The following is a 206,604-nucleotide window of genomic DNA, read 5'->3' as shown; positions in this document are numbered from 1 at the left end:
AACAACAAATATTTGTAGTCATATAGTTCCTCAAGATGAAATAGGCATTCATTTGCCAATGTTATCAGACGAAACTGGTTTGAAATAAAAAAAATTTTGTCACAGTGTTTGTTATTAGTTTGTTGTTATTAGTTGCAAGTTTTTACCTGTACAGTTACCAGTTACATAAAGACACTATCCACAACTAAAGGTCAGACCAGGTTAAATTTCCGAGTAGTTCAAAGATTCACCAGATGGTAACAAGACCGTAGAGTCTCATGTTTTTATGAGTCGCCAACTTACACGTGCATTAGAATGTTGTAACCTATAGGATACATCCTACCCGAGCATCAGTACCCTGCAACCCGCGGTGACCCACGAGGCCGTCAGTCGGCGAGCGAGCGAGTGTCGCTGCGGCGGCGTGTGTTCACCTCCCTTCCCCCTCTCACCTACACACACACCTCACTCTCTCACTTTCTCTCACTCTCTCGCTGCATTTCGACTGTTGCCTCGCGGGAGGGGTGAGAGGTACCCCCAGACTTAGCACCTGAGCAAGTTGTACATGGGCGGACTGTCTATTCCGTCGAGCCCGTGCTTCCAACCTGCGGACGACCCCCGTCCCATAAAAATGTGAGCAAACAGAGCTAACGGTGCTGTCGGCACGTCTGCATTGGCTGTTACGAGACATCAAACTGACACTGAGCATCAGCACAGGGAGGATGGCTTGTCCAGACCTGCAACTTTTCATCCACATCTGCTGCCTTTGGTCGCAAGGTAAGTCTTGACTCAACCACCAGACTGTCCTCACCTTTCCACCGTCAAGCATTCACCTCCAGCTTCTTCGCTGGTCATTTCATTCGGTTTATTATTTATTCCTTATTCATCGCTTTATTCATTACTGTATTTGCTTATTCGCTTGTCATTATTCACTTGCTATTCAAGTGTCACTTGATTGGCTTGTCATTCCATTTAGTTTCTTTATAATTTTATTCCATTTGTCATTTATTCAGTTTATTTTTGTCATTCTATTCAGTTCGTTGTCTTTTTTGTTTACTGTTTTTGTTTATCTGTTCATTCGCTTGTTTTGATCTTTACTTGTCATGTTATTCGTGTTCCTTTTTCTTTATTCAGTTTTCACTTAATTCTCTTGTAACTTTCTTTAGTTACTTCACTCACTTTTCACTGACTCCACAATCGTGTGTCGCTTTCGCCATTTTTGGCTTATTTACTTATTATTTAAACTACTTTTCTGTCTGTCAGCCTGCATGTTCAATGTGGTTTGTAGATAAAAAAAAAATCCTACTTTTCATTTTCGCTCAGGTAGCCTTAGTCATAGCTGGAAATTCCTGGTTTGTAAACCAACCTTAACAGCCGCGGCTTTACGAGCAGTGGGCCTTTCTTCAATCATGTTTATTGTCAGCCTGGTAATGTTTATATCGTTTCGGTATGACAAATTTATTATTTGTTTGATCTTCCACGTTCTGAGAATTCGATTGAGGGAAGCAGCCTTAGCCATTGACGTGAAGTACGTGTGTATGCATTCATTCTCTTGATCTCTGCTGCCTGCGTGCTGTCAGTGCGAGTGTGTGTGTGTGTCCGTGTGTGTGTAAATGGGGAAATAATGAAGCCCGTGACTTCGACTTTTCTTGTATTCTTTCTACTTTCATTTGGTTTCCATATTGAGGTTTCCCATCAAGCCCTTACCATGACCTCGAACAGATGGCAATTAAAGAGCGTGAAAAAGAAAAAAAGGATTGGATTTAGTTCATTGCAAAACACGAACTACCCCAAATCTTAGCGAACAACGCTGTTGTTTTTGTGTGATACGATCTTGTACACATATATGTTCATATTTACCTTTTGTTTGCAAGGCAAACTCGCATTTATCGTAGCGACACAGATGTGCCCTCGCCGTTAAAGACCAACCTGAATGGCTTGCGGGGGTTGTTTTCCTGAGATCAATAGGTATAGGCGATAAAAATAAAATTAACCTGTAAATTTTACCCTCCAAAACCCATCTGTTAATTAGCAGCTACGATTCGTACCTGGGATTAACGAGTACTACGTCACGCTAACAGTGCTACGTCACGCTAGTGCACCATTCACAAGGTTGCCAGCAGTCAATACCAATCGCAGGTTCGAATCGCGTACTTTTACTAGCGGATAATTAATTAATGGATAGGTTTGGGGGCTGAAATTTACAGGTTAGATTTATATCACCTTTATCTACCGATTGCACACAAAATTTTTTTTAAAAACCGCAAACCATTCAGGTTAGTCTTTAAAGGCCGTTCTTAACCAGGCAAAGTGCCAAAGAGTCAAACCTTCGAAGTACCCATAATTCTCATTGTACCGATAAATTTACTAGCAAAGTTTGGACTTAGCATGTTGTGAATAATAATGATAATAATATAATCTGTGAGTGCGAGCTGAATCAGCTGATGTCTCGACTGTTTTCCAACGTTGGTCCATTGGCCAAACCCTCGACGACATTTTCGTTATGAAAGCGACTCTTCCAAGCTTTCCCATTGGCTGTTAGGCAACAGAATGGGTTCTTCGTCAGACCAAGCGAGCTCTTCAAAATAAAGTTAATTTTGTTATGTCGCAACGTGTTTATGTGACAATCTGTGTTCTAATAACCTGTCAGCCTCTTTCACATTTTTTTTCAAACCTTCTCTGGAAGTTAACCACTAAAATGGAAGTCGGCAGAAGGTGACACGCTGTTTCGTCGAGGGAAAAATTAAATAAGAAGATTTAAATTATAGAAGCCACGAATAGAGAAGCTGCTAGACAGCAGATAAAAATTCGTTTTAGTTCTTTAAGGATTGTGGGCGAAAGCGAGTCTAATGAAAGGGAGATTAGAAAAGGCACTAGCACCCTCCCTGCCCACCCCGTTCCTGTCTTACCTGATACACCTTCATCCTGGTTTACTGCCGTCCTTGTGCACAGCAGGGGAAAACTTGGCTTACCAAGCACGTGACATTTCAATTAGCGGGTTTTCTTCTTTCTCTCTTTTTGTCTTTTTTTTTTTTTTTTTTTCATCCTTTGTCAAGACGGCGAACGAATGAGTAAATGCAAGGAACGTTTGGGCGGGTGGTGTGAATACTCGTTCTCTTCAGACCGGGAAGATGGAGAGTGTGATCAGTGTCAAAAGACAGGACAAAAACAACAACAAAATAGGTTTGAAAACCACAAAAACCACTAAGCCATGTTAGTTTACCGAGAGGTTGGGGATTGGTCGGTGAGAAAGCCGCCTAAAAGTTTGGGGATATTTTGTTGTTGTTGTTATTGTTGATGATGATCCTCTTCTTGTTCTCCATCCTGATCTTGATCTTGTTTTTCTTGGTTACCTTGGTTATATTTATTGTTTGTTTTGATTTTTGGTATTGTTCTTGGTCTTGATATTGTTGATCTTATTGACCTCGTTCTCTCTCTTTTTGGTCTTGACATTGTTCTTGTACTGTTCTTGTTCTTTATGTTGCTCGTGTTTATTTTGCCTTCTTAATCTTCATCATAATCTTGATTATTATTGTCCTGGGACATGACCAACGAACCAGGTTCAGCTAACTATAATCCCAAGACCTAGGATGTGGTAAACACGGGCTGTGTGTTTGCGAGTCAGAACACATTTTTCTCCCATCTCCCACCCTCACTCCTTCCTTCTCATAATATCCGACAGGAGAGGCTAAAGCACTGAGGCAAAAATTGTTTGTTGCATTATTTGACAAGTATTGATAGTTTTCCGCATCCGTTGTCAAGGGCTACACCATGAGGTGGGACCTTTGTGTTGTATTTCTTGACAAGTATTGATAGTTTGATGTATCTGTTGACACCTACTGATCGCTGTATTATTTATTTTTTAGCAACTGGGAATTTGAACAGGACTGTGTGTGTGTGTTGAATAAGATGGGAAAAGAGATGAGAAAGTACAGAAAGATGAACTATTTTAGATAACTATGACCTAAGTGCACCAAGGCGGACACTTTTCTTGCTTTGTCATCTAGATGCTAGCTATTTTTCACACAGGCAATATGATTGTTATACCGGAAGTTTTGTCAGACGCCTGGTCATGACTTTTCACGAAAGCAATGCAGAGGGTAACAATACTATATTGTTATGGTGCAAGTCAAACAATCTATCTTGTCTTCACGGTACAATTTGTTAATTAAAGTCAGCTCTGCTCATTGCACGAAAGTCGGTTAAACCAATGGAATGTATAGGTGGACTGCTGTCTGTCTGCCAAGACCAACGCTGTTAGTCTCGGCGAGCCTAAACAAAGAATGTGACTAAACCGGAAGCTTTGTAGTATTATGACTCATTTTAGTAGTTAATCTGAAATGTAAATCAACCGGAAGCTTTGTAGTCTCATGCCTCGTTTTAGTAGTTAACTGGGAAAAAATCGTCTGTCAGCAGTCCAGTAATACAAATTCCTGGTTAAAGAGATGATGTCCTAAAGTCGATACCCGTGAAATTTGTGCATGGAAATTAAAAAAGATTGCGAATGTAAAATTAACGGGTGTCAGTTAAAGTAATGACACCTGTGAAATGCACAAAGAATTTATTAAACTTACTTCTGTCAATGAAAGGGAAGAACGCCAGTTCAAGAGACCGTGTCGATGCAACGTGCGTAGGTCAGTTCAGACTCTGCCTGAGACAAGCAGCCATCTCCACATCTCCATCACCAGCAGATCGATCAGCAGCTTCTGGCCTCCAAGTTTTGCCGCAAAAGCAATTCCGCAAAGCCTCCCCATTCACCAGAAAATGAAGAGGATGCCTGCCTAAGGAGCTGTATTGGGGAACTTGTCAATATTTCCTGCCTGCCGAGGCATTATAATTAATACCTATTGCAACAGTAATAGACACCGAAGGAATATATTTCTCACTTGCCTTGCCTTCTCCTAGATACCTGTCATTAAAACGACAAGCCATAAAGCGGAATATTTTCTGCTTCCTCGGATTTACTGAAGATGGCAGTCCATACACTAATAATAACGGGACTTGTTCATTCCTATTTTATACGGGTACCTACCTTTAAATTATTGACAATTATATTTCCTTCTAGTTGGAATTTATAGCAGTGACATTATTATGATGTTGTGCAATAAGGAAATCTACACACAGGTTGTTATATAATGTGAAAATTTATGTTTATCGTGGAATATTAACGTTTCTCATGGTTTATAGGCGTGTGCCGGGTATGAGAGGCGAAAATTAATGTCAGAGAAAGAGAACCACAGCGGATGTAGAGCAATTAGTTAACAACCAAAGCGGCTGTGAATACAGGACAGTTTAATAACTTGAAATACAAGGAATCCATAAGACACTAGAAAAAAAATTACCCCGACTGACTTGATTGTGGATGTTATTTCCATGCAATAACAATAGCCCCATAATAGTCATGAATATTCATAGATATGACCGGGCACTTTCATGCGAGGAAAGGGAAAATAAGCGTCTAAGCAATCAGGCAGATGCCGGAGTTCAGTCTCAAGCTTTCGGTATTGCATTTTACGCACGACTATCAATGCGAGGATTGGCCTCCCTTACTCACACAGACGCACGCACACACAAACACACGCACGCACGCGCGCGTCACGCACGTGTGACCCTCTTGAAGTTTATTTGTGACTCGTGAACTAAAGGTCTGAGATCAGCAAATATTTATCTACTGGCGTGCGAAAGAGACAGAATCCATTTCCGGTTGTTGACAGAGCCTGTGAGTATGATGCCTGTGAGCATGCGCAAGAGAGTGCACACCCTCCAGCTCCCAACGGTTTTTCTCCCCCCACCCCGTGCACAGTATCCGATCATCGATTGGGAGAAGGAGCGGGTGTAGCTTGTGGTTAGACTCGCTCATGGGAACCCGGAGGCGTGGCGCTGGTCGGTTCGATACCCGTGTGACGCAGCGTACTTTCCCACCTGCCACTCCCCGACTCCCAGCCGACCCAGATGTGAAAAAATAGGTCATTATTTTATCCATCCTTTTACTGGTATTAGTTTACGGAAGTTTGTGCTGGTCCGAAGTACTGGTTGTCGAGGGGAAACCATCTGGATGAAGTGGCTGGTTGACAAGGGCTCGCCCCCTAGCGGTTTGCAGGTGGATGGAACGACGACCTGAACACTCCTTTATGTTACTTAGTCAGTTCGTCCTCTGTCCAACTCATCGTGGATTTCTCCACTGACATCAGCAGTGACTTACTCCCTTACTGTCATGGTATCCTTAACGAGGGTCTAATGTAGAGTGACGTAACGTGTCACGTGGCTGAAGCAAACCATCTTGAGAGAAAGCAGGTTCCTGGATAACGATTTCACGAAGCGGAATGGGTACCTGACTGTAAAGTGATGGTGAAGCAACTGTTCTCCTCTTTGACTGCAAAGTCACAGCACGAGCTTTTTATTTTATCCAGTCAGTAGCCTACCTGGGTATGACGTCACAGTGGGCACGTGACAAGAGCAAAGCCCACAGCCTAGCAGCTACGCGGGGTTTTGACTTTTTGGCGGATCCTTAGAAACTTTTTCTTCGCACGGTCAGGCGCTCAAGTTTTGTGCGACCCTGCCAGCAAGGAATGCTGATAAGCTGTTTGTATAAACTGTTGCTGGAAATGTTTGGGCAGCTGACTCCGCGCCATGAAAATCCCACGATGCCAGTGACACGCAGAGCCGAGACAATAATCTGTCATTTCCCTCGCCTCCATTTTATAACTTGACCTGACCTCACGCTGACCTCCTCCCTCCTCCTCCTCCCCAGTTTTGCCCCACCTCTCTCTTCCCTCCCCTAACCCCTTCCTCTTACTCCTCCCAGAACGGCCGATGGAAGTGATGCTTCAATCTGGAAAGTTCGATCAACGTCTTTGCACACGGTCTATCATCCTGCTGTTCAGGTTACGATCCTCCTTGGTTGCAGGTGCTCAGGGTTAGCAACAGGCTGTTGTTGACTGTTGGTTGTTGACTACTGTTTCTCCAATGGTTATTTTTTTTTTTCTTGTTCTTTTTTATTCCGGTTTGGCTCCAACCGTCTGCCATTCAGGCGTTTCGAAGTCCCCATCCCTGCAATACATGATACTTCTTGCTTAGAAAAAAAAAATAGTGGAAGCTGAGCGTAACATGTCTTGTTTTTAAAGGATGCTTCCTGCTGTGTGACTGAACTGATGTAAGAAAAAAAAAAAGCTTTGAATCAAGCCGTGCAATAAAGTTTTAATTCAGAAAAATTTTCTTGAGATAAATTACAACGGACTTTTTTTTACATCGCATCTGGAATCTTAGTCTACTCTCTCAGGGAGGCCAGACAAAAATGTTGCACCCTGGCGCTCCAGGTTGGGGGTTATGTTTAAGGCTAACAACCCACTCATGTAAAAGACAACTCTTACAGAAACCTCAACAACAACAAAAAATGTGGTCCTATGCTCCTCGAGGATTAAAAGACAGTAGAAAAAAGAGTAAAACATATTTTCGCGCCTAATTACAAAATGGGAATTGTGGTGGCAGAGGACATCCGGTCCAGGCAGGCTGGGATTGTATACTTTGCAATATATATTTGTGAATCTACAGCTTGACTAAACAGAGCAGGATAATTTTGAAGTCAATAATATTTATGTCCTGCAAATGATGTTATAAATATCAAAATAGCCTTTGGGGGAAAAAAATTCCCCACCCTATATCTTAAAGAAGTAATTACACATATTCACAGAACCGCTGTCTTACTTGCTGATATGAACATTTAAAGAATATTTTGATATAAGTAGCAGCTTCTGAGACTTACAATGCTCAATCTACTACTGCTTTCTATGTGTTTGTGTGCGTGTGCACACGCTATAATTTTTGCTTTTGGTTTCCCACATAACGAGGGACACAAGTCTCAGAATTCCCAACAATTTCCTGGAGGAGTTCGCCACTCCCCTCCCCCCAAACATATTGCCATTTATCCCCAAAACCGGAAATTTCTGCATCAGCGTTTCCCCCATCCACTCCACCACAGCATCTGAAATGTTGGATCTTTTCCTAACAACTTTGTGTCGGTCTTCCTCCTGATTCCCAGAACTCTCTCCATTGCCCGCCCCCCGTCCTGTGCGAGAGGCCTCGCTTTCCAATTCTCTGTGCCCAAAATGTCGATCGTGTTCATGGGCTTCAAAGCGGTCTTGACAGCAACTATTTTGGAAATCTAACGAACCTCTTTATCTACCGCCATCTTGGCCAGACAATGATGGGTAAGACCGTCTGTAACGATGAATATTTTTTTTATTATTATGTGGTTTCCCTGAAATGCATTAATTTGTGTCAATCAGCAGTCTGCGAGGAAAATCCGGCATCCACTCACCTATTCACTCACTGATTTTGTATTTTGAGTGTAATAATAACTATAAAATGCAGGTTGAGGTATTATTGCACATATATAGTGAAAAACTTGTCATACGCTCATCTTACCTCTGACAGGCACACAGACACGCGTACAAACACAAAACGCACATACAAAGATATAGACACAATCTCTCTCCCTCTCCCACACACACACTCACACATACTCACACACACTCACACACTTTGAATTGTTGTAATCGATTGACAGATTGATGGATTACTCTTCCTGACATATTAATTAATTGCGCGATCGACTGATGGGCGAAAAGCTGCTCCTGGAATGATTGAGGGCAAAGAATACTCAGAAACGAAACAAAAGAAAGCAGTCAAAACATCAGCAACCATGAAAAATCTCAATTTTTATTTTAATAATTTCTCAATCTCTTGCTTTCCTTGGAGTGCTGCAAGCCGTCAAAGCCGCGGACGTAAATCTTGTCAAGAAAAGTCTGTTCACGCGATGGCTGATTGGCTGTAAATGGCGTTTGTTTCCCAATCCGAGGCTGAGTCGCCCGGATCTGTTTAAATTGAGTCACAGAATTTGCAGATTGTTGGCGGTTTTTTTCTATTCCGAGCTCTGCCAAGAGTTCCCAATTGCGGAGGGTAAGAAATAAAACAAAAGGCGGAGATAACTGATGTCAAGGTGCTTAATTTTCCAGGAATCGAGCTTCGGGAGGACATTTTATTGACACGCGGCTTGATGTTGGAGGTTTGGTGAAGTCTGTTGTGCGATATTGTACAGTAGGATTCGATATAACATTCTGTGCTATGGTACAGTACAGTTTGGTATTCTGTGCTGTGGTAGTATGTTTCACTCTAAAATAATATTTCAACGGAGATTATGAAAGAATTTAGTGATTGGTGAACGGCATAATGGTTGTGCACACTGTATTGAGAGCAGAATAAAAGAAGCTTGTAATGTTCCCCGAGAAGACAAATGAAATTTACAATGAAATGGAAAACAATCAATCCTGTAAAACGATGAAGTGTAGACAGGACGCACAAGGATGCAAAGACCGTTAATGAATGAAGCTGTGAAACAGTCTCTGCAGCCAATTCTTTGCATGTTCCGCAGGCCTAGAAAGAATAATCCAGAAGAGTGGCAAAACGAGGCAAGAAAAGAACACACATGTATTCGAGTACAATGAAAATGGGACGCATAGGCAGATACAAAACAAAGAAGATTCAGATCACATCGTCGAACATTTGACAAATTTTTTTGGCAAAAGCTGTGTGTGAAGGACACAGGAAACCATTGGCTGCCAATTCATTTCTCAATAATGTGGGACTTGAGGCGCTTGAGAGGTTTGGCGCCTCGCCACTTTGCCCAAGAACAGCATCATGGATGAAGAAGGTGAACCACCAACAACCCACTCAGGATGTGACACCAGAAAACATCTCGCAGATGGCGCACAACGAGAAGGTCCCACCCACAATGAAGAAGACATTGTGCTGGACATGGACACCACAGCGCGGCTCTAACCTTCCTCCTCCGCTGCTTTCCCGTAAAACATTTAAACACTTTATTTTTTTGTTGCGCAAACTCGATTTTCCGAGAAGACTCATTGATGAGATACAAAACAAAAACACGGCATTTTCGCTCTCGGTGAACTTTTGAACTGTAACACGCTTTTCGAGAATTGCAGCATGGACGCTGCCAATTTCGCCGTCCTTCTGGAAAAATAAGCGCCGTTTGAGTTAATGCCATGTTTAAGGACTGGCAAGAGAACGAACAGTCCAGTTATGCATCTTCTGCTCATTCTTCACAACATGCTGCAGAAATCAACGGGACGGAGTGTACTGGATGACCGAGCGGATGGCAATTACATCCTGGGGTGGCGTGCACGAGCCCTTCATCCCCATTCATTCACATAAAAGTGTTCAGAATTTGTACAGCATGATCAGACCTTACATACACAGTGAATGGAAAGGAAATGCAGAAGCTCTTGCAACCAGGGTCCGACGAAAACTTTGACGGAGAATATCAAAGAAAAAGAGAAAAATGTTCTTTGCCGAATATTAGTCGTATCTGGATCAGTTTTCTTTTATTATTTTTCTTGTTAACCAAAGTTATATTTATTATTTTTTGTGATGTACTGGGTACGTGCGAAGAGAGGCGTGAATAAAGAATCTTTGAAGACAGGAAGTTTATTTTCCTTGCGTGTCATTACGTCCCTTGTAGAGAGCGCAAAGTCGCTTTCATTTTCTCCTCAAAGACAGGAGAGTTCCGTTGGCTTCGCTGCGCTGAGTGGGCAAACACGTGAAGAAAGAAACCCTCGGAGAGACCCGACGAACGTGCTTGCAATGCAAAGAGAACCCGTGCTACTTGCACAAAGATCATAAAGATAGTTCTGGAAATAATTTTTACCCGCCCATATTTTTAGACCCTCTGGGAACAATTTAATTTAGGATGGTTTTTTTTCCCCAGAAATATCACTCTTCTTTTTTCCCTTAAATACTGCTTTTATCACATTTGTACCTGTTGCCGTAGCTGTGTTGTTGTTTTATAACAGAGATGTAGCAGGGTATCTGACTTGTTAGTTTGGGTATGTCTGACGAGTCATCTATGATGTCATGAAGAGATAATGGATGAGAAGGACAGGGAGGAGAATCAATGGTGATGACGACGATCGACGATGATGATGCTAGGCCTGACATGCATCGAAACAACCACACACAAACACACATACAATTTTTTTCTCTCTCTAGGATTGAAGTGACATCTTTGAGCTTTGCTATTCCCTGTGTGACGTAGAGCGCAGAACTTTCAAGTTCTTTTGAGCAGGAGAGCGAGTGTGTGTGTCGGCCTCCGTGACGTACACGTGATCCTCCGACTTCTTTGAGCAGGAAGCCAAAAGCTTCTTCACAGACTTCGTCTTCTTTTAGGTTTGATGATGTGTGGGTGATTATGGCTATGTTGAAAAGGTGAATAGAAAAACAAACCACACACACACCACTCTATGCAACGATCCCACCCCAGCAAACTAGACCAAAAGTCACGAGGAGCAGGTATAAAATATTTGTAGATATTTTACATTAAAAGACTTGAGCTTTCTGAGACAGCACAGAAAACTATCCTCTTTCTTAATAATGTTCCAGAAATGAGTTTTCCTAGTAAGTTGATCCCCAGTAATAACTCTCCATTTTTTTACTACTTCTCTCCTATTTCATCGAAAACCTGTCCTTCCTAAAACCGACAATCATTTCTGTTGTCTTAACATCCACATTAACTCCAAATAATAATCATCACATCGTGCAACAAGTGACCAATCTCCTGCCACTAGTAGGAGTCCTCGTCCTTCAGAATCAAGTTTCACGAGTCCATTATCATCAGCAAACTTAACTACAGGACAGTTTTTGCATTTTTGTATCACATTCAGCCGGACACAAGAGAAATAAAATTGGAGAGAGTACAGTTTCTTGTAGAGGGCAGGTGTTTGTGTACAGAATTTCAGCAATAACATCACTCGAGATAGGAATTAATTGAGGCCTATTAGTCAGGTAGTCTACCAAGAAGTCCTGGCATCAACATTCATCCGAATTAGCTTCTGGACAAGTAAATTACACTGTATTGTGTTAATACTGGAGGAGTAAAACAAATTAAGAAAATACAGTTGTCCTGGTTCTACAGAGATGCAGAAATTCTGCTTTAAAGATAAACATCAGCATCTTTTATTCTGCAGTTTCTTTTGCAGACAAACTAAAATGAATTATTAAAGATATTTTGTATTGTATTTATATTATAGTCGCAATACGTTGATGATGTATGTTATTAATCACTAATATGACGCAAAGGTATGCAACCAAAACCCTCGACAAAAAAGTTACCAATGTTTTTTCCCTGAGATAATTGGTTGTCAATCGTTGTAGTGGATGCGAACTCACTATATTACCCTGCATGAGGTAGATACTTGTAAGCTCCTCGAGGCAATACCTCCGGGTTAATGTACAGCCCCCTGAAGTTAGGATCAGTCTGAAACTGTCATCAAAATACTTTTTATCGCTTGTCAACATGTTCTTCAGACGGAAGGGTGCGCTGTTGGCCAGGTTGAGGGGAAAAGTTTGTGAAGTGTGTGTAAAGTGAGATATCTCTTCTCAAGCTCTTCTGTGGGTAACGACGCGTGACTTCACTTTGACGGTTACAACACTTCCGTGAAATGACGCGTGTTTGCTTCTCGCCCTCGGCACCCTCCAGTCGTACAGAACTGTTAAAGACTTTCGTATCTGTCGTTAAGTAGCCTGGCAACTCACACCCGTCAGGCCTCGAGCGATAGCACCCTTCCTCACAACTGTATGCTACGTTAAGTCTTTATCAGAACCCTTCTCAAGATCTCAGAAATGTCTCAAAGCCTGTTCAGCCATGCTGCATCGTAAGGTCCATGCGCCCGACTGCTCGAGAAACTTAAGTCAATCCATGTACTTTAGAGGCGGAGGTTTCTAAGCAGGTGAGCTTTGGCGATTTCAATAAATTTCAAATAAAAAAATGTTCTTTTTTCTGCAGGTTGGAGCTCTAGGCGTTAATTAGTGAATTTTCATTCACGATGGTCTTCAAAAAGACAAAGGATAGGCCGTGCGGGGCTTATCAATCTTCGTGCGCGCGCATCAGCTTTACTTGTAACAAAGATGATATTTCTTCCTTATGACAAAGTCGTTAAGCTATAATCAATAATAATAATTATTTTTTTTATTTATTTTTTATTTATTTTATTTTATTTTATATACAATAAATTTATATAGCGTATTTTCCTGCTTTACCAAAGGTTCAACGCGCTTTACAAAAACAGTGCAAAAACACACAGAAAGACACAAATTCACACAACAGACAAACTGATATAGACTAAAACACGTCCGCAAACAATTATACAGAGATATATCAACAGATATAATAAACACAAGATAGAAAAACCATGTTTATGTAGTGAGAGGGTGAGCAGCTCCTGTCATAAATAACAGTAAAAATTTAACTCTTTCACGTGTGTGAGCGCGCGCGTCGTTTGTGCTTATATGTACCCACGTGAGCACGAAAACTTATTAACATCAATATTATGCCTATTTTCGTGTAGATGTTCATCTCATCATCAAATAGTCGTAAATTTTCTAGTTCGTGTCCATCTTACTCGACAATCTCCTGATCCATCTCAAGCAATTTAAATCCCAGTTGGTTTAAATATGTATCAGTGCCTTGTGTAATTACGAGGTTATGTGTTGCTGTTGATAACTGTTGCACAAACACTCTAGAGGGAACATAGTATTTTCAAATAATAATGTGACTGCAAGAGCATCCATTAATTTGACTAAAGGCGAGAATAATCCCTGACACAAGAGTGAATAAATAAGAGAGATTCTCTAGAGGTTATGGGTTTCAACTAGACCTCACATAAAATGGTCATGAAAGAAAAAAGAATAAAAGAAAAAAATGATAAGAGGGAGAAATTAAAGTAACAATAATGAAAGATAAAGCAGAAAAAAGTCAAAGAAAGAAAAAAGAAGAAGGATAATTGTGACAGAATTTTCAAAAACAGCAGGAAACAGTCCTCTGAAAAAAGAAAACTATTGCCTTGATCTGAAATATTATTTGAAATGCTTGATAACAATATTGCTATGAAACAGTACTTCTTAGTAATATATTTAGTAATATATTTATAACAACCGCTCCGAAGTCGAGCACTAATTATTCTCGTCAGGACTTCTACAAGTTCCCTCCGCCATGAACTTAAAGAAGGCGGGCTAAACCAATTGTTATTTAAATATTCAGTAGTGAAACCATCAAGTATATGAACGTTGGCATAACGATTTCCGAACGTGACAGGCAATGTCGATGACGACGACGACTCACGCTTCGCTGGAACTACAAGCGCCTGTCGTCTGCCATGAATTTTGTCGTCCACATTAGTTTCAGCATCTCCTTGGCTCAGAACATTCCAGAGAAGCAAGGTTGGGCATCTGAAGCTTGGGTTGAATGTAGTTTGCTGACAATGTCTGGACAACACTTTATTTCGTAGTAAACACAGACGTTGTTCAGATGCTGCACGCGATAAACCTACATCCAAACCACCAGAGGTCAAGTCCATGCTGGTAAAGGTCACCTGCATGCATAATTCTCCGAAATTGTTTATAAACTTCCAAACCTCCCAACAGGCGAATCCTAGGACAGTTAAGCATGGGAAGCAGATACGATATTTAAACTTTAAGAGCAAATCCCAGATAGCATTTAAACATTTTATAAACGTTTATAAAAGGTCAGGAACCCTTTGTAAGCGTTTATAAAATATTTATATGCTATCGGGGATATTTGTTTCAGTTACTGATACTACAGGTAAGGCAAAGAAGGAGAGAAAGATAGGCACCTCTCACAAACAACTGGTAAAAAGTTTTGTCTTTAAAACCCACTAATGTTAAAAGACTACCGTCGCTTACTTTCATCGAATAGCAAATTATTTTAATCACCCTGCGAACGCAAATAAAATTCAAAGAGATTACAATGCATTAAATAAAATTTTAAATGAGAGCACTTAGCATCCTTCATACAAAAAGAAGCATCAGGACAAGTTAACAATTCACAAATATGACATTCAACCGGAATATTTTCCGCATGGATCCGTGTGTAGCGAGGTATGTAACCTGACAGGAAGCTTTGTCTGATGCTGCTTCATTGCGGAAACGTCAGATCGGAAAATAAAAGACAGACAAAAAAAAAAAAAAAAAATAAAGAAATAATGATCGAGAAAGAAAAGAGAAAAGGAGAAGAAATGAATGAAAAAGAAATAAAGAAAGATGTTGATAAAATACAAGAGTGAAAATGATACTGCGAGAGAAAAATTAACCCTTTAGCTTCACAATACCTTTAATGCAATCCTCCATTTTACGAACAGTTACACTAGATAATGAAAAGCGCCGTTACTGCACACCCTGCAATTATTATTTTATTTTTGGGGGGCGAAACGAGTGTAAGTGAAATAAGGTAAAATCTGCCGGCTTCTCTTTGCCGGGAAGGGAAGAGGAGGGGCGATGGAAAGAGGAGGTAAGGGAGGAACGTCGATACAGCCTCATGCGCGCACGTGACGGCGCGTGCAGTTTGAAAAATGAAAATGATCGCCGCCAACCGGCCGATGATTTCGCGTGAACAGTCCTCACCATCCAAAGTGCATCGTCCCCGTGCAGACGCAAGGAAGGCATCGGAGCTGGAGAAATAAAAGTGTTTACCTACCTTGAACCTACTGGGCAGAACTACCACACCTGCCGGACATAAGGTCTGTATGAGTTATCTCTTCGTTCCAAGATCCATTGCCCTCGTCTGTATTTTCAGTTCTTGGTTCCAAGATCCGTTGCGCTTATCTATTTTCAGTTCTGCAGAAATGTTAAAAACGTTGAGAAGAAAACTTGTATGTGCGCTCTGTTTTTTAACAAAATAATAGTTTAGTATGACTGGAAGCGGACAAAACTGGGGATCAGTCGAACTGGACGCCTGCTTGTCTTGTTCCATTAGCCAAAGCTTCTTCAGATCGTCTTAAAGCTCAGTGCGAAAGGTCAGTCCGAGGTTTTTCTGGGTTTACGAACATCATGACTAAGAAGAGCAGACAATGTGAAGTCTCGCTTAAAACTTTCTGGTCTGTTGCGTTTTCAGTTTACTAGCTTTAAGCCAACGGAAGTGGAAGTCAACGACGTTTGTCCCCCACAAAAAAAGTAACCAATCAGCTACATAAATAATGATTGAGACCAGAGTTTCAGCGAGATTTCAGATAGAGTCTTCAAAGGAATTGCCGAAATTTGACAGCCTGTCACTTTGCAAAAGTTTAAACCTTGGTCTCGGCAGACCGCCAGCAGTTCAAAGACACCTCTGTGGTTATAGGTCTCTAAGGTGTGACCTTACACGTCAATTAGACAAGAGTTGGGAGGATTCCTAACTAGGCCCTGGTGCACAGAAGAGATGGCTGGATGCTAATATTTAGTTATCAGCTAAATGAATTAGAAGCAGTAAATTTAGCGGTTGCTATGCATTGCATCCAGAACCCCGGTCCTTGGTGGTCAGTGCATTCAAGATGTGGAACAAATGGTTGCTAGTTGGAGATACGGCAAAAGCAGAGGTTGGATTCCGCCTTCCACACATTATTCTTCAACAACGACCTTTCGAAACTTCCATGACCACACGGTCGCAAGATTACAAAAGTTTCGACCTCGACCTTTTAGACAAGGTCTAGCCTGACCCGTGCGTTCCATTCTGGAGGCAGGCAACCACCGGCAAAGCAAAAAGTTCTTTCGCACTGCATGTGCGATCAAAAAGAAATAAAAAGTGAGGCTGATGCCTACTGTCAGTTATAAATATTGAACTGAATCTTCGTCTAATCGGATTCTCCTGGCGGCGCCGGTCCTACAGTGGTGCGCTAAGTGGACCAATCGAACGGGTCGCCTGCTTGTCTCCTGCAGGTAATCTTCTGACATTCTCCTTCATCCTAAAGAGATTGATCCTTCCACGCCTTATCTGCATACTGAACGAATGCTTATTCTCAGCATGTGTTCTCAAGTTTTGTTTAAAACTTGTCTGCGGCTAAGACCAACAAGAAACTAGAAAAAAAAGATGCCTTCCGGATGTGGATCCTCGGTGAGGCAAATGTTTCTTATTACTTGAAGAAAAACTGCATTTGGGTACAACGGTCTTAAAAGTAATTATTAAAATTTTATTTTAGATATATGGAAAGCCCATGTACATATGCATTGTACGATTTCTAAGGTCTGTGTAACCCATGACAGCTCTTCATAATTCGGTCACCAATACAGCGAAGTTCGGGTGTCCTGGGTTCAGATCTCGTCTCGGGCAAAGTTTTCTCTCTCTGCATGTTACATCTGTTTACAGTGCTGACTGCCTTGCCGTGGTATAGTCTTAGTTGCTGACTCGGTGTAAAACATCCCACTTCCTCCTTTCAACCGAGTTGTGTCGGATCACGTGACCAAACCTCTACAAGCTTTTGACGCTTTCCATTTACTTCTTCGAGAACAAACACGTGAAACGAGCGTATGTTTTTCGCGTCTGGGGGTGCATGATGGGATTTCCACTGCAGGCGTTTTGTACTGACAACATCTCGTTTTCCGCACGCAACAGATGCTCTGGGAGACACTCCTGCAATACGTTCTTGATCTTTGTCGAGATGGAGACGAGACGCGCTTTGTCTGCTCGCGAGAATGCGATACTCTCGCAAGATTCTGGGAAAAGACTAGTCCTGTCTGATGTCTGGTCGGGGGTACGGTAGGGAGCTTTCGTCAAAATATACCCAGAGGAAGCGTCCTCGCACATGATGCTGGAAAAAACGAAGGCTTGGGGATTTCTTGCTGTTAAAGTACTGTCGAGAGCAATGCCAGAAAAGCTTACTGCAAAAAGTTTACTAAGTAAACAAGAAAGTTGTTTAACAAATTCTTGTAAACCGATATTTATTACGTCCATGATTACAGTTTAATAGTTGCTTTTCCCATTAGTATGTTTCTTGAAACGATATACACGAAAGTATCACTAAATCCTATCTCTCTCGACATAGATATACACATGGGGATTTACTTAGCATCTGTGTTTAATATGATGTCAAGAATGTTAACTCTTATTGCAGAAGTCAGTGTTTCTTTCTCGCGGATGGAAGGGTATTATATGGTTAGAGTGTAGAAATTAGTACCTCGTGAAAAGGCTCTGTAGCCTAATGGTTCGTACTCTTACTAACCCAGAAGTTTGATGGTTCGAGGCTTGCTCTGGGCTGGGGCTAAAAACACCTTCCACCCGTCTTGTTCACCCAGCAATTGTTTGTAAAAATGAGCACCTGATTACATTAGTGAAAGGTAAAGGTAGTGGAATGTGGGGCTCCACATGCTATCCTAGACACGGTGAGCCACTTACCTTCACTGCCTCTACGCTCTTGATGGGCTAAGTTGTCTCTTACGTTATTAAACGCATCAATCGTAGTTATGGAAAAAATTTTAAAAAAATACTTTATAATTATATATAAAAATATATAATAATATAATTATATAAAAATAATTTTATATAATAAAAATAATTTAGAAAAGTAATTTTTTCATGCAGCAAATGCCCCCTGCTCACCTCTCTACACCTCTCCTTGTCCAGAAAAGCAAACAACCTTGCAGGCAGGCCGACTAGACTAACAACTACCTGCTCATTCGGTTTCGACGTATCGCGAAAATATGAAGTCGTGGTCTGTCAGCTTTACTTTGGATCGGGAGTACTAAAATAAAAGGTTTCAGCTCCCTAAACACCATTTTCTCCCAGGATTCTGTGCTTGGAACTAAGCCTACCGTTGGCTAGGGGTCGCTTGTCTCGCATTGTCTCCCCATGTCAGTGACGTCACGCTCCTGTGGGACACAGTCATGAAGAGATAAGGTTACTTCATGATTATCTCTGGGACAGCAAGTGGTTGGGCGGACCGAGGAGTGGGCTGACAGTTTAGAGGTTCTCCGTTCTGCTTACGACCCATAGCCTAGGACTTCAAAGGGCTTGTTAGAGCTGAAGGAAGTAAGTGGCGGTAAAAGCAAGCCCCAGGGGTAGGGATATCCATCTGCTTATTAACTATGGCCCTAGGAAGTTGAGACGAGGTGAAAGGAGAAGATGGGTATTTCTCTTTCCAGATGCCGTGCTTTATCATGAACCACTTGCAGTTCACTTACATTGCCTTTACTTTGCATTTTATAATTTTGAAGAATATTTCACGATCTACATCAGGTTCTTTAACACCTTTCCTGAATATTGTCTCCACATCTGATTTCACACTTATCCATGCCAGTGTCAGATTTTCTCGACACCAGTTGATGTTCACAAAAGGTCACGTTCAGGTTCACATTTGCCTAAGGTTCGAATTCAAACCCAGTTTGTTGTCGATGTCTCTTGATCGGATAATATTCACTGAGGCAGCAAGACCATCGTTGGCAAAAAAGTTTTTATTGCCAATGTGATGTCTACCAGCCTTTTCTTTGTGTATCGTCCTGTCTTTCTGCTCAGTGCAATTATGTCAAACGTCCTTTTGGTAAACAACATTTGTGATGTTCAAACCAAACCGGTCAACAGCTCCATGTACAAAAGCAAAGCTGTTTGATGCCATTCGTGAAAAAAAATCTACACCACTGTTTATCTACAACTTTGAACATTAACCCAACCTTCCCCCACTCCTTCTTTCCACGAGGAGTGTATGTGTGTTTGCTGTGGTTGTTTGGCAATGGGGGGTGGGGCTAATTCTCCTTTTTTGACACCCACTTTAATCGTATCTCTTCTGACTTGCATAGCTACACCCGTAGAAACAAAGTTCCTCTAAACAGGCACAAACATTTGTCAAGAAACAAAATGGATTTCAATTTTTTTTTCCTCCCTGGTGGGGTTAGATTTAGGGGTGTAACCCCCTCTACCCACCGGCACACACCATGTACATCCCACCCTCCTGTCTCTTCTCCTGGCATTTCAAGCCCAGTACCCCTAAGCTGCAGGGGTCGTGACGTCATTCATCCTGCACTTGGCTGTTTATTGTGCGTGTCTGATTGGGGTGTACATCACAGGAGTGTTGGCACTTCCACCCTGCCAAACTACAAGGCCGGGGACAAGAGACAACCATCAAGCTGGGTATACTTAGTGGGCCTTGCACCAATCGTTAGCAATTGTTCCGCCTTTGTCTGACAGGCCAGCAACTCCTGACGATTTTTTTGCTGGAAAGTGTATCCTCCAACATAATTAGGGTTCGATTTCCAGTTAGGTTAGACAGTTAATAGGCTTCATCTTGTAGCATTGTTATGAATTTCGATTTCCAGTCGCAATGAATGACTGCACATTTCTCGTCTTGTTTTTTGTTTCATGTTTTTATTGTGCCTGAAAGTCGTTTTAGTACAACCTGCTGTAGCTTTGTCTCCTTTCTGACAGTCTAGACACACATATTCTTGTGAATGAAAAATCAAAACTCGATTCTACAAATCTCATAGCAAGTATGAAGGTGCAATGAAAACTGATTTAGACCTGAGTATTGTCTAGAAAAACACCAGTCATTAGTCCGGAGAGCCCGTACCGAGTGCCCTTAGATGTTGTACTCGCACACATTTAACTTTTGTCTCCACAGTCAATCTTGGGGTAGGGAAAGTAGGCAGTTACTGAACCCCATACTACCACTACAATGTAAACTTTAAATAGTTATTTTATAAATTTTAAATATTTGTTTTATAAACTTTTATCTTTTATATTTTATAAACATTTAAAATTAAACTTTCCAGTACTTATTCAACTTTAAATACTTATTTAAAAGCATTACTATTTATTATTTTTCCCAAATGTTATCTCTTGATTTTGTCGCATCTTCTGAGGTTAGCTTAACTTCATTGCGTGACAGTCACGTGACCAGGATAAAGCCTCGCTCTCGCGTACACGACAGCGTGATGCTGAGCCTTGCCCCTCCGGCTTTTCTTTCTATCTGGGCTGGGTTGCATGTCAGGTTTCGAGTCGGACTTAATCCCACGATTATTTTCAGCTTAACTTTAGAAAATAACACTAAGGAAGTCTTGAAAACGAGGCTTAGATTTCAGGTCTCGAGTGGCTTTTCAAGACAAACCTTGGCGAAGTCGAGCTGCAATTGAAACCGGAGGGTGGAGACTTAGTCGCAAGAACCTCACTCCTCCTGAATATTGGTTTTCCTAACCCAAACTTTGGAAGTCCAAAGCTCTAAGGAGGAATACAAACTTAAATTAAGGATCTTCAGAAGCAATGACTTTTTGGTCTTACTCTATGGAAGTGATTACTGGAAGCTATCAATACAAATCGTGGAGATTAGAGACCTTTCAAACCAAATCTTCAAGACATTCTGGACTAAAACAATTATTGATGATGAAATCCGGACAAGAGTCGGGCTGTACAGATATGACAACCATAATCCTACAAAAAGATGAAAATGGCTAGGGCAGAATGAAACCAAACACACACCCACCTCTCATCGTAGCGGTGATAAGTAGATGTTTGAATAATATTCACTGGGTTGTGCACTGTGTTGAGGGGACCGCGACCTAAATGATCTGACATCGGCGGTGAGGAAACTCGATCGTCCTTTGTGGATCCGCCGAGAGAGGCAGAACTCTGACAGACCCCTCTGTCATCTCCTCGGGTAAACCAAACCGAATTTAGTGTCTGCGATGAATCGTCGATACGGGTAAGTGGGGGAGCGTGTATGGTACTGAGCGGTAGCGGGATTTTACATCCGGGGTATTTTTGGGGCAAGCGGATATCCAAATGGTTAGAGCACTACCATCCAAATCCAGAGGGCATCTGTTCGATACCCGTGTTGGGCTGCAAACTCTTCCCTTCCCAAGCTACTCAACTGTCCGAAATGGGTATCTGACTCCATAAAGAATGTAAAACAGAGAGGGGGAAATAAGCACCTCTTTCCTTATCTTAAGTTGTCTGTCTTGGTTAAAATATCTCATTCCTGAACAATGGATAGGTTAAAACCTTTACCTGTTTTTTTATTTTATTTTTTTTTTTCATAATTTATTCTCTTCGTCACTCTTGAATGATTTTCAAAAGTCCTTGGTCATCAAAAACAAATTTTCCATGATGTGAAAGCTGCGCCAAACTCAGCAAGGGTTCAAATGCCACCCCCCCGTAAGTAGCTTTATCTGTCAATGGTCTATTTTTAGACAGCATCTGGAAGTTCTGGGAATCAGACATGTCACAGGAAGCAATCAAGCGGATCGAAAGCCATTTCTATCACGTGTGAGCTAAAAGCTACTATCCCCTCTTGTCTGCTTGGAGGCTGGGATTGCTGGGAGAGCAGAGAATTGTTGTCTACTAATGGCTCTCACACTTCTACACAAGGTTTGACCCAGCTGTGTGTACTCTTGTAGAAGGGGACGAAAGAATGGAGCACTAACTCTTGAAGGTTACCTCCGAATAATTAAATAAGAAGGTGCTTTGTGAAGAATTAAAACTGTCATGTTTTCATTTCTTCACAAAACACACAGCAGCTTAATTAATGAAACAGAACTGAAACTATATTTTCAAATGTAACTTTTCTACCCGAGGACTTCCAACTTCCACCTTCTGGAGTCAGCTTTTTTCTTAAAAGCAGGATTGTGGTAGGACATGAAACTGTTTTTACAATATAGTTTTTCCTCGCTGAACATCATGATAATTCAAGCTTATTACTGAAATTATGGTCCAATTTTTGAATACTGTATTGCAGTTAGGAACACAAGCATTTGAGCCAAATTGAGTTTCATATTGAAAACACCATTAATGAAACTTTCCAGACCTCCAGAGCAATCATCTCAAGGACACCAGATCATTCAGAAGATAAAGGACTAATTTTACCAGAAAAATATCATTTTCAACTTTGCAAAAAGCTTTAGCAAAACACAGAAGAAGCCAGATCTTAAACCAATTGCTTCCAGCACAAAAACACACAGATAACCCATCTTTTCCATTTTTGCTGTAGAGGCTCCATAATTTTCGAGCTTAAATTTCAGAACAGAATAAATACAACTTTTTCTTTCCAGTAATTCACTCTGTGAGTGTGCTTGTGCTCGCGTCCGCGCGCGTACGTATGGAAGGAAGTAAGTGTGGTTGTCATAAATTGTATGTTAAAAAAATCTTGTTACCATTCCAGTTTCAATTTTCATTTGTTGTATTTTTTATTAATACTGATCTGATGCTTCATTTTTTTTTTTTTTTTTTTTTGGCTGTACTTGTATGTGATCTGAATGCTCTGAGAGCCGACTTCTAACTAAATTTTCTAATGAAATATTAAATTTGTTTTTGCATTTTATCGCATTGTACTTCAATTATTATTTGAATTATGCACACGTATATTTTTGTTCTCTGTCGTAGCTTACATGAGTTTCTCGTCTTCTCCATTTTCCGTAGCAAACTGTCTTGAGGTGTTGCGGATAAACAGGTTTTACCACGTAGGTAGGCACCTCCATGCACCTCGGTCCAGAAACGTTGAGTGGCAGTTTCATTTAGGAATTAATGTTATGCAAGGCACCGCAGCAGACAACTTTGGCAGACGACTGGGGCGAGGTGACGATTATTACGAAACTGAAATCGTGGATGGCTCCGTCAAGATGACATTTATTACGAAACTAAGCCCGCCATTGTCTGCATCAAGATGACAATTACTATGCGGCCAAGCACACCACGGTCTAAGTCACGATGACAATTATGTCGAAACTAAACCCACCACAGTCTGCATCAAGATGACAGTTACTATGCGGCCAAGCACACCATAGTCTACATCACGACGACAATTATGTCGAAACTAAACCCACCACATTCTGATAAGATAATTAAATGCTCCCCCATCTGTAGAGTTGCTTACCTCTGTCAGAATTCTTCACCTGTGTTCTGATCGGTTCTCCATGAAAGAGTTTATTTTGTCGGGTCTTCTATAGACAAGTATATATATATAACTACATAGACTTATCCGAAACTAATACATAGACCCTGGCTGGCTCTGGTTAGAGACGACCAGCTTCCATACTGGAACTCGTTAAGGTGATACTGTCTCGGTATTCTGATTGCTCTGCCCCTGTGTTTGTGTATTTTTCATGAAGTTTCAACGTTTGTTTGTGTTTTTTTTTTCTTGAGCTGGCTATCCTTCTTCGATTTCAAAACTAAAGAAACTAGTGTCAATCTGTTCCTTGCTTGTTTATATGGTATTACGAGTGGTAAGATGGCTGCGTGGTGGCACTAGCAAGTTCTGGTGAAGTGTGTAATTATACTTCATTTTATATCGTAATAATCAGTCAGTGAATCAGGCTGCATACCTAACGTGTGTTCAGTTTGTTCACTCGTTCATATATTCATACAATTTATCTCTTTCTTTTTATATTTTTCTTTGTTGTTGTTGTTGTTGTTGTTGTTGTTGTTGTTGTTGTTGTTTCTTCTTCATGCATGCTTACTGCACTTGCTTAGTTTCTTATGATACCCAGACGAAAATTAAAAAAGTCTTTCGGTATTTCATTGTCTCCCTCTTTCACTCTTATTTCACTGTCCCTATCTCCCTCTGTTCCTCTTCTCTCTCTGTCCCCCGTTTCTCTGTTCCTCTCGATCGCTGTCCTCTCCATCCCTGTCCCTTTCAGTCCACTACACTACTATCTATCCCCTCTCTTTGCCCCTATTCCCCTATCTTTCTTCTCTCTAGTTCCCTGTCTTCTCTCTCTCTCTCATCCTCCTCTCTGCATATGCATTGCTGTGTGCCTGTATTTTTGTTGTCAGGTTCTTGCTGTGTAATACCAGAACATGAAAGTCAATACAGAAACATTCACGAGCTTGACCTGTAACAAATTCCCTTCGCCTGTATGAAATTCTAACCAGTAGGAAATCACGACCAGGATCATGTGATCAATTTCATGTAGGGGAAATAATTTAGCTGTAGGGGAGATAACTGTATACTTCCCCTCCAGCAGTAATTATTTTTACTCTGAGGTGTAATTGGGGGGCTGGTAGAAGGATATTTACTCTCTCGTCCAATCCCTTCTCCTCCCACATCTATACATTCTTGGAAAGAAGCAGAAGTCGTAACTAAGTGAGATCGTAACCTACATATTTAATATACATAGCCATCTCTCTGCATTTGCATGTACTCACCCAGGCGATGCAATGGTTCTCAAATATCTCACAGACTCGGTCCTCCACCCGGGAGGCCGTTACCGTATAAATGTCAGGGATTTTGCAGGGGATTTCTCGCAGGGAATATTTCTTGTATTTCGACTCGCTGAAATTGATCACATGGTGGTATTCATGGCCTGTGATTGGTTACAGTGTCAGGGGGGCCATTTGACCACTGTGCTCGCCTTTGCCCAGATGAAAGAGAATGGATAGAAATTGAAGATATGGTGGAGGGAAGAAGGATGGCGGGGGAAATGAGCCAGGTTATCATCCCCAAATAAACAAACATGCATACACGCACGCGAACAAGAGACGAAGACCGACAAGCAGACGCAGACTATATATGTGTGTGTACGTATTGCAGGTCAAAGGACGACATTCTAAGGCAAGAACCAATACATCCTTATTCCACAAAAGTGGATCCTGTAGACCAGAGTCGGAATCCAAGACAGCAAGACATCAGTCGTTGTTCCCTCGGCGCCTCCCGCGCCAGCAATCAGACTCCACGAGCGCCAGCAGGCACCAAATCACTCCCAACCAATAAGGTCATTCTTTTACGGACCCGCGCCTCTAAGGGACCGGCAAATGACAGGTGATTTTGCACCTACATACGCCGGCGTCCGTCTCATCCGTTGTCGCGGCAGATGCTGTTGTAGTTGTTGTTTACCCTCGAGGCTACGACAACATTATTATCTCCGCTACGCAGCTGCAGTGGTTTGAGATGATCAACGTGGCGGTCCTGGAGGAATGCCACGAGTTCAAGTAAGAAAAGCAGTGAGTTGCTTGGTTCTGCGTGTCTGTTGGATCCAAAGATATAGGTAAGGGGTTGGATGATTCATTAATACTTGACTATCAGAAAGTGCAGCTGGGGACAGCTGGTACGATCAAAGTGAAGAGAGAAACAAGCGATCGTGGGCAGTGCTGGATGTTTTTTTTTCCTTCACTTCCCTCGGCGACAGAAAGACAATCACTGGTGTAACGTCAAAGGTCAAGCCTGGTGTGACATCCCATGGGAATGAATGACATCATGAGCAGGCCAGTGTAGCTGAACAGGTTCTACACTTGTGGAGCGGTGTGCAAAATTTCTGAGTGGTCAACGTGACGAGTTTTAGCGGTTGGCGTGTAGAAAACGTGATTGCGGAGTTCTAGCATTCGTGACCTTTCGTGACAGAAGCACGGTCCCTCTCAGCACCACCACCACCCACACTGCCCGCTTCTCTTGGCCAGTTAGGACCCGAATGAAATCCTCTTTGGCCTCATGCAAACACCCTAAACACGACTGGCGCTGTAAATCAATCATCTACAAGCAGACGCCAGGACGCCGTTTCGCGCGCAGGGTCGTGACTCCAAGGCGCGAGTGACGCACTCACCCCTTTATTACACGGCCCTCGACGACGGTTCGAGCAAGATGGTCAACGGTTACAACGCCTCCAGTCCTGTGGGCACCATGGTCCTCGACCTGGTGACGTCCAACCTGCGGGCCAACGACTCCCTGATCTTGACGAGCACCCCGGATATCCTGGCGGACACCATGCCACCCGCCAACGCCGAGAGCTTGAAAGTCGTGCGTTACGCTGTGCAGAAGGTGAGTACCCCTTTCAGTTGGTCTTTGCTACTGATCTTTTCTGTTACCTGACTTACTACTGGTAGTGACTAATGAGCCCGTCTTTCTTTTTGTTGTTTTTATTGGAAATGTTTGTTGTGCATGGCCGTTCTGTGGAATATGAACAGATGCAAATTTTCTTCCAATTATGTGCCTTTAATTTTTTAAATACCATACGACTACAATATTATTAGGATTACCCTAGAGGGCAATACAAATATTGTGTTATTTATTAATAATTTTGTCATCATCTTCATCATCATCATCATCAGCATCAGCATCAACAGCATCTCCTCCTCCTCCTTCAGTAGAAACTTCGGACGTGCTGCATCCCCGATCAGACCATATTAACAGGGATAATTAAATATATTAAATAAAGTATATTTTACAAATGAGACCAATTTTATTGCCATCGATTCGTCCATCGACTGAATGACTATCCATTATTGCAAACACAAGCGAGCTGACTAATGAACAAAATAAAACCTGTCCGATGTTGTACGTGAAAGAGAGAGTCCTTAGACCAGATGTTGATCGAGGAACCTTCTGCAGACTTTGCGCTTCAGGACCCGATCGTCCTGGGGGATAAAACAAGAAGTTCTACAGAGTTTCTGGCACCTGTGCATGCAAGTACCATACTGTGCAAAGAGGAAAGCTAAAGGTCAGAGTCTAATTGGATGAGAGAGCTATAGCATCAATTAATGTCGCTCCTCATTAAATTTTTCGTCTGGTTTTTATCCCCCGAAAGGCCTTCCAGCCAGCTTGGCATCAGATATATATATATTCATGAAGGATAACTGTCTCGCATGAGGTGCATTCTTCTCGCAGACGTTCTTGACATCTCGCGATACTTCACGATTAGCGAGGTTTCACGAGACAAAGACTAGAAGTTCTTCAGACTGGCAGTAATGCTGGCACAACCAGCAGGCGGCACAAGAGTTTGCATCGATGGTCTTGTGCAAAGACGATACATCAATGGCTGGTCAGTGAGTATGACCTCCTCACTAGTCCGATATAGGTACCGGCTAATCCCATTTGTAAACGGTCTAGTCTCAAGATCAGCTTTCCGGGGACAATCAAAGGGAGGTTCGTCAGTGCCCGCTGTTTGTGAGGACTTAACAAAGAGAAAGAAGCCAACGATGGACGGATTGACAAAGGAAGAAAGTAATGAAGAAATGAATAAGAAAACACATAAGTACAGTAAGGAATGAAGAAACAATACAGAAATGAATGAATAAACTAATAAGGAACGAGTGTGCAAATAAACTAAAAAATGAAAGAATTAAGTATTGTGATTGTCTCCTGTTACTATGTAAAAGACTGTAAAGCTGAAGCAAAGATTTTGCCGTGTAAAATAACAATGGACAATTACTTGGAAGCGATGAATATAAGTATTTACAATCTTTGTAAATCAGTAAATTTTTTGTTGCGATGCTGCTGGGAACATTTATGTTATATTTAGTGCTTTCTCCTTAGTATATTCTGAATGGTCTGTTGTGCCTCTGAGGTATATCCAGCGTCTTGCAGTGATATATTCTCCACGTTACATTCAATTTTGCTAAAGTGTTGGGAACTGTGGGAATGCTGTTTATGGGACGATGGGCGGACAATTCCAAGAAAAAGGTTTGTTTTCTTTTGTGCGTTAAATGAAAGAATACGCATGTCTGCCTGATTGTGGTCGGGCAGAGACATTAATTGAAAATGGGAGCAAATATCCTCCCTGTTTACCAAGACCACCCAGAAAGTTTTCAGTTACAGAAGAAGAAGAAAGAGTGGATTGCCGATTAGAATTGGAAAGCTAATGAATATAGAAGAGAAATATTTTGGCAGCGTTGTTAGAAGTGATGGAGGGGCTGATACACAAAGGGACTCGAGACAAGGAATATTTCTAGAATTTGAACAAAATATGGAAACCTTCACAGTACAGCAAAACAATACTCAAATTATTTCAGAGTTACATTCTGACAACATGTTATAGGGTTCAGAATGCTGGAGATTGACAGAAAGTGATACGACAAAATTATTATCTTTCCGCGCCACTGGCCTGAGATGAATCCTGCAAACCTACGGGCTCCGAAAGATAACTAACGAAGACAGCTTTACTCGCTCCAATCAAAGAAACATGAAGACGATTGTAACGGTTAAAAGAAGATGGATCGGTCGTGTCCTCAGACAGGAGGAAATCTCCACAGTAAAAGGTGCGCTGTCTTAGACACCTACAGGGAAAGAGAGAAAGAACAAAGACAACGGAGCCAAAGAGATGAGACACAGATGAAAGCTTTTAATTAATACATCGTATGGCTGCTTAAAGACCTACCTGAGTGGTGACACCTGTCAAAAGACTGCTTTCATAACACTTATTAATACGTCGAGCACGAATCTCGAGGAAATAAATAATAATGATTTTGTTGGTTTGTTCAAATCTCCATTTAGGCGCGGACACGTGTGATGTCACGGTTGGGTCATGGGTGAACGCATCGTCTCTGTGGATACAAATTGCAGAGAAAATAAATTATCTTATCACAGAAGCGGACGCGCGCGCATACACACACACACGGGCCTGAATAAGCAAGCGCGAACGCCTGTGTTTATGTACGATGGTTGCTTGTATTTATGCGTGAGTTGAAATCATTTGAGCTTGTTTTTGTTGTGCCTGGAACATTTCGTTTTCACTTCAGTTTACTCGGAACACTAAAATTTGTTTTTAAATGTTTTTCTGGTGTTTTTTGTTTTTTTTTGCCTAAGCCGTAAACGAGCTTTTTACGATGAGCTTTAGGGTTTTTTTTCATTTCAGATTACAGTCTCTTTAATTCCGCATTTTACATGATGTAACTTTGGTCATTTTTTGGAAGTACTAGAGTTATTCGTATCTATGCTATTGTATGTTAATTGACAGCTGACAGTTGTAGCTCCATTTTAAAGCGAAAAAAAAAACAAACAAACAAAAACGATTTGATTAAGTTTTGGAGATTTTAGAAGTTGAAAATATTCCGTAAAGCGAAGAACTCCGTCAAGTCTGTGAGAAGTTGCACGAACTTTACGATCACAATGAGCTACAAGAACATCAGTGCCAACCATGGTTCACGAAGGGTCCTTCTGGTGACTTCGATCTCAATGACGCCCCTCGGTCATGGAGGCTCAGCGAGGTTGATGACGTCATGCAAACCTCAGCGATATCCTCATTAAACGGGAGGAAAAGATTTTTTTTTTTTTTGTGGAAGCGATCGATAACTGGTGATGAGAAGTAAATTGTTTACAACAACGTAATGAGTATACGGTCTTGGTCCCGACACGATTCGCCTTCAACCATATGGAAAGCAGACATTCCTTGAGGGAAGATTATGCTTTCGGTGTGGAGGGCTTATAAAGGTGCCATGTTTTTTTCGAGCTCATACCAAGGAACTATACAATCTATTCGGATATATACTGACGGCAACTGGATAGTTTGAACGAATCCATCATCCAGAAACGTCCAGCGCTCGTTAATCGTAAAGGAGTCTTGTTATTTGGAGCTTGGATGGGATGTGTTGCCATATCTACCATACTTGCCTGACCTTTCATCCTTCATACTTCGACTTGTTTCGCTCTCTTCAAACCTCCTTGTTTGGTAAAACTTTCAGTTCAGATGAGCCTGTAAATCAGAACCTTTTTAAGTTTTTCACTGATAAAGACAGGTCTTACTATGAACGAGACATTATAAAGCTCAGTGCAAGATGGCAAAAGGTTATCGAACAAAACGGGTAGTATATCAATGATTGATATTTCTTCTTTATATAAATAAGTACCTTTAGAAAAACAAAATGAATAAAAAAACACTTCGTGACTTTTCCGACAACCCATGAATGAGGAATCGTAATGATGAATGGCTATGACGACCGTCGATGTAGACCGGGGCGAAGGTCGATTTCGCGGCCTTTAGAAAATGTGAACCTCGCTGCATGAGTGACGATGATTTTATTAACCACGCGGCCCATCCGAAGAGGTGTCATCAGCGATAACACTGACAGCCCCGACGACATGGGGAGGTCCTCCTGGCTGTCTCGTCCTCCTCTCCACCTTGTCTCGATCCCGCCCTCTGACGTCAGAGCGCCGGTCCATGCCGACTCGCCCGAGGTTCCGAGATGGATCGCATGCCTGGAGTCTGCATGAGATGGATTGGTTAATATTCACTGTGTACGTCTGGAAACCCCTTTCCCTGATCCGTCTCCGACGAAGAGTATCGTGTTTAGGAAAAGGCAGACTCTTTGATCATCTCGGAATATTTGTGTGTGGTCGTTAAATTTCTTTTGACATACCCGTCCTGCACGCAACACTGCCCCACCCTTTCTTGCTTTACTAAACCCACAGTGTGTGTCAAAAAGAATGCACTTTCCCCCCATCTCACCCACGATAAAAACAACATTCAAACTTTCGAAATGAAGACTGACAGCTTGCGGAATTGTTCGCGTTTGTCACGAGTCATGTGAAATAATTCCTCTGTCGATGCCTGATGTTATTTCTGGATGAGAAACAGAAAGACATCAATGAGTATTATCTTGAGGAACAACATGGCAGTGCAATTTTAGTCCGCAACATGACATGTAGTGTCATCGTGACCACCAACAACGGTGAAATATGGAAATACTGATTGGCCTATCTCAGAAATGTCGGATTTAATTAGTTCTCGCACTGTACAGCTGGGTCTCAGTATTTATGTTTGTTTTTCCTCAATCGGATGAGAAAGAGAGAATGTAGACTTCTTCCCCATCTCCACCTCCACCATGTTTCACTTTTTTATGTGTTCATGTGTTCGTGATTTATTTCTTCTCTCTTCTCTCTCTCCCTCTCTGTTACCGTGCCCGACCTTAACAGTGGCATCTACCTCATCGACAGGTGTGCTCCTCTCTCATGCCTGATGCTATGTCTTACAGGTGTGCGTGCCGCTGGTGGTGGCCCTCGGCGTCGTAGGCAACATCCTCAACGTCGTCGTCCTGACTCGTCGCTCGATGATCAGCTCCACCAGCTCCTACCTGACAGCCTTGGCTGCCTTCGACACGCTCTACTTGGTCTGCAGCCTCACTCTCTCCTTCCAGCACTACGACGGTGTGAAGAGGCGAGTCTGGCACCTGGTCCCATCCCGTCTGTCCCATTCTGACCTAACCCCCTAATAATATATAAATCAGCATCTACAATATCTCTATATTTACTTCTGCAATATCTGTAAATTAAGCTCAACGTCTGCTTGTAAATTAAGATTTATTTTTTCTACTTCTATCTCTACCCCGAAACCTCGTCCCGGTCCGTTGCATTTGTCGTCCCTTGTTATCTGCTGTGACACTGACGTAGGTCTGGCCACCCGTGTGTTCACACTCACCTGACTTCACCTGTCGTTGTGTGCAGGTCGGTGGCGTACGTTCATTGGTTTCCCTACGGCCGGGTGCTGACCGACATGGCGGCCAACGCCTCCGTGCTGCTGACCGTCACCTTCACCGTGGAGCGCTACATCGGCGTCTGTCATCCCATGAAGGGCAAAGTACTCTGTACACCACAACGGGCCAAACTGTTTATTGCCCTTGTCACTCTGCTGGCAGTCGTGTGCACAGTACCAGAGCTCTTTGAAATGGAGGTAATTTTTCTCTCTGTCTCTCTTTTTCTATTTTTTTTCTTCTTCTTCTCAACTTCTCCTTTTATTTTTATTTGTCTTTTTCTCTCCAATTTCTTTTGATTTTCGCTTTCATTCCTTCCTTCTCTCTTTCCCTGCTTTTTCTTGGATTACAAAAAATTATGAACCAGAAATGTGAGAAATAGCAAAATAATATTTACAACTGTTGTATCACATTAAATAAGCTTTATTCCTATTGTGCTTCGTTAGCCCTTGAAATGTCATCTCTTCTTGTTAGGTCTTCAAGTCTGCTTTTCTTCCTCTTCTAGGGTATCAACAGCCCTCAAAGCTTTACTCTTTGTACCAGCAGCCGACATTCTTTCAATAACTTTTTTTTTTTGCCTGGCATTCTCTGGAGCAAAATACATTAGCCAAGTATTGCAACACCTCGATGTGTATCGCGAGCTCTTGTAAGGGAGGTCACACAGCAGATAGTTATGTCGCCTTAGTGTCCCTCCACCACTTTTAGGAGCCAAGGGTAATATAGAAATTACAAGAAAAATACATCAGAGCAAAATATTTGAAGCGATGTAGTTAACACCAGTAGTTCACAAAGAAAAAAGTTGTCTTTTCCACCTTCGTTACGCACACAAACAGATAAAAACAGAACAGCAAGAATGAAGAGAAAAGAATGAAAGAACAACATACAAAAAGGTACGAGTTTGGGATACCTACAGAGCAAAGTACATAGTCTTGCAGTTGAAGTTGTCTTCAAATAAAAATAAAGTACAGCTGTCCTAAACGTACATAAAAACATATGCTAATCATTTCAAAGTACAGAGTAAAGCCTTTTTTCAAAAAAAAGCTGAGCTCTCCAAAATTAAAAATAGTTATTTGTCCTGATCTTTACATCCTGTTGTCTGCACCTGTCTCAATTACTGTTTATAAAGGTAAGATCTTTGAAGTACAGTGCCCCAATATTATAATAAACACAAGCAATTCAGCTAAGGAACAGTTGTCTCAAGCTTATTAAAAACTCGAAACTCTTCAGATTAAGTGCACCTGGCCCTGGAATATTTAAAAGACTGGAGGGATGAATACTGCTGTTCTCGAGATACACGAGATCACCATGAACAGGAAAAATATTAGCTACACAGACTTCAGGACTGTACTTGCGTATGTTTATTTTGTTGAGAGCTGATTGGCTAGGACGTATTTTAATTACGTGTATATATGTACAGAGGTTGTGTCACGATCTGATCCACCATTTGTCGCCGCAGATTGTGTGGGAACACGACGAGAGCATGAACAAAAGCATCGCCAGCTGGCAATACACCGGATTCTCCGTCACCTATGGTTACCGCATCGTCTACTATTGGTTCCTGGTCACGGCCTTCACCTTCCTGCCGCTCCTGCTTCTCTGCATCTTCAACGGCATCCTGGTGGCCTCGCTCTTCCACGCGGCCGAGCTGCGCACGCGCATGACTCTGACCTCCCCTCGCGGCCTGTCCGAGCGCTACGCTCGTGAGCAGCAACGCATCACCAAGATGCTCATCACGGTCGTCCTCGTCTTCATCCTCTGCCAGCTGCCCGGCGCCGTGCTGTTACTGTACGACACCTACAACAACCTAGCGCGCGTGGCGCTGTCCCGCTACTCCTACAACGAGCTGCTGATGGCTGGCAACGTCACCAACCTCCTCATCCAGCTCAACGCCTCCATCAACTTCCTGCTGTACTCCATGATCAGCACCAAGTTCCGCCGCGTCTTCTGCCGAACGTTCTGCGAGCGCGGCAAGGCCATGCGCCCAGTCTACCGCACCTCCACCTCCAAGAGTGACGTCATCCCCCTCTCGGCCATCTTGCTGTCGTCGTTCAAGCGTTCCACTGCTCGCAGCTGTGCACCTGAGCGGCCGGGTGGTGAAGGTGGTGGCGGTTGTTCCGACGCAAATTCAGTGCTGCTGCCGCCGGCGGAACAGAAAAACCAGAACGGAACCTTAGGGAACTGTGGGCAGCTGAGGAGGTGGAACGAAGTTTAAATCGTCGTGAGAGGGTGAAACTCTTTTCTCTCTTTTTTTGTTGCGGATCCTGGAGGACAATGTTGCTATACTTGAAGGACGTGAGGAAGAAATTTTGTGTTTTACGCCGAAGATAAATTAAAGACTATTCGTTAAAAAAAGATGACTAATGCCTTCAACACTCACCCCGCCCATGTGTGAATCGGGTGGTGGATCGGGTGGGATGTTCTAACTGGTATCGGTACCACTCCTTACTCTTACATAGGGTTGTCCACCAGAGTTTGCCGTTCAGCATACAGATGATTGAAGAAGAGGTCAAACTTTTTAATAAAGTGTTACAAAATCCTAAAGTGAAGTGTTGGTGGATTAAACCCAGGCTTTTAATGAAGAGGAAAAATGATAATAACAGTAACATATACCTGATAATGCCCTCTTGCCCTTTTGACGGTATCCTAACCGTTGGACATTATCATCGCGTTCATGTATCGTTATCCACGTTAGTCTGTGGCTCAGCGAGCACACGAAGCAACTGAACACTCGGTGTCAGAATTCTACCAACATCACACGTGGAATAACAAACAGTACACTGTGGTCTATCAATCACCTACCTGTCAGGTAAATGTATACAGTCAGGATCAAACATCCGAGATTCGGAGATGGCCTTATTGCAGGAGACAGGTGAGCAGTTCACAGTTCCTCTTCACCTGCCGCTGAAAATGTTTGACACGCATAAAAGCACAGAAGAGAAAAGCAGGTATTAGACAGTTAGAACGGCGATACACCGGCATGATGTATAAAGTACACATCATGGAGCTGTGTGTGGTCAACCTCTATACATGGCGATGATAAAAATTATTTTAGTACTACACGATTTATTCGGGATATGTTACAGTACTGCAGTAAGACAGTAAGACAGATAAGAATTATTATTATTATTATTATTATTATTATTATTATTATTATTATTATTATTATTATGCGCCAAATACTGTAAAGATGCAGGATTATTGCTCAAACATGGCAGTGATACAAGGCAAATCCTTGGCTGATAACAGGATTATTGTGCTAAACAGTGAGTTTTACAGGTAAAGAGTGACTCGGTGACACAGGTACAGGCGGCAAAGAATTCAGTGATAAATGGTCGAATAGTACGGCAGTGTGAACATGTGTGAAACATTGTGAAGTTGGAATATGTGGCCTGTGACTACAGAAGTGTGTGGGACATAGGCACAGTGAATGTTAGAGGGATACACACAAGACTATATCACAAATAATAGCGGTACTGAACAAGGTGAGAACAGTTTCCTACTGAAAAAAGTTATTACTGAAAAAAAATTATTATGGAAAAATGTTGTTATTTAAAAAAAACAAGATTAAAATGTTCGCTGTAAATTAAACATATGTTAAAGAATGCAAAGGCCTTCTCTGCCCAGAAAGTCAACTTGTAGCTTCAGTGATTGTGTAACCAACAGAGTGTTGCCTTGCATTACACATGTATTACTTTTGTGTTACATGGGAAAAAAGCTTTTAATAACTGAAGTCTAGTATAAAAAAGGGATTGGACAAAAGATGAAGTTTGTGACTTCCCAATTCCGCAGACGTCGGGGCTTCATTGTTTCATTTACTCTCGTCATTCTGTTATCTAAGCTGTCATCTCAGACATTCCGTGTTCAAAGACAGGACAGATGTAGGAATCGTTCTTTTTGCTGTTGCTGAGCAATGGAAGTGATGTTAGAGAGATGCGGCCATGATGTGATGTGAGGGAGTGTATAATTCAAAGTCGGCGAAGAGATTGATATATCAGTTAATTCTATGGTCATTGCCATACAAAAGGGATAGAACAAAACAATAATAAAACAATATTAGTAAAAAATAACCACTCTCTACAATAACTGACGAGGGAGGTCAAAGTGCAGTTATCATACATATTTAGCCAAACATTGAAATCAATCTGATTTGAAACGTATACAATAGATATAATTACAAGTTCTTTACAACACAGATATATGAAAAAGACTAAACTTACATTAAAAGAAAAATCTGTCACTAGTGTTAATATGAGTATTCCAATCCTGCCACCTGCACATAATCAATCTTTCAGTTTCTCAGTTTCAGGTTCATCTAAACAAAACCCAATCCAAAAGAAAATACTTTTCATTTTAATAGTCAAATCTCCCTACTATGCCACCTACCGGGACCGAGCAAAAGTGGCATAGTAGCGAGAGTGGCATAGTAGAGAGTGTTCGTAAAAACGGCTTTATTTGCTCAAGTTACCCGTCAGTCCAAAGCAGGGGTGGGCAATTAATTTTCCCAAGGGACCGCATGAGACATTGGGATGGTTTTAGAGGGCCGGACTAATATAGTTAACTCAGTTTTACCTAATACTGTATGTATAGTATATATACTGGCGGGCGGGCCGGTCAGAGACAGGAGGCCTTTGCCCAGGTCTGGTCCAAAGCTCTCAAGAATCGTCGGCTTCGCTAGCTGTCTCCTCTCATTCTCCCCCTCACCTCTTCATCCTCCACCCCTCCCAACCACATCCGCGCACCTGCATCCTGTCGCTAGTCGACCCCCTCACACCTTCCCTCTGTCACGTGACTGTCACCCGGCTAGCGACCACCACCCCCCACATTGCCAGCCTCCACCCTCCCTGTGTGCGTGCTATGTTCCATCCCCACTAACTGCGATGTCCCACACTACCATACAGTATAATAATCGAGCACTGCGCGGAATTTCACAACTTGTGTCTTTTAACAGTCACAAAAAAGTGGCATAGTAGCGAGAGTCTGGGTGGCATAGTAATTTTTTTTTTACATTGAATTTATAGTCGGGACCGAGCAAAAGTGGCATAATACCGAGAGTGGCATAGTAGAGGGGTGGCATAGTAGGGAGATTTGACTGTATTTGATGTTTGCTTTACCTGTACCATCTAAATCATACACTGTGTACACTTTATGAGGCCATCTATCATTGTTCATTCTAGTATGTTTTAACCAACACTATTGCATCTAATGACTGAATTCACAATTATTGGATATAGGTGCAGTTCACCATAGACTAAATCATTAGGGATGCGCACATATACACATAAGAACTTTTTAAGGACAGAAAGATGAACTACATAATCTAGAAAGAGAAGTACCTATTTAGTACAATAAGAAAAAAACAAAACAAAATCACCCATTCAGCGTGGAAGAAACAACAAAATATTCCTGTTTAGCACAGTTTATTTTAAAAAGTACCGAGTTAGCTTCATTAGCTCAGCGGTGGTAAATTAGGGGTGAAGGAAGAGACTTGAATGAAAACAGCTCTGAAATATATTATTGTCATTTTTTTTCTTGCTTTTTATTGATAGTCACTAAAGCAAGTGATTGTTATGTAATGTATGCCTTGCTGGAGTCATGATGATCCTGTCTGAGCTACTAGTGATGTGTGGCTATTGTACAACAACCAGCAAATTAAAGATAAAATATGACTAAGTGTTCGCGTGTGTGCTTGTGTGCGTGCCTATCCCCGAGCTTCGGTAGAATGTGTGTATGTGTGTGTGTGTTTTCCAGATGCCAGTGATGATCTGCGATCTTTATCATGTCTTTCATGTTGGGTGAATTAATATACAATCCTGCCTTGGTGATGTTATTTCCAGCTTCGGAAAAGGTTTTCTGTTTTGCTTCAGATGATATTTTTTTCTGATTCAAAGGTGATAGAGAATGGAAACATTTATTTACAGTGTTATGTAACCATTCTCTCACTTTACAGAATCGTCTAAGACGAGTTTTGTGTCATATTATGTTTTTTGTTAGGTGGGGATGATTTTTATTTTAGATTATTTATTTTAGGAAATCATATATTGTGTATTACATAGATTACATACATTTTGTTATGTTTGTTGTAAATAAGAGTGCCGTGTTTGTTGCTGTCAATTTTTTTCTGTCTCTCACACACACACATACACAGTGAGTTATGTGTCGGAACACATAAAGAATCAATCCACTCCATTAATTAGTTTACTTATTTATTGTTCGTTTTACTTATTGATACAATGATACATGCATGTATACAAAGGTACCTGAATACAAACTATTTGCTTTTCTACCTACATGCTCTCCATCACACATTGCTCTACCTCTCTCTCTCTCAACCCATGTAACTGAATAAAAATATTTCACGTTGATTTTTAAACCATAAATATCAGAGAATAAACATATTAAAATATTTCAAAGTGTTTTCTCTCCCCTTCAACGAAACTGTGCTTGTATTGCTTCCAAATGATAAAAGGCGGGTCCATCTGATACTCAATGTGTGCGCGACGGATGGAGGACTACTGCTTCTCTCGATTTCTCTACACAGATTCCACACAGCAACATCACCAACCACTTCAATAGTTATTGAACATATTCCGCACCAATACTCGCATCCTTTAGAAGCCAGGACTTTACCAATCTCCACCCCCTTCCTTGCCACAGCTGGGGGGACACCAATCACATTCGTGTTTTATACTGTCTGAAATATTTGCAGTACATTTTGGGCTTCTGGGCTTTGTAGCCGCGCGCTTTGGTCTTGTGTGGTCTCCACAAATGACGCCCCATGGCACATCTGGAATCAGAGAGATGATGTGAGCTTTGGTGTGTGCATTGTTTCCAACAACAACCGTCTTGTGTGAACAGCCAACTGGCAAGATTAGAGAATGCTGCTTTTCATAAGAGATTTGAAATACAGATGGTCAATGGACCACAGGAAAGGGCTGAGTAACGGCAGCTGGGTTAGCTTAACAACAACAACAACAACAACAACAACAACAACAACAACACATTATTATTGAATAATATTTATATTTTGCTTTACAGTGAGACAATATCTAAATGCTGCTTAATATTTGTATTAGTTGCGTTACTTCACACTAATCGATGAACACGTCGGCAAACTCGTAAAATATGTCCGCTACCCAATATTTGCTGTGAGAATATTGTTGAATGCATAAAGGAAACAATTTCTCTATCGGGAAAGCTATTCATACTGTACCAACCTGCAATAACATGCTCAACATGGTGTGTACATCCCCTGCATCTACCTACTTCCCACAGTCGGTCCACGTCACCATCTGCATCTATACACGTCATTACCACACAATCTGTACACGTCACAACACAACAAGACGCTACAACTCACCCGTCCTTGCTGTGGTCGTCATGCGTCGGTTGTGATGACGCTGCTACTTCGCCACAACACGTCCATGTCCCCTTGTCTGCAGGTAAAAATGGTCAAAGATGTCAGTCTTTTGCTTTATTAATATTTCCTAGACATCATTGTCAACATTTGTATCGTAAACTCATCAAATATTCACCATTTCACTTCTACTACTCGTCCTCCACCAGCACCGACCAACGACCACCGCTGCCACCATGATGATGTCTTTTATACTACTTATCTTTATATTAACACACCAGTGTAATAGCGTTTTTAAGAAGTACGGGGAAAATGTGTATGTTGATAAATATTATATAAAGAATATTAAATAATTGAATGTTTGAATAAACTGCAGTGAATATGGGCATACTTACACCTTAATTAAAGTGAATATATTTCACTTTGGTGAATATTTATATACTTTTGACCTTACATTACATTTATGGGAAATATATGTGGTTCACTTTATAGTCTGTGAAAATCTCGGACTATAAAACAGGTGAAGCACAAAGAAACTTTACATGTTTAACTGTACATTAATCCAAAACCATAAATTGCAGCAAAAAAGGAAAAGATAAATGACACTGGACTCGAACTTTAGATCATGCGCTTGTGTTATTTTCATCCTTCTCTTTACTGTCATCACTAATAACCTTTAACGTAGAATAATACTGCACTCTTATTTTTTCCATTACTTCTCCATCAACAAGAGTGTGGCAGATTTTAAAAGAAGATTAATTACCGTTCAAAAAGTAACGACTATTCAAGCGACTGCTCACATCATGCGAGGAGCAGTGAGTGGAGTTGTTTGGACAAGCTCATAAAACATGAGAAAAGTGTCAGGTTTATTGGATGTTACCAAGAACATTGAAGGAAGCTGCGACATTTTTACGACTCCAGTGTAATACAAAAATTGTGAAACTCAAGATATTTACGCAGATTAAAACATAAAGTATAGTGAGAATGTTTTATTCGCGAGAGTTCGCTGGGTGAAGAATGTGACGTTTGTAAGGAATAAAACTTACTGATGTACCCGGGGTGGTGACGGCAGCTCGAAGACTCCTGGCAAACGCTTTCTCTGAGTGTGAAGGGGATCAGACAGTACAGACAATGGCCGTCTGTATATGTAGAACCGTCCTTGCGTGTAATTGGTTTTCGGGGCGTTGGTTGCAAGCCTGGCCGGTAAACATACACAGATCTTGATGAAGTTAAATCAGACTACGTCTACAAACAAAAACAATCCATAAACACACCTCTACATACATCATAGAAATCCCACTGTTTAGGAAGCGGATAGACGAACGGTTAGGACATAGGCGCTTGGTTCGATATCCGTGTGGCGCAACGATCTGCCCCAGTCAACCGAACTGTGAGAAATGGGGTACCTGACTCCATAGAGGGTTGGGGAAGGCAAGGCAAGAAGAGGAGGTGGGCACTACCCTTACATAATAAAAGCTGGCCCTAAGATGGGTCTTTGACACCTCCCTCCCCAATCTACCAACAAAAAATAACTAGGGGACGACCTTTAGCTTTACTGTTTCTTTACTAATTACTCTTGGTGCACTAAATATTTATTTGCACTCGCTAGAACATTCGTTGTGTCTTTTTATGTATCTATGTAAATGCATTTATACAGCTATAAGCATATATACATGTTGCAACATATTAGTCTATCGACATGCTGGGGTATCTGTGAACAGATCAACACTTGTGTTAAATATACAAAAGTAACACATTATTTATCAAAAAATTATGTTGATTTCTGCGGGTATCTTTAACGAGAAGAGGATGAAGAAAATGTTTGTAGTTACCTGCGGTTTTCTCGCTCTCTGCCGGTGTCTTTCTGTTGGAAGTTTCCTCTGAGTATGCTCTTTAAGTCTGAGAGAGAAAAAGTCCGCGTTAGCGACACACACACACATACACACACGCACAGACACACACACACAACACAGTTTTTTTTGTCAGTAACCTTAACTACCCTTGGTGCGATCTGAAAAAACAACTGTCTTGTTTGTTTGAGCTAAAAGCAATACGTCTTCTCCAAGTCTAGTATCATGTTACTGAGCACGAACGAACAAAATGTCAAAAATAAATAATCATACAAAACAAGAACACGCAATTTTTTTTATGGCAACACGAGCCTCAAAAACAAACAAGCAAATCAAAAAACAAAAACAAAACAAAACAAAAACCTGACTTCCTTATTGCTTCGGCGTAGCACGCATGAGGAATAAAACCTTGCGATGCAGATTGCTGTAAGTTGTAACACGCTCGCAGCTTTCAATCAATCCTGCATCCTTGGCCAGTCCTAGCCTGGTAGGCCATGAGAACTTCACCAGGATTCCTGCCAAAATCGCATCAAGTCGTCTCCGAACGGTCCAGCCCCCAAAAATTAAATTCACACTCCTTTTGAATTGATTCGCTGGCGACGTGACCTGGCAACGTGAGGTGAGGTCCCTCTACGTGCATGGGGTCAGGGGTCAAGCTGCTGCAAGATCCATTGCGACTAGTCACGTAGCGCATACGTTTGACAAATGTTTTGCCTTCCAGCATGCATCCCAAGGACTCATCTATGATCACGCGATGAAAAACAACACTTTTACAAACGTGTTTGTCACAACGGCACTTTCCAAGAAGCTAGGAAAATATTTTTTGAGACAGCTTTTCCCTGTGAACGGGGGATGGGAAGGAGGAAAGGAAATTGGTGTACGCCGAATCAGCAACTAAGGTTATATCACGGCAAAGCAATCATCCTTGTAAACAGATGCCCTATGCAGAGAAAAATCAGCATCTCCGAGACGAGATCCTAATCCAGAACAGCCAATTCTCACTGTATTGATGACAGGAGTTACCCGCTGGACCAAGATGACTGCTCATTTCCGTTATGGACACGAGTACAACTCAAACCAAAACGCTTCCCTTACATAACTCGTTGATTTTGGTGAGGATGACGAAGAAGGGAGAACACGAGAAAGATAGTGCAGGAGGTTAAGTTACTGGGGCCGTCAGACAGCGACACCCGTATAATGGATGCCGTCCTCGGTGGCATCATCCAGTTGTCAGCCTCACTTAACTGGGCTATACAGCAATCTGACAGTGCCCTCCGTCTTCTCTCGTTTGCTATCAAGCAACGCGAGAGTTAAGCGCTTCTTCGAATTCTTTATTTATAAGAGAAAATACTAGTTAAAACATTTATACATTTGCTTTGTGACTAATGCATTATTGGTAGACCAAATAGGGGATTCACGTACCCAGGGATGCAAAGTCATCTGACAGCTGATTCCTGAAAAGAGAAATATTATATTCAATATAAAACACTGTGGGAAAAACGATGTACAGATACTTGAATATTAGATAAAGAAACACTAAAAAGGTTTTTAGAGATATCTGTAATGTGCTGTTACACTTTCCCATACTTAAAAAAATCTCAGCTGTTACAAATATTCCAATATATCAATGTAGTAGAACGATCTGAGTTCATGGGGACGCAGTACCCGGACCTCGACTGTGAAGGAAGAAGAACGTTCGTGCATTGAGATCGCTGGATTTATGCGCCACTAGAGGGGCCTGCGAGCAAGTCGGAACTAACAGTGAAGAGGTAGATATGTTACTAATGAAATGTAGATATTGACAATCGAATTGTAAGCATTATTATATACTGGGAAAATAATTTGATTACAATTACAATTGCCCCGGAGAGGTCGTCTGCTGCTGGGCCCGTCCTGGCTCTAGGCGGCCCTGCTGATAATACTGAACTGTCTGTAGCCTATATGGACATTCATCGTTGTCCTGGCAATTTGAAGCAAGGGAAAATACCCGGGTCGCTTAAGATTTTTTTCAATAGCCTCTATTAAAAGTTAAAAAAAACAAAAAACAAACAAACAAACAAACAGTAAAAAAAATATCTATCGTTCGAAGTTCAAGGCTTCTTAACCAGTAAGGTTAGAGATGTTGCCAATTAGAGGTTGCTCAGAAAATAATTATGAAGAATGAGTTATTGGAAACTACTTATTCCTTAATACAAATTTTTTTAGCTACAGGTCATACAGCTGTGTGTCTGTGTGTCTGAAAGCTCGAGATCCCTCATGAGGTAGTCATAATGGGTGCAAACCCATCACCAACAACATATTTGTGCCGTCTACATCTACCTAATCTGGATGTTGGACCAAGATAAGCCTTTCTTTAAAAAAAATAAAACAAAAAATCTCGAAATACTTTAGCGTGGACTGCACATACATATAAAAGGAAGGTTCAGAAATTGCACAACAACATGTTGGACGGTGAATGCACGTAACCTACCGGTAACACTTGACAGCTCTCGGCCTCTGGATGTAGACTTTCTTCACGGCCAGCGAGCACGCCGTAAGTTTTCGCCTCACTACGTCCATGACTTTAGTGTCGGAAAACCAGGCGCTCACGACTGTCGTCTGCTTATTCAGCCTCATGTACTCAGCAGTCGCCGCCGAGTCCATCTCTAGTACACAGGCATGGCTCACACAAAGTCGGGAAAAATTGAAACCGATCTGTGGTTGTCTGAAAAGGACGCTTGTCATGCCCCCAAACAAGGGTAAACAGAACTTGGTCTGTATTGGACACCGCTGCTTCTTTTTGTCTATGATTCTTTTGACTATATTCAGCGCAAGTCGATGCGTTGGTCTGCTTGTTCTTGTTTTCGGAGACCGGCGTCGCTCTTCTGATACAAGAGTGACGTCCCCCAAAAGAGCTTGACTGATGACGACAACGAAACGAGCGTATGACGTCACACTGTGTGTGCGACGGGCGATGTTGGCGGACGACGTGATGAGGTCGTTGGTCGTTGTCGTTAGCTTGGACAATTTCTGGTCCAGCTCTGCGATCACGTGATCAGCTGCATTCCAGATTTGGTCCGTTGTCAGGTTTTGGCAAAATGTAGCTGCAAAATATAGAAATTAAATTCACAGTATATGTATATATAGGGATAGTCAACGGAAACGTAGCGGACGCCCGGCAACTACTCGTGTGACGTGTAGTTACTCTGTTAACGCTGAAATGATAGAAACTATTTATTTGCAAAAAATAAACCATTTCGCTGGGAACAGATGTCACAGTCCACAGATCAATGGTTGGAGTTAGAAAACAATGGAAAAACTAAATAATAATAATTTACGGTAAAGCGTTTGATCTGCGCTTGCGTGATCACTTACCTTTCTTCCGACAGGAGCACACCGCCATCGGCACCGAAGGGGCCTGAGCTCGTCGGATAATTCCGCTGCGCTGCAAGTCGCGAACTGCTGTCTTGAAAAGCACAGGGTCGGAATGGAACACACAAGTTTCTACTTGCATTCTGCCAACGTTCATTTCTTCTTTTGTGGAACCTGTTCCAATTTTCCAGTCTTATTAATTAACGATGGTTCCACCCCTTGTTGCTCAATGGATTGTGAACTCACGAACTTGTATTACTGGACTACTAGCAGACAAATTGTTTCCAGTTAACTACTAAAACGAGGCATGAGACTACAAAGCTTCCGGTTTATTACATTCTTTGTTTAGGCTCGCCGAGACTAACAGCGGAGAACTTGACAAGCGTTGGTCTTGGCAGACAGACAGCAGTCCACCTATACACGTCCATGGTGAACTGTTACATTAACATTTCGATCCGTTATTATATAGTTACACCATCATTTCCTTTAGAACGTATCCAACCCAAGAAAATGGTATCCAGTGGAAGACCCGTTTCAGTGACGTTATCGCGGGCTGTAGTTCACTCCGGAGATCTGACCATTTTTTTTTTCAAAAACACGAGCTGAACAAAAGCAGTCTACACTGCTCTATAAAACTTGGGTGTTCAGGGGTCTGTCTACAACTCGTCTCTGATCGCATGAGCGAAGACTACTGTCTGTAATGCGCTTCTGAGAGTTTTATTTATTTGAAAGCCAGTATAGTTCTGATGTAACTGTAAGGTTAACCACCGTAGGGTTATATAAAGGCATGCTAATTAAGAATGGTCAACCCCGTCTAAAATTATCAGCGGTACCGTGTCGAAGGGAAGCAACACAGTTCAGAATCTGCGAGAACATTTGTCTCCCTTTGAAGCGAAAGCGAGGCTAGGAAATTGGCCAATGAGGTGCAAAGTATCATCCTGCGTCCAACTTTCAACATGGCTACGCTGAATGCGAGAGTTGATGAGGAGGATGCATATGTTTATGTGTATGATAGACGATCTTCTGGTGCTCCAGAAGTTAAAATATCAACAGGAGGATTGTTCACCTTTTCTGATTTCAAAGACAGAGTTTGCGCTGTAAGTGAATTGTAGTTTGTTTTGGACTTATATCAACAACAACTAGCAGGCAACTTTCACATCGATCATCAATGGTTCTAATACTGCTGCGGTACCTGTGAGCAATTTGTGATTTGAAAGAATTTAGCAGTGACAATACCTGCTTTTAATAAAAATTATGCACTGCAATTGCACCTTTTTCTTTCCACAGGCTTTGAAACTTCAAGAAAAAGATAAGTTTGTCATCGCGACAACAAATCGAGAGGAAATTAGCGACGATAAATCATGGGGTAAGGTTATCAGTTGAACAGGTATCGTTGGGTACAAGTTTCTTTTTTTTCCTATATTGTACGGCACATGCTATGTATTGCGCTGGCGAATAAAGTTTCTGATAGTGATAAATTTTTTGCCTTTTAATTTTATGTAAAATGCTGGTAAAATGCTGGTCCTTTTAGTTTCTTTCTGTAGTTCACGGTACATAATTTTAAAATACTGAATGGCAGAAAACTTAGTACATTATTAAAAAAAAAAATGCTCAAGAATAGCTTAACATAAAAACTTTTCAGTCACATGAATAATGATACAAAATTGTATACAACAGTCATTTTTTTCACCTTATAAGATTTTGTGCTCTTAGCAAAATTAAATCAACTCTTCTTCCTACTCCCTCCCTTAACAAAATTCATATGAACACAGAGGACAAATAGCATCACACAAGCCAGAACATTACAAATGCTTAAACAGGAGAAGCAGAACATGGGCTAGACTTGTGCATGTCTAGCAAACTGTTTACCGCATTCAAAATTAAGTGTTGTTAAATATGAGGAGTCCCAAAACCTTGTGACCACAGGAGCAGAAAAGATAAGTGATTACAATGTGTAGAGAAGGGGATATGGAATGCTGGGGCCAACGCTTAGTGCTCACTCCTGTATGAACATGATTTAGTGCTGTGCATTTGCTGTTTTTGGGCCACGCACCTCTACACAAACATTCTTTGAAATCCATGCCAGGTGAATTAGGCACAGCCTCCTTTTTAGAAGTTAGTGAAATAGTATTAAATTATTCTTATGGTTCAAAAGTTCAAACAGCTTATTTTTTTTATTCAAAGATTAACACATTAGCTGTTGTGTTAGAGGGCAGTTATGCTAGCATTACCTATGGCAGATTCCACATAGAAGGTGCCGAATGTTCTGTATAAAGGAGATAAAGTTAAAAAGAAAAATGAAGCTTACCAAGAAGACATGATGAAATCCATTCCACATCGTATTAACAGACATTCATGTTCTGCCATCAGACCATATTGACAAGGGAGACACACTTTACATTCTGACTGACCTGTCTCAAGAGCTATGTGCTCCAGCAGAGGAACGTGTCAACTACCTGCCACACTATGATACCATCGTCAAAGGAGGGATGTACGAGTATTATGCATCTGAAGGACAGAACCCACTGCGTAAGTAGCTGGTTAAATGAGTATTTGGGTGACACCACAGCTTTGCTCTTTACATCACTCATTTTAGTGGGGAAGATATGCGTGTTCATGTGAGCATTTTTGTTGGCTGCTGGCAAGGGTGGTAAATGCTTCTGAAACACTTTTACTGTTGACCTGGCACATTCTGGCATGCAACATCATCACAAACTCATTTGTCTGCAATGTATGGAGGAATGGTCTATTCGTTGATGCCAAGATTTTTTTCTTCAGCATTTGTCAGGTCTGCGATATTTTTGTGTGTTTTCTTGTATACCTTAATTTGTACATTTCTTACACAACCATTGAACTACATCAGCATGCATTGTGCTTTATGTGGGTTCCCCCTACCCCCTTCAGTTTTGTTTAAGAATTTGATTTTAAAAGTAACTGCCTTTTTCTATCATAGTCTACATTGTATTAAAGTATTATAATACAACCTATATTGCTATCTGGTAATTTTCTGTCGGGATTTTTTTTTTAAGAGAGCTTTTTTGCTAGTTTAGACATCACCAGATTCAGCACTAATCATTTGAAGTGCAAGTTTTTTTTCTAGTTTTTCTTGCTGTATTAATCTTTATTTCCTTGGCCCCATTATTTTATTATTTCATGTAACATACACATAACAATAGTTTGGTAAAACAGTGGTAATAAACATTGAATCATCTGTTTTGTAGCATATGCTTTTGCTGAACTGATTGATAATGCCTTGGCAGCGACAGTCTTCAATACAACAATGCGCAGCATTGAGATTCGTCTGGTGAGAGACATTTTTTGCAAACCACTCTTTGGATTTAGACACTTTCATCTTATGACTATGAGTTAAATAAAAATGCCAAATTATTTTACACTGAAGTTTCAGATCTGATGACATTTCTGCATGGGTTATAATTCTATCAATCATTTATTCAAAATAGTAAAAATGCCATGGATAGTTGTATTAATTTTATAAATCTCCAAAGATCATTGTAAGTCATAACCCTAACCCTGGCTACTGGTTATGGGCCTAGCTGTTAAAATTAATCAGACCTAAGTTAAAAGATTGTCAAGTCACAATGTTTAATTGCTACTTCATTGCAGCATTTTGATGAGAACCCACAGCGAAGCTGTATAATAGTGTTGGACAATGGCAAAGGCATGACTCCAAGGCAGTTGAACAACTGGGCAATTTATCGCTTATCTAAATTCACAAGGCGAGATAAAACAATCAGAGGGTTAGTATTAGTAGTATGTTAAATGAGTTTTATTTCCTTGGTATAATAATTTATTGTTGGATAGGTGTTCACACTGGTTTTTTTATTTTCTTTGATGGTTTAGCTGTAAACAAGAATTTGATGTGGACTGCAGCATAACAATAAGGTGGTGTAATTTTTGGCATTCAAGTGAATGTTGGGAGGAAGTGTGGCTATCTGTATTGTGACTAATTTGTCACAAACAGCTATTTGTTTGGCAGAGAAGCTTCACCAAGTTTGACAGACTCAAGCACAGAAGAGAGCATTAGCACAAACTCTCATGTTGCACGCTACATGAACAGCGACATCTCATACTTTGGTGTTGGTGGAAAGCAAGCCATTTTCTTTATTGGAAATGCCACAAGGGTAGGTCTTAAGGAATATATTAGCTCTCTTAATTTTTACTTCTGTTGTTTGTATTTATCATATAAAAATGATAAAGGAAATTAAAAGTATGGATTATGCATTTGTCATTTAAACTACGCAGTTTCCTTAACTAAATCATAATGATAATAAATGCTCAGTTTATGTAGTGCAAAATTATGCTTGTAAAAGAGCATGCTGTCAAAACAGGACAAGGACAGTATTTGAAGGAACTTTACTGACAAAGTAGTAATGGCTAGACGCATAAAGAAATGCCAGACACATAAAGAATGGGGTAATATACAGGTGCAACTGAAAGTTACATTAAAGGGCAGAGGGATAAGAGCATGGCAGTCTAGTTTTATAGTTCGTATGCTACCCCATCTCCTAGGCCCATTTAGTGGGTAGTTAAAGGTGGCACATGATACCCTAATGAAAAATTCTCATTCTGGGTAATCTTACCCATGTAGCTTTTTGTTTCTTTATTTCTTCGCCATGAATTTTAAATTAAAAAAATATATATAAAAGCCACATACAATTCTGTAATGAGTATTTTAAAACCAACTTGGGCTTTCTTTACAGATGATCAGCAAATCTCGGGGTGCTTGTGATGTCCATGAACTGACAATTTCAAAGGAGGAGTTTGAGAAGAGGGAGAAAAACAATGAGGCTATTTATAGTGGCTACATTCGAAACCGAAAGGTCAGGAGGGGTGCTTACAGTGCCATTTTTGAGTGAAAACTTGAAAGACATAATTTTACATTATATTAACTGGTAAATATTTATGTAATAAGAACATGTTTTATAATCCTTAAGTTGATGTGAATTCTAGTACATAATAGTTTATACCTCTTGTAGAAAAGTGAATACTGTTGTCGTAAAGAGATCCTTCTGTATCCTTTTGAATAGCTAATACCTGAGCAAAAGAAATCTTCTTTTTAACATCTTTAGCCAGGGGATACCAGCCACCTTCCTGCAGATGATGACATAGTGGCACGTCTGATCGCAGAGGAGACTGAACGGGATTCCTTCACAGCTGTGGTGATACAGAACATTGTTCCAGAACATATCGTTTACCTGAAACAACATGTGTCTGTGTGGACAAGACAGCTTGCGTGAGTTGTTCCTTTTGTTCATTTGTTTAGTTTATTAGTTCATTTTATTTCTGTTCTTAAACATGCGTTGGAAAGTTATTGAAGCATGTAAAATTATATTAGCTTTTCTTGCTTTTTCTTACTGGATGGTCTGGTGACACTGGTAACAGAAAATGGGCTTTTAATTTTAGACATATCTATCACTTCTACCTCCATGGGCCAGATGGCAATGTTGACAGACAAGATGATGCAGAAACACAGCCTGCAGTTATTCACCAAAATATTGACATTAAGGTAAGTCATTTTATATAAATAAGACAGTACAATTTTGTGAATGTAATTATTTACAGTGACACAGGTAAACAATATATTTTGAATAATTTGTGTAGGGGGTTTGGGGTTTTCTTGTTTTCAGCTCTATTTTTCTGCTGCTACTGCTGTCATTTGTCTTTGGACAGGAAAAAATATTGAAACAGTCATTGATTGTCACTTCTATGTTTTAAATAAACACAAAATTACTTAATGTACTAACGAGGATAGAAGTTCATATTTTGCTATAGTTTGTGTGTTTGTCCTGAGGTCCTAAAGGTTATTTTTATTTTCTTTTTTTTTTTTCTGGTTTATTACTAAATGAAAGTAAAGCATCGGGTTTTTTTTTTTTGCAGGTGAAGCTGCATATTAGAGGTCATGGTCGTGATCCTCAGACCTCCCGGGTTATAAACCTGCATGATATCACAGATGACATGCAAACACTTTTTGTAAGATCAAGTGCAGCAACTTTTGAGTTCAAGGCTATTGTGGATGGGTCAAGCGCAGTAGAGGGGGTGCTGCGATATCATCCATTTCTTTATGACCGTGAGACATATCCATCTGAAACCTTTGACCCAAGAGGTCAGTATTAGTGCCACAATGCAAGATCCCTGTTTATCATGAACATGAATGTTCAATGTGTGTGCGTGTGTGAATGCATTTCTCCATGTAGCCATAAAATTAGATATGGACTGTACTGATGCAAATGAGCGTGTGTTAATGGATCTTTAAACAAGATGACATAAGTTAGAATATGTAATTGTTATTTTAGCCAGAGCCAGATAACTTCAGTTCCCATGTTTCATTTCTTGTTAGTGGAGCCAGAGCCCGAAGATGATCATGGTTATGCCATCAATGAACAGCGTGCACGTGGCAAACGACCAATCTTTGAGTGTTTTTGGAATGGTCGCTTAATTCCATATACCTTGATTGAAGAGTAAGTCTGAATTTGTTTCATACACACCCTGTCTTATCTAGGGTTGCTGATAAAGTCTAGGTGGATAGCAGTTTGCATTAAAAGAAAAAGCAAGTGAAATAAAAAGTTGGGCTTAAATGATAGATACTGATATCTGAGTCATTTTCATTCAAAATTTTTGGTTTCAGATAAACTGTTTACTTATGGAGTTGTCTAAAACACATTTGCAGGTTAGCTTTTGGAAGCCATGATTCCACACTCTTTCATGAAGGAAAACAAACTGACCCTTATCATTGTACTCACAATCCCAGATCTGTGATGCCGGGGCTTTGTTGACTGCAGTAGTGGACTGAAAGTGAACTTTTGTGGCTGAAAGTTTCTATAATGCCATTTGAAAATAAAAGGTACAACTCCTTGGGTTTAATAAAATTCAGTGCTCAAAAGAGCTGAGTATTCTGTTGCTTAACCAACCAAGCAGCTATTTCTGTTGACAGCTTTGACTGGTGTTCTCTTCCAAAGAAAAACAGAAGTTTACCTGTGGAGTGTTACAACAGGTAAGCATAGGCAGTTAAGATATAAAGATGCAATACTTTGAACATTTACGCTTGCATTAAAAATGGTTCTTTCGTGGTGAATGTTTTCAGTATTCCGTTGGTTTTTTTTTTTGTGTGTGTTTTTTTTTTATTCTTTTGAAATAATGGGGAAAGACTCAACAAGTCAAAAGCATCATTTCTTTTTTTCATCTAACATTTGACATTTACTTAGGCATGTGAATATTAAATGAACATTTTAAGTACAGGGCAAATGATGCTTTAATTAAGTTGTAGACTCATTTGCCATATTTTGAGCATATTATTAGATCCTGTTTGGCAGTTGTTTTCCAGTGTGTTTATATGAAAATGTGTGTGTGTGTGTGCATACTTGTGTGTGAAGAATTTCGGGAGTATTGTGGACAAATGATTCCTTTCAAGTCAGCACAAACAAGCTAACATACCTTGATTTGGAGATGAGACTTCGAGACAAGAATACTGCTTTCACACGGGTTTTCAACGGGCATGTAAGTACTCCGGCACTGTTCATAATGGCAGTCACTAATGATTGTCATGACATGAAGGAATAATAACAGGAAAGATTTGTACTTACATACAACAGAATAATGAACCAATAATATTCGGTGACTAATATTGTAAAATATGGCCGCACATAAGCAGTGTTCAGGACTGGTGTCATGCATTGATTTTATTCTGCAGGATAAGCGTACTCAGATCGACAAAGAATTCTTGGCATGGCTTAAAGAATGTCATGAAAAACACGACAAACAGATTCTGTTCGCTGGCTTCAAGTGTGTTAAGACTCGTGTTGACCTTCCGCGCCACCGTCAGTATCCTTGGTCTGTTTTTCAGCGTGTGGAATGGGATGGTCGCACCTACAAAGAGGGCCAGATGGTAAGCTTTCATTTTTGTTTAATCTTTGGCAAGCAATTAAAAATTAACTTTTAACTAGTGAGTATTATACAGGATGTATCAAAAAGATGGTTACAATATCAGTATATTTCACAATGGCAACGTGGTACAAGGAAAAAAAAAACCACGCACTGCAATTATGGATTTATTAAGAACTGCCTTGTGTTGTGGGGGTTACCATCTTGTGAATGAATGGCTAAGGCTAGGAGCTGTTTGTGTTCTGGGAGGCATTTAGTTGCGCAGTTGCACAGGTATCACAATTTCAAATCAGGACTATCTATTTAAAACACCCTGTATGTAGATGAAATGTCAGTAATTGTAGTCTCAGTGATGGCAACTACAGGTTTTGCAGGATTCATAAAATTCAAGAGAGCTAGATGTCAGCGATGAAAACTACTATTTTGTGGGGGGGGGTGGGGTGGTTTAGTGTAAGTTTGGTGATGAAGATTTTGATGGGATTAATTACCCATTTATTTATCTAGTTTCTCTCTCTTACTCTATTGGGGTTTTTTGGTTGTTGTTTTTTTTTTTTTTTTTGTGTGCACCTTTTTTTAAATTTAAAAAATGCATCTAAGAATTTTCATGTGAAATAGAAACACACATCCTTTTGTATCTGTTGTTAGGTCCGCATTCTTCGTACCACACCAACTTTACTGGGAACTATTCGGTGTTTTCTGTTGTATGGTGATTACAGCGGTGACGTTTACTCTACAGGTGGTGAAATTGAAATATCACAGGTGAGTGTTCTGCTAATGCATATGTGAGTATATTGACATTCATTTTGCTTGCCTGGGGAAGTGTCATGAGAAATAAATCAGGGGAAAAAAAATCATGATAAATAGGGGCAGATAAAACACAGTTATTTTAAGTTTAAAATATGCAAAAATTAAAACAGGCTGATGCCATCCTCAAAGTCGAGATCCTCAAGATGCCTAGCGAAGGTCCACAGAACCCCCCTGTTGCTGTTAGAGGTTGTTCTTCTTACGATCAATGACAATCAAGAAGATTGTCGCCAAGAGCATGCAACCTTGTTTCACTCCAGTCCTCACTGTGGATCGCCTGGCATGTTGTGTCCTCATACAGCTGCTGGATGATGACAATGAACTTTGATGGAAATCTGTAGTGCTGTATCAACTTCCAGATGGTTTCCCTGTCTATGGAGTCAAAAGCCTTCTCATATAGGGTTCTGATGTTCCAGGTCCCTATCCTGGTTTTTGCCGTGGTCGTGAGAAGATGGGTCAGCAAGCTGACTTCCTGAGGGCTTTCGCCAACACGCGTTGTAGGCCCTTCCGAAGAGGGGTCTTCCTGTCCAGGCTCTCGTTCTTGTGTTGTATTTGCAGTTTCTGTAGCAGGGTTTGTTTTACAGGGTGGAGTTGTTAACCCCACATCCAACCCTCCTCCTTTATTCAGGCTTGGGACCAGTAGGTTACCCTGGGGGTTTCCAGGTGGAGTTCTGTATGCCTCATACCCAGGACTGACTTTTGTGCGATGCATTTTCTCAGACTTTCTTTGATCTTAGATTTTATCACCTCATAAAGTGTTAGTTTTGTGCCTGCTACAGTGCTGAAGCACATTTAGAAATGATGCACTGCCATATAAGGACCATTGTGGCAGTGTTAAACATAACTGGCATGTGTATACAGCTGTCTTGAATAAGACACACATACACAGCATCAACTATTATGAAGTACAGATGGGTTGGGGTGTCTGCTGACTTACCAAAAGTCAGGATTTATACAGTAAAATGATGGCTGACAAAGGATCAGTTCCTAGGCTTCTTGATAAAGAAATAAAGTATGTGAGTGAGAGAGTGTGTGTGTGTGTAAATGCATATGCGCATATAAAAACTTGAGCATGCATGTGTGTGTGTGTGCTTATACATATTCATGTACAGGAGCCAGTGTCTCTCTACAATGATGTCAGAGTGGTCCCCCTGTCCAAACTGGACCGCCTTGCATCACAGGCCACCATCAAACACTGTGTGGAGGAAGAGGAGGCCAAGTGAGTGAGAAGCGAACAAAGATGCACAAGTCATATTATAGAGATGTCACTTTCTCACCCTGTTACTCTTAGCCTTTCTTAGTTTTTTTTTTTCCATGTTTTGAATATTGACAGCATGATCATGCAGATACCTTTCATTTATGCTTTGGAGCTTTTGAGTAGGTTAGGTCTCAGGGAAGAAGAACTATAAATTATATACTGGTAACTGGTGCTACTGCATGCCACTCCTTAAAAATAAAAATGTGTTCATGCTGACATTTTCTCAAACATGCAATTTCACAAATATAACTTTCTGTACTGGTCTTAGTAATGCTGTTAATTTGCTCAGAGATTGTTTAGTGGGTGATTTTTTTTTTAACATATCTCCCTTTCATTCAGACTTCCTGATCAGCTGTTAGTATCATGGCCCAATGGACAGGAAGTAACACAGAATGAAAAACGGCCTGCAGGAAAAACTATTGGTAAGTGACAGAGCACAAATAAGTGCATGCATAATATTTTCCAGGAAATATGGAATTTCAGTGTTTCACAGGCATCTTAAATGTGTTAAAATATCTGCACCACTGAAGAGATTGTGGCATTATAAATGATATAGAAACATTACAATTAGATACTGCCAGTTCTTGTTTTTGTAGGCATTGCTTGTATGCAAAATGACAGATCAGACGTAAGTTAGTGGTTATTTGAAAAGTTATTAAAACCACTGCACGGTCCATTCCACTGTTCAGTTGACAGTTTCTTAACCACACCATATCTGTCACGAGTTAGTATTTGTTCTGTAGTCTGCTTTTAAGTGCTTACCAACCAGCAAGATCAATTTTCACTGTTTGGTTTGTAGGTGACATCAAAGTGGAGATAATAAACAAAAAGAAAGAGAAGATCTCAAAGATTCCTAGCTCTGCTCCAGGGACCAAGAAGCTTCTTGTAGAACTCAAGGTCATCTGGCATGGTAAGTTTGCAGATGGCTTTGCTCACTTTATTCATTTTTTCATTCACTGTCATTTTATTTTAAATCACTTTTCCAAGGAAGAAGTCAAGTCAGTTGTAATACCACAACACATTCTAATTGTAAACCACTATGTTGGATAGTCATGCTGGTTTAAATTGTTCATGCTGATATAAAGCAGGGACCTCACTCCCAACTTCATCATATCATTCCCTAGCGGTGGGGAACCACTTACAGTTCATCGTCTCTGAAGCTACTGGATTATAACTTTAATACAATAAAATGATTTCATGATCTGAGCTGTGTGTGTGTGTGTTTAGCTCCTCAGGGTGATGAAGTGATTGTGTCCCACATCTCACAGCATGGCAAGAACTGGCCATATTGGTTCCGAAAAATGGGTATGCTAATTGTTTATGCTTATTGCTGCTTACTTCCTTCAGTCAAGTTTATGTGTAATGTAGCAAATAATGTGCTTTAGATATGACTCTCAGTAAAGCCTCCATTTAAAGTCTCAAAGAAACTGAGTAGTTTCACTGATCTGTTGGTATGCAATTGCTTAGAGGTCATACTAATAAGCATAACTATAATGAGTTGACGAGGCTGCTTTTTAACTGTGTGGAAAATGAGATCTTGACCTCTTTACAGACTGGATTAAAATTGCAGTCTTCAAATGAATGTCTTACTATTATTCAACTCATATGTGGGGAAAAGATATATTTAGATAAACTAAAGAAAAAAAGTTTTGCGTTCTTTTGGGCCTTTAAGAATTAGAAAATATTTGTTAGTTGTATTTCTTGTCTCCACTAATAGTAAGAAGAGATATGTTTGGCATGCTTAAATTTGTCCCCAGACCGTTTCATTTCGTTTCATGATTGTATTCACAGAGAACATGAAGAATCTGGGTGCTCACACTATTGAGCTGCATGCTGTCCTTAATGAAAGTGGTGCTACCACATATGCTGGACGTGAGCTTCCGTCTCATAAAATAAAATTCACCATTGTTGGTGAGTTTGTTTTCAATGTAGTTCTTTAGTATCTTATCAAAAGGTAAAGGTAAAGATTGTCCTATGACCTTTGTCAAGGCAAACTTTTTATGTGAGAACAGTGGCCATCTCTTCTCTGTTGCTGCCTTACTTTCCCCAACCCTCTTTGGAGTCACTCACCCATTTCCGCCAGATGGATCGATTGTGGTAAGTGATCCACGGTATATAGGTACGAACTGGCATCCCTCTCACTTCTGACACCACGACTATAACCACTTGGCTGTCTGGTCCTCCATCTGTTATCAAGCATCATCCCAAATAACTGTCTTGAGATCATGTAAGAGATAAAATGGTCTATGTTTTATTCCTGACGTGGCCATATTGAGAAAGATTTGTGTGCATTAATGGTCAAAAACTTGCTACAGATTTTGAATGTTTTGTTAAGTGGTTTCATTTTTTTTTTCCCCTTTGTGTTTTGATCAGTATGAACCTTTCTTAATCACTTTCAATTTTATATTCTTTAGCTCATAATTGTGGCTCCTTCCTACTTTCACTTGAATTTGTGTTTCCACTTAAATATTTTTCCAGAGGCTGAACCTGAACAGTTTACAGTTGGTCTTTTGGATGGGCCTTTCAAGGTTGGCGTGCCTTTCAGCATCCCTCTAGAGTTTCAAGACAAGTTCCGTAATCCTACCAAGCCACCTGCGAGAGTGAAGCCCTCCATTAAAGCTGAGTAAGTGAGAATTCTGTGCTCTTAATAGTGATGACTCAGTGAGCAAGGATTTCAAGAGAGGAATGGTAATGGTTGAAATGCTTGTTTGCTGCAGAGGGCTGGAACTGACGTATGATGGTGTTTTACTGCGCAACAGCACCTTATTTCTGAAAAATGTGGTTGCCAAGGGATCTGTGCCCAACAGTGCTGGGAAGGTGAGTGGTGTGAGTACTTTGTGTGGCACATTCATGATCTATGAATCTATGGATTTTACCCATATATGTATGTGTGTGTGGACGGCTATGCATGCACCTCCATGTGTACTTGTATGATATTTCTACATGCATCTGTTTATGTGGTTGTGCAGAATTTTAATCTTGATGTCAGCATTGAGGGAATGCATGAAATGCAAAGCATGAAAATCCGCTTGATGCCAGGTAAGGTTGTTTTTTGTTGTTTTTTTTTTAAGGGGAATGGGTGCACATCTGTTTCCTCAAAGATATATCACTGTTTTTTTATTCAACAATAGGACTAGATATTTGTTTAATTCTGTTTGCCAGTATCTTTGATTTTTTTTTCAGGAAGGAACTTTAAGCATTCTGCTTAGGCAAAATTTAGAATAGAAAATGCTAACTTCAGCTGATAGTCCTGAGCAGACAAAAAAATAAAGCTCCACATTTGATTCAAGAATCTTGAACAGGGTTGAAGAAAAGGTGCTTATTTTGTTTAATGTGTGCTTTTTGGTATGTCTGCACTTCAGTTGTTTGAAGTTTAGAAACAAGAATTATCTGTCTGCTATAAATCTTTGTAATGTTAATACACTAATTTAATTGTTGTCAAGTGAACATGAAATATGTACAGTGTACAGTCAGTATGTAATGTTCTAGAAGTTATTATGATGTAAAGAACAGTGTAAATTGTATATTATAAATAATACAAACTTGTTCATTGTTGCTTTATCTGTGCCAGGTCCACCCGCCTCCATGACAGTAAGCCCAGAAGAGGAATTGGGTGTTGAGAATGGCAGTGCACCAACCTTCACTGTCAGCGTGTTTGATATAGCTGACAATTTGACTTGTGATGGAAAGCTGGTTGTTACAGCAAAGGTAGAGTATTTTTCAGCTGCTTCATCCTGTGTGGTTCCTCTCATTAAACATCCTTTGATGCAGGAGAGCTGTTCTCTTGTTGGGTTTGCTCTCTGTGTTCTACTTCTGAATTTACTTAACAAGTTTATGTCTGTCTTTTGAAGTTTTTGGACCTGGTTTCTTTTGCGTATACAGCATATTTTTCCACTTAATATAAAGTAATTGGGAGAAGCTGGCATTATTGGTTTATGAGCGTAAACATTTCCTTGCATTGTTTATCACAATTTAAATATTTATTCTGCTTTTTTCTCCCTCAGTTCTCTGGTGCTCCCAGTCTCCCCACCTACTCAGTTAACTGTAACAGCACTGGTGTCACCATGGTGACAGGAGAACCCATATGTCTTGAGAAACTAGATGAAAAAACTGTCATAACGGCAACATTTCAACTTCAGGTGAGGACAATGTGGTGTTTGGTATGTGTTGACGGAAAAAAGTGCCCTAATTAGAATTATTGCTTGATTTTTATGCTCGCGTGCACACATCCATTACTTCATCGACAGACAGAGAAATACATGAGAAATACACTAACATTGCTTGATGATTCAGGGTCTACAGAGAAATACACTGTAATGTTATTTGATATTTCAGGGTTACAGCAACATTCCTGCCATAGAAAGGAAGTTGCACATCACCCCAAGTGGTCATGTAAGCTCGCTTGAAGTCTTCCGAGAGCTAGAAGATGGTAAACTGTCCCAGATACAAAAAGATGATCAAGTGGAGGGGGTTGTAGGAGAGACAATCCAGGGGTTGAGTAAGTTACTATTTACTCATTTGTAAAGTGCTTAACCCTTAACACAGGGCTTCTGCTAAGGCTAAATTCTTTGGGGTCCCAGGGACCCCTTCAGATTTCTAAGGGGTCCCCGGCTAACTTTACAAAGTTGAAAAAAAAAACCAAATCAACTACTTCGTTTAACTGCCTTTCGGGCACACAAAGCACTGTAATGTCTAGTCAGAAACGGCGAGATTTCTGTGCCATGAAGAGTGTGCAAGCATCTGTGATAAGCTTATGCTCACTGTACTTGGGGTACTCATTTTCTTTACGTTTCTGAGACGATGATTTTAACCACGCTGTCAACGACATGAAATAGGTTAATGAAACTCTTCCCGGTAAGGAAAAAAACTCAGTGCAAGGGAAGTAGCTCTCACCTTGTAGCAGACGACAACAATAGATTGGGCTACGATGGATTGGACTACACTTACCCAATTTTGTATCTGTTCTTCGCCCAAATTTGAAGGGGTCTCCTGGGACCCCATTGACGAAAATTGAAGGGGTCCTCCGAACTTTTAATGCATACTGTACGCAATTTTTTGCATAAGCAGAAGCCCTGCTTAACATATTAAGCCTATGTCGTCAGCATCATTTACCAAGCTGGGGTCCTCAGAGGACTCCATTTTATTTTGTAATTTCACAACTGACTGTTGTAATAGATTCTCAAATTAGGTGTTTAGGGTTTCTGAAACTATATTTCAGTAATACAAGCATGTTTAACATAACATATTTTATTTATTTATTTCAACAGAAGTCATCAAATAAAATAACTCTTCCTCATAAGTGCCTACATTTTTACTTGTAAAACTGATTATATAATTTTATCTAAACAGTGTGTACATTTTTACATCCAACTACAGTATAATATTTCTGTACAACCATCTATATCATTTCACTAAAATAAATGGTACAGACTCATGTGTTGCCATCACTACAGCACATGCCACTGTTTTGCTGGTCTTCCTATGCATCTCACATAACAAAAATCAAGAGTAAATTAGTTGTAGTTATGGCAGGATCACTATAAAAACACTACTTGGTATGTTATGGGTTAATTACAGGTACATTTCACATTAAAGGGACACAACGCCACCTGTTAACATCACAGATTTAGTGGTAAAGCCTTAAAGGTACATGATTCACCAGTCAGTGGTAATAACAAGCTGACCATTATGCCCCTTCTGTGTGAAGTGTTAACATGAAGGAAAATGTAATTCCTCTTCCGTTGCATCCTTTAACAGCCAAAAAGAAAGCAGGAAAGAATAGTTTGACCCAGAGGAGGGAGGGGAAGGTACTTGCTGGGCCAAATGGAATTAATGAAGCATGACCACCAGGGCAGCCAATAGCGCATGAGTTCCTTGTCTCTCACTCCTCTAGGTCAAACCATTCTTTCCCACCATTTGGTTTATTTCCTTCTAGCTGACACCGCATTTTTGTGCAAGGCACCATCCTTGGCTGTTTTTAATGTGCTCTGCTCATACAGTGCTCTCACCGTGGTGTTGCATCAGACAGCATTCACTTAGATTGGGATATGTGATTAACATTAAGAGTAGTGTTTAAAGAAATATTCTTTTATGGAACTAATCTTATTGAGTTTAATTTAGCCATGCATGCTGTTCATTAACTGGCAGTTGCTTTACGCTATTATGTGATAAGCTGCCTTCCATGATTCAGGGTTCAGAATACTGGATGAAGGTGGCCAGGAAATCAAAATGGACGATAAAATGGTGAACAAGGTTAAGGTAAGTAGATAAGGTTGAAGAGGTTAATGAGCTTTGAAAAGCCTTTATAGTTTGTAATTTAACTGACAATAATTTATGGTAGCTTGGAATAGCCAAACTTTTTATTTTTTAGCTGATGTAGTTAAGTGCTTTCTATTTTTATAATGTATACCATTGTATGAGGGAAAGTGTATAAGTATTAAAGGCTAGATGTGCATGTGGCAGTAATAAGTTGTTTATATTCATTTTAAGGAATTTGGGTGGTCTTTCAGCAAAATGCAAAGAAGCTATATAAAAGAAGCCATTAACTGAAGTATTTTAAAGTACCAGTTATATCTTAGTAAAAAGGATCCTCTCTTTACAGGTGAACTGGGTGCCAAAACCAAGTAGAGATGCCATCCTAGCTGGAAGACTGCCAGATATCAAAGTGCCAACATCTGTCAGTGACTGGAAGTACTGTCATGTCAGTGTCATGGATGGCAATGGTGTTGACTTCCATTTCTCTGTCAGGTGCAGTGATGATAGTATGGAAAACCTTGTATGCAAATGAACTTACTTGAAAACAACCTTCTGGATAATACAGAGGTTAGCTGTCGAGTGAATGAATTATTTTAAAATTACATTTTGTTTATTTGTAATATTGTTGTTATGGTTACAAACATTTCCAGAGGGCTGCCAGGCAAGGCTACTCGCATGCAGTGTAAGGTTGGGGGTCAGGCAAGGGTGGAGCTTGGTCATGTCTTGGAGGCAGACATTGTTGTCACTCTGACTGACACCTATGGCAATGTAATCCAAGTAAGTGGTTGATTTGTTTTCTTTAGATTGTTTCTTAGTGGTTAGAATAAGAGGGGTAGGGGAGAAGCATTTGTCAGAATAGTGTGGGCTTGGAAGAAGACTAGGACATATGCAATATGTGTTGAAAATGACAGTATATAAGACCAGTGCAAGATATATAATAAAAAGACTATGTGGAAGGATATGTATGTGAGGACTGCATGGTTATGTAGAAAGTCATAGCGTGTAAGTACGGTGTGGGGGAACGAGGAGTGGATTGGTATTTTACACTAAGCCAACAACTAAGGCTATATCACAGCAAGGCAGCCAGCCCTGCAAACAGATGCTACATGCAGAGAAAGAACAGTGTGCCCAAGACAAGATTTAAACTCACAGCAGCCAATCCTCACTGTATTGGTGACAGATGCTAACCATTGTGTTAGGCTGCACTCGTAACAGTGCAGAATAAACGTAGAGGGTCATGTAAGAACAGTGCAGAACTCATGTAGAAAGTCATAGACAGCATGGAAAGACTGTGCAGAAAATGATATTGACAGTGTGTAAGGACAGTGAATGTGAGTGTAGAAAAAGTACACATTTCAGCAATGAGTCTTTTATTCATTGCCTTTTAAGTCACTGGACACTGGTGATTTTCTTTGTAATTTGGACTGCTACTGCCTTAACGTGAAGTGACCTTAGGTGCCATGATGACAGTACTTGCACGCAGGGCCCAGGGTGTTAAGTGATTGTAGAAAGAAAGGACATGCATGCTACACAGTAAAAGGAACTAAATACAGTGATGATTGTAGTACAGATTCAGTGTGTTATTTTTAAACAACAAAGAAAAGACACTGAACTGGAATGAAGACAGTTTGAATGTTGCTTGTATAGATGTGTATATGAGCCTGACTTTAGGGATGTGCATTTGGTTTTGGATTCCCTGCATGACATTTTCATTTGGTGTTTTTTCTTCTTTTTTTCTTTTAAATCTTTTTATTTTAAAATGGGATGTCATTGTTTTCTTAGGTTCCACCAACAGCTGTGAAGGAGCTGGTAGTTGCATCTGAAGATCTGATGAAGGACCAGTTGAAAATAGCACTTGAGGGGGTAAGAGGCTGCAACCCTAGGTTATGTGTAGGACTGTTGGCCGCTTTTTTAGGAGTGCATGCCTGACAGAGGCACAAAGGATAGATGCTAATATACTTCCAGACAGATCAATAAAGTTTAGTGGAAAATTGTCACGATGACAAAATTTCTTCCCATGTGAATTAGGCATGTGGACAACCTTCAGAGTGTAATGTTCATCAAGTCTTAAATGTGGTCAAATTGTTTCTATGTAGAAGAGCATCAAAATTCATAAAATTCCAGTGGCTCTTGTTGCTAAATGTCGCAGATGCTATTCCACCAGCTTTCAGTATTGTGTGCTGTGTCTTATAAAGATAAAATGATTGTTAGAAGTAAAGAGACATTTTTTCTCCATTTGTTTTTGGGTTGGTCTTTTTTCTTTTCTTTTTTCTTTTTGGTGCAATTAAAATATAAATGTTTAATGTGCAAGATGACTAGAAAAGTGCGTAAGTCAATTTGAGGAATTCATGCATTTTGTATAGCGAATTATAAATTAGGGCATCATGTTGTCTATGAATTGTAAATTATCAATTTACAGTATCTGCTTTTGTGTGTGTTTCAGCCTTCTCTTGTAGTACAGAATGTGCAGTTTGACACTCAGCGAGTGGGTCTTCATCGCTTGTCTCTGTCATACTCTGGGCTTCAAGATATTGTGCCATGCGATGTTGTCTCGGGGCCTCCTGTATCCTTGGACATGCCAGACTGGAATCCAGAAATGGTTAGTCTACTTATCCAGAATTTAGTCTGTTTTAATAATTATTTTCTTTTTAGGTTTGTTTACTGATGTTTGCCATGTATCTTTTGAAATACATCTTAACATTACCACTATATTTAGTTTTTAAGAAGAGAACCCATTGTACATATAAGCTGGAGAAAAGGTTAAACCAGTAATATTTTATTTGAAAGCTGTTTGTTCTTTAACTTTACCAGACAACCCAAACATAAGAGTCTTAAGGCTACAGCTATGGTTGGGTTGTCTGGTAAGTATCAAAGAAAGACAATTTACAATCAACATTGTATATTTCTCACCCCTTCTAATAGTCTTTTAGTTTACATTTCTTTTAAGTGACTGCAATCTTCACTAACACAAGTAATATTTTCTGTACAATTTTTATAACAGGCAAAATTGTACCTTTTATTTGCAGCCTGTCACTGTTTACACAGACAATGAACTTCCCTTCCCAGTCAAAGCTCACCTGCTTGATGCTCAGGGCAACCCTTCACACACTGCAGACATAAGAGTGCACATAACAAAAGATGCAAAATTTAAGGTAGGATAGAGTCTTATGCATTGTCACTGTTGTGCATTTGTATGCTTTGTCAATTTAATTGAGTATGAACTATGCATATAACCTTCATCCCAATTTGTTGTAGACCTCTTCTGGTTTCAATATGGGCTACTCGCTGTAAATGTACACCATATTATGAAATTGTTGTTGAAAAATTTTTAGTAAACTCATTTAGTTTCAAATGCTCTACATTGTTTTTCATTAATTTTCCAAATACATCAAAAATGTTCTGACCAGTATGGACTTGAAAATTCACATGATGGGCTAGTTTCAGTGATGCATGATGCCCATTGGTATCAACATTAGCTTTAACTTTTAGAGCTCTGTCAATACACATATACTTAGTTATTCTACTATTTAATCATAAATTTGGTTTAGTTTGCACTAAAGTTCGGCCCATGGAAACCTTCGTAGTCTTAATGAGAATGAATACCATACAACTTTGGTATGACTGTGTATGTTTTGGGAATGGATAACCAAGTGGATAGGATACTGGCATCTGAACCAAGAGGCACACTGGTTTTTGATATCCATGTGGCACAGCAAATTTCCCTCATTCAACCCAGTTGTTAAGAATGAGTATCCGACTCTGCAGATGTTTGAGGAAGGTAAGGCAGCAAGAAAGAGGAGATAAGCACTGCCTTCCCCAAGAGTTGGCCCCGAGAAAAGAGAGGTCTCTAATCGACCTAAAACACAGCTAGTTGGCGAACTTTACCTTTTATTTTGGGGTTGTTCATTGTGTTGTGGGTCTTGTTTAATGTGCGTCATGTCTCCTGTTTTACTTTTATTGTGTTTTATTATTAATTTCATGTTTTATGTGCTGTTGTCTTCCTAGTTGTTACCTTCACCTCAGCCGCTGAAGACAAATGCTGAAGGCATTGCAGATTTTGGTAAACTGACCGTGTCTGGGCCAACGTAAGTGTGGTTTTCTTTTTTTCCTTCATTATTTTCTTCTTTTTGTCTTTGTCCAAAACTAGTAACCCAGTGTAACGCACTCTTACACTGCCTTGGCTTGCTTGTTTTTGCAGAGGTGTGTTTGAATTTCAGCTCAAGGCTACAGTTGAGCGTAACATAATCTCAGGCCCCAAAATTAGGGTCTCCATCCAGCCAGATCCTATGAAACCACGGGAACTGCAAGTGGATTACAGCAAAAATGCCAGCTTTGTAGTTGGCCAAACTCTTCCAGGTGGGTCAAGACGTTCCTTCATGTCACCTTGAATGTTACTCAGGCTAGGAATTCTATGTAAAAATTATCAACCTCAAGTATTACTTGCATTTGGAATATAAGCAGATAATGCCTGGCATACCTGGAGTAGAGAACCCTAATTTGACCATAGGTCAATTAAGCTGGAGAACCAGCTTTTAACTCTGTTTACATAAAATTTATAGTCTGAGTAATGTACATTAAACACCAAGGAGAATCAGCAGAATAGCATTACAAAAGGAGGAAGTAGTTTTTACAGTTGTGTGGATATATCTTGTAACTGTCAATAAAACAGCTTTGTACTTAGATTTTGTTTAAAATCTGTTAATTTTACAGACAAGCAAACAAGTTTCAGACATTCATGCAAATTACCAGATTTGTTTTCACTATTTACTCTCGTATGTTTATTAAGAGATTTTATTTACATTGACATCAACCATAACAAGTATCGATTTTCTAGCTACTTTATTATTGATGAACCAGACTCTTTCACAAACCATCTGGATTGGTAAGATACCTTATTTGTTGGGCTCATTCTTTTGTGTCCATTTTGTATGCTGATAGTCATGATCCATTTATGGTGACAGAGCATATGTAAAAATGTGGATTCTTGCACTTTCTGATCAGTGTGTCTGTTATAATATTCTTCAGTGCACAAGCAGTCACCTTTAATGAGACATTCAGTTGTGTTTTCACAATTTTAGAGTTCACAGTGAAAGTGATTGCAGAAGATGACTCACTGCTAAACACCACCACAGCCAGTCACATTTCCATGAAAGTGTGGAAGTCAGACAGTGCAAAACAGAATACTCCTCCAGCAATGGTAAGCTTTACAAGTGATTCACACATCACAATAAACTGCACTTTGTGAGCTTTGCACAAGACTTTCAACAATAGGACACAAGAGTTAAATTTCTATTCCACCAATGGGCTTGCCTGTCATGACCTAGATTGCATGGACTGTAGCCCATCAGAATGCTGGAATAGGGTAGGCTCCCTTTATCACTAAAATGACATGGTAGTTGAAAGAAGGATGTTTTCAATTGTTATTGATGAGGGACTATCAACTATGTATTTTTGATCAAGCTCATCCTTACTCCATGAGATATGCACAGAAGTGCCTTCACTCTCAGGAGTCTTCAGATGATATTTTTTGTGGAAAGCATGCATAAACGGCTGACTGACTTCTTTGTGTTATTCACTGCCTGACCCATACCTTCTTCTCTCTGCTTCTTTAAGTAAAATAACTACAATCACCACAGTGCTACCCAAAGTATCTTCTCTGCCACATTACTTATGCCCATAATCCTCTGTACAAATGATCTTACATTGCAAGCCTGCATTCACATGAAAACATTTTAATGTGTGAGTCATACTTTAATAATTTGGTTTTGTCCCTTGAATCTGATCTGCATTATTTTCAAGCCTGCTAGCATTTTGAGCTACATTACTAGTCCATTCAATTTTTTTGCTTATTTTTTCAAATGTTTTGTATTCTCCACTACAAAGTTACATTTATACTCTGTTACAAAAACAAAATTGATATTGAGAATTACAGAGTTCACTTTAATTCTCTAGATATCACTATTCTCTTCTGCATAGAGATGAAAGACAAAACCATTGTCATTTATGAAGGAAAAAGTTGGGACATTTGATGGGTCCCAAGACTGGGATCTTTGGGAGGCCTCGAGTAATTTTATTTACCTCAAGGCTAATCTGGGAACCTGTCAGTATCATATTGAAACATGTTCTGACCATACTGCTCTGTTTATGTCATAGGCATTGTCCTTGAGTCCAGACACACCCAGCAAGTCTTCAGCCGGTGTGTTTGTTTTTAGGTAAGTTGCCTTTTTTTGTTTTTGTTTTTTTTAAATTCTAGTCAGGAGAAGAAATTCTCTGCATAGTATGCATTTTTTCTGTAGAATAAATAGTGGACTTACTATAGACAGAATAAGCCAGCATCATGACTGGACTTCCCAAAACCTGTGTGAGAGAGATCAGGACTCAGGCATATTAAGAATGTAGAATCTGTTTTTAAGGTCAGAGGATACACCATTATCATGGTCAACACTGAGTATTCTCTGCGGATTTTATTGTATGATATGTTTCACTGAATTTGTTTACACATATGTTGGTGTGTTATCTTCTGCAGGAATCACACCGCACCAGAGGGAGCAGGTGCCTATTTTATAATGTTTGTCTATTTTGATGGAAAGTATGAGCTCTACAGCAGTGCTGTAAGTATCTTATTAAGTACAGAATTACCCTCACAAAATGCTGGCCACAGAAAAAGTGTAGTCTCTAACACCTCATTTCTCAATAAATTGTTAGCAGACCGTATTTTTAAACTGGAATGGAAGTTTTTAGCAGTTTTAGTGATTTTTGTTTAGTGTAACACATAAATCTTATAATGTGTTCCTTTATTGTGACCTCTAGGGATTGTAATGTGTTCCATGTACTATAAATCAGAACTTGCAATGTGTTTCAGATACTGTAACCTTCTAACCTATTTTTTGTGTTGTGACCTTGCAGAATCATTCTAAGATTTTGAGGCATTGCAATATGTTCTATGCACTGTAACCTCAAGGGCTTATCATGTGTTTTCAGTACTGTGACCTCTAGGAATTGTAAAGTGTTCATGAACTGCAGCCTTAAGGGCTTGTAATGTATCCTATGCACTGTGATCTTGAGGCATGTACACTGTGACCTCAAGAGTGACCTCACAATGTTTCATGTACAAATCTCTGACCTAATGTGCCCCAGGTGCCTGTCAACTTAAAGGCCGGTCAGCCAGTCAAGCTTTGCCCTCAGGAGACGCTAGGGATGCCAACAGTGTCCAACACTCGCAGTCCTGGGAGTCGATGTCTTTTGCGAAATCTGAAATTACAGCTTCAGGTCAGTGGAAGTTTGAAAGTGTGGAAAAGGAATGCATATGCTTGCAGTTATTGTAGACTCTAAACAGCATTTTCTGGGTTTCAGTTTTAGAGCCGTGTTTTACAGAATTAAAAGTTTTCATTTTTGTGTAAACCACTAGATGTCGCCACTAAGAGATTTCATTATCTTATTATTATTTTTGTTTTTGCAGGATAAATATGATAACTTGGTCACAGAAGGTTATGATGGGGAAGTAATTCTCACAATCTTAGGACCGGGCACTGAGATCCCCACACTTGTTGGTGGTACACGAACTTCAAGCTTTCCAATGAAAAATGGCCAGGCAACACTCCAAGTAAGAATTAACATTTGTCTTCTTGATGTCAGCAACAAATTACCCTGTCTTGATACCTCTGGTAGAATGTTTATGCTTTGCACGATCTCACACTAATTTGTTAACATTTCTTGTCATCTTTACCACAGTGTTGTCTTTAGTGACACTTTCATCAAGCTTTTGGAACTTCTGGAACCAGTAATTAAAACCAATACTTGAGCATTCTACCTTCTGCTTGTATCCATAATTGGAGCTGCCCAAGCTTCCTATATAAATTGTGGGAGTGGCTTCATATAATTTGAAAATTATTTTGAGGAATCACAAGTGCAACTTAGGGTACCACAATTCACAAGCATATAGCAACAGATGGCCTAAGAATGCATACAGTTTGTAAGGACATGAACATAAATGTCAGAGTATAAAGACCAAAACCAGGGCAAGGATGTTCGTGATTGTCATTTATGTGAGACTCAGATGGGGTCATGTTTATGTGCAGAATGTGACAATCCAGGAGAACTCCCCAGGCAAGGATGGCATGGAGTACAGCATACACTGCACAGTGTCCTGTTCAGCAATACCTCGTAACCGTAGTATTCCCGTGTACAACATTCCTTTCCTCTTCTACAATGGTGAGTCTAGTTTTCAGGTGTGACATTTGCTGCACCAAATCATTGTTAGATTTGCTGTTTTATTTTTGAAGTATTAACCTGCATGGGCTTAAAGAATGTACCTGTGTGTACATTGTAGCATTTGTATTTAATTTTTATAGTAACAGCATGTGTTTCAAGCGGCCACTTGCTTTAAACTTTCTATGAACACTCGTCCATTCAAACAGAAGTAAGAGGCATGTTAACTGGACACTGTTTACTTTCCTGTTTCAGTGAAGTTTGTTTACAGATCCCTCGACCAAATTCACAGTGAATAAGTTTGTATGTAAACTGGCATAAACTAATTTTATTTTCATCAAAGCGCTGTCTACTACTGTTAACGAGTCTTTGTTATATATAGTGGTATCGGTGCCTGTTGCTACAATTGGTTGGATTGGTGCATAGAGCTATGGAGCAATGTTAGTGGGATTGGTGCCTAGGGCAAAGGTTGGTGGGATCAGTGCATAGAGCATTGTTGGTGGGATTGATGTGTGAGGTATCACTGGTTAGATTGGTGCATAGAACATTGTTTGGAGATGGTAGAAGGTAAAGAGCAAAGCAAAGTTTGGGAATCAGTTGGCAAAATATTGGGACAAAAGTACAAATAGGCCAGTAACATTCATAATGACTACCCAACGGTACCCAACATCATTTGTGATTTCTGGTTAAAAGTGATTGGTGACATTGTACAGTAAACAGGTTAAGAGTTGTGAATGATTTTCTTATAAGAACACCAGCAGTGTGTATGGTGATCGGATTAAAGGTAGCTAGAGTCATTCATGGTGACCACACAGTTCTGGGTATCCTCTAAACTGGGCATAGCACAGGCTTACTATTTGATATGGCTATGACAACCTAAATTATGCGATAAAATTAAATCAACTAAGTTAAGCATGTCCAGCAGTCAAATTAAGCATTTCCAGTGGTGTTCATGGTGACCAGGTTGAGGGTGGCTAGAAGTTGCTCCATTGACTTACAAGCTTTGTACTTGCACTTGGCTTTCGTTTGCATGGCCACTTTCCTGTATTCAGATTCACAGAGAAAAAACAAAAACACAATATTACTGAAGGAACAAAGTCTACACTCAGTCTCTTCTATAGATACTATCAGGCATAAAGTGCAGTTCTGTTGTTTGTGTCATATACATGATCCAAGAGTTATGTCTCATGCCATTCATGTTAAATATGAACTGGGAAAAATGCTAGGCATGGAAAATCTCATGTGATCTTCAAATTACTATGTGACTTACCCTGTCATGTGCCAGGAGGTGAGTGTCACCTCATGCCGAGATGACTGATACCCTGTGGCACATGGTATACAGGTGTTGTCATTGCAGACGGACACCACCACAAGATGACCCTGCTGACCCCTTGCCTTGGGCGGGGAGGGGATGGTCATGGTCACGGGGGAGGTGAAGGCTGTTTTTTCCAGTGCACTGAGGAAGATGATGGGGCCAAGGGATACTATGTTAGAGATGTGGCTGTTGATGTGGCCTAGCGCTTCCAAAAGAGCTGGCGAGATTGTCAGTTGCTGAAAAAAAAAAAATGGTCAGGCAACATCTGCCTGGTAAGAGTTACCCAAGACAGCTGCAACCATGCATACTTCAGCGATTTATGGTTTTATCTTTTCCATATTAATTGTTACTACTGGACTATTGATATTTATCTGGCCCTTTTTCTATCTATGAAGGTTTTCTAGTCCTTTTTAACATTCAGGATTCTGGTATCATGTACTTTAAAGACCTGAGTAACCTTTAAGCATGAGGCCCAGCCTTACATGCAGTATATCATGATCATGCAACGCTCGGTCACTCTGCGTTAATGAAATAGTGGTCAAAATTATGCAGTAAATCACCAGTGTCTTGTGAGTTAACTTGGGTTGTGTGACCTCTCACCCTCTGAAGTTGCTATCATTTGCACTGTGAGCAATACAGCCTCTCACCTGCAGTGTGACATGCAATATGGAGCTTATGGCACCTGGAGGGACAGACACTTGTACGTGTGGACAAAAAATGGACATATAGTGGCCACCATCTCCTGTGGTGGTGAAAGTCTCGCCTGGACTGTACTCTAGGCCCCCCTCCACCACCCCATCAGCCAACAGCTCGCCTCCTGCATGATGGGCTGGCCACATACCATCAGCTTCCTTAGAGGTGGTTTTGTCAGAGAACCTGGGAAAGGTTGAATGAAACTTTGAATGTTGGAGACCATTTTGCAGAACTTCAGACTTACACAGTTATAAATTTTGACTATTTTTGATCTTGTTTTATTATGGTTTTAGGCCCTTACAACCACATCTTTTTAGATATACAGTCCCAAATTGTTATCTTGCTACCATCCATGCAACTGAAAAGTTGGGCAAGAGGCAAGGAAGGCAACTTAAAGCAGATATGTTTGTAGGTTCATAACTCAAAGTAACTTTAAGGGAAGTCTGTTCTGCAATGAAGTGTCACTAGAGGCGGGGTTGGTGATATAACAGGTATCAAGATAATTCTGTGTGACTGTATATGAGAAATCTTTGCAGAACTTATAGCTTTAATTCAGGTCTTATGGCTCTTCTTACTATGTACCTTTTTTTTAAAAAAAAGGTTATGAAGCGATTGGCATGCATAAAATTGATTTCAAGAGTATTTGAACCACATACCTTCCGCTGTGGCCTCCACTAAAGCCAATAACAGGCTGCAGCAGGTCTTTGTGGAGTTTTGTTTGGATCTGACTGCACATACCAAGCAGTGTATAGTCTATTCCCTTCCCTTGTTTGGCTCCCTCATGAGAGTGGCTCCCAGTTTTAGGCCCTGACAACCACAACAGCGTTGTGAGACAATTTTGTGGAAGGGAAACACTTACCTACGGTATTATAATTTATGAAAGCAATCATGAGGCTAAATGTGCTTAGAGTGTTTCAAGTGTTAGAACACAATCATAATTGTTTGCAGTGGGACTGCACATAAATGATTTATGAGTCATCAAAATGTAGCAAATATTAAACTGGTGACGAGTCATTAACTATTAAACTAAACATTAAGATCATAGATATAACACTATGTTAAATGTGAACACACATTGAGAATTATTAACATCTTATAAAGTACTAATTCTTTATAAAGTATTATAATAATATGTTTAAACCTATAAAATATTGTGATGCCAGAACAGTATACTAATAACAGCTTAAGATACAACAATCTAAATTATGATCTCATGGTTTAGCCTTACCTGAACTAGAATAGATATCAGAGCATGACTGAAATTTCAGATGAGAGGGTCTTAGAATATGACTGAAATTTCACAAAGTTCGATAAACTGTAATGTGACAGAAATGTATAAAAACATATGCTGCTCTAAATTCAGGATAAAGTAGCTCCTCATACCTTGCCTGAACTTACCTGAACTAGGATAAGGTGTTGTCTCAGAGCTGGACTGGATGCCAGAAGTAGCTGACCAGTTGGGTTGTGAACTAGGACTGAGTGGAGACAAGGGTGGAGGGTGACGTTTTCTCATGATGAAGTTACCTTGATGACCCGCTGCAGGAAGGGAAGGTGACATTGCAGAGTGATTTTGGATGGTGTTCTCTTTAACTGGGGACTGGATGGTGTCGAGTACCAGTTGTGTTTGTGTACTCGTGCTTTGTACACTTCCTGTGAATGGTTGTGTTTGAGTCCACATTTGCATAGTCAGGGGCTGCTCAGTGCTGCCATCTTCAGGATGTTGCCTTGTCTGACCATAAAGCTGGCTAGCATTGTTGATCATTTTGTTATGTTTCACTGGTGCTTGGAACTGTTGAGATTGAAGAGATGTGTTGAAGGTCTGACCAGTTTCTTGTGTTGCTTTTAAGCTGTTACCTGCAGACATGTATGTGCTGATGTAGTTCATTTCACTCTTAGATGGCTGATAAAATATGTCATGGCAACCTTCACCCTCTGAGATTGGGTGCTTTGATGTCAGGGGGAGTGCATTTTCCGCCATGTTGTTAGCATGACTTTGTGCAGCAGAAGGTGCATCAGTATCTGCATTCTGATTTGTTGTCATACAGAACAGATCCCTCAGACTCTTCTTCTTTTGTGTTCTTGGTATTGTAGCATGTTGAGGTCCGCTTAGTGGGTCTTTGCTTTGCCTTGGATTATCATTCTCATCATCAGAACACAGACATGCCTCACGAGCAAGATCAGTGAGTTTTGATGTGAAAGATTGCTTTGAAAAAGGAATATGAAAAGTACTGCTGGTGCTGTCACTATCCAGACTCTCGGCGGATAAGTTTGTTTGCATTTCTGCTGTATCAAAATCAGTGGTGTCCAGAGGGTAGAAGATTGATGGTGCTGTATTCAGGGTCATGTCCTTGACCCATGGTGCTCTTTGTTGAAGCCACGCTGCCTGAGGTGTAACACCTGATCTGTTGTAACCATTTGTTGAAGGGAGACCTGCACTCTTATCAGTTAGTGTGGCATAAGCTATATTTTGGTCAAAAAGCATAGGCTTATGCAGAGATGGCATTGAAAAGGATTTTCGCATTAACCTATTCTTATCTTTGCTTTTCTGCTTTTTGTTCAGTGAAGTGGTTTTACCATGCGGTGATTTAATTCCATTTGTGATGAAGCCGGATGCTGCCAGCAGTTGTGGCCGGCTGATGTTTTCATTCCCGTGCACATTGAAGGATGTTAGCTTCCTCATCATGTGTAGTGAAGCAGGCAGGCTACAAAGATTGTTGTCCGATATGTCAAGTGTTTGGAGTTTCTTCAGCTGACATATGTCTTCAGCCAGCTCTGAAATGTTGTTGTGTGCCAGGCGAAGTATCCGAAGCTGGTAGAGACGATAGAGACCATGAGGTACTGTAAGCAGCTTGTTGCTACAAGCATCCAAAGCAGCAAGGTGAGCCATATGCAGAACAGAAAACTGGACCAGGCTATTTCTGGCTACGTTCAGGTATCTCAGGTGGGGAAAATCATCAGGCAGAGATTCAAGGGCGTTTCCCTGAAGGTGAAGTACGCGCAAGTTCTGCAGGCTAGTCATTTGTTTTGGAAGAAATTTTAACCGGTTGTGAGCCAGAGAGAGGTACTTAAGGTTACGAAGTTTGGCCACCATCATGCCCATGGCAACAAATTGATTCTCACTCAGGTTGAGTTCTTGCAGTGCTCGTAGTTGGTCAAAGTCTGGTGGGAGTGCTGCCAACCGGTTTTTAGCCATGTTCAAGGCATGCAGCCACGGCATTTTGGTAACAACAAGAGGTATCTGGTCAAAGAGATTGTTGGATAAATCGAGACGAACCAAATGGTGCAAATTCTGAGCAGAGAATGGCAGGTACCACAAGTGGTTGCCATGGAGATCTAATACTCTAAGACTTGTTATGTCACCAATTTCATGGGGAATCTGCTCTAGTAGGTTGTCACCAAGTTTTAAGACACGCAGTTCTTTCAGCGTGCCCAGCCCTCGAGGCAGCATGGTCATCTGATTATGAGTCAAGTCAATCTCCGACAGGTGGCGACAGTTGACAAGAGTCTCAGGCAGCTGGGTCAAGAGGTTGTGCTGCAGGTGCAGCGTGCGCAGTCCACGCAAATAGGAAATCATGACAGGCACAGTGTCTATGGTATTGTTGGACAGCTTCAGAACTTCAAGGTGAGCAAACTAGACATAAAGAATGGCCATGTAATTGGGTATCTTAAACAAATGTTTATTCTTAAATGTGTTTATCCTTCTTGAGCAGTAAACACTGCATCTAGGATCAGATCAGGTTATCCCAAATGGGGCTGTGGGGAGTAATTATTTGTACATAAAATTCTGAGCCATGATAATGCTTGGGGTTAATGCCAAGGAAGTTAAGGTCACCAGGACTTGAAAAAAGATGAAATAGGTAGAAGAAGAGGTAGACAAAAAGCTAAAGAAGAGGGAAGGATTGGGCAGAAAATATCCAGTAGTGGGCTGACATGTGATTTGTATGGATGGCACAGATGCCAGAGAATTGCAAGAGTTGTGGAGAAATAACATAAGGTACTAACAAGATCAATTAAGGCTAAAGGGAGGAGGATGTTAAGTTGGATTTCTTGAGTGTTACAGTTGTTGAAATAAGCATTCATTTTATGTGCTGTTGTGGCCATCGATAATATTTGTGTAAGTGAGAATGTTACTCTTATGACGTACTGTGGTGTTCAGATAAAAAATAAATAAATATGCCTATGCATGTTCTGCATGAGTGGCTACTCATTTAATTAAAACTCTTATGGTTTAATTGCATAGAGGACTTTGCCTGAATGCTGGTCTTAGAACAAGTGAATAGATAGACTGAAATAGTTACGATCATCATGTCAGTCAAATAAACTGACCTGCTTACTCATGAAATTTATGTAAAGTCACACAACATTGTTTCATGAACTTATCCACCACATTATACTTTCACAATAACTTTAATTTCAAGAGTGGCAAAGATCGCGAGACAAGTAAAGGTTTGTAACAATTTCTAGGGATTAAAAGCAAAGTAGAACATTGCTAACATTTTTTAGAACGAAGATGAGAAGCTTATAAAACTGTTTTTGTCTTAGAGAATTTGCTTCCAGAATCAGGTTGCAGGATCCTCAGTATCAGAAGAGGGAGAGTCGCTCACCTGAAACACTTGAAGGGGAATGTAGGTCAGACTATGATGACTGAGGTCGATTTCAGTCTGACCTTTGGCATTGCTGGTAGCATGGATGCGAATGGTGCCTGCAGCAGATGCAGGCTGCTTGGGCTTCCCCATGAACTCAGGAGTAGATGTTCTAGCAAAGCAGTCATAAGGTCTCAGTGGTGACATAACATACATGTGGCAAACACAAAATTCTTTACATTAGCTTGGCTAATGTCTTCATAAGAAGTCTGATAGTAATTCAACATTTGTGACAGTTCTGTATTGTTTGCTCTAAACTTCTGATGAAAAGGTCATGGGGAAGGACATTTGTTACAATCAGTTTACATTATGGGTTTCAAGCTCTGTTCTGGTGATGAGAAAGTTGTGGATTCTTACTGGCAATTTGTTTAGAAGTTGTCACAACCTTTTTGCCACATGGGCTCCAAACTATGTCTTTCAGGTTGACAGTAAACATTGTCTTACAGTAGTATTACTGGATGTTTATGACACAATGTCTCTAAATAAGAGTCTTATTTCTCTGTCACCAATAATAAGAGTATTGTATTGTATGCCAACAATGCTACACCCTCAGTATTTTGTCATAAAGCTACAAAGTTATTGCTTGTTTATCTAAATCATAAAAATATTCGTGTGCTATACAAAATGTTGTGGCTGACAGTTTAATGGTAAAGCCCACATAAGCTAAATGTTTACAGTAAACATCCATATTCTGACATTCCCAAGATGTACTGTGAAGCCAAACATGCAATAATTCAGTCCACAAGCTATTCAAAGGTTCTTAAGCCACACTTTACCATAAGTCATTCAAAGGTTAGTAATTACAAGTTTTATTGCAGAAGCTGGGTATGCAGTATTCATCTTATGAGTCAGCTGACATTAGTAACCAGCAGGGTTTGTTTATTCAGTGATGGCATCAGTTAAGAAGGGTATTTGCAAGTAAACTTACCAGTAAACTTGTTCAGTCACCTGAGACTTATTCTTGCTGGGAACTTACGGCTTTGTCTTCTGTCTTAAACTGCCACGGTGCCTACGAAGCATTTCCTTCCTCCTTTGTTAGACCTTGATGTCATTGTAGTGGGGCTTTGTCTTTACCTTATAACCTCTCATAAACCTCTTAAATTCCCCTCCCACCTTTTTTTTTCAAAAAATTGATTGGTAACATAATTGTTATGCAAGTAGCATAATTGCTGTTTGACAAAGTGGAACCTAAATTCAAGTAAACATGGTTGTTCAAGTAAACCCTAGGGAGATAAAGTTGTCACAAGTAGATTAGACTCTTATTTGTAACTTTTCTTACTCACTCTGCCATGTGGAGGAGCCAGAAAACATTTATTGCAACATGTTGGAGCAAATGTAGACATTTTTTAAATTTTAACTTCTTTTGAAATTTCTGACTCCATTAGGACTAGAGCAAGAGTAGCTATTCTATCAAAAGCATCAAAAAGATCTGAGCTTCTTCCTTGTATTAAAATGAACTTTTGATTGATTATAATAATACTTTTTTAATTCAAGGCAAGCTCAGTGTGCTTTCCAGAAAGACTTTTAAAACACACAATTTGAAATCATTGTTCTATGACAAAGTAGTTGATGCAGGAAAAAGGAGATCTTTAGTAGATATTTCTGCTTTGATGTGCTCTTACTAGAGTAGGTATGGTATCAGGAAAGTCTGGGCCATGCTGCTGAGACATCATTCAGCTCCATGTCTTGCATTATTTACAGAGGCATTCAGCTCCATGCCATGTATTTTTTACTCTGTAGAAGAAACTGTATTGATTGGTTCATTTTCCTTAGTGTCAAGCAGGCTGTGAGAGAAATCAGGGTTCATGCCTGGACTGCAGAGGAGATGAATATTTGTGCACAAATATGTGGCAGTGCTGAATGTTCTTGATATCAAATGTGAATCCTGCCTGTAATTTTGGAGCCCACTCTCTCTCTCTTAACTGTTTGCAGTCATTGGGTGGGCATCATGAGTTTCAGCAAATTTGGTGTAGGTATGCACACAAGGGCATTGCTAACTTTATGTTGATTGTTGTCACAATATCAGCATGACAGTTGGTACAGCAGGAGGATGGTAGGCTCACCAATCGTCAGTCATGAGCAGCAAGCCCTCACTAGATATACTATTACACTTAGACTGCAAGTGCAATTAAATTATCATTGTTGCGAAAACACTGATTATTATGGCCATGACCAAAGGCAGAACATCTCTTAAGAATTGTAACTATCATAATTTTGATATGAGCAACTACTGTCCCATTGAATTGGCCCAGAGTTATTGATGTTTGTCAATCACTAATACCTCGAGAGGCGTCCTGCTTAACCTTTTGCCAGCTCTACTTTAAAATTGAATCTCTTACTGTTAAAAGAAAATCCAGCTGCATGCAGTTAGCCACACCCTGATTAGGAGCAACCATCTGTTTGAGCAAAAGCGTCTTTAAAGTTCTGTTTTAATAGACTTTACAGACACATGAAAAAAAATCATTTCCACAAATGATATTCTCATTCATTTTGCTGTTTTTATGGACCACACTTTCTCTCTCACTTGCATCAGACACCATAGTCTGTTCCAATCCATCAGGCATACATCATTCTCACTGTTGTCATGTGTAAGCATATTTACTGCCCAAACCCTCACCTTCCCACACATTTATGCTGGGGACAGGGTTAAGGCAAAATAACAGCAGATGAGGTGATAAGATTGTATTTTCATTCTTCATTGGTTCCTTTCAGATGCAAAGAAACAGTCTCAGATGGCAGCCCTGTCCAAAGAGCGTGAGAGTCTTCAGGCCACTATTCAGGCATACAAGACCATGTTCCAGACACAGAGGTCACTGGTGGATGAACTTCGAGGTTGGTTTATGTTTTTAGTGAAGCTTGCCTAACACTGTCTGACACACAAGGTAGATGGTGTGAGGTTGTCTTTAATAATGCAAGAAGTTAGACCCAGCAATAAAAAATACTAGACTGGAGTGGGCTGTCTAAAGCAATAGTAGCAGAACATAGGACAATAGGTACTGAACCGCAAATTTGCAATGACCCAGTTGGTTAGTTTTCAGGTTGATCAGCTGTTCTTCACCAACCAGTTATAATAAACATTGGGAAACACTAGGATTTGCTTCAGGGTCTTGTCGTCATCCTTTAAAGCTGCCATCATAGGGCTGGGATAGGTGCTATAAATGCTTTAAGGTTGTAGATTGAGCAGAAGCAGGGAGTATTTCCTTACAATCCTACAGTGTTGGTAAAATAATAAACACAGCAAAGTAATGTATCGCCTGAAATCAGAGCTTGCTGAATGTGAAATAAAAAGGTAAAAGCATAGAGTGAATGGGCTATGTGACGATCAAAAAAGCATGGAATGAGAAGGAATGAAAGGTTAGCAAATTTACATTTGGTAGTGACTAATATTGAAGGATGATTGCATATCAGTAAAAAAAAAAAAAGTGATCTCTGCATCTAATTTCATTTAGATCTTCCAGATGTTTCCATTGTAGCTTGCTGAATATGAAACAAAAACACTTATATGTGTGAATGTTTTACAGTTGCCTTGCATGATGCAGCACAGGAGGAGCAAAATCTCAGAGCAGAGCTGAGGAAACAAAACATACCTGATGCTCAGCTTGAAGATGTATGTATCCATCATTATTTCATTGACTTGGACAACAAGACCTACAGTTGCTCATCATCCATCTCAGTTGTATTTTATGGACACAGATTGCATGAAGTTCTAGCATCTTAACAATAGAATGATGGCATGTGTTTGTTGGTCATTTGGAAATGTTCAACCTAGGATCACCAGTTCCAGTAAATTCTTTGGTCAGTGATAAACTGATTTTAATGTTGCCTTTATCTTGAGACATATTTCAAGTCTTTTATAAAATGAAAGAACTAAAGCAGTCCTTAAATATGCTCTTTGTTTTAGATTGAATCAGTTGAGAAACTAATAGGTGTTCGCATTAAGGAGCGTGATCAAATTCTCAGCACACCTAGGCGTACATGTGGCCTAGCACCAGCTCCTGACGAACCAGATGTTCTGGGCAAAATAGGCCACCTGGCACTTATCGAGAACTCTGACATCGCTCGTGTTATTTCTTGGCATATGTCGGCGGACATGGATTGTGTTGTGACATATACAACCAAAAAGGCCCAGGAAATATACAGCAGGACTCAAGGCCGCCAACAAGTGTTGCCACTGGACTCCATCTTTCGAAAAAATCTGCCTGATTGGAGCAAGTGAGTTGCAGCCATTTTAAAATGTTCTCACTTTTTTTCCTTATAAAGTTGATAAGAAAGAAAATCAGTTCCCAGCTAAGACCACTGTTTACATGGCATTTCCTCGTTTGCTTCATGTTTTTTGTGTTTTTTTATGTACTTTGGTTTCTTTCAACATGTTTTGGGTCTTAGTAGGTTAGTGATGTTTTCCTGACCAGAAGTATACCATAGGATCTCAACTCCTGTTTATACGTATACCAGTTAACTTATAGTAAAATTTATTTCATTGTGCAGCATTTTCCTCAAAGTTTTAGTTTCCAAAAATTTGTCAGTAATATTGTGAGGACTTTACTGTATGTAGCTATGTTACTAAATTAAATTCAGAAGATATGTATGTGGAATCAGTTTGAAACTTTAGATAGCAGAACTCATAAATAAGGAAACATTAGCATGATTGATGTCAGGTAAAATTTTACTGACATTCAATTGTATTAAAAATAATAACATTATATAGAGTCTTAAAAGTGATTTTAGTTAGGTTGATATTGTCAGTTGCTATTGCTTTAGTCTGATGAGATTTCTATGACAGTGGTTAACACTGTTTTGGGATCAGATCTTCCAAGTCGTATGGCACTTCATTATGTTTCTCAAAATTATCATCGTATTAACATATCGTACTACTGTTTGGTAACTGCTTACATTTGCTTGGATGAAAATTCCAGGACAGAAAAGTCTGCATTTGAAGTCTTACTATGATTGCATACTTCTGAAAAATGGTTTCTAAAACTGAAGCTATCTGATTTTACTCATCAGGCGTATGAATTGTTTTGGTAGTCAGTTACTGAAATTGTCTTTCCTTTGTTTGGACATGAATTCTTTCTTGTCACAGGCCACTGCCTCATGTGCGGTACCGGCCCACCTGGAAACCTGCAGGACAACCTATGTATGCACGCAACTTGCTGCAATTCCCTTCTGAGCAGGAAAGTTGTCGTCTGGTGTTTGGGATGCTGTTGGGCGACACTCTCATCCTAGACAATCTAGAGCATGCCAATGCTTATCGGCAAGAAATTATCAAACACAGCCACTGCCCTACCATACTTACCTGGCAGGGGGATCGAATTCGCAGCAATGGAAAGTTTGGTGGAACAATGAACAAGGCAGTGTCTGTTGAAAAGCTGCGTGGGGCAGTGTTTGGACAGCCTCTGCCCATGGCCTACCATGCTCTCTGCACACAGATTGGTAGGCAGAAGCAATATTAACTGCTGAAAGTTTGTTGAGAATTAGTTGTGCATTTTTTATTTATTTATTTTTTTTTTTGGATGTTATCTTGGTCTTGATGTCTTCTTGTACTTGGCATATAATAATAAAGATCATGCCTCTGGAAATCAACAGCCATCATGAAGAAGAAACTTTGTATGAGTGATAATGCTGAAAAAAAAACAAGTGTGAAAAGGGCATGACTTCTATGAATTCTCCAAAAACAATGATTGTCTCAATGCAGCATACAGTGTATCCCCATAAATTGTGTTTGTGATGCTGCAGAGTCACTAGAGCACTACAAGGAGGCACTGGTGCACCATGTTCAGGCCCAAGATGAACTGCAGGAGGTTATCGTGGCTCAGAAGCAGCCCGAGATGGCGGCCAAGTACAAGGAGTGTCAGGAGGCTGAGACTCAGCTTCTGGAAGTGGAGAGGCAACTAGGTGAGTGTCATCATCTCAGGTGTAAAACTACTTTTCTGGCAGGTGTTCATTGCATCTTCTGACCACCTTCCTGTAAATATATTTTTGATCATCTGTCCCATGCTTAAGTATCAATGATGGTGTCCCTATAGCTGGTGGATAAAAAGAAGTTGATAGCTGTGGGAAAGCAACAAAAAACCTGGTACAGCCTGATGTCCCAGGATGTTGTGCAGACTGACCTGTGTGACTTGGCATATTTCCTTCAGTTAGCACTGAGTTGAGAAGGGAGAGGTAGTGAAGGAGATTCTCTCTCCCATCTTGGGAGCTTTGGCAAGTCCATGTCCATTTTATGTACCTGATGTACATTTATAACTGCTCCATCCTAGGTGTACATCTGTTACTGAAGGTGTGCTGGGATATATCTTGACACGTTTGTATGTCTGGTGTCATTATTATGTTCTTAACAAGCACTTGGTGCATTTCAACAGGAGTGGGCCCGCCATCTCGTCTAAGACAAGCTGTGTCTCAAGCGTCAGGCCATGAAAGTAATGGACCGACTCCAGCCAAACGCTCACGAGGATCAGTGGGCTCAGCCAGCAACTTGTTCCAGTCACCGCTCAATGGCAGCATGGGAAAGTTATCTGAAAGTGATCCAAGCCTCACTCCAACACGCACCAGTCTTCGCATCGCTTCCATGACAACAGTTGTCTCCGACGACGGCCGTAAGAGGTTAAGAAAAACTTGATTTAAGATCACTTTCTGAAGACATCAGTATTTTCCTAGATGCACAGCTTATGAGTGAGACATCCACACAGAAGCAAGACTGAATCTGCAGTTTCAGGCATCAGCGGAGTTCAGTGGCTGAAAGAACAGGATGTTTCTCTTGAATGTGAGGCTGGTGATGTGTTTGTTGTTTTAAAGGAAACTTTTATTAGTTGATAAGAAGCAAATGGTGCTTAGTTGTTGCTGCTTTCACATCTTTTTTACTTTGTATATTTAAGGCAATTTAGTAGAAAATCCTATCATATCATCTGGTGTTTTTACTGTATTTTATTTTGTATATTTGGGAAAAGTTTCAGAATACTCTGTTGTTTGTAATTCAGCTGGTTTTTCATTACTGTGGTTGCATTTACTTAATCAGGAAAAATTGAAAACTCATTTTTCTGTGTACTTGTGCATCATCAATAAATTCATTAAATATTACATTAAATATTACATGTGTGAATGACAAGCAATATTTCATCTCTGTGAACATGTCATCTTTTGGACCACTAGGATCTAAAGATTCAGATGTTTGAATGCAAGATTCAATTCTGTTTTTTCCTTTCATAAAATGTTATGAGGAAAAAAGTGAGTATACACAGACAGAATATACAGACAGTAAAGGGTTTTCTCACCACCTCTGGCCCCAAGCTTACTGAAGAGGCACTCTTCTTTTAACACTATTTAGGATTAGTAGCCTTGATATTTGGGCTTGGCATCTAGATGACATTGATAGACTAGACTTCAGATTTAGCAGGTTATGTCAACGAGTTTTCTGATATTTAGGTGGATTGTTTTCTAAAAGCCAGTGTCTTGTGACTGGGAAAAATGTGTGTGCTGGACCAAAAGGGTACAAACAGCAGAGGTCAGTGGATGCCTTTGAGTGTCTGATTCATGGTAAAAACTACAGTGAAACAAACCAGTGAATGAAACAACCTAAGGTCAGAATACCACTATTCATCTTGTGATTCCACCATAGTTCCTGCTGAGACAAAATTCTGTCATTGGATTCTTGCTGGGATAAAGTGTCATTGGATTCCTGCTGCAGTGACAGTGGATTGCTATCGTCGCATTGTCATTATATTCCTGGCCTCAGAATCCTGCTGTCACACAGTCCACCGTAGTATGTGTGCTGTAGCCACAATCTGTGCTTCCTGGAATGCTGCAGATGACAGAAAATTCTAGAGAATGACCGCTTTTGAAAACGTTTTTGCTTGTATATTTCTCTATTTAAAGCTCTTTTTACAGTGTGCTTATTTTGTTATTACTAAAGCATTTCTTGCAATTAGAGTACCAGAAAACTCATACTTGACAAAAAAAAAAAAAAGCCAAGCGTGTAACGGCTGTATTTAGCAAACAGGTGAGGGGACTACAGATGTAAATATCCTAACAAATTCAGTAGCAGGTGAGAACTGTATGATAGCTACATTTCTAAATAATTCCGATCATCTGCAACAAAGCAGATAACATCTGCAGTGAGTGTATGTGTGCAAGTCTCACCTGTACTTCCATAATAAGGCAGCATATTTCATCACTATTTGTATTTGGAATTTTTTTAATTTCTTTATGAAGTTACCACTTTTAATATACGTGTACTGATGATTTCTTTTTGATGCTGTTTGTTAAATTGTATGTGTGTAAACTAACAGCCCCAGTGTGAACTGTTAGAATGCTTGTAGTTTGCTACTGGAGGTAATGTTGTTGATTAAGAATGAGTGATGAAATTCCACACGTCGAGACTTTGTCATGTCTTCAAGTAAATAAAGAGACATGTGAAAACGCTATTGATAAAACTAATTTATTTGCATTCACTAACATGACCATCGTGTTTTTTTTGTCTGCTACACCTTGAGTCGATTCCACAGTAAACTGAACATAAGTGATTGCCTTCGTCCTTGTTAGAAACGCAGAGGCATACAACACATAACCTTGTCTCTTACATCTGCACGAGGGCTTCCCGTTTTGTTATATTGTGGTCACCCAAAAGCAAGTAATTCGGAGATAACCTGTAATATTGCAAAAGCAAGGACAAATATAAACTCTTTTACAAATAATCTGACAAAATAAACTGACACCTTTCCTCTAAATTAATAAATTCTTATTAAACACTAATACAAATAACATTCTCTCACTAATACCAATAACATGCTGGATGGGTATCGGAACTTTAGTGAACTCTCGTCTACACTACTGAGTGCACTCAGCTTCCCCTCGCAAGCAGATGGAGTACACACTCGGCGTCTTGGCTACGTAGTTTTATATTGTCTCCAAGTGATTCCTTAAAACTCATTGCTTGCTATTAAATCTATACAGAATTACTTTGCAACTCACTCCTCAGTTACATCGACTCTTTCTCACACTTGTTGCAAAGTTAACTAACATGCATTGATATTTTCTGCTCAAATTCGAAATGCAATTCTGTCTTTTAAAACCCCACGAATTTTAACATCGGCAAATCATGTAAAAGATTACCTTGATTGGACAAGGAATCACTAAACCTCGCACAGATTGATTCCTGTTTTCTCTGTTAACAATTCGTCCAACCTGGACTGTTGTCAAGTCAGAAATGTCAAACCCCCCGATCTCTCACAGGCTCGGGGTGAGATCCCCCTGTTTAATACTTGCATGCGCTCAAATGCTTTTCTTCATTTTTCTAGGACACACAGACATGCAACTAAAAACTCAGCCACCGGTCATTCCTGATCCCCCACGACCACCGCCAGTATGCTGTTGATGGAGAGGCTCCCGAGTCTAGTGGTTAGAGCAGGTATAACGTTGAACTGAAGTCAACCCAGCAAAAATTGGGTACCTGATATATTAGGGACTTAAAGGCAGCAGAGGGAGGGACCTGTGTTCCACCTTGCTTTAGACATTATGAACCACTTACATTGACTGCACGTACTTCCACTAGGCTTTGAAGGAAACTCTTTTTATTTAGTCTACCTCTAGAATTAAGAACTTCTCAATTGCATCAACTATCTTTGTTCTATGCTCACACCTACGTCATCTTATAGGAAAATGCTCAAGCCTTAGGGCAGTCATAAAGTTAATAATAAAAATCCCTTCTATAGGGTGTCTTATGCCTTTCTCATATTTTTGATAGTTACTTTCATTGTGGTGCATTTCAAACTATAGAGGTAAGAGTATGTGCAGTTGAGTAATAATTTTCAAAATAATGGTGCAATTTTTCTGGATCCTAAAACAAATGTAAATTCTTTTAAATATTTTAAAAAATACTTTCAGTGAAACGAAAAGTGCACTGTAAAATACTTTATGTGCATTGTCATCTGTCAATTAGTTTTGCTTGATAAATTATAACTTTATCTTCTATGCCGATATCGGTAGGCAAATTCAGATTCAAGCTTTTCTACAATACTTTGCCTCATCCTTCACAAAACGGAAAAAAAGACTTTCCCGGACATTTACAGCGAAAATTCGTGCAGTTAAGTGCGTAACAAACAGTTTCACTCCCCAGATTCATCTTTCTTTTGACTTTGACCGAAATAAGAAAAGTTGTCTCCCTTGAAAGTAACATTGTGTAATATTTATTAATAATTTAATTTTTAAAAATCTTCTAAAGTTACAAAATCAACGATATAATTGTGCATCGTGCTTTTAATAAAATTACTTCAAAACCACAGACAAATTTTTAAGATTAAGGAAGATTTTAGATATTTATTTCCAAAATTAACTATAAACGGTTCCAGGTTGGATTTCAGCTTATGGTATTAACTACAACATTTGAAAAAAGATGAAAAAAAGGCTAACTTTTTGTCTTCATAAGAATGGGTTGAACTTTTGACTTCATCTGTCATAATGACTGAAGAAATGTTGACTGCATATGCTTATGCTCTACTTGTATACTCCAGGAAGCATGGTGAATGAAGTATGCAATTTGTTCAGCTGACATGATTGTATTGATTGCAATTTGCTTCTCAGACATACAATGTTATGATGCCAAGGAAATAAAATGTTATTTTTAAAAAGTCGTTGCTTTTGTGTCTCTCAAACATCACGGGTGTGCATGTGTGAGAAAGAGAGGGAACAATTAATATTTTTATATTTATTAATTTTATTAATTAGATCAGCATTTCTCAAGAGTTTGATATTACGATCATTTGGTACATTGCCATATGTCTGATAAATATATACAGAGGTGATATACACAAGTAAAACCACAATGTGGATAAAAACAGCGTGTTATAATTCGTGTTAACGTGAAACCACATATATATATATACAGAATAATCAATATTATTGATTTGGTCATCAGCCTTTTGACAATATACATTATGGATACAAACATCATGTAGCAGTCATAAAGAAACCCACAAAAGATATTCAACGTTAAAAATATTATGCAACAAAAAAAAAAAATAAATAAAGTAAAGAACTCTGGTGCTCTAAACCCTTATTCCTGGGTCCTACCTCGTTGTAAAAATAGCTAACAAAACTGGGGGATGGTGGTATTAATTGGTGCTTTACACTGAGCCAGCAACTAAAGCTACATCACGGTATAGCAGCCAGCCCTGGAAATAATCCCCATTCAAAATAAAAACAGCAGAATGAGATGGGTATTCATTGAACTATATGTTTTTTTCGCAGATCGCGAAAGGTATCAAAAGAAAAGCATCAAAGGTGAAACAATAATAGTCATCCCAAAAAAATGCAAGTCAAGCTTCTCGAAACTTGCAGCAGTGAAAGTTTGATGAAGCTAACAAAAAAACTTCAAATTGTAAATTTAGATAACACTTTTCGAAATGTTTTCAAGCGCATATCAGCATATCTTCTCGAAGCAATTCTAGCTATCGAGTGTCTTATCCAAACATCTCAGATATATCCTCCACATATCGTGATGATGAAGAAGTTAGTGTAAGCGTAGATATAGACAGACAACAGCAAACATATTTTAATATAGCCGATTCACTGAAAACTTGTTCATCAGTCATGATGCTGATCCAAACTGATGGCTCGTATGAAGATGATATTAGGTATTGTTTCAGAAAAAAACGTTTTGATTTGCGGGTTTATTATTTCAAATATCTGAGATTTTATCCATCCGATCGCGAGTTCTTCAATCGTCGGTTTTATATCTTTAAAGTCTTCAAGTTTTCCTTCAGTTATTTGAAGATATATTTACAGTATAGAGCGAAAGTGTAATGAATCACAATGCGAATGACCTCATGGCTTTATTTATCGGAGGCTTTGTAAGAAGTCCGGCAGACAATTTGCCCTTTAACCTTATTAGTCTGACGTTATCTCTACACCGTCTGTGTCGTTTTAAAAGTAAACAAATATTCTCGTTGACTTCCGTTTAGAAAATAGATGTTTAGTGTTCATTATTTATAAACGCTGTCAAAAAGTTTTGTTTTTAATCTGATATATTTAGATGTTGCACCTTTTTATTCAGTAAAATGACGTGGATAAAAGAGATTACTTTCTCTCGCGTAATAATATGAGCGAAGCGAAGCCAGACACTGAAAGCGGAAATCCGTTCAGGTGCTTCTATGGTATGTGCGATATGAACAACAAGCTTCCAAGCAACCCACAATGTAAAGCTTGTTACCAGAAAACTTTATTAAAATGACGGGAAAATACTTAACCCGTACTATCAAGACTACTATGATAGCAGTCTTTACATTTCAGCTGGTAAGTAGTAGTAAAGGTCTCGTGTAAGTGTGTGTGTGGAGTTATTTTTTTGTTTGCGTGGTAACGCTTCCGTGCATTTCACATTGGAAATATGCCGGAGATGTACTTTTAGGACCAGTAGCTAAATTGTTTGTAAACATTGACGTTTTAGTTAATGTGAATGTTTAGATGTAAACCACAATCATAAAAAGTATCTGAACTGTTAAGAATGATAATTCTTATCGCACCCGAACATCAGTCATAAAATCCATCCCTCAGGTTCACAGTATATCAGATGCCCTATCAACTCTGTTATTTGTGATATTATTGATTCTGACTTTTTTTGTGATGTTCATTGCGGATGTCATTTGGCAGTACATATTAAAAAAATACTGATTAGCTATAACGTCTGCTGAAAATTATGATGAATTTTTCCTAGATGGCGTCAGGAAATAATTCCGTATAATTGACCATTTTGTGACAGCGGGACATTTAATATATGTGTAGCGACTTAAGTGACATTTGTTGGTGACCTTTGATATAATTTATGCAGGTTTTTTTGGTTTGGGCAGGAAATATTTACAGTTAAATTGACCTTATTTTGACTGTGTCGTATTTTGTTTGCAAGTTATGAGTTAATAAGTGTGTAGAAATATATCATTGTAATGATTTGGTGATACATTGGTAGCAATCGTCATGTCTTTGTCAAACACTAGTTTCATTTGGAAATTTTTCTTTTCTATATTATAATTGGCATTATTATTATTGGTATTGTCATGCTTGATAAATTTATGTTAATGTGGAAGAAGTGCCTCATTAAATTACTGAAGGCTACCAAAGTGTGTTTGTAGTTTTATGAAAAAAATAGGCTTAAGGGACTTCCTCTCAATCAGTATTTGCTTAACAATAACATATCAGCCTTTTGTAAAGAAGTTGCCATCTGATAATATTACTTACAGATTATTTTAAATCTTAGCTGAAGATATTTGGATCTTGTTGGTGCACAAAATGTTATTTTATATGAAAAATATTTCATTGTATACTTGATGCACTTATATGCATAAATTAGAATGGGGCTTTTATGTAAGCAGCTGTTTGTTTTGTGATTAAAAATTCTGTTGTTTTTTTTTATGGAATAATGGATAGGTTACTGGATAATGAATTACCCCAGAACAGGCACTAGGAGACTGCGCTGATAAGGTTTTCTTGTTTTAGATCGAAAGATTGAGTGCCATAATAAAGCCTTCTGTAACTGATTAGAGTAACCTGTCTTTAAATTTAACAAAAAACAGACATATCAATATACATAGCATTGCTTATTGGTTTGCATTGCTTCTTTTTCAGCCCCTTTTGAAATCCATTTGGTTTTTGTTGTATATTTATAAATGTTCTATCAATTTCAATTGCAGCTATCAACAGTGGAACGGCAAGTGTTTGACTTTCTGGGGTATATGTGGGCACCTATCATTGGAAACTTCTTTCAGATCATTGCTGTGATCCTTGGCCTTTTTGGAGCCTGTCAGCAGTATCGGTCCTTTGTTGTAGTGGTGGGTATTTTCTCACTTAATACGCTATCACTTATAGTAAAGTAAGACTTTGTTTTTAGATTCTTATTATGTATAATTATATGGATCAATTTGCACTGAATCATTTGAAGTTTGGATGACTCAGTTTTTTAGTTTGTAGCCTCAAACTATTTTCTTGGTCTTTACCCATGTTTTATCATTGCCATCAGTGATGATTTTATAATAGAGTTAGTTTTTTGCTGATCATTTCATGTTGCTTCTGAATAATTTAATCTTGGCATTAACTAATCAGAAAATTTGGCATGCATAATTTTGCTTATTTGTGCATTTAGTGGTTTATAATGTGCTTTTTATTATTTAGTATGCAGTGTGGAGTCTGTTATGGTTGGGCTGGAATGTCTTCGTTATCTGTCTGTACCTTGAAGTTGGCATTTTAAACAGGGTGAGTAATTTAACGCCTCAAGAACATTATTTCACCACAAAAATGGTCTTAGATGTGCATGAATTCACCTATTTAAAAAATTAAAAAGTAAATTATAAGAAAAACTGCTAAAACCTGTGTTGGCATGAAGCGATTTGACTGAAACCAGTCTCCCTACCAGCTTTACCCCAAATCATAAACTGTGTGAGTCCTTGAAGATTATGCAGAATACTACATTTATATCAACCACAAGCTTCCAATTGTAATGAAAAAGATGGGCATAATAATAATGAAATAGATAAAAACAAAAACCCACAAAGTTATGAATAAAGAAGACAAATCAAAATTTTTATTAAAAGTTAAAACTTTGCCAAAAAAAATTGTGCTGTACTTCACAGTTCAGGATATACTCAATTGTTATTATTTAGTATCTGAAAAAGGCATTGAAAAATTAAAATATGATAGATGTCACTAGCATGTTGGCTTTCTATTTCTAAGCACGTCTAAAAGTATATTGTTTTTATCTGCTATGCTATGATCACACACCTAGCTCCTAGCTACCTTTCTACTCCACTCTCTCACTACTGTCTGTTTCATTCACTCTGTTCTTTTATGAACAGTAGCTTTCTCTGCCTATGAAGATAGTTTGTTACGTATAATGAAGATATTTAGAGATGATGCTCAGTAATCACAAAGCTAACCTCTAAATCTGTGGTCTTTTTCAGAACCGAGAGCGCTACATTCTGACAATTGGTACTGAAAGCAAGTCCTGGTGGCTGGAACATGGGATAGGCTGTTCTGTTACCAACAGCTCCTGGCTGGGATCTTCAGACAAGAGTGATACAGGCAGGCCAATTCCTCCTGAAGAGTTTGTGCATGGATGCATACTACAGTACTACTATGTTGAGGTCATTCATGCAGCAGTCCAGTGCCTTTTGTCTGTGAGTAGCTTCGCTTTGATTGTCTTAGATTTACATAAATAAAAAGCAATGAATTTCCTGGGGCTAGATTTTGAACCATTTGTTAAGGGGATCAGAAAATATAAACAGTTCGGTGTTGGGAATCTTCTCACAGAAATTTTGCAATAAAGCTGACACTTGTCACTGATATGGTATCAGTTTTAGATTCACATAAACATGACACTAATAAAACAATTTATTGACATCAGGGTTAGATGATGATGACAATATTGACGTACGATGACATGCTTTCAATTTTGTATTTCTTGTGACTGGTCAACAAAACGTTCAGTAATTTTATATGGGAGTGGGAAAACGCCAAATCATTTTAAATGGGCATCTAAAAACGCTTGGCATTTTATGGATGGGAAATACTGCTAGTATGATTGTGGATATGTCCCAGTCACAGGCATAAATTTTGCAGAGTATGAGACTTAGCTTTCCTGAAAAGGTTAATAAGAGCACAGATTTAATACATCTGGGGCATATCTAACTATCCTCAAAACAGAGCTGGCCTGCTTACTTGATGTATTTTCTGGACAGACTTTTCAGTGTCCAAGAAATGTAGATGATGAAAATGTGCCTCAACTAACTTGTTTAATCAAAGGGTACTACACCTTATTTGGATTTTAAAGGTTATCACAAGTCATTTTGGTTTATAAAAACATGATAAGAATTTTGATATGCAGTAGTAGCTTAAGCCATCATAAGGAGTCATGTTTTCACCATGGCTAGAAAGTAAAAAATGTTTAAAAAGCTAGCAGGATTCTGCTGGAAAGCTAATGTTAGATATGTTGTAAGGTGAATCAGTGAAAGGTTGAGTTTTTGTCATAACTACTGACGTATTTTTTTTTTTCTTTTATGATTCATGCACACCAAACAACTATGGCCATCTATCATCACTGAACCTGTGCTGTTCATCACCTTTGCTGATTATAAATTGGCATCTCCAATCACCGGGACATTCTTACAACATTTGGACCTGGCAATCTTTTCTATGGCATCTGCTTGGTGATTTATATCTGCTGTGATGTCACTATTCATGGCATACATGCTGATAACAAAACTTGATGCCAACGCATTCTACGTCTGCTGCCACAGCTGTTGGGATTTGTAGTGTCCTGCATAACAGTCTACACTTATCTGGAGGAAGAAGATGCTTGTAAGTACCTGGTTCATGCTAGCACATACTCCCGGCCATTTGGCCAGCATTCCACCCTCCCTATGTCCTGCAAAGGGGTGGATGGTAGTGGAACATACCGACCGGTTGCTACTCGGGACAGTTGGTGTATTCCAACGTACGTTTCTTACCATGACAGCTTGGAATGGTCTGTATCATATGGCAGTGATCAACATCACCACCAACATAACCACCACAGTCACAACATGCCGTCTCTGTCAGCCAGCACTTCATCAGTGGGTGCTGGTTCAGGATCGAATCATGGCAGACATAGTCCCAGTCCAGGGGCGGATTCAAACACAGGTTCTGGTCATTCCTCCACCCAGCCTTATCTGCGTCTGAGCACAAACTACTCAGACCAGACACAGCTGGTCGGGCTGTGAAAATGTCAGCATGTTGCTCGTCTCCGATGTTTCACTAACAGGTGTGTTGGAGAGATTGTTCTGCTTCTTTTCGTTGTGTCCTTGTTTGCCAACAGAATAAGAGCTGAACTTATGCTAGTGTTTGAATTCACCTTTATTTACAGGTCAAATCTTAAGACAATGTCTTCTGCAGTCTCATCTGCATTTTCATCTATATATATTTTTTTGTTCTTGAAGTTTTTCTGTACTTTATATTTTCCTTTACTTACCAAACGTTTTTACTTTTTTGTTTTGTAAAATTCTTCATAAAGCATATTTCAGGGAAAAATTAATTTTAGTTTTTTTTTGACATAACAACCTCATGAAGTGCTTTTCTCTTCTCCCTGCTGTCATTGAGATTTTGTTTTAAAAAAGATAATATAAGTATATTGTGGTTACACAGTATAATGCAGCTCTTTTTTCTGATCATGGCACTTTCCATGTGTGAGAGCATTCTTTTGTGTTGTTTTTTCTTGTGTAAGTGCTTTGTTTCAGATAATTGCTAAAGCTGTTTGCTGATACATTTTGCTTCTATTTATTTTTTAATATGTTGCCTTTTATAGGTTGTTTTGCTTCATTTCTCTTTTGACAAACATTTGCTGAATGGGCTATGATAACAAAAGTATTTATTAACAAGGTTCACTTAACATGTCAGCTTGCATTATAAAATCCAGAATAAAATTTGAATTAAGCATTTAAAAAAAATTAATCTTATTTTTATCTCACTTCTTTTTGTCATAAACAGAATCATTGTGCCATTGATTGGGAAGCTGTTGGTTCCTTGTCACTTTCACTGCTTGATTCATTTTTCTCATACACTCTGTGACATCAACAGAGACTTTTGGAAAAATGCATAGTTTTGGTATCAATGCTATGCATGTGCAAGAAGGCCATGTTTCACTTGTATACTAAATCATTCTCTTTCTTGCTGTCTTTTACCATTCATTTATGTGTAAAAGTGATGGATAACAGTTTTTTCTTGAAAAAAGACTGTCCCTTTGCAGGTTTCATTGTACTTCTTGGTAGCACACTGGCTATCAGTTATAGACTTCACACAGCCCTTGGGCTCTGCTAGTAAACACAGTAGCAGTCAGAATCATGCAGTAAATAACCAAATTTAGTACTCATTAAAAGAATCGCTTCAAATTCCTAATCCTAAAATTTGTTAGGTGAGAGAGTGTCAGTATCCTAATCTGTGACACTTGGGGAGTAGGTGCATCATGAACAATCATTTATGGTTTGTCCAAAGAATGATTCCATGATTCATTTTTATTCCTGAATTTTGTGACTTCATTGTCATACATTATAAAATATGACAGAAATGTTGCCTTGGGCATGGTGAAATGTATAAAGATTCAAAGAGATATTTCCGTGGCTTTTGTATTGATGCCATTGGCAGTCACAGCTTTTGTTTGAGTATCTTTTGTTGATCCTGAGGCAAGCCTGTATTCATTCATTAAGCCATTACCATTCAATTGGGTCTTAGGCAAAACACATGACAGTATTTGACTAACAATGGATGAGTGAAGTTTGCTTTAAGTTTCACTTGAAGTGTGTGAACCATTGTTATACATGCTTTTGCATGTGGTTAACAAGAGTACTGACTGTTGCAGTTTTTAGTATTGCTTTAAATATCTTTCCCACTCACTGACTCAATCCTCTCTTTTTTCTGTGGATGGGGGCATGGGAAGAGGGCTGAACTGGACTGGTAGGCTGTCTCAGCTTTGTGCTCAAAATGTTGTTTTCTAAACTTGTGCATATGGCAGTTTAAATGTTCCTTATCTTGTGGTGACTGTGGTGGAAGGTGCACACTGTTCGTAGCTGGATGTTCTGCATTTTTATGGCAGGGGTCTGATTTCATTAGTCAATTAGTTCACTAGTTTTGTTTTTGAACATTGTAGTAGTAATACCAGTTTACCTTGTGGGTAAGTATTCGTTTTCTAAAGCTAATCTTACAAATTTTACTAGAAGTTATTCTTTTTAATATAATCAGAATTATAAAATCTTTTTCTTGTGTGTTTTTGGACATCCATATTTAGACTCTATTTCTAAAGAGATTTTATATATTAAATGTTACTGTGAGATGTTACAAATGTCTTAGATATCGTAGAGTAGAAAAGTCATCCCAGACAGACAGGTTTATTTTTCCCATCTTAAGGAACAAGAGTGTATTGAAAAAAAAAAATTGAAAATGAGCATGTGGAATGGTTTATTTGCAGACATTGATTTAGATATTTTATAAAATCCCAAATAAGTGTAGACAAATAGTTGTTCAGCTTATATACTTTTGTTCCATTGTGTTCAGTCTCAATTAGATATTTTTCATGTCTCATTGAGACATTTTGGATTCCAGTGAATTCAATCTTTGTTGGTGAGTCAAACCCTGAGGATATGGGGGTGCTGCGAGTTTCCTATGTGCAGCTTCAGCCATTCCGTGACTTCAGATCAACAGAGAGTCATAAAAGAAGTGTCAGGTCCCACCCCCATTTATTGCATAACCTCAATATAACATCTTTTCAACGAACTCTTAAATTGTACATACCTGAAACTTCAGGAGCATGCAACGGCTGCAGAATTTTGCCTTGTTTCTTTTACTTTCCCACCCACCCACCCCCTTTTACAGTACACCATTTTTTTCTAAAAACATATTTTTTAGTTGTTTCTTATCACCTACATTTACCTGTATTGTCTCTAAGGTAGTAAGGCAGCTTTAATACCTTCAGATGTCACAGTTTCATGGAGTTATATGAGTAGGAGAGAAATAATTTTTTGGATGTTATTTTGTTAGCTTTTTTAAAAGTAGCAAATTGTTTGGTGATTTAGAGGTGATTGTGTGTGTCTGTGTTGTAGTGTTTGATGAGTTCACACATGCTTGTAAGTTTGGGCATGTATGGCTGCAAGAAAGATAATACAAGTTCAAATATAAGCATTATTTAATAATAATAAATAGCTGTCATAAATTACTAAATAACAAACAAATGTCATTTAATGGTAATGGTCTTGAAATTATGGTTTATTAATAGAGATTGCTCTTTAAAGGTTACAAGAGATGTGTGTTTATATATATAGGTTCTTTCTACTAAAAGTTGTTCTGGGGGCAAGTGTATTTTTTTAATTTTATTTTTTAGTTACTGAAGGGAAAAGTGTTGTATTTCAATCCTTTTAATTTAACTTTCCTTTTTCAAAATACTCCTGAGTTATCTTGCCTTGAGCAACATACTGACAGCATGTTGAAAGCTTTGGGATTATAAGGGGATGAACTAAAAGATGCGCATCTTTCTTGGCTTGCCCTGTGTTGTGTCATGTGGCATTCTGTTAAATAGATTACTTGAAAATATATAAATGTACAAAAAATTATTCATTTTGAGTTGTTTTGTGGCATGAGATATCCTTGAGTTCTTGCATCTTTTCTTGTATTTTGAAAGTATTTAATTTTTTTAATTTTACAACGTTGAATTATAACTTTTATTTCTGCATTCTATCCATTAACTTTAAACTCAAATGGTGGTCTGAATATTTTTCTCTCTAAGATTATGAAGGGAAGAAGCTTTTTAAAATTGTGAATTGAATTAAGAGGTCCTTTTTTAAAAAGGGGGAAAAGGAATTCATGCATAATTATCTGTTCCTGTCATAATCATACAGAAACAGATTTTAATTGTGTTTTATATATATATAAGATTTTATTTGAAGAGTTGGTGAGTAGAGTTAAATTATATTGGTTGAATTGCTTTTAAGTTAGCACAGTCACATAAGTTTTTATGTCAATGTATAAAAATGAGTATGATTTACAGGTTAATGGTCTGTTGGAAGGGATAATTTAAAACTAAAAAGACGTATGTTAAAAGTGTGTAGGAGTCCATGATTAATTGTTTTGATAAGTTGCCGTCGTGATCAAAATACTTAATGTTTCTTTGTGCTTTTGCAGCCAGTCCTGCCAATGATGAGCTGGAGTTTGTCAAGATCCGAAGCCGTGCCACTGCTTCTCAGAAGACCAACGCATCAAACCCTACAGCTACTATCAACAACTTTGACAATCTTGCTTTTGACAATGAAGACAGTAGTAACTTACATCGGGTAAATCGTTCATCACATCGTCCCATGGAACGTCCACCCAGCTATGACACAACAATGCGAGGTTCTAGTGCAGAAGAAACCCAGGCTGCCAACTTGTATTATGCATCTGATCGCCAAAGTGTTCGCAGCAAAGCTAGCACCCGATCAAAGCGATCGACTTCTCATCAAAGGGCAGGACACCAAGGTTCTTTAGGCCGAAGACACAGGGATAGAGATGTTGAAGCTGCAAGACAGGACTTGCCGTGGGTGCAGATCACACCCTCGTCATCAACTGGTGGGGTTGACCTACATTTAAGACATTACCCATGAATTGTGAGAAATGTTCCTTGTGGGTCTTGCGTGGTGTAAGCTGCCACATTGATTTGACTGTTAAACATGGATTAAAAAGTGTTTGCCACTACTTTTATCAAAAGGTATCCTACCCTCCAACCAGTCTTTGAAAAGAATATTTTTTTTGAAAGATTTGGTCTGCCCTGCTAACTAGATTTTGAATCTAGAATGTGTTTTTGCAGATTTGATATGACAAACAAAATTCCTTGTGATGCAATTTCAAGAGAGAAAAGACAATTATTTCTCTGCTTGAGAATTAATTAGATGGACCAAGATTTTAAAAGCAATGGTTCTGTTTTTATTTGCACCATTATTGTGATGGATGTTGACATTCACAGGCTTACTGCAAAGTTGCCTTCAGATGTAAATGTTTCACTACAGTTACTGTTTTAAGCATTGTTGTCAGGTCTTCTTTTAGAGCATTAGTAGTCATTCCTTTAAGACTTGTGTTGTCGTATTGGCAGGTTGGGATCGTTTTTGTTAATATCTAAAAACAGCTGTCTTTTTGCATATCTCAATAGAGGCCTTCCTGCCATTCAGCTCTCAATTGAGCTCTGAATAGCATTGACAGGGGAGTGTTTCTATGGTTTGTCTTCTCTGCTTCTGTGTAAACAGAATCTGATGTTTTTAATTTTTATATCAAGATCTTTCGTTTCAATGATTATTAAATGTGTCATCACCATCACATTGGTTCCCTCATTATTTATCTGACATGAAGAAATCTGACCCCACTGATCTCGAGAGCAATATATATTAAAATTAAAATAAACTTAGCTTCCAGACAATGTTGGACTATATTACTATGCCTCCGTTTATCATTTATCTGACCTGTTCACTGTTAACCTCTAATAAAATATTTCATTTTGTAGAAATTTTTATTATTGTTCTTTGGAATATCACCTGTTCCATTCAATATCATGTTTTATTGCATATATGCATGCATCAAACTTTTTGTGTACGGATATTTGTAGGTGCCTATCTCCAGAGATTGTAGGTTTCATTTGTTTTCTTTTTTCTCTCCTTGCTTTTTTGAAATCACGTGTTTCAAAGAATAGCGTGGAGAACTTCATTAGATGGTGCAATGCATTGAATATTTTAGTGTGCTCTTCATTTGGTGCTTGTGTCTAGTTCTAATGTTAGGTTTTCTGATTTTCATAGACATTACTATAAGAAGCATGCTTTGTGTTACAACATTGTTTCCGAAATAGCTTTTAAAAAGCCTGTTGTGATGTGTTTCCAACCAAGGTTTCTTATGTTTCTGCATTCCACAAGACTTAACAAAGAAACAAGAAAGAATAGGCTGTTAAGGCTGACAGCAGCCTGCGTCCTTTGTGTTTATATGTTTAGAGCACTTGACATTACTTGCCACCGGTTGGGCATGGCAAGCAGATATTTGCATTGTACAGTGCTATGGGTTTAAAATTTGTGTGTCTTTCTGTAGCATACAGTTTCCTACTTTTGAGAGGCTTTGGAATTCAGTGTCCAGTTCTCTGGGTGGACTCTGTTTCTAACTGGTAAAAATGCTTCAGATAAACTTCTCTTCACAAGAAAAGGATTGATTCTGCATCCACATATCATCTGTGCATATCTTTTCATTGTGACTAGGGCATGATCTCTCTGTCTTAAACCTAGCAGGTGACTGCCAAAGGATGTCTTCAGATTGGGTGCTGGTTTCATGAAGAGTGCTTTTTGGGGGGTTTCTTTTTTCTTTTTTTTTTTTTGGTCATTTTGTGGCAACATTATTTGCTTGATATTATTCATTTTGGCAGTTCAAGTTGTTCACCATCTGTGAGGTAGTGTAACTGTTTGCGCTACTTTATGCCTGTTGAGCAAGCAATTTTGCTTTTGTTTTATCCTTTAAGTGTGTGCCATGATGGTAATTGTGTGTGTGTTGGATAGACTTTGCCAGCTAATGTTGCATGTTGTGGCTTTTATCCCTTGATACACAGAGAAATGGCAAGGCCATGAGTGACAAGGACGAATGATGCAAAGACTTCAAAAAAGTTGAGCATGTAAATGGTCTAAAAAATAGGAGGGGGGGTATTTTGTGCATACTAATTCACATGTTTACTTGGTGCCTGCCAAATCAACATTTTAATTACCATTAGAATTTAGAGTAGTCACAAACATATTTTCAAAGCTAGTAGTTGTATATGAGGGAACCCTGCATCCACACATATGAACTGTGTTTCGAAGAAAAAGTATTTCATACTTGCTTCTTATCAATATATTTTTTTAATAAAATTTCACAAATACAATTTTGCAATAGGTAAATTTATGTAAGAAGAAAAGACTTTAAACTGAATAGGGCAGACATTGCAAGTTGTATACACATATTTTGTAAGAAATTCAACAATATATCAAAAAATAAATCATTGATGATGTAACTTGGTTCTTTAATGAAATTGATGTTCAGTAATATGTTCAGCTAAGTAAAAAGAAATGTACCATCTTGTTCATGTCAGGAATATGTTGAGATGGCTTGCATCTGTGTTTAATGTGTGTGCGAGTACGTACATGCAAGTGAGAGAGAGAACTATAATTGTCCTGGCTACATAGCAGTTTTCTACTAGTTATTTCAATGTCTCAACAAGTTTAGTAGAGGTAAAGTGTCTCCTTGTGGCATTATTTATTAACAGAATTGAAAAGGAAAATAAACACTTCCTCCTACCCTTGTAAAATTATGGAACATTTTAAGTATAATTGCATCTAATTTTAACAATCATAAGCACTACTGGAATTTTTTACCTTTTAATAATGACATGTTTAAGTCTGCTGTATTTTTTATATTGGATTCCCTCATAAACTATAATATTTGGGACAAAAAAAGTTTTTTGTTTTTTTTTTATGATAAAGCATGTGCTTTATGACCCATGTACATTGTGTGTGTGTGTGTGAGCGTCTCCTGCTGAGGTGATGATCGTATTATGTACCATCTGTGCATAGATTTTTATTTTAGGATGTTAAAAAGTATAACTTCAGTTCTCCAAAATTACAGCACATATTTATGGCAAATTGATAGAAATATGCAATCATGCTGATACAATAAGCTTTAAAATGTGTGGAAATAGTGTAATACTTGTGCTTATATATACTTTTCTTTATATGCTAGTTTTTTTCTTTAAAGAAATAATTTTGTTTGGGACTTTGGCATTATCAGTGCAATTTTATGAATAGTAATTCTGGTTCTATCTTGTTTGTTCAGTGTCTTCAGAGTGCAAGCCATTTTCATCTTGTTCACTTTGTTATCTTTTTACAGCTGACAGAAAGTGTCAGTTACGGTCTCTGTATGCCACAGGCAGAATGGTTGCTGTATGGTAAAGTGCTTTTTAGACATAAGAACTGTCGCTCAGGGTGTGTCAGGCGTTCGTAGAGTTGCTTTGGGACACTGTAGTAAGACTCGTGCTGACGCCAATCAATCCCCATACTCCACTCCTTTATCATTAGTTTTAGTAAACTTGGAGGCTGGGCCATGATATATAGTTTTTTTTTTTATTTTGCTTGATTGGTTAGGAAAAATGTCTTTCTTATCCTTTATCATTTCCAATTTACCAACATTATAGTCATTCTTTTAAATATTATATTTTTCTAACTTTTGTTTCATGCTAATTTTGGATTCCAGATGTTTCCTGCAATCAGCATGCTAGTTGGCATTCCATTTGCAAAGGTTGTGAAGTACTTGTGACTGGTGAAAATTTTGCATGAATTGTATGCGTTCACTAGTATGTATATTTATGCATGCATGTTTACTTGGTGCCTGCCAAATGAACGTTTCAATTGCCGTCGGAGCTGTCTGTCACAAAATAAGGTTCTTTCATCAGTTTCTGAACATTTTTTTAATTCGTGTGTACAATATTTGCGAACAGTTTTGTGTTGGAGGCAGAAGAAACAAATTTTTATAAGTTTGAGAATGAATTAGTTCCTGAAGAATAAGCTGCTGACCTGACAGCAGTCTGGACAAAGGGAACTTTTGTAGTATGTTGTACTGTGCTTCAGAAAAAATAACTATTTGTTAATATTTTACATTGTTTGTTAGGTATACTACTGTCAAGGACGTTTTGTATAAACTTCTATCACATCTTCAGTGAAAAATGAAGTTGCTGTGCACAACCTGTCTTGTGTTTTTATTTGTAACTGGCTAGTGTTTTATCAACATTCGGAAAACTCACCCAGTATATCAGTCATCGTTCCAGAAACATTGGGTACCTGGTTGTCAGCTGATGCGCTGGGGCATTATCAGCCCTGACGAGGGTTAGTGGCTAGGTTTGGGGAAGATAATCTCAGGAGGGATACATATGTGATAGAATAGTGACCATTGTGGAAAAAACAAAACTGCAGATTGTCATGGAGTTCCCGTTTCATTTTTTTCTTTCTTCTGTCTTTATCGGTTTTTCTCCTGTCCTATTTTTTTTTTAAATAAAATTTCCCACCTTGCTTTTCTTGTCTATGGAGTCTACTATTGGCCCCCTGCATTAGCCCTGCAAGACAACCAGTAACACTTTGGCTCTTCAAAGAACCGTCCGAAGTGGAAGGCAGAAGCCGTCCAACACGGAATCTTGCGTCTCTTTCGCCGATGCATAACAGGAGGCCTCTTCTGAAATGGCTTTTGTGCAAAGCTTTTATTTGGCAGTCGTCGCAAAACGATGAACGTGGACAAACATTTCCTTGCTTCTTCGCCGTCCCATGGTCCTCAACTCTTTCTTCTTTCTTCCACTTTTTGCTGGTATCTCCCAACAAGACCTAGAGGTCTTCTGATCCAACTTTCTTCTCCCATCCTCCTTTTGGAGGACGTCAGTGGGCAACACAGGAGTTGCAAGTTTCCAGAAGGGAGCTTTTTTTTAGGGTTCTTCGTTTAATACGCGATTTGTTTTATACGACTGTCATATAAACAGTTGGTAAATATGCTTATTTACGTACGTCTGTTTTGTTAAGAAGGCGTTTAAGGTTTCTAGCTTTCTTAAAATATCTTTATCTATTTATCTGCCTGTCTCTATCGTCAGATTGCCAGTCTTTAAAACAACAAAAACGTCGACCACGAACTTTTATTACTGGACTTTCAGACGATCTTTTTCCAGTAAACTACTAAAACGAAGCATGCTACTACAAAGCTTCCGGTTTCTTCACATTTCATATTAACTACTAAAACGAGGCATGAGACTACAAAGCTTCCGGTTTAGTCACATTCTTTGTTTAGGCTCGCCGAGACTAACAGTGGAGAACTTCTGAGGCTAAGCGTTGGTCGTGGCAGACCACCTATACACATCCATGATTGGACAGACAAGAAATGTAGGCAGTAGTGAACGTTTTATACCAGCATGAACATATTCGAGTGAACAAGTATGACACTGTCGAGATGCAAACACTACTCCAAAACAGGACGGAGTTGTCTTCACACGAAGCATGCGTGCACGTGCGCTCTAGTGGGATGAGTGAATGTGCAGTGCGCTGTCGTCACACAAAGGCATGAGTTGCAATATTCACAGTAAAATTTCCTTCTCCTGTTCAGTGTCCCCCGGAGAAACCGCTATTTGTTTACTGGTTTGTCGTCCAACGGGCTCCCATACTTGACGAGATCGGCGGCGATGATTTCTCCGGACTCCGCTGCCACCTTTTCTGCCGGTTTGGGCGGCTTGGAGGCGTTGAGGCACCGCAGTGGGTTGGCGTAGAGGGTGAGGTCCGCAGCTATTGTAAACTCGCTGGCATCGTCTGCACGATGTCTTTACCTGCAGTGCCCTCTGTTTTCTCTGCAACACAGTCAAGAACGATAAATTTATATAATATGCGACTCTCCACCACAGAAAGGAAATGAGAGATTTTGCAAATTGTATATTTTAAAATTTACAGGTTTTGACCTTTCTTTTGATACTAAAGTTGTTCTAGTTCTAAAATTGAGTGAATTATAAAGGTTTGAAGTGTGCCACAAAGTGGACCCTAATCACCTTTCTGAGCCTCTAAGACTCATCACACACTTCGAAGGGAAAGGCTCACATACCCCTGAACATAACCTGCAATTCTGGCTACTACACAAATAGACATAAACACAGCCGCGGGCTCATGGAGCCACATTAATGCATAATCTTTGGGGCACCAAAGTAAATCTGGAAAGGACAGTCCAGGTCATTATAACCACAGAGCTAAACTTCTAACACGCGTTGTCTTTGAAAGTCTGCTTGTCTCTGTGATGTAAAGTTATATGCTTATCCCTTGTTTATCCACAGGGACGGTAATCAGGAACTTCATCTGGCGACTGAAAGCAATTTCTCAAGGAAGGGGAGACAGAAATGCACAACTAAACGACGGAACAAAGTGAATTATTGCAGGCTTTAATCAGGGAGATGTTTAAGACCGGGAGGTCGGTCCATTAACTCGTTACTCCAGAGTGCTGTGCCCTTTGGCGATGAAGTGCGTCAGGAACTTGAGAGACGGATTGTCGCCGCCAAGGAAATCTGATTGCAGTGCTCCTACATGAACAAGATGGGAATGGGATTGGTGGTGTGGGAGATCCTAGACAGCATCACCTGAAAATCTGGAGTGGCAGAGCGGTAGACTACAGTCAATAGATTTTTTTTTTTTTGTATTGTAATTTTTTTTTTTTGCTGTAGTGGATGGATTTTTGCATTACGAGTAATATATAGATAACAATATAGAGATACAAGAAGAGTGAGTGTGTGTGAGAGAGAGAGACAGACAGAAATAACGCGTTCCAATAGAAGACGAGGACAAAAATGCCTATGAGCAATGAACAATGTCTTTGTGCAGCTGTGTGTGTGCCTATGAAAGATATAGAAGTAGTTTTTTTTTTTTAGATTGTGTCACTTGCTCATTTTTTTTACCTTGTCACTAGAACTTTTATATATAGCAACCGAGAATATTTTCCACCTTTAAATTGCCCATTGGGATTAATGGTTAGCCATTGGTCATACCAATCCAAAGAAAAGCTAATGATACAGTATTATAGAGCAGCAGTAAATACTAATAATGATGATGAATAATAATAATAATGCAAAATGTGTAGAGCGCATACTCACACTCCTAAGGAGCATGCTCTTAGCGCTTACGAACAAGAACGAAACATGGACAGCATACGAGGACAGGAAAACAAGCAAATAACATGTGAACTATAAAAGAATAAACAACAATACTAACGAAGAATAAAATCAGATGCAGAAAAACAAAGAGGAACCAAATAACAAGTACAGTCTACACCCCGCTGCATACATCGTTGAGGTTTATTAGTAATCTTAAGCCGATGCACTTAATTCCATTCATCGATGAGGACATTCATCTCATGCACGCGCTGTGGAGCCAGGGTGGGGTTGGCTGCGATGGAGAGCTGTGGTGGGAATGTGTGTGTGTGGTAGGCGGGGTTAGTGGTGGTGGTGGTGGGGGGTCATGTCAGTCGGTGTAAAGAAATCATAGAAACACAATGGAGGTTGATGAGGCAAGCAGTCTTGATTTTTTTGCCCAAGGCTTTTCATAGAAAACAATGTTTGACAAACAGAAATAAAACTGCAGAAAATTGCGGAACTGCCACCATTAAGGAAACTGCGAGCTGGATGTACAGCGAGGAGTATTGCGTTTGTTTCCACGCTGACCTCAGAGAAGGTTAAAAAAAAAAGTACCAGCCGTTACCTGTTTAAAAAAATATCGTAGAATGAGAGAATTTAAGGAATCAATAAAATCCTGCAAGAAGCTGCGTCTGCGAAAACAAGGCACTTAACGGCAAGGAAACTCCAGGCGCAGTCGATGAAATTCTGGGGAAGGAAGTGGCTACACCAGTGTGACGAAGAACTGAGTGCCGTTCACACTCAGGCCACTCGAAGAACCTTGAGCAGTTATGGCCGACAGCCGTTTGCTGGTTCATCTGTGGTATCCATGTCACCATTGTTTGCCTCGAGGAGAGGAGGAACCTTCGATGAATAGAGATTCATGACATCATCAATGGTTTACTTGAATAAAGACACTTCGCCTTTGATGATGATGATGGTGGATGATGGATGGATGGTGGATGGATGATGGATGGATGATGATGATGATGCTTCTTTGACCTCATGCACACTACAAAGATACTCTAGCGGACAGTGACTGAGGTGGCTCGATGGTGGTGGACGTTTGCTGGTGGTATGGCAGTGGAGGAGGTGATAGTGTGTAAGGAGGTTAGAAAGCGGTGTTCAGTTCATGTAGCGCATGGCCTTGTTCTTTTTTTAAATATTCCTTTCTTCATTCATTATGCGTATTTCTCTTTGTTTTCCTTCTCTCTTTTTTTTCCTTGACCTCTTTTTTATCTTCCTTCTTTCTTCCATACATTTTTTTTTCTCTCTTAGTTAACTATGATGCCGTTTATGCTGTATTCTGATATTCTTTACTATAGTCATTAGGTTTCATGTTATTGGACGAGCTGTGCTCATCGCGTAAATACAAAGACCACGTGGCCTCAGTCATTTAAAAACTTCTTTTGTGTGTGTTGTGTGTGTGTGCGCGCGCGCGCGTGTAAAAGAGAGAAATCTAATAATGTTTCTTTCGCACAGGCTTGGACCATATATTTCGGTACTCAATAAACATCAGACATTGATCAAACGCCGTGTACCACCAACAGTCTGGCACGGTCCAATGCCAATATTTGCAGTCGGAAAATCGATGAGACAACATACGTCATCTGTGGTGCCAGAGGCTGGGGACGGTTGGTGGTGCAGTGGCCAATGAGCCTGACACCACGACAATGGGAATCAAGTGTCGTGGGTTTCGAATCACGGCTCTGTCATACCTTTCTCTCTGGTTGTGACATCTGTTTACAGATACTCCTGTCTGAACCCGGCTTTGGTGCTGGGGGAAAGGCGTTGTCTTTAAAGGGGAAATTGTTGAAAACTGAATATTATATTTATTAAACAATGTTAATGCATATGAAGACAATGCGTTTCTAAATATTCTTCCATCTACGACTCACTGATCTTTCTACTTCCGCCCAACCGTTCTGTCTCTCCATTCGTCTTTCTCTCTGCCCTGTCCTAACAGTTTGGCATTTTCCTTTAAATTTTTTTTTTTTTTTTTTTTTGTTTTGTTGACTAAAAGGTTGATTTTCTGCCATGCCATGTATCATCGTTCGCGGATTCAGTTCTGTCGGACTTGCCTTTTGTTGCTGCTGCTGCTGCTGCTGCTGCTGCTGCTGCTGCTGCTGCTGCTGCTGCTGCTTTCAGGCTTGCAACACCACAATGATGATATTAAGGTTGACTCATTGCGCAACACCAAGGCTTACAGCATGTCAGGCAAAAACACCCCTTGTCCATTTTTGTGCATTACGCCAGTTTCTCAATATCTTAAAGCAAAAACAAAAACTTATTGAGCTTGAAGAGCCGACCTCAGTAAGCTGGTATAATGATGCCATCGGCTCGAACAGGGCTCTAGACTCAACGGTAATATCAGCTCAGGTGTTTTGAGCTCAAGTTGGCTTTAGTCACTACCTCCACACATCGACGTCTTCCTGCAATTATCCAGCTGCCAGGTAAGTCTCTCTTATCTCATCGATTTATTTTTTTTTTTACGAATAAACACAGACTATTATACTTGGACAAATGACCTTAAGTTCTTTGACGAAGAGGACGAATTAATTTACAGCAGAATTAAAAACTGACCAAACGTTAAGCGTCGACCATATAACAGGCAGGAAAGGAACACGCACACACATTTTGAAGCAGAAAAAACTGTCAAAGCTCCAGGAGACCAGAGTTACCGTGGCAACACCTTTATATCATCGACCAGTTCGTGTAGGTTTTCGGATCCCATTCCATAATAACTGTGTGCAAGCCGTGGCTGGGCTGGTAGCTAATGAGTTAATGATTCTTGCAGCCCCAGACCACTGGCCACCCAGCACCTCACCTGCAGCGCACCTGGGCATGCACCTCGCAAAATGACAATGCCGGTGCCCATCTTTTAAAAAACATTATGGGAACTCTTGCTTGCAGGTCGTATATTTCCGCACTGAAAGCAGGGTAACCATTAACGATAATAATTATCTAGAATTTTCCATGTGCAAATGTTTCGTTAACGACTATTGCAAGAAATTTCTTTCTTTTCAGCGTTCGATAAATTGTCGGGCCTGAGGCACTGTCAGTCCCTTGGTCTTCAAATAAATCCTCCGTTTACTCTAGTCGTAGACGGTATAACAGTTTACTATTTTTTATATATGATTCTTTTATAAGAGCTTGGCGCACAGCCAAAGATTGTCATAAAGAGGGCCGACAGAACCAACAGATCACGTGATCAGATGTGAGGGACAAGGAGGGCCGACAGACGACAGAGATAAACCGGAAGGTGATTGTCACGGTGCTGATAGACCACGATGGTATGGCCGTTCCGCGCGAGTGAATGCCGCTGCCAGTCTTTTGTCCCGCTGGCAGCTATGGTGTGTGCAAGCAGTTACTCCGTGATGGAAGTGACGACCAAAAAAATAAGCTTCCTCTTTGGCTTCCTGTGTTTAAAATGTTTACAATTCTTGGCTAACGGTAGCTTTCATTACCGCCAGCGTGCTTACTTGACTGCCAGAATAATGAAATTTGGTGAGGACCTCCGCTACATAAAAGAAAGAACAAAAGAATAAGAAAATAGTATAAATGTGCACCTTGCTACCCGGCATAAACAGTTGCTCCTTTTACCTGATATACCGGGTGCCATGTGTCTTTGTTACATGAGAGAGGATAGACAAGGACAAGATAGCAGAGGATAAACAACACAAGACCATAATTCATAACTTACACCAATCACTTTCTCTACCAAGAGCCGTCCTGCAGGCTTTGCCACGTGTCTTCGATTTTGGACTCAATGTCTTTCGACATTCGTCGCATGGTTGTCAAGAAGATTAGAATTTTTTTTACTCGCAAATACTGATAACCACATCCCATGGACCTGGATATAATCGCCTTACTGAATCATGGCACCTCACTGAATATTTTAAAGCCGATTTACACGCCTCAGCCACTCGCATAGTCTATCTCTATTGGATGTCAGCTCGTCTATTCAGAGCTAACCGTGATTGCGTCCTTTGAGTAGTCATTAGTCTAAAGGCTCTGTCACACCAAGAACAGGAAACAACTTCGTGTCGACGCTTTCTCAAACGCACGAATAACGACAATTCTGGAAGCAGCGTTTTTCCGTTTGCAGCGGTACATGGATTAACTTGTTTTCGGAAACTGTGCGATCCTTGCATACAAAACCTATTGAATATCAATGAACAACCTCATGATATGACACTGATGAACCCATCGTCGTGAAATATTATTTAGCATCGAATTCCGGAAAATTGACTGAAACGGTAGTAGTACCTGCGCCATCAATTCCTGTTGTTGACAATAACACTTTGCATAGCTAGTCACAAACTTGATTTAAATTGTCTTGGTCAATACCTGGGCTTTACTAGAGCCCCATAATTCATGGGATCCATGGAAACATTCGATTGAATATGGGTAAAATTTTTGGTTAGATTTCCAAAAGTGCCTGTGGCCATTTTGTTGAGCATCAATAACTGTTCTCGAAAACAGGGCAAGGTGCAAAACCCGAACTACAAGGGAAACAGGTTTGCGAAACACACGGCAGTTTAACCAGACAAATTATGCACGAAGGTTTGACCAAGTTTCACAAAGTGGAAAAAAAAAAAACTTGCCAGATTTGGTCAAAACGTTCGTCCATTTTTGTCTGGTTAAGAACGACTTTTATGTCAAACAACAAACGAGGCTGTTTCAGAAACAGTTCCAAGGAAAACATGTTTGCCAAACACTGTTTGACACAGCCTTAAGACCGACACATGCACTTACCTGCCATTCTGATCGTCGTTTGAGCTGATGAAGCACTGATGACGGACGAGCGTGAGACTGCAGTCTGACGATTGTGGGCCAGAGATGTTGTCCCCCACCCTCTCTGTCTCTCCACGCCGCCCTGCCTCTTCCGGCTTGTGACGCGGGTTGCAGCAGGATCCCGTAGCAGACCCGAGGAAGCGAAGGAATGGCGACTCGCAGCGTGAGCGCGCCCTCAGTAGAACCGTGAAAACCAGTCATCGGCTGTCTTTGAGGCCAGGTTCGCGGCTGTAAGGCGTGGCATGCGTGGTGGCTACAGAGACATCAGCGTTGTTGTCACACAAGATAGCAAGAGAAGAGAATATCATTGGGAGAATTGGATAGATTGACTGCTTAGTTCCCACCCACCCCAACTTCAAACTTCAAAAGCGATGAGAAAACCTCGATAATGATTATTACTTTGCACTTCCGGATGCAAGTACTCATTTGGATAACTGGTTTTCATCAAACTGTAATTTTACACTTTAGGGAAGAGGGGGGGGGGATGTCACATAACAATTTATCATTATCTTAGCCAAAAAGTCGAGAACATGGTACGGTGGTGGTCGATGAAGCACAAGGCATCCCCCGACGGTTGGTTATGACCAGGATTAAAAGGACATTTATTTCTGTTTGCATATGTGACTGTATCTGTAAACGTCACTCAAAAAAAAAAAAAAGTTTTGAAGAGAAGTGGAATTTGAGATGGTGTTCTTAAAGCGACAGGTTCATAGTTTTTTTTTTTTTTTTTTTAAATTAAAGTTAGGATTTTAAGCAACATTATGCTATTTTACACGATAAGTTCAAACTTATAGAGACTTAAACATCTTAGTGAAAAATCTTTTTACAGCCATCTAAACCTCATCACAACCATCGCATTGTCTACTTGGAATCCGACATCAGGAATAGTGTAGATTTTCTGGTGGGAAGAAAATCGACTTCTTAAGAGAATAAATGAAGTCATGCAGTTTGTTTTTTGTTTTCTATTTGCAATGAAGCAAATTCAGAAATAGATAATCCGGGGAGACAGCCACTTCGGCCCCAAGCCACATCGATCCAGCTATAATTTTTATATATCATCCTCAACCCAGCGTCAGATCGACCCATGCCAAGACCAAATGTTGCCACGTAAAATGAAATACACGTAGTCCCAACGCCGAAAATCGAATCAACCCATGCCTAGATGACAAATCTATCACCGATGACACAGACAAGTCAAATATTGCCAACAATACACATCTCTGTTAATGATGGTAGAACAGTTTAGAAACAATATGATTCATGATGAGCGTCATCTGGAACAAACAAGAAACTATAAGACCTGATAAAGGTTTTCCCATGACCTTTTCAGATCGTTTTATATATAAAGACCTCTCAATTTGGGGGGACCCAGATTTTATGTGAGGGCGGTGACCATATCCTCTTCCCCAACCCTCTGTTAGGTACCATTTACCAGATGGATCGAGTTGGGAAAGATCTCAATTGGGACGCCAGCGGTCTAACCACTCAGCTATTCCTCCTACTCAGTCCTGCAAAACTGTCTAAAAACAAACTTGGCCGAGTTTTTAAATTTTAAAATAAATCCCTATTTTGTTCAAGACATTTTACGAATTCGATTATCATTTTTTAACAATCAATAATCAATAACTGTATGCAAGATGTTGCCACACATTATGAGCAAACTGGAATAGTCGTAGAAAATCTTTTTTTCGCGCGCGGGCAGCAACTCTATGCAAGGACGACAAACAAGGTTTGCTTGACGCATAGGGAGTGCACAAGAAATGGTTTCTAATAATATCGTGATACCTATTAAAACAGGCTGATATGTATTTCAGATAAGATAAAATAAGAATTATATATTCGTAAATTTCAAAAGATTAGTATAGTTTACAATAAAATATAATAATGATAATAACGATAAAAGGAAATATTTTGGAGTATTGAAGAGTCCCCAATCCCCATAATTCATTGTGTTTCCTGTGCATGAGTAAGGATTTTGCATGTTTAGTGGATTGACTGTAACAGTGTTTGTTATTCAGGTAAACCGACGTGTGCTTTCCAAAAATTACGTTGACAGTTTTTCAAGATGATAGCATGACAACAGAAAATACTTTTAAAATGGGGATCGTAAAGAGGATTAGGTCGAACGCGATAATCACGTCATTAGAGTCATTAATCAGACGATTTGTTTTTCGAAATCTTGACTCTGTCATGATGTGTATCTTGCATCGTTATCAATGCGCTGTGTTCGTCGTGTTAACTGCAACATTATAAAGTGGTTATTGCTAGCATCTGGCTAATTTATAGAAGAATCTTTTGATCGTTTCAGCATTTAACATTTATTTCGACAGAAAATTGAGAGGTGTTGTCATTCAGAAGTATTTATAATCCCGGTCATTCTACGTTTTCTTCACAACAGATTGTGAGGTCATGCGTGAGAAAGTATTGCTGATGGTGGTTTTAAGTAGAATAAATGGTGATGGATTGTGACCCTTAAATCAATGGTTGGGAGTGACTGATTTTAAAAAAAAGCTGAGGGATGAAGATTTATTAGTTGTCTTAGTCGTGCAGGTGGAATGTAGTCCATCACATCACAACAATAAATTTCTATATAAAATCAAATATTGATCATGGTATATGTATTTTTATGCTTTGGGTTTATGTTTCACCTTCTGTTTCCTTGTCAAAAAGGATGGATCGATTGTTACGACTTGGTGGGGGAATGCCCAGTCTTGGTCAGGTGAGGTTGCTAGACAGATTTTTAAGAATGGGATCATGGTTGTAGCAGCTTAAAGCATTTGTTGTTTGTTTGGGAAAGTAAAGGGTAAATGGTATTGCAGTGTAAGTTGTTTTTGATGTGTGTACAGAAAAAACAAAGTTGACTTGTTTCAATAGGCACAAAAGCAATTTCTTTAACTTAACTTCAAAGATTGCTGCTTTGGAGTAGGATAACATTTTAAAAATAATTTAAACATAATACTTTTCTTGTGATCTGTTTGCCATAGACAGTTCAGAGGACTGCACTTAGGTGTTATGTGTGCTTGATACAAACTATGCACATTGTGTATTCAAATTCCTTTCAGCTGAGCTTATAGTACACAGTAGGAGCATATGACAAACATTCATAACCTACATAAAAGATACTGATATATGTATACCTTCATGAAATTTTTTATTAACAGAAGAAACAATAAAAAGATGTAATAATACTCTTGTCTTGGTGCTTCAGAGTGCACCTCCATCAGATGCACCGGTAGTAGACACTGCTGAGCAGGTGTACATCTCATCTCTGGCACTACTGAAGGTTTGTATGCTCTGCATTTTTCTCCAGTATTCCACAATTATTTTAAACATTTTTGTCCAATTTAAAGCAAATACCTATTGTAAATAATTTTTTTTTTAATGTTAAGTGGTTAAAATAGAACCAGTATCCTTTGGAGCAAAGTGAGGGGAAGAGGCCTGATTGCTAATCATGTAGTGAATTGTGATCTTGAACATGCCATATTTAGAGATAGAGAGTTCAGATGTTAAAATCCTATTTTTGCTGAAGAAAAAGAAAAAAATTTGTTTTAGTTAGTTGAACCAGTATAAGAAAAATGTGAATGTCACAGGTGCTATAAGAAGTGCTGTTTTACAGATGCTGAAACATGGAAGGGCAGGAGTGCCAATGGAAGTGATGGGACTTATGTTAGGAGAGTTTGTGGATGATTACACTGTAAGAGTCATAGATGTCTTTGCAATGCCACAGTCAGGCACAGTAAGTACTGCAGCAATTCACGGATCTTTTTTAAAATGTTCTTGTATTTGTCTTGGTTTGATTTATGCATGAAGGAAAGCAAAAGTGTTTGACTTTTAAGTGACATAAAGTGTCTAACCATAGGTTACCTTTATAGCTATAAAGCAAATTTGTAGATAGTAGAAACATTTCTTTAAGCTTTCTGCTTTATTCATGTATGAAAAGTGTATGGGATTAATTCTTAAAATGTGATCTATATTGCTTATTAATCTAAAATTCAAAAATAGGAACATTTTCATGTCCAGCTTTTCTGAACAATTATTTTGTTGGTAGGGTGTGAGCGTAGAAGCAGTGGACCCAGTTTTTCAAGCAAAAATGTTGGATATGCTAAAGCAGACTGGGAGGTAAGATGAAAAAGCATGCAGATGTGTATGAGCAGACATGAATGTATGTTCGTTTTTAGGAATCTGTGCACCTTTTGCCACAGTTGAGCACTTTTTAAGAAATGGCAACATATCAGTACTTCTGCCTTCGTTGTCAGTTGCTTTCATTTTGAACAATAATTCATTATCAGTATTAATTAGCACTTATACTACATTTAGGAGTAAGTGCATCTGATGCATAAAAAATATTTGTCAGCAAATATTCTTTGCGTGTATTCTCACATTTTCATTACCAGGCCAGAAATGGTTGTTGGGTGGTATCACTCTCACCCAGGCTTTGGCTGCTGGTTGTCGGGTGTGGATATCAACACTCAGCAGAGCTTTGAGGCCCTGTCAGAACGTGCTGTAGCAGTTGTTGTTGATCCCATTCAGAGCGTCAAAGGAAAGGTGAGCATTCATTGTGTGCCGTTTGTGGTGCACAGTCTTGTAGATCTTAGACAGATATGTCTTTATCATGAATATTTCATGAATACATCGTGAGTAAATTTGATAAGTTGAAACTAGAAACACTAAAACACACACTTTGAAGAAATGTATAGCAGTTTCTCATTACTATTTCTCAAGTCTACATTTCTGAACTGTAGTAAACTGCTATTAGAAAAGACCTTTATAATCCAAAAAGAGCTTCTTTGGTTCTTGATCTGTCTTGATTCTCCTTATCGAGTGCAGCATTTCACATTGTTGATGACAGTTCTTTTGATTTCCTCAGACACCATTGCAGTGTCTCTCAGGCTTTTCTACTTGAGTTTGGAAACTATCTGATTGATTTAACTCAGTTGTTATCAGTAATGTTTCTTTTGATGCATCTGTTCTTTCTTTTGGGCCATCCGGTAGTGCAATGGTTAGTGCCTGTCACCAGTACAGTAAGGGTTTGCTGTCCAGGGTTCAGATCTTATCTCAGGCATGTTGTTCGATTTTTGCATGTGGCATCTGTTTACAGGGCTGGCTACCCTGCTGTGATAGCACCTTCATTGCTGACTCTGCATAAAACACCAATACCCCCCTCTTAATTTTTGGAGTTCCACAGAAATTTGTTCTTGGGTTCATTCTTAGCTTACACAGCTATTCATCAGAACAGTGCCTTCAGACTGTACCTTGTTCACTTAACAAAGTAACTATTTTAATCACTAGTTCTTTCCAGATTTGGTTTTGTGAACTTTCTATTTTCTGGTTGTCCACATCACATAATTGACAAACTACAGACGTGCCAGAACTCTGCCAAAAAACCTTGTTCTCAAGAAAGTGTATTCATCAACCTCTTCTCCTCTTCTCTGTATGCTCTGCTTGTTGCATATTCTAGTACAAGTTGATTCCAAGCTCGCTTTGATAGGTTATTGTTTCCCCTACATCCTTAGCTAATATGCTCAATGTGTACTCTCCACTGAGACATTGCCATTCCTGTCAGACCACACTATTTTGCACCTGCCTAAAATTTGCACCAAAAAGTGTGTGTGTGTGCTGCCAATGAGAGAGAGTAGTATTTTTTTTTTACATCTTTTCCCTAAAAGTTGCATTCCATATTCATGGACTGATAATGTGAAATCCCGGAGAGCCTGACCCCATGTTGGGATTTCCTGCACAATACAAGCATCCTTATTATTTTCTGTGAGAAAAACGGATTTAGCTAATGGTTTATAAATCTTGGTTGATCATTTCTGGCTAAACATAGCTCTACCTTACTGATTATTGCTAAAGATGTCAACATTAAATTGAATCTTGTTTGCATAGGTGGTGATTGATGCTTTCCGACTTATCAACCCAAATATGATGGTACTGGGTCAAGAACCCCGACAAACAACATCCAATCTTGGTCACCTCAATAAACCCTCTATACAGGTTTGTTTTGCTGCCCAAATTATGGTTTAGCTTTTGCTTTAGTCTACTGACTGTCCTTCTTGTGTCCTTTTACTTTTCTTATTTCTTACTTTATTTCCTTCCATGAAAAATAACAAAGATAATTTTATTATTAGTATCTCAACTGCATCTTATATTTTGAAGAGAACATCACACTGTTTCTTTAGTGTATTGTGTGAGATTATCAGCATTCTTTTCCAAAGCAGTTTTTGTATGTTAGGTGCCTATCTCTTGCATATGACTGCACAGAGACATACATATTTATGTTTTCTGACATTGATATATTTCCTGCAGGCATTGATACATGGCCTCAATCGGCACTACTATTCGCTGGCAATCAACTACAGAAAAAATGAATTAGAGCAGAAGGTTTGTATGTTGCTTCTTTTTTTTTGGGGGGTGGGGGGCATATTTTTAGTTGCTTATTGTGCATGTCATTAAAGATTTGCTTAACTATGAGAATAATTTGTTTTTTGATAGTATACATCATCGTACAAACTAGTGTGACCAAAGTTACAGTTAAATGGGAATTTTTTTCATGTGTGATTGGATCAGCCATTCCAGGTTCCTTATTTTTTCTTATGGAAGTGTGTAACAAATTGCAGAAAGCATTTGTGCATGTTTGCACTCGGCTGTTCTCTTGCGTGCACGGGCATTCTGTCAGATATACATGTCTTTTACTGGCAGATGCTGCTGAACCTGAACAAAAAAAGCTGGGTGGATGGCTTGGCACTGCAGGATTATCGCCAACATTGCAGCCTGAATGAGAAGACTGTAGGTGACATGCTTGATCTTGCCAAAAACTATCACAAGGTGAGCAGTTGCCATCCATTAAAAAGTGTTTTGAGCATCTTTTACAAGTTTTATTTTGTTAGCATAGGTGAGGAAGGTGAGTAGTTCAATTTCTTGATAATGCCACATTTAATATAAGGATATACTCCCAGACTCAGACATTTGAGTGAAAAGTTTTAATTATTTAATGGCTGTATAGGAGGAATGTAATTCTTGGCTTTGACATTATTCTTTTGTCATAGTGATGTATAGACACTCTTCTACTATTTGCATTTCATTAATGATCATTCATGTCAGGTACAAGGAAAAAACTCGGTTAATAATTAGTGTGACCATTTAAGTCTCTTTGTGTTGAACTTGTTTTAGAGATCAGAAAAAAGAGCAATTAAGATTTTCTAACGTTTGTTTAGCAGGATTGTTCAAAAAGTGCTCTGAAAATGTAAACACTATTTGATGCTGGAAAGCATTTATCTCAGCTTTACTGTGATCACCCATCATGTGGAAATAAGACATCATCTTTTATTTTGCATTCATAGACACATTTCATCAGCATTTTGCCTTATGTAAATAGTATCTTCTCACTGCAAACTCAATCCATTTCGTGCATAAATAGAGAAGATCCCAGTCTGTCGTGCCACCTGCAGAAAATTGGTAGGGCTCACGATTTGAATATAAAGCAGGGCTTCTGCTAAGGCTAAATTCTTTGGGGTCCCAGGGACCCCTTCTTCAGATTTCTAAGGGGTCCCAGGCTACCTCTAAGGGGTCCCTTTACAAAGTCGAAAAAAAACCCCAACAAATCAACCACTTTGTTTAACTGCCTTTCAGGCACACAAAGCACTGTAATGTCTAGTCAGAAACGGCGAGATTTCTGTGCCATGAAGAGTGTGCAAGCATCTGTGATAAGCTTATGAGCTCACTGTACCTGGGGTGCTCACTTTCTTTTCGTTTCTGAGATGATGATTTTAACCATGCTGTCAACGACATCTTGGAACTTCCCAGTAATGGAAAAAACAAACTCAGTGCAAGGGAAGTAACTCTCACCTTGTAGCAGACGACAACAATAGATATGGCTACGATGCCAGACACTATACTTACTCAATTTTATATCTGTTCTTCGCCCAAATTTGAAGGGGTCCCCTGGGACCCCATTGATGAAAATTGAAGGGGTCCTCCGAACTTTTAATGCGTACTGTACGCAGTTTTTTGCGTAAGCAGAAGCCCTGATAAAGGTCTAGAAAATAAAAGAGATGCTGATAGACTTTAGAAGGTGCCCCACTTCAGTCCCTAATCTGGAGTTTGATTACATGAAGGTGGAAAGGTAATATATTGCCTGCAGACACTAAGGAAGCTGCAAGCTATATAAAAAGATTATTCAGTAAAAGATAATTCAAAATCATTTTATGTATGCTGTCCAGGAATATTGTTTTATTTGTCTTCTTTTGCAGGCTTTAGAAGAAGAGGAAACCATGACACCAGAACAACTCGCCATAAAAAATGTTGGCAAACAGGTATTAAGACATGCCCTCTTCACACTATGCTTTATAGTATCTTGTATAATTTCTTTCTACAGTAATTTTTTTATTTTCCCCCTTTTGAAAATCTCATCGCTTTTTTGAAAGCACGCGATTTTCCTTCTGTTTGCTTTATGTTATTCTGTTAGGAAAACTGTACATTGAGTTTTTTTTAAATGCTATGCCCGAGACATGTTGAACCATATAAAATTCACTGTGCCTTAAGCCTCAAGGTTATGGGACCTTTATTTTATATATAATTTTTTAAATCTTGGATGAATAGGTTCTGAATTAAAGCTCTTAATGCATTATGCATGATTCTGCGAAATAACTTACAAAAGTTTTGATTATACAGATTTTTTAGTTTTAATATGATTCATTTGATCTTACACTTATCTCTTATCATGCAGGACCCCAAGCGTCACTTGGAAGAACACGTAGATGTGATGATGACAAAGAACATTGTCCAGTGTTTAGGCGCTATGCTACACACTGTTGTTTTTAAGTAAAGTTTAGTTCTGCAGCAGCAACATCATCATAAGACATCCAGCTTCATGCTCTCATCAGCTGCAGAAGTAGGATATTCAAAGGACAGAGCAGAGTTTTGAGGAAGTGCAGCTGAAAGCCATCACAAGAAAATAAATATTTTGAGTCATGTCGAGGTCTGGATTTGTGAGAATCTGTATTTAGGTATTTTAAAAGTTAAATAGTGTTTAGGAAGTGGTAATTTGTGTGTTACATATTATTTAAAAAGAGCTAAAATGTTGTCATAAATTGTCAACTTCATCTCCCATGCAGAAATATCATTCATTTATCCATTTATTTAAGAATGGAAATGTTGGTTTTGTAAATAAATCTTTTTACATGTCATTGGCATTGTTCTTTCTTTTGACTTGATTTTATTTTTTGGCCATTTTTCCATGTAATTTGTTGTAGATCTTCATCATCTGTGTGTCTTGCCATATATGTAAATCTGAGTGTTTATGTGTGGCATACCATGCCCATTTTAACAGATTGCTTATTATAGCCTTGTAAGCATGTGGGTTGTATTTACTCCTCATTAACATTGAGGAAGCTACCTAGTCTAGTGTGCTGGCAAGTAGAAACTACTTTTTGTCTACTTAGTAATGTGCACCTGACTGACTATAGGTGAAAGAGATTTAAGGATAATCTGATCCACAGTTTTCAATCATGGCCTATTACGAGGCTACAACACTTTTTTTTTTTTTAAAATACCCCCTTTTAAATAGTTACTAATTCATTTTTGCTGTATCATATTATACATTTATTTTTACTTGTGTTGACTGCTGTTATAAACAGTTATACATTGCCTGTGGTTTTCTTAAATTTCTTGAATTTAACATTATCATCACCTTCTCTTGCCGTGATATAGCTTTAGTCCTCAACTAACCAACAGAAATGTGCTCAGGAATCTTCTCCCTGTGACTATTTTCAGGTGAAAACGTAATCTCTCTTACTGAGCTGCGGCAGGTCCTTCAAAAATCCAAGGAGTCTGCAATGTTAGACTATATGCAACACTTTTTATTAGCTACTAACGGATCTCTCCTAAACTTCAATTTTATGTGGGCGTCTGGTGGTTTTCATCTATCGTGGAGAGGCACTCGTGGTGCCCATCCCCAAAACTCATAAACGATCCCTGATTCAGATTCTCGCCAAATCGCTCTATCTAGTTGTCTAGGCAAAACTTTGGAATGCATGGCGAGTGCCCCTCTTACTGATAGCTTGTCTTAGTGTCTCCTCTCCAACCTGCAGTGTGGCTTCAAGGATAACAGCATCTTAATAAACCATCTCTTTTTTTAATTGGCAACAACACGTAGTGTATATGGGAGCGACGCATTTATCTGTTAGAACAACTTTGTTAAATATATTTATTTGGTAATGGTAAAGCTAATTATACATCACCTGAAGTCACTCGCTACACATACAATTTTAAATCATAATTTTAGTTCACAGCGTCTCTGATATTTTACAACTTCATTGAAAAAAATATTCTTGCCTTAAATGGACAGGTCTTTAAAGAGTAACTGTCCAACGATGGGATTACACCTTATATTTTCTCTTTTATTCAAAATATTAACATGATAAAAATCACCACACGAACTAACGAACATAAGAAAACAGCTTGGCTGATGTTATGTCCCTTGGATAATTAACTTGAAGATTTATTATCTTATTTATCAGTCTTTAAAAAATATTCTGATGCAATGATAGAGTTTTTATAGAGTACTATCAAATTCCTGTTAAAAAGTAAACTGCCAGCTGCGTATTCTCGTGCATCAGGAGCAGACTACTCCAACCGGAAATGAGTTTTGTGATCGGAAACAGTTCGTCCATGGTTGGTGTTTGTATTTAGTTGTTCAGCAGATCCCAGGTCTTCTAATAACTGCATTCACTGTGTTAAGCCTTATTCGGTGAGTGAATTACGGGTAATCAGTTGCAGTTATTTTGTTCTCTGTCTTTCCTATGTCTATGACTAGAGGTTTATTGGGTCGGGAGATAAGAGGTGAATTTTTGTTTTGATTATTTTTAAGTTTACTGTTTAGTGTGTTTTGTGTTTAGAGTATTTACGTTAAAGTGTAAACCTTACGCACGGTTGATTTGTAGCTTTATGTACATAATTAAGACATTTTTAAAATCGGTACATTCTACCATCATATAACCCATCACGTATAGTATCCCTAGAGTCCCACAGTACTAATTAAGAACCACCTTTTATTACAGATGTTAGATTGTTTTTGGAAGCTGCTTAAAAACTGAAACATTTTCCCATAATAATTTTGTTTACTAAGTAACTAGAAAACTGATGATCTTTTTCTGTTTGTCTTGCCCTCATGCTTGTGTCTGAGATTTTGAAATGGTTAGGAATAGATGGTAAATTGTGACGGCAGGATGGGCCGGACAGTCTAACTGAACCTGGATGTCTAGGCCACAGCAAAGACCAACTCGTTCCCTACTAAGATAGGACTTGGCCAAAGTCTTGACCAGTTCGGTCCTAGCCATGACATGTCTTGACATCAGTTAGCTGGAAGTTGGGATGTTTGGGTTTTTAAAACAAATGACAGGAAAGACATTTATGTCATTGTGTAAAAAAGAGAAGTGAGGCTGTGAGAGGACAGAAGAAACTGCCACAAATGTTGATAGATGCTGTTCTATATCTGCAGCTGTGCTTGTAAACGGGGTGCATAGACATCACCCATCATGCCAGCGTGCAGTGTGTGCAACTTGTATCTTAACTCGCCTGAACAAATGCAACAGCACTTGGCAGGTAAAGCACATGCCAAGAAAGTGAAGGCTGTTGCAAAGTTAGAAGCTGATGCAGCTGCCAAGACTGAAACAGCTGTGAATGCTGAGGCATTACGCATAAATGGTAAGATCAAGCTCCTGCTTTTTGTAACATTCATGCATTCTTACAATGCTTGGATTTGTTCAGAATGTGTAAAACTTTTTTTAAAAATGCATTTAGGTTAGTCTTTAGAGTAGTTTAAGCCTTATTGACTTTACTGATTATTTGCTGCCTCTTCCAGCAATATGCCTGTTGTCTTGGATGATTTTTCTACAGCGGGCTATGTTGTGTTTACTGATGGTGTCATATAGACTGCACAACTGTGGATCAGTTTGTCATTAGCTTATTAGACTAGTGGGGCTAGTCAATGTTACAGTGTTTGAATATGCTTTGTATGACTGGGTGGAGGTGTGTGTGAGGCATGTGATCAAATACAGTTATATTTGATGGATTTGTTCAAATACATTTATGTGCAGAGGTCACTTCACAGTCTGTGACAGGATCAGATACAGCAGCATCACATGCTAACACCAGTAACACAGAGGTTTGTTGGGGGAAGGGGAGGAGGGAGTGGGGGAAATTACCACTGATGGTGGGATGGGTTATACCCAGCAAACACGAAAGATTTGGCCAAGCAGTAGATGGTTACTGCAGTTTATTTTCTGAGTTGCTGTTAAAAGGATTTTTTTTTGTTAGCTTTTTGTGATAAAGCAGAAGCTAAGTTGCAAATTATAAAGCATATTGTAAGTCATGTAATCAGATCATTATTTTGCCTTTTAATGTTTGTATGTGTAGGTAGAATAACGATCCAGTCTGAAAGACATGCATAATTATGATAGCCTTCTTTTATGTCTCTCATTCTCATATGTTGTACAGAAGCAGTGTGGTATTGTGGGAAATCATGGCTACAGAGCCACTTCACGGGCAGAATGACAATATTAGTTTTCACTTTTGTATTCACTTTTTTGACTCTTGGAATCCTAGCCCTGTTCGAAAATTGCCTCCCTTTAGATGGAGTAATTTGAGCTTGATTTTCCTTTTTTATGGGAGTTGTCACACCTTGATTGGTGCAGCTTTGAATATCTGGTTTTCACAAGGACGTGGTCTTATGCAGCCTCCATCCCAGCAGTTCTGTGATACCTGTAAAGTGATGCTGAACTCCCCTGAGCAGGCCCATCAACATTACCAGGGTGCTCGTCATGCAAAGAGGTTAAAGCTTGTTGTGAAGGGACCTAGAAATGGTGAGCACTTCTAGCCATTTGTAGTTTTATAATTTTCCCGTCCCCTTTGTTGTCCCAGTTTACAATATGGTGAAGAAATTTTCAGTCATTTTACTTCAAGATACCTGTTACCTTAACCCTTGCCATGCCTTAAATGTCTTCACTGTTCTGATTTGTAGAGCACAGCTTATATTAAGGGTCGACCATGCTGACACTATACCTTTTTTAAGGAAAACTTCTCAGATCAAGAAGAACCATTTCACTTTGCAATCAAATGAGATGCTACCTGCCAAAATCTTATGAGGGTTTTTTTTTTCACTTCCCTATTTCAGATGGTGCAACACCAGGAGAGTCTGAATCAGACCCACATCATGGTTTCTTCTTCTGCAGTTTCTGCAATGTCTATGTCAACTCTGTGCAGCAGATGACTATACACAGAGAAGGTAAGTTGCATGACAAAGACCATTTCTGCTCAAGTATTAAACTTTATCATTTGCTATCAAGCAAGACTTTTGTTTGTGGATTTCATCATGGGAGGCACAGTGCAGTGATATTACAAAGCAGATACTCAGTATTTTTTTTTTTTTTAGGAGTGTTTAAAAATATATGAAAATCAATAGGCAAGGATTTGTTTACTTTGTTTTTATGTGCATAAACCATCATTATGGATTAAGACATTAAATTTGAGTCATTAGTTAAGAAATCCTAGTAGATCATGTAAATAAATTTAAGGCTGAGAGATATTTTGGCCAGTTTTGGCCTTTTAGATCTGTGTTTACTTAACCAGATATTTAGGCAACTTGATACCATTATTTGATAGTTTGAGAGCTTGCATGAAGTGTCTTTGTTACAGGTTCAAAACACAAGAAGATGGTAGAAGCCAAGAAACGAGCTGCAGAAGAGCAATCCTTAGACATGCAACCACCAACAAAAACTCCAAAAATCGACAGAGGGCAAACAGTTTCTGGCAGGGGACAAACTGTTTCTGGCAGGGACAAACTGTTTCTGGCAGGGGACAAACTGTTTCTGGCAGGGGACAAACTGTTCCTGCCAGAGGACAAACTGTTCCTGCCAGAGGGCAAAATTTTGCTGGCAACAGAGGAAACCTCTTTGCTGGTGGCAGAGGGAAAGGCTCTGCTGTTGGGAGAGGCCAAAACTTTGCTGAGACTCCATCAGAGCCCCTGACTGTGGCAGGGATTTTGAATGATATCAGAAGAGGAGGCCAGTTTCAAGAGAGGCCTGATCCCATGAGACAGACACATGACAATCATGGAGGTTATGATGACTACAACGGTTATGAAAGGTGCAACAGTTACGATGGCTACAACAATTACAATGGTTATGGCGGTTATAACAGTTATAATAGTTACCCAGATCTGACAGACAGCTTTGTGCCAGGTGAGCAGGTGGGCTGAAGAACCATCAAGTATTTTTTTTTTTTGTTTGCTTCACATCATGATGTTGATCCTTCATGGACTTCAATAATTATGTTTAAGGTTTCCATATGAAAAAAATGATTGTTCACACACGTGTCCAGGGATGCAGAATAGTCGTTTTTTGTGGAATGAATTTAATAAATGTAATCATTAATCAAACACACATTTGTCAATTTTTTCACTTTCACAGCTGAGGCTTTTTATAAATATCAATGCTATGAATACAAAAGCACTAAAAAAGCTTTCCATGCAAATGTACGACACAAAACAAGCATTCCATATTACTGACGCGGCCACTCTGTAGTGTGTGCGATGCCACCTTGTCCCCAGGACTTACTGGAGAACACTGGTACCTGTCTGTCCATGTCGCAAAGGCACGGAAATCCCAAGGCAGCCCCCAGCTACAGACAGCACAGTTAATTGAAAGGGGCATTTTTTTTTATCACAGACTGCGCACACTAAAAACAGACCGGCTAGCACATGCCAGTGCAACAGCGAGATAAAGGCGAAAGGGGTTGAGAAGTTGACAGTGAATCCTATTCTGCAGGGGCAGAGAGTGGAAGAAATACGACTGCTGCAGTCTGTGAGGTACGAAGGGCATACAGATTGTGAATTCATTACTGATTTCACAGCCTCACTTTCAATATTGATACAAATAGCACCAAGATCTTGCTGTCTGGTTTGCTATATTAAGCAAACTGGACTTAGGTGATTTATTAAATAAATCTGGCTGCTGTTGTGTTATTGCAGACCAAAGGTTGCAAGACTACAGTCACGAGCTGGGCCCCGTGTTATGACATGTAATCAAGTTTTCATCAACAGTCTATTTCAGACACTTGTGACCGCAAATTACAGAGTCATTAACAACTCCAGACAGAGTTAATTTAACGTTTGTATATCATGCTCCATATCCTAATACTGAATCATTTCAACGCAGCTATTAAGTAATGTAATATGGTGGAATATTAAAGCAAAAGTGAATGGTAATCTCACGATGGGCATTTGAGCAATCATTTGTGTGGCTACATTTAGCACAAACTGCTTTAAAATATGAATCTCACAATGCTTAACATATTTGCCCTTCACTTTTTACACAACCAAAGCCCACAACACTATAACTGTTCTTTAGTTACCCATTACTCACAGAGCCTCACTGGCTCAGATGAGAACACACAGATCACTGTTTAATAAAAATAAATGCATCCTTAAGTTTCTATACCTGCACATCAAATCACCTGTGGTGAAATAATCACTCATGTAGCTTATCTAAACGACACATCTAGCATTCTGAAAAGCCCACCAGCACCTTCCTCTCCAGCACCCTCTCTGTTCTTTTTTTGGTGGGTCAATATAACAAAAATTCAGAATCTCACAGCTGAACAGATTAAATAGCCCTCACTGGTTTTTAAGTGTAAAAATTACAATATCAACATTTAAAACACACTGAATTAATTTCTCAGTCTTAACTGGGTGGTTTTCAGTTTATGCATGCTACAAACAAGGATCATACAAAGCCATATAAGCTATGACATTTCAGTTGGCCATCATCTTTGTAAAAGAACTAGTCTAGAATGCCTTGGATATAAGCTGCTGGACAGCCAATGACCCTCACTTGTCTATTTAATGCCTTCCATTCTGCAAAGCCTTTTGCGAACGTCTAAATAATGACATGCTTTCAACGACTAAAAAAATGCAAAGTCCACAGTTTGTCACGATTAAACAACCAGACTTCATCTGTCACAACCTAAAGAACAAAAATACACATAAAAATCCACCTTTTGTGCATCAGCACAGTTACCAAAAATGGACCACATAGTAATCTTTAAGACCTCTTTGTATCAAAAGCATAAGGGTAAACAAAGTTCAAGGCAAATACAACCACAAAAAATTGCCACAAGAGCTCAAGCTCCAACCTGCATTTCACTTTTTGTTTTCCAATCAGCTATTTTGATTAATTCTCCATCTGTGTTGCTGGGATGTGAATCCTCTCCCGTCTGTGGACCCTGAGCACCTTATGCCAGTAATACAATATCATTTGCTTTGGATATGTGCAGCAGCAACTGGTAACAGCAGCAATGTGTTTGGCCTACCTGGCATCACATGGCAGCAACATTTAATGTCAAAGCAAACATTAAAATGACCCCTCCCTGTTGGCAAGAAAAGCATTCTGGGTCCACGATGACGCTACCGGCGTGTGGGTGCTGTGGCCTTTGTTTTCCAATAGACATTGAGAAGAACAACTGCATCGATGGAAACAGACAAATGTTTTGTAGATGTAACTTCTGTAAAACTTTTGGCACCAGAGTTGTACCTGCAGGAAAAAAAAACCTCTAAGCAAGAATTCATATTTCTTGAAAGTAATAGAGGGCAGGGGGGTTCCATCAAAGACTTTCCAGATTAGCAAAAATATCTTAGGTGTGGTATTTGAACTTGTTATGGTTATTCTGATGGCACACTGCTAGAAACTTACTTGTAGAATCGCTCCACCATGTTATTTGACAACTGTCGTGGACCCACTCCCATGATTTTAAATGCTTCTTCACCATCAGGGTCATAGCTGTACAGGCCTCTGTACTGGCACCCATGATCTCGGAAAAGGATGAGAAAATGTTTGACATTCGACCGAGCAATTTCCTGCAAAAGAATTTTTAAAGATAATCGCAATTAAATTTTTCAAGCATATACAAATGCTGCAAGTAAACATCAAAACAAATTTAGTTTGTGAATTCATTAAGACAGCATATCTCAATTTCCCCACATCATACCCTGCTTGTCAGATAAGGAAAGATACTTTAGATCAAAAAAAAACCAGTCCTTTAGGATGCCTGAAAGCATCGGAGAACTCTTTAGTTAACTCTTAGAAAAATTAGTTTTGTGCACCTGCTCTTCTCTGTATGCACACACTGAAAAGCTCACCTCCAACACTTTGTTCTTCATGTCTGTGTTGACGCTGCCTGCCAAGCAACAATGACTTATAGCGTTGATAATTATGTGACGGTTGGACTTAGAGCTGGGTTTCACATACAGCTTGGGACCTGCAGCATATTAGCATATCATACTGTCAGTCTGGGGACAAAATATACTGGACAGAAGCACATTTTAGGAACCAGCTGTATGTTCAACCTAATGAAAGAAACCTGACACAATATGTGAGAGTAAAATGTAAAGAACAGTATCTTTCAATTTGTCCTGCAATCCAGTTTTTGCAATGCAAAAATTCTCAGGCCAATGCATCAATCACGACAGTTTATATTTTCTGGTCACACTTTCAGACACAACAGGTATCGTCCAATGTGCTGTATGTATTACTGCATGAAGCAGATCCATCTATGGTTGAAAATTAGGTGGTTGGGATGAAAATAACTAGAACTCATTTGATCAAAGGGGTGATGTTCACTTTGCCAGCATCCTTCTGGTATTTACAGGTTTGATGGCAACGTCACAGCTTCTGCACTTTATTGGAAAACTGGGGAAGTGGTAGTTAAGTAAGGAAAGGTTAAAAAAAAGGCAAAGAAAAGTGGATTATTGGGGCAAAGAGCCTTCAAAAGGGTCCAACCATACATCATAACAACCACTTAAGAAGTCAAATGCATTACTCTTTTGTGTTCCACTAGGATTAATCATAAATGTGCAATTTATATAGCGCAGAATCATGCCATATAGGAGTATGTAAGCAATGCTTGATTCAAAAGACTGTAATAATCTGTAGGACACAAAGTAAGAGAAAGATGTATAATGCTGAAGATGAAGTATCAAAGAAAGTGAACACAGGTTAATGACAAAAAATAATCAAGGGCTATCAACAGGACAGAGATATCAAGCAATAGAGAGAGACAAAACAAGTAAGTAGTGGACTGTGTTTAGGAGTAGTGCTCACAGAAAAGGTACTTTTTTTATGCACGTTTAAAAGCACTCAACATTGGGTAAGTGGTGGATATATAAGGGGAGTGAGTTTTACTGTTTTGCTGCACGAAAGTTAAATAATAATATGTTCTTAATAACATAGCTTAAAGTAAAATTCATCTGCACCCATGCTTACGCACCATATAAAGCAGTTGAAAATTTAATGAAATTGAAAATGCACAATAGTTGTCATTTTACTGAAGATGGAACACTTTTAGTTACGATCAAAACAGGAATTATTACTTAATTTAACTGTGTCAAGTCCTTTTACTGTATTCTGGGCATAGACTACCAAAGCTTCAAGATCCACAAAGCAGAGCACTACACATAAAGGGCAGAAAACTAGTGTATAACAAGCTGAAATAAAAGCACTCTCACATTTCATGTGGTGCCCTTCAACGCACTTCTAAAAGGAGCAACACATCACATAATGCATAAAAATACATCGAAGCACTCCATCATATTAGTACACTTTAAGTCCGCAAGAGCAACAAACCAATCAGAAAAGATGTGTTATTTAAACCGGTGACCTCATGAGAAAAACAAAAATTAAAGCAACTGTGATGTTCTGTGCTTATGTTGTTAAGAGAGTTTTTAAAATGCAAAATCCAACCATAAGCAGAAAGGACTGGAATGAATCTAATTGTAGAAACCAGGGTGTCTACTACAGATGTTCTTCACCTTAATTAATATTTAACAGAAGAGAAGTTTAAGACTGCATGACAGTTTGCACAATTTACAATTAGACATTATACATTGAAATGCAAGTTGATTAATAATTTAAAACCACCTTTGTCATCTGTTTTTTCGAAATGCACATTACAAATTGTGAAAGCCTTCCAATTCTGTACATAACCTGGCACAGTCAGTATGTTTGTAACAACAGCTTGACCATTGGTGCTACAAGAATACTAGTGCTCCAAACTTTTTATTAATTTACACTGAAACAGGGCTGATGGCTTCATTAGCAGCAAGAAGAAGAAAAAAGTGTGAAGACACAAAGATATGCTCACTTACCTGAAGATGAATTAAAAGAAACAAGGAAAAAAAAAAGGTGTTTAAGGAAGCACAAAAAACTACAGTGAAAGGCAGCAACCCTGGTGGATACTGAGACTACCTGAGTATTCTGAAGCATTGGAGCCTGAGTGTGAGCCTGTCTCGCTGCTGCTGTCACAGCTGCGTGGTCCTGAGCCCCGCTTAAGGCGTGCGAGGTCTGCAGGCATGCACGCAAGATAGCACAACACACTTGTAGCCACACCATGCCAAAACATTTGTTATGTCTTCATTATTTTTTATGTGGAACATACAGGAGGTATGAGTAATGAGAAAGGTGAAACACAAATGGCACATATCAACAAAGAACAGACGTAGTTTTGAAAACTGGAATGGATTGAAAGTTCTGCAGATTAAGTATTCAGACTATGGCAATAATTATTATGAATAGAATAAGTTGTTCGCTCCTTCGAACACAAAATTATTTTCAAATGAGTAGGCTTATTCAACTGCAAAATGTTTTCTCCAGATCTAGAAAAAAAAAAAAAAACCCATGAGAGCCAGCTCCATGAATAGTTGCCACATCCAGAGAGAATTAAGTGTGCTCAGATGAGCGCCTTTGATCCTGTGTGTGCAGTGGTGACAAGTAAACAACCACATGAAAAAACCCACACCCCAGTGGCCAGTCTATACATAAAATTATATGAAAGACACACACAATATGCGGAGTTAGGAATATATGCAAGATGCAAATAATGCACGGACACAAAATAGCACACTGGGAGGTTTTATAATACAGTACTTATAACAATGATCTGCAAGAGCATGAGAAATGATGTGCATGTGTGAACACATATGCTTGAATGCAAGGATGTGTATATATGTGTGCGAATGAGTGAGAACATGTGCATGTATGAACTACTGCAGTTGATTAAAAATGTCCTGCTTTCTAATGCATTCATAAGAACTTTACAATGATAAAATGTTACCAAATGTGTGTGTATATATATATAGTAATACAATTTTTGTGTGTGTTGATAACACGGATGACATACCTGTTTAGTTCTCTTATAATCCTGCCAGATTGCAGCAAAAGTCTTAACTATAATGCTAATGCTGCCCTCAAAGAAACAACAAGATCAGCAATAAAGGCAAGTACCTACATAACTTTAACAGAGAAACTCACCTGGCGAAGGTGGTCTCCGGTATGTGGCTGCTCCCTGCCCACCATTCTGTGACAAGGTGTTGCAGGAGACTGAAATAATATGAGGTTAGCACACATACCCATCAATCACAATTTCTGACATATTACACCTGCAATGATGCATCAGTTCAGCTCCCCAACTTACTTCAACAAAACAATGGGCAAGGCACTAGTGTACCCAAAGAGGTTTCAAGGCTTCTATGAAAAGACCATGCCACGATGCAAATGACAGGATTAGTTGGGAACAATAACTGTCCCCTGTCAAACTGGCATGCTTATTTCAAAGTCATGATGCAATGCAATCATATATTCATAAGTAGTGTGGGGATTAACTATCATCAAAGATCTGTTAACCTAAAAAGGCAAAGAACTGTCATACTATTATTTCCAGCCTCATTAGTTACATGCAGAGCTACTCTGACATGCAATTTAGCACAAACACTCGATAATCTTCAAGTTATTCAGATTTTTGTTTTTGATTATCCGGCAAAAAGTAGGTTAACTCTGCCTTCAACAATATAGTGAAAAAAATGGTGGAGATCCTCATCAATAAGCTAGAAATTGAAGATTAAACAAGGTAAATGTAATGTGCAAAACACTGAAACCTAAGCTCATGTTCCTTAACTTCCTACTCTTTCATAATAAATATCTTCTGCTGTGCACACCTGTAAGGGGAACTCTTGTGCGTGAGGTGGCAGATGGCGTTTTCTGGGTTTGTTTCATGTACTCTCTGCTCTACCCTGTAACATCCTTTGAACCCAATGACCCCTAAGCTACAAGCAGTGATGATGACAATGAGCTGACTGCGTGACGACGACCATGTGACATGAATGGCAAAAAAGAAGAAGCAAAGTGTTAATTTAGTACAAACCTGCTTTCCGCATATTCCCTCTAGATTTCGGGTTTAAGCGGAAGGGAGAGTAAGAGGCTGAAATCAAGCAAGGAGAAAATGAGGCAACCAAAAAACAAAAGAATAAAACAGCCGCAAACCGATCAACCACTGCGTCAGCTAACACTAAACAGCAAAAGGCACACCACCCAGTGCAGCAAACGTTTCTAAATGAAATTACCCTCAAAAGAAGCATATGATAGCAGTTCCTGCAGAACATACTTCCCAATGCCTCTCAGGATGTTCAATTTATGTTTGTTTGAAAGAACATGAGGTTGGAATGCCAGTATCCAGAATATTCACTATTTTTAACACCATATCAATTTCACTATATCGTTTTAATGCTCAAATAAAAGGGAATGAAAATAACAGAACACGCATAAGGAAACAAAATTGTTGACACCAGTGTATCAGGGTTAAAGGACATTAAGTTAGGAAGGAGATTAAGTATTAGAAAGTAACATCTTGTGCAACAGTCAAAACAAGCACAAGATAGATCAATTTAGGTTATGGTCAGCATGGGTAGTGTGCCTTTCTATCTATAGAGAGAAAAGACTATCATGTAATCACCGTCTTGTTAGCCACAAGTTCAATTTATCTGTACTGTAAGTCAACATCTTGTGTATGAATCCCTACAGTAGCAAACATGCTCTCTGTCTGATGACTTCTACTAGAGAACTAAGTACTGCTAAGACTTATCAATCAGAGATTTTATACTAAACAAGATGCACAAATTGGCTGACAAAAATATTTTTAAAAAAAGGGTCGGCTACCTGAATTCAGTAGCTAAAAAAAGTTACCTGTGTCCTCGCTGTCTGTGGTGAGGAGAATGACATGTTAAGTACAAGCACAATGCTCGGAAAGCAATGTACAGCAAAATCAGAGCAAAAGCTGTAGTAAAATCTTGTGGCGCACAAAACAGCAAGCAGACTGTCTTTTCTTTCAACACAACTACTGAATAGAAATAAATATATAGCTCAAGTCTGTAGAGGTTTATGGCTGCCATTTGAAGACTTTCTTGTCAAAATTATGGCTGCCAGAATATACTCTGAGCTTAAGGAGAAAACATTGTGGACATAGTCTGAAGCACACATTCAAAGCATACTGTAACAAGGGGTGAATCAGAAAAAAGAAAAAAACACTTAACAACATAAACATTTTATCATGCAAATAATTCTCAAGACTGACAGTAAATACCAACTGATTCTAAACAGCAAACATTTATAAAGAGGAAATAAAACCATACAAAAGATGAGAAAAGGAGATAATATGCAATGTGCTTGTACATCTGGGTGTGTGTGTGAAATAATGTCAGAATGTCAGGAATCGGTGTGACAGCTTGTCTAGGACTCCTTAGTCCTCTAACAAGACATGCAGTCCAATAAAATGTAAATCTACCATAAACCAACAGCAGCTAGGGGTTAAGCAATGTGCTCTTTCCTTCTCCATGCGTAAAATCCCAACCTAGATGAAAACCACAGCCATCAGATAGGGCATGGAAAGTTCCTATAACATGCAAGCCTCAAGCAGTTTTCAGATTTACAAATAGCAATCTGGTGGAAGTAATAATTTTTATATTGCATCTGAGTCTAGTAAGTACCCTTACACACACACACTCTCATATAATGCAAGCACATGCATGGGAGTTGATCTGTTAAGTAGTGCTGGTGTGATTTAATTTAACATGGCTTCAATCCTCTTTGTTTGATACCAGTTGAGCTCTTTATAGTTCAGAGCTTCTTGCTCAACCAATAAGTAAATGCATTATTATTATTTTGTTGTTGTTTCTTTGAATATTCATGTTGATTGAAAATAAAAAGCTAACTGAGATACACAGAAATTCACTCAAGCCCTAGACTGGATTATGATCATTATGCAATGTCTAGATTTCACTAAAAAAAATTTACATTTAGTAGCATGCAGAAAGTGTGCCATTAACTTTATGCAAACTTTTAACATGCAGGTAAACTGACAAGGTATAATACAAGAAGGCAAAAACATGCTATCCAAGTAACATTTGTCAGGCACTGTGACTGAACTGTCACAAGTAACATTTGTTAGGCACTGGGATTAACTGTCACAAAACTGGGTATATACTGAGCTACTGGTACTGAAAATATTGAGACAAAGATTAACTGTATGCAGGTGGGACTCACATTGCATAAAAACAGCTGATCGCACTGCAAAGAAGAAGGCACATCGACAATTTTTCCTGCTACTTTCATGCTACATCTCCTACATTATTTTAAGAACTGTTTAAAAAGTTTTGTAGGATATAACAAGAATGCAAACCAGTTTTGATCTTTTTATCACTTGTACAAAACTACCCTTCTGATCAAAACCTGTGTTCTTCTATTATCTTATAAAATGTCTTACTTAATTGAGTATATGTACAATAATACTCCAGACCTTGCAACTACTATATTATTGAAAGGTTTGAATCTCATATAATTAAACTGAAGGAGGTGGACACTATCACCACTAATCAATGACTGCTTTCCTGCATTTTGATTTTTTTCATTGTACTTTTTCCATTCTGTTAAAAAAAAAAAGAATCCAAATACTATTGTTTCTTTTCATTCTGTGTTCCACTGGAAAGTGCTTAGTGTCTAGAGTTTACTCATTGTCAAACACACTCTTCACCTGTCACACGAACAGAAAGCTAAGTCAGGTTTACAACAGTGCCAAAGCAGATGCAAGGCACACACATGCAAGCTTGTCTGCATTCAACTTTCTCCATAGGTTTCTATGGTGCACATCCCTTACGATGTGAACTAGTAGTGGGACTACATATAAAAAAAAAATGACAAGATATAGACCTAAGTTTACTGTAGCTCTACAATATTATTATACAATAAACTAGGATCCAGAATGTCAATATTTCATTATCTTACACAGGAAAAAAATAATTTTAAGCCTTGCTCAAAGAAGATGACTACGTGATAAAATGCAGGAAATGTCTGCTTACAAAAAAGTAGACCTGCATACCTGTTGAGCTGGGAGGGCTAGGTTCTGTGGGAATATCCTCCTGTGAGTGGTGAGATATGCCAACTTGGGTGATGCCATCATTTAGGTCTGCAGGGACTGGCCGAGGCTTGGCAAACATGGAAACAGGACGGGTCTGAGCACGTTTGGCTGCTCCCGCCTTGGGACTGGGGCAGATGTTGGTAATGGCGATTTCTCATCCTCTTTTTCTAGCTTCTTCTGCAAATACTGCTGGAAAATAGCTTCTCTCCGTGCTTTCTCTTCAGCCTTCTTTCGTTCTTGTTCCTCCTCTTTCAACCTGTGAAAAACAATGTTGAGATTTTAAAGGTGAAAATCTGAATATTAATAGGTGTCTTCTATATAGTACAGGGTGGACCACTTAAAAGTACATTGCCTCCTGTAATACAAACCTGCCTTGTATGATATATATATCTAAAAAGCACTGACATACATTTAGTTATTTAGAAAAATGCCTGCAGGGATCATGAAGCACATATCATTCCTATATCTAAATTATATTCCAGGATTTTGTTTAAAACTTCTGTTTCATTACTTCAAAATTCATAAGCCATCAAATTTTAAGTACAAATTTCTGGGGGACATTTCTTTAAACACGTGACATTGTAAGAAAACAATAAAGCTGCTATATCCATCTGAGGTAGCTTACATTTTCTGCTCCAGCTTGCGGGCCATCTCTGTCTCCTTCTCTTGTCTTTTCTGTTCTTGTTGCTCCTTGCGACGAAGCTGCTGCTGTATCAACCGCTCTTTCTTGCGCTGCATTTCTTGATCCTTGGTCTGCACGCAGTAAGCTTGAGTACCAGACTAATCCCTATAACTAATGTCTATGCACATATCTGCACTGTGGACTAGCTCATCTTCCTGGGACAAATATTGCAGCATAACTACATAGTCTCAAACTACAGTAAAGAGTTTCAGGGTAACTGTCCAAGCTTGCAGGGAATGAAAAATGTTCTTATAATTTTTTGATTTCAACAGGCAGGGGCAATCTGGTAATTGGCTGGGGATTGGGTGCAGAGGATGGTGAGGGGAGGGAAGAGACGGCAAGAAACTCAAATGATAGATCAGGTCAAGGGTGTAGTCATTACAGTCCTACACCTACCAGCAGCATCATGCATGTTATTGTTTATTTTTGATAGTGTAAAAAAAAAATATATAAAATAAAACCTGCCACTACATCATTCAGCTGTAACCTACTGTCCATGTTCCAAAGCTCATCATACAGATGCTCCAAATAAATATGTATGGGATAGTCATGCTGCAAGAATGCAGCAGTTTGTATAGAAACAAAATTAAAGGAAAATTAAGTAACCTTCAAAGATTATTTTTGCATGACTGTGCCTAATAACTGTTATTTAAAGCATCTTATTCATTCCATGTTTTCTTTTATTTAAATGTTGTAAGCAATTTACTCCGTTCGGACATGATGTTTAATGCTAGAGCCTCACACATAGTAAAATATCATGAAGGTAAGCAATTTTGGAATTTTAGTTGTACACCCGTTTCTAATAAAATATTTTAAATGTTCAATTTGTTAATAGTGTGAAAAAAGTTTTTTTTTAAATTTCATGCTTCATGAGCCATTTTTGTTTTAAACTCTGATTTTGAACCAATTTATTTCTCTTTTAATATTTAAGATGTTCTTTAAAGTGAATTTTTATTGTATTTGTTACTGGATTACAGCTGTTTCTGTCTTAAAAAAAACCTAAACTTTTGAACTCTGCTAAATATTTCTTTAAAGTGGGAAGAAAGGTTTATGATGCACCCATGTTGCAAAACATTTAACAGTATTACCAGGTCTGCCTGTGGTGGATCCTGGCTGATAATGAAGCCCACACCATTAGAGCTCTCGTCCGAGCCTGACTGCAAGGAATGGTGGGATCCAGAGAGGCTGCTTCCCATGTCTCCATCTGATGCCATGCGAGTGATGGCAATAGGAGTCATGCTCCTGCCACCATCCACTGCCAACAAAGGGAGGTCACTCTGGTCTCTTTTTGCACTGTCTTTGTCTTTTCCTAACTTTGGCTTCGGTCGCCTTGGAGTGGAGTCTTCTGAGAATGACACAAAAAACCCATTTCCTGCTGAGTCCTCCTCAGTGAAGGAAGCTGTTTGAGAATCTTGTGGTTGGCCACTCGTGACTGCAGAAGAAAAAGGAGGCAGACCTGGAGATGGTTCATAGGCTGGCATGAAGGCAGGAGAAGCAGAATGATTTAGAGATGAGTCGGTGGGTTGAGACAACTGTCTGGTGGGATGAACACGAACTGTTTTCTCCTGCTGCAGGTGCTGCTGCTGAGGCAAGGAGAAATTCAGATCATTTAGCCCAGACTCTTGAGGGGATTGCGTGGACTGGAACTGTGCTTGTTGCAGTGTGAGCCGCTTGATCTCCCCTTGCAGCTCTGTTAAGCTTCGGTTCAATCGATTCAAGGACTCGTCATATGGCTCCTGTTCTGTTCTGGCAGCAGAGTCTCGACGTTCGGGTGTCTGCTTTGGTGATTGACTCGACTCTCTTGAATGCTGATAAGCATCTATGGTAGATTGTCCTGCATCCTGCAGCAAGCCTGATGGTCCCTTATTTGTTGTTCCAAACATGACAGCTGCGATGGAAGGGGGAGAGCTACGAACCATATCTCCCTGGAAAATATCATTCAACGGAGTAGAAATCTCCTCATCGGAAAGAGTCCGAGAATGTATCAACTCTCCTTCAGGGTCACTCCCATGAAACCAGCGCCTTCGCACCCCGTCGATGGTCTGCTGGATCCCTTCTCTTGAAAACTGACGACCTGGTCTGTCAGAGGGTGATTCAGTGGCAGAGGTTGATGCTGAAGATGAAGCAGACCCAGACATGACTGTTGTTAGGGAGGTAGGACGTGGTGCATCACCTTGAGAATCAACTACTTGTCCTAAACGCTCCTGAAGCAGAGCCTGAGTAAGCCTGGGTGTGGAAGCAGGTATGCCATCAGTGGTGTCTGTAGTTGCTAACGGCGATATGGTTGGCTGGCGTACACTTGGACGTCCTGTAGCTAGCTGTCCTATGGTTGTCTGCTCCAGGCCTACAGAGTCACTGCCTGGCTCATCGTGCTTGGATATGACCCGCATAAATGCTGCCTTTCCCAGCCTTTGCCTTATTTTTGCAGTCTGCACTTCCTGTCTCTGCTTTTTTCGCTCAATCTCTCGCCTCTTCTCTTCCAGCTTCATCCGAAGCTGAGAAAGTTCTGAAATGGGTGGTCGCTCAATTTCTCCTCCATTGGCTGATGCATCAGATATGCCTGAAGATGCTGAAGCCTGAGCCATACTTCTGAGAGCACTCTGCTGCCATGTTGTCTCATTGGGCAGTCGGGCAAAAGTAGCTTTTTTGACACCCTCAGATTTCTGGCCAGACCCTGTCTTCGGTGTTGAAGGATGAGGCTCACTGCCTGCACCAGAAGCTTCTTGTCCATGTTGCATGTATACTACACCAGAATTGTCCACACTCCCAAGAGCTTTCAAGCGTCGAATCTCAGCAAAGCTGGTCGTGCCTGGAAAATTAAAAAAAAAAAAACAAACAAAACAAAACAATCTACTTATTTTGCTACAGAATTGAAATAAATTAACTTAAAATATTTCATTGGAATTCACAATGAACTGAAAATTAAGGGGATGGAGAAAACACATGTCACATGTAAATATGCAAGTAATGTTTCAGATAATCTTGGTGAAAACAATTTAGCAGAAAATGCTTTTATGCTGACCCTTCTCTAAGAAGCAAAAAATTCCACAACATGCAGTTAAAAACAGACTGTAAATATTGATTTTTTTTAACCTCCATCAATATGAAAGCTTGTGCATTGTCTGTTTTTGTGCTTTATGTTGATACTCCTCTTGTGTGCATTTGTAACAATGCACAGAGAGAGAGAGTGAGAAAGAATGTGTGTGTCTGTGTGTGGCTTTTAGGTAAAAACCCATCTCTTTCTCCGCATTTCTACACATTTTCTCCCCATGAGAGATTTGATCACTCCTCATTGCATACCTGGCTTTTTCTGCATCTCTGGTGTTTCCCCTGGCTTTGGCAAGTGATCTGTGATTATTTGGCTCTGTTTGAGAGGTGATGATGCCAGTTCAACAAGGGAAGATGGAAGAGGGCTAGAGGAATGTGAGGAAGTCTGTGGCACCTGTTGTTGTAGCCTATGGGGATCACAAGAAGAGTGCTTGAGGGACTCTCTGGCCTTGTGGTCTTGATGTATCTTGTGCGACTCATGGTCTGAGAAATCACCAGAGCTCCGGCTGCTAGTCACGCTTCCTTCTCGCGAGGTCCTGTAGCGCTGCAGCACAACATCGCTGTCTGGAGCCATTTCTGACAGACTGTGCCCAATGACAGGAAGACCAGCCTCTCTAGCACTCTGAGAGTCATACACGGTGCTCTCTAAAGTGTAACTGGTGGCAGTGGGCTCGACCACTTTGGTAAAAACTGGACGCTGGTGAGCATAAGAAGGAATTTCTGTGGAGGGGGCAGGTGGGATGGTGAATGCTTCGTACCCTGTTCTTGTAGGTGTTTTGGACTGAAGCTGTTGTGCTGAGGAATCAGAGTCAGTAGTTACACCGTCTGAGCTGCGAGGTGTTAACAGGTCTGCTGATGCAAGAGGAGTAACTACTGTTTCATCCATCGATGATCCACTGGAATGCTGAGAAACAGTATCTGTGCATGATGGAGGAGTTGTCACCTGAGGCAAGCTTCCAGTTGGTGAAGTTTTGCCTTTCATGATCTTTGTTGGTGACACCATCTTTTTTCTAGGTGTGTGGTCTCCTCTCTCCTCGGCTTTAGTGTGGTTTGAAATTTTTTCTTTTGCAGGCCGAAGCTTGGCTGGCATTAGAGGTTCATGCTTATCCGCAGAACGAGCAGAAGGACTGGTACTGTAACAGGAAGCAACACTGGTGAGCTCCATGAACTCAGGATGGCTGGGGTCCATAAGGTTGGGCCTGGACACCTGGCGCCTACCTGTGGTTTCAAACTGTGCCAACTCTACGCTGGAAACAGGGTCAACATCAGTCTCTACAGCTGTATCTTCCCAATCCATGGAGACATTTCCTAATAGATTGCTACCTTGACTTGACCTGTGCCAAATACAGTCAGGCATTCTCAGTCACCCAAAATCATAAGAAAATTACTCATGACAAACACAAGAAAGGGGGAAAAAAATCAACAAATGGGGAGGATAGTATGATAGTATAGATGATAAAAAGGAAAAAGACTCAACCTGAGAATGAATAAATGATGCAACATCCACAGACACCATGGCAGTCACATTAAATTTCTTTCATTACCATTGCTATTAATCAAACACTACACAATGTCTACATCAACCGTTAACAAACTCCAGAAATGTATGACCTAGATGAAAGGAAAAGTAAAAAAAAAAAAAAACAAAACAAAAAGAAACCACCAACAAAACCAGCATCTCCAATATAATCCCCTTTGCTCCCATAAAAACCCAAATCTGGCTTTCTGACTACAGGAATAAGGTTCTGATGTTTGGGATAAAATTAAGATATAAATCTAAATCTGCACAAAGTGACTGGTATATAAGAAAAGGAGAGAAGAATTCAAAATACCTTTGTTTTAGGTCTTGATCATCTTGCCAAGCAATCAAGGATCGTTTAATGACATCTCTTTCTTGAGGTGAGCTTAGAGAATTGGAACGTTTGGACTGTCGCTGGCTGAAATCCAAGCTGGTGTCTGCAATTCCACTTCGACCAGTGACACGCTTTTGAAGCAATGGCTGTCTTGCAGGTGGAATTCTGAAATTTTTTTTGGGAAAAAGTCAAGCTACGCTTGAGCTACTGGAGGATCTTCATCAGTGACCTCACTATCTTCACAGTTAGTCCATGTACCTAGCAATCTCTTCCTAAAAGCCACAAGAAGAATATTCAAAGAAGTATAATTCTGGCAGATACATAGAGCTTCAAAGCAAATTTTGCTCTGAGGCAGTCAATTTTTTTAAGCTACTTAAGACATTCTAGGCACAATGTTGTTGTTAGCACTCACTCACTAAGCCAACTCCTGGAATTCTTGCTAGGCTAGTACCTTCCCATATCACACCACTACTTTTCTCCAATGCTTAATTCCAACAACTATGGAGAAACACATTTAAAAGGAAAATGAAAATAGCGGGCTTTTGAAAAGAAAAACCATCGTTAAGGAATATGCCGACCTCATCAGCAATGCAATGTACTTCACATAATTTTGCACAAATCACAGAGCATGCCGTGACTGGCTGAGTGCAAATAAAGTCAATACTAACACAGAGGCATTTTTTTCCAAATGGTGTCGCCCATCCTCTGTTTTCTGGAAACTGCGCTTCGTAACTGTGCTAACCTGTGGGATACTGGGACTGGGTAGTCGCCGCCCTGACATGTGACCTGCTTACAGATTTGAAACAGATACAGTGTGCTGGAATTCTATCGTGTAGCTGGCGAACAAATGGTAGTAAGCAAAGAGAGACTTTGGCACAGTGGACATTTCCATTATCAACAGTTATGTGAAAATTCTCTTGCATGAGTCAAAAGCGCATTTCAAGCAATGCTGAGTAATGTTTTAAAAGGAACAAAGATGTGCAATTCTAAAAGGGGAAATGTTGTATAATGTTCTGACAGAAGCAATTGTACTTCAAACTTGCTGCCCACCTTCTGAGGGAATCTCCCTTCGTCCCTCTCCCTGCTCGGCAGCTTCTAATAAGAAGAACAATTCTGCCAGAAAGACCAGGATGTTGTCATGCATGTTTTCATGGCTGTACAGTAGATCTTCATATGTAAAATGAAAACATTTCAACACCAGGTAGCGTTCGCAGAAAGCTCGAATAAGTCTCAGGTTGTACAGGGAGTCTGCAATACCTACATTCTCCTTCAGGCAAACATCTGCAAAAGGGTAAAAAAAAATCTTTACATCATTGTTGTGTGTCTCAAGATGAACTAGAGGCTACTATTTTCCTTTTTAAAAGATTATGACCAATGTGGCAAAGCTATGTCACCTGCAATGCTGAGAGCATCTGGCTGGTAAAAAGCAATCACTGCTGCAACACTGCATCCATCACTTATGTCTTTGATCAGATCTTCCATTTTGGGAATGCATCGTGGCTCACGTGGGGTTGTTTTGCTCACTATTCGCACCTGTAGAAAAAATAATCAGCTCTCTATTTCTAAGATATAAATAGATAAGGTATGAATGAAATACAGAACAGTTACAGAACAGTTACTTTTTTGATCAGATGTTTTGACATTTATTTCCTGAAGTGATTACAGGAGATAATAATTGGCTAAGTTGTATTCAGTCCCCATGGTTAGCAAAATGTGTACTGAAAACATATATACCTACAGACCTCCAATAAAAACAACCATAATTCACACAGCATTGTATATTTTTATAGTTTTCTTAAGCTATCAAATATTGTACAATGCAACAAATATCTTCTCTGCTCTTTGAATGAAAAGGCAAGCCATTGGAATAGAGAGGTACAGTCTTGAAGTTTAGTTATGAAGGCTTAACCTTTAAAAAAGGTACTTTTACACATGGTTACACACTAAATATGTCAAATGATTCAATATTTTATAAGAAATATATTTTTATCTTCGCACTTTGTAGTGTAAGCATATGTTGAAACCAACAGTTATCCATGTTTGGACATTAGATTAATTTATAAATACTTTCAAATGCAACACAATACCAGATTGGATGCTTAGTTCACAAATTAAAAGTGATGAATTCATGACAAAATAATCCCTGAAGGGACCAAGAGATTCTACCCTTATTTTATTCTTGCACATTGTGTTGCATTTTTCATGACACTTTTATATCAAATCTACAGGAATTCTTTAAAAGTGAATTCAAAGGACAGTAGTAACTGAAATTACCTTCTGACTAGTCTCCCCTTGTATGATGTCCGTCTCAACATGCTCAGAGAGAGCTGTGCATACCTTGTTGATCCAGAAAAGGACTGTCTCCTCTAAGCCTGTGGGGAGTTCACTTGAAGCATTGAAGCTAGTGAACCTCCTAAAAAAAAATGTCCATGAAATGTTTGGTCATCAGTAACCTTGAAAGGAAAGAACTGTGAAAAGTACGGCACAAAAATTTGAGCAATCAAGGGCAAAATGGAAAAAAGTTGATTATATCACATTAAAATAACCACGAAGCTAGAAACAGTATAGTTTGATAAAGGCTACCAGATTACATCAAGATAAAATAAGTAAGTAAGCCTCAGCAGGCAAGATGAAAACACGATGCTAAGCCCTTTTTTTTGATCATACACCTTTGTCAGTAGGGCAGAAGTACACCATCAAAGAACACTCTCCAAACCCTAAAACATAAAGCAGCTGTCTTCTGATATGTTCTCAAAAAACTGAAACAATGTCTTTTTGTTGCATAATGGGTCAACCATGGCAAAATGTATCTAGTGTAGTGTTTGTGGAAGATCTGTGCAGAATAATATGTTACCAACAAAAAAATAATTCATTCCATGCTTACCTGACTGCTTGTACAACCCTCTCTACACTGGCTATCTCACTGGCATAGGCTTTCATTAAAGCATCAATCAATGCAAGGTGGGCTGACTGTAGATGAAAAATACAGATGTGACTTCCAAATACATCTTTATTAATCCTTTTTAGAAAACTGCCAATGTTACTATTGCATAATAAATTAAACATTGCATGATACCTGAAGTATGGCATTAAATATAAGCATACATCAAAACAAAAAAACCAGAAAGACAGCAACCAGCAGTGTGAGAACCTTCACTCAAAGATGTGTCCTAGCCATGATTTGGTTGTGCATTTGAACAAGAACATGACAGTGTACTGTATTGAAAGCACTGGAGAAGTAAAAAAACATGAGATTAAAACAAGTGTTGGAGTTCTCCAGATGCGTGTAAATTCTAGTAAAGACCTTTAAAACAGCATTTTTTTCACTATGCTTACATCTACAGGGAAACTGTAGAGGATCTAATGAGTCCTGAACCAGGACTATTAAGCATTTGAGTTCAAGCTTTTCAAAAACTTTCATCACAACAGAGGTTTATGCAACAGGGCATAAATCACTTAATTATAATGCAGGGTTTTTCTTCAGCGCTGGCACAATGCAGAAAGTTTTTCAGCATAAGAGGACACAACTGTTTGAAAGAGACTAAAATAATACATAGAATTTTGGCAAGTTGGTCAGCACAGCTCCTTAGGATAGCAGGCTTTACCTTGTCTGGACTGGTTGCCATTTGAGTGTGCACTTTAAGAACTTGTTGGCACATCTCCTCTTTCGTAAAGACTTTAGCATCCTCCTCTCCACTTTCCTCTTTTAGAACATTATTATTAGCCTATCTCAGCTTATTTCTATCCTCTGTAAAATCATGGCAGTCAAAGTGATAAAAGAAAGTATTCAGCTTATCCGGGCACTCCTTGTTCTCTAAATTCACTATATAAATTTACATTATTATTATTTTACTTAAGCTTGTACATGCTAGTTTAGTCCTGTGTCCTGTCTGCGAAATGGAGTAAGTGGGGTGACATGGCTCTTCTCAACTGATGTAGATGTAGGAGAAAGCTAAAATAGCCTTTGACCTTTCATGACCACAATCAGAAAAGGATGCAAACTTACCACTCTGAAGGGTGCATTTTGCATGAGCATTGTCTCTGTGACAATGGCATCACCTGCTTGTGCAACATAGATTCCCTTTCTAGACAGCACCTGTATGATACTCCAGTGACCTGAAAATAAGAAGTCTTACTGTTTCATCATATTCTTGTCAATCAATAATAAGAAAATAATTTCTATTCCAAGATGCATTTCTTGGAATGTCCACAGAAAATAGTTTCAGAAAAGTATGGTTTGTAGCCTTTAGCCAAATAGGTTTTGGCAAACATCAAAGATATTAGTAAAGCTATTTTTATGAGTTGAAAGAAAATTAGCAAGAATTAATCCCCTCAAAAATGTTACTGGTATGTGTCCATTTACAAATATTTGATTTATTTAATAAATTCCAAAAATATATGAGGATCGTTGTATAGTTTTTGTGATCAAGAATTTTAGTTAATCAAAACCTTTTTGCTTATCAACAGCAACTTAGCAATTGATCCTAAAGGAGACTGAAAAAGGGGTTTCAAAGTTTTAAAAAAATTCTACTGCCTACCTTGTAAGAATTTCTCCCACCCTAAGTTTGAAACAAAAACATCTCATACCTTTGCTAAAATAATAAAAAATAGAATAAACACCCTACAATGACAAAACTTAAATCCCCATCACGTTGCCTCTAGCCAAGACATAGACTTACCTTGCCATTGTGAAGAAGTGTCTGAAAACATATTTGAACAGGCTTGGCAATACAGCTCACTTGAGATCATCAGGTTGATTAGCTGTGGTTTGACTTGCAAGTGACCCTATAACCCACACACTTGTATTCAAAATCAACTACCATTTCCATGTAAGACACCCTTAAATATTTCAGATGTTAACTGATACAAAAAACCCTGTAGACTGAAACCCACAGAAAACTGTAGACTTTTTTGTCAATATTTTCAAATCAAATCAAATCAAAATCAAAACAGACTTTATTGTCTGCCCAGGAGGACAGAAATTTGTCTTTGCTCACATACTCATACAGACATTTAACAAACAGTTAGGAGTAAAAGTGAGGAGTAAAATAGTGTTGATTGCACCAGTCCATCAAGGCAGTGTAAGTTTATCCTAACAACAAACCTTGGGTGACCAAGGGCCTAAAAGCACTGCTGAACAAAAAGAAACATTTGTTCATCACGGGCAGAAGCCCACGACAGAAGATTAGTACATAGAGAGGACCATGATGCTATCCGTTGGGTGGGCAGAGGCTCTACGAGCATACTAGTTAGTCCGCTTTCAGTAGTTTGCCGGTGGACCAACGAGTGTCGACGAATTGAAACAGAGGTCGAGTTAGCTCTCGCCATAAACCGATGTGTCAGAATGCGGCTCGTGGTTACATCTTGAGCTCGCTGGAGGGACCTGCCAGACGTCGAGTGTTGATGCTTCCGCATGACGCAAGAGATACGCCGAGAAAGATCTTGGGTGTCCTAGTGGAGGCGTACGGCGAACGGAAAGATGTCGACATCAGTGCCACAGCAACGTGATGAGGTGGTCGACGAATACGCCGCGAAGCTCCAGAATTTAAGCAGGCGAGGTAGAAGGCGGCGCAGAGCGTCGAAGTGGCGGCGATTGACACCATCTCGGAGGACTGCAGCCCGACCGGTCAGGGAAAGTGACTGCCCCCGTCGTCCGTAACAGGATGACAGGGAAATAAAGTGTAGCTGGCCTGACTGGAAAGTGTCCGACGGCGGAGGTTGTCATTTATGGCAGTTGAGTGATGGCGTTGCTCGACACCGGCAGTGAGGTAACGACGGTCACTGACGAGTGGGCACGAGGGCACATACAGGACTTACAGCTAAAACAAACTCAGGAGTGGCGGTGGTGGACATGTTTACGGCCAGCGTCTGAGGACGTTCCTATCCTGGTGGTCAAGGACCTGGTCGATGTGGTCACAAGTGAGCGCAGGAGGCGCGTGTCGCTTCTACTAGGGAAGAACGTCCTTGATCGGATAATGGACTCTACCGCAGATGTGGCGCAGGCAGTACAGGCAGCCGTGCATGAAGCTCATCTTGAGAAGACATTGTCAACAAAAGGACTGGCTAGGGCCGCTGGCAACACGCCCGTTCCAGGATGCCAATGGGTCTGACGTCCACACCAGCCACTTTCCAGAGGTTAATGCAGACCACCATGCCGAACTGTTTAATTTCAGTCCTTCTTGTGTACCTAGACGATCATTTGGTATACTCCAAGATAAAGGACATTCAACTGCGGGAGGCGCCATACCTTCAGGATGACGACAGTGAAGAGGAAACGCCAGGTTGGTATGCTACTCTTCCAAACCATCACCACAGAACTCTTGTGACAATGCCTGTGGTGCCAGAAGTAACAGTGTCTGTGGTGTCAGATGACAGTACCAGAAATGACAGTCCCTATCGTGTCCGAACGCGCAGATCGCAGCGACTTACCGCGAGACAGGCAACAAACTCGCACAAAGTGTAGGATGAAACAGTTCGTGCGACGCTATGCCATGGCAATATGAATACCATGGATATATTTTTTAGTTGCGGTGATCGGTGACACCGTAGATGACACGTACGCATTGATCAGTTGTTTATTTTGCTAATTGTTCATTTTTCTTCAACTTTACCGCGGCTGCGTCCAGAAAATGTCATTGACAAGAATGACACACGAGGTGATGGCTGACAATAGATGTCAGCACTCACTCTTCTTCAGTCTCTGTTTGATTCCTCCTGAGTCCTTGTGCCTTTATTTAGGATGGTGATGGCTGCTGGCACGAAGGACCTCTGGTAGGCAGCTTTCCTTATGCGTGGTACCTTATAGCGCCTGCTGAGGGCAACAGCTGGAAGCTAGTGTGGAGAGGGTGTTTCAGGTCCGAAATGATGTTATGTGCCATCCTTCTGACTGCATGAAGGTACAAGTCAGAAAGTGGCAGCTGTGCTTGACCAATAATTTTATTTGCCTGGTGGATGATTCTGGTCAGCCTTGCCTTGTCTTTGACTAGTAGATGACCATACCAGGCAGCGATGTTGAATGAGAGGATGCTCTCAACAAGAGACCTGTACACAGTCTCCAGCACCCCAGAGCTGACGTTGAAGCTGCGAAGTCTCCTCAGAAGGTACAGCCGTTGCTGGGCCTTTTTGTACACTTGGTTCACGTGATCACTAAATGAGAGCTTTCCGTCGATCACTGTACCAAGGTACCTAAACACAGCAGCCCTCTGCACCTGCTGTCCCTTGATTTGGAGTGGTGGGGAGAGAGGGTTGTGCCATCTCTTCCTTCGTAGGCTCTTCCAAAGGCCATCTCCTCCGTTTTGTCAACGTTCAGATCCAGAAAGCTGCGGTCAAACCACTCCTCCAGCTCCCCCACACAGGCCAGGTACTGTGACAGGGACTGCTCGTCTTTCAGGCAGCCACAAGGGCCATGTCATCTGCATATTTAACAAGTTTGAGAATAGCACTGTTAATACTAATCCCATTTGTATATACAGAGAACAGGATGGGGGAAAGCACACATCCCTGAGGGGTACCCGTGTTGAGGATCTGCTCATCTGACAGAATCATTCCATCCACTGACAAATAAACTCCGTCAGACGAGCTGCTGGACCCTATAGTACCTGTCGGTGGAACTCTGAAACCCACCCTCTGTGGTCGGTCCTTCAGGAATGATCTGATCCATAGAACTAGGCCAGTGTTGACATCCAGGTCTAGTAGGCGCTGTACAAGAAGGTGTGGCTGGACCGTGTTGAAGGCGCTGGAAAAGTCCATGAACAGGACCCGAACATAGGTGCCAGAAGTGTCCAAGTGTTGTAGGATAGTATTTAAAAGCGTGAGAGTTGCATCAGACACCCCCCTGCGTGGCTTGTAGGCAAACTGCAAAGGATCCAGGCGATCAGCCATGGTGGGGATTAACAATCTTCCCACAACTCTCTCCAAACATTTGGCCACAACAGACGTGAGAGCCACAGGTCGAAAGTCTTTCAAGTTGGTAGCATGAGGCTTTTTTGGCACTGGTATTATTGTGGATGTTCTCCACACACGGGGGACACTATGAGAGTCCAGGGAGAGCTGAAAAAGTCTGGTAAAAACACCACTCAGCTGACTAGCACACTCTTTGAGTATTTTGCCTCTCACGTGGTCAGGTCCAGGGGCTTTACGTGGGTTCACATGAGAGAGAATTCTGACAACATCTCCCTCACAGATGGTGACAGTGGCTGCCGACAGTGAAGAACAGATATTTTCTGCTTCATTGCTGAAGTCTCTCACATCAAACCGCGCGTAGAAAGTGTTGAGCTCATTAATAAATGACACTGGGTCATCACACTTTACTCTTTGTGTCTTGCGTTCTCTACCCATCATGGTGTCCAGGCCCTTCCAAGCATCTCTTGCGTTGCCCTCAATTAATTGCTTTTCTACCTTCTTTCTGTATTCCACCCTAGCCGTTCTTGCCTTTGCCCTGAACTCCTTCTCCTTTTCTTTCACTTTTACATTCACATCACCATGTACTTTAAAAAAAATAGTTTAGATTTTTTTTCTTTATTTATATATTTTTGTTTAAAGACATACCATTGCATTTTCATAGAAGGGATCTTTGATATTTTCTGGTATGTTGCTTCCATAAGCCTTGGTCAAAATCCATGAAATTGATGCTCGCAGTTTGGCCTGCAACAAAAAATGTTCCCCTAATTATATGTTTACCCATAAGCTACAGGTTTACAAAAAAATTATCTAAAAAAATCTGCATTTCTAAATGCTTTAATCAGTTTAACAGATTGTGAAAAGTATACTACAAACTGCATGAGATAATATCTACAATACCTATATGCATATAGATTTCTCACACCTGTTTATTTAAAATGTCGGAGCATGGCACTTGATTCAGAATGTGCATGAGAGAGAGAAAATGTGTGAGACAGCAAAAGTCTGTGTAAAAACATAAGAAAGAAGAAAGTATGTGAGAAGGTGAGATGTTAACGAAGTGTATACAAAGCTGTCTGGTAATGATCTTGAGTTACTTCAAAGACATTCTTTGCCACATGGCTTGTTGATACCATCTTCCATTACTTTAAGGTATACCTGTTGTGTCGCACATTGTACTAGTCTCTGTGCGAAATGGCATTCCTAAAGATTATAGGGTGGTGGTTTAGTCTTACTGGGCTTTGATATGACAAAGTAATGTACTCCCTGATCACACATGGTGTGATATACTTGTTTCTTATGATAACCTGTGCGTCTGTTGGATGCAGTTTAGTCTTGGTAAAGATATATGGTATAATGAGCATTGGCAGCAGTCCAAGGTTTACACCACCAATGTAAGATTACCTCCATTTCCTTCTAAAGAATGCTTATCTTAAGTGCCACCTTGTGAATTATAATCTTTCCTCACTCAAACAGATGCTTGTTAGAAACTGATGAGTCAACAGTGCCTCCAATAACATTTTCAACCTTTCCATAGCTAGTGTGTTACCTCCACCTTCTGCCAACTGTCCCATTAACCCCTTTTTATGCTTCAATTTGTACAAGCAGTTAAACATCTCTGCCAAACAGAGATGATGCCAAGGCATACATGTTCAGATTAAAAGCAACATGGAAATCCAACAAGAGCCAGCAGTTATTTGTCCATTTGTTAATCCTTCCTTAGATCCTTAGTCTGCTTGCATCTAACATTGTGATATATGGCTGACCTACCCACCTTTCCATGTAGACTATAGCTAAACACATATGTGTCTGAGAATAAGACAATCTCATGCTAAGATAATACAACAATACAACAGATAACAGCAAATGGGAAAATTAAGGGCAAGCTCTTTTTTCTATAGTTATGATGAACTGTCTAGACCCTGCTGATATTGCTTTTTGTTACTTTAACAAAAGGCATCTTTATCACTGTAGCCCCCAGGGATGAAGCAATGCATGTGATATTAAGCTATGAAGACAAGATGCTTGCCTTTGATTTCCCCATGTTGCCCAGCAGTCTTTACATTTATGATTCTCGTGTCCTGTGATTAAAGTAGTGAGAACAGTGGCTTAAGGCAATTTCCATGAAAGCTGGATATGAGCTAAACAGGTAATACAAGAAGTGAGAATCAATTTTTTTATTCTCTTGGACACAACACACATGCGCAAAGGTGGAAGGTGAGAATTTCATCTTACTGACAGTCACCTTACTGACAGAGATATTGGACTGTAGCAGGCTATAAAACTGTCCTGGATGCATAGTTGCTGTGACCTTTGCTTGACATTTTCAACACACCTGTGTAACTCTACAGCCCTTTTTGGAATTCTGGTAAACTGTTAAACTACCATCACCAACTATTGAATCTTAATTGTGAATACAGGGTCCCCATACTAGAAGTGACATATCTTGACTAGATATCCGGATAATGAACTAACATTTAGATGAGTTGATAAAAAGTGGAGGAGGGAGGGGTAAAGATAAAGTTAAAAAACTCTAGAAACAAACACATAAAAAGTCTTCAAGTGAATTTGCATGGATTTTTGTATATTGCTGTGATAAATTAACATTAAAAAAAAATCTGCTTGCCTCTTTAATAACCTTTTAACTTCCACCTAAGGCCTACTTGAAAAAAAAATGTTTTGATTCTACTGGCTAGAGTAACCTGATACGGCTCCAAGCAGAAAGCCTTCTTCAATGCTAAAGCAAACAAATTTACTGAACTCACATAACAAACACTGAGTGAGAGAAATTTTGATGTCAGCAATCCTTCACTAGTGACCTTCATCTCTGCAGGCCCTTTCTTGAAGGCAACAGGGTCTTGTGCACTATTTTCTGAGGAGACTGATCCAAAGTTTGGAATCAGCTGCCTGGTGCTAAAAGCCAGACTAGGCACCCACCATACTCTTTCCTCTGTCTCATGCAGGTCAAGGTGAGAACCTTCAACCCAGTCTGGGTCCAACAGCTGTTTAGATTTGTAATGCATGTGTTGAGTCACTTTTCTGCCATGCAGCATTTCCTGGTTTTCCAGTTGGTGTAATTTTGGTAAAGTGAAATTCTTTACAGTATCAGTTACCCTCTGGGGTGCAGATAAAAACTTCTTAAATGCTCCGAGTTCTCCCTGGCTATCATCTACATGTTGGTGAACATCAAGAAAACTAGCATCACCTCCAAGTAAATCCACGCTATTCTCATTGTTGGGGAGATGGTGTGCCTCCTCTTGCTCGCTATGAGGTGGGGATGCTGCAGAACTGTCTGATGTTATCGATCCAACTGTCCATATATTTCGTGACACAAACAGTGCCGAATGAATTCCAGCATCCGAAGCACGATATTCACCCCAGCAAAAGTTTCTGGGGTATCTGGATAGTACTGAAGACCTTTTACTGGAAAACTGCTTGTCTCCTTTGCTGTCCTCATTTTTGTGTTCTTTCAATTGTGTTCTCATTTCATGAAGACTGTTACCAAAGAGCTTGTCATTGTTGCAACTCAAACTTAACATGACAGGTTCCAGGTCATCACTAAAATCAAGGCTATCAGCTTCACTGGTGTCACTCCTGACAAAGACAGAATCTGAGAGTGTCTGATCTAGAAGTGAGCTGCTGAGAAGATGCATGGTTTCCAAGGAGTCATCTGACAGACTGTCACTTGAAGAACTGTTTATTCTATCCTTCTGCCACATTCCCCTGATTTTCTCTAATGATGACTCACAACAAAAATACCATTAAAATCACAATCATAAAGCAGCTCGCATAATTTTCTCCAAAGACTGTAAAATACGTTTTGCTGCTTCAAGGTTATGCATCAGCATCTCAGTCTACTTGTCTGTCTTCCCTGTTTTAGAAACATTTCTCTCTGAATTTTTAAGACAATGCTATCAAAAACAAAACTAGAATGGTTTCCCAGGGAAAAAATCTACTTTTACTTGTACTCTCTAAAATATTAATATCATGAGGTGAGGACAAGAAAAAAAAAGAGAGAAATATAATAATGAACCTTTGCATGAACAAAGGTTTTCCTTGTCACATTTCGGAAATTTTCCACAATCTTCTGAAAATACCTCAAGATTTGAAACTGAGTGCTGCCATCTCTTATTCACTGGTTCTGTTTATCCTCTGTGAAGATACATAAAATCACAAACTTGTAGTACATTAATGGACCTTTAGAGAGCATTTGCTTCATGAAGCCTGTTCATAATTCAAAATACTCTAGCACTTCTGAAGACCCTGTTAGTAGGTCTGTGTACCAACTTGCATTGACAAAACCAATCAAGCATTCTAGTATGAAGTGTCCCTTTCAATGCACACCGTCACTCACCCATGGTTGTTGGGTTTCAGAAAATCTGTGTCCAACAACAGACACAGGTACAGTGTCACATTGTCAATCCTTAATTTATTCAAGATGAACTCCCATAGGTTGAATAGCCTTGAATACATGACTTAAAATGCTTCAAAATGTCACAGCACAAAAGCACCTAGATACACTTATATGTGCATTTCTACACATGTGTTGGCCAGACTAAATTAAGAAGGAAAAAATATAACAAGAAAAATACTTTCCCTTCTTTGCAGGTATTACTGTTTGTGCAACTACAAGCACATTTAATAAAAAATAATTGATGAAGCCAGTGGTTTCATAGCTGTTTACTTCTCTGTTCTTGGAGTTTTATCCAGCTGAAATCCAAGGCAAATGGATGTAACAATAAAGAACGCATTCTCAGGTAGAAGTCACTGTAGCATGACGATGACAATACTGAAAGAGGTCTTTGAGGGCAGCACCGATAGTCTGTCTCCTTTTGCAGAAGGGTGATAGTGCTGCACTGTCAGCTCAACCTGTGCTTCCACAGCACTGTTGTGATAAAAGTAGGAATGACGAAGAACTGATAAGCCAGTTTAACTATCAGGCAATCTAAGTGACCATACATCTGCCACACTGCCCAAGTCAGTCCCAGGTAGTCCTGAGGCTCACTTCAGGAGGTGATAAATTGACCCTTCTCAACATCCTAACAAGAAATTACCACTTAAAAGCTAGCGATAAAGCCTCCTGCTCTTTATGTCCTGCCTCTAGCACTGGAGCATTTTCTACCTGACAAAACACCTGTGCACAGCACTTGATCTCCCTTTGCACCCCCAACACTTTTGTTTCTTTAGTGTGTGATTGAGTAAGGATGGTGTTTTGCTGTGAGAGGGCTCTCTGTCAACCTTCCCAAGGCAGGAGTGGCGGGTAGGCTAACAGAGGGCAAACAGAGAGGATACACACACACATCCACATCCTATGACCAGCTACAAAGCTTGGGAGTCTCTATGTGGGATGTACAGCGGACTGTCTCACATTTAGACCTGACAAAGGATACAGAAGACTTTCCCAGGCTAAGACATGACAAAGGACAGTTCCTTATAACCCAATAAAGGACTATCCCACACTGTATCAAGACAAAGTTGTCTGCATCACCCAAGTATGATAAAAATCCCATATCGTGGAACCACAGACTATCTAATAAAGTAGTAGGAAAAGTTAACACTATATTGTGGTCTGGATCAAGCAGTAGACTAGGGGCAGCTGTAGGTTCATGGCAACATGGCAAAGAATTGGTGGCCCCTTCACCCACCAATGTCAATGAAACCAAGTGGCGGCACATGATATTCTCATTACGGCAGAACGCTATAATAGTACATATAGCTTACTGTTCTGACTCTAGCAATATTAGTATTATTATTAAATTCAACGGACTAGTTAACAAGAAACAATGTGGTTTTGGCCACATTGCCGTCAGTTGTGTTATTAGTTTCTTTTTCTGTTTTATATTCAATATATGTTGGCTTAGCGGCCCCTGGAATTTGGCGGTCCTGTGCAGGTGCACAGTGTGCACATGCCTAAGACCACCCCTGCCGAGACTGTTGAATGGGCAAGTGACAGTCTCATGTGCCATAGTTACATGCTGTGGCTGGTTTGGCACAGACAAAGAACAATCTCATGTGGCACAGACAAACGACAGTGCCATGTTGTGTTATGGACAAATGTCAGTCCTCTGTTGTGGCATAGGAAACAACAAACAACAGTACCATGCTGTGACATAGACAAGATTGTTCTACCAGCAGTGTCACAGAGTAAGGTCAGTCTTGTGTTGACAACCCCCACTGCTCAACTAGCCTAAAAACATTTCCTGATCTTTTTTCTTAGTAATAAATACAAAATTTGTAAAGCTCATACTCTCACTCCTGAGTATTCTCTTAGCGCTTAAGAACATGAATGAAACATGGACAGCATAAGAGGGACAGGAAAACAAACACATAACATATGAGCTTATAAAAGAATAAAAACCGTACTGAGCGAAGAATAAAATCAAATACAGAAAACGCAAGGAGGAACCAAAGAACAAGAGCTCTTCATTTAAAACACCAGAAATGAGTCACACTCGCTAGACTGTATTACCAAGCCTAATCCTCAGCAGCTGGGGAAAAAAGGACAGCAAACCTCTGCAACTGCACCAGTTTGATTGGTCCACGGCTAAGGATCAATGTTACAAAAGGCAATGGGGAATGTACTTTATGCCAGTCTGTGTATGATTAACAGTGTTCAGCCAGAAGGATCATGAATGAGGTCGATGACAGCAGCAGTGTGATTGAAGACCTTGGTAGGTGGTAAGGGTTGCTAAAGACTGAAAACCCTCGGCCAAAACTACTGTGCCTTGCCAGAAGCTGTCATCCTGCCACTAGATAAACTCTTTGAGTAGAAAGGAATACAGCAATAAGGGCAGGTCGCCCATGCACTGGTATTGCCTTCTCTCAGTTAACATTCTCTGTTCTCTCCCCATCCTCCAACCAATGTTATGGTGACTGGGGGTTTTTATGATGGGAAAAAATCTAAGTAGTAGAAGTGCGGTGGGTCTTGTCAATCTTGATTGATGTCAAGCTGATCTGCATGGAATAAACAAAACAACTGCAGCACTATGGATTATTGATCTCCTGTAAAGTGTTTTACATAGGAGAGAAATTATGTCTTGTATAAAAAAAAAACAACCCCAACAGGCTAGAGACTAAAGCAAAGGAAGGGATGGGAGATAAAGGGGAAGGGAGTAGAGAGAGGCTCCCCGAATGGGTGCTGGGAGAGGGGTAACTTCTCACTCCCAGCTTTATTACCACCCCTACATGCCAGAACAACTAAACAAAGTTTGATAGCACTTTCCTCCAACATCACCATCCCCTATGACCTCCCTCTCTTCCTGATCCAAGGCAGAAGGGTTGTTAGGATAGAAATACTGATTTCTCTTGGCGAATCAGTTCTTCTCTATACCCCTGAAAGCTGCTATCCTCTCCACCTTGCCACCCCAGTATGAGTTTATCACTGGGGATCTATCCTACTACATGTCATACATCTGCACTTTTAGGGACAGTCAGGTACAGAAAAGTCGATTGACTGCAACAGGAAGTAACTCCATGGTCCTTAAAGTCTTTTTTCAGCCCAGCTGATGCTATAAAGAAACATGTACTTTAAGGTCAAGTCATCAAAACTCAGCCAACACAGTGACATCAAAATAGTGGCAAGATCTGACAAAATTTATTTTGAAACCAGTGCAACTAGGTGAAGAAACATGAACAATAAAGATGCTGACTATGAAGGGCTTTTGTTTTTTAGGTAAAGTGAGGGTGGGTGTCATCAAGAAATAAGTTAAATCATACAGTTTCACAAATGGGCACTAACTGTACATTTCAAACTAATTTCTCTCACCCCACCCCACCTCCCCTGTGTAAAACTTACCTCTTCTTACTTGCCCTTCCCCCCTGAGGTCAAAGCTGCATTAGTGGTTTAAAATATCTCACCCATTTCAAGTTGCTGGGTAAGCCTGTCCTTATTCCATCCACCCCTAACAAAAAAACAACACCACTGCACACACACACAAAGTGGATAGTTGACTGGTTTGAGCAATGGCGTCCAGACTCTGGAGGTCCTTGTGTTGAGGCTGACCAGTTAAAACAAAAGTAAAGAATCCCATGTTTCATGTGGAAACTAAAGACAATGTGAGAGTAAGAAAAAAAAAGAGGAAAAGAAATATCCACCTAAATCCAAATTACCTGGCTATTAGTGAATGGTTATTAAAGTCTTTCAACCTCTAGATTAAATAAACATGCACTTAATGTGATACTGTTTTGATTTTTTTTTTTTTAAAATTATGTGATCTGTGACTGTAGTATAATCCATCTGAAACCTGTCAACAGGAAACCTACCTGTACACACCCTGCCTGCCTAGGAACGAACGTCTGCAGTGGATGGCATGTTGATGACTCTGATTACTGTGATTAACAAAGCAAAGAAACTGCTGCACCCAAGTCCTATCCTTAACTCTCTTTTGTTCCCTAATACTGTGTGCAGTCAGTTCAGGGTGACACCAGGCCACCTTCCTACTCACCTGCCCTCCCACCTACTCTCACACACACACAGGAGTGTAACCAGAATAGTAAATGGTGAAACTGGGCCAAGGTAGGAAAACTGCACATAGCATTAGGATTTAAGGGTACTTCAAACAAGTTTTCTTCTTCTCTTATTTTACATTCTTGTTTTTAAATAACATGCACTGCCATGCATTCTCAGAAACTCTGTTAACTTGACCTCTTTGTGTTCCCCCAACCCCCAAAACACCTAACCTCTCACAACCAAAACATTCCCTTCTACAGCATAAGTCTACATTGCTCCTTCTTGACCATCATGCAAAACTACTTCACTTTAGCAAGTTTAATACCTAAGGTAACTGTGATTTTGATTCTAGGAACTTAGCTAGCTGAACAATTCTGAAATGGTATGAAATAAAAAAATACGAGTTGCAACCCTCCAGTTACTCACAGACAGTGATTCTAAAGAAAGAATGAGATCTGAGACGATGGACTCCTGTTCTGCAGAATCAAGCTGATCGAGGGCAAGACTTTCCACAGACCCTGTGATGCTGCTGAGATTACAGGAACTTTCGCTGAATGGAAAACAGGAAATGCCCATGCTTGTGTGAATGTTCAGTGCCATCTTCTTTAGACAGTGCAACTTTGCAATCTTATGTTGAGACTTGAGGAATTCCCCAGAAGTGCATGAGAAAATGACAATCCTGCTCTCAGGTTTCCATGTCACACATTGATGTCACATAATAAAGAACTGAAAAGACGACTCACACTGATGAAAGTTTTTTTAAAATCCAATCACTGAAACGCTGATGGTATCATTTGCTGCTGTCTTAAACCAATTTGTGTCACCTGCAAGTTCCAAAATTGCTTGAATCCTTCAGAATAAGTTAAGAAGGACTTCATAGGGCATTATGTTTTGCTGCCCTTAACAGACTGACATCTTTAGCAGATGTGATGGGAACTTTGCAAAAAATAGAAATTGTACAAATGCAAACTTCCAATTATAGAAAACTACCTTCACTGTTAATGTGCACAGTAAAATTTACAACTCAAATTTGTTGTTCACAAGGAAATTCTAAGGAAATCCTGTGAAAACTTTTCTTCATACAGGACCTTAAAATTGTAATTCAATGGTACATACAGCAAATTTATGCTGATGAAATGACACAGTAGCACAGTTCCATCTGCTGAAAATGTTCAATTAAATCCATTTTAACACTTCCATGCTCACAAGTTGATAAGGCTAACTCCCTGACGTTTGAACATGATTTCTGGCAATGCTCTAACTTCTGTAAGTTAGCAGGCGTCTTCTCTATTCCAATGCTTGCACAGCTCCTACCCTCAACACATAGTCCGAAGATACTGTTCAAGTGATGTGACTGATAAATTTTCACAAAAGATTAATGATCAGGAAAATGTGTTTACCAGATTTCCCCATCAAAAAGCTGTTAAAAGACTGCTCTACAAAACCATAGGCATACATCATCTGAGTGGCAAGCAGCTTTCTCATGGCGTCTGCCAGGTGTGGTCAATCCAAAACCCAACCAGCACAAGGCGCACTTGAAAAGTGCAATTTTCAGTTCACTGTGCCCACTGTTTTTCTTGTCTGCTACATTCACAAAACTATCGCATGCAGCACCATTCTGTGATAGCATCCACAAAAATCACCACAGCTCATCATCTACAGTTCCTAGTACTTCTGATGTCTAGGGTATACACCTAGGGGTACTCCTTTGTGCACCTAGAGGCAGGACCAGGTAGACCTGACTCATCCCTTCCTTCTTTGTTGCTTCTTGTTCCCACGCCCCCTTCTCCACCCCTGCAGGCTCCACACATCTGGCAGCTTTTTGGCAATAACCATGGCGCCTGTCCTGATAAGCCATGCATGCAAACAACTGCTTGGATTTTTTTTCCTAGTCATGATCTGTAGCTCTGGCATAACAATTCAGACTTTTCTAAATGAATGTATTCCTGTAGTTTAATCATTCAGTACCACTAAACATAAAAAACTTGACAGTTATTACCATAAAAAACCTAAATGTTATGTGTAAGCATATTTATTATATAGGTTGTTAAGTGTGCATGCAAGTGCATGTTGTGTGTATGCATGTGTGTGTGTGTGAGAGAGAGACAGAAAAAGTGAAAGGGTGGCATGAGACTGTAAGACCATGAATGCCAAAAGCTCTCAAAGAGAATCTACAAGCAACACTTAAAGTCTTATTTCCATTACAGAAAAGACAATGACAATGAAATTTCCGGTCGCAACTCACTGAAGGTTAGCAGAGACCTTCCCCTACTAAACCAAAAGAAAAAAATTGTGGCCAGGAGCAGACTGTTAAAAAAAGCTAGACTCGAAGTCAAGTTTTGTCTGGACACCATTGTGCATTTCTATACAGTCCAAAGGAGACTATTCAAGAAAGGTACAACTGTTGTACACTGCAAAGCCCTGGAGACAGTGCAAAGGCAACTGCTGTTTGATACTGCCTAGTAAGGCATAAAGTAAGGCAACAATACCCAGAAATCTGACCTCAGGAGACTAAACCTAAACCTGACATAAACAAAGATGCTGTCATTCCAGTGCAGCCTTTGCTTTTCTCCTCCCACAGAGCCACACCCACAAAACCTAGAGCTGCCTCCCACCCCTCCAAACAAATCTCCTTCCAGTGATGTTCCTTCAGTCTGAAAATCATGTAGGAAATAAAAACAGATGGCACACATTTCTGTTTTTGCTCAACTCTAGACTTGCATTGGCCTTACACTAGTAATAAAATGTCAAGGCAAATTCTACAGAAACAGCTGTTGTTACAAACTGTTTTACTCTGAAGCCAAATAATATTCTCATTCATTAAATGTCTTCCATCATGGTGTCTAATGCAAGAATTCTAACATATTCCCCCTTCTCTAATACACTTCCACACCCATACATAGCTGAACAACGACAACCCCCCTCCCCATCTACCCACACACATCCCCCCACCACCAACATGCTCAGACTCAAAAAGCGACATCTTTAGATGAAGTTTAAGAAGCTAGGCTTTTAGTTAGTCAATTGCTAGCACACTTATGTCATAAATAGTACAAAGAAAATCAGCACTACTAGTCACACAGAGATAATAGCACTAATTTCTGGTAGCAAGTTCTTAAAAAAAAAAAAATACTTTTAGGTCTCCATACATAGATCTACATTTACAATAAAACATTTATGTTTGCTGTGTTGTCCTATTAATATTTATTCTTCAGTTTCCAGGAATATGATCTCTTACTGAACCACCCTATAGCAAAATCTAATTCCCATCTCTGTGGGCCACAACTCTGAACAACTCCAGATTTACCTCAACCCAAAACACTATTCCTAATGTCCCTTCTAGATGTTTTCTCTCAATATTGACTTGCCTTACCAACTTAAAACTCCACCAGCATTGTGCATGGGCATGTATATTACTATATGTTTATATATGCATCACTCCGTCAGCAGTAACAATGATATAATGGAAGGAAGTGCAGGATGCCAGCATACAACTGGGCTCTCCAGGCTTTACAAAGTTTAGGGAACCCAAAGCTATTGCCAAAGGCATACATATAAGAAATAAGAAGATTAATGCAAAGTTACAAGTTTACCAAAACTTGCACAACTAAGCATTAAACCATGGACAAAGTTCATGCTGCTAAACTAAATCTCAAAATAAGACTACTATATTTGTAGAAGATGCAGCACATATACATGACTATGTGCAATCATTACCATAGCTTCTTGAATGAAAAAATACTATATATATATAACCATGGTAAACTAGATAAAACTCGAAAGAAATAAAAAAATGTTCACTAAAATCTGGCAGCTTTTGACTAATGCATAACTAAATGACTATTAAAAATGTTTAAAGTAGGTATTAAGGCTGCTTCCACAGTAATACAGACATCTGAAGCAAATAATAAGTCTGAAAATATGTGTGTTGTGCTAGGTCACAGGGACAGAAAACACCCATTGGGAGTTTTAACGGTATAGAAAAGCAAAACGTTGTATCATTTTTAACACTAATGTCAACCATCTCATCGTGAAGAGTAGCTGCTTCACTACGTATGTATAGTTACAAGGAGAACAAAGTGTATAAAAAGGAGAAGAGAATTAGAAAAGATGCACTATGACATGTAATGGTTCATATTGGGAAAACTAAGAAGGGAAGGATTGGTGATTAACAGTAAACCAGGCAGTAAGGCTTATATCAGGGCAAGGCAGCCAGGCCTGTAAATGGTGAAAGAAAACATCATGACAAATATAAAGTCTAAACCTTAACAGCCAATCCTCACTTAATTGATCATAAAAGCTAACCAATGTGTTACTGGATTGCCTGGAAAATAGGATGATGAAGAAATTACACCCTACACGCATCCTCCTCCACACATTCCTTAACTATTTCACCCCCCCTTTTTTTTGCTTCTGAATAAGTTCACAGTAATAAATGATAATCTAATAATCTACAGCAAATTTTCAAAGCAAACTTTTATGCTATTAAATGAATGAATCTGTGTGTATGTTTTGCATGTATATATGTTGTGTTATGTATGTGTGCATGTGCACCTTCAAACAAACAGACACTTAACTCAATGTGCCAGGGCTTCTTTTTACACCTTGATAATAGCAAGCATGTTGGGTAAACGAGATGTACAGAAGGGACAAAAAACCTTTAGCTACAAAGAAATGAAAAATTATACTACAACTTTCTTGGAAGTTTCTGTTGTTTCTTTTTTAAACATGCTTTCATAATACTTGCATGTACATATAAGTATGTCAGTCACGTGCAGACACACTAATGTAACACAATATCATGCTGTCTAATTCCTCTCAATGTCTCATGCCCGATCTACGACACCTCAGTTTCTCAGTTTAAATGAGATATGTTGGTAGGACATGTACCCCTGAAAGTAATAACTGATTAAAGATGAAAGCAAATAAATTATTATTATTTAATTATTAATAGCTGTAATCATCGATAGGAAAACGTGGAAACTCTACATATGTAAGACTAATTCTGTAACACTTGCCAATCAAGTTTTTTTTTTTAATCACTTTCTTTTCTATTGTCAAAAATTTAGAAAACATCAGATTAACGAACACAGACCACAGCTTTACTCCTGTTCATTTAAGGTTTACTAAAACGTTGGATTTCAAGCCTGCTTATCTATTAACACTGGCACATTCACAGTACATACATACTACCTGACACAGTCGTACTGAACCCCTTTTACCCTCCTAATCGCGATTCGACATATCCTTAAATGAAAGAAAGTATCATTAATCACCAAATACGCAATACTTACTCTTTGCGAATCGTACTCCTCTGCAGAAATTATTTCGATAACATCGCTGTCTACGACGTCAACGGATAAATCTGCCATTCTGAATCATTTGGCGTCGGCAGCAAACCGTTCACAGCAAAATAATAAACAAATTTATGCGGTGAATATCATTAGGATGACTGAACTGTCGAATATTTTCAGCCTTCAAGAACACATGCCAGTCTTTGGACGAGGAAGTACCAGTCCATAGATGATAAATTCAGCATAATCAGTACCAGGCTTTAGACTCCAAAACTGGTTACTGCTAGTACAAGATGCATGAATTCCTTTTAATTTAGACTCGTCCCATCTCGGTCGACATTTCACTATCCGTTTCCGTCTAAGTGCGCATGCGCAAAGCTGGGCGCATGCGTCCTTGGTTTCAAGGTTTGACCAGTGCAGACGACTTTTTTCAAGAACACGACTTTTACACTAAGATGTTTCAAAATTGTTAAACAAATGTTATTTATCTTTTTTATTACATTTTACATATATTCTCAGCTCACTCTGACTTAGTTTAATCTGTTTTTATCTTTTACCAACTGCTGGATATATGAAATTAAAAATCTAATTTGGTCGATCGGCATCTTCGACCAACACTAATAATAATAATTATATATTACTAATTAAGATTTATTGGGTACATTTACCGAACACGGAGGCAAGCTTAACGCCCATTACAGGAGACAAGGGGCAGTATAAGTCATTCACCACTCGGACCAGAGAAGTCTCAGTCGAGAGGTGCCGACGTTATATCCACTGAAATGGTTTCAGGAAACTTTAGGAATCGAAATGTAATTGTAGCAGCTGATGAAGAACGACCTTTTACAGAATCTTGGATAAGAAAGATGAAGGTTAAGGCGGGCCAAAAAAGTTTTGAGGATTTTTCTTGAAGATTACTATCAGGGTCGTTCCACAAAAGGCTACATTAGGATAACCCGCAGTCTTCTTATTATTCCCTGAGCGGGAGTCTGAATGAACAGGTTCCGCTTGGGGTGTAACAGCGAATGTTTTGAAAAAGGGAGGAACAGATCGAGCCAGCAGAGAGGGAGTGATCGACTGAGGTTGTCTGTGATGACCGGAATCAAGGTGTCAAGGAACTTTGACAAGATGGCCGTGCTCGGAACATCGATCCAGTGAACAATTAAGATTTCTGTGGCGAGTTAGTGATGATGTCTCTGACATTCTTAGTTACCTGCACAAAATCTACTAAGGGTGCTCCAGCAAAGTTGGAGAAGCTGGGACTAGATGATAATTAAGAAGTCAACGCTCGCGCTGATGGTGTTGACTTTTTACAAGTAAAAAAGACATGCAGAACACATCTGACAGCTGTGTGCATGGCAACGCACTTTAGAAGCGAATGAGCCAGGGCGCAGAGAGTGATGTGATGCAACAGGTGGTGAGATGAGCGAGCCAATCCAGGACAGAACGAAGTCACTCTCTGTATACATTGACTAAATAATCTGTATTGTCACAATCAAATTTCAAGATATGTTAGCTAAACAGAGATTCTGAAGCGTCTCCGAAGTCGCCAAGTATGATGACATCGGTGTGAGAGGACACATACTGATCGAGGAGCTTTCTAGACTCGTCAACGAAGAAGGAGTCACGAAGTCTTTTCTTTTTTTTTTTTTTAATTGGGAAGTACACGGTAGAGGCACAAGATCGCACCACGAACTTGTATTACTGGACTGCTGGCAAACGATTTAATATATATATATCCAGTTAACTGCTAAAACGAGGCATGAAACTACAAAGCTTCCGGTTTATTCACATTTCAGATTAACTACTAAAACGAGGCATAAGGCTACAAGGCTTCCGGTTTAGTCACATTCTTTTGTTTAGGCTTGCCGAGACTAACAGCGGATCACTTCGCTAGTGGCTATATAAGCGTTGGTCTTGGCAGACAGACCTATACATGTCCATGGTCGCACGCTGGATGGTTCACTGTAGTACTGAGGTGCAGTACGTATCGTAAAGTTACAATGACGGTCTGCAACCAGTCGCTCATCTGCATCGATAAATAAAAAAGTACAACTACACACAATCAACAGTTTACCCATACAAAGTTTGAATACATGCACACAGATAAATAAAAGGAAACAACAGACAACTGCAAGAGATACAACGTAAGGGAAAGAACTCTGTAGAAGTTATAAACTCTTCACCAAAGAAACAACAAAAATTCTTGTCTTAAACATTACGTGTAAGCATGGCGATGTGTTTGAAGGATTTGATTAACTGGGTCGTATCTTTTGCTGTTTTACAAGTTTTTCTGGAATACGGAGATGCCTCAGGTAGTGTTCCGAATGTAGTTCTTTTCTTAAGGTTTACTTTTACGTCATAAAACTGACTTTCTTAGCTTCTGGGCTATGCGATGCTTTTAGTTTTGTGCCGTTGTCTGCTTCGTTAGTTCATGGACAAGTCACAATCAGTAATGATGATTATGTGGTATGAATTCTATCAACGAAAGTTTATAAATAATTGTTAGCATTTGTCGTTCTGGTGGCCAGCATATTGTACACGCAAAAAAAACTGGAAAGACAATTTTGTTTCGAGTCTCTTTTCTTTGAGGCATTTTTTTTTCATTTATAAAGTTTTTATCGTTTCTTAATCTCAGTCAGCACAATTTTGTCACTTGATTTACCCTTCACTCATAATTTTCCAACATTTTGATAGTAAAATGAAAGACACTTAGTTTTAGTAAGTGTTACTTAAAAAAAAAAAGAGTAACTAATTGAAATCAAAGCTGTGAACAAATCGGTTAGATGACTAGCTGAAAGAAACGTTTGTTGGAATAAGCAGGAAGCTTATTTCTGTGTTGCTGTTTGTAATTGCTATAAAATATTAAATATGGGATTATTTTTTGATAGTCTTTGTTTTTTTTATCTTGGCTTCTTTTACAGCAGTAGATACTCCATGCATGGTATTTCTAGTATATATGTATAGTATATCTTTTGTTCCGAGGTAGTCATACCCATGATTAAGATTTTACTGAGAACCTACAATCAGGATCAGTTGATAAGTGCAAAGATCTGGATTATTATAAAATCTGGATTCTTCAGTAGCTGTTGTAGTAGTTGTTTGCTGATGATTGAAAAGTGTGATTGATGATTGCAACTATTTTAATGTTATAGACTTTGAATATGAGTTTGTCACCTGTGGATCATCACTGAAACTTCTCAACCCCTACAACAATGTACGCTTGCATTCTCATGATGTCAAATATGGTAGTGGCTCAGGCCAACAGGTAAGCATAATAGATCTGGATCTATTTGTTATACTTTTATTATTTTAGCTACACTTACTTTCAGATGTAGGAACTTAGTTTTGTGTTTATAAAATGATTGCAAGAAGTAAGATGAGACCAAAAATAAGTACACATGATAAATTTCATATGTTGTTCATTTGCAGTCTGTAACTGGTGTAGATTCATCAGATGATCATAACAGTTACTGGCAAATACGTAGCAAGACTGGCGCCACATGTGCACGGGGGTAAGACTACCATGCTATCACAAACAGCAGAAGAGATAATTGGCTAAAAAATAATACTTTTAAGTTTAAAAAAAATTGTTCATTCACCAGCAAAATTCTATTTTGGGATATTCAGTAATTAATTGTACTGTTTTGTAATTATTGTTTTGATTTTATAATTTGGCTATTTTTTAAAAAAGGATTTTTAGATCTATTTTTTCTTACATATGTTGACATGTAGCTTCTGGGAAAAAAGGGTTTCTTTACGTTTAGAGGTCAGGTTAGTAGAATTTAAATAGAATATCCCTAATGTGGTTTTATTTTCTTTCTCTTGACCTTATTTTTCAATTAGTTATTCGTTCTTTGTTTGCGGTAGGAGTCCAGTCAAGTGTGGTCAGACTATTCGGCTGATGCACTTAGCAACAAAACGCAACCTCCATAGTCACCATTTCTCTTCACCACTATCACATAATTTGGAAGTTTCAGCCTTTGGTGAGGATGGTGAAGGAGATGAAGGTACGGGTCGGATGTCACATACTGACAATGCTGTGTGTTAATTTGATTTTAGCAGTGAAATATTAATGCTACATGTCTGATAAGAGTAGTCCAACTTGTCTTATACAGATACCTCACCGAGAATTAAACTTACTTATATGTTTATGAGTGAATGCATGTATTTGTGAATAACATTTCTAATGACTTCATTTGAAAATCATGCAGGTGCTTTAGCTTTTTTGGGTGGATTTGGGGAGTTTGTGGGTGAGTGTTCATTTATAGGATGAGATGTGGAGGCAGAGTAATTTTGCATTGTGGACTGAATTTCTTATCGTTTATTTTGGTTGATTTAGGAGACCATTGGGTTGTTGTATGCAGTGGAAAATATTGGAGCAGGGATGAAAGGGTGCGATTGAAACATGTGGTAACAGAGCAGTGAGTATAATTTTGATTCCTTTTATTTTATTGTAGGATTGAAGCACCTTGTAAAATAACAATGAATATAGTTTGATTTCTCATGCCTTTTTGTACCATTCACTGGATGAAAAAAAAGACGCAATGAGAAAAAGGCAAAGCATATAATATTTGTATCATGTTACCAATCAGTTGAGTGCCTCACTTTAAGGGAAACTTCTTTTGGCGACATTGTCAAGAAGGATGCTTCCTTTGAAATTAAATACTGTGAATTTCATGTTACAAAGTAGTTATCAAATGGAAAACATGAAGTATATTTTTATGTATGAAACACCAAAGGTCTTGAAATTGTTTTCCATTTTGCAGCTACTTGCATATTACTGGAAATTCATATGGTCGTCCCATTCATGGGCAGAGAGAAGTCAGTGGTTATCCATCTCCATCAGAGATGAACTATTGGCAGGCTGCTGAGGGCATCTATATCACACCATCTGACAAGAAAGGGTCATTACAAAAAGACCATGATGAACTTTAGTGATTTGCATTTCCATATGTAGAAATACTGTTTTTCTTCACCTGGGAGAGTTTCTGTTATTTTCTTGACTTTTCAGTGAAGTGTTAGACATGTAAGTTCCAACATTTTCTGTCAAAACTGGAATTTTTTTTGTTGTTGTTGGAGTTGTTTAACTCTTGATTGGCAGAAATGTTTCCACCATCTTTTATTGATTATAGTGTGATTGAAAAAAATGCATCAGTGTTAAAAACTGCCATTTGTAAACCTACAGACCACTTTTACATGGGATGACAGGGTGGATATGTGAGAACAAACCAAAAGAATTTCTAGGATTCATTCCCTGCTTCATTTAAAAGAAGGGACTGTGTAAAAATATATTGTAAAGCTGTAAATCACTTAAGATGGTTGAAAAAAAAGTCTGTTCATTAAAAATCCTACAATTGCTCAGAAAACATTGTTATAGTTGTAGATATTAGGTTGAGTGCTAGACACCGAGGACTAAATGAGTAAGAATGGAGACTAAAGTAAATTTATTATCCTGTAATAAAAAGACAGCACTGGAGAAAAATTCTACCTTTAGGATAAGAACTAACAGTTCTGATCTTTCAAGAATTTTTACATAAATTGCAAAAAAAAAAAAAAAGTCTTGAACAGCACTGAAACTCTGTCAAGATCTTTGCAATTACATGCATCAAGACCCTGTCTTTTTTAAATCATAGATATGCTTTTCTGTTTTGTGTTCTAGCATGGTGAACATTTATGGCAAAAGGTGAATTTTCTAGAAACCACCGTCTGATGTAAACATAAAAACACATGGATACTTCTGTAAAATAGGAGTCTTAACTCTTAATACACAGCTGTATGTGTACAAAATGGATCATGTAGTAAAACAGCTATGTTACAGAGTTTTGTGACTAACATGACTTCATTTCATCAATCTAAATATTGAATGCTGATGTGAACAAGACCATTTCAATTGTATGGATACGTTAAAGTGCGCAAATTGTCACTTAATGTTTAATATGTTGCTCACATAGCATATTGGTTGTGTTTGTGTTGGGTGAGTGCAAAAGAGTTAAGCTGTGCCTATAATTGTATGCTACAGATGCACATTTGTTTTCTGGAGAATCTCTGATCAAACACATTTAGCATTAGTAAGAAGAATGTACTTCAGATTTTTAGACTCTATAATTGGACAGCAGCAGTTAGCATTTAACTGTTTTTTAGTGAGATTAAAACAAGCATCTGAAATAGTATCAAAATTTAAATCTGTGACTACCACTTTTCTTGTCCAGCAATTTATGTTTTGGTTTTTCGTTTCCTTTGTACATCACTTATCGCTCAGGCATGATATTCATTGTCAGATTAAAAATTATTTTTACCTTCGTAGGTGATTTTGGGTATCAGCTTGCGATAAAAGTGTAGTCTGTGAAATGAAAGTTCATTTTTAATGCCCTCAACCAACATCAGTCAATGTTGCTTTTACATCTGCTCTCAGACTGTGACTACGTATCCAACTCCAGTGCTCAGCGGTATAATAGATTTGTACAATTTCTCCTAGTTACCTTGTGGAAAGTGAAGACAATCCAAGGCAGTTTCTAAAAGCGGATCCTATTTAGTGTTGTCTCCCCTTGATTTCTACTTCGGTCATTACTTGTTGGTCCCTTTGATATTTCAATTGTGTATGTCAGAGTGAATGATATTGATTAAGCTTTGTTGTAAATATTTAAAGAGAAGACAAAAAGGAAACCATACAATGTTTTTGTCTGTTTGCTGTAGGGACTGTGTTTCTCAACATTAAGATTTGTATGTGAATCAGATAGGAATTTATAAATTATAAACTCTGTTAGCATTTGTACATTTTTTTTTTAAAACGTTGTCATCAACAGATGTAAGTCACATTCTGACAATAATTTATTGTTAAATTATTGTTGTTGTTTACCTTTCCTGTAATGTTTTTGTAATGCAATTGAAAATATCTTTTATTTTCTTTTCATCATTACATGGCTTCTTCATGGTTGGCTGTGACCATTCTAATAATTGCAATTAGCAAAATTGAATGTTCAGTATCATATTTTAGTGTATTCGTTTAACAAATATTCTTAAAAAAAAAAAGAGTTTTTTAAAGCACATTTTTCCCTACAATGGTAGGCTTGTTTGGTTTCTTTCAGATGTCTACAAACAAACGTACATATGTTGATCCTCACTCGCATTTTACAGTTAAATATCTTACATTCTTTGACTTTTTTTGTATATTTGTCTAAAAATCACAAGACTACAGTGTTGCTCTGTTTGTCATGATCATATTTCTGAGTTTTTTTGAGAATTAGTAAATGCTGACAAGTATTTTGACAGCATGTGCCCTTTTGACAATAAATGTGAAGTCATCTTAGACTTTGAATCTGTGCTTATGAAAGAGTGTGTATGAGATAGTGTGCAGGCATGTGTATACATATTTTTTATAGCATGTACTTGTGTCAGTGTATGTAGATGTGTGTGTAAGCACGCTTGCACTTTTATGTATGTGTTTGGATGCAATGCAGCAATGATGCATGCTTGTTTGCAAACGTCTTTACTCATGTATTTGACTATGAAAGATTTGACAATAAGGTAGAAGAAAGTGTGAAAGGTATTACGGATACTCTGCCAGCCTCTTTAAAAAAGTACAAAATACTAAGAGTTCAACAAAATTTTTAATTTTAGATATGTGCACAATATGATCTCTTGAACAGAGTCATGCATTGGAACCATTTCTTGATCAGGTAACATTACAAGTTCTGGGATTAGGTAAAGGCATATTTACGATATCCAGGTACGAGGTAACCAGCAAAGGAATATATTCAATAATATATAAGTGTAGTAGACTCGCTGAGAAGAGTGAGTAGAAACGCAGGCGAACCAGTGTTGTGCGTTAGCGTGCTGTGCGTTTGAGATCTTCAAGGCTGTTGCTTTTTCCTCTTCCTCCGAGCACCTCTGCTACGGCAGGCCAGCTATAGGAATTGGGACGGTCGCCATGGAAACAATGTCTGTAGTGTGCTTAGATGGTTATCTCGAGTTTGGCGCTGCCACCGTTGCCACCATTGCCACCATTTTTGCTTCGTCATACCCTCCTCCATTCAATGCGCCGTTGACCAGTCCTACAAGGGCCAGTTGCAGCAAGCCGCCAAGCCCGTTGCCGTTGACGGGATGGTCACCTGGGTCTTTTATCTTTCCGTTGCCAAAGAGGAACCCGTTGGAGTAGCCGTTGGAGTAGCCGTTGGAACCCTCTCCGTTGCCCTCGCCGTTAGAGCCGCCGTTGTATCCTCCGTTGAATCCGCCGTTGAGCCCGAACAGGAAGGCCCTCTTACGACGAGAGGGCGCCCTCTGCTTGTTTGGAATCGAACCACGGGGTGTCGTGGAGGAAAGCTCCGGGTCACAAAGAGTCGGGAGGTACGTGGCCAAGATACCAGGCAGCATGTTGAGGAACACACGCTTGTACTTCACTTCCTTCACAGACGTCAAGAGCGTCGACTCCAAGCTCCTCCTGTAACAGTAGTAGTGGTAGTAGCAATAATAATAGTAGCAACAACAACAATAACAGGAATTGCTTTTATGGTAGCATCACGCTATCATTGATTTAAATAAGTTATCAAAAATCATGTCTGCAAGGATCTGTTCAAAATTACAAAATGTAAATATTGTGCTGCATGTAGACATTAAAGAACGATTATCGGGGTTACCCATCCCCCCCACACACAAAAAAAGATAGAGATATAAATACACAAAAAAGCGGAGCAGGAGGTGAACGAGAAGGAGGAGAATGAGTTTTACTGATATGTACTTATGTACTGTCCACTTGTAAGAGCTGGATTTTTGTAAACGTAAGTTATTGGTTCGATTTTTGTAAAACATTTTTTTCCACTTTTATGCGTGCTCTGTTTTACTTAGATTGAGAGAGGGATGTCTCTTCGCCTAATTTTTGTTGACCTTGCTGGCTAGACCGTGGGCGACAAAATACATTGTTAGTGCACTCTGACTGGCTGAAAGCTTCCTGCTTTCCAGCAGGAGAGACAATTCCGCTACAAAGCTGGCTAAGTAACCAAGCAACCAGAAAGAAAACAAGAAAAATAAATAAAAATAGATTAGTAAATAGACACGCAAAGAAAAAGATTAAAATTGTGCGCAAAACTCAATGTAAGCCCTCACTATCTGTAGGTAATTTTAACACAAAAAATAATCTGCAATATGAGGACAAAACCTTTTTTAAAAACAATAAATTGCTTTTTTTGGGAAATAACTTCGAAGTAAATATAATTTTTAAGAAATCGATCACTTACCTCCCCAAATCTCTCTTCATAAAACAAAATATCAAAGAAAGAAGGAAAGAAAAATAAGCAGAAACTAGTCATACCTGATTTCGTCGCAAGAGGCTTTGGCAGGTGCCGTGTCTCCGGAGCTGGGGCTGTTGGTGCAGCAAGTGCTGCAGCGACACCCAGCGTCACTGCAACGACGAAACACCTTGGCTGCCAACATCATCGACGACGAAGACGACGTCTCAAACACAACGGTAGAGGCGGAACCTGAGAACAAGAGGAAAAGAACGAGAGATAGAGAGGAAGAAAGGGAAGAAGAGATTAGGAGAAGGAGAGAAAACTCAGAAGGAAGTGTCTGCTCCCTGTGAGACTGTGAGAGCCAGTCGAGCTTTTTACGTCCTCGGACCCACAGGGGGAGGCAAGGATGGAGTGTTGTTGTTGGGGAAGGGGGGAAGGCTACGTCTGTTACTACGGTCTGACGTAGGCCACGCCCTCATCCCCCCACTTCTTCTTAGTCGAAGAAAATACGAGATTTACTGTCCATTGCATCACTGCCTCTGAGGACTAATGCCAGACGACATCACGGGTTTGTCTGTCTGGACTCGTGTGTCACACCTGTGCCTTGACCTGCAGGAGTGAGTAACGGAATTCAGCTGACGTCAAGCGAGAGCAGATTTTTCATTGGGAGGAAAATATACCCCCTCCCTCCTTATGTCCGAAATTTAGCAACCACGACCAAAAAGCCCAAGAGCAACAACTCAGGACAAAAATAACTTCCGGTCTTTCTTTTTTTTTTTTTTGATATTATTTTGTTGTTTTTCTGTTACTGCGTTTCCTGCGAAAGTAAAATACTTTCTTGAAAAAAGATAATACGAAAACAAATTCTTTACTTGATAGATTATTGTCTCTCACATTATATATTAGTGTGAATAATCATGCAACTAGAACAACAATTTCAAACATATAATTTCAACAAGCAGTTCAGGCGAGGAAGTACAACACTTTAAAACTATGTGATTACAACAAGCATTTATATATATTCCTATGGGATTACTATTTATGTAACCTTAATTTATTTCTAAAAAATTGCACGGATTTATAGAAATGGGGTTTAGTACTTGAGGTTACTATGTATTCAAAAGCACTTGCAAAAGAAGAAATCATTCCGCCATAAATCCATCTTTCTTTCCCACAGTACTGATCAAGACTATCCTTTGCATATTGTACAACTTGACAGCTTCAGGAAACAAAATTAATATAATTAGCAAAATAAATAAATAAATAAAAAAAAATAAAAAAAAACAAAAAACAAAAAAAAAACAAAAAAAACAAAAAAAACAAAAAAAAAAAAAAAAAAAAAACAACAAGAGCAAAATCAACTTATCAAAATCCATTAATCTAAGCCGGTGTCGGACATTATATACACCAACATTCTAATTGATAACTCCTGCTCTTCTCTCTCTCTCACCACAAACACACAAACACACTGCACATTAATTACGTATTGAATAAAATAAGTCTTCTGACAGCTTTTCTTCAATATATCATACGTTTAAAACCACAACAACAGACATAAGACATTTCACATTCCGCAATTTTCTTTATTAAAAAAAAGGAGGTGGACAATGAACTGGTGCACGTGGTGGAAGCACGGACGTGTAATATAAGTTCGTGGTGAAAGTTCATGACCCTGTGTAAAAAAAGGGAAGCTGTCTAGTCCCACCACCTTCCCTCCTACCAAAACAAAGACACTGGAGGTACAAAATTTTGCCTCGTCTGCGTTTCCGCTAAACAACATTTATTATGTCACGTGTCACACTAGGAAAGAAAACAAGTAATCATGTCCAGTTGCCTCGAATTATAATTTTCAACTGCGTGACAAGCAACAATATGAATGTCTTCAATGTTTTTTCCACCGATATGTCTGTGTCTCCTCCTCAAAGGGTCGCATTGTTCCTGAAACAGGTGCAGAGACTCTAACGGGCAAAGATGCCAACAGAGGGAGGGGACACGGGGGAGAGATAAAAAAACAGGTAGACAAAGAGCCAGAGAGAGATAGAGGAGGAAAAAAAAGCGAAACACAAAGGAAGGAATAGAAAAGTTAGAGAGAAAAAAATATAGAAAAGATGCGTAGAGCGAAAGAAAGAGAGAAAGAAAAAAAAGAAACAGAGAGTAACACCAGAAAGATATTGAGGAAGTAATTACAGATAAATGTGGGAAGGAGGAAAGAGAAAAATGAGAGAGAATGGAAAAACAAGATGAGGGATTAGAGAGAAAAGGGGTAAAAAATAAAATTTAGGGGCACAGACGAGAAAATGGAAATAGGGATTAAAGAGAGAGAAATATAAAGAGAAAAGAAAGAAATATGACATGCAGGAGAAAAGATGACAAAGGATGATAGAAAGAACGGCGAAGAAGAGAAGACAGTGATTTAAAAGAAGGAAGGAGAGAGAGAGATGGGGAGGAGAAAGTATGATGCTCTCGACCATCGCTCAGCCGACTATGAGCTGACGAGCCATCGTTAGTAAACGAAAGTTGAAGAAAAGCAAGCAACAGTAGACAATCAAAGACCACCGTGATTTTTAGCGACTGCCAGTGGTACTATCCGAGTATAGGGGCATTCTAGGCCTGCCATTGCTGTCACGTGACGAGGACTGCGTGCTCGGCCTCTGACCCTTGCAGGATGAGACGAGAAGACTAGCATGGACAGACACTTCTAGTCAGGGAGAAGTTAGCACGAGCACGACTGAACCTCTTTCCACATGCTGACCATTCAGCCCCAGCGACCGAGGTAAGGAGTGTGGACCACTTGTTTAAAGGACTAGTAGGGTGGAAAGTGCGCTTTGATAATTAGGTAATGTTCAGCGGAAGAAGGTACTACACTTATTTTCCCGACATCTGAGTAAATACATACACACAAGGCAGACGTTACAAGCATCGCAATGCACGAAAAGGTTTCAAAACCGTGACGTCATGTTTGTACGCTTAGTGAGAACTATTTGGAGGGAAACCGAGGGGAGTAATCCCACAGGTCACTAAAAGGACCTGCTAAACGTTAGAGACCTAAACAAACAGAAGCGCACTTTCTGTGGTCTTATCCACCCGCGCCACTTACAAAGTTGTCCCCCATTTCCAGCCAAAAGTCGCTCATTGATACGTCAGATGCTACCAGCTTTCCCATTGGCTGCGGTCTTAACAACGAAAACGTATCCATGAACAATTTTTTTCGCCAGTTTTGTTGACGTCTTTCTGTGTAAGTACCTTGCATGTACCTTAGAGAAGGGTGTACGCACCCAGATTTTAGGAAACCTTATTTTGTGGTAATCCAATCATTAGAAAAAACGTTGCACCCCACTAGACCTTTAAAGACACTCAAAGAGATTTTGTTTGCAGTCACACGTCTATTGTCATGCATGTCATTCACAGGACACGTGAATAAACATTTCAGATTCCTTCTTCTTTTTTGTTGGTGTGACAATCATTTTCTTAGTTTGTCTTTTATTACTTTCGTTCTGTTTGGTGCTAATTATTCTTTGATTCCATTTTCCCTAGTTATATACAAACCTAAACTTGAAATCTAACACCTGAAATTACTGTGAACGTTCACAATTCCGCCATAAATGAACGCTGATGAGGGCAGCGCGTGAAAGGCAATACTGAATCTTTCAACTCAATCAAATGTGAAACTGGGACCTTTAACACCATGGGGGACATGGGGAGGGAGAGAAGGTATGTTGAAGGGGTAGGAGGGCACGCATGCCGTACACCCGGCATCGTACAGGTGGGTTTGCGGCTGTTCAACCTTTCACTCGCATCTTTACCTACATCAGACGGCGACAAAAACCTTGCCCACCCGCCGAAGCAAACTCAGCCGCCTTTTTCTCGCTCCGACCGACATGAAGCAACCCGGGCAGTTCAGCCTGCTTCACCCATACCCGTATCTTGGAGCGTTTTAATCCTGAGAAATGGAAGAAAACAACAAAGTTTCTTTGACAGATGTTTTTCTCTGGTTCCTTAACATTCTTCGTTAGGCAAGTCAAAGAATTAAAAGGCTTTATTGGCAGCAAGTGATTAAATAAAGGCTACATAAATAAAAGGTACAGTCATTTGCTTCTTCAAAAAAAAAAAAAGTAGGAACAAAAATACGTTGAGAATAGCAAAGAAACATAATTTTATTTGACACAATATCGGGTTTTGTGACCAATAAACAATTTGTATTGTGAGATAAAGCTGTTGGTACACACTGCCAACATCCAATGAAAAAAAATTTAAAAAGAGAATGGAGAAGGTGATGCCATAGTTTTGACACTGCTGATTCTGGCATCATGGACAGCTGTGGATTATTTTGACGTCAAACATAGGCTGACGTAATAGAGATAGACGTCACACATATAGGCCAACGACATCAAAGATGACAGCACGAGCTTTTGACGTCACACACATAGACCAACGACCTCAAAGATGGCAGCACGAGCTTTTGACGTCACACAGTGACGAACATAATGGAACTGTCAAACTGCAGCTTTCACACACACACAAACACACACATGGGGCCAACTCCATCTAGCAACGTAACTGACATGACGTCACGTACAGGTTGAACATCTAGGATGACGGCAACGTTGCCTGACGTCACAAACAGGTCAACGTCTTTGACACTCACAACAACGAGAACATCACCCTCGAGCCCGTCATCAGCGCCCAGTGGCTGAGCTCGTGATGAACAAATAGCCGGGTATTGAAGGGAGGAGGAGGACCTGACAGCCTCCTGGCAACACGGCAGATGGCCGGCGGGTATTACTAGACAGGAGGGTAGCCGCCAGCCCAGCTCATTACCTCCAGCTTGCAACGGCCGATCAGCGTCGTCTGAAAGGACGGGGGCCCTTGATTAGTGGAACTGGTGATCACCATGATGGTCCGAGGCTGCTTCCTGGTAAGGACAGTTTTTTCCGGAAAAAAAATCTTGCGGAAGAACCGACTAAAAAAAAATTTATCTAAGGAAAGTCAATAATCTGACAGAACTAAGTAATACGAAAGAATTTAATAATTCGATAATACACACAGAACTCGGTAGTCTGACAGCAATCTCCAAGTCATCTGCTATCCCTTTCCCCCGAAAATAAATCCAGATCATATATTAATTTTTGCTCCAAAAGAAGAATAAGAATTATTTTTAGGGGACGTCCTCTTTTTTCAGTTAAAAATTTACATTTATTTTAATTATCATGCCATCTTCTTTTGGAACATCGTCATAACTCTCAAAACCCCGAATTTCTGAGATTCCATTTCTCTTTGAACCATTGTCCGTTGTAATTTATATTATCATTTATGTTAAGCATTAATGTTAATTTATTTATGTATTAATATCATTACTTCCTAATTTAATAAGTCCATCGTGGGTTTCACAGGAAGATCGAAATCCGTCTGGTTGACGATCCTAATTAGGACATATTTAGGGTAGACCTTATATCACCGAGCATTCCCAAAAAGTCATTTTAAGGTTTATTTTCGGGTTGGGTTTTATTTTTGGAAAAGCAGTTTCACACAAGCTAGTTGAAGCTAATTAAAGCTTGTACTCTGTTCATAAGCATTCACACCACGTTGACATATTTATTGCAAATCTGACATCTTGATGAATGTTTTTAGCTTGACTGGGGTGATCCAAGGGACAAAAATAAAAGTGATGTTCGTGACTTTAAGATAATGAAGCAGCAGCAATAGAAGAAGAAAGATGAAGAAAGATGGAAAAACAGGATTATATGATTGCAAGACGAATTTGTAACGAAATTTTGTTATCAAATGTAGTGATAGTCTTTGATAAAAATGTCTTAAACAGTGAGAAACTTATTATCTAAACAATACCGCAGGTGTCTACATTTTATTTTACTGAATCTGCTTTTCTTTTTTTGCAAGTATCAGCGAATATATTTAGACAGGAAGCCTCACAGTAAGTGAAACTTGACTTAGCCTATGACATCTCACCCTTAAGAGCATCACGAGGAAAGGAAAGACACACACACAATAAACAGAGAGGAGAAAATGAACAAGCAGACGAGTTATACCTCATCGCAAAGTCCCGTTGAGCATGCAATTACATCGCGAGGGCGATTTGCTTTTCTTCTAAGTATACGAACGAGTGTTTGTTGCGCAAAGGTCAAACGTTTTTTTGATATTGCGAACGCTCCCACGGTCTTACGAGAAGTGCAGGACCGAGAGGGATGAGTATTCGGATGGCTGTGTGGATGGACAGACGGCGGAAGTCAAACTTCCTCGTTTGTCGTCTGCACGGCAGCCTCAGTGCAACTGAACTCAGAACTCAGTGCTCATGATGGGGAGAGAGAGAAAAGAAGTAAAAAAAAAAGTACCTTTCCTCTTGGTCCTTTACTCCAACTAACTATTGCTTCTTTTTATCCCTCTTATTTTTTATTTCTTTTTATTGCTGTCAATCTTTTTTTGCAACGTTATTTGTTTTTTCTACTGCCGCTACCAAAAATGATTACCACTACTTCTACCACCACCACCACCGCCGAATGAAGTCATCATCATTTGACGACCAAACCAAACAACGGATACTGAAGCTGGTACAACCCGATGTACCAAAAAGATGAACAACACCCTTATTGGAGTCGACCAGCCTCTTCTACCCCATTCAACCACAAGCTCACAATGACTGTTGCGAAACATAAATACTTTTATTGTTACATAAGCAATATTGTCGACGACGGAGAAATAATTTTGTCAAGTACAGTCATGAGAACATGGTCATCTCGTCCAGCCTTTCGTCTTTGTCGAGGGTGAAGGGCTCTGAGAGCCTCCTGACGTTGACAAACAAGTCTTCACACAGTTGTTATAATTGTCACAAGGACAGTTAACGATTCATTACTCAAAGTTCGTGCATGACATGGAGCTAAAGCTGCACTCACACGGTGCGACAAAGTCGATTGAAACAGATGTACGTCAACTAGTCTTACTACTCGTAAGAAAATATAATTTTTGTTTCGCTTAATAAGATTTAGGTTATATCATCTTTTATCCTCAATGAAAGCAAGTTCTAGGACAAACATTTGAGCTTAAGACGAAGGTTTGGTTCAAAATAAACTTTGAAATCACATCGATTTTCCTTTTTTAAAAATGGAGGCTCATATCTCTTTGTCGACCACCTTCGTCTGTGTGAATCGCACCTCAGACGAACAGGGAGGATGAGAATGACGAATGCCAACCAGCTTTGGGAATGCAGGCCTCTTGGCATGATCGTGCACGTCCACAACGTGAGGTCAAGCGAAACAACAGCTTTCTCCGGTTTTTAATGTTTTCTCTTGCGCCGTGTCTTTTTGCTTGTCTTCTTTGTTTCACTTCCTATTATCGTCCTGCCGTCACTGTCCTCGCACTTCACATCACTCTTCATTACAGTCCACTTTCAATGCTACCTCGGACATTGAATCTCTGTATGGTGTGCCCTTTGCTGCTAGAAATCATTTTCTCGTATTTGTGAAGCTTGATTAATATTTTACCGCTTTCCTGTCATTAGTTGAGCATGGTGATACTGTTTTACTTTATTTCTCCCATTTTCACATCATTATGGAGTATTTTTGTATTGCTACAACTTCTACAACTTATGTCACTCTATTTGCTACGTTTGTGGAAGGTTTTTTTTAAAAAAAATTTCACAAGCAGACATTTGTCACAAATTATTCAACGTCTACATTAACAGCACGTTTTCAGAAAGTCTGCTTCAATACATTTTATTGTTATTGTCTAGGTTACAGTATTCCTTGTGGTCGCGACGAGCAGTGCTCATGGTGAGTTCCATCATTGTTTTCTTTAAAAAAATACTTCAAGAATTAGTCGTGTTTGTTTATAAGCTCCTCGTTGTGTGTGTGTGTTTCTGTGTGCGTGTTTGTGTGTATGTGTGTGAGAGAGAGAGAAGGGGGAGGGAAGAAAGAGAGCCATGCAGAGAAAAAAAGAGTTATAAAAGGCAAGCGAGAAGAGATACAGAGAGACAGTAAAAAAGAGAAAGGAGGGTGTTGGAAAAAAGTAAGGGTAAACACAAGCATCGAACCACTGCGAGTTCAGGCACCAGTGCACCATACCCCTCACATATCCACTTCCACAGAGAGCGAGAGAAGAGAGAGGAAGAGAGACTCAGACATATTGTGCTCAGACCTTTGACATATGTTCTTGAGAAGGGGGAGAAAGATTATAGTCATGGTGTTGTTGAAACATGGTTTGCGAAACAGGAACATAGTTTATAAAGGAAAACGGTGTGCATAATATACATATATAATAAATAATAATGTTTACACATACATTTATATCCAACATTAACTCTCTCTTTTGCATAATTACACATTATTACACAACGGACAGAACTCCGTCTCTAAGGGAATAAGTGACAATTAGCATCACAGATAGATCGATAGACAAATCAATAAAGAGATTGATAGAAAGAGGGGCGAAGATGGGAGAGAAGAGTTACCTTTCATACTTACCTATCTTCTTTCCTCACTCATTTTTGCCTTATCGGTTCTTTCACATTACAGGCGAGAAGAAGATGTTCTGTTATTACAGCAGTGATGCGCAATACCGCCTTTCGGTGGGTAGATTCCTACCCGAAAACATCGACCCGACCTTGTGTACCCACGTGATCTTCGCATTTTTCCAGCCCAACGGTCTGGACGTGCAGGCGGTTGGAGCCAGGGATCTGGTGGACTACTCAGGTACCGACCTACTGTTTCTTCTTTTGTCATCCATTCCCAGCTCGGTGGCGAGACCTCTGTAAGACTGAGGTCACTTCCTGTCCCGTTAAACCACTTGTTGACTGTCGTGTTTAGGAGGTCCAGGCCTCTACCAGAGGACGGTGGCGCTGAAGAAGAAAAATCCTAGACTCCGTGTTCTGCTGGCCATCGGGGGCTGGGTCATCGGGTCGAAAGCCCTTCCTCCCGATCATTCAGTCTGCCAGTACCATACGACAATTCACCAACAACGTTATTCGCTTTCTCAGGTAACTATAACAACAAATCGACCATTTGTTTACCATTATCTATTTTTATATAACAGTAATTAAACATATAAAACATTCTACTGTGACTATTCTGAGCCTGAAAAAAAAAAAATGATTTTTTTCCATGGCTTTAATCTTGGTAGTATTTCTTAAGGTGTTTGACAAAGGTGCTGCCATGCATGAAACAACTTATATCCAGTTACATTCTTAGTTTTCATGATTTTTTTAAAACCCTTTCTGGGATTTCGAGTTCAATGTACTTGTTTGTAATTACCTTAGCATATGGTTCAAAGGTCACATAATATGGACGGCATGGACATGGATTGGGAGTTTCCGGGAGTGCGTGGGAGTACTCCAGATGACAGGCCGTTGTTTACATTGCTTCTGAAGGTAAGAGAACATACAGAGGACTGATGCCATGACTACACCACTTGGCAAATAGAAAGCCATGGTTAGACCATTTAAGGACGAACAAACTTGTGAGCTTATGAAAGCTTTTACCACCTGGAGTGAAATACACTACCTAGCGAGTGAAGTCATGCCATGCTTATACTAGATGTGTGAGCGAATCAACGAATCATCGAAAGAGGACGGGAGGAGGCATAGAATTGCGCTTTCTCGTATAATCTTTTTTGTCCCTAGAAGTGATGTTACAATCTGTCAGAGTGCAAGTTAAAAAATATTATCTCTATGCTCAACAAATCCACATCAATCTCAACAAGTTCAAATCCAATAGGTTCTTCAATCATCGAAATCGAAATGTCGTAAATCGAGAGTTCGTAAACCGAGGGATTGGGTGTATTTACTGCCACCTCGCCACAGGACCTGACACATCCGTTTCTGCAATAAAAGCGGGATAACTCTCACCCTCTTGGCAAACACGTGCACGTGTGCACGCGAACCCCTCAAAAGGATGCGCCGCTCGGTGCTCGGTGGTTCTGGACAAGAAATTGTTAACCTGCTGAAGCCAACGCTTGACGGATAATGAGTCAACGCCCGGATAATTGTCAGACACTAAATGGCGACGATGGCAAGTCAGTGCACGGGACAGAATAAGCTTTTAGAAAACATGTCTTACCTACTGGGAAAGCGGATCTTGTTTTGAAAAGGCTTTCACGAAGCTCAAAACGAGGCTTTGGTGAACCAGAACCCTTCCGTTAGTTCGTTAGCTTCGTCAGCACGTGAAAACATTATAGTGTGGTGGTCAGGGTTTTTTTAGGTTTATTTTTAGTCTATATTTATAAATACATGTGTTTATTTTGTTTTATTCTTTTCGTACATCGTCATCATCATCTTCCTCGTCTTATTCTTCCTCCTTTATTTTTCTTCATTTACTATCTTTTGCAAATTTCTGTTTTTTTGATACTGTCTATAGATTCCACTCTCACGATTTTCAAGTTGTCCCGGATGTTTGTATTGAGAGTCAGTTTCCTGCTTTCTGTTTTATTCACAGTTTTGCTTCTGAAAGATAACATTTTAAACGGTGTCTGCTGTATAAGTAATCGCCTCTTCTTCTAAACGTTGTGAAGGGTTACATCCGTACAAACAGTTTCACCCTTTCTGAGGCCATAGATGTCTTTGCTGGCCTGACATTTGCATATTTGTCCATTCTCTTTTAGGAGAGCAATCGAGTGATAGTTGTATCTGATGAGCTAAACATTGTTTATTTTGCATTGAATTCAATAGACAAAATGTGGCTAATTTGAAATTTGTCCAAAGAAGACAGTTTCACAGGTACGAAAGGAAATAAGCGGAGTGAGTTGTTTGTTTAAAAAGACTGCAACTTTTGATTTGGGAAATTCATACATGAAAAAATAAAAAAAAATGAATTCTTGTAGTTTTTTGGGTCATTCTGCACACTCGCATCTGTTTGGTAACCCATCTCTATCTCCTTGTCTTGCGGCACTCAGCTTCGGTCAATTATCCAGTGACACTTGAAGGATCAGTCTTCGCCATCCTTCAGCCAACTTCACCGACAGATGCGAAGCAGAAACGGGTAGGCCAGTGCAAAGATGGGGTAGGGGAGGCCTGAGTGACTGTTGGTCGGGTAGGAGATGCAGCAGTGCTTTTTGTTTGTCTTCGTTGGTGAGGAGGCAGGAAACATCGTGCGACCTCAGGAGACGACGGAAGTGACGTGCGTGCCTGGCCTTTACCGGCCAGATCGTGATTCGCACCAAAGCGGAAGAAAGGGGCAAGGGGCAGGGGCTGAACAAACATGGGTGGGAGGTGCGCGGCAAAGGCTTGTACTTACAACATTGAAAGGTCGGTAACAACAGGGAGGATTTGATGTTGGGTGATACTTACCACTAGTCTCCCGTTTTCTTTTTGTGTGACGATCTTTTTCTTTCCCAACCCTTTCCGCTCTCAGCCTACTTATCCCAACTACTTTTTTTTTCTTCGTCTTCCTTTTCGCAGTCTTTTTTTCTTTTTTTCCTTCCGTCTTTGTTTCTCTTTTGCCTAATGTTCCAAACTGCGCAAAGGCCGTTTTTAACTTAACAAATATGAAGAACATTTGTCCAAGTTTTTTTCAATCGTAAAAAAAGTTTAAGTTGGTCAAAAATGCGTCCATATTTGTCTTGCTTAAAACAGTGCGTGCCTTAGGTCACGTGATTCGTCGTCTGCGCGAGGCATCAAGCTCTTCATTGTTGTTTACACTACTCGTTATGACTGAGCTGTATCTGTCTATAAACATATTTTCTCTCGCTGTACATGCGTTTCAACAAAATTTCTGTTGAAAACAGAGCATACATGTAATTAACGCTCTGATGTATCAACAAATTTGTTATTACTGGTTCGCTGTATATGGAGTGAGAGAGCGAGAGAGAGACAAAGAGAGAGAAAGAGCAGAAGCCGAAGACAAAAAGACAAAGAGATCTGACAAAAAAAGATATTTTTTTTTCACAATGTTCTTGACCCAAGAGTCATATACCAACATGTTTTCGAGCCTTTAAAGGATCCTCCCTCCAACGTGTCCCCAGCTACCACCCCTTTACTTTAGGAAAAAAAAACCACGATTCTTTCGAAAGGAGGAGTAGTAAAGTTGGGTCACATGCCGGACAAACTAATTAGCATATTTGTACTATTTTTTGAAAAGGATGCTTGCAAAGTTTGGACTGAAATCCCAAAACAAACACGTGCACACCACTCGGCCATTTTTTCCAGGAGTCCTTTCCTCTTTCGCAATGTCATCCTCTTGGTTTTAATTAACGGTTTCGCAACTACTTTGGTTCTGTGTGTGTGGAATTCTTTCACGGGGGGCAGGTAACGCACAAGCTCCAACCTGGCATCAGGCAGGGAGTTGCAGGTGACTGTTTAGCTCTCGTCAGCGAGGACAGGCCACGTGTAGCTCCAACATCGCGAGCTGATGAGTGAAGATGATCACTTGCCAAGGCTTTAGACTAACTGTCAATCGACTCCCTTACCGCATGGAACAAGTAAATATGAACTCCATAAATAAGTGCCTTTTGCTCCTTGTTTCAGACTCTGCAAGAAGAGTTCACAAGGGAGGCTATTCAGACAGGGCGAGAGAAGCTGATCCTGACCCTGGCCACAGCAGCAGGGAGCTACTACATCGACCAGGGATACGAGACGAGGGAGATTGCCAAGTGAGTGCAGCAGGCTGATGTTGTTGCTGCACACCACCACCACACCACCACCACCACCACCACCACCACCACCACCACCACCACCACCACCACCACCGCCAACACCAACCAACCACCACCACCAACCACCAACCACCCCACCACCACCATTTTTTCAGTTTCGTTAACCACTTTATCGTCTTTCCAGTCGATTTGATTGGTCGGTGAGTCAATTCTTTGAGTCATAGATTTAGAAAGTGTTGTTGTTTGCAGGTACCCTGACTACATGCTGTTGATGACTTACAACTATCACGGGTCATGGGAGAACAAGACAGGTCACCCAAGCGCAGTGTGGGCCAGTTACCTCGACCAGGGCGACAGACGGGAGCTGTGTATGGTCAGTGTCCTAGCTCTGTCCACTTTTGTGGCTTCTGATGGCTGACAAGTACAGCATGTTATTTGAGAGACGAGACGAGACGAGAACAAATCCACATACCAAGAGAAAGCCTTTTGCAAATCCCCAAACGACAAGTGACATGGTAGATATGACAACAGTTTTAAAGTTTAGAGGTACCTTGAGAAGAACGTAGCCAGATGGATGTCATGTGACTAGAGAGAACACATAAAGCAAAGTTGGGTATACTCATAAGCTAATGCACATCCACATGTACTCCACACATATGATTCTTAATGTTTGATCAAGATTGGCAAAGTTGTGGACAAAAGTAATAGGAAACCAACGGTTCTGGGAACAAAAGTTTGAAACATTAGAACTTTGGCCAACACGCTGACTAAATCCAAATTTGTTTGTAAATACACTTGCCGATACAATGGGACTTTGGGACACTTCAAATGTTTAACACTTCGGCACTTTGCCCGGGTCAAGAAGTGTCTAAATGCTGGAATTTTAAAATTGTAAAGTCTGCTCTCCACATAGGTATATAATACATTCATGTACACATACATTGAAAGATATATCTGAGGTGATAAGATTACATATCATGGACTATGATTTCAACTCTTAAGTTTGCCAACCTATTGTCGACTTGTATAACAAACAACCAGCCAACCAACCAACCAACCAACCAACCAACCAACCAACCCATGCCAGCAAGCAAACAGAACAACAATAATGACACAACCTGTACACAAAAAGGAAATCACCGTATGGTACCCCATGAGAGACCTTTCAGTTCTGGATGATGTGCACAGAACTGGACAACCCAGTACTGGCTTTCTCAAGGCGCCCCAAGGGAGAAACTGATCCTGGGACTGGCCACCTACGGCATGACCTACACCTTGGTCAACCCCGCCATCAACGGCTTAATGGCGCCCGCTTATGGAGGTGGACGAGGGGCTCAGTACACCCAGGAGTATGGCATCATGGCATTTTACGAGGTCAGTGTGGCATGATATGGGATATTTTATTGACATCACGCAAGCAGTTTGTGTTCGTATGTCATTACAAAGATCTTTTAACTGCTGCATTTGTCACCAGTATGTTACTGCAGAGGTAACCATCATCAGTATTCTAGGTATCTTGTAATTGTGGGTTTAGAATTACTATTATTAAATTAAGGAATGACACTTGGCCTGTTTGATGTAGATTGTTATAAATATTAAGTGTTGATGTTTTTACACATTCTTGTGACATCACTGTTTGTGAACATGTTTTGCAAGTTCATACAAAAATATTCAAGGTTGTGTAATAAAGTTGCAAAAGAATAATAAAAGTTTCAGTCCACAGGAGCCTTCAAGGACAAAACGATACACAATTAATTCTAGCAAATATAGAGACACTGTCCTTTGTTTGGCCTTAAGCCCTGAAACATTCTGCGAAATACCAGCGACAGGTGAGGAGAGCAACGTAAACACAGTTGACATTGCAAATCCTTGAGACACAGACACAGGAAAAATAGCATGGCATTGCTTAAAGGACTACTGGGGTCGAATTTTTATCTAATGGATTACAAAGTGAAAAATACTATTTACGTAGTGAATACTTTCTTTTCGGTTCTCGAGATAAACACCAACAAACATCACCAAGCCAATGGGAAAGCTGGGATTAGGTTGTGGACAAACGTGACGTCAGTGGCTTGACTTCTTTCTGGATATTGCGTGGATTTATGCTTTTATCTCGAAAGAAGGAGACAATTCACCAATATTCGGGGTGTAGAGCATAGGAAATAATGGAAACTGGATTAATTCGTTCTAATTTGTTATAATATGTAGAAAAACATGAGTCTCATACAGTAATTGTGTTTCATTTATGGCCCAGAATCTTGCTCTGCAGATTTCTTACGGAAGAATTTGTCATGCTTGTGTTGGGTCATCTCTCTCTCTGCACTCACACTCACTGAATCAGAGATCTGTATACGAACGCCATTCGGCTCAACTCGGCTCATCTCGGACGTTCGGATTTCGAGAAATATTTGTTCGGATTCCAAGAAAATTTTCTCGAATTTCCTGGTCGAATACCGATTTGGTCGAAAACCAAGGCGTTCGAGAACCGAGGTATCACTGTATTAGGAAAAAATGCATCCTCGCTAGCTTATAAAACTTCCATAAGCGGACACACCGCAGAATATCGGACTATTTACTTTAAAAAATGTGCATATAGAGGCAGTATAAAAATTCTTATCACAGCCTTAATTACTGAAGACTAAAATCACTAGTAAATTTGGCGTGATGGTCGCAAAAGAATCAGTTTTACGGCTAAAATATGAAAATGTAGAAATGGTATCAAAGTGTGAACCGAGTCAAAGGTATGTAGCCAAATCTTAAATGCCTTTGAATGATTCTAATATCTCTATGTCAACTAACATTTTTCAATGTCTCTACAATTTGGTGTTAGAGTTTTTTTTTTGAATTATGAAAATAGCATTCTTTACTGGAGAAAAACATTTTCAATCTCCCTAATGTCGTGAGGGTAAACGACAGCCAATGGCGGGCCTTTGTGTCTATGAATAAACCCAGGCATCAAAGAACTCGTTGTGTACTCTAGGAACATTAATTAGTCACGTGGACGTGTGGAAAGTAACCTACTGTTGTCTCTACATGCCACAAGAGACAGGAATGGATCGTGGCGAGCAGAGTCTGCCATAACTTAGTAATAAGCGACAGTGCATGAAGGTCGCATTTTCTTTGTCTTCACACCGGCTGAAGTGCAACTGTCATAACAAAGAAACTACGTGAGAGGTTAGGTAGGTGGAGAAAATTAGAAGCAAGTAACTAAGTAACTGAATTTGAAGCAGTCACACATATTAGACAATTGTTTGTTTAGGACGTTTGCGAGACGGTGTGGGTTCAAAGTTCAAGAAAACGGCTTTTCTCTCTTAATTTTTGTGGCCTTTCTCTCTTTTTTTTAAATCTCTCTCTCTCATTAACTCTCATCATCCCCCTTTCTCAATCTGTCCATCCACCCATCTATTCATCTAAATTCAAATAATCAGACTATAGCCTGAAACCAAGTTCACTGAAAGGTAAAAAGAAAAGTAACTGGAAATTTGTCTCGGTTAAAAAGCAGACTCATTCATTTTTTTCGTCTGCCTCGCTGCTGACAGATGAGTAATTTCCTTTCTTTGTCTGTTGACAGATGAGCCACTTCCGTATTTAGTTTGTTAGCGTCTGCTGTTGTAAATTCATCTGGCCTCGTTACAACCCATTATGTCCCTGACCAACAAACAAAAAAAAACCAAAGAAAAAAAAAACCCCACCCCAAATCAACGCATAACTCTCAGTAAAATGTAAACATTGAAGCATGCATTTTTTTATTATTTTTGCCAGAATAATTCCACAAGATGATGTTTCATAAAATAAGCAGAAAAAAATTAATCTTGCGCAAATAAGAATGTAAATCATGAATATTTTCTAGTTTGTGTACCATAGATGACAAAGGTAACATTCCATAGAGGTGTGAGCGGCTTTCTCTGAGAAATTCTCTGAACCAGATGATCAAGGGATCGATACTCACTCACGTCAAAAACTGCAGATTTTCGTTAGCCTGATTTATCGTTATTTATTTTTTTTTCCATTTATTTTATTTATTGTTTATTTATAAATATACCCGATTAAAACTGAGAAAGTAAAGGCCTGGGGAAGGAGAATACATCCACGCTAATTCCTGGTTCTACAGTTGTTTGTCTATATTTCTTTAATCTTTTTTCTTAGAGATAAATTCTTCTGATTTTTCAAATTTGTCATAGCTTATTGACGGGGAAGCAGCAGTGTGCTGAAGTATACATTAAGTACAGAAAGGTGATCAGTACACACAGGACTGTGATTCAGGTGTGCGAGAACCTCGCGCGACACGGATGGCGGAGCGTGTGGATAGAGGACCAGAAGGTACCCTACGCCTACGGAGGGGATCAGTGGGTAGGATACGACAACGTCGACAGCATCACCATCAAGGTATTGGTCATCATGCTAATAGGTATAATCATATATATATACAGCGACAGATTTCTAGGAACTGAATAATAGGATACCTGCACTTCATTAAGAAAATTATTGAATACATCGAGTGAATTACATTAAGTGAGTTATAACTACATTATATTGAAAATTACATGACGATAACCACGTGAGAAAGATCCCAAATTCTTGAGATACTTTGGAAATTCCTACCTGGTCCTTTTTGTATTTTGTGAAGTGATTACAGTGAAGGAATAGCACCTTTACCAGCGTCTGTCTGAGCAATATATATATATATAAACAAACAAATGCCAACAACACTTTTGTTTTGCCTGAAGAATGTCTTCGTCAGGTGAGTCAAATTAAAAGCAAGCGGACAAAAAGACTTGTTTATTACATAAGTGAGACGCCAGTCTTTCTAAAGGAAAGAATAATACTTTTTAATATCGACTGTTTATAATTTATACCTTCGTCCTCACCTCCTTTTCACCCACCCACCGACCTTCTAACTCGCTTTCTTGTCCGTTTGCTTGCAGGTTCAGCAGATAATCAACAGGTACGACCTGGGCGGCGCATTCGTGTGGTCAGTCGAGATGGACGACTTCAGCAATCACTGCGGCTACGGACCCTACCCTCTCCTCCGCGCCATCAAAACCACGATGGACGGAGGCTACGTGGGGCAGACAGTGACCACGCCTCGCCCCCTCGTACCTTTCATACCCTTCACTGCGACTCCTCCTCCATTCAATCTCTTCACCACCCGCCAGCCCTATATCCCGCGACCCTCCACATACATCCTTAACCCGACGCCTCAGCCACAGACACCGCATTACCCAGCTAACCAACCGTCCATGGGTGAGTGTTGCGTTGGGGAACTTAAATTATCCTCCACCAGCTACTCAGCCGTTGTTACGGACAAAAAAGATAATTTTTATGAGTTCACTTCTTGACACAAGGTTAAAGCTTTTTCTTGAGGACCAATGGTGCAACATGGAACAAGGGAGAGAACCTCTCCAGAAACAAAGTGAATACAATTGACGCCATTGCTTCCCCTGAGTTAAAAAAAAAATACAAGCGGGTTTAAAAAGTGTAGATAGGGGGAGGAAAATAAAACAAAATCAAAAATAAAAACACTAAAACAACACAAAAAAGCAAACCAAACGAAAACCCACAGCATAACTGGAAAGGTCTTTGATTGGAAAAAGTTGTGAAGTTTGTAATCGCAGCCATTGCTGAGAGAGGCGGAATTCCGACAAATTTGGAAAGGGTGGAAAACGATGGTGAATACTCTTGCTTAAAACATAATTGAACCGGCCGTTCTGTATCTCTAAAGACCAAACCAAATGGATAAAGTTTTTTTCCAGAGAAATGTTGTAACATCTTGTTTGCAGATACCATGAGTAAGCCGGTTATGGTTTTCCCGTCGACGGACTGCAAACGGCTCGGCCAGGGAATTTTCGCTGATCCCACAGCCTGCGGACAGTTTTTCTACTGTGTGGAGGCACTGCAAGGCCACTTCTTCCAGTACACCATGCGCTGTCCACGACTTCTGAAGTTCGACGCCGTTCTGTTGACGTGTATCTACGACAGCGACTGCAAGAACGGTGCTTGACCGAACTCTGTGCGGGGCTTAAGGTTTTGGAAAATGGTATATGCACCGATAATGACAATTGATGCTTTTCACTTGCTTCATGAATATTAAATTTGAAAGAAATAAAAATACCTCAAGCACTAAAATCTTATTGACATAATTGAATATTACTGCCATTGAAAAAAAAGTATTGATTCACTGAGAGAAGCTGAAACACACACACTTGCTAAAAAAACAACAAACAAACACAAATATACAAAAAGCACACTGAAAATACTAAGGGAATGCACCCAAAACAAACAAGTTTTTAAAAAGATGATCTCATTTCACGAGGTAAACATTTTCCGATTCTGTTGTCAGTGTAATCTGGAAGCCAGCTTCAAATCAGGGAAATCCATCGACTTTTGTTTACTACAAATATTCAGATGTTTTCTGAAGAGCAGAGTTCTGAGCACATATTGTCTAGTTCCAAGGGTTTACCTTTATCATATCTTCATGGATTAAACAGTTTTGATCTTTCATTCTGTTTTGATTTATTTTTTCAACTGAATAAAGATTTCACAGAGAAAACGTTATACATACAGATAAGGACACGAAGAAGGCCTTCAGGTCTTTTGTAATTCCGAGGCACGTTCCAGCCAGCGAGAAATGTTAGGGCAGTTTGGTATAAAGTCCAATGGTGGTTGTAGTTGTCGGGGGGTATTCAATTTTAAGCAACATTTCACATAACTACGTTTTAACTACAGTAAACTTCTTGGTTTGGTTGAAAACAACTTTTTATACATCGAACATTCTAGTTACAGTGTTACACTTTGCGCCATTCATCACGTGTCTTTGCGAACGGGTGCACGTGGACAATAACAGCTGACAGGTGAATGCCATACAATGGAAGCTAACGTTTTGCAGTGCGTTGCGAAAGGTCAGCGCAGGTTTCCCGAACTGTCGAGTATTTGAACCCTTGAACCGGCTCTACAAATTGTTAGCAGCATTATTGAAACGCTGAAGATGTTGAGAAGAGCTGTATAGCAATGTTCATTCCGGTGCATTGAAACACTTGCTCCCTGATCTGCAAACTGATCGAACATTCGTCGTTGTCCCTTTTTTTTTTTTTTGTTTGCTCTCACATTGAACCCCTCCACCCCACCACCACCGTCGTCATGTAGCGAAGTATCGTTTATCTGGGAGATATGGATTCTGACAAGTCTATGCGGTCTTGACCCTGATCCCAAATCTTGGGCAACCACGCAGCCTGGATTCTCCACCACATTCCCAACCTCCCAGTTGCACCCCTTCCCTTCTTTCCAATCGAATTATTTTATCCTCTCGCTGGCTGCTGCACCCTTCCCTTGAAAGCATCAGACGCATCACAAATAAAAAAAAAACATTATTCCCCTCCTCCTCCTCCTCCTTGCATGTCCAAAAACAAAACAAAAAAACATGCGAAAGCAAATTCGCTGGCTCCGCTAATCTGTGTGGCGAATCAACACGTTCCCGGATGCGTGGTCTAAATGCGCATCGCGAGTGCCAAGGGGATGCCGGGAAGGCGGACGACAAACATGGCGACGTCTTTACCATCAAACGTGTTTACGCACGCGCACATCCACGCTGAACCCGCGCGAGCTTTGGGTTGTGACGTCACCATTGAGCTCGCTGGAGATGACGAGTTCAGGATGAGGTGGGGGTTGGATGTGTGTGTGTGGGGTGGTGGTGGAGGGAAGAATAGAAGAAAGCAAGCAAACGCCGGCGATGTGTGTGGAATGGTCGTGTGATCGTACCCTTTCAGCGAAAGGTCAACACCGAGAGAGCGACAGGTTAGGTCAACAAATGCAGTTAGCATTATGTACCTTCTGAGAACCAAGACTTGCCAGCGATGCCTGGACCTGCCAACATCTCGGCCATTCGGAGCGTCGCCTGAGCATGCTTGGCTTACTTATACGAAACAAAATAAAACTCATTTTTTTCAGGTTTAAACCTAAAGCTCCATGACAAAATTTTCTTGTGGAATACAAGGGCATGGCAAAGATAACAACACCAAAAAAGAAACCTTCCTAAATTTAAAATGTCTAAGGCAAAATGGAATGAATCCAAAGGGATCCGAGGCTTTAATGTTTTTTTTTGAAATAAAAACGAAATTTCAAAGAAACGCTTTCAGAACTTCTGATACCCAAAGCTACAAAAAGGACAAAAATAGTTTTCTCTCTTCTCTCTCTCACACACAGCTGTTGCAGAAGGTAACCAAAAATATGTCTCGCTTTATTTCAGTGTAAATCCGCGACTTGTGAGTTGGGGGAATGGAGAGAAAGATATGGGATAGAGGTAAAGAGTGTCTCTCTCTCTCTCACACGCACACACGCACTTACGCACGCATAAACTTCTTTTGGGAGAATTCTACCAACACTGTAACGACAACAAACCCTCGATCATGTTGTCACGCACCTAGTCGTCAAATTTACCTCTGGGTAAAAATAGCTCTTACAGGGAGGGAGAGGGGATTGAAGTTCGGTAGTTTACAATTTGTTTACACCGACCGTCGGGCGGGGAGTGTGGCTGATGCTTTTCAAGTGAACACACGCCTGGGACCTCAGCGACTGTGGTAGTGGAGATGGTGATGTTGTGAGTGTGTGAAGAGTTTTGATGGAGATGTGTTCCTGAGACAGTACAATATTTTTTGGTGGATAAAGAAGGTGCGGGAAGGAGAGAAAGGAGCACTTCACAGCAACGTAAGAGCTTGTACTTGATAAAAATACATTCAAAGAACTAAAATACACAGAAATGTGAAATTAAAAAAAAAAAAAGAGAAAATAAAAATAAATGCACGTAAAAGGAATAAATACAGCGAATAAGAAAACAAGAGGAATAAACGAATAAAATACCTAACGGACGCATATTTTAGTTGCCGTAAAGATTCAAGGCTTAGAGGCTCTCAAACTTAATAATGACCAGACTCGGTAATTGACTTTTCTACAGCTGTACCATTAAGTTTCTTTAAACAGCTGCATTAAAGAATACTTTTCAAGTTTTACCACAGTGCAAAGATTTAAAATTAGGCTGAGTTCTATCTCACATTTTATTTCCGAGCAGTCCGTGTGAATAGCCTCCTTACATTGTCTAACTGTAGGACTTCAAACATCCCCATGCACACAAATAAGTGACAGCAGTCACGTGGTCAGAGTTACAGCAACTAGGAGAGCTGTATTTTGTTTTTTTAAATGATTTTATGCTGCGAAATTTTTCTACATATTGTGATGTTAAAATTAAGAGTGACTGAAAGAATGAAAAGCAACACTTGCTTTAAACAGAGACATCAGTCCGCTTAACAAAAAAAAAAAAAAAAATAAAAAAAAAAAAAAAAAAAAAAAAAATAAAAAAATAAAAATAAAAAAAAGACTGACAAGGCATTTGCCCTTTATCAGTTGTCGAGAAAAACTACATTTTGTTTCTTTTAAACCTATTGTCTGATGACATTTAAGTAACAGAAGGGATTCGTAAAATAATATCTTGTACTGACCTCAGCAGTGATTTTGTAAAAATAAAAAAAGGTAAAGAAAGAAAGAAGCAAAGCAAACATAAATAAAAAAAAAAAAAAAAAAACAACAAAAAAAAACAAAAAAAAAACAAACAAAAAAAAAGCAAAAACAAAAAAAAGCCAATCAACCAAAACAGTTTGCACTCTGCTAAGTCTTTAAACTGACAATGAAAGTTGCCTCCCCTAGTCTGAACAAAATGGCTGCGCAGCCACTCGCACCCCGGCCTGGGACAGAGACAGCGGCGTGTGCTCTTCGGACAGGTGAGGAATGTTTCACAGATGCGCAAGTCAAGGACAGGTGCAGAGCAGCAACCTCCAGGAAGAAGGAGAAGGGGAGAGAATAATCGATGTACAAAGAGGTCGCCTTGAGGGAGGATGCCCAGCCTCCGGAGAGGGATTACAGGCATCAAAACGTTCAGAGGTAAAGGTCAAGGGGAAAAAAGGGATCCATGGTCCAGATGGGCCCCCAGGATTCATTCCTTTACCTGCCTTTCAAGGTCTTGAGGTACCAACAGGAGGAAGAGAAAGTAAAAAACAAATTTCAAATGATGTCAAGTTTTTGAAAGGTCACTTTAAAGTCTCCTTGTCATTCCTGAAAAAGAATTTGTTGCCAGGAAAGGAAATGTCAGATGCTGGCTGCTCCTCTGGGTAAAGTGGCGTGTGGAAAGCTTTGTTTCGTCGAGCACAACATTCAAACGACCGAAAAAAACGCGAAAGAAAGCCTCTATTGTTGTCGGCTTGACATCCCTCAAATAAGTATGACACGAATAAAGCAGCTCCATCACCTTGAACATTCTTGGAAACGAGGCTGACAGTTTAGATGGCTTTGGAAGATTATTTATAGCAGCACCTATAGTGTCAGCTGCGAAGAAACCTAAAATAGTGAGGTCTTCTTAAACAGTTAATATAGAATTAATATCTCGATTGTCCTTTTACTTCAATGGAATCACGGAGTAGCAATTCTTTTTGAAGTATTAAGCTCTCTCTCTTAAAAGTGTGGTGTCCATGCCGTTTAGCCGACATCATCATATAGCATCATTACAGAGAAGGAACGTTTGGTGGCTGTTAATATTCTAAGACAATCTCACTTCCCAAATGTGTATCACGTGCACGTGAGCAGGTGTGCATGAACAGTTAGACAGGAGAAAGCAAAAATCACGAAAGATGTTTAATAAACACCTACAGAAAGGTGAAGACTTGGCTACGCCATAGTCACTCGTCCCTTCGTCTGTTTTCGGGTAGCTCAGCGTCAAAGAGTTGCTTAGAAACGCAGTCGAGAGTCGCATAGCTGCAGCATCAACTCTCTGCCCTTCACCTCTCGTCTTCATGTGTACCTGGGACACTCAAGAACCTCAGGATGGAGAGAAAATGTCGATTGAGTCTATCGCCGTGTGCGGGTGTCCACAGGTGCGCATGTCACGATCCCTTCCCCCCCCAGCAACGTGCCTCCAGTGTTCGATAGGTTCAGTCTCCTCAACCTCCTCCACTTTTCGTTCAACAACTTTTCCCAGCCATATGTGCACCAGCTGACCTTACGCATCGACTAAGTGTCTGGGCCTACACCGAGCAGGGTCATGTTACGGAGTGCATTTTGAATTTTACGCTTGGATGTTATCAACTCAGACGAGGGTCTCAAGCCTCCATTGACTGTTGACACTGGATGACTTGATCCGCATGGCGGCGAGCAAACGTCCCTCTCCGTCAAATTCTCATCACATCATTCAGCAAAGTTAACACAAAAGGCAGCGGACATTAGGTTTGCTTTGAGACAAGATAAATACCACATTTGCATGCGAAAAATTCTTCCTTTCAACGATGCTTCACGTGTGATCACGTATTTACGTCAAGAGACCCATTCTTTTGCAAAAAAAGAAAAAGTTTGACATTACTTTCTCAAGAGTACACAAGTATGCTAGATAAACCTGTTCTTTAAAGTTGATTCTGTAGTTATTCGACAGGTCCCAAGTTCAGATCCCATCTTTAAAAAAAAAAAAAAAAAATATTCGGATGTCACACCTGTTAGCAGGACTGGCCGTCTGGAAATTTTACCAGGTACTCCGGATTTCAAACCCTTTAATCCTCCTGTTTATTCCGTAATCTGAAATCACGAATAAGGGGAAGCACCCTACTATTTAATAATAAGCCAGCCAATCAACCAACAACTTTTTCTCGGGTTCTTTTATATTCTTGTTGAACCCTTTGCTGTAAGTCACGGCTGGGCTGCAGAAGGATGAACAGCTTTATAACCTGTAATATTTATTTCAGTAATAAACTCATGGTGAATATATCTACCATTATCTTCCATTATATGTTTTCGCAAATGATCACCGTTAGTGAAATAATTAACCTTCTGTTACACTAGTTCAGAATATAATCAACGTTCCTCAGAAATTTAATGAAATGAAAAACTGTAATATATCTTTTGGTTTTAAAAGAACGTATGGCCATATTATTGTTAACAAGGTATGGCTATATTATTGTTAATACACCGCAGAAAAGACGACAAGACCGACTCGAAATTCGCTCATTACTGCCCTTGACCTCAAAGTGTCGCATCCGCAGCTGGATGCAGTTGGCAAACGGTTCAACATGGCTGTCACGTGAAGCTCGCTATTCGTTCCGCTGGGTTGTGGACATCTGGAAGGAATAAGATTTTTGCAAACATAATCGCTTAGCCATCGGCCTCTAGGTCGCCAGTCGCCGGGCCGTTCCTTGGCAGGAGCCCATCCTTCGTGAATCTCGTGAAATCTCGCAGTCGTTTGGTAAGCGACGAGTAGTGATTGACCCCTGAAATCAGCAGAATGTTGGCCAAGATGAAGTTTTTTTCAAAAAAGTCTGCATATCAAAATTCAAACAGGTCCTAGCTGAAGCAATCAAGCCTCTCGGGAGGAGACAAGGTCGCAGGGTATGAGGAGTTAGTGACTACTCCATGATAATATTGTTGTTTACATCAGTTTCGAGACTGCTGTGGTAAGATGATGGTGCGAAGAGATGAAAATGATTGACTGAAATGTGTAAATGTGTGTAAAACATAAATATGTATGCATATGTATGTATTTGTATGTATGTGAGTGTACGTACGAATACGAATACGAATACGAATAAACTATTATATGTATATGTAGTTATTGTGAATGAATCCATGTATGTGTTTGTATTCGTGTATATGTGTACGTATTCATGTTTGTATGTAAAATAGATACTACACAAAGGTCCATGAGCATAAAAAGAAAGAAAAAATGCTTCTTTCTCTGGTTTGTCTTTCGTTCGCAAACAGTCGAATGCACACTGAGACAAAAAATTATCTATTTATCTTGAGAGCGTTAACACAACAGTTTACACAATCCCAACAGACAGTTGACGGGAATAAATTATTTTCCCAGCCTGCACAAAGCAAACTACTGTTTTCTTTCGTCGGATGTTGGCGCATCAAGACGATCGGACTTAGCGACAGACGAAGGGTTAACTTTCATTTTATGTCCGTTGAAGTTCAGGGGTCAAGCCAGACCTTAGTTGCACGCACGACCCTGTACTTAACAACCCGGAATGCCGAAGTTTTATCTGAAAAGCACTTTACTCATAGCTCGTAAAATTTTTATCGCAACGGTTAGCTCCTGTTCATCGATACAATGAAGGGTGGTTGTCCTGGGTTCAGCGCTCGTCTCGGGCATGCTATTTTTTCTCTGCATGTGAATCTGTTTACAGGGTTTGCCCCCCTTGCCTTAGTTGCTGGCTCGGCGTAAAACACTGTCCCCCTTCCCCCAACCGCAAAGAATAGTTGTCAGGAATTCTAGACAAAACCAGACAATTTTCGAGGGTCCTATATCTACCTAACTTTGAAAAAAAAAAACCCTACAAATATTTACAACATGGCTGCCGCTTGATAAACAAGCTGATTGCATCACGCTAGACAACAGTTGGTGACGTCATCACGAGAACACGAGCCGATGGCGCTGGTCAAGAGTCAAACAGAGAGAGGCGCCCTTGCTTCCGAAACGAGCGGCAGGCCGGGCAGTGCATGCCAACTTGCCCTCCTTCCCCTCTCCTCCGACTGTCTTCTCCATCCTCCAACCTCCTCCTGCCTGCAATAACAAAAGTTCTCAGGACGGCACGTACAGCACGAGCGAGAGGTGTGTGGGTGTGTGTGGGTGAGAAGCTAGAGAAATGTTGACGAGGAGGAACAGCTGATTGGCTGGTACATACGGTGAAAGCAGCACGGACAGCAACGACAGTCACATCAATGTAAATCTTCGTGAAATTTAGAATAATACCTCGCGCACTCAGATTATAAATAGAGTACTCAGTATTACCGAATATGACGGTGTTACTAAAAATACCTGTGATGTCACAAACAGGACTATTTATAGATGCGACAGACTAGAATTAGCCACGCACTCGTATGACTGACCACATAAAACAATACAAAAACTATGTAAGCACAGCCAAAGGGATGAGGTGGGAGAATAGACAGAGGGTAGTCAGGCTGAGTACGGACAAACTCTGTCGAAATAAGGTTCAAGATAGACTGATATTTTTTTTTATATTTTTTGTTTGTTCCCTACAACACCAGCGGCAGTGGCGTCGGATGATTGTTCTGGTCAAATGTTTAACAGACTGGACAAAACCAAACCTGTGTCGCCGGTACAACACTGGCAATCGTCTTGACAAACACCCGCATATAGTACACCGCATTCCTTCTACTCTTCTTTGTAGGAAACACTGAAAGTAACTCACACTTACACACAATGTTGTTGTCTCCCCTTAAATCATATTCCGGTCTCCATTTTTGAAATTGTTACTGCATGCAGGCCCGTTCTTAGCCCTCGCGGGGCCCGAGGCAAAGGGCATGTGCGGGGCCCTCACATAAATCCAGCAATAGCTCAATGCACGAACGTTCATGCGCGATAAATCCTCTCCAGCAGCCTTCTGTCCAAGTGCGTCCAGCGAGAATGTGATACGGCTGACTACACTTCCATATGCCTAGTTACCATATCAATCAAAAGCGCGGGGCCCCTTGAAGCGCGGGGCCCTAGGCAGATGCCTCTTCCGCCTGCCCCTAAGCACGGCCCTGACTGCATGAGGTTGTGTTTGTGCACTCACTGTCGATATAACACTAAATTTAAAATGAATTTATGATTTGTAAGTTGTTTGTGAAGTAATTTAACGAAAAGCTGGTTACATCGTTTATATTTTATGCATTAGGTAGGTATCTTTGCTGTAAAGGACATTTGCAAGGATATCAGTAAGACTGGAAGCCATGGAGGATTGTTATACTCCTCCTTTAGGATCCTTCACACGTGGGTAGAACACATCAACACACAGAACACAGAGAACATATTTCAATGTAATAAATATACTAAACCATTTGTCCACAAGTTGACCTGGTTACCAAGCAATCCACTTCGTCAGACCACGAACTAATATTCCTGGACTGATAGCAGACGATTTTTTTCCAGTTAACTGCTACAACGAGGCACGAGACAAGAAAGCTTCCGGTTTAGTCACATTCTTTGTTTAGGCTCGCCGAGACCAACAGCAGGAGGCTAAGGGTTGGTCTTGGCAGACAGCAGTCCATCTGTACATGTCCTTGGTCAGACAACCAACCACGGATACATACACACGCAGACACAGGGATTGTATATACATACACTTACAAGTAACAACAAACACTTTCTTTTCTTTTTATTTATTTTTTTCTCTCCTCATGCCGCTTCTCTCTATTCAGAGCAGAGTCCTTGGCTTTGTTACCTTTGACCTCTTTGAAGAATTTCAAAGAGGAACGATGAAGCTCCAAGGTCGTCTCGAAGGCTTTTAAGGCAAAATGAGATTCAAAGCTGCTTCTGATGCCAGGTTTGAAAACAAATCTCTTTCTTTCGCTCGTCGGTAGCCACTGGATGACCATAAAGGTTGAGATGAGAAGCAGTTCGCTGCAGCCCTTGACTTGTGGGTGGATGAAGGTGCGGTTGCGAATACTCAGCACGCACAGAGAGTGTGAGTGTGTGAAAGAGAGAAAGAAAACAAAGACAAAAACACTAAACAGGATAAATTTATTGAATTAAATGATACATCTACAAATTGCACACCATAATTTATAAGTATTAATTCCTCAATATGACGATTTTTGCAAGGCACATAAAAATCATTGAGAAGGGAGATGGAGAGAAAAAGAGGGAGGAAGAGAGAGATTGACTTGCACGAGCATACATGCAAAATATCTCTCTCACTCTCTCTCTCTCTCTCTCTCTCTCTCTCTCTCTCTCACACACACACACAGATTTACATTACAGAAACAAGCAATGTCGCAGCATTGGACAACATCAGGCAAGGTCCGAATCAACAAACGGGGTAGAGCAGACGAATCTGTAGTTGGCACGATTCCCAAATGGCTTACACTCTTTTTAATGCAATTTTTTGCTCCATCGCCACCACCAGCATAAATACGCTTATGGCTGCCTGTCCGGCCATCAGACTGGCTCAAAGCGATCGTCAGCTGTTCAGTCCCTACCTCTGTCCACTCTTCTCTTCATTTTACTTGCTGGAAACTTCGCCAGGCAGTCTACAGTTTTGTTGTACCTCGCTGAGTATCACAGGAACAGCTCGACTTGGAAAATACTAGTTTTCGGGACTTGGAAAAAAATAAGAAGAAAAGTATTCTGACACTCGACTTTGCTGTAAGAAAAATTGTAAGTACTAATTTCAGTCAATAATTAATTTTTTTTAGCTTCCCCAATTTTCTTATGTTGTCGCGATTTTAATATTGTATATTTTGTTTTTCCCCTACAGCAACATGTATGACCAGGGGAATAATGTTCATGCTAGTTTTCTCAAGCGTGTTATACAAGTTTTAAGGAGCATGCTATAAATTTGAAAGCAGGCCAATTCAATGATAACACATAAAAGAGGTTTGTTCATTAGTTAAAAATACTTTGACCAAAAGCCTTTTCCAGACACATTTTTTTTAATGAAATGATTTCGGCTTATGATTATTTTTTCTTACAACAAATCGAGCTTTCATTACTACCTGTGATACAAAAGTTTGGTTTGAACTTACATTGCGATAAATGTCACAGCAACAGCACATGTCACGTGGGCAAAGGACCAAACAGTTAATTGTCATCGAACGTTGTTATTTCTTAATATTTTCGATGTTGTCTTATCTGTCAAAAGTTTATTCTGGGTAGGAAAAGATACCTGAAACAAAATAATAATTTCTAAAAAAATAAGTAAACAAAGGAGAAAAAAAAAAAAAAAACAAACAAACAAAACAAAAAAAAAAACAAACAAACAAACCAAAAAAACCAAAAAACAAAAACAAAAAAAAAAATACCAAGAGAAAAGAAAAAGTAACGAACATCGGAAAAATATAATAAACAATTAGAAACTGTTGTCAGTCAAACATTGATGTACTACAGTACTTAAATGTCTACCTACATAGTCATCAACATTAAAACTAAGGACGGGAATGCTTATGTTCCTGATTGACAAAACGTTTTTCAGGATGGCGAAGATGTTTCTTGGCTTTGCTTTAGGATTGCTGGTGATGTGCTGCCATCTGGTAGCAGGAGTCGGTACGTAGACACAGATGTCTTGGTCACTAATTATTGTTGCTTCAGACCTTTGTCTCTCCAATGCCTTTATATGTACATCTTAATAACTTGTCAAATAGAAGCCAGAGTGTCTTTATATCAAGTAAAATATGTTCCCTTCCGAAATGTGCCAATGAAGAGTATATTCACAATTAACTTTCATTTCGGCATCTGAAAATATCACATTAGGTGTTTGACAGTCTGCTAAGCTTCTTAAACTTTCTTATGATTTCTAAAATCAGATTATGGACGAAGAAAAATTAAAAGAAAAACGCACTTTTCACACTACCAGCTCATTAAAAATTTAACAAGTATTAAATAGTCTCACAAGGATAAGGAAAGCTGTTAATGTTCTAGCAACTTTATTAAATGTCAGCATCGATGTATAAGTCATAACTGAAAAATATATAACAAAAAAGAAGGAAATTATTTGCTCTGGTAAAGAAGTCTGAGGAAACTGTACAGGAAGATGGGATACAAAATCGAGTAACGAGAAAAATGAGGAACTAAACAATCAATATAGAAGTGAGCTCTAGAGAAGTCATGTTTATGAAGATAATAATCAGAAATACATATTGTATGACCTAGTTCTCTTTGTATTTACAGATGCGGGAAAGAAGATTTTCTGCTATTACAGTAGCTTTGCTCAGAACCGCCAGGGCATCGGGAAATTTCTGCCCGAAGACATCGACCCTTTCCTCTGCACACACGTTCTGTTCGCTTTTGTCGACATCCACCCAAGCGGAACAGAGTTGATGGCCTTCAACAGAAACGATGCAGTCCCTGCTGGTATGTTGGGGGAGAGAAGTGTGAAGGAGGATTAGTTTAGGGACTTACTTTCCTAGAAATGTAAAGTGAATTGCTTCCCATACTGATCTGAGGAACCACTAATAAGTTGTTAATATGATTCTCGTTTAATTTGTGAAAGAATTTTTGTTTGTGTTAAAAATGACAATGTTCATCCGTGACATTTTAAAGAAGGCTTAGCTGCTTGATTATCAGAGCTGTTATTCAAAACCTTAGTTGCGATTTTAAGTTGTTTAAAGTCTTAACTATTCGCCTGATTTTAGTAGACTTCAATAGAACAGGATGCTAGTCGTTCGGCGAGAATATTCTGTTGACATCCGGATAAATCCTCCTTGCATTTTGCGCGGTTCATGACCTATGGATTTCTACCAATCAGTAAGCCTGACTTGACTACAGGTCTGTACCAGCGCACCATCGAGCTGAAGGAGAAGAACCCTGCACTGAAAGTGTTGCTGGCGGTGGGAGGCTGGCAGATCGGTTCCAAGCCCTTCCTGCCCATGATCAGTGACGAGGACAACATGCGCATGTGGATCAAAAATGTTGTCTCCTACCTGCGCAAGTAGGTGTATGAAGCAATACACCATGCTTTGTGCTAGCAGCTCTCCTACAACCCACAGCAACCTTGTATAGAAAAGAATGCAAAACCACATCAAGGGAGGATAAGATAACTTCAGTGACAATGATTAAAACAAACTAAAACAATTATGCAGAAGTTAGTTTCATAGAATTAAGCACAGTTCCAAGATGCGCTGACATATTCCCTGGTCTCTTAGGTATGGATTTGATGGGTTCGACATGGACTGGGAGTTTCCGGCCACCCGAGGCAGTTCTCCAGAGGACAAGTACCGCTACACCAGGCTTATGAAGGTGCGTGACATAGTAATTCGAATATATAAAGCTAATGATAATTTTTCACCAATTATGCACTTGACCAATGCTATTTTGACAGTCTAGGAAGTCTTTCTTCTACAATTCTTCTCCTATGTCGTTTGTCTGTGTTCTTTGACTAATAAAAAAATAGAAGACTTTTTTCTGAGTACTCACACCACATGACACCCGGATTTCACTACATGCCAGAAATCCTAAGAGTTTTCCTTCCTTACCCAGGGTCTTTATGAGGAATTTGCAGAGGAAGCAGAGGAAACAGGTCGTGAGAAACTTATTCTCACCATGGCAACCGCTGCAGGAACCTACTTCATAGATCAGTCGTACGAACCGCGGAAACTTATCCAGTAAGATATTGTCAAGTAATGGTTTATATTTCGTGTCTTATATCTCAATTATTTGTTATGCTGCATACAGTTACATTTCACATGTTATTACATGCTATGTGTTACGTGCAGTTACATGGACTACATGTTGCTGATGACCTACAACTACCACGGCCAATGGGAGAAGAGGACAGGTCATCACACCGGTCTGTGGCGACACCGCAATGACGCTCCAGGTGAACAGTCCGAGCTCCACGTGGTAGGTAGCTTTCCTGTCATTTAGTTTCCTTTCTCAGCAGGATAGGTATTTGAATTCTGAAAATTACGGTGAAAGTATCAAAGCCGTGTAGACTTAACTGCAGTTAACTGTGAATAGTCGGCTGTGTCTAGAAAACCGGAGCCGAAAGACAGAGCCCAAACCTATTTCATCCGTTGTCTAAGCTCTTTGTCCAACCAGTGATTGAGCAGCTAAAAAATTATTTACAATAAAAACTGGGCTGATCGAGACTGGAACGATAAAAATTGTGGTCTGAAGTCGATCAAACGAATACCGTTCATGTATTCTTTGTCGGAGAATCTGTTTGACGAGTGTCTGTTGGAGAAGGAATGGTCCACGGAGGACTGTTGGACAGACAGGTGATGGGCAAATGAGATAGAGTGCAGACTACATATACACGCCGGCCTAAGCGATGTTTCTTTTGTCTCTGCAGGAGTGGTCCATCGACTATTGGCTGTCCCAGGGCATTCCCAAGGAGAAGTTGATCGTGGGGCTGGCCACCTACGGCATGTCCTACACCCTGGCCAACCCTGAAGTCCACGGTGTCCATGCTCCGGCTATAGGCGGCGGTCGCATGGGACCATTCACCAAGGAGACCGGAATTCTCTCTTACTATGAGGTATAGTTCGTAAATCCTCGAGATAAATTGTTTAATTTGCCCTTTTCCTGCCACTGTTAATCAGGTTTGAAGAACGTGTTCAGCAGTATGCCAGAAGATTGCTATGGCGATGGTGCTCATTTGATATGTAATAAACAGTAATTTTTATTCAGAAGATAGGAAATTTTCTTTGGTGCTTATAAGTAAGCTAATCAACAAAGTAAATACAAAACAAACATACATCACTTTAACATTCGAGTCTTTTCTTTATGCACGAAAGTTCCCATAGAGCCATTCGATATATCCCCACTAACTCTTTGTCACTAACCAAAGTGGGTTGACCTCTGGACCCAGCTGGTTTTTGTTGCTAGAGGGTGTGGTACACCTGCCCTTCCTGTTGGAGTAGTTTAGTGAAGTAAACACATTGTAACGCAACCTCTTCAGATCTGCCACAACATCCAGAATAACGGGTGGAAGACGGGGTGGATTGAAGACCAAGGCGTACCTTACGCCTATGGAGGAGACCAGTGGGTGGGATTTGACAACATCGACAGCATCAAAATGAAGGTAGGCTAATGTGTCTATGTGTGTGCATATATGAGAGAGAGAGAGATGGAGGGAGAGAGAGAGTGGGGGAGAGATTATGCGATGAAAAAAAAACCTACTTTCTTCCACCGAAGGCTGACCTCATCATGAAACGAGACTTGGCCGGGGCTTTCGTCTGGTCAGTTGAAATGGACGATTTCGGAGGGATATGCGGGGATGGCAAGTACCCGCTTCTGTCTACTGTCGTCCGGATACTCAAACCATACGAAGGTATTGCCCAGCATGCGCACGCCGAGACCAAGCCGAAGGCGAAGGTCGCCGAGAGACCTGTTGTTTCCACTTCCGACAGTCACATCTACACGCAAGCTGTAAGTTCTCCTTGTAGTAATAACTTTAGCTTGATTATAGTACTGTCGGTAATCAATCCGATGTTACATGAGTTCAAAGAAAAAGTTGTAATGTAATGTGTTTTAAAAGTAGGAACAGGCCGCCGTAGAAATACATTCACAAAATTATATTCGAAGCACATGCAACAATTTTATTCAAGTAAATTCTTTAATTTTTGCTATTTTTAAAAAAAAACACATCACGTGTAGCCAACGCAGTCTAGCAGCAGAAGGATCAAGATGAACACGTGGGCAAGGCAAACATGGCGTGCACGCCAGACCACGGAGGTGCCATGGTGGAAGCGTTCCGCATTGCCAGGAGGAGATCACGTGACCCACCTAAACGCCAGACCAACGGGTAGGCCCATCGTTCCACAGACTACGGCTGCCCCTAAACGCAGTCATTGGGAGAATTCTGTTCACGAAGAGGAGAAAGACAAAGAGTGGAAGCAGGAGTCTTCAGCTGGTGCCCAGAGTGCAGGTATCGCGAAAACCTCTTCAAAGTTTTTTAAAAAAATTTTGTGCATTTATTTAAAGACACATGATTTTTTTCCCTCCCTCTTCCACCTTTGTTCCACTTCTATCTTGAAACGGGATTTTTTATTTATTTCTCTCCACTTTTTTTTCTTCCTTTCCACTGTTTCTTTTCTTTCTCTCTCTCGTACACGCAGTCCTGCACTTTTTTTTTTTAATGGTTTTTTCTTTTAAATAACAAAAAAAAAAAGACTCAGTAAGAGAGCTACAAACATGATGCTGGTCCACAGGTGGCAGCATCATCAACTGCGCAAGCCTTGGTGCAGGGCTCTTCCCTCACCCCAGTGAGTGTGACAAGTTCGTCATGTGCCTCCCGGGTGCTTGGATGGACTACCCGCCCCACATCATGTCCTGCCCGATGGGCACAAAGTATGATGTGAAAATCAAGGTGTGCAATCATGCGTCCAGTGTCGACTGTTGAGATTTGATAAGCTGTGTTCATTGTGTTATTTACCACGATTTGTATGGCTGGTTGATATGACGCATTTCTTTTCCCTTTCTGTTAATTATGTCTGTCGGTCTGCTTGTCTTTCTTTCTTTTTGTCGGTCTGCGTCTCTCTTTGCTCTCTGTATTTATGTGTAAATATATAAGCTAAATCTCATTCACATTTTAATTCTTAAAAGAAAGCTTTCATTCATGATCTCATTATCGGCTTACTCCATCTTTCGGCTCGTGATTACCCTGCCCTCAGTAATTATTATGATCTCGTACGGACTGAATGTCTTCTTTGACTGCACGCCGACAGTGAGATGTTTGCTTGTGGGTTGAAAGTGTGCTTGTCATTAGCTGGAAGTGTGCTTGTCATAAGCTGGAAGTATGCTTGTCATTAGCTGGTAGTTGCTTGTCATTAAAATGCAATCAATGTTTGTCATGAAATGTAAAGCAAGTTTGTAGCAAATTGACCTCTCACACACATAAATGGGATCAAAGCAATTTTTGATGCCAGGGCATGCAGGAAAACCGTTTTATTTTGTAAACTTCCTTTATTTATTCTGTCACTGGATTGTTAAATAGTTGTCCTAACGACTTGCAAAAAAAAAAAAAACCACAAACAAACAAACAAACAAACAAACAAACAAACAAACAAACAAACAAACAGACGGGCTAGAGAAAACCAGGAGAAAAGTGTTTATAATTGTAATAAGTGTTTGAGAGGAGCTGAAAGTGTGTATATATATATATGTTTCTTTGCTGGGCTGTGCATTGCGATTTCATCGTGTTGTAAAATCAATGACTTTCTCAAGGTCTCCGATGTAAATAATTCTACTTGCAGCTGTGTTAAAAATCATCAGGTTACCTTTATATTTGTCTCATTTACTGACAAAAATAAAGGATTATTCTAGTGTGCTTATGTAAATAACAAGAAAGAAAAGTTTGTAGATAAATGGGTGAGTGAATATCAAGCTTACATGTCAGCTGTGTATATCATTAATGAGCTTTCTTAATGTGCTACTGTACTGCTCTGTGTACAAAGATCAATGCAAAATAAAATGTATAGAAATGAAGAAATGTTTTATTATGAATGTTTTGAGCACGCAGGTATTGTCTGAAAGTAAAGTCTGATGTAAAACTTCAATGTAGAAGAGATGTTCATATACTCCACCGAGAAATATAAAAAGATCATGCTAGCTAACAAAGCAACCAACAAGTAATCGGCCGAATGACTAGAACAACAACAAATATGTAACAAACATGTCATTAAATTATTAATGACTTAAATACATTTAAAAAATAATAAGAAAGTAGTTAAAATGTAATTTTAAAGCACCTTCCACCTTACATGTGCACTGAAACAAATGAAAATTGCTTTTATAGAGCACTTACTGGGCTACCTGTCTTCTTATGCACCCCTTTCCCTTAACTCTCTCTCTCACTCACTTTCTTGCTCATTCACTCTCTCTCTCGCAATCTTTCTCTGTCTCTCTGCAAAGCAAATGCTTCTTCTGTATCATATTAACTTTTTTTTCCTAGAACCGCCGATAACAATTTAGAGAAAGAAAGTAAACATGCCTAGGGGTAACATACACATACAAAACATAGCCTACGACCAAAACATGTATTTCTTACAGATTAAGTGAGGATCTGAAAAATGGTACATTTTTGAATAAATTATAAATCACTGAAAACCAACCGCAGACATTGCATGGAAATAATGTATTGACTCATTGGAACAACAAGTCCATGGTATGCAAGTATAACAAAACAAACTTCATGATTTTGGTCAGACTTTTCCAAGGCCACCTGCTGGTAAAATAAAATGACACATGACTAATGATATATGCTGTGACTAATGATACTGATGATCGACTCACTTAAAAACTCCGAACCTAAGGTGTCTACAGACTTTAGCATGTAATAAATAGTACTATCCATCGAGATGTTTGATGGCTGTCCATCTATCTGTCATGACATACATTAGAGAAGTCCACAGAAATCTTAAAAGACATGAAGATATCGCAGATATGAAGAACACTCGGTGACTGCAGCAAAATACAAGAAGAATCATTTACTCAACATCCATCAGCAAGTAGGAGCTGCTCCTATAGAGTGGACCACGCAGTTTAAGAATACACACAAATATTTTCGTTCAGGAAGCACAATGCCTAATCAAATTCGTAGGCAGACGATGGTCTAATAAAGGATGTGTTTCACACCAGTTCTAAACAAGTGCAGCAGTAAGTCAATAGATGCACTGGCATCCGACAGATTATTTTTCTCTTTCAGTAGAAACAATCGTTTAGCTTTGAGCAAGATGGAAACTACGTGTTTTGCAATAATTCCATACTACAAGCGAAAGATAGAATTCTGTATAAACTATTGTGAATCAAAAACAAAACAAAACAAAACAAAACAAAATAGTAACAAAAATACATCATTATCATGAAAACAAAATCAAAACAAGCAAAGAAACCCTAAGACAAACACACCCAAAAACTTGAAATGTTTCCTAACAAAGAAAAAAAAATCCTATTCTGTTCATTATAACTAGGCTTTATAAATTCAGAAGAAGAACAGGAACAAAGACTGTGATGATAAAATTCAACTCGACAAAGTTTTATTTTTATGAACGCTTTTAAAAACTAAGAAAAATAAGAATAGACATATATTCTCAACATTTAGACATAACATTATTTACAATAAAGCAATAAAAGCAGGAGTGGTAATAAAACAAAGAAGATGTTAACTGAAGTGACTGTTCTTTATTTAGTTATTCTCTGCTACGCCTA

General features: G+C 39.6%; 12 protein-coding genes and 1 long non-coding RNA gene across 19 annotated transcripts; 8 read left to right on the top strand and 5 right to left on the bottom strand.

Moving 5' to 3' along the window:
- Positions 1 to 450: 450 nt before the first annotated feature.
- On the top strand, positions 451 to 36,407 carry LOC112562794 (FMRFamide receptor-like). The gene is made up of 5 exons (XM_025236289.1): positions 451 to 753; positions 25,323 to 26,543; positions 31,472 to 31,653; positions 31,941 to 32,166; positions 33,423 to 36,407. The coding sequence occupies exons 2-5, from the start codon at positions 26,367 to 26,369 to the stop codon at positions 34,176 to 34,178; spliced, it is 1,341 nt and encodes a 446-aa protein (XP_025092074.1). The 5' UTR covers positions 451 to 753; positions 25,323 to 26,366; the 3' UTR covers positions 34,179 to 36,407.
- An 863-nt stretch (positions 36,408 to 37,270) lies between these two features.
- Positions 37,271 to 44,861, bottom strand: LOC112561974. Its single transcript, XM_025234860.1, has 7 exons — positions 44,525 to 44,861; positions 43,641 to 44,253; positions 42,593 to 42,624; positions 41,153 to 41,219; positions 40,367 to 40,516; positions 39,324 to 39,399; positions 37,271 to 38,750 (listed from the first exon to the last, which is right to left on the bottom strand). Exons 1-6 carry the CDS (start codon positions 44,676 to 44,678, stop codon positions 39,342 to 39,344), a joined length of 1,074 nt encoding a protein of 357 aa, XP_025090645.1. The 5' UTR covers positions 44,679 to 44,861; the 3' UTR covers positions 37,271 to 38,750; positions 39,324 to 39,341.
- Positions 44,862 to 45,449: 588 nt separating this feature from the next.
- On the top strand, positions 45,450 to 84,026 carry LOC112561972 (structural maintenance of chromosomes flexible hinge domain-containing protein 1-like). 2 transcript variants are annotated; one of them, XM_025234858.1, is made up of 46 exons: positions 45,450 to 45,618; positions 45,809 to 45,887; positions 46,892 to 47,050; positions 47,743 to 47,825; positions 48,146 to 48,279; positions 48,519 to 48,663; positions 49,243 to 49,362; positions 49,612 to 49,775; positions 49,946 to 50,048; positions 50,420 to 50,645; positions 50,880 to 51,000; positions 51,474 to 51,533; positions 51,913 to 52,036; positions 52,230 to 52,424; positions 53,066 to 53,179; positions 54,337 to 54,443; positions 54,822 to 54,904; positions 55,282 to 55,392; positions 55,710 to 55,787; positions 56,274 to 56,393; positions 56,961 to 57,105; positions 57,200 to 57,299; positions 57,452 to 57,521; positions 58,054 to 58,190; positions 58,487 to 58,621; positions 58,818 to 58,980; positions 60,673 to 60,740; positions 61,084 to 61,229; positions 61,388 to 61,514; positions 62,520 to 62,600; positions 63,181 to 63,336; positions 63,764 to 63,889; positions 64,743 to 64,822; positions 64,936 to 65,093; positions 65,816 to 65,934; positions 66,891 to 66,949; positions 67,264 to 67,348; positions 67,875 to 68,006; positions 68,197 to 68,340; positions 68,816 to 68,948; positions 78,309 to 78,428; positions 79,118 to 79,203; positions 79,498 to 79,808; positions 80,677 to 81,026; positions 81,330 to 81,488; positions 81,956 to 84,026. In XM_025234858.1, exons 1-46 carry the CDS (start codon positions 45,478 to 45,480, stop codon positions 82,210 to 82,212), a joined length of 6,114 nt encoding a protein of 2,037 aa, XP_025090643.1. In that variant the 5' UTR covers positions 45,450 to 45,477; the 3' UTR covers positions 82,213 to 84,026. The 2 variants fall into 2 exon arrangements, with proteins under 2 accessions (XP_025090643.1, XP_025090642.1); XM_025234857.1 differs by having other exon boundaries at positions 48,504 to 48,663.
- LOC112561973 lies at positions 68,955 to 78,302 on the bottom strand. Its single transcript, XM_025234859.1, has 6 exons — positions 75,558 to 78,302; positions 72,352 to 74,584; positions 71,610 to 71,760; positions 70,908 to 71,136; positions 70,216 to 70,496; positions 68,955 to 69,987 (listed from the first exon to the last, which is right to left on the bottom strand). Exons 1-6 carry the CDS (start codon positions 75,750 to 75,752, stop codon positions 69,876 to 69,878), a joined length of 3,201 nt encoding a protein of 1,066 aa, XP_025090644.1. The 5' UTR covers positions 75,753 to 78,302; the 3' UTR covers positions 68,955 to 69,875.
- Positions 84,027 to 87,687: 3,661 nt separating the features above from the next.
- On the top strand, positions 87,688 to 100,858 carry LOC112562901 (sodium/potassium-transporting ATPase subunit beta-1-interacting protein 3-like). Of its 5 annotated transcripts, XM_025236500.1 has the most exons (7): positions 87,689 to 87,878; positions 89,267 to 89,404; positions 89,745 to 89,825; positions 90,530 to 90,745; positions 91,865 to 91,925; positions 94,698 to 94,818; positions 96,270 to 96,420. In XM_025236500.1, the coding sequence occupies exons 1-7, from the start codon at positions 87,813 to 87,815 to the stop codon at positions 96,283 to 96,285; spliced, it is 699 nt and encodes a 232-aa protein (XP_025092285.1). In that variant the 5' UTR covers positions 87,689 to 87,812; the 3' UTR covers positions 96,286 to 96,420. The 5 variants fall into 5 exon arrangements, with proteins under 5 accessions (XP_025092284.1, XP_025092282.1, XP_025092283.1 ...); XM_025236499.1 differs by having other exon boundaries at positions 87,688 to 87,878; positions 94,698 to 96,415; XM_025236497.1 differs by lacking the exon at positions 94,698 to 94,818 and having other exon boundaries at positions 87,688 to 87,878; positions 91,865 to 92,367; positions 96,270 to 96,402.
- Positions 100,859 to 101,776: 918 nt separating this feature from the next.
- LOC112562905 lies at positions 101,777 to 109,996 on the bottom strand. Its single transcript, XR_003098940.1, has 2 exons — positions 108,553 to 109,996; positions 101,777 to 102,492 (listed from the first exon to the last, which is right to left on the bottom strand). It is a non-coding gene; the product is annotated as an uncharacterized LOC112562905 (long non-coding RNA).
- Positions 109,997 to 110,522: 526 nt separating this feature from the next.
- On the top strand, positions 110,523 to 117,776 carry LOC112562903 (26S proteasome non-ATPase regulatory subunit 14). The gene is made up of 11 exons (XM_025236501.1): positions 110,523 to 110,609; positions 111,262 to 111,310; positions 111,800 to 111,874; positions 112,208 to 112,327; positions 112,640 to 112,710; positions 112,986 to 113,136; positions 114,478 to 114,585; positions 114,898 to 114,972; positions 115,291 to 115,416; positions 116,841 to 116,903; positions 117,317 to 117,776. The coding sequence occupies exons 2-11, from the start codon at positions 111,263 to 111,265 to the stop codon at positions 117,413 to 117,415; spliced, it is 936 nt and encodes a 311-aa protein (XP_025092286.1). The 5' UTR covers positions 110,523 to 110,609; position 111,262; the 3' UTR covers positions 117,416 to 117,776.
- A 1,428-nt stretch (positions 117,777 to 119,204) lies between these two features.
- LOC112562904 (zinc finger protein 346-like) lies at positions 119,205 to 123,025 on the top strand. 2 transcript variants are annotated; one of them, XM_025236504.1, is made up of 6 exons: positions 119,205 to 119,338; positions 120,089 to 120,294; positions 120,687 to 120,754; positions 121,325 to 121,451; positions 121,763 to 121,873; positions 122,284 to 123,025. In XM_025236504.1, exons 2-6 carry the CDS (start codon positions 120,126 to 120,128, stop codon positions 122,613 to 122,615), a joined length of 807 nt encoding a protein of 268 aa, XP_025092289.1. In that variant the 5' UTR covers positions 119,205 to 119,338; positions 120,089 to 120,125; the 3' UTR covers positions 122,616 to 123,025. The 2 variants fall into 2 exon arrangements, with proteins under 2 accessions (XP_025092289.1, XP_025092287.1); XM_025236502.1 differs by lacking the exons at positions 119,205 to 119,338; positions 120,089 to 120,294; positions 120,687 to 120,754 and having other exon boundaries at positions 120,764 to 121,451.
- LOC112562483 (calmodulin-regulated spectrin-associated protein 1-B-like) lies at positions 122,984 to 156,554 on the bottom strand. The gene is made up of 20 exons (XM_025235764.1): positions 155,240 to 156,554; positions 147,013 to 147,108; positions 143,145 to 143,250; positions 142,472 to 142,581; positions 141,350 to 141,435; positions 140,740 to 140,878; positions 139,860 to 139,998; positions 139,516 to 139,746; positions 139,134 to 139,254; positions 138,445 to 138,630; positions 136,865 to 137,946; positions 134,653 to 136,373; positions 133,508 to 133,635; positions 132,928 to 133,138; positions 129,838 to 130,087; positions 128,949 to 129,017; positions 127,887 to 127,982; positions 125,783 to 125,901; positions 125,337 to 125,500; positions 122,984 to 125,177 (listed from the first exon to the last, which is right to left on the bottom strand). Exons 1-20 carry the CDS (start codon positions 155,411 to 155,413, stop codon positions 125,051 to 125,053), a joined length of 5,355 nt encoding a protein of 1,784 aa, XP_025091549.1. The 5' UTR covers positions 155,414 to 156,554; the 3' UTR covers positions 122,984 to 125,050.
- Positions 156,555 to 162,276: 5,722 nt separating this feature from the next.
- LOC112562451 (stromal cell-derived factor 2-like) lies at positions 162,277 to 165,681 on the top strand. The gene is made up of 6 exons (XM_025235736.1): positions 162,277 to 162,422; positions 163,263 to 163,375; positions 163,540 to 163,622; positions 163,978 to 164,117; positions 164,450 to 164,531; positions 164,877 to 165,681. The coding sequence occupies exons 1-6, from the start codon at positions 162,338 to 162,340 to the stop codon at positions 165,043 to 165,045; spliced, it is 672 nt and encodes a 223-aa protein (XP_025091521.1). The 5' UTR covers positions 162,277 to 162,337; the 3' UTR covers positions 165,046 to 165,681.
- A 2,017-nt stretch (positions 165,682 to 167,698) lies between these two features.
- On the bottom strand, positions 167,699 to 169,703 carry LOC112562452. The gene is made up of 2 exons (XM_025235737.1): positions 169,415 to 169,703; positions 167,699 to 168,547 (listed from the first exon to the last, which is right to left on the bottom strand). Exons 1-2 carry the CDS (start codon positions 169,537 to 169,539, stop codon positions 168,070 to 168,072), a joined length of 603 nt encoding a protein of 200 aa, XP_025091522.1. The 5' UTR covers positions 169,540 to 169,703; the 3' UTR covers positions 167,699 to 168,069.
- A 4,158-nt stretch (positions 169,704 to 173,861) lies between these two features.
- LOC112562482 (acidic mammalian chitinase-like) lies at positions 173,862 to 188,051 on the top strand. Its single transcript, XM_025235763.1, has 11 exons — positions 173,862 to 174,249; positions 177,076 to 177,115; positions 177,857 to 178,033; positions 178,148 to 178,317; positions 178,597 to 178,707; positions 181,798 to 181,922; positions 182,175 to 182,298; positions 183,114 to 183,299; positions 186,189 to 186,311; positions 186,851 to 187,169; positions 187,706 to 188,051. The coding sequence occupies exons 1-11, from the start codon at positions 174,226 to 174,228 to the stop codon at positions 187,924 to 187,926; spliced, it is 1,620 nt and encodes a 539-aa protein (XP_025091548.1). The 5' UTR covers positions 173,862 to 174,225; the 3' UTR covers positions 187,927 to 188,051.
- An 11,577-nt stretch (positions 188,052 to 199,628) lies between these two features.
- On the top strand, positions 199,629 to 204,880 carry LOC112563161 (acidic mammalian chitinase-like). The gene is made up of 9 exons (XM_025236925.1): positions 199,629 to 199,806; positions 200,221 to 200,383; positions 200,598 to 200,691; positions 200,932 to 201,056; positions 201,168 to 201,294; positions 201,746 to 201,931; positions 202,355 to 202,477; positions 202,591 to 203,323; positions 203,607 to 204,880. Exons 1-8 carry the CDS (start codon positions 199,773 to 199,775, stop codon positions 202,918 to 202,920), a joined length of 1,182 nt encoding a protein of 393 aa, XP_025092710.1. The 5' UTR covers positions 199,629 to 199,772; the 3' UTR covers positions 202,921 to 203,323; positions 203,607 to 204,880.
- Positions 204,881 to 206,604: the final 1,724 nt, after the last annotated feature.

The sequence above is a fragment of the Pomacea canaliculata genome, linkage group LG4, assembly GCF_003073045.1.
Source record: "Pomacea canaliculata isolate SZHN2017 linkage group LG4, ASM307304v1, whole genome shotgun sequence".
In the NCBI taxonomy this organism is placed as follows: Eukaryota; Metazoa; Mollusca; class Gastropoda; order Architaenioglossa; family Ampullariidae; genus Pomacea; species Pomacea canaliculata.
Note: the sequence above shows the minus strand (reverse complement) of the source record. Positions and strands in the feature narration are given on the sequence as shown.

Bases quoted from the DNA above. Each gene is read 5' to 3' on its own strand.
- LOC112563161 (XM_025236925.1), top strand. From the start codon at position 199,773: ATGGCCTTCAACAGAAACGATGCAGTCCCTGCTG. The intron at 201,057-201,167 runs GTAAGATATTGT...TGTTACGTGCAG, and splicing joins GAACCGCGGAAACTTATCCA to TTACATGGACTACATGTTGC. The intron at 202,478-202,590 runs GTAGGCTAATGT...CTTCCACCGAAG, and splicing joins TCGACAGCATCAAAATGAAG to GCTGACCTCATCATGAAACG.
- LOC112562904 (XM_025236502.1), top strand. From the start codon at position 121,043: ATGATAGCCTTCTTTTATGTCTCTCATTCTCATATGTTGTACAGAAGC. The intron at 121,452-121,762 runs GTGAGCACTTCT...TCCCTATTTCAG, and splicing joins TGTGAAGGGACCTAGAAATG to ATGGTGCAACACCAGGAGAG. The intron at 121,874-122,283 runs GTAAGTTGCATG...TCTTTGTTACAG, and splicing joins GATGACTATACACAGAGAAG to GTTCAAAACACAAGAAGATG.
- LOC112562903 (XM_025236501.1), top strand. From the start codon at position 111,263: ATGGATCGATTGTTACGACTTGGTGGGGGAATGCCCAGTCTTGGTCAG. The intron at 112,328-112,639 runs GTAAGTACTGCA...TTTTGTTGGTAG, and splicing joins CAATGCCACAGTCAGGCACA to GGTGTGAGCGTAGAAGCAGT. The intron at 115,417-116,840 runs GTGAGCAGTTGC...CTTCTTTTGCAG, and splicing joins TTGCCAAAAACTATCACAAG to GCTTTAGAAGAAGAGGAAAC.
- LOC112562483 (XM_025235764.1), bottom strand. From the start codon at position 155,413: ATGGCACTGAACATTCACACAAGCATGGGCATTTCCTGTTTTCCATTC. The intron at 141,436-142,471 runs GTAAGTTTGCAT...TTTCATCTACAG, and splicing joins AAAATGCACCCTTCAGAGTG to TCAGCCCACCTTGCATTGAT. The intron at 127,983-128,948 runs GTGAGTTTCTCT...GCATGCCTGCAG, and splicing joins CCGGAGACCACCTTCGCCAG to ACCTCGCACGCCTTAAGCGG.
- LOC112562901 (XM_025236496.1), top strand. From the start codon at position 87,813: ATGACGGGAAAATACTTAACCCGTACTATCAAGACTACTATGATAGCA. The intron at 87,879-89,266 runs GTAAGTAGTAGT...TTTCAATTGCAG, and splicing joins CAGTCTTTACATTTCAGCTG to CTATCAACAGTGGAACGGCA. The intron at 89,826-90,529 runs GTGAGTAATTTA...GGTCTTTTTCAG, and splicing joins AAGTTGGCATTTTAAACAGG to AACCGAGAGCGCTACATTCT.
- LOC112561974 (XM_025234860.1), bottom strand. From the start codon at position 44,678: ATGAACGTTGGCAGAATGCAAGTAGAAACTTGTGTGTTCCATTCCGAC. The intron at 40,517-41,152 runs GTAACTACAAAC...TTTACCGGCCAG, and splicing joins AGAGAGCGAGAAAACCGCAG to GCTTGCAACCAACGCCCCGA. The intron at 39,400-40,366 runs GTAAGTTTTATT...TTTTACCTGCAG, and splicing joins TCACCACCCCGGGTACATCA to ACAAGGGGACATGGACGTGT.
- LOC112561972 (XM_025234857.1), top strand. From the start codon at position 45,478: ATGGCTACGCTGAATGCGAGAGTTGATGAGGAGGATGCATATGTTTAT. The intron at 50,049-50,419 runs GTAAGTCATTTT...TTTTTTTTGCAG, and splicing joins ACCAAAATATTGACATTAAG to GTGAAGCTGCATATTAGAGG. The intron at 60,741-61,083 runs GTAAGTAGATAA...CTCTCTTTACAG, and splicing joins AAATGGTGAACAAGGTTAAG to GTGAACTGGGTGCCAAAACC.
- LOC112561973 (XM_025234859.1), bottom strand. From the start codon at position 75,752: ATGTATGTTATGTCACCACTGAGACCTTATGACTGCTTTGCTAGAACA. The intron at 74,585-75,557 runs GTGAGCGACTCT...CTTTATGTCTAG, and splicing joins TTCCCCTTCAAGTGTTTCAG to TTTGCTCACCTTGAAGTTCT. The intron at 69,988-70,215 runs GTAAGTCACATA...ATCTGAATACAG, and splicing joins ACCTCCTGGCACATGACAGG to GAAAGTGGCCATGCAAACGA.
- LOC112562482 (XM_025235763.1), top strand. From the start codon at position 174,226: ATGATGGTCCGAGGCTGCTTCCTG. The intron at 174,250-177,075 runs GTAAGGACAGTT...GTTATTGTCTAG, and splicing joins TGGTCCGAGGCTGCTTCCTG to GTTACAGTATTCCTTGTGGT. The intron at 186,312-186,850 runs GTATTGGTCATC...GTTTGCTTGCAG, and splicing joins TCGACAGCATCACCATCAAG to GTTCAGCAGATAATCAACAG.
- LOC112562794 (XM_025236289.1), top strand. From the start codon at position 26,367: ATGGTCAACGGTTACAACGCCTCCAGTCCTGTGGGCACCATGGTCCTC. The intron at 26,544-31,471 runs GTGAGTACCCCT...TATGTCTTACAG, and splicing joins TGCGTTACGCTGTGCAGAAG to GTGTGCGTGCCGCTGGTGGT. The intron at 31,654-31,940 runs GCGAGTCTGGCA...CGTTGTGTGCAG, and splicing joins CACTACGACGGTGTGAAGAG to GTCGGTGGCGTACGTTCATT.
- LOC112562451 (XM_025235736.1), top strand. From the start codon at position 162,338: ATGGCGATGTGTTTGAAGGATTTGATTAACTGGGTCGTATCTTTTGCT. The intron at 163,376-163,539 runs GTAAGCATAATA...GTTCATTTGCAG, and splicing joins GTAGTGGCTCAGGCCAACAG to TCTGTAACTGGTGTAGATTC. The intron at 163,623-163,977 runs GTAAGACTACCA...TGTTTGCGGTAG, and splicing joins GGCGCCACATGTGCACGGGG to GAGTCCAGTCAAGTGTGGTC.
- LOC112562452 (XM_025235737.1), bottom strand. From the start codon at position 169,539: ATGATGTTGGCAGCCAAGGTGTTTCGTCGTTGCAGTGACGCTGGGTGT. The intron at 168,548-169,414 runs GTATGACTAGTT...CTACTGTTACAG, and splicing joins GCCTCTTGCGACGAAATCAG to GAGGAGCTTGGAGTCGACGC.